Genomic DNA, 255383 nt, shown 5'->3' with positions numbered 1-255383 from the left:
GGCGGCTCCGACCTGGAGCCCCGAGATGCTCTGCGATGGGCGGGCCCAGGGTGCCCCCCACAGAGTCCAGCCCAGGGACACCTGGGAAGGCCTGGGGGTGCGCTCAGGGCCACGGACGCCCCGGCTTCGTGGGCTCAGGGGCAGGGGCCACGTGGGGCTGGTGGTGTTCCCAGGACACGGGGCCAGGCCAGGCCAGGGCAGGGGAGGAGAGGCGTCAGGGGCTGCAGGGACCGGGGCAGGGGGAGCGCTGGCTCCCAGGGGGCATGCAGGGGGCGCCGCTCCCGGGCTGGAGGGGGCGCTGGCGGCGCTGGGGGAGCCCGGAGCTGCACACCCCACGGCGGGAGCCGCTCTGAGGCGTCGGACACCCCAGGGTGCACTTAACCCCCGGCCGCTGCACGTGTGAGGTCGCAGCCTGTCCCCGTGCGCAGACCTGACCCCAGAGATCGGCCCCCGCGGAGGGGCCCTGCGGGCCGCGGGGCCTGCGGGGCGGGTGTCGGCACCTCGGCGGCCTCGCTGGGCGGGGGCTGTCTGAGCAGAGCCCCCCGCTGTCCCCCCTCCTAGGCAGCGACCCTGTTCCTCGTGCTGGTGGGCTACTCGGTGTACGACACCGTGAGTGTCCCGGCCCCCGCCCCCTGCCCCGCGGGCGGCCTTGTCCTGAGGGCTGGTGACCAGCGGGACTCACAGTCGGGGCCCCAGCTCCACGCCCCGAGATGCCGGGGAGGGTCTCTCTCCTCCGGGACGGGCAGGGGGCGGGGTGCAGACCTCCCAGGGGAGGCAGGGCCTGCGTGCCCGAGGGCCCGGGGTGTCCGGGGCCCCCGTGTGCACCGCGGCCGTCCTAGAGCTGGGGTCTGGACCCCGACAGACGGCACTACTGATGAGAACCCGGGCGGGGAAGGCTCCCACTTCCCTGAAGGGCAGGAGGCCGAGGCGCCCAGGAGGCCGCCCCCTTCCACGACGCACTCCAGAAGGGTCCCCGAGGACCCCAGCTCACATGCTCCCTAGCCCCGTGGGGTGTCCTGGCCCAGCTCCCCTTGTGGGACCTGCCAGGGGCCACAGTCAGGCCCCCCGACCTGCCCTCTGGGGCGTCTCCAGACCTGGCAGGTCCCCTGCAGCCTGGAACAGCTCACGGAGGCACCTCCTACTGGTCTGAGGACGGGGGCCTTGGCACGGCGGCCGCAGGGCTCAGTAGTGGGGCCCGGGGTGCTGGCGCCCGAGCTGCTCCGGGTGGCCCTCACCTGCCCCCCCGCCCTCTGGGAACCCCCTCCGGGAGCCCGGGCTGTGAGGGAGCCGGGGGAGCCTGACGCCCGTGGGGAGGGCTCAGAGGGGGCTTCGGGGCACACACCCTCCATGGGGCTCTGACTCTTGCAGGAGGTGGGCTACTGCCAGGGCATGAGCGAGATCGCGGCCATCCTCCTCATGTTCCTGCCCGAGGAGGACGCCTTCTGGGCGCTGGCCCAGATGATGACCGACAGGCACGCCATGCACGGTAGGGGCCCACCGGGCCGCCGGGCGGGAGGGGAGTCAGGAGGGCCTCCCTGCAGGCTGCTGCACCGGGGGTCGGCAGGGACCCCCCAGCCTGCCCCCCCACGGGCCAGGGCCCCGCCTCCCCAGTGGCCTCGGGGTCCCGGAGCCACGGCCACCCGCCCCACCATCTGCGGGCTGGGTTCGCACTCCTGCTGCTCCCCCAGCCTCCTGCCCGGCTGCCTGCTTGCCCCCTAGGCCCCCCTGCCAGCCCACGGCCACACGGGGCCCAGGGGGCAGCGTCTCCCCCTCCTGGGGGCCCCCAGCCTCACTCCCAAGCCCCACAGAGGGCCGTGCACGCCCATCACCCTCCCCGTGGCCTGCACCCGCTGTTCCCTCGGGGCTGGGGACCCGCCTGTCCCCCGGCGGCCCCTGCAGGAGAGAGGGTGCTGGGTCAGCCGGGCCAGGTTCTCAGCCCCCAGCCCACGCCCCGCGGGGTCTCTGTGAGGATGAGGGTCCCCGGGCCCCGCGCCCCCGGCCTGGGAGGCAGCCCTGCCCTCTGGGAAGAGCGGGTCCAGTCAGGGCTCCGAGGGCGGTGGGCACACGGGGGTCAGGGCGTGGGGGGAGGCCCCTTCCCCGACACCCCCCACCCCGCCTGGTGCAGGAGGAGGCCCTGACCGTGGGGGCCTGGGGCCTTCTCAGGCTTCTTCATCCCGGGCTTCCCGAAGCTCCTCAGGTTCCGGGCTCATCATGAGCGCATCCTCGAAAGAGCTCTCCCCAACCTGAGGAAGCACATGGCGAGTGGGAGCTCCTGAGGCTCCGTCCCCGGGGCCCGGGGCGGGGGGTGGGGGGCACGGCCCTCCCTCCGAGCTGCCCAGAGTTGGGGTCACATTCCTCGCCCTGGGGCCCGGGGGGCGCCCTCGGGGCTGGGCTGGGCCGTGGGGAGCGCGTCCAGCCGGCTCCAGGGGCCGCGGCGTGGGGCCTGAGCACCTCCTGCCCTCCCGCCAGGACGAGGAGCAGATGTCCACCGGCATCTATACCCCAAAGTGGTTCTTGCAGTGCTTCCTCGACCGGGTGAGGCCCCCCCCGGGACCCCCGCTCCCGGACCTGCCCCCTGCCCCTGGGGAGGGCCCAGCTCAGCCCCACCCTCCAGATGAGCCAGGCCTGACCCGGAGCTTCCAGCAGGTTTCAACTTCCTGACATGAGAAGCTAGTTGGAAGGTGCATTCTAGGAAGGCTTGTCTCCAAGTGCGTTTTTCAGTGCATTTTAGTTCCCCCCCGAACACACTGCATAGCTGCTACCCCCTTGAGTGGCATCAAGGGACGCTTGCACCCAGGGCTGGACAGCAAGTTCCCTGGGCCTCCGACCCATTGTTGAGCCAAGGCGACCTCCCTAAAGACAACGGCTAGATGAAAATTCCTTCGTAGCAGCTGTGTCAGAGTCCCTGCATCTCCTCGTACCTGCGCCTCCACACCAGCATTCGGGAGAGGTCCTAACTCACTCCGGTGTCAGATACTTGCATGCTGTAGGCCAGGAAAGCTTTTCCTAAGTGGTAAGCACCTGGCTTTTCCACTGTGCCAACGTCTAACGTGCGGGGTTAGCTGTTAGGCTCCCTCAGGGTGAGGGCTCGTTGAAGGGTGTCTCTGTGAAGGCTTGGCCTCCTTTCTTTTTTTTCCTTTTTTTTTTTTTTTTTAAGGGTTTGGCTCTCAAAGTGAAGCAGACGACTTTCTGCTGCACATATGCAACCCTGTGAGGCTCTACCTTCTTTTTGAAGATGCTGTGAAAACCTGCACTCAAGGGACTGGGGTGTCCCAGCGGCACCCAGCGCATGTGTACCCCACCTCCACATCTGCTGTTGAGATGGTTTGGAACCGCCTTGATGTAGACGTCAGCCAGCTAGGAAGGCCTGAGGCTCTGATTATGGCCAGTTCGTGGCCGCCGATCCTTCGCAGCTGCTGTGGGGTAGAGTCTATCTCATGGATGTGAGAGGCCTACTGCAGAGCCTCCCTCAGAGAAAGATCTGTCCTCAGAGATAAGGAGACCACCTTCCCTTCGCACCAGCCCTGCTGCTGAGACATATGACTTAAACTCCCTGATGTGACAAGCCCGTCAGAGGGGCACTCCAGGACGCCCGTGTCCCCTAGAGGTGGACAGCGCCTGCACGGCCCCTCCAAACTCACTAAGGAGCTGGGCTCAGAAATCACTCCCTGAGAGGCCAGCGGAGAGCCGACATTAAGGTGAGCTTCTGCTCGGGGTCCACGGCAGCCAGTTCCACTGCGTCTCAAGGCTAATGTGGGACCAGAGCTGCCACCCACCTGGGAGGGGTAACTGAAGGTTTCACTCCAGGAACGCTCGTTCCCCAGCCTTCGGGAGGTCGCAAGGAATATGCACCTGCACAACCACTGAGGAGAGGTTGTGCCAACTCACCCCGGTGACAGGTTTGTGGTCAGCCACAGGCCAGGAGAAGTGCCTGGCCTCTGCCCCCGCCCTGTCCCACTGAGGTTGGCCCTAGCTGCTCACCGCCTCAGCTGTGAGGGCTGGCATGTGAAAGGTTCCCCCTAGAAGGGCTGGTTCTCACGCTGAAGCCCACGGCCTCATCACTGCCCTGGCCCCTCTGTCTACTGGGCTGAGAGGTCCGACTTTCCTCACAGAGGGGCCCGGTGCAGAGCTGTGACTGTCACGTTAGCGTCACCAATTGGCCATCGTGGGCTTTTAAGGGTTTCATTTCTGAGCCTCTCCTTTGGCCTTCTCATCTCCTGTGTGAATCCCTGATCCCACGTCGTAGCGTCCACCGCCCCGGGATAGAAACTGTTCCCTGTAAATCCTACATCCCGAGCACTATGAAGGCTACTGAGGAGATGCCCACAAGCGAGAAATCAAGCAAGTCATGTGGCTCGGGAGGCTGGCCGTCCAGCGGGTTGAAAACTTGACCGAACATGAGAAACTTGAAAAGGAGGGTTTTCTTTCAGGGAATCCTTCCTCAATAGGCTGAACTCTGTGTGTTGCTGGTATTTCCTCCACCTGGAGGGCAGCTGAGCAAAAGGCTGCTCAGCAGGGGAAAGGTCACAGGTGAAGACCTCACGTTTGTTTTTCAAAGACACGTATTTCAGGGCACCTGGCTGTGGCTCCGTGGGTCGGAGGAGCCTGTGCCTCCACACGCGATGGGTGCATCGCGCCTCCCGAGGGCCAGCACCACGTCAGATGGGTGTAGAGATAACCTGGACAAGCTAGACAGGCAGAGGGCCAGGGATGCTATGGGGTCACGGGGACTGTCCCAGGAGTGGGGTGGCTGGGTCCTCCAGGAAGAGCGTGTACAGCTCGCAAAGCATCGCCCCTCCCTGGGACCTTCCTGGAAGTGGTCTCTGGGAGCCGGCGGGGCAGCACCCTGAAGGGAGTGAGCAAGGCCATGAAGGAGGTCGACTCCAAAGATGCTGGAAAGGACAGCGTCCCCGGGCACCACCTTGACCTCCACCCTCTCAGCGTCTGGGGCCCCCACCCCGAGGATGACCTTGACGTCAGTCCTAGGAATGGGGAAAGAAGCAGACGAGTTTGCTTCAGGTGGCACAGCCCTCCTGAGCAAAGACCCGAGGAGTGGCAAGCCCTACATGCTTGTCTCTTGGGTTGAACGAGGAGAAGAGATTGTGAAAGAGGAGCGGGGGGGTGGGGGTGGGGGTGGGGGCTAAAAGAACATAAGGATTTTCTTTTTTTTTTTCAATAACAAGATCTGTTTGTCCAGAATTCTCATTGTCATGCTCAACTTCCTGCCCTTGAAGATGAGAACGTCTAACTGTGCCAGCTCACGAGGAATGCCGTACGCTATTAAGGCTTTAAAAACATCTTTTGAAAGCATATAGTTAACGCCACTGGATATTTTCAATCTTTGAGATCATAAGTAGTGCTGTAATAAGCATTCTGGAGGTGAATCGTTTCAGGCCTTTCTAGATTCAACATGTGTAAAGCTCTTAAAATATATTTCCAAACAACCCTCCAAAAATGTTGCAAGAATTTTCAGGCTCACCAGGACATACCTGAGCCGTAGGACTGATAGTAGGTATGATTTAATTTTTAACTTTGACGATTCAGCAAGAAAAATATTGGAACGAGAGGGAGACATAGTTTTTGGTTCTTGTTTCGTTTTTAGATTTGAGAGAGAGAGATCATGAGCAGGGGGAGGGCGGGGGAGAGGGAGACGGACGCCCCACAGAGCAGGGAGCCCGACGGCGGCTCCGTCCAGGACCCCGGATCATGACCTGAGGCGAAGGCAGACGCTTGGCGACTCAGCCACCAGGCGCCCCAGACGTCTAGGTATAATTGGCTCCGATCCTGGAAGCGGTGGACATTTTTCCTAGGTATTTATCAGTCATCGGATTTCTTTCCTGCTTTGCCTGTTCACGTTCACCCATGACCTTAATCTCCCTGGTTGAGGCTGTGCGTGAGGCATGTTGCCGAAGTGTCCCCTGAAGAGGTGCCACAGGTTGGCATCTCCAGGGGACCAGGGGCCACCTCCTTAGGCCCCTGCCGGCCGAGCTCCACCACGGCTTTTGGTCTCTGCTGGTCGGTAGTTGGACATCGGTTTGCATCCCTGTACTGAGACTGAACCTGCTTCTGTTTGTAGAAGCTGTTCACAGGCCATTTTCTGGGAGCTCTCGTCCTTTGGCGGTCTGTCTGTCTAACTAGACTGTCATCTGCGAGGGTACCTTTGGTTCACATTTCTGTATTTCACAGAGATTTAGGGGGCACGTGGAGAAGGGGAGGCCGCAGAGGGGTGCCCACACATCTGTGCTGAGCTCTTCTGATGGCAAGTGACAACTGGCTTAGGTAATGTTAGTTCATGGAGGGCTTGACCAACTTCACCATCAAGAAGCGACTTGGAGGTAACACGGCCTCGGGGAGGCAGCCGCTGCACAGGTGTCCTGGGTTAGCGTGTTCCAGGGAGGAAGGTGTGAATGCCGTCGCTTTCTCCAAGAGTGCTGCTCTGGGCGGCACAGTTCCAAACCCAGCTGCGAGGAGGAGCTGGCCCAGCCTTCCCGTCCCGGTGCCTCCCGACCGTCCCTGCCCAGCCCTCCCAGGCCCTCTCCAGCTGTCCCCAGCTCTCACACACCTCACGTGCATCTGCAACAGGTGAGCTGAATGCATGCCTCCGCGGACCGGGTCACACAGCGATTTTGTTTTCCACTGTTCAAGAGGCAAGCACCAGGAGCACTTCCCCAGCCCTGGGGGGGCCTCACCTCTGGGCTCCATGACTTCGCTGAGCACCCTTGGATAATGAAGAAAGCTTATGGGGCACCCAGGTGGCTCAGTTGGCGGAGCGTCTGACTCTTGATTGCAGCTCAGGTCGTGATCTCAGGATTGGGAGATGGAGCCCTGTGTCGAGTCTGCTTAAGGTTCTCCCTCTCCTTCTCCCTCTGCCCTCCCCCCACTCCAGCTCTGTCTTGTACGTGTGCTCTCTCTAAAATAAGTAAATTAAAAAAAAAGCTTACCATCATCTTATGCTGCCAAAGTGATTCCCGCTGAGAAGTTGGAAGCCCCCTCGGGTAAGTGGCAAAGCCATGAGCCATCGCTGACGGCCCCGGAGCTGAAGCAGGGAGCAGAGTCTCCTGAGGAGTCCTAGGATGAAGGCATCAAAGGCCCCCCAGTGCCCCCAGTGCACACGTGCACACAACCCTCAGAAGGAGAAGGGCTCAGCTTTGCTCTGCAAAGAAATCATGTCTACAAATGATAAGTACTCTTTGTTCTTTTATGCCCTCTTGGTAGGTGAGGATGAAAGAGGGGACAGGTTCTGGAGTGGGCCAGGCATGAAGACAGCTGGAGCAGGAGGCTGAGCACCTGCAGGAGTCCCCACCCTGGGACGCTGCTCCTCACTGGGTGTCAGCATCCACCTTTCTGGTAGGGCCCTATTTACTATGTGTAGCCTAAGCTCAGCCTGGTTGCCACCCACATAAGTGTGAGGTCCTCCTTGTGGCAACCCAATGCCTAGAGTGAGAGGAAGGGTCAGGTTGGAAAAGCAAGGAGGTAGTGGGGGTGGTGGGTAGCCTGCCAGGAATGGTTGGGCATGTTGTGCACTGCAAAACTCCAGGAGGTGTCATTCACTTCACAGTCCAGGGGACACATGAGCCTGAAGGCTCCTGCAGCATCCTGTCCTAGGTGACCAGGAGTCCCTGAGCTAAGCCAGAGGGACTAAGGATGCAGAAGACGGACAGACGTGAGAGTTACTGGAAGAGAGAGCTGCTCCTGACTTGATCCAGGGAGGGATGGGACATGGAGGAAGCTTCTGGGTGGTGATACTGAACTCACCTGGCCGGAAGTCTGGAGGAGGCAGGGAGAGGGTGGTGAGAAAGGTGCAGGGAGGAAGACCCTAAGGGCCTAGGCCCCTCTGGGACCCCTGTGAGAGGTTGGGGGTACTGGTCTGGGCTGGGAAACTGCCCTGGGTGTCCCGTGTGTAACTGGAACTGGAGACAGGCCCAGATTATGTCGTCTGGGAGCATGCAGACCTGGATTCCCGTGGGGGCCAGGTTTACTCTTTTCCAAAGAAGGTGGAATCCAGTAGCTCCGACCATCACAGCTATAGGGTGCAGGGGGTGGGTGGGAGGTGGCTGGAAGCACAGCAGCAGTGGGGGGAAAGCAGAACAGCTGAGGCGGGGCGTGCCGCCGGCTGGGACACGGGAAACCGCTGCTGACCTGATGCAGGAGCCTGCGAGCGTGTGTCCTCATGAGTCTGGGGCTGGGGGGCAGCGAGCTGGCCACAGAGGCCTTCCTGGGCTGCCGGCCTCTACAGCAAGGCAGCTTTCTGCAGAAATCAGAGGATACTAACTCGTTCATTCTGTTTTGGTCTCCGGACTCAAGGGTATTTGAACTGAAGACCAATTGGCCACGGTTCTGTGTGGTACAAGCTGTGGTAGTTCGCGTTTGCTGAAAGCAGGCGGGCAGGTGTGCTTGGAGAGTCACCAGCCCTCAGAGCTAATCAGCAGCCAAGACGGGGTAAGAGTCACAGCTCCTGCATTTTGAGTTTTGTGCTTTTGTTTTTCTTTTTGTGCAAAGCCAGTGTATTGACCTGTGAAATCAGCACAGTATTTATTGGCTTGTGTGGTCCAGATGAGCCTGGAGCTCATGGCGGGTGAATTGAAGAAACAAGCAAAGCGAACTCCCCATGCTCCCCCGACTCAAGTGTTGCTTTTAAGAGTGTTGAAAAGGATAATTTGGAAGAGGGTAGTTTTCTTCATGACATTAAGCTAAAAGCCAAGTAGATCATGTCTGTGGCTACATCTGAACTACCCGTCACAAGCGTAAACCTTTTGGAATTTTGCTCCCACTGTATAACATGTGGCTGTGGGTGGTTTGGGATAATTTACAGACACGCAAAGAGATTAGGGGCAGGTGCTTCAAAACCATGAACTGTCTCATGGTTTATTTTAACAGTCCCTGGATTAAAAGCTCTCAACTATCCTAATTGAAGAAGACAAGTATGAACACTAAAAGTCCTCTGCAATGTATGACATTGAGTGGAGGTAAGGAGAGGTGGGCAGGCCGCTGGGAATGGTTGCACGGGTTGTGCACTGCAATCCTAGGTGTCGTCATTTACATTGTAGTCCAAGGGGACACATGAGCCTGGAGAAGGCTCCTGTAGCATCCGGCCCTAGGTGACCAGGAGCACCTGAGCTAAGCCAGTGGGACTAAAGAGGATGCAGAGGAGGGACAGACGTGAGAGTGTGACTGGAAGGACAACTGCTAGGGGCTAGTGGGACCCTGCTGGTGCAGGAGAGGAGTGTCATGGAGTAGGCTTTTGGGTGGACGATACTGTGACTCATCTGGGATGTCAGGAGAAAGCCCGGGAGGGGTGCAGACTTGCATCTTGCGCAGTGCTACTCCCAGTGGGGAAGCTGGAGGATGCCCGGGCCAGCACCACGCCACATGCTGACATTCGAGCCAGGCAGGAAGACGGGCCAAGCCCGAGTGCCACGGATGGCGAGAAAGGTCCACGCCGCCTTGGCTCTAAAGCATGGTGGGGTTAGAGGCAGTTCCAGGGAAGCAGGATAGAGGCGTGAGATCCAGGCTTTAACCCGAAGACAGGGAGCAGAGCGTGTGGGGGACGCGCAGGCTCGGCGGGGCCCTGGGGCTCCTCCAGCCTCTTCAGTGCAGGTGCGTAACGGAGCCCTTCCTCTGCAGACCCTCCCATGGGGGTTCACAGTGAGCGCCGTGACTCTGAGCTCAAGACACGGCGTTTCACACAGCGATCGAGAGGAACAGGAGTCTCTTGGGCGCGGGCAGGAGGGCGCTCGGGTCCTGGCCGTCTTGTTTGCCCGCGCCCGGCTAGGTTGGGTGTCCCCCTTCGAGCAGGGCCGAGGAGGAGCGGAGCCACAGAGAAGTGCTGTCAATACGATGGGAAGGAGAAACTCATTTTCACACGGAGTACAAGTTGAAGCGTTAGGTCCTATTTAAATAAGGGAGTGTAGAGAACTATCCCAGTGGTCAGAGAACTATCCCAGTGGACTGTTCCACAGTCCGTTCTAATCAAAGGCCGCACCAATGTTTGAATGTGATTGATTTCAATGAAACCCACAGTTTTAGGGGCGTCTGGGTGGCTCAGCGGCTGAGTGTCTGCCTTCAGCTCAGGTCGAGATCCTGGGGTCCTGGAATCAAGTCCCACATCAGGCTCCCTGCATAAACCCACAGGTTGGCTTCTTTTTTTTTTTTTTTAAGATGTTATTTATTTATTCGGAGAGACAGAGAGAGGCAGAGACCCAGGCCGAAGGAGAAGCAGGCTCCCTGCAGGGAGCCCGATGTGGGACTCGATCCCAGGACCCCGGGGTCACACCCTGAGCCGAAGGCAGACACTCAGCCACTGAGCGCCCAAGGGATCCCCAAACCCAGTTTTGACGTGAAACCGAAAAGCTGGTACACTGACAAGCACGCACACGTGGAATGACTCCCAGTAGACTTCATTTTGTTAAAATGGATCCCGGATTGCTGCTAATGTTCACGTCTGAGGGGAAGACTGCGGTGATTCTGTCTTTCCACTTGCAGGATCCCGAAGCGTGTTCTAAATCCGGGACTGTACACGGGGTGCCGGCCCTGGAGGGAGCCTCGGCGGTAGCGGCCGAAGCCTCTCGCTGTGCAGGTGACGAGCGTGAGGCGGGGACACTGTGAGACCTGTGGGCCGTCGTGCGCCACACCCGCGGCGGCTAAGCTCTCTTAAACCAGGAGCACAGGCCGGGCCGTGGCCCACGGTCCCAGGGGAGGCTTGGTCAGGGTTTCTGGAGCTCCACGGCCAGCTCCTTGGGCATTTCAGCTTTGGGTGTCTGTGCTCTCAAAGCCTCACGAAGCAAACCAAGCAGATCAAGGCTGCAGGGAGCGAGTTTGTGGATGGGGCCCCTGGGGACTGCTCTGTGGTGACCGGCCCTCCCTACGGCCGGGACAGGTGCTGGCACATACCCTACTCCTTTGTTCCACCGGGCCGGTCGGGACTTCACCTTTATGGCAGGTTCCTCCAAGCCGTGGGGCCCCCACGTTCACGGCCCCACGCTTCGGGGAACCGGAGTCCACTGGCCACAGTGGGGCCCGACTCCAAAGGCACCACCTCTCGTCCCCGGCGCAGGGCTGGGGAGCGGCTGCCGCTGGGCCTCCCGGTGCCCCCCGACCTCCGCAGGCCACTAACTTCCCCGAGGCCAGGCAGGCCGGCCTGGCTCTAGCGTTCTTTAACCTACGGAATCCACGTACACTTGCAGACACAAAAAGCACTCCTAGGTCTCGTGTGTTTCCGTGTGCACGCCCGGCTGCGCTAAGTCTTGTTGGCCAAGTGCACTCACGTTCCATGACCTCACTTAGAAAGAGGCACCGGGTAAGACCCGTGTGTAGCAGCCTGCCGGCTATAAAAGCCCGTGACTTGTGCAGACTTCAGGACCCTGGTTGATGCTACGTGAAGCAGAGGGAAAAAATCTTTCCGAGTCACCTGGACTTGGCCAACACCCTGCCAGCTGGAGGCCGAGCTCTGGTGTCCTGCTTAGAGGAGACTGCTAGGACTTCACCTCTGCCCCGAGGAAGAGAGTCCACTCAGAGCATCTCCTCTCCACTGCTTTTCCCTGCTGAGATCAGAGAGTAAGCTACACACACACCTCTCCTGACCTCTGAGTGAGGTTTGGGTTATTTTCATTACATAATAACATTTATCTCACTTTGAACATTAGCGTAGTTAATTTTAGATGTTTTGCCCTTAAAAGGCCAGGCAACAGGGCCTCTTTGTACGTTTGTCTTCAGATTGCTTCTACATCCTGTCTGATGTGTGGTTAGATCAGCTGATGAATCATGTGATGTTTTGCTGCTTCAGATGACAGAAATACAGACTCAAAATAACCAGAGAAGCATCTCGAATGTTTACTAAACACGTTGCTCAGAAAGCATGCTTTTCTATGATTCGCGGGCTTTTTATGACAGACCTGGGTGAGGGTGGCTGCCTAAGGGAGGTGGGGGCTGGTGGGTCTCAGGGAATTGGCTGCAGGTGGGACACAGTTGTCCCCACCTTCCGAAGCCCTGCCCATCGCAAGCTGGGTGACCCCAAGGGGGGCGGGACTTAGAACATGAAAGGCCCCTTGTACTGGGCTGTGCCTCACTTTGAAACCTTCATTCTCTGTTTAGGGGTCAGCTCACTTGCAAACAGGAGGCCAGAAGCTGTGGCTGGTTGGAACACGACAGCATGTGCTGTCCTGGGCACTGGCCTCTTAGAGACTGGCTGAGGTAGAAAGATTTTTTAAATACTTCTCAAGGTCTTGTAATTTAATTGCAAGATTATAAATACTATTTCTCTTACAACCACAACCTCTTGGGCTCTCCCACTTCAGTCTGAATAAAGGAAAAAAAATACAGCTGGTCAGAGAACTACTGAGTCTTTAAATTGTTTTGTTTCTAGAAACTAAGAATACCAAAAACAAACAAACAAAAAACCCTTACTCTCCTCCTCCTCCTCCTTTCCTGTAAGAAAACACCCCAAATGGGGAACAATGAGGGTAGGGAGCTGTTGAGTTGTATTTTTTAAAAATTTACTTCTTAACTCTAAGCTATCATTGAAGAACTTCCGTCGTATTTGGGAGATGTAATGACTATCCCAACCCTGAAGGAGATCCAGAAAAGGCTGCTTGTGAGGACCACGGAGCCGGACCCTGGTTGGGAAGTGCCATGGGGTCTGGAGAACTTTCAGCCTGATGGAGCTGGGCTTCGGTGGAGCCCCTCCCTCCCCGGGGCGTCCCTCCTCCTGGGCCCCTGCCCTCCGCACCTCCCAGAAGTCATTTATCGGTTGGACTCCAAGAGTTTTTGAGAACGTGCGTTTGCTACCCTACCGAAGCCTTCCTTGGCCCCACCTGGTACCACCTAAGCAGCCCTGAAAGCTGCTCTTTCCAAGGGTATCAACCATCCGTGGCCATTTCCAAAGCCAAGCCACCTGCCAGGGCTGACACAGGAAACAAAACGCAGAACGAGACGACTTCTGGAAGAAGACAGACCCAACACAGGCAGCTCGAGGCCATGCCCGGCTGCCGCCCGACGTACACCAACGGCCTTCCACTCCCAAGTCAGAGTCCCAGAGAGGCCAACGTCCAAACCTCACAGCACGCCCTGAGCCTCACGACCAACAGGTCCAACCCTCTCCCGACTTCCCTGGAGCAAGCCTTGCCTGGTTCCTTCTGCTCACGTCTTGGGCATCTGATGCCCGGGGCCACCACGCTCCAAGTGGAACAGAGCAGACGGCACCTGCATGTTTAGAACGACCTGGCGCATGACCCTCAAAAAAGCAGAGAGGCCACAGAAGCAGCTGCTCCGACCTGGGAACACCCTCAGGGTGGAAAGCCTGCTTTGAGCTGCCCCCAAGGCAGTCCTCCGCCCTCTAAAGTCACGCTGGGCTTGTCATGGTCCTTGACCCGTGGCTCTCGTAGGCAGCACGCCCTTCTCATCCTATCTGTCAGCTGAGCGACTTGCAGTTAAGAAGAAACCTGCGGGGGAAATCTTTGGTAGGCAATGTAAAAGGGGTGCTGCTCCCACCCCTGAAAGTGGGTTAGGGTGGATGCAGACAGGCCACTGTGTGTCAGGCCGCGAGTTAAGCCCAAGTGAAGGAAGTGCGGGGGGTCGGCGTGCTTCCAGGTGGAAGGTTTTGGACACGACCTCTACAATGTCTGTCATCATCGTGGTCTGGGTGTGGGTGGCTTCCCGTGTCCCTTGGGCAGCCACATATTCACCGCCTGTGATGTTCACCCCCGATGGGTCCCTGAGGCCCGTGCTCTAGTTGCATCATGAGGCGTCTCTAGCTGCTCTCTCCCCATTTTTTAGAGAGAGGAAGAAGTGGCTTTCACAATTTGATCTCTGAGCTCCAGCCCCGCAAGCATGAGATAGTCACACATGTTAAAAAATACTGCTGTTTAATTTTCTAGTCATGTACTTTTAAAAAGCTGATACAATTAGACGTTTTTCCCCCCCGTCTTGTCAGATCTGCCCCTGCACCGCCTGTGAGCTCCGCGTCTTAGTTTCCAGCACTCATGATACGGAGGAAGTCTCTCCGAGGAAGCCGAGAAGTATGTCCCCACGGTGGGCACACCCAAGGTCACTTGTCCGGAGATGTGGATGCGGCCCTGTGATGTTCGTGGCTGACTTTATGCCCTCACGTTCTTTTTTGTTTTGCTTTTTAACGAGGAACAATATGGTTACACGTACTGAGAACAATGAACACACAAGGCTTGTCTGTTTTCTTTCCTTCTTTGGCCCTTCCAGTGTATGTTTGCATTCCCACTGCTGTCTAGGCCGGCTGGCCCCATTCCCACCCTTACCCATAACGAAAAATAGTTGTCTTGTCGCGTACTGATCCTTACATTTATATACAAACGACAGACTCCAAAACTGCTGTAAATAACATACAATGTTCATTGATACAATACGTCTCAACTGCAAGTCTGGGGAGCACACAAGCAATCAACCGTATTGTATTAGAGACATTTTATTGAAAATGCGAAAATAGGAAATGTATTATAGCCTAAAATAAATTACATAACATATACAGTATATATTTATATCTTTAAAATATTTTTGTGTTTAGGTTCTTTCCGTCTAGGAATTTTGACTAAATCAAGAATTTAGTGAACTGTGTCCATAATTTTTGTAAAGAAAAAAACCCGCTTTCCAAAACTTAGAAAAATAGACTGCACTACGTGGATTTCAAATGTGTCTCCCGGGGTGTCCCCGCGCCTCCGCCGTCGCTACAAAGTGTGTCGCCGCGGGGGGCCGGGCTGGGGCGGGCAGGGGGCGGCGCTTCCCTCCCTTTGGGACTAAGCGGACCGGGCGCGGGGCGCGGGGCGCGGGGGTCGGGCCCTCCCCGGGGACGCCGAGCGGCGGCAGGTGCGGTCCGGGGCGCGGCCCGAGCCCCCGAGCCCCGAGCCCGACCCCTGCACCCCCGGGGCTCTGCAGCCCGCCCCGCCGCGCGTCCGTCCGTGTGTCCGTGAGTCCGTCCGTGTGTCCGTCCGCGTTCGCGCGGGGCCGCTGCGGGGGCGCGATCCCGGGGGGCAGCGGGGGCGCCGGGGGTGGCCGCGGGGGGGGGGGTCGGGGGGGTCGGGGGGGGGCGGCCGCCGTCCTTGGGCCGCAGCAGGCGCAGATTGTCCGAGGGGAGGCGCAGCCGCGGCCCCGGGTCGGGCGGGTCGGGGGGGGGGGGGGGGGGGGGGGTCACGTGGCCGCGCTGCCCCCGCCGCCCGCGGGCCCCGCGCTCAGTCGTTGTCCCCCCGCATTTCCACCACGTCCGCGCCCTCCTCCGCCGGCGGGATGTCCGTCATGGCCGAGTCCTCGCCCTCCGCCGCCGGCTCGCTCTCCAGCTTCTTTTTCTAGACCCAAGAGGACGCCTGAGTGCGGCCCGGAGCCGGGGCGGGGCAGGGAGGGGGCCCCGCGCCCCGGGGTGACCTGGCGGGCGGCTCCGGCCCATCCTGCCTCCAGGCCTCCGGGCCTCCAGGCCCGCCGCGCAGGGTGCAGGGCGCCGGCTCCCCCTCCCCCCCCCCCCTCCCCGCGGCCTCCGCCTCCCTCCGCAGCCCCCTCCCTCCCCCCCTCCCCCCTCCCCTCCAGGCTGGTCTCCCCCTGCTCCCCGCGCCGGCCTTGCAGGACTCGGCCCCGCCCCGCCCCCTCCTCCGTGGGGCTCCCCTTCTCCAGGGCCCCCCCCACTCCTTGGCGTCAGCTACAAGGACTCGGTCCTCACCTCCTGCCACGCCCGGCCCCTGCCCGAGCCCATCGGCCTTCTCTCCCCTCTCATCCGCCCCAATGAACCTTTCCGTAATTATAGACACTTCTGGGCCCCGCCCCTCTTTCCTTTAATCTCACAGGCAAGCAAAACCCCGACCTTGGTTGGGCCCAAACGTCTCCCAAGTTCAGCCCTTGACCTGCTGCCGCGGCTGGGGGACCACCCAGGTGAGCCCCGGCACCCATGCTCGGCCCCGCCCGTCTCCACCCCCACCCAGTCCGTCCTGCTCCCTAGTCATGGTCTTAGGACTAAACCCCTGAACAGGTGGGCGACCCTGCAGGACAACTGAGCTCCGTGCTCAGGGTGCAAAGTGCCCAGTGTGTAGGTGGGTGCGGCGCGTGGTGGGCAGCTGGGAAGACTTCCTGGAGGGGCCTGGGGCCGGAGGCTGAGGAGAGGAGACGCTCTGCGGAGGGGAGAGGGCATCCTGACCCCCCACATTTTCTGGATTGGTCCCTCCTCAGCAATAAAGTCTGAGCGGATAAGGACTCAGAGGATGGAAGGCTTGCAACAGGAATCACCTTTTGAGTATGTCCTGGCACCGTTCAATCATTATTCAGTGTCTATAACTTGAGATTGTCCCAAGGCAGCACCAGGCTGCAGGGCTGCGTCCTCCGCGGTGGCTCCCGGGCCATACAGCTGCCCCGGGAGACCAGGCAGGACTAGGCCACGGGGCTGCATCCCTTGGCTGTCACTCCCGGGCCATACTACTCCACAGATTAGTGCAACAGCGGGTCCCCTTGTTACCACCCTGACCTGGGGCCCAGGTGCTCTGGCCTAGAGGGTCCCTGGGGTTCCCGTGAACAGGGTGCGTCCAGCCGCAGTGAGGTGTGAACAAGAGGCGCCACCGCCTTGGCCACCTCCCCCGGGGCCCTCAGGGAGCCACTCAGGTCCCCCTCTCCCCGGCATGGTGTCCCCCCGGGGGCAGGTGTGCGGGTCTGGGGCTAGACTCACCTGTTTCCGATAGACGTAGCACGCGGCTATGGCAACCATGGTGGACTCTCCCACAAAGCCCGCCAGGAGGGAGCCCACGCCCAGGGTGGCCCCGTGCACGCTGTGGAGGAGAACACAAGGGCCGCGTGTGTCAGCCACACGGAGGCACAGACGGGCAGAGATGCAGGCAGGGTGCAGGCGGGGAAGGGAGCTTGCAGGAGAGCCCTGGTGAGGCCTGCGCGGGACAGGAGCCCCCACCTGGCGGGACCTGGGGCTGCGGGGTGAGCCGCCCCCACCACCCTCCCGGGGCTGCACCTGGGCCCCCGCCCTCCCCGCCAACTCTGGGCAGAGGTGGGCTCTGAGGGCGGGGTCACCGCCCTTGCTCCCTGGTGTTTGGTCCTTCCAGCCCTGCCGCCTGCAGCAGGTGCTCAGTGAACGGCGAGCAGGCCTGACCACAAAAGTACCCTTCTAGAATGCTGCTGAACAGAGAAAGGAGGGCTCAGTCAGCACTTCTAACTGTAGACACACTTGGGGGACGTACTTCAGTGGCAGAAGGACCCACAGCCCCAAGCCCCCGACAGCATACCCCAGGTAGGGCAGGACCACGAGGCTGGTGATGAGGACGATGATCCGCAGCACGGAGCTGGGGGCCAGGACGAAGGTCTTCTTCAGGGTCATCAGCCACCCGGTGAGATGGGCCCTCACGGTGACTGAAGGACACAAAGGACTCATCAGCGACACCCTGCTTCTCCTGGTCCTCGGCCTCTCCCCCTGCCTCGCCAGCACACCCGAGGCCGTGGGGTGCTGGGTGAGGACACAGGCCTGGCTGCCGCCGCCCTGGGCTGGCCACCACCATCTCCTGCCAGGCTTCCTGACCCTGCTTCTGGGCCCCGGGTAACCCCGACCCGGCCTGCAGGCAGCTGCCCCTCTCCACTGTCACTGCCCCCATCCGTCTTCGCTGAGCCTGCTGGCCCCTGGGACGCTCCTCCAGCCCTGCCCCTGCCTCCCCAGCCCTGCCTCATGCTCTGATGTCTCTTCTCTAGAAGAGAAAACACTGAACACTGACAACTTGCCGGCCATCCAGTTTGACTGCGGGTGAGGAGGGAAGCTGGACCAGAGGCCCCATCTTCCGGAGGGTGGGGGAGCAGGGAGAGGGAAGGCGGGGGCACCCTGGCCATCTCCTCTTCCCCTTCCCTCAAGTGCCCGCCCCGTCTCGGTCTGCAGTGCCCTCCCGCACTGTCCCCCATCCACGCTAGCGAAGTGCAGGGTGGGGGTGCCCGGCCTGGGCACAGAGGACTGCCGGGACGGGCAGCGTGGGAAGCACAGGCCCCAGCAGCAGGACGTTTAGATTTGGTCTGAAACTGCAAGGGGCGGTTGGAGGCTGTGACCTGGTCCTCTGTTTAGGGTGGGCAGCGCCAGGCAGACCTTGGAGGGGCGGAAGTGTTCACTCGTGTCCAGGGTACGTTTGGAGGGAGACTCTCCTGTGCTCCTCATCTAACGGGCTGCCCTGTCTGCCCCAGGTGGAGGCCTTGGGCCTGGCTGAGGCTGAGGGTAGGGCGCACACTGGAATGCTCGTCGGCTTGGCCTCAACCCGAGGTTGTAAAGGCAACAGGGCCCTGACGCCTGGCTGGAAGCCCTCGTTACAACACAGAAGTGAGTTGAGAGATTAAAAACCAGTCCAGGGGCGCCTGGGTGGCTCAGGGCACGATCCCAGGACCCTGGGATCAAGTCCCAAATCAGGCTCCTTGCTCAGCGGGGACTGCTTCTCCCTCCCCCAATCACGTTCTCTCTCTCTCTCTCTCAAATAAATAAAATACTTAAAAAAAAAAAAAAAACCCCAACCCAAACCAAAGGAAGAAACTAGTCCAGTTGCAGCTGGAGTTGTCCGGGGCCGGGCTGGGTCTGGGAAGGAACAGCACGTGTCAATCTCCAGCGGAAGCATCCTCCTCTAGGGGTCACCTTCTGCGGCCTGGCTCCCGTGGGGACCCCAGGGCAAGGACCAGACTCCACCCCACGGCCACGCCCTCCCACTCCTCCCACAACCTGAGAGGCCTGGCCCCAGGGAGGCGTCTAAGAGCAGGGGTGCTTGTGGTCCAGCTCAAGGATGGCACCACAGGTCCGGGCCTCCTCCAAGGCTACTTCTCAACTTGGGCTTTGTCAATCCTGCTTTCCCGGTGGAATGATTTAGTGGATTATTTGGGCAATAGAAAGATTCTATTTTCAAGTAATCTCTACACCCACCATGGGACTCGAACTCACAACCCCGAGATCAAGCGTGGCATGCCCTTCCGTCCGAGCCAGCCAGGCGCCCCAGGCAGTAAATTTCTGAATAAGTAACGAAACCCACTTGGTACAGAATTTAAAAGGTGAGGAAGGGAATACAGTCCCCGCCCAGGCCCTCGTCCCGCTTCCAGAGGCAGCCACGGCTGCCAGTTGGGCGAGTTACTTCCAGGAACAGCGGGAGTGACACGCGCTTACCTGAGCATCACACACAGGTGTACAAACGCGTGTGATGCACCTGTTGCAGGAAAGGCAGCTCCTGCTGACCCCCGTCCCGCAGCCTGCGCTTCCCGTTAATAAAGCACCGGTAAGCCTCCGCCTACCCGATCAGGTTGGGAATTTTCAGACGGGCTTCTTTTTGGCTACAGAGGTTTTCCTCTCTGGCCATTGGCCGCCTGGCCTCGGCCCTGCTCCCGGAGTCTTCACTCCAGCTGCTTTTGTACATCTGCAGGGTTTACCAGCCTGCCTACCTTCTATTTTTTATGGTATTTTTTAAATACCGTATCATAAAGCCGACTTTGGAGCATAGAGCTCGAAGAATCTTAAGCCCTGCCCTGCTGTGTGTGGCCTGGACACCACCAGGGCACGGGCAGCCCTGTGGCCCCCAGAACCCCTCACGTTGTCCCCCCGGGTGTGCTTCCTTTCTCCCGTGTCTGCAGCCTCAGTCCTTGAAGACACAGCGTGGCTGCTGTCCCATTTGCTTCTGGAACTAGCCACCCACTGGGTAATGGGGGCACCTCTTCAATCCACCGTGAGATTTTATGGTTCTGGGGGGACATGATCGCAAACCGTTCTAAAGACAGAAGACCGAGTCGGGCCTGAGGGTGGCAAGACCTTCTCTTCCCTTCTCTGTCTTTACCTGGAACCGGGAAGAAGGAGAAGATGCGCAGGGGAACCACACACAGTTCTGCAAATGCGAAGTCCACTCCAATGATGTCTATTAGGATTTTCTCGGAAACGTCGGGAGTCCAGAACATCACGAAGCAGAGCTGGGGGCAGAAGGGACAGTCAGGACGCCAGGCAGGTGTCTGGAGACGCCCCCGGGGGGCCAGGGAGGAGGTGAGCCTGCCCACCAGTCCTCACAGTGGCCCGTCCTGCTCCGTCCTCGCCTCCGGGCCCGCGCTGGGGACCCTCCTGCAGAGGGGGACGCACGAGCGGGCCGTGGGCTGGCGGGGCCCAGTGAGCTCTCACAGAGGGCCCTATGGGCCGTGAGCAGCTGTGGGCGCAGGCGACCGCGCTCCGTCCTGGGAGTTTTACGGCTTGAACCAAAGAGTGAGCAGTGGCCCGGAAGCACCTACAGTGATGGGCAGGCGGAGGGGCCCGCTGCACATGCGCCCCTCGGGGAACCGGCAACAGTGATGCTGAAATTAGCGGCGGTTCGGGGCTTGTCGAGGCCTAGTTACGGGAGCAAGGGAAGTGCCATGCGCTGCGCACTGCCGGGCAGCAGATGGGCAAGGAGCAGCTGACGCAGCAGATCGTGTTTACCTGACGGGTGGCGGCGGGCAGCGAGCTGCTCCAGCCCTTCCCTCCACCCCCCCCACCCCCCCACCCCCCCCCGCCGTCAGGAAGTGTGGCCACGGGCCCTTCTGGACGTGGGGCGAGGGCAGGGCCGACAGCAGGCTGGTGGGAAGTGCAGACAGCAAGCAACCTGTGCGCAGCTGCTGACTGTGGCTCCTGGACGGGCGGCCCTGGAACTTCACCTCTGGACAACGTAAGAGGGGCGGCGAGGGCACCAGAAGCCGGGCATGCAGGGAAGGGAGGAGGGCAGGGAGGAGGGAAGGCCCTGTCGTCTTCCTCTGTGCGGCTCCTGGGGTTCCCAGGCCGGAGGCTCCTGGTGAGCACCAACCCCTGCGCCTGACCAGCCACCACCAGTCGGCTCCTGATGCCCGCCCATTAAGATGAGGACGAGCAGGTCAGCCTTTGAGGAAGGCCTCTAAGCTGAAGAGGCTAAAACAAAGGGGAAAAACTGGGAGGAAACAGAGACAAAGCAGAGAAGTGGAGACGGACCGGCGTGCGCACACGGGGTGGGGGGTGGGGCCCACTGACGCTCTCAGAGCGATAGAAGATCCTGCATCCAGGAAACAAGGACCAAATGGAAATGTTATTTTAAAAAGGCATTCAAAGAATAAGAAAGCACTTCTGAAAATTAAAAGATTAAATCAGAAATTAAAAATGCACAAAATGACAGCAAGATAAAGTTGAAGAAATCTACGACAATGACAGAGCAGGACAGCGACACGGGAAGCACATGAGAATGGGCTTAAAAAATAAAGGAGCGATCTAGAGGCCCCACATTCGAATAATGCGAGTTCCAGAAAGAGAGAACGGTGAAAACCTGAGAGCTGAATGGTGCGGCCTTAAGACCACCCTGGGCTCCCTCAGGTGGACGGAGCGGAGCGGAGGAAGGAGGACCACTGAGCGGGCGCCCACAGGGCTGGGGGCAGAGAGCCGGGCCTGGGAGCTCCCTGCTGCGGGCAGAGACTCGGAGCAGGTCAGGAGCAGAGACGCCCATCCTAGGGCCAGGGCAAACCGTCCATCTCACGTGTTGGAAGGAGGACGTCTTCAGACGCTCAAGGCCTCAGAGGATTTCCTGCCTACACACACCTTTCAAGAAGCCTCCGCGCTACCTCTGCCAGAGCAAGGGAGTCACAGACAAAAAAAAAGATACAGGATGGATCTCAAGGAAAAGTCCTGAGGGGAAGGGTCCCTGGGTGGGGTCAGCGCAGGTCCCACAAGCGCCGGGAAGGCCCCTGGGTTGGCGGGTTTGCACTGGTGCTGCCGGCATTTCTTCAATGAAGGACAAGTACACGAAAGCTAAGAAAAATTATAAGCAGGACAAAGATGAAGTCCAGGAAGGTCTATAATTTTTTCAAGAAAAGAGCTTGGGGGGCTCAGGTCGTGACCTGGGGTTTCGGGATCAAGTCCCGCATGGGGCTCCCTGCAGGGAGCCTGCTTCTCCCTCTGCCTGTGTCTCTGCCTCTCTCTGTGTCTCATGAATGAATAAATATAATCTTTAAAAAAAAAAGAGAGAGAAAAGAAAAGAAGGGAATCAGAGCTCAGCCGTCAGAGGTTGCCCTAGTTGGAATCCATGGAGAGAGCTGCGGGGGGCGGGGGGTCTGGGAGTTCGGGAGCGGGGGGCGCACAGACTAGGGGAAGGGCTGTTGGCCACAATCCTTAGCTTTGTGCGTGTGTAGCTGCTCAACAAACTCCGAATTAAAAAATGTAATACAACTTTGGAAGAGAATGCTCAACACCTGCCAATTCCATCAAATATCTTTCTTTCTTTCCTTCCTTTCTTTATTAGTTATTTCAGAGTGACAAGGAGCAGTGGGGAGGGGCAGAGGGAAAGAGAGAGGGAGAAGCACAGTCCCGCTGCGCAGGAAGCCTGACGCGGGGCTGATCCCAGGACCCCCAGGACCCCGGGATCATGACCTGAGCTGAAGGCAGAGGCTTCACCGACTGAGCCCCCCAGGGGCTCCTTTCTCTCCTTTTCTTAAGGTACAAGTGATTCTTCTTTAAAATGAAAGTGAATATGTTACAGTATGAATCACAATCATGTAAAAACAGAACGCTGAAATTTTAGAATAGAACATCCTTTAGGCTTTGGGTAAATTAAGTTTCATGGAATTAGGCTGGTCCCATTAACTATGTTGCGCTGAAATATTTTCTCAGCTATCTCGGAAGATCTATTATAAATACGTTCCCCCTTATAAAGGTAGTGGAGCTTTTATTCTATCATGCATTCTTCAGCATCTGGAAAGAATATTCCGTTGCTTTTCAAAAATGACAGATGTACAATCATTTAACCCTCCTGCCTGATGCCAGCACTCACACCCCATTTTTGACGTGAAGGGAAAATGCTTCCTTAGATCTAGCAACCCAGAGTGCAGAGCTTTATCACCCAGCGGCCTGGACACGCGGCCCCGTCATCTTTCCCATTGCGGAGCTGCCAGCCTGAAATGGGGAGGTTCCCGCCCACGGCTCGGGGAGGGTCGGGGCAGGGCGGCAACTCCACGTAATTATAACTTCAGGAGGACAGTGAGCGCGGGACTGGGAGGGACACAATGCACTTCCCTGATGAACAGATGGATCATCTCTCCTCCTAAATATTTTCCATCGCAGTAAAGCTGTAAAGATGAAGATAAGCGAGCATCGCCCCAAGTCTGGACCTGCTCTGTGTCCTAGGACCTGTGGGGGGCACGCCATCCTGGGTTTTCCTGGCTGGTGGGACATACCCAGGGCATGTTCTCCTAAAACCCGGAGACGCCCTGGTACGCCGTCTTTATTCTATAGCCAGCAGTTATCTGAAGGCGAGATCACGCCGCACGCTGCGATCCCTGAGATCTGGAAGTCACTGTAAAGTAGCCTTGAAGTTTCAACAGGCCAAGGACAAAGGAGGGTGTAACTGTGCATGAGACAGGACGGTGCAAGCAAGCATAGTGGCCAGGCCAGGCAACTCCTCCCTCTCGCTTCTCCACGTGGATAATGTTCACCTGGAAGCTTTTTACCGCCTTGGACGAGACTCTCCGTAAACCTTTGAAGGGGGGAGTCCAATCTGAGGACGCAGCAGCAGTGAGCACGCCCACGTCACGCGAGACGTTTACACGGATATTAACCTGGATGGGTGGCCACCGTCCTGGTCCCCTGCAAACAAGACGCTGTGATTTGGCGGGTCTCTCACAGGGCCCCCAGGAGGGTGGCTTGATATTCCATTCCTAAAGTTCCACAGTATTTCACTGGGACCCGCTGAGCCTCGGCTCTCCGTCTGTGCCACGCACACCTTAAACGTCCCTGCCAAGGCTGCATGCACCGAGGTGCCTCTTCGGAGCTTTCAATCACACACACACGCACACCTAGAGTCTAGACTGGGTCTTCCAGAGCGAGGTAGCTGAAGGCCGCCAGTCTGGGCTGGGTGTCAGCAGTCCCAAGTAACCATTCAAAGGGAAGGAACACGACCTATCTCCAGGCTCCCTTTCTTTTCTCCCCAAATTTCTAAGTATGCCCTTTGTCTTGGCCATGCTTCCAGTGTGAAAATGCCCCTTGTCTTCCAGCAAGTTCCTCAAAAACTGGCTATTTCCTACGTTGCCCAGCAGGGAAGATGTGCAACCTGGAAGTAGGTGTGGTGTTGTTGAGCAGCTCATTATCTGTCTGCTGGTCAACTTCCCCTAAAAAATAATCATCAGATCACATTTGACCAGCCTGTTTCAGAAAACAAGAAGCTTCAGAAATTAACCTAACAAAGAACATCTCAGGAAAAGTGTCATTCTGATGGGTCGCCCGGAGGAGGCTTCCCTCAGATACGTGCCCTCCCAGCTGACCACGACGTGCCGTGTTCCTCAAATATTTGCAGAGCCTAATGACATTGACTTTTCCAACCAGAACACAAACCTAATAAACTGACAATGAACACTATTTCTTCTCCTTGGAGCAGGGGTTGGGTGTTTTTTTTTTTATTTATTTACTTTTCCCCTGCAGAGCTTGCTGTCGACATTATCTCATTAGGAAGCAGCCAGCAAAATGGAACAACCCATTCGATGCCCAGATATGGGTTTTCCTGTTTATTCTCTAATAAAAGGAACCAGGCAGGGCTTCTTAGAGAAGCGGCTTATCCTAAGACCAGGGCAGGACATAAACTAGGTGATCGGCTTGGAGACTGTGTCAGGGGACACAGGAGCTCAGCACAAGGCTCCCAATAGCTGAGGCTGGAAGAGTCTGAGCACAGAATAATACAGCATTGAGTTACGGCCCGGAGTACAGAAGGAGCTACCCACGAGTCCACACTGATATAAATAGGGACAATTGCCCGCGTAGCATGCCAGAGGGTTTACATATTGGGTAAGGACCCAGGGAGGTGGAACGACAGCAACCTCCTCCTAGAGTCAGGAAAGGGGGAACGCGTGCCCACAGTGGGGAACGCAGGCCGACCGTTAAGTCACGCTGGCAGCATCAGCATGGACTCTTGACAAGATGGGACGAGCGCACGTCACCCGCGTCGGCTTCCTCCCCCCCGGAGACACTCCCCACAACCCCATCCTCTTTTATTTGACGGTCTGTGATCCTTCTTCCCATGGACTCTGAAATTCCTATTCTGAACTTGGAAATACTTGTGTTTCAAGATTCTTTCATCTCTAGCGGAGCACAGACGCCTCTGGACAAACCTCCCTTCACGATCACCGGCTTTTGGTATCAGGCTCTCTACAGCTGACCACCCCGCGAGGCCACCGGCCTTTCATCACAAGCAGAACGTGAAGGTCCCAGGCGGTACAGATGCCACGGTCATGGTTTCTGACGACCCTCTGGTTCCTTACAGGCATCGGCCTGGTAAGCAGGCTTCACGCGGACGTAGCCGCTCTGTCGGGGGCAGCATTTATCCTTCGTTTCCAAATCTGTGTAACGAAGACCTAAGCTATGACAAAGCCCTGCTGCACATTAGAATCCTCGAGCAGGATTACGGCACGTGCGAAGGATGACGGAAGCCCCGAGCCTTCCAGAAACATCTCCTAGGTCTAAGATGTTAGTGTCTGAGTCCATGGACTAGACCCACAGCAGGGGCGTTCTCTCCCAGCCTCCCTTCGTCACCCGCGGCGTCAGTCCCCACCCCTGGGACGAGGGCCTGGGAACGGGATTTGAAGAAGCCAGCTGTTTCTATCAGCATCTGAACTCAGAGAACATGCGAACCCAGCCACAGTGGGGCAGCCAGGTCCGCGCGTCCCAAGAGGAGCCAGTTCCACAAAGAAACACTGCCAGGACGTCTGCGTTTGACTTCATTTCCAGAGACTGTTGACCATGCTTTTGAGGAGCTCCCAAAGCTGTCTTCATTACCCCAACACTCAGGATTAGCAGGAAGTCAGAGGTTCTTATCTCTGCCAGTACAAAACGTAAGATGCATGCAGGTGTTTTTAGTTAAACTGCCAGCCCTGGGCTTTCTTCTGATGTGGAGATTTTACTTAGAAGGGTACAATATCCTTTTAAGTGGCCTTAATTCTCCACTGGGTTGACCCTCAATAATACTGTGTACGAAGGGGTGGTAAGGAGCTTGGCTCTGGGCCGTGTGCTTGGCTGTCCTGGGAAGCTGCAGCCCGCGTCGGTCCATTCTGCAGGCACGCTGATTAGACTTGTTTGGGGGTGGAGGGGTGCTAGCAGAAAAGCCGGACCCTGCCAGGTGGCACAGGCCTATCTTGCCTGAGATTTTCAGTGGCCCCAGTACATCCACCAGAGCACCCAGGCCCAGTACACCCATAGCAGCACCCAGGCCCAGTACACCCACTGAGCACCCAGGACCCAGTAAGCCGACAGCAGCACCCAGGGCCTAGTATGCCCACAGGAGCACCCAGGGCCCTGTACCCCCACTGAGCACCCCGTGCCTCTTGGGGCAACGTCTGGACTCTGCAGAAGGCGGCAGCATCGCGCTCCAGCAGCAGGGGGCGCTGTGCACCCAGCCCACAGAGGCGGCTCCCTGCCCCGAAGGTTTCCCTCGTCCGTCCGTCTGTCCCAATGGATGAGAAATATCAGAAAGGGAGACAGAACATGAAGACTCCTAACTCTGGGAAATGAACTAGGGGTGGTGGAAGGGGAGGAGGGCAGGGGGTGGGGGTGACTGGGTGACGGGCACTGAGGGGGGCACTTGACGGGATGAGCACTGGGTGTTATTCTGCATGTTGGCAAGTTGGACACCAATAAAATATATATATATATATATAATTTTAAAAAGCGTTTAGGAGCTCCCCGCTGAGCCTCGGCTTAGCCTAAGGTTTCCCTGAGGTCACAGTGAAAGGGCAGGGTCTGGGGAGACGGCGCAGGCGGAGAAGCGTGGGGCGAGGACTGGGGCCCTGCAAGCGATCAGTGGGCACCGGGCACCGGGCACAGCAGGGGCAGCGACATCCTAAGGTTTCTAACTTGAAAGGCGGTTGCACACTCGAGGATCTTTAAAATGTTGAACTTGAACAGCGGTTAGGGCGCTAAGTGTTATGTTAAGTGCGTTTTACTGTGAATAAAAGATCTTCCGATATCATCATTTTATCAGCGCGCTCAGGCTGGGCTCTCGGGGACTGAGCAGCCTCATGGGTCTTTGTCCCCCAGGAGCTGTGAGGACGCGGGGGGTCCTCCTCGGAGAACGGCCACCGTGCCCGAGCGGGGAAGGGAGCCCCGGGGAAGCGCCGCTCCTGCAGCCATGGGTCCGGGTCGCGCCAAGCGACTCGGTTTCCAATGGAGTTTATTCACCTTTGGTCCTTTTTGTCCTCTCCGTGCACAAGGGGGTCATTTTCTGCTCCTGGAGGCCGCGAACAATGAGCGGGCAGTCTGGGCGCGGGGGCGGGTGCCGAGCAGAACAAAGCCTCTCACAGGCCCTTCCTGCGGGAGCCCCGGGTCCGCATGGTACCGGGCCCGGAATAAGGCCCGTAGTGTCCGCTGCCCCGATGGCCGGGTGACAGCCTGGGGGCGGGAGCCGCAGCAGGGTGAGGCTGGGTCATCCCATGTCCCTAACTTCCAGCTCCAAAGACGGGGCCGACTGGACGTGGTCTTCTGGGACAGTGGCTTTCCTGTTGTCCTACTGGGATCCCGCAGCTTTCTAGCACAGCTGAGGGCCTCCGGACGGAGGAGGGATTCTGGACGCGTCGGCTGACGCTCTGCGTGCTGCTCCGGGGAGCGGCAGGTGGGGACAAGTGGGGCGGCTGGGCACCTGAGGCCCTCTGCGTCGACGGAAGTGGTTCATCCTGAACCCCGGATGCCAACAGGCTCCTGAGGGGGGCCCCGAAGCTGCAAGCAGCACTGCGTGTCGCAGCTTTGGGGCAGGCCGGTCTCCTTCCCTGCGATGCTGCTGTTCTGCAGCAACACCTCACACCCCGAGCACAGGCGGCCGGAACCGGGGAGCTGCCGGGCTTTGGGACACCATAGACACCGACGGCCTGGGCCACCTGTCTTCCCAAGGTCGGGACGGCGGCTGGGGAGACAGCGAGGCGGAGTTCCGGGTCCTTGTCCTTGGGATTTGGGCTTCCCGGGGCCTTATCTACTGTGAACAGTGCAAAAAGCATTTCAGGATTATCTCCGTGTGTCACGAGAAATCACCTGACCGCTCCCCTCCGATGCTGCAGCCTCTGGCTTTCCTTCCCCACTGCAGGGTGCCTTGGGGCCCAGGCCCTGCAGCTTTAGGAGTCACGCGCTGCCAACGCCAGATGTCTCCACCCCTTGACGGCACCTATTGCCCCTGGACTCCGGGCGGCACAGCTGGCAGGGGTGTCCGCTGCTGCAGCCCCACGCCCGACTTCTAGAGCGTCTGAATCCCGTCTCTGGCGGACTGCATGGTAATGCCCGTGCACGAGGCTTATCTCAGGAGGCTGGGGCCCGGGACGGAGCACAGACCGCTGCATGGGACTCGGACCCGCAAGGAGGAGGCGGCTCGCGTGGGAGCAAGTGACCAGTGACCAGGGAAATTAAAAAAAAAAAAAAACAACGATTTCAAATTTTGTGGAAAAGAGCTACGATGGAAGAGAGCTAGAGCTTCTGAAAGGGGGCTGGGAAGCTCTCAAGAGACGCTGCCCCACGTAACCAGAAGAGGGGAGCAGAAGACGCCTGCTTGTGCGCAGGTGGTTCCCTCAGGGGCTTCCCCGGCCGCCCCTCACCTTGTGCCTCTTATCTTCCTCCAAAGCACCTGGGGTCCCTGCAGCAGGTGGCACGAGGCCCACCCAGACATTCGGACTCCCAAATCCCCAGGACACGTATTCATTACTTAATAGAGCAGTAGGTGTGATTAGATTAAGGGTCTCGAGATGAGATCATCTGGGGTGTCGGTGGGCCCTAATGACCATCCAAGGGCCCCTGTGACGTGAGCTCCAGGGCAGGGGCGATCCCACGTGGGCGCAGGGAGGAGGCGGGATGTGCAGAGCCAGGGCCAGCGACCACTGCGGCTGCCGGGAGCTGCACGTTGCTTGGACGGGCACCTTCTCCGAAGCCGCAGGGGGCAGCACGCCCTGCCAACGCCCCTGTCGCAGCCCTGTCGCCAGGCTTCCCGCCCCAGGCCTCCAGGACTGTCGGAGACAACACTTCCATGGCCTTGGAGCCCCGACCACGGGTGGCCATGGACCTCCCACACTGCCAGACACCAGTGTCCCTGTCCTGCCTGTCTGCTCCAGGGGATGACAAACTCCAAGCAGAGCGGCTCGGGGTGTCCATGCACCATGGCAGCCTCGTGCCTGGCACGCAGCAGGGCGCAGGCCTCCGTGGTGGGAGAGCCTGAATCAGTACGCGTGCTCTTCCCCTGGTGGCCGTGCCCATCAGCACCAGCTTCGAGCTTCCTCTAAAGCTCAGGCTCCAGGGAATGTCTGCGGTGCACACGTGTGTGGCTTAAAGTCTTTCTGTACTATCATTTCTAATATTTGGTTGGAGTCTCCAGATGTACTGCACTCCTGGGCCGGAAGCCTGACGACATGATTCTCCTTCTGCGCTCACTGCTGATGCGGCCAAGGACATTCTGAGTTAGCGAGACGGCGGGGCTGGGGTGAGCCGCGTCTGCCGCGGGCGCCGAGGTTGCGGACAGGAAGCAGCAACGGGCATCGCAAGGCATTCCCAGGCCTCAGGGGGAAAACCGGTGCTCGCGTTATAGCCTTGGGTACGCGTCATGTCCCCCATGCAAGGTACGGATAAATCTATCACGATGCTGATTTTTTTCAAAACAGCTCCAAAAAATCCCATAGGAATTTGGAAGGACAGATTTTATAAAATCAGAAAAATTCACATGTATGTCCATTGGCATCCAAGGCACCAAGAAGCATTGGCTTACGTGCACGGGCATCTACCTCCGCCCGGAAGCCCCCGTGTCTGGGGCTTCCTGCTACGAGAGCCACCGTTCTCGGCCGACAGCACGCCTGCCAACGTGCTAAGCTGCTTTACTTTCGAAAGGCCTTCAATAAATCTTTAAGAATCTTAAAAAGGGCAGGGGGCACCTGGATGGCTCAGTCAGTTGAGCGTCTGCCTTTGGCTCAGGTCACAATCCCGGGGAACTTGGGGAGCCTGCTTCTCCCTCTGCCTCTGTCTCTCATAAATAAGAAGATAAAAAGATAAAAACCTCTTCGAAAGGTCCTATAAGGTGGGTATTTCCATCATGCCCGTCTGGCAGCCAGGGACGCTGAGGCTTAGTTCAGGACGACCTTCCCAGAGCCACCCAGTCGGGGCACAGAGGAGCCAGGATGGGACTCCAGGCCCCGGGACCTCAGGGTCACATCCATAAACCCCACATTCTGTGGCTCCGAGCTCAAGCTTGAGGTAAGCCCCTCTCCCGGGGCCCCGGGGCCATCGGTGCGGCCTGCAGCCCTGCCTCCGAGCACGGCTGGCTCTGGCCAGTGCGCCATGGTTTTCTGGAAATGTCTTATTTTGTTTGGTGAGGGCCAGTTTGCTCCTCAGGCCGCATGGGTTAAGAGCCGCCTCTCGGAGGATTAAAGGCAGGCCCTTGAGGGCCATCTGGCACCTGGCTGATGCTGAGCAGCTTCTCCAGGCGCCCGAATCTGCCACGTGTGCTCTTTCCCAGCATCGTACGGCAGTTAGTTCTTTGAGGGCTGCCCTGGGCTCGGAGGGCACGTATGAGAGGACATGGAGAACAGCCTGTGGCCCGATCCCCCTGTGTACGTCACGGGGTCGGAGCTAGAGCTGGAAACGCAGTCGTAAATCCTTTCAGGGGAAACACCGAGTGTTTTGAGCAACGGCCGTCCATCGTTGGCTAAGAGCGACTTTCCTTTCCGGATCGCTTTCCACATCCATGTTGGGGGGCAGGGGACGCGTGGCAGTGGGGAGGTGAGGCCGTGAATGCCTCTGCATGGCCTGAGTGGTTCTTCACTGCTCTGTTTTGTTCCTGGGTCCAACGGTCTCTGGCGTCCTTAAGCACATAAAACGACCATTTAACCTGCCAATTAGGGTCTTGTGTCCCTGACGGGCTCTTTCCCGCGCTGCCTGATGTGTGTAGGTCTATGTGCTGTTCTTGGAGGCTGCGGAGACCCTGGCCACGGGCCTTGCTGACTCCCTGTGTATCCTCAGTGTACGTGCACGGGACACCAAGACCTTGGGGCCGCCAGAGGCAGGCTCAGGTCCAGAGCCCCACGCCGGGAGTGTGCGCACGGGCTAATGTCGGAAAACCCGGGAGCACGGCCTTCTGCCTCGTTCTGCCCACACGTCTTATCGCCAGCCGTGGTCAGGAGGGTCAGACTATGTGTGTGATCGAGCAACATCTCGGGCCTGCACACGGCCAGGTGGCCGCGCTGGTTCTGTCTTTATGCCGAGACTAAATAGAAACCACCATAAAAGGAGCCACAGAGGGTCCTAAAATACAGCGTCTCTGGAAGTCTATGAATAATCTCCACCGGGTTACTGTGCCATTGCTGGAGCAACAGCTCACACTGTCCTCTCATTCCCATAAACCTGCTGTGGTGCCAGAAAAGCCTCAGGGGCGCCCGGAACCGCACCTGGGATGTGGGGCTGGCTGGGAGCCCTTGGCAGGTGCAGGATCCGCGGCCAGTCGGCCCCGCTCAGCCCCGGGGCAGGGCGAGGGGTGTGCTGTCCTCCCCGCGGGGGCTCTCTGTAGACCACAGGTGTGTACTGACACGGTGGAGGGAAACGAAGTAATTTTCATAATTTTGTGCCAAATCAGATAACGTCTATAGGGTCTAAGGAGAGAGGAGTCGAAGTGTCAAGCTTCTGAGACAATTTGGGGAAATAAACACAACTGGATAAAATACTAGCGACTGAATTTGTTCTCTGAAAACTGGGAAGGTGTTTTGGCTCTTCGGAGTTCACGACGGTGGGTTCCGTAAGGGCTGGTCCAGAGGCCCCAGGTTAATCAGTTAGCGGAAAGCAGAACAAAGCCAAAAAGCAAATTAACCTAAATCCAGCAGCGCTGCTTCTGCTGGATGCTGTGATGTCAACACCCCCCCAAAAAAACCCCCGAAAGTCGTATGCCAGTAAAGACATAATTAATCACATAAATCTGGGGACAGTCCTGTATCCATGAAAAATATTCCTAAGAAAACCCTCTACTCAGAATCTTACGTGGAGAATCTGGAAATAAAAGCATAGAGAGGTCTTATGGGAACAGTGAGTGGAGAATTTAAAAAGAAAACAAGGATGGGCGCCTGGGGGGCTCCATCGGTTGAGCATCTGACTTCGGCTCAGGTCACCATCTCGGGGTCCTGACTGAGCCCCACGTTGAGCTCCCTGCTCGGTGTGGGGTCTGCTCCCCCCGCCTCGTGTTCTCTCTCTCAGATAAATAAATATTTCTTAAAAAAGAAAACAAGTGGAATAGTTACATTAGGGGAATCCACCCATGCGGCCCTAAGTGACTAGAGGAGGACTCTCTCGGAAGCCCCGTGTGTTTGCAGGGCTGCCGGAAGCAGGCAGGCACCCGGAGGGTTGGGGCCCCGTGTGCAGGCGCCATGCCCCTCCTGGCTTCCAGCAGACACGCGGCCCGCGCCGGCCTGCACCCCGATGCCCCGTCAGGCCACAGTGGTACTGGCTGGTGCCCCCGCCCCCGCCCCGCCAGCCCCGAGGCACCTGCCGGGACCGCGTCCTAACTCTACTTCCAAGTAAGACCTTTTGGAGAGGCCGGGGGTTGGGACCTCGGTAGCGCCATGCTTGGTGGACACGGCTCAGGCCAGCAGAGCTGGGACGGATGACGCAGGGCTGGGGGCGAGTCGCACTCTCCCTCTTCACCTCTTCACCACCATTGACGTCGAGAAGCGAAGCCCAGGAGGAGCCACAGTAAAAGCCTATTTTAAGATTTTACAGGACCTGATGCTTCAGTGGTCACAGCCACTGGGCTCGGATGCCCTGGGGACGCTGTCCTGTGAGGCGGTGCGGGGCGCTGGCACTCTGCTGGAAGCTTCTGTCGCTGCTCTGGGTGACGGCGACACACGGACACGGACACGGACACGGACAGACACACAGGCAGACACACACTCCCCCCTGCCCCCAAGCAGCCCCCACCGGCGGGACAGGAGGGAAGCCCAGGGTTGCTGGTCCCACCACGCGGGCAGAACGTGCACCTGGGGCGGGCGAGCCGACTGTGCAGGGCCTGCTGAGGCTCCCACTCCGTCCTCTAGGAGGCCAGTTCACCAGAAATCAACCTGTCAAATGGCCTATGTGGCAACCAACAGTTTTTCAAATTCACTGATTTCTTAAAAACTTGTCTTTGTGACCGTTCCCGAGCTCACAGCAACCGGTGCTGGAAGGATGGGCGGGGGTCCGCGGGCCCTCGCAGCCTTCCTCTGCCCGGTCCCCACCGCTGCCTCTGCTCCGTCCGCCCTGACCCCCAACCTCTGTCCCTTCCCCGACCTCCTCCTTCTGACCTGCACCCCCATCTCCCCTCCCGACTTTCTCCGGGTTCAAGGGGCGCCGGGTATGACTGCGGACGTTGTTCACTGCACAAAAGTGCCCTGCTGGCCCTGCCTGCCAAGACCCGTCTGGACAGATGCCCGTTTCCATTTTGCAAGGAGGGGGTTGGGAGGCCTCAGGAGCAGCCAAGCCTGTGCTTTGCAGGGATCCTTCTCCAAGTGCCTCGCAGCAGAGCGGCCGCCCTCTTGGCACCGGCTCCCCAAAACCGGAGCAGAAAAGAGCTTAAGGAAATACCGCATGTCCTTGAAGTGCTACAGTGGAGTCAAAATGGAAATGGGTCGACTAACATCCATCGACGTTAAGATCTCCCCGTTTAATCTGATTTGCTATGAACTTTAGAAATAGTCTAAAAAACAAATGCTTGGAGTAGATCGGCAGTTTGGTGAACTGAGCGAGCCGGTCCCTTGGCCGCACCAGCCTGGCCCAGCACCCAGAGCGGCAGGTCCCTCATCTTTTGGGGACACTTCTTCCTCATCAGAAGGACCGTTGATAAGACACGTCCTGCCCTGGCTGGTGGTTCTGTCTGCCTCCGAGGCTCGAATCCAGGCCCGCATCGTGGTGAACCGTCAGGCTGACGGGAGGCTGAGGCTCTGCACCTCGGCCGTAGCAGCGCTTTCCTGCGAGAGGAGGGGTGTTGGTCCCACCTCCTGCCGGCCAGCCCGGCACCCCCGGCCCGGGGTCTGCTGGGGGAGCGGCCCTCGGTTATCATCACCGCCTTGCGGCCCGTCACACAGTGGGGGCACCCGGGGCTCCAGCAGGAGGTTCGGGCAGGACTGGCCGTTTGTTGGGACGGCAGCCCCAGCTCAGCCTGGCAGCCCTGCCCCCCGGGACTGAGACCCCTCGGGGCTGGGACGGCTCGGGTCCGGACCGCTCGGGGCCACCGCAGCACGCTCTCCGGTGCAGCCCAGCCCTGAAGCCCTTCTTCCACATCTTAAACTGCATGTTTTTAAAGATTTTATGTATTCATTCATGACAGACCCAGAGAGGCTGGGACCCAGGTAGAGGCAGAGGCAGCTCCCTGCGGGGAGCCTGACGCAGGACTCGATCCCGGGACCCTGGGGTCCTGCCCTGGGCCCGAGGCAGCCGCTGCACCGCTGGGCCCCGGCATCTGTCTGTTCCACCCGGTGTCCTTTTACTGCAAACAGCGCCGTGGCCACTCCTTCCCCAGCACTGGGGGGACGGATCACCTGGGGTGACGGTCCCCCGTTCTGGACTGCTCCCTGGCTCCCCGAGCCCCCGAGCCCCCCGCCATCGGCGGCCACCAATGGGCGCTGCTCGGAGGCCCGGGAGGTGCAAACGGGACACGGCTGCTGCCCGCTCTCCACCTCCCGCCCCCAGGGGCATCTGCGGCCTTTCTCAAAGGAAAAGCGCTGGCTGAGAGCGCGGGAAGAGCCCGGACGCAGGAGGACGTTGCCTCCGACTTGACGTCGCCGTCTTTCCGAGGGAGCAACGGGGTGTCAGGCGTCAGGCTCCCCGGCCACAGCGGCCCCGGCACAGCCCAGGCAGCCCCACAGGCCGGCCGGTGACCCAGCGACACGGCTGCCCGAGGGAGGGGCCCAGCGCTTCTGGCAGCACCCGCTCCCCCGAGAAGCCGTCCTCGTTCCTGGGTCACCTGGGTCATGGCGACCGTGGAATGTGCGGCCTGTCACCCGCCCAGGACAAGAGCCGGCGCCCTGGGAGCGGCGCTCCCGACGGTGTTCGAGGCCCGGGCGATGCGGCATCGCGGGGAGGCACCCTGAGTGCAGCCTCGGTGGCTCTGCCCGGGGCCCCCGACGCGGAGAAGTTTTAAAGCCACAAAAACAAACCTGGACTCCGAATAATGGGTGCCTTGGAGGCTGTGGAAGTGGGATGAGCGGGACGTAAGGCGGGGGCTGCGGTTCAGCCAGTGCCGGGGCCGGCGGCCGACTCGGGGGGCAGCCTGGACAGCAGCGCGGCATCACCTTCTGGGTCCAGGGGACGACCCCGCAGACCCGGACCTGACCGCCAGAGCCGCCAAGGGGCACCACGCGTGCACACGGCGTATGGGCAGTGGCACAGGAAGGAACGTGCGCCTTAGGGTGACGGCCTGATGTTTAATTTAGGAAAGAAAAACCAGGAACAAACCCTACGCCTAAAACGGATGCCGCGCTGTGTGTCGGTTATGCTTCAGTTTAAATAAAGTTGCTTCCGGGCCCCCGGGTGGCTCCCAGCTAAGCATCGGCCTTCAGCTCGGGTCCCGGTCTCAGGTCCTGGGCCGAGCCCCGAGTCGGTCTCCTGCTCAGCGGGGCCACGTCTCCCCCTCCCCTGCTGGTGCTCTCTCACGCTCTCTCTCAAATAAACAAACTATTTTTAAATAAATGTTGCTTACTTTTCTGTTTTTTTTTTTTCTTTTTAAATATTTTATTTATTTACTCATGAGAGACACAGAGAGAGAGGGAGGCAGAGACCCAGGCAGAGGGAGGAGCAGCCTCCATGCAGGGAGCCTGACGTGGGACTCGATCCCGGGACCCTGGGGTCACGTCCTGGGCCCAAGGCAAAGGCTCCACCACTGAGCCCCCAGGAGTCCCTTTTCCGTGTGTTTTAAGGATACTTCCCGTAGCCAAGATTTTGGACCAACTGACTGAAGCGTAAGGATAATGTGTATGAGGATAACGTACTTCACTAGCTGCAAACTCAAATCCCACGTTTTTAGTGTTAAGGAAAATGCCGTCGCAAGCAGGGTGCCCAGCTCCGGGGGCTCAGGGCCGGGCAGCCCTTCCTCCTTGCCGGGAGCAGCACAGTTTGGACTAATGGGCCTGGAGGGTGGGCCTGGAAGCCCTGGCATCGGCTTGTTCTATGACAGGTGCTCAGGTGAGTCACCGATCCCAAGTCCTTTCCCCCTTCCTAAGAAATGAAAGGTTTGGGGCCCCCAGGGGGGCTCAGCACTGAGCATCTGCCTTCAGCCCAGGGCGTGACCCCGGGGTCCCGGGATCGAGTCCCGCATCGGGCTCCCTGCAGGGACCTGCTTCTCCCTCTGTGTCTCTGCCTCTCTCTGGGTCTCCCAGGAATAAATTCATAAAATCTTCAAAAAAAAAAAAAAAAAAAAAAAAGAGAGAAATTAAGAGTTCTGCCTCCCTCGACTCCAGTCTCTCCCCAACGAAGACTGTGCCTCCATTTGTCTGGTGCAAACCTCCCCTGATATACTTCCAGTTACAGGAAGGACGACGGGATTAGGATAATGAAATAAATAAAGCCTGTCCGTGGGACATGGACCACTCTCCTCAAGCATCGTCACACCCACGAAGGCGGCGGCTCTGGTCTCAGGCACAGGTCAGCGCCCGGGCACCGACGGGGGGCGGCCTCACGCCTGGGCCGCCCCTGTCCTCCGTCCGACTCCACTGGGCAGACCCTGGACCGCAGAGCCAGTGACACCCGAGAGCTTCCAGCTTCCAGCAAGGGCTGAGCTCCAAGTCGCAGGCCCTGGCGTCGGGTCCAACTCAACTTTGGACTTGCAATCGCTTCACATGGTCTCCAAAGGCTGAGATCTGTTCCTGGAATAGAAACCTTCTCTGCTTTTCCTAAAATCCTCTTTTAAACCGTTTCAAGGTTGCTCAATGTTTTCCTAATATTTTAGGGAACTATGGAAAAACTTGCACGCCGTAGAGAAATAACACACGGAGGGGAGCGGGGTTGCCCGGGGTAACCTGTCCACCCACACACACACACAGACACACGCTATCAGGAATTCCTCCTCGGTGACGTGGTGCTGAGACACGTTCCCCACACCCGTCCCCGCTCCCGTGACGGAGGCAGGTTGGGGCGAAGGGGCGGCTGAGGACGTGGGGTCGTGATGCGCGACCAGACGGCTACTCGTCTCGAGCTGCCCTTGTCACAGTCTATTCAGGTGCGGGATCCGCGGATCAAATGTCCCTCTGTGGGCTTTGGAAAAACACCCACTGAGGGTTTAAAACGTGTGCGGGGCTTGATTTGAAGGACCACGGCCGGGCGCAGCAGGCCAAACGCTTGTGAGGACAGGGAGGGGCTAGAGCCGCCGCGCCTCTCCGCGCCCAGCCCTTCGGCCGGGCCCTGGATGCCCAGAGCCGCGCAGCCCAGGCATTTCTGCAACATCCTTGCGCTTTATAAACGGAGAATTTCTACAGGACTTAATAGGAAATGCGGAGCCACGACAGCCATCAGGAAGACTGAACAGAGTTCAAAAGACCCACATCTCAGGGCAGCGGGGTCGCTCAGTGGACTGGGTGTCGGCCTGTTGATTTCCGCTCAGGGCGCGACCTCGGGTCACGAGATGGATCCCCGACCCCGATCCTGATCCCCGATCCGATCCCCCGGCTGTCAGACTCCGTGCTCAGCAGGGAGTCCGCTTGGGATTCTCTCTCTGTGTCTCTCTCCCTCCCTGCTCCTTCCCCTGCTTGAACGTGCTCTAGATAAATAAATATCATCTTTTTTCAAAGATCGTATTTATTTATTCATGAGACCCCGAGAGAGGCAGAGACCCAGGCAGAGGGAGAAGCAGGCTCCATGCAGGGAACCCGATGTGGGACTTGATCCCGGGACCCCGGGGTCACGCCCTGGGCCCAAGGCAGATGCTCCTCCGCAGAGGCCCCCGGGCGCCCCATAAATACAATCTTTTAAGAAATCCGCATTTCTTTTACCTCCTGCTCATCTCCACCTTCAGAGCTCAAGGGCACAGATGCACATGCAAGCCGTGTCGTACGTGCTCTCCCTACGCACACATGCCCCCGTGCTTTGGCTTCCTGAGCGCCTGCCTATGTGCTTGTTCCCTACGTCCCACGCTGGAGCACCGTGGTGGCTGGCGGGGAGGACGCGTGCGGCGCGGTGGCCTGCGGCTGGATGCGGGGGGTGGCAGAGGGCCGGGACGAGTGGGGGCCGGATCCGCACATGCCGCATGCCAGGGAGACAGGACACAGGGGCCGCGCAGTGCGGTCAGGAAAGGGGCCTCCCCTGCGGCCACTGAGGCGGGGCTGGGGCTTCTACACTCGACCCTGACGCTTAAACGGGTCTGCAGTTAGGACGACAGGCGTGTTACTACAGGGAAAGGCAAAGGCGGCCTTTCCCCGGCGAGTGACAAGTCCCTGGAATTGCAGGCGTCCACCCTTCGTTCCCCGACTCAGTGACCGTCTTAAGGAGCTACTGTTCCTATTTTGGGACAAAAATGTTCTCAAGAGGTTGTGCGTGGAACCCACAGGCCGTGGCAGTGTGGAGTACGACACGTGTCCCTGAGGATGGCCCCTCCCCTTCCAGAAACACGGGGCGCGCGGGGGGCGGGGGGTGGCGTCTCCTTACCGTGAGCGACAAGGCCATGCACACAAACGTGAACTTCTTGATGTGGGCGGCGGTCACCGTGCTGCTCGCGCTCACCAGCTTATTGCTGGGGTTGTTCTGGGGGAAAGAGGAGGGCGGAGGTTACCCTTGGCTGACCCCGCGGCCGTGTGGAAAGCATCCTCAGTGCCCTGTGATGCGCCCTTAGGACAGACGTCGCCCGGCAGCTGGGCGGACGGCTGTCCCTCTGTCCGTCTCTGGCAGCTGCCGGGTCCCTGGACGTGACCGTGGGCCAGAGGAAGCTCCGGAGGCGCGCGGACATGAATGGGCCCCGCGGCCCTGGCCTCCCGCAGCGGCGACAAGCTGAGTGGCATCCTCGGCCCCGACCAGACTCCTCCACTCCTGTCCCAGACAAGACCTGCTCTTCCCGGCACACCTGGGGTTCTCAGATTTCTGCACTTTTGCTCCCCCTGTTCTCGTTGGGGCTCCTGATTCTCAAAACCCCGTCTTCAGGGCCCATCGCTGGCACGGCCCATCCGTTCCTCACGGGCCGGCTGACCGTACTCCCAAGCGCCCCGGGGGCCCGCCTCCCGCCATCCTGGGGGGCCCTGGGGCCCTGTGGGGGTGCACGTGCCCGCGGGGCACACGTGGAGGCTGTGAGGTGACCACTGGCTCTCTGAGACTAAGGACTGTGCGCCTCGCCCTCCCCTTTCACTCCACAAGTCAGCACAATCCTTCTTGACTGGAGAGGGTGCAATCTGTGTTACACTTATTTCTTAAGATTTTATTTATTTATTCCTGAGAGACACAGAGAGAGGCAGAGACCCAGGCAGAGGGAGAAGCAGGCTCCACGCAGGGAGCCCAACTTGGGACTCGATCCCGGGACCCCAGGGTCACGCCCTGGGCCCGAGGCAGGTACTCTGCCGCTGAGCCCCCCGGGCGCCCCGTTAAACTCAATTTTAAGCAAATTGTGCAGACAGCGCCAACGTTCTCCTGCACATCCCGAGGCCCCGAGATCATCCCAGCACCTGCTGTGCTGCCCCTCACCCCATCTCACCAGGGCCTGGCCCCACCTTGAAAACCAGTGGACGAAGAGCCCCCTGCCCCCGGACGGATCCCACTGGGCCCGGAGGCGGCCCCCGAGCACCTGGCTGGCGTCCATCTGAGCGGAAGTCACCGGAGTGGAGCGACTGCAGGCTCCACTCGGAAACAGCTTTTGACGGCTCCTTCATTTTGGAGGCCGTGGCAACCTCGCAAATCCCTTCCCCAAGATGCCGCCAGCACAAACTCAGGCTGAGGCCGTGTTTCCTTAATTCTAGCCTCTAAAGCAGATCCGTTTCCTGAATAACAGATTTTGCTGCCACAGCCGACGTTCACAGGCGAGTGTGGGAAGAGGGGCAGGGGACAGTGACAGGAGGGGAAGAGGGGCAGGTGCCAGCCAAGTGCGAGTCCCCGTGTGGGCACCCCGAGGAGTCAGGCAACCTCCCAGCACTCCCGCCTGGCGGGTGGGGGGCCGCGGTGCCGTCGGGGGCTTCCACTGACAACGCAACGGTTTCTCCCGGCGTGGCTGGAATACGCTAGCACGGCCATGGGGCCGGCACCTCGTCCCCTTGTGTTTGCCCGATCTGCATAGGGTCACACCCTCGCAGGGACGGCGACCGAACATCGGAGACTCTGTGCCAACGACAGCGCTCCCAGTCGGCATTCAGCAGCGGCCACCAGAAGCTATGCAAGAAATGCTAACTCTCCTATTCTGGAACCACAATGAGACTAAGGACTGCAACTGTCAATGCAGCAAATTCTGCAAGTCCACACAGAGGTGTCTCAGATTTGGGTGAATAGACGGCATTCACGCGAACGGCTTGGAGGAGCTCCCTGGAATGCCTGGAAACAATGAGGGAGGCTCCAGAGGGTTCCGAGTCGCTCCAGTGGCTGTCGAGAGGTACGCTCCTTAAAGGGGTCTGTCACAGCACCTAACCTCTGTGACCCCGCGTAAACCCAAGTTTTTCTTGGATGCTCCAGGGAAACTGTAGAGTGTTCTACTGTTGTTTCAAGGGAGCCAGGAAAATTCTAGATTTGACTTTCCCAGCCAGGAGGTCCTAACACTTGGGTCCCTGCTGTGCTCAAGTTCTATTGTACAATATGGTTCTCCAAGAGCTAGAAGTTGAGCAAGAAAACTTATAATCATTTTGGTTTTCTAGGATTCACTTCTATACGTACATTCCTTAAAACCAAAATAGCGATTTCTGTCAGTAGATTGGATTAAACTCGCTCAAACAAGGACTGCAAGGAGACAAGTGTCCTGCAAGCCACTCATGCCTTCTCCAGTTTGCTCCCAAAGGCCGGAGCAGTTTTCAGAAGACGCTGTGCATCCCTGATGTGGCTGATGTTTGGGACGGGTGGTGGGTTCCTCTGTGTACTGGGGAAGTGCCACGGACTTCCAGTAGAGACCTCAGGGCATGCCACAGCCCTGTCTCACGTTAGGCAGCAGGGTGGGAATCCTGAGTGAGCTGCTGTTCACAGGCGAGTGTGGGAAGATGGGAGGGTGAGAGTGACGGGAGGGGAAGGGGCAGGTGAGAGTGACGGGAGGGGAAGGGGCGGGCGACAGTGACAGGAGGGGAAGGGGCGGGCGACAGTGACAGGAGGGGAAGGGGCAGGTGAGAGTGACGGGAGGGGAAGGGGCGGGCGACAGTGACAGGCGAGCCGCGTGGGGGCTGCAGGGTGTGGAGGGACGTCACAGATGGGGACGTGTGACGGGGTGTGTGTGCGCCCGGGTCCGCCGGGGCACAGTGAGGGGGTGGACCCATGGTGGCCGCTGTCTTCCCAGGCCTGAGCCTCAGCCCCACGTCACCGCCGTCAGAGGTGCCCGGGAGCGTCCTGGGTCGGGGCAGGTGGCCAGGACACCTTTCTGAGCCCCGCTGCACAGGCCCTGCCCTCCCTGGAGCCCACAAGCAGCTACGGGTGTGAAGAGCTGGAAGCTCAGGCTGAGGCGGGGCCTGCCTATGGGGCCTCCAGGCCATCCTGCGCCCCCACGGGTCTGGCAGCTGGTCCAGTGGCGGGGGGGGGGGGGCAGGCCCTCTGTCACCTGCAGGGCCACCCTGCCCAAGCTGCCGGCTTCACCTGCCGATACCGTCTTATCTGATCCCCCACGAGAGCCCTGGGCCGCGAGGAGAGGCGGCCTCTGTGCTGGAGACCCCGGCAGATGAAGCAGCTCCGAGCCGCTGCTGTAGAAACTCAAGGCAAAAGAATCGCTATTTAAAGCACAAGTGGCAGCTTGTGTGCTTCTTTTCCTATTTTTTTCATTTCATTTTATTTTTTAAAGGATTTTCACTTACTTGAGAGAGAGGTGATGCGCGAGGGGAGGGGCAGAGCGACGGGGAGAAGCAGGGCCCCGCTGAGCTGAGCAGGGAGCCCGACGTGGGGCCCTGGGGTCATGATCTGAGCGGGAGGACGACACGTACGTGACCGAGCCTCCCGGGCACTCCCCCGTTTTTCATTTTTCATTTTCATGTCATTGTACAGGGGCTGCGGGTGGCACAGTTGGTTCAGCGTCTGACTCTTGGTTTCCGCTCAGGTCACGCTCTCAGGGTCCCAGGATCAAGCGCTGAGCAGGCTCCAGGATGAGCACAGAGTCAGCTTGAGTTTCTCTCCCTCCCCATGTCGCTGCTCGCTCTCTCTCTAAGTTATTAAATCTTTAAAAAAAACCTGTATACTATCTCTGGGGGAGGGTGTGTCGTCTATGAAGGTCTACAGGCTCAAGTAATTAGGCTTTAATGAAATCACCATTGATTCAGTGACCGGTAGGACAGTCCCCAGCGAGCCGCAGGCTACGGGTCTGAAGGGTTAGGTGCCTGCCGAGGCTCGGCCAGCAGCTACCAGAGGACAGAGCCTGCAGCTGGACCAGGTCTGCGGCATCCAGACCGAGCTGGACCACACAGCTTCAGGGTCCATGGGGTAGACCTATCCAGAAGCTTAGGAGCTCAACAGCACAATCCCGTCTGTACCTTTGCATCTGCTGTGAGGGCAGCAAAGCATTCGTTTAATTAAGAAAACAAACCACAGGAACAATAACCAGGGTAATAACATTTGAGAGTATATCTTCCCTTTGCAAAAAAAAAAAAAAAGAAAAAAAAAGATTTCTCAATAGGAATAAACCCAAAAGTGAATTTGGTTCGGAGGGTGTTAGAGAATCGGCATCAAGGTAAGCTTAGTCACATCCGTTATCTTTGGAGGAAAATATTGCCCGGCTAGGTCGGATTCCGCATCCTGCGCAGGAAGCTCACAGGGAGGTGGAACCGGAAACCTCAGAGCGGAGACACTTGTGTGTCAGAAGCTGATTTTAAAGAGGGTGTTTGAGACGTGACAGCGTACGGGTTCTCACCTTGTCAAAAGCAGGGTAGACAGCACGGATCTCCGTCAACCAGCCGTACGGCATGTGGCCCACAGGGTACGTGGCCGTCAAAATCGCCACCGCCTGCAAGAGGAAGAGCCGGCAGTTAGCGTCGGCGTCCCCGGGAGCTGCTCCCGCCACGTGGCAGGGAGCGGCCTCCGGCGCGGCCACCACAGCAGATCGTGCCACCGGGTGATGGGCCCCGGCCAGCTGCAGGCCAGCCTGGGGACCGGGAGGGGTGGCCCTCCGCAGCCTCCCCGGCGGTTCCTCCAGCACAACCGTGCGAAGAAGATCCGTCGCGCAGCTTTGCCGGAGTCGATGAAACGGGCACAAACGGACACGTCGTAGCTGGTCAGCACACGTCTGTCCTGCACCCTGCCTGCTGTCCTCGAGGCCACTGCGGTCCTAGGAATGGCTCTATGAGAGCATTTACCTTGCTTTCTTAAAAGGGGAAGCTGGAGTTCCAGCACACAAGGGAGGAGGCTCACGTACTTTCTTCTGAGCAACTTACGCTGATGCGGTCGCCTAAAAGCTGCCGGGTGAGCAGAGCCACCCAAGACGTGATCCAAAACGCAAACCCCGGAAAGAGACTGGGGGGGGGGGGGTGAGCATCCTGCTGTGGGCACATGAGCGGCTTCCCAGCACGTGGTGACCGGCAGGAGGCTCAGGCTGCAGATTGCTCGCCGCGCTAAGGGCCACGTGCGAGCAGAGGCCCTAATGAGCAGCCACCAGCCTTCCCGAAGGATAGCAGTTCCAGGGCAGCATCAGTTCTCCGGAGGGCAGCGGAGGGGGAAACAAATGAAGTCACTCTATTCGGAATGGAAGATGGAAAAACCGATCCAACTCTTTCTTTGGAGCAGCTGCCAGTTTCCAGATAAATCTCTTGAGTCGTGAGCGAGTAAATAATGGGGATCCTTGTCTAGGGGAGGGCAGGCTGGCAAAGGGGAAGGCGGGGCAGGAGCAGGGGCGCATGGCCGGGACAGAGAGAGGCACGGCGCCCTCGGCTGGGCCCTGTCACTTCGGCTGCGGCGGCGTCCTCGCTCTCTGCCTCTACGGCAAGGCGGCGTCACGCGGGCTCCATGGGGAGACAGGCCACGGGGCGGCCGCGTAAGCATCTGTACTCCCTCCCAGCCCGGCTCCCCACCAGCTTCGCATCCCGGACCCTGGGCCCCTGCCCGGGTTCCTCATCTGGTCGGGGGAAGAACGGAGGAGGCGTCTCCCTCCAGCCTCAGACAAGCGCACGGTCAAGGCCTCGTGGCTTCTTTCTCAGTGGGAACAGGTCACATGGCTTGACGCCGCGGAGGAACCGGAGGCCTCCCCACCCCCACTCTTCACCAGAAACCGCCCTACCTCCGTGGCTGCGGAGCTGCCACCAAGATCCCGGGAAACGAAGAGGTTGACGATAGGCCTACTGATTCTCTGTGTAGCCAAGATGAGAGCCAAAGGCCACCAGAAGCTCAGCATCTTCCGTATGGTCGCATCTCCCTGCGTCAAGACATGCACATAAAACTCAGTAAACTCTAGAAGCAGAGCAGAAAAAAACAATTCAGAGCCAAAAAGCCTTTTCCTTTTGAGGTCAATAAGGAGCCAGTTCGTTGCACTTAAAAATAATATAAGGAAAAGCCTCTGCAGCAGAGCCAACCTGACCTTAAAAATGAGACGTACAGTCTTGTTAGAAGGCAACTCGGGCAGCTGGCAAGCTACTGGGGAACCAAAACAGGTGAGGCCTGGTGGGGCCAGACCTCTGTTCTCCGGACACGGCGGCTCCCCCCAGGCAGAGCCCAACTCCACGACCTGGGAGACCGGCTGCAAATGGGTGTTTAAGTCTCCAACCGACTGGCTGGAAGCCGGGTCAGGAAGAGGAACCTCTCACAAGCAAAATGTTATTATAATTTATTTTTATCACCGCTCAGGTCATAGACACCTAATGATCCGGGCACCGTACAGATCCACGAGCAAGGGCTTTGTCCTCAGGGCTGGAGCAGAAGTCACGTGAATGCTCAGAAGCACGCAAAGAAAAGCAGGGTCAAGGGAAGTGATTAATTAAGAATCCTACAAAGCAAAGAGCTGTGCAATCGTTAATGCCTGGCTTGTAGGATTTCACTCTGGTTTCGGTTCCTCGGGGGCGGAGTCACACGGTGGCATCACGCCAGCCACCTTTGAGCCCCCAGAGACAGACAGTCGCCCTCAAGACCGATCTGACGTGGTTGCCGTAGTGGCAGAGACAACCGGACAGACCTCGGATGGGGGTCAGCGGTCTGACCTGCCGAGGGCAACGTGCGGTCCGAGGCGGGATGGGGTGCCGTGCTGACCCCCCGGGCTTCGTGGAGCTGTGCCCATCGGCCTCACAGCTGCGAGGAGCCGGAGCCCAGGGATGCCGGGTGCCAAGGGCAGAGACAAGCAGCACGTACGGGAGGCAGACATCGTTTGCACTCATGGTGAGAACGTGCCCGCGCCGCTCAGGCCGATCACACCCAGCTGGACGCTGACTCCCCTTTGGGAGGCTCGGGCCAAGCTCTGCCTCCTTCGGGGCCTCTCCGTCTCCCCACTGTCTCCCCCCCCGAGCTCCACGGGCTCCCATACTCCCCTGGCACATGCACGTCTGACCACTGCTCCTGTGTTGGTCGTCTACCAGGTGGGCTGTAACAAGCTGCCTGAGGGTAGAGACCGTATTTTAAATTCCTCTGTGCTCCCTACGGGGCCCCCGTGCTCTGCTTCCCCCAGAAGGTGCCCGAAGGAGCGACTGCGTCTGGCCGGTAGGGAAAGAGTGACCCAAAGTGGGTTTAAAGGTACAGTGGGCTGCAAAATTCTTGATTTATATGTGGGATGACTCACTTTTGACCACAGACGCTAAGAACCAAAAGTGCCGTATCTACTCTTCAGCCTGACCTGACCCACTGCGCCTCCGTCCCCGACAGGGAAGGAAGGAGGCTGCATGGGAACCCGAGGCCTCCTCCATCTCCTGAGGCCATTAACTCTCCACCTGCCTCTGCCTCCAGACACGACCCAGCGCTGGACATTGGGTCGGGGACATGCGCGTAGGCCGGGGCGAGTTCCAAGGACGTACCCCCAGCTCCGGGCCGCTCCTGTCGGGGATGATGTCATGGATGTTCTTGTAGTAGCCCAGGCACAGGGTGGTACAGCGCACGAGGGCGCCCATGTACAGGGAGAGGATCGGGATGAGCAGCGGTTCTCTGCATTCCAGGTGACTGTGCAGTAAGATGGCTACAAACACGACCTGGAAGGTGAAAAAGCAGGAACGAGTCAGCAGGGAGAAGTGCAAGCAGGCAACGGGCGTGCCCCCGACGGGACAGGGACGCCCAGGAGAAGACAGCCGGGCCGGGCTGGACGCTGCCCACACAGAGCTCGGGCCCGGGCATCCTCTCTGCAGGGGAAGAGTGCACCGTCACTGTGCCACGGGCTCCTCTAGGGATCCTTTAAGGCAACAGGTCACGGTCATAGCAAAAAAGTATCTGGGACTTTGGTCCCCCAGATTCCCAAAAGATGTCAGAGGTTTGCCCTCCTGAGCCCAGGGCCTGGCACGCACGAGTAACCCACACCGGAGGCCCTTGGGCCAAAGGAAAACATAACAGTGATCGGTGACGGATACAGGAAAACAGTCACGTCTGTAAGACGGAATTCACGGAAAAATGCCACAAAAGGCACCAATGGTGATAATTACAAAACTAAATTGAAATTTAAAATACGAACTTACAAAAGCGCAACAGGTCAGAAAAACACTGAGGAGGGATCGAAATAATAATGTTGATCTCCACTGGCTGTAGAGTCTCCAAAGCAAACCTAACAATGTGTTTAACTTTCCCGTCTGCAAAAGTCAGAGCAGCAGCCCAGCCTCCGTGCAGAGGCGTCCGGGGAACCCACAGTCAGGAGGCCGCTGAGCAGACGAGGTGTGGAAGGTGAGGAACGGGAGGGGGACGCTATTCCTGAGCTACGGTGACTCTTCTCTTCTTCCAAGGTCTCCATGGAGCAGCAAACTCCACGCCTAACGTGGGGCTTGGCCTCGGGCCTGAGATGCAGACTCGCCGGGGAGCCCGGGAGCACGGCTGCCCGAGGCCACCCACCTGGGCCGCGCTGGGCGTGTGCGGCAGGGGCCTGGCCCAGGGGGGCTTAGCCCATCACCGCGGGACCCGACACCAGGAGACACGAAGTTGGAGACGAAGGTGGACCCAGGCCAATGACCCACGGGGGGGCCTGTGGCGGGCGCGGACCCGGAAGAGCCAGTGGTGGAGACGCCCGTGACCGCGGCGGGAGGACCGGATACTGGTGGTGGCCCATCTGCGGCCCATCGTCCGCACACCCAGCACACGAGGCCCATCAGCACCGGGCCTTGGGGCGCGGGCGACAGGGGCACCGTCTGGCCACGTGGACGCGCCCAGGCTGCACGCAGTCCCCATGAGGCCAGAGGACACAGGCCAGAGGATGCCCCGAGGATGCCCTGACGTGGAGGAGGCCAGGCGAGAGCTGCCGGCCCGGGCACCCCCGTTCCCCGAGCCCCCCACCTCCCCCTCCTTGCCTGCGTCCCCCCTTCTCCTCTGGGCCACATCCCCCTCCGAGGTCCTGCTCGGCAGGCCTGCACCCCCCAGTCTTCCTGGACAAGGCGGGGGCTTGGTCCTCAGGACTCCGCGTTCCTCCCAGGATGGCTCAGTGTCTTCACACGTTCGTCTTGGTTTCCTCCGGGGCCCCCGGGGTGCCAGATGCCCCCTCGGTGTGGGCGAGCAGAGCAGCTCCCGTGGCACCTGAGGCGCTAGAGAGGCTGCGGCATGGAGCTCCCCCCTTTGGTTCCCTCACGGGAGCGAGCAGTGACACGGTGACCCGATGTCCAGGGAGTGGAGGAAACTGTCCGGGGGATTATGGGACACAAAGGTTATTGGCGAGAACTGTTAGTGTGAACCTGGGGGGGGGGGTCGACCTGGAGTCCATGAAACATAGAAGCAGAGAGAGATGGGGACAGCGAGGAGTGGGAAGCCCGGGGAGGAGAACCGTAGCCGCCAGGCACAGGGAGCGGGCAGCTTCCTGCGCTCACTGTCGAAGCGGCAGATCCTGGAGCGCGTCTACACGTCCGGAGAAAGGACTCGGGGGGACCACGGCTCCCGAGGAGGCACGGAACCCACGCACGGGCGCAAGAGGTAGTCCAGCACCCTGGGGAAGGGACGGGGAGAAACGGCGGTGACACAGAGACGAGGGCAGGCTGGGGGTTTGGCCGCCAGGACTTGAAGAATCCAGCTGCTTCGACTTCCCCACAGAGGTGGGAAGGGAGCCCGTGACCGGGCAGAGCGAGGAGGGTAGGGACCCACTGACTCAGCGCCTGGAGTCCGCTGGGCGGGTGACGGGCACGCGTGCCGCCCGCGGGGAGAACAGTGCAGCACGGGGGCTCAGGGGCGGGATCCTGCCAGAGGGCTGGGGGCACAGGGCAGGGGCAAGGGGATGCACGGCGTGCAGCAGGACTGCTGGCCCAGGATCACGCATCCTGGGGCCCTCGTAGGGCAGGAGGTCCTGGGAAGGCCCAACAGCGCCGGGAGAATTCTCACGCTGCCACTGAGCAAATGCTGACCAGCTGATTGCGAAATAAACCAGAAACAGCAATATTTTTTGTAAGCTCTTTGGCACCAGGTTGGGACATAGCGCTGCTGGCAGTGGTGGTGGCACAGAAAGCGCAGCGCGGGGGACCGGGCCAGGACAGGCTTCTCGTACTGCGGCCAGAGATCAATTAGCTTAGTAAAACTTTTTTTTAAAGATTTTATATATTTACTTATGGGGGCGGTGTTGGAGAGCAAGCGCAAGCACAGCCGGAGCAGGGCCGGGGGCAGAGGGGGACGGAGAAGCTGCCTCTGCCCGTGGAGCCCAAGGTGGGGCTCGATCCCAGGACCCTGAGATCACGACCTGGGCAGAAACCAAGACTCGGACACTGAACCGACTGAGCCACCCAGGCGTCCCAGCCTAGTAAAACTTCAAAAAATGGGAGTTGTCACTGAAATTCAAGGCACTGAAAACCATCTTCAGGGCAGCCCGGGTGGCTCAGCGGTTTAGCGCCGCCTTCGGCCCAGGCCCTGATCCTGGAGTCCCGGGATCGAGTCCCACATCGGGCTCCCTGCATGGAGCCTGCTTCTCCCTGTGCCTGGGTCTGTCTCTCTGTCTCTCATAAGTAAATAAATAAATCTTAAAAAAAAAAAAAAAAAAAAGAAAAGAAAACCATCTCCATTCTACTGGGGGCGGTGTGCCGGCCGCCTCCCTCTGCCGCGCGGGGTTTTCAGGACTCGGCCCGAGACCTACTTACTCCCGGATTCGCCAATTAACAAATGCGTCAGGTAACGGGAAAAGCTGGGAGGGGCGGGGGGCAGGGGTAACAGAAGACTTAGGAACAAAAATTGCATTTATTCCCCCAAACTTTCCAACTACAAGGCTTAAAATAGCTCCTTCACCAGGAATAGCCGAGGCCAGACGGCTCCGGGTCTGGCTCCCACCCCTCCCACCAGCCAGGTGCGATCACCGTGCTCGGCAGGCGCCGGCCGGGACCAGCTCTGGGAAGGACGAGGGCCGTGGGCGTCCCGGCAAAGCATTTTTCACGGATATGGTTTCCTCTTCTACCCTTAGATGCTCGCCGTATTTATCTTAGGCAAAGCGGAGTTTTTCTGTGTGTTTGCCCTTAAGAAAACCTCTATAAATGCGCACTGAGTCGCTGATGCCGATGCTGCAACCGAGAGGCGTCTCCTTAATGTCACATTAAGGGACTTGAGTGAATAAGGCAGTTAGTTCATCTCTCGGAGGACGAATGAAAGTAAGATCGGGATAAAAATCTCTAGTGACTCACAAATAAAATTCCCAGGGCTGTACCATCAGCTGGCGCTCAGGCCCGCGCATGCCCGCAGACACGGCCACGCAGTGTTCACGGGAATTAACCTGAAGTACTTCGAATGGTGACCCGTGGAGTGACTGCAATTTCTTTGGAAATGTACTTGCTGGCCTTTAGGGAGGTGCTGACGGCCCGACAGCGGGTGATCTCAGAAAGGCGGCTAAAGGACGAGCACGTGCAATTGGGGGAAACCCGCAGAGGCGCATGGAAATGCCCCTAAGATGGAACGGAGAAGTGGAAAAGGTGCTTAAACATCAGCCCGCCACTCCCTCCCCCTTGGCGAGGACACTGCTCTCCGGAACCCCTGATTGTGGGAGCTACGGCTGGTTTATGGGTTGCAGGGATTAAATCTGATTTTCCGCTGAAAGTTTTCACGCATCGTCCTCGGTGGCAGGAGGAAGGAAGGAGAAGGAAGATGCGTGGAAAGCCAGGGCTGGTGCCAGACCCCGGGGACCTGGGCTCGGAAGAAAGTGTGACGCAGGCCTGCTTCCCGGGTAGCGTCCAGCTTCCCGGCTCTCTTAAAACACGGGTTAATGACGGGTTAAACGGCAGCCCCGTGTGGCATTTACACGAGAAACAACACGTAAGGATAATTCCTAAGAGCCCTCCCTCCCTAGAGCCGTGGGGCAGACCGTGCATTGTTGGGCGGCACAGAGGCCCAAGTGTACACCCGGCCAGGTGCCCCGCGACCCCATGACCACCAAGCCCGCACCAGCCGGGACCCGGCCGTCATCCCATAGGCGAGCCTGTAAGAGGAAAAGTCAAAACCTCCGAGGCTGCATCTGAATTCTTACCACCTCCTCCTCGCAGGCTTGGACCCAGGTCCACTGCAAGAAGTCTCATTTTCTCACTTGTGTAACGAACCTTTCCTGACGCCCGCGTCGGGCACAGGGCGCGCGTGTCAGGGAGGCAGGGGTGGGCTGAGGCCCGAGGAGCTCCGACCGGCGCACGGCCCACACTCACCTGAGCTATGACATCGGAGATCGAGGCACATCCCACCAGGAAGCTGTATTTGTGTTTTAGGAGAATGCCAGCATGGGTCCATGCCTTCCGGAAAGAAAAGAGTTTGGCGTGAGATGCCGTGGACACTGGAGGGCTTCGGTCGTTGTGATTTACTGGGCGTTCCTGAGAGAGACCTTCTACCCCCCGGGACCTTCCGCGGGGTCACGGACTCTGACTTGGGCCGGTGGGTAGGTCCTCGCTAGAACCTTAAGTGGACTCAGTGACTGCAGGTATTTATTTAGTACCAACGGTATGCAGAGCGGCGTGTGCGTCAGCCTTCCCGCTGGAACGCGAGGCGCAGACCAGGGATGGAGGGAGCACGCCCGCCCCGGGGGCCTGGGACTGGCAAGGGCTCTGAGCTACCACCGGCATTACGGGTTCTCATCAATGGTCTCCTTCTCTCCAAGTTGGGGCAGGATCTGAGCTGAGGGAAGGCCCGGGAAGGTGCTCCAAGGGGAGCAGACGGCGCCCCTGGGGGTGTCGCGGCCGGGCCAGGGTCCGTGGGAGGACCGTGCTGGAGGCCGCCGCGCCCGACACCACGGGGACGTCTCTGTCCAGACCTCCTACGGCAGCCACACGGCTACCCCGTCCCGCAGCCCACAGGCCGCGAGCTGCCAGGCGGGGAAAGAAAGGCAAACTGCCGATAACATTTGCAAACAGTGGCTCGTGGGCTGCGTCTGTTGACCGAAGCCATCGGGGTGATAAGCCTTGTGGTTTTCAAATATCCTCTCTCCCTCCCGATGTCTCAGGGCCGCGGCAGGTGTAGGCGGCAGGTGCCTGTGCCTGGGGAGGCGACCTGGCTCCTCAGAGAGGTTCATTATTTTGTTTTTTTATTAACACTCTCTTACTGCTGGGTCTTCGGGGCGGCCGGTAAATGAATCAGGAAGGTGAAGGTGTGGATCACACTGAGTGTTACACCCAGTTACACGGCAAACTAATAGGGCAGAAGGGAACTAGGGCACGTGGGGCTTACGGTCCACCCTCAGTCCCTGAATTCACTGGGTCACCACAATCTTCCGTGTTTGCGGAGTCCCCATGGACGGGGGCGGGCGTTACAGCAAGGTCAGGACTCTGTCTAGGAAGTTGGGCTTTTACTCTTTGAGGACGTGAGAGAGGTCGCCTCATTCAGCTTCCTGGTTCAAAGCCCTGTGCTGCCCCATAGGCGGGCGTGAGCCCCCTGGGGAACCCGGTTCTAAGAAACCCAGCCCCTTTGCCTTTTTTCTTTCCTATTTTAGAGTACGTGTCAGCTACCAGAGTAAATACAGAGTAAATTTCTTACTTGGTGGTAAGTAAGGAAACCCGGGCACCAGTGCTCCAATGGCCAAGAGCACCGTGACCCGACGTGACCCCAACTGAGCATCTGAGCCTTTGGGTCAAAACTGAGAGTTTACGAGCCCCATGCAGACTGGCGGAAAGAGTCCAATCCAGGGAGGCCACGTCCCTACGCTACCTACAGGCAGTGTTGCCCCCACTAAGGCCAAGGGTCTCCTTCCTCCAGGGACGCACGTCGGCGGTCTCACCTGGGTGTAGACGCCCGCTTACCTCACATGTCCACAGTATGTAAGATTCGAGGGTGCGTGTGCGTGAAAAACCATGCAGATTAACTTATTTTTAAGTCTCCTTTCTCAGGTAATTTGAAATGGAGCCAAAGAAGGCAGTTACTTCCCAGCGTTGCACATTACTGGAAATCCATGTATATAGAGTTTGCTAAGCCTCCTTATGACTATGACCCAGAGGAACAGGAAACAGCCTTCTCTGAGAACTCTCTAGTATCATGACAAAGCATCTAAGCTTTGGACGCGAGCCGCCCTTAGTAATGCACTAAAGCTGATTATTAACGTAATAAAATCCTACCAATATTTTCAAGAGATTCTTATTCTAAAAAGCTTTGGGTGCTTAAGCCACACAAACGGTGAGTTTATCGGAAAGCTGTCCTGATCCCTTGATCCTGAACGTAGCAGAAAACAACTTCATATGTAAGGAAAATTTTCAAATAGGCTCTCTTGCTTCCCACCAGAACTTGTGGGACCACGGAGGATTGTCCTGACGCCGCTGGCAGCTGGGCTCCTCCGCGGCGCTGGTGCGGGAAGGGACGTGGCATAGCTGCCGCGGGGCTCAGTCTGAGGGTCCCTCCGACACTAAACAGAATTACTCTGTAATCCAGCAATTCTCCTTCCGGCTATCCACCCAAAGGATTAGAACAGGAGACTCAAGATTTGTATGCTCGTGTCGGTAACAGGCGTCATCAGAAAGGCCAAAAGGCGGGTCACCCGGTGTCCACTGCGGTCTATACAGACGGGGGACTACGGCGCGGCCTCAAGACATCCTGGCTTTGGCCGCAGCACGAGGAACCCTGAAGATACTACGGGAAGCTAATGGGCCAGCCACAAAAAGACAGACGCTGTCCCGTCCCGCTTACGGGAGATCCTGGAATGGTCGGATTCGCAGACTCGGACTGTAGGGCAGTGGTGCCAGGGCGAGGGGACAGGGAAGTAGTGTCAGTGTCACGAGACTCCCGGCGAGGCAAGACCCTCCACGCCGCTGCACTGTACGTGCACAGATGCTCACGTGGCCAATCTTATGTCCTACACACCACAATTTTTTCAAGTGCCCCGATTACTCACCATTGCATCCATAAAAGGGAAGGCAGCAAGATACAGGAAGGCCCTTCTCGTTTTGCTCCCCACCGACTCATCCACATGGTGCAGTTTATTGATAATGTAGTAGCCTAAGTCACTATAAGCTGCAAAGGGCCCAAAAACATAACATGGCGATATTTAGAAGAGGTTACCTTTTAAGGTTTTCATCTCAAAAGTACAAAAACAATGTTAAACATAGTTTTTTTTTTTTTTTTTTTTGTAGAAAATTAGAAAATGTCATTGAGCAAATAGGAAAAAAAAAATCATCTACAATCTCACCCCTCTATCCAGAGGGGATCATGGTTAATGGCCTGGGTTTAACTGTCCAGTTCTCTCGTGGGCATGTGGGGTACGCACGTGTTTTAACATAAAAATGGGGTCACACTGTGTATATACATGCTTTCGTCAACCATGAACAGCTTTCCATGATTTCCAAGGACATCTTTCACGTTTTAATGGTTGCGATGAATTCCTTTTTGGAGGTTTACTTAACATCGACATAATCTATTACTATGCATTGTGGATGCGTCCATTATTTTGAGATCATGAAAGGATGCTTGAGGGATCATTTGGAAGCTCAATGTTTACACGGAGCTTTACTAATTGACTAAGAAAATTCCCAGAGGTTAATATGCTTTTTCTTTTATTTTTTTTAAGGGGGGGGGCAGAGGCAGAGGGAGAGGGAGGAGAACCCTAAGCAGACTCCCCGCTGAGCTCAGAGCCTGACTCGGGTGGGATCTCACAACCCTGAGGTCACGATCTGAGCCACAATCAAGAGTCAGATGCTTAAGCGACTACAACACCCCAGCGCCCCGTTAATATGGCTTTTCAGGAAAGAATGTAAAGCTAGCTTTTGGCGGCTTGCTATTTTTTGTTTCACCTTTAGGGAGGAGCGTGTGGGCACCGAGCTGAAACAGGCTGAATGAATCTGAAGCCACCGAATAGCTAGAAAGGGAGAGAGAAAGGTGTTTGCAGTGTATTAGCCGGGCATCCTGACAGGTGCCCTTAGCAAAGACGAAACACACTATTAAGATATCTTTACTTCATTGACAGATGTTTAGACGACATCAGAAAACAGTGACTTTCATGCTTCTCAGTGTTTTACACAGTGCTTTAATAGCAGTGCACCTGCTGTGTTCATTTTTTCATAAATATGGACGCTAATGGGTGGACAACTACAGAAGCTGCTTTGAATTCATAAAGGAGATAGGATGCAGTGAGTCCCATTTTATGTGAATCATAGGATCCCTCCTTCCACTTCAAAGTTTGGGAAATGGTTTATAACCGTATGAACTGATAAGAAGAAGAAACTGATGGTAAAGAAGTAAGCCTCCACTCTTTTGGGGGATTAGTCTTGCACCACAGGAAGTTTGAATGAAGTCAGGTCTTTGGGATGATATCAAGGATATTCAGATGCACATATGGGGATCCCAGAGGGGGAAGAGGTACAAGTGGGTGATTCCAAGGGGCAGGGGGCTGGCATGGGTGAGACAGCCCGAGAGTGAGGTGGGACGGGGGGGAGGGGGGGCCCTCCAGGAGGGGCAGAGGTGAAAACCTAAGGAGAGCCACCAGGTGGGGGAACATGTCAGGTGTGGAGCAGGCTGGGGCCAGTAGAGCCACCGAGGCAGCAAGAAGAGAACCGGGAGGGATGGTGTCACAGGGCAGAAAGAGCAAAGACCCGGGAAGGGGGGACAAGGAGGGAAGGGGAGCTCTGTGAGGTCCCCGCTGGGACCCGGAGGCACACAGGTTAGAGGAGAGGGGCGGAGAGAAGGCTGGGTCTGACCCTGGGCGGCTCAGTGGAGGGCAGGGGGGAGCCTTCCCCGGGGTGGGACGCGCACGCAGAGCGGGGTGTGCAGACACGCGGAAACACCAGGCCAGGACGGTCCAACCACAGGGACGGCTTCCCCGGGGCGCTGGACCTCGGGGGCTTGGGCTCAGAGTGCGTCGCTGCCACCGTTTATGTGCACGTTCGTTCCCTTGAGCCGGGAACCAGCCACTGGGCTGGGACCTGCCAGGAGCAGCCTGGCCCGGCCCCAAGCCCGGCCCCACCCTGGTGGACGGAGGCAGCTGGCAGGCTGAGGCAGCCGAGCCGGGTGAGCCGGGGCAGGAGCTGGGCAGCCAGGAATAGCTCCCGGGCTGAAATTGCAGGGTAAAGGGTAGAGCCCACACACAGGGCCACAGGGGGAGCCTGATGGGACTCCGACCCCGGGGAAGGCCGGACCCAGAGGGCCTCGTTCCCTCGGAGTTCAGAGGTCAGGCCCGTCCCAGGGGCTGCAGACTGTGACCTTCCTAGTGACAGGTCACTGCAGACGTAGCTAGGTAAGATGCGGGCATTCGGAATGGCGTGGGCCCCCCAATATGACTGCGGTCCTGAGAAAGGGAGATTTGGACACAGAAGTGCACGCACACAGGCAGGAGGCCACGGGGATGTGAAGGCAGAGATGGGCTGATGCCTCGGCCCCCAGGACGGCTCCAGGTCGCCAGCAAACTACAGAGGCCTGGAGGGAGGCCCGATGGACTTGACTGTCCAGCCTCTAGAGGGGGAGCCAATGCGGTTGTGCGGTCCTAGCCCTCCCGTCCCCGTGCATGGTTGGGACAATGCACGGTCGCACGGTGGCTTCTGAGGGAGGGAGACTTGGACCTGGGAGTCTGAGCAGCTGAGAGCAGGGCCTGTGGTCACCTGTGTGGCCCGGGGGCGGGGGCAGAGATGGGTGTCAGCTCCTCTCCTGCAGATGGAACTACAGGCACCTACTCTCCAGAGTGTCAGGGTAATGAAGGGTGGTCTGAAGGCAGGCTGGGGGGGGTGGGCTCAGCCGGCCAGGCATCTGGGCCCCCCACCCCCACCCCTTTGCTTTCTTCAGCCCCGGCTGCTTCTGGCCTCTCCTGCCTCCAGGCTCCAGGGGACTTTGGGACTGACTGGCCCAGGGCTGCCTTGGCTTCTTTTGGCCTCTTATTCTCTCTCGGCCACTTCCTCCTCCCCCTGCTCCTCCCCTACGCAGAGAGGGCAGAGAGGAGTGTGATCATGACCACAAAGGTTGTTGTTCCTGCCCTGTGAGCTGGGAACGTAAAATCCCAGCAGCTGTTTCTCGCCCAATGCCCCCTCCCCGCCGCCCGTGCCCTTGAGCTGCTCCTGGCCCGCGCTGTTGGCTGGGGTGATCTGTTGGGAGCGCTTTGCATGGAGTCCACAGTTAGCAGGCTAGCTGCCCTAACATTCAGTGACCATTGGCTCCTATCAACTGCCCTACCTCGACCCTTATTTTCCTTCTGAAGAGCAGAGCATTAAAAAAAATTAAGCGAGGCTTTTGAACAGACGTAAACAGATCTCATGCCGAGGTGGCGACGGGAGGACACAGACCTGATCTTTTAGGGGCAGACAGCTTTTGACACCCCCCCCCCGCCCCCAAACAAGAAACCAGAAGGGCCACTCAAGTCCCTAGCTCTCCTGCCCCGGGCCCATCGGGTCGACAGACTCTTTCCAGAATCAGTGGTTCTCAGACTTGTTCAACCAGTGGCTCCTAGGGCTTGTTGCAAAATGCCACGAAATATCATTAATCAAGACAAGTCTACACACCTATTTTCTCATGGGAATTGAGGAGACAGCCCTCCTCCCACCCTGGTAACAGGATACTGCGGGTATTTCCAAGAGGCAATGCGAGAAGCCCTATTCTCATTCAAATCCCCAAGTTCCCATACCTAAACGTAAATGTCTCACAAGTACAACTGATTATGCCACTAGGTTCTGTTCCCTGGGCTTTCCAGAGGCAGGTAACCTGACCCCTGTGCTTCTAATGAATCATTTCAAAGTGTGTGTGCTTGTATGGCCGATACTTAAATCGCTTCCACACGTATGGCTGAATGGCTTCTATGCACCAGGCGCGGTGCCAGCTAACCCAGCCGTGATGGGGCCGGTTACGGGGCTGGGGCAGGGACACAGGACACACCCCTGCGCAGCCTGCACCGTGCAACATTTATCTGGAAGACCCAGGGGTGGGGAGTACGACGCTGCCCCAGCCTTGGAGAGACGGCGTAAACCCCTGCAATAAGAAAGTACCGTAAATGTGAGATTTTAACACAAGAACATAAGCTTGATCTCACTGCTGTCAAGTCCTGGTGGATGGGATTTGGAATAATTTGCTGCGTGATTATCTTGCGTCTCTCTGGAGAATATGCCTATTCATATGTGCATTCCCAGGACCTAGCCCACTGCTGGCCACACAGTAGGTGTTCAACACATACTGATTGGATGGATGCATGAAGCCATCATCCCCCAAAGAGGGGACCAGGGTAGATGGATTACAAGATGTCCCTGCTTCTTCTCTCCTCCTAACATCCCTTCTCTGCAGGATGACTTTGTAGTTCCTCCGGGGAAAAGCTGGAGTCTATTTCCCTGCCCCCTTGAACCTGTGCAATAGCAGTGATGGTGGCCACTTCCAATTCTTGGCCTCAGAAGGCCTTGTGGGCCGCTATCTTCTCACTTGGGGTATCGGCAGAGCTGTGTGGTCCACACAAGCTCAGGCTGGCGGAGGAGAGCCCCGCCGTCCCAGCACAGGCCATCTGGACCAGCCCACCGCTGGCTGACAGCCGCCCTGTGAGCCCACCATGAGCCGCCTCCTGGCTCTCAGCTGACCACAGAGGTGTGAGCACACTGAGACCAAAGGGCCACTCGCTGGCCCGTCTGATGAGCAAGAATAAATGCTGTGCTTTGGGTCACTGAGTCTTGGGGTGGTTTGTTACGTGGCGACCCATTTTGAGACTATGCTGAAACTTCCTAGCACCCCTGACCATATCAAAATGTACTGAGAAGGGAAGACGGGCAGACGGATGCATTCTAGCAGCTGCTTCAGCTCCTCCCCGTAGGAGCAGCGGAGCTGGCTCGCCTGAGCTGCACTGTCTGCCCAAGCGGCTTTGGACACGGGAGAGGCCTTGCAGCTCACTGTCGAGAATGAGCTGTGCAGAGAAATGCAACAGCCACAGCAGTGGCTTCTCCACCTGCGTGAGTTAGGTGGTTGGGCAATGCTGGCTTCATGCGGTGCGATGACCGTGGACTCAACCAAATACACGGTCAGCAAGGTTTCCTCTTTTATAGATTAATTAACGGGGGGAGTTGGAGAACACCTACATCCTGACCACTGGCCTAAATTAAGGTCTAGTTGGTGGCAAACCCTGTGCCCTGCAATTTAAAAAAAGTGGTGTCTCACAGATGAGCCCATGATAACAGTGGTGGCCACAATTTGGCTAAAATGAGACAATTACTGGCGGCTGCCCAACAAAGAGCAAGAACCCAAAGCTAGAAATACTCCCAAGGTTCCTGCAACTTGGGCGTCTAGAGCGAGGCTCTGGTGGATACAGAATAGACATGAACTTCTGGGTCGGTGGATCTCCTAGACCTCCAAGTCTGTGAGTCCAACAGAACTGCCAGCGTCAACTCCAGACAACTGCTAAGTCTATCTGGGCTACAGAACCATCTTGATTCCAATTGAAGATTTTATCATTCTCTTTTAAAATGGGAAACTTTAGGGGATGCCTGGGTGGCTCAGCGGTTTGGTGCCTGCCTTTGGCCCAGGGCGTGATCCTGGGGTCCCAGGATTGAGTCCCACATCGGGTTCCCAGCATGGAGCCTGCTTCTCCCTCTGCCTGTGTCTCTGCCTTTTTCTCTCTCTGTGTCTCTCATGAATAAATAAATAAAATCTTAAAAAAAAGGGAAATTTTAGATTTAACTTGAAAAATGATAATTTTTATCTCAGTGGCCACGGGTTCCTCACACCAGTTTCAATGACCCAGGATACTCAGCTTTTCTCTTCCGTGATTACTGATGGCTCGTAATTAACTCTTAGTCCCAAAGTCTTATTCAACGATGACGAAAACACAGAATGTTTTCGTTAGGCGGGCTGAAAACCTGGCCCGTGAGCGGCATCCTCTCATGGCCTCACGGTGTTCTCAGCACCAAAGTCGGTGTCACATTCAAAGGGAAAACCAAAACGGTCTCACCCCGTTTACGTTTGGGAGGAGCAGGGCTGAAGCTCCAGAGGAAGTCCTTTTCCACAGTCCTGGAGAAACTACGCTAGTCACCGCAGGTGTGATACAGCTTCCTTATTTTTCCATGGAAATCATGTTTTGCCCCAGGGTTTAGTCTGGTCTTTGAATAAAACAGACTAGTGAGCCCCTGAAATAAGTTAATTTGATTACATAAAGCCATCTGTCATTTGATTCAGTGGATAAGCACTAACCCTAATCACCACCAGGCTATCTTGGTTTTTAAGACGGAGCGTGTGCAGGAATGCGCGTCTAGTAGGGTGCCCGGGCCACCCTGTCGACCTTCCTGAGATCACATCCTCTCTGCCACAGGCTTGGGAGTCAAAGAATTAAAACTAGGGCTTCCCGGGGAAAACACATTCCCTCTTCTTGCGCTAAGGGGCACAAACCCGGTCTCTTCATCCCTTGGAGTGTTCATGACAAATGTCTCAATAATCACGGAAGAAATCCTTATTACAAGAGACACGTTGGAGCGGATGGAAAGGAACAGGGAGGACGCGGGCTGGCGCCTCCCAAACGCTCAGCAGCCTTACCGATGAGGGTGTGGAAGACGGCAGCGACGGCGCCGGCCACCACCATGCACAGGACGGCCTTGGTCCTGTCCCGCTTGCTGTTCACAAACACCAGGCCCACGTTCTTAAAGTCGCTCATGGGACCCGTGAAGAACTTCATCAGCGAGTACGCCAGCCCGTAGCTGGCCAGCATCTCCACTGCATCCTCCTTGACAGCAGCGATGCCCCGGTTCAAGGCCTGCGGGGGAGAGACAACCCACAAACAGCATCAGAAGTGTGGGCGCACCTCGGGGGACTCACACCCCCAAGGAAGCCCCAACGGGTAGGTTTCTACGGAGACGCTAAGCAGCGTATAGGGTGACGCTCACTCTGATTTGATAAAGGGTATTCGCTTTCATTTTCACCCATATTAGCTTCGGGTGCAAATAGCTCCTTGTAGGGGAGACACCTGCCCGCTGGGGCTCAGGTAGTAGAGGAAAAACGCAACAGGCATTTTATGTTCAGACCAAAGTCATTGTAGGAAGTTTTGGTTAAAAGCAAAACATGTTAATTTTACTTGTAGGCTGAGTTTATGTAACAGCAACGGGCATTCTGGAAATGGGTCCGCCGCCTTGCACGGAGTGGGTGACGGCTTCTCGTTTTCTTTAAGGAAGGGGCATGTGTGCACGGGACGAGTGCGCGCCCACGCCGCCACGCCCCGTGTGCGTTACGTGGCCCCTTCACGGCAGAGTGGGTTCTATGAGCAAAGTGCTGGAGGAATACATTATATGGCGGGTGCTGTTTACCCAGTTCTTGCTGTATTTTAACTCGAAATGTATTCCTCAGCTCCGTGCAAACAAGTATGAAAAGAAAGCCTTTAAACCAAATACACTGTTTGCGGACGATGCTTGCTCAGGAGGTTGTGGTCGCAGCATATTCATATTCTGATTGCTCGACAGATTATAGCACAGATGGTGGGAATGGATGTCTGGGTGGAGAGGATTTTTTTTTTTTTCTGATGTCACAGGACATCAGCTGTTCCTTAGGAACCGGAAGCCGATTAAGGAGGAGAATCGGCTTTCTGTATAGTCACAGACCTTCAGAAGCAGACGTGCCGTAGGCACGGGGCAGGCGCGGCCCAGGTGACACCCGAGGGCGGCATCGACTTTCAAGACAACGATCCTGAATGAACCACCGCCAGGCCCGCGACTACAGGAAGGGCCGGGCTACCTCCCCCGCCGCCGGCGGACCTCCTTGGTTTTGGAGACTTGGCTGGTATCATCATAACTGGCCATTTGGGCCACTTGTCATTTCTCTTCCCCATGTTTTAAATTCCTGCTCTTATGTCCCAAACTCACCAATAAAGAGTGAGCCTGCGAAACTCTGGGTCCCCACTCTTGACCCCCGAGCAGGCTCTCCGGCCTGTGTGCGTGTGCTCTCAGCCCCCACCCCCACCTCACTGCTGTAACCCCAGGTGTATGGTGCCACTTCCAGGTCTTGTAAGTAATGAACCTTTATTTTTTCCAAGTTTCCTGACGGCTGTTGCTGCAGGGCATCTTGCAATCATAGTAAGATCCACAAGGGTCAGCCCAGTAGTAACATCGATTCTGAAAGGGGGGATGTCCCTGGAAGGCTCACCGCGGCCCACGTGAGCACCCCGCAGCATTGGGATTAGTACCGACAGGCTGAGAGCGGCGTAAAACAAGACTTCAGTTTTTAGAGCCACACAATGGAGCAGAATGGAGCAACTGCTGGACTCCCCCGGCCCCACTATCCCACTATCGATAACCCCTGCCACAGTGGTCCATGTTTTTTTTTTAAAGATTTTATTTATTTATTCATGGGAGACAGAGAGAGAGGAGCAGAGGCAGGCTCTCCACGGAGAAGGGAGGCTGATGTGGGACTCGATCCCAGGACCCTGGATCTCAACCTGAGCTGAGAGCAGTTGCTTAGCCCACCGAGCCTCCCAGGTGCCCCGGGGGTACATTTTCAGTCAACGAGCCTACAGTGATGCATCTTTATTGCTCAAAGCTCACGGTTCGCAATCCCTCTTGGGTCGTACAACTAGGTGCTTTGACAAATATAACAGCGTATCCATCATTACATAGTTGAACGTTCTATGCAAATCACCATTAGAAAAAAGGTATTTATAGTAAAATACCGACGTGTGAAATGGTCTTAGGAAAATGTAAAAGAAGGGGAGGAGGGCGGGGGGTGGGGGTGAATGGGAGACGGGCACTGAGGGGGGCACTTGACAGGATGAGCACTGGGTGTTATTCTGTATGTTGGCAAATTGAACACCAATGAAAAATAAATTTATTAAAAAAAAAAGGAAAATGTAAAAGAAAAAATATCTAACAGCCGTAGGAATTGGGTATCATTCTTCTGACAAAGTTGGTATTATATAAGCTAGTTTTTGACCATTGTTTCCAATTATATGTTTAATCCTCTTTTCCTTTTTTTTCCAATTAATACCTTAAAAATTTCCATAAGAAGTGTTGTAGCCTTTGCGGAGCGTACCTGCCCTGACGCCTTCCTCAGAAAAAATTTTCCCTCTAGCCCAGCTGATCTAATACTGTAACACCCTAAAGCAAAATAAGAATCAAGAAGCTCCTTGATTGGGACGCCCGGGGAGCTCAGCGGTGGAGCTGCTTGGGCCCAGGGCGTGACCTCGGTTCCTGGGATCGAGTCCCGCGTCGGGCTCCCTGCACGGAGCCTGCTTCTTCTTCTGCCTGTGTCTCTGCCTCTCTCTCTGTCTCTCGGGAATAAATAACAAAATCTTTTTAAAAAGGAAAAAAAAAAAGCTCCTTGTTAATAAATCCCGTGTTCAGCAGACACATCTAAGCAGACTGTCCTGTTTTGTGTCAAAATCTCTCACTTGATCATGTTCCAAAGTAACGTATTTGGACTTGGGCTGCGAGTGTCCCTCCCAGGCCTTTTCCCCGCAGAGCGCCCGTCGGTGCACACCTGCCTCCTCCTCAGAGGAAGCTGTCCCCAGGCACTTCAGGCTCATTAGGGGACCCCTGACCCCAAGGCCCCAGCCAAGGGCTGGCGGACAGAGGGGTATAGAGGGCCCCGCTCCCCGGGGCCGGGCTGCTCTGCTGCGACCCAGGCCCCAGAGCTCCCTGTGGGCTCAGGTGGGTGCTCGCTGCCTGTGGACACCAGCTCCTCGCTCAGCTCCCACCCCCCCGCACCCATCAGCCTTCCCTGCACCACGTGCCCCAGGATTCCCCCACGCAGTTCAGCTCCGGGGACCCCAACTTAGCACAGCTTCCAGTGTGTCTCTCGCAGACACTGAGGCCAGTGCAGAGCTTATTCTCTTGCCTTCTTGTCCCAACCCCCAAATCTGGCTGCTGATTATTTATTTATTTATTTATTTTTTATTGCCAACAGGTCTGTTAAAATCTAAGGGATGTATATTATTTAGCGCAGGTTTAAAAAGCAGACAGGACGGCACCTCAATGACGTAGGATTAGACTTTTTCTGGATCTTGTTGGCGGAACGTTACTCTTGGCTCAAAAGACCTCAGCCCTGGCTGGGGCGCTCGCTGCGACGCTTCCTACTTCCACCAGCAGTTCCCTGACGGGGTCCTAACCCAGGGTTGAGGCAGGTGGGCGGGGGGGAAACGGGGAACGGCGGCTCTGGCAGCAAGACTGAGTGTGAACAGTCCACTTAGCTCCACAATCATGGTAATCTGGGGGAAGCACACAGGATTTAGAGCCACGCAGACCTGAGCTGCTTCTATCACTTAACTGCTGAGTGCTGTTGGCCAACGTGCTTATTCTCGCTGAAATAACCTGATTTTTAAAAAGATTTTACTTATTTACTCCTGAGACACACAGAGAGGGAGAGACACAGGCTGACGGAGCAGCAGGCTCCATGCAGGGAGCCCGACGCGGGACTCGATCCCGGGACCCCGGGGTCACGACCTGGGCACAAGGTGGACGCTCAACCACTGAGCCCCTTAAATAACCCAATTGATCTTAGATTGGATGTAAGTATACGGGGCCTCAAGCCGCGACTGGCCTAGAGGAGGCACCTGAAAGCAAGGGTTTTTGTCTATCTTGTTTACCAGTCTACACCTACCGCCTCACCACACCATAAACACTCAAATAGTTGTTAAAGGAATTATTTTCTACCGAGAACTTTAATGTTCATATTAATTTCTATGAACTTAAAATAATGGCATTTTGTTGGTAAGAGGATTGGTCGTCAGATACACCACTGATTCGACGCTTTTAATGACCACGTTGTGCATATCCAGTGAATGAAAAACATTCTGGTTTCAAGAAACATTAAAATGCAAGGAAAGAGGAGCTTTGCCGTTGAGGGCATGTGCCATATTAGTATGATTAGCCTTTCCATTATTCTCATTTATACCCAGTATTTCCTTCAATTTCTCTACTTCTTCATTTCCTGATTTTCTCTTGATCCCCCAGGAAGAAGTCACATGCAGCCCATCAATCGTCCCGTGGAGTTTCTCCCTGTACTTTTGGACTCTGCCATTCTGACCCAATCCGCAGGGAATTCTATCCTAGTTGATGGTTTCACTGGCGCAAGTAACTTTCCATCCCCTCAGGGCGTGTGCCATGGGCCATGGTTGACAATTCATTTTCTAAAGAAATACTTTATTTCCTCAAGGCCGATTTGAACAAAGCACCAATGGCCCATTATTATTATTATTATTATTATTATTATTTTTGCCCATTATTTGTGATGCTTTCTTTCCAGTAGCTCATTCTTCCGGATCCTCCAGTGCCTGTTTGCCTCGGCTGTGTCAACGCGCTTGCTCTTTCCCTTCACAGCATGTTCATTACCTGACCCTATATTTGCTCTTTATTTGTCTTACTGTCTGTCTGTCTGTCTCCGTTTGAGCGTAGCCTCCAGGGCACACAGAACTTGGTCGGATCCACGATAGCTCCCCAGACATGCGGCGGGAGGGGAGCATACACTGGTAGCCGTGTGAAAGGACAAAGTGTCAGGTTCACAAGTGACACAAACACTCTCTGTGACAGGTACCGAGGAAACAAAATATGCAAATGAACCAGGACCCCCGAAGAAGCTTATTCAGATGGACGGGAAAGGAAATCCGTCTAAGGAGGAGACAACCGAGGTCACGGTGGAGCTGAGGCCCCAAGAACAAGAAGGAACCAGCTGGGGACAGAGCTGGTGGCGGGGGGGGGTAGGTGGTGGAGGTAGAGGCCAGTAAGCCTGGCAGGCGGTGGGGACAACGGGGTCTGGGAAGGTAGTCGACGTAAGATGGTTCCAGGTCACGGTGAGGAGCACGTGGGAGAGGGTCTGAGCAGGTGGGACTGAGGCTCCTGCTGGCCGCGGGGAGAGGGAAGGGTGGAAGCGTGGAGTCGAGGGCTGGTTGTGATCCAGGTAAGAGAGGGGACAGCTCAGGCCAGGAAGCGTAGGAGATGAGGAGGAGGGGGCCGGCTTGAGAGCTTTTTGGAGACAAAACTGATGTGGTGAGGGACCCCATGGGGGCATGAGGACAAGGAGAAATCAAAGCTGAGTTTGAGTTCAGTTTTTTGGGTTTGAGCCTCCGGTCAATTGTTGCAGCTGTTTCGTGAGATGAAGGGACTGGGAGAGGGAGGACGGGTTGGGGAGGAAAAGCAAGCGCTCCACCTGGGTGCTCCCCATCGGGATCGGGTAGGACAGCTGGCTCGGAGGGTCTGCAGTCCAGGGGAGGGTGCGGGCTGCGGACACACAGTTGGAGGCCGTCGGCGCGAGGGCAGCGCTTACAGGCAGGAGACGGACGGGAAGCCCGGGCAGGATGCAGAGAGGGGCGTCGGGAGGCAGCCCCGCAGCACCCGAGAGATAAATGAGACCCACTCGGGAGGCGGCGGCTCCCCAGGGCGCAGCACGAAGCTCCGGGAAGGTGGCAGGCGGCACGGCGGGTAACGGGGAGCACTGCGGTCTCCTCGGGGGAGCACCCCGGTCTCCTGGGGCTCCGGAGCACCCCGGGCTCAGGGTCTCGCCACAGCAGCGTCTGCACCATCCTTGGAAAGCATTCGGCTTCCAGTCAGAATCCTGCCAGGACTTCAGAGCTTCGCCTGCTGTGGAAAGTGTCTCCATGTTCGTGAACGTCCCACAGCAAAGGCACTTCGGGTGCGGGCGAGGCCCAGGCGGCTTCCACATGGCTAAATGCAAGGCTGCCCTTGTCCCAGCGCCGTGCTGCTCGCAGACACCGCGCCCGGGCTGCCCCACACCTCCCACCAACGTGCCCCACGCTGTGGCCGCTCGGCAACAGGGCACGTCGGACTCAAAACTGGGCCTAGGAGGCATGAGTGGATCCCCCTGCCTCAGTATCCCCCAGAGGCTGCCAGGCTCACGGTGTGCTGCGGCCTGCGTGTTTTCCTCCCAGAAAGTCATCAAACTACAGGATATTAAAAAGTAAGAACCAAAACCCAAAACAACCCCCAGGGAAATGGCTAACAAATCCGACATGCGATCCGCCTGATATGAACAGTCTTAGCTCCTTAAACCCCAGAAGATGAACCAGAAACATCCCCATACTGCAGACTGAGATTCTCAGGCCAAGGGCCCCCCCCCCCCCGCCCACATCCTGCAGGCATTTGGTGGCCGCGTGACGGCAAGCATCCCCTGGAGCGGGGGGGACGGAGCCCAAGGGCAGCCCCCGCCTGTCAGGCCGCTGTGGGGCCCCCGTTCCTCCTATTCAGGTTCCTGGAGCCTCGTGGCTTGTCCCTCCTTCGACTGCTCTCCGGCTCCTCCTGTCTGTCCCTCCACACTGTGCCCGGTGTTTCAAGAGCATCCCCTGGAGCACACGCATGTCAATACCCACAACTCCTCGTGTACAAATCCTGGACCTCAGGTTCATCCAGCGATGTCCCCCTCCCCGTCCTCTGTATTTAGGGGCTCTGCTTGGGCTCCCAGAGCGGCTGGAGCCAGAAGCACAGCAGGGAGAGCTGGCCGCCACCCCACCGCCCCACGTCCCCCCCACCCGGCTGCTGGCTGCTCCGTCATCCTCTGTTTCCCGTCTCCTCTCTCTGCGCCTCTGCCCTGCCTCCTTCCCTCTTACGCAGCTCACAACCTCACCTCTTGCTTCATCTACAACGTGGAATCCATCAGAAACGAAATTTCTTCGGGGCGCCTGAGTGCTCAGTAGGTAAGCATTTGACTCAGGATTTCTGCTCAGGTCATGATCTCAGGGTCCAGGGATCGAGCCCCAGGTTGGGCTCCGAGCTCAGCACAGAGCCTGCTTCTCCCTTTCCCTCTGCTCCTCCCCCGCTCGTGTGTTCTCTCTCTAGTAAACAAATAAATGAAAATCTAAAAAAAAATTTTAAAGATAGAATTTCTTGTTGCTTCTTTCTCTAAAACAAACCTCAACAAAACACACCTGCCCAAGGCCTTCCTTCCCCACCACCTGGGTCCTGTCACATGGAAAAGGCCAGTCTGCCCAGTGACTGCAGGGGTATCGACCCGGGCTCTGCATTTCGGACCCTGTGACCTGGACAGGAGCCCAAGCTCCCGGGCTGCTCTGAGCCTGGCTACGCGCCTGGCTCCTCCCCAGCAGCACTTGCAGACGTACAGGTGTCTTCCAGCCTGAAAGGAACTTCTCGAGTCCTCGGGGCGCCTAGTGCCCCCTGCTTTCTCACCTGCCTTTGGCAGGAAACCTCTATACAGCGTCGCCCCCTCGCCTGCTCTTCACCTCCCCCAGGTGCTCCATCGCTCTTCACCTCCTCCCGGGTGCTCTTCACCTCCCCAGTGCTCCTGAGCCCGTGAGGACAGCAGCCGCGTGAGCAAGCGCCAGGCCTCACCTGGACACCAGAACCACAGCCGTCGCGTGGTCACATCACAAGCGGTCAACCGCCGGCCCGGCTCCTCCCCCCTCCCTCCTCCCCCCACACTCTTCTGGCTGAAGCCAGCGGACACTCTCTGCTCCCACCTTCCCGACCCTGTCGGCTCCTCCCCCTCCTAACGAGTCTCCCCTCGGTGTCCGCAGGACTGAGGCGCCTCTTCTGCTCCAGCTGCGCCCCCCACGTGTGGGAGCTGGTGGCCGGGCCCTGCCGAGGCTGCTCCTGTCCCCGCTCTCGCCCAGGTGCCCGGCCGCCTGCACAAACCGCAGGTACTGCCTGTCGGCCTGAATTCTCGGAGGGCCCTCTGCACGCTGCTCTCCCCTCCCAAGCCACGTCTGCCCTGAATGGCCCAGGGGCCCCTCACACCCACACTCCCAAGCCTGGGGTCACCAGTAGAGATACCTGGGCTCCTGCAGACCTGCCTCCCCTGGGGCTCCAGTCCGTGCGTGCCCAGAGTCCCTGCCCAGGAGACGGGGTGAGCTCCTGACGCCTCTGATCCTGGCTCGCACCTTTCTGGGCCCCACCCATACTCCCCAGTCCCTCCGGACTCTGGCCCCGCTGCCAGGCCTTGGGTCGGGTCACTGACGGCCTTCCAGTTCCCAAGCCCTTCCCCGGTCCTCCCCATTGTGGTCAGATCGCAAAAATCCAAATTCCTCCAAGTGCACCCAACATGCCTCGGGGCTGCACCCCGCGCACAGACCACGATCTCCACGGCCTTGTGCTACTAACGTCTGTAGCCGCGACCGGCGTGTGGTTAGTCGGCATCCAAGAAATATCTGGGCCATGAGTGAACCAGTAAAAGGCCTTTCACGACCTGACCTTGCGTGGTGCTTCCTGCACCGTGTGTGGAAGCCTAAATGCACTGCAGTTTCCGGGATACACCATGCTCTCTCTCACCTGAGGGTCCTCAGCTTAAGCTTTTTCTCTCTGCACAGAATCACCTTTACCTGGTCCCACCCATCACCCGGTAAACCCCCATCAGCCGAGGGATCACATTTGCTGGGAGCCGTCCCTGGAGCCCACTGCCTGCCCTGTGCTTTGCAGCCGCCTGCGTGGACTGCGGACCCCATGCCTGCACCTACCACGGTGTACCATGCTTGCTTTCACTTGGCCGCGTCTCCCTAGACCCCCGAGGCAGGGATCGGGCTTCCTCGCCGCCAGTTCTCCCACATTTGTTCAGCACACCTCACACGCGGTTGATACGCGATCCACGAACAGACACGGGTGTTCCTTGTACACACAGCTTACGTACGGTCGTTCACAAACAGAACCCTCCGGCTGCAGGTTTGGGTGTCTGGGTAAAGAAAACGATTTTTGGTAGGACCTATGTATTTAAAATAAGCATGCAAATTGATGGCAGGAGCGCCGTATGCATTCTCAAGAGATGGGCCAGGACTTGGTCGTTACTTTTTTTTTTTTTTTTTTAAAGATTTTATTTATTTATTCATGATAGACACAGAGAGAGAGAGAGGCAGAGACACAGGCAGAGGGAGAAGCAGGCTCCATGCAGGGAGCCCGACGCGGGACTCGATCCCTGGGCCAAAGGCAGGCGCCAAACCACTGGGCCACCCAGGGATCCCTTGGTCGTTACCTCTATTGTGCCTTCCTGGGTGCCCGTCAGCACCGGACGAGCACTGGCTGCTTACCTAGAAACACGGACCTAGAGGATGTGGCATCGGGCCTCCTAAGGAGCTTCTTAAGTGTAGAGCTTAAGCAAAGACTTTTGTCCTGGCTCCCTTCTTGTGGAGGTCACCTGGGATGTAGGACGGGCTGTTCCCCTATAGAGTCCAATCCTCTAACAGAAGTTAGCTGCCACGCAAAGGAAATCGGAAATTCAGAGTCCGAGGAGCGCAGAGAGAGCTGGTGCGCTGCCGCGGCCCGAAAACCCGGGCAGTAACCTCCAGATTCTGAAAGACGGGGGACAAAGAGGCATCGGGACGGAAGGCCACACCACCCAGAGGCCTCAAGGGCCACCAGAACCTGACACGGCAACTGGCATTCACGGCCAATTGATAAGAACATGACCGCGTTGCCACAAAGAAACAGCTTTTCAGATTCTGCACAGTAAGGTGTGGAGTCGGGAACCGGTGGTTTCCCTGACGTACCGAGAGGCTAGTACACGAGATGCTCCAAGTCCTGTTTCTTTCTTTAATTTTAGTAAGATGGACACTTCCTTTAATGCCTCATCCTCGGTTAGAAAAACGAACAGGACACCAGGCTGAGCAGTAACTCTGTCTGGTGAGACGCATCTTTTTGATAAAAGACCACGCTCCTCTGCCTCCAGCTTCAACGATCCTGTTAAACCTTTAAGAACACGAAGCAAACTCGCTATTGTCACGAAAAGGTACAGTTTAAAAATCTCCCTCAAATCCAGGGTCCTCAAGAGAATCCACGTTGGTGAAAGCAGAGGGAACTCCGGGGTGGCCACGTAGGCCGGGCTGCCTGGGGTGGGGGTAAGTAGTTTCTTTCGACGACATGGGTCATCGGCACCCCTGGATTTCCTTCCTCGAGGAGTCCGGGTTCCTGTAAGTTTCCACTGTTATTGTTCTGTTTGTATTTTAAAAAGTGGTTTTGGTTAAATTAGATCATTTGTCTTCCCGGTAGTTTTCCAGCCATGTTTTATTTTCTCAGGATCTATACTGCTCTAAATGAGACACCCTCGCCCTGTTTAGCCGGCACTGCAGCCAAGAACTCGACACCCACACACGAGGTTGTGGTTTAAAGGGGGCAGCAGAGGAATGAAGCCTGGTCCGGGCTCGCCAGCGGCCAGAGGCAAGGCTCCGCGGTGCCGTCCACAGTCCAGGCTTCCTGAAAACACAGAGGCAACCGGGGCCAGCCCAAAATAGGACGCGGCTGCTTCTGCCACTTCCCACACCTGCAGGACAGTTTCTTTTTTTTTTTTTTAAGATTTATTTATTTATGATAGACAGACAGAGAGAGAGAGAGAGAGAGAGAGAGAGAGAGGCAGAGACACAGGCAGAGGGAGAAGCAGGCTCCATGCACCGGGAGCCTGACGCGGGACTCGAACCCAGGTCTCCAGGATCACGCCCCGGGCTGAAGGCAGCACTAAACCGCCGAGCCACCCAGGGATCCCCAGAACAGTTTCCATAAAGAATAGAGACAAACTACCAAACAGCTGCCAAGCATGGCCAATAGTTTCCTCCTGTTGCTTTTTTTTAATTTCAGGGGAAATAAAAAAAAAACATGTTACTTTTTGGCCTCTTAGATGGAAGTATGTTAGTTCATTAGAAGATACACTGTAGTGTTGGAGGACCCTCTTCAAATCATCTTGCTCCTTCATTTAAACACGGATAAGGGGGATCCCTGGGGGGCTCAGCGGTTTGGCGCCTGCCTTTGGCCCAGGGCGCGATCCTGGAGACCCGGGATCGAGTCCCACGTCGGGCTCCCTGCATGGAGCCTGCTTCTCCCTCCGCCTGTGTCTCTGCCTCTCTCTCTCTGTGTCTCATGAATAAATAAATAAAATCTTTAAAAATAAATAAATGAAAATAAGTAAACATGGAGCTTCTTCACTGGCTTCCCTTTGATCCAAGATGGTGGAGGCTCGACAAGGAAGAAATGTTCCCGTGGACCAAGGCTTCGTGTGCCGTTCAACCACTCGTTCCCCAACTTGACCCCACATCTTTACTATTAGTGAAATTCCCAAATGTTTTTATATGGTCCCCAAATGATGCTGTTCCTTGATTAATACGTCAAGGTTATATCCATTCCACTTCACGGCTGTGTTTAAAATACTTTTATATTGGAAAAAAAAAATCAACCCATAACTCCGTGAGCAACATGCTGGAGCAGATGACCTCTGGGACCTGCAAAGCCTTTTTGCTCACTGGCCACACGATCACCCGCTGGCATGCACACTGCCCGCCCCTACAAGCTGAGGCGCCTACTCCCTCCCTGCTGATAGTCTGTGCCCTCGACGGTTCTAGAACCTGAACCTGTCTGCGGGCCCCCGGGCAGCTCAGAAGCCCCATTCTTCTTGGGCTCCGCTGCAACATTCAGAAGCGTCACCCGTCGCCTTCCACTCTAGCCCAGGTTCAAACGCATTTGTACTAACGGGATGAACAGGAAGCCTCTGCATCCAGGCCTTGTAGGGCCAGGGAGCACTCCAGTGATGACAAGGCTGCCCCCAGCCAACTCCGAGGGCCCGCTTTGCGGCAGACGCTGCTCCAAGGCCGTCTCGTCCCCCGCACTCTGTGGGCGAGGTACTGGCATTCCCCACCTCCTGGCGGGGACACGGGCTTGTGGGGAGGCTGGTCACCTGTGCAGGTGACCTGAAGCAGGAGCAGAATGCGGGTGCCCTGTGCCCTCGGCCCCGCAGGTGGGTGCCCTGTGCCCTCGGCCCCACAGGTGGGTGCCCTGTGCCCTTGGCCCTGCAGGTGGGCACCCTCTCGCACCCTGTGCGGGTGACCCGGAGTGGGAGCACAACGCTGACCCCCGCCCTTTTCACGTGGAATGAGATGTTGCTGCACTTGGACCCAGTGCTGATTTGAAGCAGGATTAGCTGGTCAGAGTAGAGAGAACTTTTGGATAAAAGCTATTCTTGGGAGAAATTCCAAAGACCCTGAGGTAAAGATTGACTTTTCAACAGTAACGTGGGGCAAGTGCTCCGAGTGGACACACGGAGGGTGAACGGTGAGGCCGCAGTTGCTGTCTTACCTGGGCTGTGCCACGGCTGAGGGCACAGGGCACCCACCCATGAGGCCGAGGGCACAGGGCGCCCACCCTGCAGGGCCGAGGGCACAGGGCGCCCACCCTGCAGGGCCAAGGGCAGAGGGCGCCCACCCACGGGATGGGGCACCGTGCGCATTGCCAAGCTCAGACGCCACCTCAGTGGCAGAAACGGCAAGAGGCTCCGGCCGCCCTCTGCAGACTCGGGCGGGATGTCACGGCTCCTCTTACACACACGTAAGGCCCCACCCCAGTCTCTTGAGCCCGTTCATGGCGCCACGCGCTTCTCGGCTGTGGGACTGCCTGGCTTCTGCGTAAGGCTGGGTGACGACTCCGTGCCTACAGAGGGGCAGATGCCAACATCCTTGGACCATTGAGCCTCTGGGCTCCTGATCGGACTGTCTTTAGGAGGCAAGTGAGATACTGAAAGCTGGTCCTCAGCACCGGGCGTCACACGCACCTGATGGATCACTGACCTCCCCTCTTGAAACCGGGACACACTGTACGTCAACGACACTGAATTTAAACAGAAATATAAAACACCTAAGGACCGAACAGCACGGTCCGTGCAGCCCGCAGACGCAGGCCGGTGGCCATCCACGCACACGCGTGCACACTGGAGATGAAGGCTCGCAATCAGCTGCCTCGGCGCTCGCGTCCCGTGGGCAAGCAGAGCTGCCGTTACCTCCCGGCTCCCACGGCAACGGCGAAACTATTGGCCTGACTTGTGGTATTTTACGTGCAGGAGTTTTGTCTCACTGAGTAAACAGCCTAGAACAGCAAAGAGAGGCTGGGGGGCATCGCTGTCACACAGCAAATAGCAGCGGGGATTAAAGAAAAGTACATACGACCCCGAATTTACTGTCTTTGCAACTATGACCGTGCTTTACGTTTGATATTTTTCACCTAATGCAATACATTAATAAGCTATAGAATAATGTGGATAAAATCACAGTATTTTGAAAATTTCTAAACAGAGAACAACAAACACATCTTCACGAGTCATACCTCATGCAGCTAATGCACGAGAGAGTAACTGCACATGCTGAGCCTCGTTCTAAAAATTCAGCTTCCCTATAATTGAGGTTTTGCACCTTTGGCTATCAGAGTAGCCCGAGCAGCTGTCTTCTCAGCCCTTCACCCACACGCACGAGGGGGATGGACGGGCCCGTGTGCCCCCTCCGCTTGGCCCTCTGGCCCCGAGGGTGTTGCATCCTAATTCATTTGGGCAACACGGGTCGCGTGAAGAACAGGTCGTACGTGCGCAGAACGGCAGCCCTGGACGCGCCTTCACGCATCCCCCTATTGGTTTTATCTCACGACGCTGCGACAGCAGGGTAAGGGCTGAAAGTGCCCACCGTGTAGACAAGGAGCCCGAGGCTCAGAGATCCCGTGACTGGGTCTTCGGGGTCCGCCGGGGCCTGCGAGCTGACTTAACTTCCCGGAGGCTTTTCTCTTGGAAAGCAGCAAAGCGCAGGCTCCTGGCATCAAGCGATGCCGCTGCAGGGGGCCGAGAACAGGCCCGGTCAGCCTCGACCCTGCAGTCTGGGCAAAGAAGCCTGGAGGACAAGCAGCTCCGGGAGCTTCCAGGGAGACCCGTGTCAGCCTGGGAGAGGCGTCCGCTAGAGCAGGACGGCCTCAGTCAAGGCCCTAATGATCCCAAAGGGAAAGATTGGTGAGTAAGTCTGGCTGCACCTGACTCCAGGAAGGCCCATGGGTTGCCCCCTGCGCTCAGCTCTGTCTGTGGCTTAAATGTACGGAATCCTCCACATATGGCGGGCTTGGGGTTTTCCCTCAGTTTCTGTTCCTCTTTCTGACCATCAGAGGCCACTGCAACTGTCCAGGGTCAAACCAAGAACAGAGCGTAAAGGCCCCCAAGACCCACGACCCCGGACCCCGGAGGGGCCATCCAAGCGTTGAACGTCCTCTGGGAGTTCCGCTCGGAGTTGAGATTCCGCAGGACCAGAGCACAAGCACTAAACCCTAGCAGCTAAAAATGAAGTTGTGGTTTTAAACCATCACTTGGGAAAATATGAACATAAATGGGTACGAGAATCAAACTCCTTACTCTATATTACTTAAAAGTACAGTTGAGGGGAAAAAAAAGGAAAGCCTGTCTCCTGTCTTTGTTTCTGATGACACAGTCTTTGTCTTATTGGACTAATAAGCTTATCAGACCAATGTGAGAATAACAAACTGCAAAAAAAAAAAAAAAAAAAAAAAGAATAAACTGCCTCTGTCCTATTATAGAAGAGAAGAAAACCATATAACTCTTGGGAATAAACTCAACAAGGAGTGTAGTTCCTAAAGCAAGAAAAGCTAAGAATTTTCTGAAAGTTCATCTACTTAGACCCGAATAAAGGGAGAGCAAACTATGTCCCTTGACGAAAAGACAAGGTCGCAAGCAAGCCCATCAGAGGTCTTTCAGAACTCATCGGTGAGGTTAACCGCCTTCCGGTAAAAATTCCAGTGATTTGGGTTTTCATTTGGACGTGGGTAAAATGATGCTCAGCTTCATACAGGAGAGGTTAGCCAAGAAAATGGGATAAAGGGGGCTGGTGAGGGGCACTTGCCTCTCCAGGTATTCGCGGTTCCTAGAGAGAAGGCAACTCGCACAAGTCTCAGATCTAGACTCGAGACGCGAGAAAAGAGGAGTCTTGAGTTCAACGCTCCCTCCTGATGCGGCCTGTTGAAGCCATGACCTACTTGCTTTTACTCCAGCACCTGCACCCTGACTCGTAGCGCAGGGCGACCGGAGCCCGGGGGCGGGGGCAGAGAAGGCTTGCTGCGTCCCACACACTGCGTAACCCTGGACGTGCCCGTCCTCCGCGACCAAGGGCTCCTTCCTCGGGAAGCCCATAGCCCGAGGGGCAGGTCCGTGTGGGCTCGGGCCTGGGCTTAGCTTCGCCGTCCACTCACCCGCAGAACGATTCCACTCACTCGGATGCACCTGGCGAGGAGGGGGCGAGGAGGGGGCGCCGGCCGGCACCACGCTGGCACCCGAGCTGCGGGCCCACAGACCCGGAGGCCTTCGGGGCCAGCGTGGCCGCACACCCAGGGCCGCCTCGCACACGCACTACCGGTACCCCATGTTTGTGTCCTGCAAACACCTTGGAATTGGGGTTACTTGGCGATGAAGAGCAAGGATCCCAGCACCTTTGCGCGGCAGGAGGAGGACAGACTCCGAGCGCTGGAGATGAGAAAAGCGGTGAGGGGAGGAGAGGAGGGGCTGCAGGAGAGAAACACAGGACCGTGGCTGGAACACGTGCAGCCGCACGGCCGAGGGGTCCTAACTGACCCAAGTGAGTCAGAAAGGGGCCTTCAGGAACAAAGGGGTTTTGGAGTGTGCCCCAAGCGACTGTGTAAAAAGAGAAAAAAGATGTAGCTTGGACTCTGGGCATGAGTCCAACAAACTCACTGGCGTCACACAAACAGCGTTTCTGTAAGAAGCTAAGAATTGTTGTTCCCTGCAATTGCTTTATTTGCATTTGAGCCTCCTTATGGCTTCTGTGCATTCTTTTTTTTTTTTTAAATAAAGATTCCTTATTTATTTATTTGAGAGAGAGAGAAGTAGCAAGAGAGGAGGAGCAGGGGGAAAGGGAGGCGCAGGCTCCCCGCTGAGCAGGGGCCCAGCACAGGACTCGATCCCGGGACCCTGAGATCATGACCTGAGCCGAAGGCAGACGCTCAACCCATGGAGCCACCCGATTAAGGTGCGCCTTAAACCATTCTCCAAAAAGTAAATCTAATATTCTCACAACACATTGAACCTCCAGGTAAACTGCTCTCAACTCCCATTGTGATTCCATAATGGCTATGATGAAAAAGCTAATAAGCTCTTTTTCTAGAAATTTTTTGAGGTGTTCAGTATTTTGGCTTGATAACCTCCCCTTAACGTCAAGGAATAAACCAAAATAAGTATTTCTTCCTATTTTACTGGGAGCAAAAGGGCCTCTTCCAAGGTGATTCGTTAAGTTTCTAAATGGCAAAGTGCAGATTTAAAAAATCGTGCTTCAAGTGTGAAAACAGTGGCTTTGAATAGTAACGGATTCTTCTCATTGTGTGAAATTACTGTGTCCATATATTTTAACCTGTTTTAAAGTAAGCTTTATGATACCTCTCGATTGCTCAGGATAGAATATGACGGTTCCTTGCAAGTTAAGATGCACTAAGATTTTCTCCTTGGTCTCTCTAAATGACCATTTCCACAGAAGAAGAAAAAGGTTAATTTACAACTACTCCCTTTTATGTGAAGATGAGTCTACATTACTTAGATAAAATAGGACATAAACTAGGATATCACCTAATTTCTAATCCCCTCAAACACAAAGGAGACTTAAGACTAATCCCATAGGACCATACTACATGTTTTCTCGGCTGATGCAAAAATTGAAGAATTAAGAGAAAAACAACTGATCGGGGAAAAACAGGAAGTCCCAACTCTGCAAAAACACTCGATCCACCTTCTACACAAACCACAAAAAGATTAGACAAACTAAGTATTTGTTGACATTGGCTGAAATTTTTGAAAAGGAATAGAGCCTTAAAATACATCTGGAATGAGACTTGAATCCTTTTCCACTGGCCTTTTCTTTTTCTTTCTTTTTGTAAAGTGTATTTTAAAGGAACTCTTGGGTAGAAATTCGAGATTATTTTCGTATTCACCACCGTACCGATGAGTAGAGTCCCGTGAACCTCCAGCTCTGGGGACCGGGGTCTGTGCTGGCATTTGAGTTACGAGATTTCATTTAATCCTCCTGAAAATCCAGCCAGGTAGGGAGTCTTGGCTCCTGTGGGAGATGGGGAGACCGAGGCTCATAGCGCCAAATAATTTACCCAAGCTCCTACAGCCGTCAGTCGCGGAACCGATGCAGCGGCGAGCTGGAAAGCAGCTGGGCCACCACAGAGACGGGGGCAGTGCCGTTCCCTTGGGCTCAGGACTGCACCTCTCGAGTGTCTTCTAGTAAAATAGGAATGTCACCCAAATCTGTCTCCCGTAGAGGGGATCTGAGGGATTAACTGAGATCATGTGTATACAAGTGCCTGAGAGCAAAAGAGGCAAAGCACCAACCCGCTCTGCTCCCAAAAGAGAGCACTGGTGAGACTGGTCCGGGTGCCTGCCCTGCCCTGGACCAGAGGACCTGGCATATCTGGGTCCTCCTGGGGCTCCAGGGCCCTCAGGATGCAGCTTTGGTTCAGGGCAGATGAAAACTGGTCCTATGGGATCCCTGGGGGGCTCAGCGGTTTAGCACCTGCCTTTGGCCCAAGGCGTGACCCCGGGGTCCCAGGATCGAGTCCCCCGTCGGACTCTCTGCATGGGGCCTGCTTCTCCCTCCTCCTGTGTCTCTGCCTCTCTCTGTGTGGCTCTCATGAATAAATAAATAAAAATCTTAAAAAAAAGAAAGAAAACTGGTCCTAAAGACCTAAGCCAGGTCTAAATATCTTCTGGAATTTGCTTTTTAGAATAGCCACAGCCTATGGACAGATTGAGGCCAACAATCAGCTCCGTGATCCACCGGGTCCCACCCACACGGCCCCTCACGTGGACCCCCCTGGTCGGGCCGATGAGCCCGGTCTTCTAGAAATGACCGTGCTGACCCAGGCTGCCAGAGCCCTCACCACGCTCAGTTGGCGGGAGCAGCGGGAGGCAGGAAGGGCGGTCGTAGCTGCTTTGTGATCTTCGTGAAAGATGCAGAGATACAGATTCAGTGAAGTTCCAAAGTGGCTCCTACGCCAAGACCCTGCACTACGTTGCCAGGGCCCCCAGCTTTCACACCCCCTTTCTGCCTCCCTCCCTCCCTCCCTCCCTCTCTCTCAAGATTATTTATTAGAGAGTGAGCGACCAAATGTCTTACGGCTCGATGTGTATGTTCCCCTGACAGTCTGCGCACGGTGGGGGCACGGCGGGGGCACGGCGGCGCTGGCGTTACTGGCCACAGGCCTCTTAGGGACACCCCCATGGGTAGAAAGCCTGCCCTGGCCTCTCACTGGGGCCTCCTGACGCCTGCACCTTGGGCATCCCTGCCAGCAGGTGCTGTGTGGACTGGCCTGTCTGGGATTAAGTCTCCTGGTTATTGGCTGCTCATCGTTATGCGCCCGGAGCCACGGGCCGACCCAGGAGACTGCATGGGGGCGCCGCCCTCACGGAGGCTCGGGTGACCCCACGGAGCAGGTGGAGGTGGTAAAGGTGGCGCAAGCACACACTTGAGCCACGCGGACACCAAGCCGTGGGCTGGGGAGGACGGGAGGAAGGCTCCGGGGCCCAGAGGGGGGCTGCGGGCAGCGGGCGGAAAGGCCGGCCAAGGTCACGCGGTCCCAGGCGGGTGGACTGAGGCTGGCGGCGTGGGCGCGGGAGCGGGAGCCCGTGTCTGCGAGCTCGTGAATGACTGGTCTGGCTGGGATTGCACGTCACGGGCTGATGGCCGGGGGACAGCACCGGAAAGCCATGGCTTGTCGCAGCCCCGGGGAAGAGGTGCGGAGTCCGGGACGCACGGCGTCGGCGGCTGGAGTGGAGGACAGGAGCCGATGTTTATTTTGGTGCAAGAAATCAGAGGTTTCTTGCCTGCCTTGAGCACCCCCATCCTGCAGCCATCTCCCTGGGGATGGAACCTGTGTCTAGGTTGTCAATGAAACTGGTTTCATGGTCAGCGGCGGCAGCCGATGCAACTGCAGGCTCCTTGTCTCCTTGTCCTGGTCTCTGGAAAGCCCTCAATGCTTTCAGGAAGGAAAGCGCTGCCCGGAGAGGTGCTGGGAAGACCAGCCTGTTGGGGGGCAGCAGAGCCCATTCTCACCCCCCAGTAGAGCCCTGGGAAGGCGGACGGCCCTCCCCGCGGGCCCTGCCCTGACCCCAGCTGCAACCTCGCTGCGGCAGAACGGGGGGAGCCGAGCCACAGGGCCAGACGCCCTCCCAGGGACCGTGCAGGCTTCAGGGCCTCCAGAATCTTCCACCACCTTTGCTCTCGCTTCCGTTTCCCACTCGAATTACTCAGTAGTTCTCCTTCCACAGAAAACCCTTTTGCTTACTGATGGGTTGGACGATGCAGTCCCCGGGCTCGCTACCTGCTGTGACCTAAGCGAGCTGAGGCTGAAAGCAGACCCCGGAGCAGACCACTCTCAGGGCACCGTACGGAAGGACGAACGTAAGACACAAGTGACAGAGCTCGCTGCAAGTCCCATAGCAGACTTTTTATTTCTTTTTTTTCTTTTCTTTTCTTTTTTCTTTCTTTCTTTCTCTTTCTTTCTTTTCTTTTCTCTTTCTTTCTTTCTTTTTCTTTCTTTCTTCTTTCCTTCCTTCCTTTCCTTCCTCTCTTTCTTTCTTTTCTTTTCTTTCTTTCTTTCTTTTCTTCTTTTCCCTCCCTCCCTCCCTCCCTTCCTTCCTTTCTTTCTTTTTCACAGACGTGGCCGTATGCCTCAGACACCGCCGTTTGGAACGGACCAGTCTCCTTTTCTCGGAAGGGGCCTGGAGTTGCCCTTAGCACCACCTTGTCCTAGGACTTCGAAGAAATACATCGCATTTGCTTCGGCATAAGGTGAGGCAACAGGGAGGAGACAGGATTCCTTTTGTGCCTTACGAGCAGGGCCCCCGTGTTTTCTTTGCTGTATGTTTTCTGAGGCAGTGGAAATGGAGACAAAGTGTGCTCTGTGCTCCTGGCTGAGTGACACTGTTGTGCGCCCGGACTCCGGTCCGGCCCCAGGCATATCCACTGGGCCTCACTCATCACACACCCTGCAAGCAGCTGCTCTTTTCCGAAGCTGGAGTTTTCATGCTTGTGCATGGAAACCTTTTCCATGTTCCCCGTGGCGTGCTCATGGCAACATGAAGTCTGGCCGCCGACTTGGAGCTCCTGCCCGCCAGATCTCAAAATGCAGGTGGCAACCAGAGGGTAGAAAAAGAAATTGGTCTTCGGTGACACCAAAACCTAATCAGGAGCTACTCAATGTCGCTGTTCGCTATCTGAACAGGCCGACTTTTCTGTATTTAAAAAAAAAAAAAAAAAAGATCCAAAAAACAGATGTAGATCTTCTAAAGTAGAAGAATTCCCTTAACACTTAACCACTTTCTGGTTCTTAAATTCCCTTTAAGTGAAAATAAGTCAAGATCATACAAAACTAATGAGACATGAAAAAAACCAAGAAGGAAAATGCTGGATTCCTTAAGCAAACCTTCCCCCTTTTCCAGTGAGAACCGTACAAGGGATGTCGCAAAGCAGGCTGGGGCACAAATACATAAAAGCAAATATCCTGAGATGAGGCCAGAGACTGTGGGGCTTGTTAGTTATTCCTTTTGCAATGTGACATCTTATTAGTGTTCCGTTCCTTGGAGCCTTTGATAAAATTCTGTTGGACATATTTTCCTTTTCGACTGTCAAGGTGGGCTGCAGCTGAAGAAGCTCTGTCTTTCTGTGATGTGGTATTTTTACAAAGAAATTAATATCTGTGCCTTTTGAGTATAATTTGCTCTACATATCTTCAATGATTTAACAGAATCACTAACTAAAAGCCTTTTTTTAAAAAAACATGTTGTCTCATTTACTTCCTACCTTTGTATAGGACCTTATTAAATGCACTTTCCTTTTTTTTTTTTTTTTTTTTGTAAGATTTTGTTTATCTATGAGAGAGAGAGAGAGGCAGAGACACAGGCAGAGGGAGAAGCAGGCTCCCCGCAGGGACCCATTGCAGGACTCGATCCCAGGACCCCGGGACCATGACCTGAGCCAAAGGCAGATGCTCAGCCACTGAGCCACCCAGGTGCCCCAGCGTTCTTTTCTTCAAGTCTTTAAATTTTCTGACTCCCCTTGAAAACTCTCTCCCTAATTCCTAACCTGGTGATTACCAACACTTACCCTGAAATTCCCTAGCTTGGAAACTGAGGAACTCACACAGTGTTTCTGAATATGCCCTTAGGAACGTGGTTTCCCCCAGATGTTAACAGGTGCTATACTAGGCAAATTCTTCAAGGATTCAAAGCCAAACTCTTTTTTTTTTTTTTTTTTGCTCCAGGGACACAGCTTCTCAAAGACGTTAAATGCCAACGTGTGCTATAAATCTCCCACGGGAAAATAGTATCAGAGAGTTTCCCATATGTTTTTACCTATAGAATCTGTTTTTGAGGTGCATGTTGCACTGTTGACTTTCCTAAGTAAGATATACTCTTGCGAGGTGTGCACGCACAGGCGAGGAAATGAAGACTATGGTATTTTTAGAACAGGAGAATAAAGACTCCTGATCGACGCTCACCGACGGTTCAAACAAGGTGGTAGTATGAGGAACAGCAGATGCGGAGTCAGTAGGCACGCATGCACACGCGCTCTCCCTTTCTATGTAATATATATTTATTGTATGTATATTTACTTGAGAGAGAGAGAGAGAGGCGGCGGGAAAGGGGCAGAGGAAGAAGGAGAGAGAACCTCAAGCAGACTCCCCATTGAGTGTGGAGCCTGACACAGGGCTGATCCCAGGACCCTGAGATCATGACCAGAGCTGAAACCAAGAGCTGGACACTTAACCGACTGAGCCACCCAGGCTCCCCGTCAGCAGGGTTTTTTTAGGATCTAGTTCCTTCCTCGGCACATTAGGCTTTGGGATCCTGGCGAGGCCGCCAGGTCACCTTGTGTGGCTTGGATGGCCCCTGAGTCCTCTGCTTGCGTGACCCTTCATCTACTTGTACCATAGTCTGAAGCAGCTAGAGACTGTCAAGGTTTAACGCTTTCGAAAGTGAGTTTAGCATTTCTTGTTTTAGGCATTTATTCTGAAGTACCCAGTTTGCATGGAATCTGCTCAACCTTTCTCAATTATCTTGTCTACAGGCTTAATCCACACATTTCTTCTCTGCAGCAGACAGTAGCTCACGTTGACGGAGGTCATCAAACCTGGATGTGCTGACAACTTTGCAGGTGCAAAAATACCCCCCTCCTCTTCCCACACGAAGTTAGGTAACACTGTCACTGGATAGGTGTGTCCACCTAGGTCACCCGGGCCCTCGGCCTAACCAGGTATCGTGTGGATGGTCTGCTGGCCCCAACAGTCTGCGCGTCTACGTATTTCTATTAGTGCTGAGCTAGGAGTTTTAGGAAGATGCACAGCGCCTTATCAGGCGATTTCTGACTTGTTCAGTCTAGGTAGGGAGTTAAGGTAAACAAATGTATAAAAGTATAAAACATGTACAAGTAGACAACTTTTATGAGCACAATTTTCAACTCTTCCACATATTTGCTTTGAAAACGCTAAGTACGAGCTGCCTAATTCAAGAGTTGCTGAGTAAAAGAAAAACATCAATCAGGTAAAGAGCCTTAATCCCCATGTAGCCTGTCTTCCCTTTTACCATCCCCCCTTGAAAAAAAAAAAACATAAAAACCCTCTAAATATCCCATTTGTAAACGATATTCGGGTTAGGGGAAAAACCCATTACATAAGTTTACTGTTTGAACAGGGTTAAAACAAGAAACTTCAATGTTTTAAATGGAACATTGGTCACAATTCTAATAATTACCACTTAATGGTTATCTTGGAGTCCAAGGGAACACTCCCCCACAGCAGCGTCCGAGGCGCAGGGCTCTGCTATCACCGCTGCCGCTGGGGACCCATCGGGGAAATGTGCGGAGACGGGAGCCCCCGGGCTGATCCTCCACAGGGTGACAGAGGACGAGACGCGGCATGAGGCGCTGGTGCTTCTTCGCTTTCAGAAGCCCGTGTCATTTCAGATAAGTGGCCTGCACAGTATCGGTGGTCAGGAATTCCGAAAATACAGTTCTACTTTAAAAAAAACCCTCATCTTTTGTTTTTTGATCCTGTGTGATGATGGAGGGTTTCTTGTGCCCCCTTCACTGGCCCAGCAGCAAAGTATCTCCCCCAGCCTTACAGCTCCACCGCTGCCTTCAGGACTGGCAGGTTCGCTCCTGTCACTGAGTCAACACTGGGGTCCTGAGGGTCGAGGCTCTAATGTTTCCTGGGCACAGTTTCCTATTTGTCCTTAACCCGAACCAGTTGCGAGAAAGGGAGGACTAGTAACATATCTTCAGCTTCTGTATGTGCAGCTTCACACACGTACAACCTGCGCCAGGGTCCCCTGTTTTGGAGGAGGAATCTCTAAAACACAGGCACCGCGTCCCCCCCGCCCCCGTAAGCCTGCACTCCGGGGCGGCGGCACACGGCAGCGGGAGGGTTAAAGTGTTTTGGCGGGAAGTGTGCACACGGGGATCCGCTCCCCCCGCCCTCCGTGGTTTTCTGTTTCTCCTTGAAACAAACTGTTCAGGGCGTGAACGATGCTTTTCTAGAGTGATGATGCATACAAGTAAGTGCATCCTGCAAACGCTCAAGCCTCATCACCCTTGAGTTTTCCAGACTCCCCAGGCTGAGGCCAGGGGCCGCTTGGATGAAAAGTCTCCAAAGAAAACTCTGGACCCACAGGAAAGAGGGTGGATGAGTCACCAGGAGTCAGCCTGGTCTCAACGTGACCCCAGAGTGGGCACTGGGCTCCTTAAGCCAAAACAGAATGAAGACCTGAAAGCAAGCTTTTGCTCACAAAGGAGCCTAAACAGGAAGCTGGCTGCTGGATGCCAGCCCGACTGCGGCCACAGTCTGCGTTCACCCCCCCGCGGCTCTGCTGCCTGCTGGGCTGACTTCTCGGGGCCGCCAGCAGCTGTGAACCCCGCCCGGGGCAGGGCAGACACGGATGCACTTGTGGACTGCGGGCAGGGCGCAGTGTCACTACTGGGGAAGCACGCACGCCCCTAAGGCTTCTAACATAAAGCTGAATCGCGATGGCATGTTGGTGCCTGATTGCAGCGACAAGCCAGGTCGGGATCACCTTGCACTGACTTTGAGTTCCAAGGACCCAAGTAACAAGACCAACTGCATTAAGCGTGGATTCGGTGCCTGACCATGGAGTCCAGCATTTTCAGGTTTCGGGAATTGCTTGCAACACTGAGGAACTAGAAAGACAAGTGCGTGTCAGCTCCTGCCTCCTGTGCCCTTGGAAGCCGCTGCTCGTCCTTCGCTCCCTGACTTACTATCCCAGTGAACTTTTTGTCTCTAAATTAAAAAGTCAGCCAAAAGGAAAAAAAAAAAAAGATTTAGTATGGGATCAAACCTTGTGAATCACTGTCAAGGTCACTTTTACCTCCCCTCCTCTCCCCCTGGACTGCAGGATGGCATCGTGCGCTCATAATATTCCAGATTCAACGCTATCATTTCCGTGGAGACAAAATGTCCTTTTACAGAGAATTATGAATTCAAGGGGGCACTACAGGGTGAAGAAGGTAGGTGGGAAATAAATGGATTAAAAGCATAAGATAAATCACGTTCCTGCGAGTACAGCTCCGTCCGACCCCTCGGGCACGGCCCCCGCAGCGCCCGGGCCCACGGCGTCCCCACACTGCACTTTGGGAACAGAGCGGTTACTTGGCTTTGCAAAGCCTCGGTTCTGCCAACGAAGGAGCTCAGATACTCCGTGTCCCCACTCGGAAGAAAGAGGCACAGCTGCCCAGTAATACAGGCCAGAGACCGAGAAGGGACAAAGAATTCTGGCGGCCCAGGCAGCAGGCCTCCCTCGCCACCACCGGCCACCAGCCTGTCTCAGCACCCGTGGGCACCCCCAGGGCTCACTCCTAAACCCCAGGGTCTGGGGCCCTTTACGGTGCCGGAGAGCGTGAGTCTTCCGACCTAGCCGCTTAACAGCATTCCGCTTCTGTTACGTGCCGTCGCCAGACGCAAGCCACGATCAAACCTGTGTGAGGAGACAACAAAACAGCAGGAAGCCTTGATTTTCAGCCCACGGAATTTTCAGTTTCTTAGTAGGTGCATATATTTCTATTTCAGAGGCAACTCCTTTCCTTTGTAGTCCCAGGCTCTCGCTCAAAAGAGGAACTTTTACCACTTTCTCTACGTTCCTGTTTTCAGCAAAACAAAATCTCTGAAATGATCCCATTTTCAAGTAAAACAATGAAATCAGCCGAGGCGGCCAGGCCCTGGGGCTGGATGACACCATTGCTTTTTCATGGAGTCTGTGCTCCGTGTTATCGATCTTAGTCAATTTTTTCTTCCATCCTTCATTCTTGAAGGTCTGCAGACAGACAGGAGAAGTATGCGGCGCCACTGGGGCCCATTAGAAACTCTTCCTAAGTCTGAATGTAGAAAATCACTTTTTTTTCCTACTTCAATTCATGGCACCATCATAGTCCATTCTCTTTCTATGTATATTTCCCTCCAAACAAATCCTTGACTAGGTACTTTCAATCATTCGATCCTGAAGGTAGCTTTTTCCTGTTAAGAATATTTGCTTTAAAAAAAAAAACCCCAACAGAAAGAGCCCCAGGAAGTCCACATTGATGTCATGTACCAGACACCTCCTTCCCCAAGAGGCCCCTAGACTGTTCCCCAAAATCTCTGGTGATGCTTCTTGGCTTGGAATCAAACTGCAAGGAAGCATTTACAGATTTTCCCGCCACACACACATAACACCGCGTGTTTCCCAGTTTTAAGGTGCTGAACGAGACTCTCCTTGACTCAACATTAATCAGGCAGCATTGGGCCCCTTCTGGATGAGGCCTCGTTGAACTTGGGTCTTGGTTTTGTCCTGTCTAGCCCACTTGCAGCAAGTCATTCTTCACCCTTGATATGTGATCTCCCTCACTAGCCGTTCAGTTCCTCATCCTCGACCTTGGATGTCTAGGCTCTGGGCCCACCCTTAGCAAGACGCTGGTAGCAAGAAGGCCCCACCCCTGATGCTTCCCCTTCTTCACTTCTGTGCACTGACCCCTCCCTCTGTTCACTGGGGATAAAGCACCACTTGTCTGCGCTGTATTTGGAGTCGAGCTTGATCTTTCTCCTTGACAGTCTTGGTCATCAACACAACAGTCCTGAATAAAGTCTTCCTTGACATTCTACTAAGTCTCAGACTAATGTTTTCTTTAACACAGGTGACAATCAAAAGATGAATAAAGTATAGTCCCTGCCCTCAAGCAGCTGACAATCTAGATGGGGAAACCTCTGTTTTGACACACGCAGTATAACCCACACGGATATAGTGCGGCCAGAATGGAGTGCTACGGACAGACATGCAAGGGGCTGGGGTTTATTCTGATTCGGTGTAATATCTTTGTCATGTTTATATAGTTATTAGCATGATCCACTTTTCAGTGCCTATCAGGGTCTTTAGCATGTTACAAGATGTTGATAAAAATAGGACCACATATACTTGGGGAAAATGAATTTTGGCAAAAATATTGTGCAGATTAGCGAAGCCAACTAACACCTGGATTCTCTCTCACTTTTTGTATTCATTCATTCATTCATTCATTCATTCATTCATTCATAAGAGACAGAGGCAGAGACACAGGCAGAGGGAGAAGCAGGCTCCATGCAGGGAGCCCTGGATTCTCTTTTTAAAGTGTTAAGTTCATGTGGTTATTAAAGAGTTAGTTTGGCCCAAATATAAACATAGAAGAGTCACAAGAAGAAAGAACAATTCGATTCAATTAAAATGCATAATAATTGCCTCCGTTTTGTATAGTATTAAGGTGACCACAAAGCTCCAAGTCATCGTGGAAACTCCCAACGTGAAGAGGTCCTGTGTTCACGCAGGACAGATGACCACCAACACCCAGATCCTCCCCGTGGACCCTGGCTGGGGTCCCTGGTACTTGCTCCATCCGTATCTCTGCCACAGCCCATCGACTCCCTGTCTACTCTCCTTGCTCCCCAACTGCGTCTCCACCCTACTCCACGGTCATCTTCTTAAAACATGGATAAGATCCTGCCCCTTCTGTTTTCAACACCCATTAAGGACTCCCATTGCCTACAACGTAAGTCCAAACTCCTATTTGTGGGCATCTGTGCCGCATTCCTTTCCAGCACCTTCTCCCACCGTCTTTCTCTGCTCCCCACGTTCCAGCTCTCCCCGACCACTCACCAGCCCGAGCATCACACTTCCCCTCTACTTTGCTTGGACTGATTCCTCAGGGTAGGCTCTCCACCCTCCTACTTACCCCCTTACCCCAGTCCCACTGAGCCCTCAAGGTGAAGCCCGGGTACTAAGGTTCTTGAGCTGGCATTCCTTCCTCTCACATCAGAAGCAATCGCTCCCTTTTCAGTGTTGTTTCCATCGACAATTGGGAGTCCTTGCATGACAACGATTTCATTCACACAGAGCTTTATAAAATTATTTATTGGGCAGCCTGGGTGGTTCAGCGGTTTAGCACTGCCTTTGGCCCAGGGCAGAATCCTGGAGACCCGGGATCGAGTCCCACATCAGGGTCCCTGCATGGAGCCTGCTTCTCCCTCTGCCTGTGTCTCTGCCTCTCTCTCTCTCTGTCTCTAATAAATAAATAAAATATTTTAAAAAATAAATAAATAAATAAAATAAAATTATTTATTTGTTTGCCTGCTCCACTAGATCACAAATGATACGAGGGCAAAAGAATGCATGTGTGGCGTGTGTGTGTGTTTACTCAACGTACTAGCCTAGCTTCTGACAAATGTCAGGTATCTAAAAATGTAAATAAAAAAATAAATAAAAATAAAAATGTAAATAAATGGATCCCAGGGTGGATGGATTAAGTCAGATCCTTTAAAATAAAAATAAAAAAAAAATCAAAAAAAAAAAAAAAAAAACTCAACACCAAGGTACATTTTACGGCATTCCTTGCCTAAGACTCGAGGATATACCTTGGATTTATCCATCTAAGAATTTCTCTGAGCAGCTCATACATTCAACCTTCAACCCACAATACTTCCCAGGGTCATTAAGTTCGCTAATAGCTGCCCATCCAGTTCTTTCTTTCCCTCACTCCCTCTCCTCTCTACATAAAATATCACTTCCTTCAAATTTCACAGAGGGAAGTCCAAATTTCAGAATGCCAACATCTACTGAACAAGGCCAGTTTTACTCGCCCATGTGTGAAAACAGAACTGGGGTATTTCACAGAGTGTTGGCCTTTCTAGTTTGAAGAGTCTTGGCTTTGAAGTACGCTCTTCCACACCAGCATCGCATCTGTCCCGGCCCTTTCTGGACACTCTGTACTTCTGTGTAGACAAACTACCCTCAACGTTCTAGTTCTGTGGCTTTCCAGAAAAGTAAGGGAACATTTTGTTTCATTTTCAATATCCTCTACCTAATGATTCCTACTGAGCTGAGCATGACCTCTGGGCTAGTGTGTTCAAGAGAGATTACAAGTCTCCTGGGTTGTGCCACGTGTGGGAATTTAAAAATTGATGCCCATTGTGCTGGGATCTTTGCCCCTTAAATTCATTAGTTCACAGGTGCCCAGCCTGAAGCTAATCTGTATGTACGCACACGGATGCGTACGCGTATGTCTAAGAACACAGCCACAGCCTTGAACTTTCTCATTCACAGTCGTTCTTGTCATTTGCCATGGACTTCCTCCCACGGGTCACTATAAAGCTATGAGAGATCTCGGCTGGCCCTGACTCTAAATCCAAGTGACTTTCAGGGAACCCCACAGGTTCTGCATTCCCTAGACGTGCGAGTTCTTTGTTTCTTGTGTCTTAAGCCATTTCTCACGGATGACAAAGTACTTACTAGCTTCTACCAGGCAATATTCTCTATTTATAAGATAATAACCACCGCTTGGCCATTTCCAGATGGTGAAAGGAATGCCAAGTGGTCACACAGAGACAGGGGCTATACAGTAGACAGTAGTGAGGAGAGTGTCAAAAAGCCCAGAGACCCCAAGTGCAGAGGCCAAATACTGCTAAACACAAGTCGGAAAGAGCCCTGAATGTTTGCAAACCAGCTTGCTCAGGTTCTTACAGGTAAAGACGGAGCGCTCGGCTAGGGAGCCAGCTGCTGCTGAAGGCGGATGGGTTATCATAAAGTTCTGGTCCCTACAGCTTCCTGTTTGCGTGTCCCATTCATGAGGCCTTTCAGTCCTGGTTTCCAGCTTTAGGTATTTTTGGCAAATCAGTTTGAACAAAGCACCGAAGCTAAGCCGGTGAGAAGGTATTCCCGACCTACAAAACGTCCCCTCCTGTAATTCCAACATGGAGATTCGGCATATGACGCCGAATTTCTTTCCTTTCCCAATCTAAAAGCATTTTACTTTGTTGACCTGAAGCAGTTTAAGAAAAGAGGTGATCGTCTTTAAAAACAAGCAAACAAACAAAAGCAAGCTTTTGAAGGGTGGGGCTTGAACACCCAAGGTGGGGCCTGAACCCACAACCTAGAGATCACCATGGTCTATACTGACTGGGCCAGGCAGGTGCCCCGAGGGATGACCGTCTTGGTTAAGAGAGGACGTTCTACTTCTGCATCTGTCACACCTGAATGCCTTATGTTCGACAAATAACCTTATATGCAAGATAAAAGAGGGCTGGTTTAGAAACCCTAAGAGAAGAGAGAAAGGAGCTACTTTAACTTTCTTTTAAGATTTTTAAAGTGATCTCTACAGCCAATGTGGAGCTCGCACTCACAACCCCAAGATCAGGAGTCACGGGCTCTACCAAGGGAGCCAGGCACGTGCCTCAGAGCTGCTTTAAATGGGTCTAAGTTTAATTTCTTCCAAGCTCTGAATAGATGCACTGGTGATTTCTTTTTCTCACGATGCTTTCACTCCCAGTGATTTGCTTTAGCACCAGGGAGGGATCTGAAGCTTAAGAAAGGAGCAGGGCCCAGCAGGAGAGGAAGAAACGGCTCAGATGGGAAAACTGTCACATTTAGAAGCAAGACTAAATCATGACCATCTTACAAAGGATGGAAAAGTCTCTCTGACAACTCCTCTCTCTGGATCTATTCTCTCACAGAACATTTTATAATTTATGTGTCAATATTTTCACGAGGTCCAAGCGTGTTTGCCATCTTTCTCGGAACATGAGTGTTAAGTACACCTGACTGCTTCTCAGTGAAGCCTCTGTAATAGGCTGGTCTGGCACCAAGAAAAGCTTCTCAAAAATTCATCCAACCAAGAGGCAGGGCAGTCAACACTACAAGCCACGCGCTTTGGCCAGGATGCAATGTGATGGCAAAACAGACTCTCCCACAGGGCAAAGAAAAACACTCACTTGGGACGTGAAGAAAGAAAAAAGACCACGGGCTGGGAACACGTGCTCTTACCTGATGCTCTGGGTCTTGGCCATGCGTTTCTGTTGGATACATTTTTTTTTAACTAAAAAATATAAAATCTGCTTGGATGATTCTGTGGCATGATATTTTCTGAATTCAAATATTTCACCGGATAAAATACTTCAATTCCTTTAGATCCTTTAGACACGGGCTCTCATTTTTCTGTTGTTTTTGCCAAAAAGGCAGATGGAAAGGATGTATCGTGTAAGAATCTAGGATTGGACACTGTGGGGTAGAAATGATGAATCAAGGCTTACGGCTTGTGCTTGGCTCTCTGTGGTGCATTTTGGCAGCCTGTGTTCCATGTGTCAGAGGCTGTCTGACTCTGCACGATGCTGGTTGACGGTGGTGGAATTCTACATGTGACGCAAAGACGCAAGGGAAGGAACGATGGAAACTGTTAAGTACGAGGGAGAATAGGTGAAATGCGAGGATAAAAATAAGAAGAGCAAGAGAGCAATGAAAGAAAAGACAAAGAGCCCACACGACGTAGGGGAGCACACAGATCTTTCCGAACTGCGTGAGATGCGATGCATGTGTGGCGATGAACAAACCTCCTCCCATACACACCGTGCATTTACCGGAGAGCGTCCAGCCGGCCCCCCTCTTCCTCCCTCCTCTACCCTGCACTGCACTTATCCCACACAGGAAGTGGACCCCTGCCCCGGCTCTGTGTTCAGTCACAGATGCGATGAATCCAAAGGTTGCTTCTTTCCTCGGGGCATCTGGTCTACAGCTTCAGTCCCGGGTAGCAGCCGCGGCCCCCGCACGGCTACGCACCTGAGGCCGGCATGGACGGCTTTACCTGGACTCAGGTGTCACCCGCGCTCTATCGCAAATAATGCAGGTTGTTATAATAACGGTAGCAAACTTCAAAATTTAAAAGTGGGTGTAAGAATGCGATTTAAAGAAACCAACAGCAAGGCACATTTTGCAGCCCATTCAGTTAGCCGGCTGTGATGGCCAGGAGTCCTGCGTTACGCATCGCGATGACATCTTTGGCTTTCTTCTCCTCACCTGCTTCGTCTCACCCGGAAGCTGGGTTTTGCTCGTTTTCCACATTTAAGCCGTCATGCTCTCCCGCAGAGCCACGGGGAGAGGGTCAGCCCTCCCACCACCGTGTATCATCCCTCCTTGGGCCTTTTTTAATTTAACGAGGCAGAAACAGAACAGGATCACGCTCGCGGTTCGCGCAAGCAGCTGCATCTGGGCAAACTGGCTTCCGCGATGCCGACGCCAGGGTCACAGCTGCCCGTCCCCTAACGGGAACGGAGGGACTGTGCCCTGCCTTCCTGCGCAAGAACTAGGAAGCCCCCTGACATGCTGTTGTCCTGGTCCACGACGAGGTGAAATAAGCACGCGAGGGACGGCTGGCAGAGGCCGTGCCGGCAAAGGCCTTAGCAGAGCTCAGACTGAATGGCTTCTGCAGAGACACTTTCGAAAAAAGCGGATTTTTGAGAATCATGAAGTACCTTATGCTAAAAACAAGTTCACTGAGGTTTTAACATAGAGATTGAAAGTGGTTTTCACTACAAGCTCAACTCTGGCCAGGAAACTGCTGACGGGTGGTCGGCGTGGGCGGTCCCTTGTCGGGGCCGCGGAGCACTGTGGCCAGCGTCCCGAAGGCCCTCACGAGCTCTGGAAGGGCAGTCCCTGGGTGAGCCCTCAGTTACCTTCAGAGAAACACCAAAACCACATGGCATCCCGCTTTCTCTTTTGCAAAACGTGTGACTCAACATAAAGAAAGACATTCTGGCAGGAAACAGACCGACACGAGTCCACGCGTCCACCCCTCGGATGGCGCTGCTTTGCTGCGATGCCGCCGGGAAAACCTCGCCTGTGGGTCTGGGCTCCCTCGCGGGCCACGCTCTCCCAGGGCCCAGCACTACACAAGCAGGTCCTCCCCAAAGCAGCAGCTATTCCAAGGGTACAGGGTGACTCACGGTCACCTTCATTCCAGCAATGCTTATGTCTACCACAGAGAGAGCCACTGTCCATGCAAACTCTCATTAACTTTCTGCAGGTGGGTTAAAACAAATTAAATTAATTAAACCTAATCTCTAAAAACCTACCCGCCCACATATTTTGGGCTAAGAACACCCTACTTCTATAGAAACAGTTAAGACTAAGGAGAGCCAGTATTTTGGGAATAAGCTTTCTGTAAAGTTCTGGGCCAGTTTTTACACTTTGGTTACAAGTATGATAAAACGTCTGCCTAACATAATAGTAATATGGAACAAACTTCCTAAATAAGAGTGAACTTCAATTCCAACCACAGATTCTACTTTACCTGTTTGAAGTAGTGTTTCTTTGGGATGAAATACTACTACTACTACTACTACTACTAATAATAATAATAATAATAGGCTATAATAATAATATAATAGCACAGGCTGCTATATTTCTTTGGGATGAAATAATAATATAATAATAATAACATAATAATAATAATAATAATAATAATAATAATTTACTATGTATCATCACAAAAGAAAATTATCCTAAAGTTTAACACACGAGCTTTCTAGGCAACTTGGTGATTGTCTTGTCAAGGAAGAAAGTTATTCTGATACTTGTTGAAACAATAAGGAAGACTTTACTTGGAACTACGCAATGGGGTAGAGAGAGCAGGCTCAGCTCTGAGTACAGCAAGGAACAGGGGTGCTTCACCGCCAAGGAGCCCACGGAGGGTCTGTGCACGACATCAAGGGTGGGGAGATTCTCACTAGAGGCAGGGCAGGTACTTATCGGTATCAAGGGTGGGGAACGAGGATCTTGAGAGATTTCCAGGGTGATTAGCTATCAAGGGTGGGGGACTCTCCCTAAACTGGCATAGCAGGATTCTTGCTAAAGGCAAGTGAGGCAAGGACCCTTCGGGAAGGTCAGGGTTGGCGTCTGGGTTGAGAAGAGGGCTAACTACAATTTGGTTAATGAGAGCATCTTCGTCAGTTGCTACCCTACAAAACATCTAAGTTGTTAAACGTCAAAAGCATTCAAAGACATTATGAGAGTCAGCATCAAGAGGACAGTGGATTTATGGGTTGGTAGAGACATTCCAAATTAATTTGGAGCATATGTCTCTATTACAAATCCCTTGAGGATAATAATCCGGCAAAACCTCCATCTCCAATCAACACTAATAAACTCAAAGGTCACGGCTCCTTTGGAATGAGGGCCATCTGGTTGGCAACACCTCCTTAAATTGGCCACAAATAGAGCATGTTATCACCTCCTTCAGAGTTACAGTAACAGCTCTTATACTCTGAAAATGGAATGGCATAAAACAGCCAATTGCAGAGGGAGCACGGAGGGTGGAAAATCACCACACATGAAATGACTCTGTGACTGGTTCCGGTTATGAGTTAACACTAATCGTTTCTGGTAATTAGGGCTTATAGTTGCTATAAGTGAGGTCTTTCAAGCATTCGGTATTACTGTGTCATTTTCCCACTGACCATTCCAAATGAAAACATACACATTCATTAAACAGAAATTCCACATGTTCAGGGGGAAAGCAGCCCAATACAATAAAAACAGCTGCTAGCTATAAAGTAGTGTGATAACTAAAGAGACCGTTGTTGAGACTAGAACTGGTGTTTTTAATTCTCCGGTACGGCATCCGTGTAGCTATGGTAACAGCAGACCCAGATAAATGAGTACAAAAAAGGAATCCTTTACATTAAGGCTCTATGACGCTACATTTTAATTTCCTTTAGGAAATGACTAACATTAGATCAGTGGGGTTTTGTTTTTGTTTTTGTTTTTTCCATCAAAACAAAGTCAGCTCTGCGATGGAGCAGCATTTGACCTGTACAAACAAACAATTCAGAAATAAAGTTCTATTTTCCAGAACTTCTTGTCAACATTTTCCTCCTCATGAACTGACTTTCATTTTCTGCAAATGAGCAGACATTTCACACGATCCCTTTCTGTCTCCTACCTGAAGCGACAACCAAACCATTAGTAGACTCAGTATGAAAACCCCAGACCTGGGCTGTCCCGTGCAATGACCACCGGCCAACATTTGGTTTGGGGCCAGTCTGAACTGAGATGTAACGTATGTGTGAAATACACACATTTCAAAGACTTAGTGCAAATAAATAAATAAATCTCTCAGTGATCATTTTATTTCAATTACATGTCAAAATGATAGCATTTGAGATATAAGTTAAGTAAAATACACAAAAATTATTTTCACCTATTTACATTTTTTACCCTTTATATGAGGCTACTAGATAATTATAAATTTCATATGTGGCTCATGTTACACTTGTGGTGGACAGTGCTGCATTAGACACTTCTTTGGGGGAGGCTGTTTTTCCCAGCCATCTGAAGAGAATGAATATTTCACACGTCAGAAATAGCACACCAGCAGAATCACATAATGACCCTACAATGGGCCCATCTGCTCTGCTACTAATTTAACTCTGTTATATAATCTTTTTACTGTATGTAAAAAGGTAGTGGCCCTCCACTTTTTTCATGATATACAGCGTGTATTCAGAAGCAATGCTAACCACAATAGTCAAAACTCTAATAAATAGAAATTAAAAAATAAGTAAACAACAGAAATTTCATGACCACATATCTGCAAATCCAAGAAATCCATGAAAACCACTTTGCCCTCTTCTCATGCCTTAAGTACCTGCCATTAAATACCACTGATACTGTATTAATTTGAGGTTATCTGGGCTTGGTAATATTAAAGTACACTATTATGAAATTTTATGACACTAAATGAAATCAAACTTTCAACTACACTTCTGACATTGACTATATTTGTCGCAAAGGGCAAAATATCAACTGGAGAGACTAGTGCTAATGAACAGTCACCTGGGTGATCAGAAAGCTGAATCTGTACTATTTTACACTTACATTATAAGACAATAATGTTCGTTGATTTATTTCACTGGCCCTAAATACTTTGAATTGTGATTCATTCAAATGTTCAGCGTGCCTGTCTCCCAAATATCAGGAATAACAACAGCAATGACTAAAAAATAAAAATAATTTGAAGAAGAAGAAGAGGGGTGCTGTTTACAGGGTGAACAATGTGCTGCGGAACCGAACAGGTCCCAACGTTACATGGCAAGAAAGCAACCACAGCATGGAGTTAAGAGTGCAAGATCCTCCTGCAAATGGTTCCATAACTGAAAGGCTGAGAGAGAAAAAGTGATTTATTTTCAAGCCAAGGAAAGACCAAAACTAACAGATGACTTTCAAGTTCATAGCCTCTGACGCATAAGAGGTCATTTCCACATTTAAACTTTCCTTTCTTCCTGTGGTTCTGTCGCCCAGATAAACAGGCAGCAGAGACCCACTGAACAAGTGGGTGGTAGTGAGAATATTCCATACCGACGAAGAGCCTGCTGAAGCTGCAGGCAGCCTTGAGGGAAGGAAGACACATCTTGGTTACCAGGCTGAGACAATCTATTTTCAGCAGAACCATCCTTGCTTAAAAGAGAGGGGAAAAATAGGTTCTGATGAAATATAAATAGGAAAAAATTAAAAAGTGATGGGAAATTGATTTTTTCCCCCCAGATTCCTTATTGGGCTGGGGAGAGAATCAGAACCGGGTAGACTCGGCCTGGAGATGTTTTTTTTCAGCAATCCAACGTGGATTCGAAGCCCTGAGGGGCAGTCATGAGTGGGTGATTTGTCCAAGAGTGCCCATAATAAGAAGCGGTTTCTTATTAATGTTAAAACTGGACTTCATCTGAGTTAGGAAGGGAATGATAAAGTGTGTCCGTGGCTGTGTAACCTAAAACACAACAGCCCAATGTGCCAAAGAACCAAAAATACCCTTGACGTAAACTCATGGAGTAAGAACCACCATGTTGTGCTGTTTATTATAAAAATAAGCAGCCATTTCCACACAACGCCAGCTAATAAATGCAATGAAAACCCCTGCAGTCTGTGAGGACATGTCATCAACTGATATGAGGGACTGCTGACACTCCTGGATCCCGATATGTTACTACAGGGTCCCCCAGCATGAGGTCCCAAGTCCTAAGTCCCTACTAAATCACTAGTATTACACCTGGGAAGGCGGCTCTGGATGCTTTCATTTTCTGCCCAGCTCCTCATTTGAGCCTAGCCTGTAAATTCAACTCAGTGACCCATGGCTGAGGTTACACACCCTGCGAGGTGAGCAATGTTATTCTCGATTCAATGAAAATTACTTTGAAGAACAGATGTGATAAGGAACGCTATAGTTTTGCACAGCAGAAAATACTCTGAGGTCTAGAGATGAAAAGTGTAGGAATATCACCTGTTAGTAATGGATAGATTGATGGTTAGCCTAACTTCTCATGTTTTTGTAAAATCCAAATAAGGCAGCAATGACAAAAACAACAGCACACTAATAGCCACTGAGCCAAATATTCAGGAGTAGGTGCTTTCCTCATTTGGCTGCCATACTGAGTCTTTTCAAAAGGCAGATGAGGCCACAAGCAACTGGGCAAAGGCCCAACTGTCTTGTAGCTTCGCCAAAAAATGTTGAAGTAGATACGCCGGCGTACAGACATTCTAATTACCCCGCTATTCCATGGCCTATCAAAACCCTTTGTACTATTGCACATCTGCTGCTCCCATCTGACATCTGTTTAAATCTCGACTTCTCAATGCTTTTACAAACATATCTTAGTTCCACACAGAAAGCTGAAAATCTATGGAATTGGTAAAAATGGCAATGAGCTGACTCATTTTTAACTAGCCATGCAGGATCTCGTAAGGAAACAAGCACCGCACTCGAATATCACTCTTTACACTGTCCACCCACAAGGGCTCACAGAATTGTGCTTTTATCTTTTTTCCTACGATGCTATACTTAAAAGATTAAAGCGCATACACCAGTGACATCAGGTTATTTAACCTCTATAATTAAAATGTTAACTGCAGACCCAACAAATAAGGGGGCTGATTTTTCAAAAAATATCTAAACAGATATTCAGGTGTTAAGACACTAAAGCTACTTTTCTAGACTAACCCCCTGCACGCATGGTTAACCTGATAATAAACACGGCATGTTTAGTTAAGCAAATAAAGTAAACCAAAGGATAAAGTACACACCAATGTGTGTTTTTCCGTGCTCATGTGTATTCCTTTTTCTCGACAAGCCACTTAGATCATGACAAATTGATGTGTGCTGTATGAGGCTGAGTGGATTAAGTCTGCTCTGCTGTGTGTCTGGATTTGGTCTCCCTAAGTAAAAAACAAGAGTTCACTATAAATTCACTATCAAATCCTGTCCAGATTGAAGGGCTACAGGAAGACAAACCACCAATTTTGTGATATGTTAATCTTGTGATTGTTCATCAACTCATGTATTTTTGTTTTCGTTTGGATGAACGGCTTCTCTGAAATTCAGTTTTTTTTTTTGTTTTTTTTTTTTACCCATCAAATGTGGACAATTCTGGTACTTATAAGGGCTATGAGGGGATTAAACCAAATAATTTCATCTTATTAATTAGCATGAAAAAAGCACACAAAGTGTTTAGTATTTTGGTAGGCCCCAAAGTGTTAGCTTTTATTATTGTCTTATTCAGGAATGATGTTGAAGTTCTGTGTGAACATTAGAATTTCTGAGTGTTGCTCAAGAGACATTTCTCCACTACTTATTAAGATTAAATTTAAAAAATGCTTATGTGTCACAGGGAAACTATAAACCAAAGTCAAAATCATCCATTTGCTCCTGGTTTATCCATGTTTGGACCAATACCCCACGGTCTTCTCTGCTTGCTGGGCACACACGGCTGAACTACACTTCTCAGCCGCCTGTGAGTTAGGTGGGGCCACGTGGCCAGTTCTAGCCCATGAAATGCAAGCGAAGTAGTGAACGTGAAAGGCGGCCAATGGAATGTGGGAGAAGGAGTGATTCCTAAGAACTCCTGAGCAAACAAACCTTTCCTTTCCTTACCTGCCATCCGATGCTGGAAACCAGTGAAGAACTCAGAGGCCCCAGAACATGGCGGAACTATTACAATCAAGGCGCCTAGAAACCTGGCTCTGCGTGGAGCGCGGCCCCCGTTGACATGGTCTGTGGCACCGACAAGAGCGAAACCTTGGCTAAGCTACGCGGCCGAGACGTCAGCAACGTTTGCTGGGCAGTGAGCGGCCCCCGACCCGCGCCTTCTCCCTCCTGTGGGCAGGATTCTAACATCTTTTAGCAACCATAACAGCTAATATTTCACCACGTGCCAGATAGTATTCCAGGCTCTACGTCCCTAAATTCTCCAACGACCCTATGAGCCTGGTATATTTTTCGGATGAGCAAAGTGTCAGGGCAGCCAAGGAAGCCGGCGATCCTGGCACGTGTCCGGCTCGCCCTAGAGCTGGTGTCCTCAGCCACTGTCCCCACTGCCTTTTCAATACAAATGCAGCACCGTACACACACACCTTCGGGATCATCCTCCCACCCGCATGCTAGGCAGGGCTCATCCAGCCGCAGCCGAGAAGAAGGCCGTCGGTCAAGGTACTCTCATTTCCCCTTTGTAGCTCACGCCACGTCCCAGGCCTCCCCATTTAAGGGTCCTATCGGGCGCAGTCCATAGATTCTCTGACCTTTGTTTCAACTTTCCTTATACCAGAGCTTCTCTGGTTCCAGGACTTAACTTTTCTTGGGGATCCTGCTCACTGAGAGCTGATCACTTGGCAAGTTGATGTGACCCATCAGGGTTCTCCTCCCCTCAGATTATCTTTTTATTGTAATGGAGGTTTGGACAGAGGCCTTCAAGAGATAAAGCCATAATCTGAAACGGTTATTGGGTTGCCGACAGTTTCCAAACCTCTCCAGGTAGATGAAGGAGCTGTATTTGTTTGGATAAAGAGCAGCACTTGGCAGACTTCAGATCAGAGCCCGTGGGGCCATTCTAGCTAGGATAAAGCACATCGACTACAGGCAGACTACAAAACACGTCCCCTCGTTTCTAGGCATGTCTGCAACCCCTTCCTTTAAGAACTGCTACCTGTTTTATGCTATTTAGAACAAGCAATCACGGTGATCTTACGACCCAATGAGGCCTAAAGCTGTCCACGAAGGCTGGCTCTCACACCACCGAAGGGTATCCTACCACGAGAAACAAGCTTGTCTTTTCTTTATAGTTCTTTGGGCCATACCATAAAGTAAAATCCACCCCAGTACTGCGCCCTCTCATAAGGATCTCATTATAGGGAAATTTACTTGTTTATAGGGAAATTATTTCATAGCCTAAACTCTAGCCACGCTATGGGAAAATATCAGTTCATCAGACAAGGTGCATCCCCGGCACCGTATCCAAATCAGAGGTAAAAGAACAAGCTAGCAAATGACTTGGCCCAGGGCAAGCGCACCTACCCTTGAGGTCTGAGTTACCCAAGGGGATTCCTTGTAGGACAATCATGCAGAAGAAACAGTATCAAAAGCATGGTTGTGGGGTGCCTGGGGGGCTCAGTGGGTGAGCATCTGCCGTGGCCCAGGGCATGACTCCAGGGACCGGGATCGAGTCCCGCATCGGGCTCCCTGCAGGGAGCCAGCTTCTCCCTCTGCCTGGGTCTCTGCCTCTCTCTCTCTCTGTGTCTCTCATGAATAAATAAATAACAGCTTTATTTTTTTTAATTTTTATTTATTTATGATAGTCACACAGAGAGAGAGAGAGGCAGAGACACAGGCAGAGGGAGAAGCAGGCTCCATGCACCGGGAGCCTGATGTGGGATTTGATCCCAGGTCTCCAGGATCGTGCCCTGGGCCAAAGGCAGGCGCCAAACTGCTGCGCCACCCAGGGATCCCTAAATAACAGCTTTAAAAGAAAAAAGCACTTTCCTTTACTAAAGCTTTAGTTAATCGATGACTCTTATTGCACATTATAAAGAGAAATGATAGAATCCAGAAGAATTTACTTAGTATCAAGGTATGAGCACCAATGCTGTTTTATGCAGTCGAACATTCACTGTTACTTGTCAGCCCTTTAGAGTCCAGACAGGCTGGGTGGCTGAGGGACTAACCAGGGTCACATCCTTAGTAAGTGGCAAAGCTCGCACATGAACTCAGGTTAATTCTTCGGTATTTTTTTCTAGGAGACGGAGAGACTGGGGGTGGGGGCGGGCAGGGGGAGAGGGAGAGAAGGTAAAGCAGGCTCCATGCCCGCACCAAGGCCTGCGGGGCTCCGTGTCGCCTGGGCCGGGATCGAGATCCGAGGCTGCCCTGACGGAGCCCCACGCCCCAGGTCGCCAGCGCTTTCAGCCACTATGCTCTGTGCCTCCCCAGCAGGGCTTATTCTGGGCACAGCTCCCCGAGGTCCTCCCGTCGCCCTCCTCGAGCTCGCTCAGGTTTCTGGAAGTAACCGTCCCAGGTGCTGGGGGCCCCCCCTGAGCTCGCCTGGCCCCCCTGGCTGGACCTGTCTCCGTGGGACCCTCCCCACCGAGGCGCCCGGTGCCCATTGAGTGGGGCTACGTCTCCACACTCAGGTGGCAGCTAAAACCCACGGAGGCCGCTTCCCCCTGGGCACAGGGCGCGAGTTCCCACGGAGGAGGGACGCGTCTTCGTGCAGGTTCACGGGGTCGCCCCTGATTGAATGACTCCGGGAGATCGTCACCTTTGCCTTTGAAACGATCCTGCAGTCGTAGCCTCGGTGACAGAAAGCAGGCAACCGTCTATGCTTGATCCCGGCCCCGGCTCTGCAGCGGCTGCAAAGGGGCCCAACTAGGTTTTATCTGTAGGTCGGCCGCAGGGACGTGGTGGGGGCTGGGGAGGTCCTCGCTGGGTGACACACTAAGTGCCTGGACAGACTGAGCGTACCGAAGGGTGACGGCCGAGCGGGCTTTTCCGAAGCACACAGGTGGGCAGCAGTTCCGTGCTGGGGCTGCCGCGCAAAGGCCCAGAACCCGCCGGGCCCGGCCTGGTGACACACCATCCCCGGGGGGGGGGATGCAGCCCAAAGCGGGGACAGCGCATGGGAAAGCGGACGCCCAGCCCCATGGGCTCCGGGTATTCAAATGTTGTGGGCTGGGGAGTGTGAGTGAGTGTGAGTGGGTGTGGGGGGCGTCTACGACCTCGGGGAGGGCAAGGCAACGCTGCTCAACCTACAAATAATTTGGTGCTGATGTGCAGATCCATCTAGATCCAGATCCAGAACCTGAGCCAGAGGCCACTGAGGCTTCCGGGGCTGCAGGCCCGTGTCCCCAGGCCCTCCCGGCCCCTGCAGCTGGCCCCGCATGCAACGGCGTGCTTGGTTCACCGCGGCCCGGCCTTGCTCGCGGGAGGCACCAGCAGCCCCGCTCTGCCCTCGGCCAACCTGCCTTAGCACCCAACGTCCCCGATCCCTAGAAACGCCGCAGTCGTGTGCAAACTGGGTCACTTGGCCACTCTGTGGGCATCTCATGTTGGATCTCTTTTATGCCTTTAACAGAGGGGTGCTTCCATTTATTCTTTTTTTTCTTTCAAAGGACAACGCTTTAAGGCAAAGTAACCGTTTTGTGATATAAGTAGAATATCGAGGCTATAACTTGGGCTACTCCAAATGCTGCACCGCACATAAAGTGACAAATCTGAACATGTAAAACTGTTTTTAGAGTCCTATAAGGCAACATCCCGTGCAGTTTTTAACACTAAAATACACTATTTAATAGTATTACTGATGGTACATTTAAAAGCAACATCCTTTCACCTCAACTGTGTACAAAATTTACAAGCTGTGGGTTGAGAGAACCCCTTCCTAAGGACTCTTAGGCCTGGAAGCCACTGAGCCAGGCTCTGCCCCCCCCCTCGGGGGCACAGGGCCGACACCCACAAAGAGCAACACCCACAAAGAGCCCACAGCTAACCCCAACCTCCAGGCTCCCCTTACCAATTCCTGACCCCGCCCTTCTCCATTCTTATCTGGAAATGCAAACTTCCCGACTTGTTTTGCTCTCTTGAGGGACAGCAAACTGCTCCAAGGACAAACTAGCCTCCAGCAGAGTGGGATGTAAGGGAAACAATGTCCCCATTAGCTAGCTTCATTATTATTATTTTTGCCTCTCCTAAGTCACTAAATGTTTTAAAAAAAAAAAAAACTTTTCTTGCTTGTCACATCTCGCTTTGCTCTGTAATTCAGCTCATTTGCTGCTGGTGCAGGTAGTACGCTGTATGCTAAAGGTGTGCCTCTAACACATTTCCAGGATCCCCCTTTCCCATGCAGAATGCTGCCACGGTATTTTTTAAAAGAATTTATGTATTCATTCATGAGACACAGAGAGAGAGAGAGAGAGAGAGAGAGGCAGACACACAGGCAGAGGGAGAAGCAGGCTCCATGCAGGGAGCCCAACCCGATCCCGGGACCCCGGGGTCATGCCCTGGGCTGGAGGCAGATGCTCAACCTCTGAGGCCCCCAGGTGCTGCCACAATATTTATAGCCATGACTCCCACTTGCAGAGGGACCCTTGGTCAAACGTCCTGCCTACCACCCTCCTCCAAGAAATCCTTCACGAGGGATCCCTGGGTGGCGCAGCGGTTTGGCACCTGCCTTTGGCCCAGGGCGCGATCCTGGAGTCTCGGGATCGAGTCCCCCGTCAGGCTCCCTGCATGGAGCCTGCTTCTCCCTCTGCCTGTGTCTCTGCCTCTCTCTCTCTCTCTCTCTCTGTGACTATCATAAATAAATAAAAATTTAAAAAAAAGATTAAAAAAAAAAGAAATCCTACACGACAGGAAACCATCCATATGTAGTCAACCCAACATTGTCCCAAAGTACTGGATCACAGGGTCCAATCTGCACTTACAACAGATTTTGGGAAACTCAAACTAAGGTATTCACAGAATTGAAAACAAACAGTCTCTTTGTCTCAACTAGACTGAATCTTGCTAATTGAGGGAAAGTGGTGAGCAAACCATAGGCTATCTCCCATATTAATCTTTTTCATCAACAAATTAAATTCTTAGGAAAGATAAGGATGAAGAATAACGTTTAAGGAATAAAGCTTAGGTGTTTATAGAAGATATTTTGGTTTTAAAAACTTACCCTAAATTTTGAGGGGGGGAAAAAATCCTTGTCCAGCAAAGCATTCAATTCTCTACCAGAATTTCCCAACAGCTCATAATACCAACAGGGCACAGCTCTACTCAATATTACAGTGAAAATTCCTGGCAGCCCCCTTCCAAGAAAAGCAAGTTTTAGATCAAGAACCTCCAAATATTGATATTTTCTGGTCTGGAAATTATATTAAGAGATCAGTCTTTAAGCAGTTCCCTTTCCAAAATGGAACATTATTAAAAAACTAAAAATGTCACAAAAACTATTTAAAAGTCATTTAAAAGGCTGCTGCCACAGACAAAAATTTATTGCCCCAGTGGAAATTCTGACAGCTTTCCACATGTAAATAAATATTATTTCCATTATTGTGCTTTTTTTCCCCCATTATTGTGCTTTTTTATAAGGTCCCCAAAATAGCTGCAATGAGTCAAAAATATTTCTAGACTATAAATAAGCATATCCTTTCCCAAAAAATTCAATAATAAAACCCAACTATCAAATCGCTATCTAATGGTTCTAGAGGTAGGTACACACGGGAAAATGTTAAACAGATTATATGAAGTCAATAAGACTTGTGGAAGTGTCTGAGTTATCCAGAAAACACAGTAGGAGAATTAAAAATAAATTCTAATAGATTTACTTAAAATTGGTGTAAGCGGCGTCGGTCGCTTGACCTCAGCTCAGATCTTGACCTCAGGGTTGTGAGTTCAAGCCCTGGCTACTTAAACAAAAACAAAACGAAAAACAGTCACGCAAGAGGATCAGGAGGCAGTAAGATTCCGACAAAGGCTAAAGTGAATTTTAATTACTACTCGTGTTTTGGGTTCCTAACTTTAAAATGGGGATAAGGATCTAGGCTCTACCTGGAGAGCAATGAAGAATTTGGAAAGAATATGGCTACCAAGATCCTGAAAACACACCAACATCTACTAACTCTGTGACAGGAGAAATCCCAGCCTGCCTTCCGAGTGACAAAATATGCCACTGAACGGGTAAGAAGCCAGAGACCGTTTCTGGGCTCTTAACGCTGCCAACCTGGAGGCGATCGCACCGCTGCCTGGGGAGCCCCCAGCTTGGCCAACTTGACTGGAGGCTCCATCAACCTGCACTCGTGTTTCTGGGTCTGACGGGTCCTGGGGCAGCAAGCAGAAGAGCCTGAGGTCCGCAGCGCTCTTCCCCCTCCCCCCTCGGGCTGGGGCTCATGACAGATTGTATCTTCACACGTCCCCGGGCAGCTAAGTGCTCGTTCCACTCTTAACTCCCAGCGGAGTCATCTATGTTGGAAGTTCTACCCGAGAAGAGCTGGTTTGACGTGCTCGGTAAAAATGAGGCCTCTGTCCGGATATTCCGAACCCTGGGCTCTCTAAAGTAGCTCAGGTCTAGAAGAGGGTTCATTCATGGACCAAGGCGTTAGCTCTTCACGCAGGCAGGTCCAACCAAGCTCTTACCTTCCAACCTGGACAGCTTGTTGGGCTGTTAGAAATAACCTTTTTTTTTTTTTTTTTTTTTTTTTGGTGAGGGAGAGAATGAGGGGGAAGGAGCAGAGAGAGATAATTCTAAGCAGGCTCCAGACGTTGCGTTGAGTCCCACACAGAGCTTGATCTCACCATCCCAAGACCTTGCCCTGAGTTGAAATCAAGAGTCGGGAGCTTAACCTGTGGAGCCAGCCAGTCTTTGTAGCACCCGTAGCAAGGGAGGCTGAAGCAAGATTCTTGCTCATTCTTTCCCTGTCCTGATGTATATAGGGTTCAGGACTGAGCCCTAGGGCTGTAGGAATAAGAAAGGGCGGGCATTACATTAGCAATCAGGGTTCAAAGGCTCTTTGCTAGTCTTTTCAAAGCATCCCAGATAATACCCTGTGGATTGGCCTGTGTTAGACTTCAGGGGGGCAAGCCCAGCTGACCTGAGGCCTTGCCCCGCTCATCACATTAGGCAAGAGGAAAATGACCTGGTACCTATTTATATGCACTGGTGGGCCATTCCTTCCTCCACTACTAGGGGCTCTGCAGGCCCTCGACAACCTCTAAGCTTCTGTCTCAAATCAAAACTCTTTTCAGGTATTTTTTTCAACACACCTCCTAAGAGGGGGCAGCAGGAAGGGACGAGACCGGCCAGCACCGGCACGAGCCTGCTGACGTAGACCCGACCCGGCCTAAGTTCAGAACGTGGCTTCCCTTCTACGAAATTCATCAGCATCTCATAAGCAACTTGAAAGTGATTTTTATATAAAATTTTTAAGTACGAGGCCAAAGTGCCCAATGCCGTGGCAAAGAACACGAGCTCTCCCATTGGCCTGTCAGCATTGCTGTATGTCCCCAGACAAGCCATCTGCCATCTGCGACTGCAGTTTCCCCACCTGTAAAATGGAGAGGACAGGAGCCCCCCCACAGGGAAAAGCGTCTCTCTAACATGCTGGGTTTACACGTGGTCTAGAGGAGCGGGCCTCCGTGCACAGCGAGGACTATGACTGTTACTATTGCTACTTGCAGCAAAGGCAAGTGAGCTCAGGGTGCAGAGGACGACTCTGTTCAGGGAAAACTCATTTTCACTGCTTCATCTACTAGGGGATTTCTTGAGAGTCTCAAAAAAAAAAAGTAAAGGTCTATTGTGTGGTCTTGGGCAAGGCACTTACCCTCCCTGCGCCTTCGTTTCCTCATTTGGAGAGAGAGAACCATAACGTTAGCGGTTTCCCGGCGTTAAGTAGCGGATGAAGGAGTTAATGCCCATAAAGGATTCAGAGCAGTTAGCTGGAACAAATCAGGGTTAGACAACCTGTTTGTTATTTTACTATCATTAAGACAAAGAAAAGCACTGTTCTCAAATAAGTCAGCCAAGGTAGGAAAGAAAAGCCTATTTACTTCACCAACATTAATGAATCAAATACTACTAATCATTACTTGTGCTGCTAGTACAACTAATTTTAATTTTTATGGTGATATTCTTATGAGGGTTTTAAAAACACAGATATAATTCTGGATTTGTACAGAGTTGCTTAAATTGTAAGATGCTTCCAGAGATGTACTTTTAATTCTGTTCAGACACAGAGACTAACGTTACAAGGGACGACGGTGCGCCTCTGCTTAATCATCAGAATAACCCGGGTGAGTCTGTGCCACCGGAAAAGGAAGCCTTAGAAAAGCCCGACAGTCCGTGTTCGCGGCCAGCTCAGCACGCGTAGAAATGCGTCGCGATTCCAGGACTCCTGACGTTGAAAACCACGGTAGCAATCAGGCCCTGGAGCCCTCAGAGCAGCGGAGTCTGCTCTCTATGAGCGGGCATCTCCCGCGGCTTACCGTCCGTCACTTAACGGCAAGCCCTGGGGAGATCCAGAAACCCCCCTACGGTGGAAACCTGCATTTTTGGCTTGCAAGATTCCGGCACATGCGCCGCTGGCTGAGAGTTACTTTTCCTGTGTGTCTTTCTGCTTAGCCACTCGCCCTGTCTCCCACCGGAATCAGGCTCCGGGGATCCCGCGATCCAGACAGCCAGGAGCACCCTCCCTGCTGCAAGCCTGCAGGCGGGAGCTGCAGTCCCTGGAGCACCCTCCCCAGCTGGGAGCACCCTCTCCGATGCAAGCCTGCAGGCGGGAGCTGCAGTCACTGGAGCACCCTCCCCAGCCAGGAGCACCCTCCCCAGTGCAAGCCTGCAGGCAGGAGCTGCAGTCACTGGAGCACTCTCCCCAGCCGGGAGCACCCTCCCCAGTGCAAGCCTGCAGGCGGGAGCTGCAGCCACTGGAGCACCCTCCCCAGCCATGGGCACCCTCCCTGCTGCAAGGCTGCAGGTGGAGCCACAGTCACTGGAGCATCCTCCCCAGCCTGAGGCCACGGGAGAGGAGAAGGAGGGGAGAGAGGCTCCAGCACAAACAACTGGTCCCCCAGGGCCTGTCTGCTGCATTCCAGGGGGATTATGTTACTTGGCAGATGGCACTCTGCACACTTTCTGATAAAGGACAGTTTAGAAACACTTTTATTTTTTCAATAAGTCACTTAACGAACATGACAAAACAACGCACGGTGTGAATTTTTCTGCCAGTGTATACAAACTGCAGGTGTGCCCGGGCAAAAATCCAGCCAAACCCTTCCCGGCCCCCTAAGGCTTGTGCAGATGCTGGCCACGGGACAGAATCACTACCCACGTCAGGACGGAGAACACCGGAGGCAAAAGGAGGGTCTCTAGGAGCAGTGACTAATCATACACATCTGAGCAAGGATCCTTCTAGCGAGCTTGACCTAGCTGTGCAAAGGTACCTCCACTTCGGCTTCTGGAGCAAACTGAGCCTAGCGCCCAGTTGGTTTACCAGAGGGCAAAGGTCTTCAAAGTGAAGCTTGGGGTGTAGCCTTGGGGTTGCCATAGCAACCGCAGCGGCAGGTCAGGTCTCTGTTCCCCACTCAGGGTTTCAACCTAAGCGCTCAACTGGGGAACACACCGACTCACTTTTCATTTCTGGAAAAGGAAAGATGAAGCTGTTTCATTCTAACCCTTCACAGAGAGAGTAGCAAGGGCAGGTAAAAAGGATGCTACCGCAGATGCGTCAAAACTTGTGCACACACGGGCACACGCGTGCACACCACAGCTGCGGCGCCGACTCGCTCCTCTTAGAGCACCGCCCGCCGGCGTATTCCGTAACCTGAATTCCTAGAGTTTTATATCAGTTAAGAATAAAAACCAGAGATTCTTTTTTTTTTTTTTTTAATCTTTAGCATATAAAAGAGCTTTTGTTTGGTTCTGTTCTCCAGACTGGGTAGAAACTCCTATTACCTTCAGGCTGAAATCCAGACTAGAGAAAATGCCAAGGCCCGGATTTTCACTTTCCTAGAAGAAACCGGACACTGGACAACAGAATGAAAGCACCAGCGGTATTGGCCATGCAGCATTTTATTCTCAATATTCTAATTCTGCACCATAAATAAGGCCCCCCATGCACACGGTGGATGTCTGCGGGGCCCGGGGTTTATTCTGACGTGGGGAGGACCGTGAGGACGGAACACCAGTCACCGTGCGACCAATCACCCCCTGAACCAGAGGAACGACCCATACCTGCCCCTTTTCTGTGATCTCATGTCCTCATGTCCAGGCTGGCCTTGTCCAAGACCCTTAGTCGCGCCCTCTCCCCACCCCCAAAATGTCACCAAACCTGAGAATAAGCAAGAGAATAGATGGGAAGCTGCCAACCGCCCTATTCCAGCTCCTGCCCCACTCGATGGGAGGTAACACCCTGCTTGCATTCCAGCCACACTCTAGAAACTGGTTCCCACAAGAAGATCCCAACGCTCTTATTCTCGCAAAGTGCAGCACCTGGCTACAGCAAGGAAGTTCCCCAGCATTTGAGGATAATTTATTTTCTTCCTCTTTCCATAACCAAGACACACAGTTTAAAGCTTTTAAGAAGGAACGTCAGGTCATTCCAGCAGGGTGTACGTACCCATCGTTTTCTGTCTTGTCCTACGACAGAACCACAGAGAAGGTTGTTCTCTGCCATAATTTCCTAAGAAGGACGTGAGGGTTAAGCACAAACTAATCACAAATGTGGGTTATTCTTTTCTGGATTCAGGCCGCAACCAAATTCTGTTTTTTCTAACTGGGTTTTTACCATATTAAATTCGGAATCTAATATTCTATTCGTAAGGAAAATTGCATTTTTTTTATTTGAGGGTTACTTTTTTCTTTTTAAATAAATCTTTTTTTCTTGTGTATCGTATCTTCTAATTTCCTTTTTAAAATCTTAAATTGAGGGATCCCTGGGTGGCGCAGCGGTTTGGCGCCTGCCTTTGGCCCAGGGCGCGATCCCGGAGACCCGGGATCGAATCCCACATCGGGTTCCCGGTGCATGGAGCCTGCTTCTCCCTCTGCCTATGTCTCTGCCTCTCTCTCTCTATCTCTGTGTGACTATCATAAATAAATAAAAATTAAGAAAAAAAAATTTTAAAATCTTAAATTGAAAATAAATAAATAAATAATAAATAAATAAATAAATAAATAAATAAAATCTTAAATTGAAAGAACTTTAAACACAGCTTTATTGTGGCATATTCTATGTTCTGACGTATGTATACACCAGGGGAAGTATCACCACAATCAAAATCAGCCATCCACCCAGTACCCCAAAAGTTTGCTCCTACTTTTTTTTTTGTAAATTAAGGTATAACTGACATATAACTGACATAGAACATTCTATCAGTTTTAGGCGTACAATGTAATGTGATGTATGCATTTATGGTGAAATGATCACAGCAAGTCTGGGTCACATCCATCAGCATGCACAGTTACAAATTCTTGTGATGAGAACTTTAAAGGTCTACTCTCTTAGCACCTTTCTTTTTTTTTTCTTTTATGCTTTTATTAACTTTCAAATATACGACAGAGTATTGCTGATTCTAACGTGACAGTCACTCTAACCGTTGCTTTCGTGGCCATGTTCAAGCCAAAGTAGATGCCGACGAATGTGCTGCTTTCTAGAAATGACACATTAATGTGATTTAGTAAGCACTACCTTTTCAAGTTTCCTGCAAAATTCTGACTTCTCAGTTTAAAGGGCTCCTCCCAGTTTTCTACTGATGCCCCGGCAGCCTCATCAGAGCCGGTCCCAAAGGAAACGCTATTCTGACATCGCCCGAAGACAGCCAAGGTGTGGGGCCCCCGCTGGCTCAGGCGGTGCAGTGTGCACCTCCCGACCTCAGGCTTGGGGGTCTGAGTTCCACATTGGTTACAGAAATTACTCAGAAATAATATCTTTAGGGGAAAAAAACAAAGTCAGCCAAGGTGCATCCTGAAAGCTGACTCCAAGGACCTCCCTGACAAGGCACAATGAAGGCAAGACAGGAGCCTCAGAAAAAGAACTTCCAGCCGTCCCAAATTAACATGCCTTTGGGTTTTATAACTGGGCAGGCTAATACCCTAATCGTGCGTTTTTTTTCTTTACCGTCTAGCACGCATCGGGAACTTCTCTACAAGTTTTGTGGGAAAATGTATATGACGGATATGCTGAAGGATACGAGTTGTCACCACTGGTTTTACAGTCATTAGGTAGAATGGGGCAAGCAAAATGTTTAGAGGGACGAAGCGCTAACGTACAAAGTTTTGTTTAAAATAAAATAAAAAAAATAAGGTAAATAGCAGGCCTCTTGCATCTGGATGAACAAGGGATCCAAGCGAAAACAGTTAAAGCATAAAATTATGTGATATTTCTTTTTCAAAATTTTTTTCCATTGGGGTAAAAGCTGCATTGTAAAAATGTAGCATTTTAACGATTTTTTGCAGTGTACAGCTCTGCAACATTAAAGCACATCCACGCTGTGCTGCGACCATCACCACCACCCGTCCCCACCACCTTTCTCACCTTGTAGGACTGAAGCTCTCTCTGTCCCCATCAAATACCAACCCCTAACTCTCGGCTTGCCTCACACAACCCCCCCCCCCCCCACCACTGGGTTTTCCTGTCTCTATGAAGGTGACTCCTCCAGGGACCTCATGAGTGCAGCCTGTATTGTTCGCCCTTTTGTGACCGGCTGACTCGGCTCCGCCTAAGGACGACCGGGTGGGTCCACGCTGTAGCCCGGGCAGGTGCGCGGTAATTTGGTTTGCCCAGACTCCTAGGATTCCAAAGCTGGGTGCCAGTTCTCAGCTCCAAGGAGGTAGTTTTAAGAAAAATGTAACGGGTGAGTGCGCTACAAAGGGAGAGTAAACTTGGAGCAGTTGCTGCCCCCAGAAGATGGTAAAGGGCTCGTTAGACTGACTCCAGCACCGCGACCCCATGACCCCCTAGTGTGGCCCCTGGGAAACAGCTCCTTGTGAGGAGAGGGGCTTGCTTAAAGCGGAGACGGCTCCTGAGCCTAGAGAGGGCAGGGTGATCTGGCCGGAGGGCCTCGGAGGCCGGTCCTGCCCCTCCCCCTCCCACCTGCCCGCCCCTCCCCCTCCCACCTGCTAGCCTTCCCTCCCTCCCCCCCCTTAAGTCCCCACCCCAGCTGCCAGGAGAGACCTGCTCTTGCTGCGGCCTGAGCACTCAGTGCCCTTGGGCTGCACTTGAGCCACGGGGCAGGGCGAGCGAGCGGGGGTCCCGGGTCCAGGCCAAGCAGGGGAGAAGCACCAAGGGGTTCCTCCTCGCTCAGTGCTCGGGAGCCAGGACCGAGTCAGCCGGTTCCCTCCTTCCCTCCCTCCCTCCACAGTGGCACCTGGAGGAGAATGTTCTGGACACACAAACGGAACACGTGCAGATGCCCAAGGGCCAGCCCGCCCGCACCCCTCCTGCGTGCTGCACCCTTGGCTCCCCCTCGTCCCCCTGCATCTCCTCCCCAGCACGGCCAGGTCTCCCCACGGCCTCGGAGCACGCCAGACCGGTGGCCGCTCCCCAGGAGCCCAGAGCCCCCTCCGGCCAGCACGGGTCCCCGCAGCAGGATCCTCGGCAGCACAGCGGCCTCCTGAGGTCAGGCCCCGTGCAGCTCCCGGGGCGACCACACGCGGAGGTCGGACCCCAGACGGCGGCGGGGGCCCGCGGTGACCTCGGGGCGGGGGAAGTTGGACCCCAGACAGCAGCCGGGGAGACACGGGGAGACCGCGGGGAGGGGGAGGTCAGAGCGGGTCCAAGGAGGCTGCGAGCAGGAAGCAGCACAGTCGGAGGCGGGTCCACGGGGCCCCACCGCCCAGGCCTGGCTCCGGGCTCCACGCAGGTGGGCCCCACGGGCAAGCGGCCCCGGCACAGGGCGACGTCAGGAGAAGCAGAAAAGACCCGCTGCCATCACGCGGGGCTGCTGTCGGAATCAGAGGCCCAGGTGGCCCGTCCAGGTCCCGGCAGCCGGACCCTTCACAGCCGGGGGAAGAGCAAGGACGCCTGCGGCAGAGGCCTGCATGTCACCTTTCCTTTTCTTCTTTTAAAATTGTATTTATTTATTCTTCTAATTTACGGGGGGAAATTAGAATTTCTTCTAATTTACCCTTCCTCCTCCCCGTGAACACAGGAGGCAGGGACGCGGGGAGGATGGAGCTGCGCCTCACCCGCACCACCGCCCTGGAGCCAGGTTCACCCTCGCCTCCGTCTGGGCGGGAACCGGCCTCCTGGCCGCTGAGCCGAGCAGCTTTATGAGCGGGGCTGCAGAGCCTCCATGCCCCGAATTCCCATATTCAGGGAGGAACCTTTTTCACTTGTTCACATTCCCACGCGGGCGGTGTTTGGGACAAACGCTGGTGCCTTACGCTTCTCCCTCTGGTCCACCCTTTCCCTGTACCAGAAGCAAAGAGGCTCAGGGACTTCCCAGACAGGATTGTGTCCACGGGTCAAGTTCCACGGCCGCCGGCCTCGCTGCTTCCAGCTACAGGCACCGCCGCCCCGCAGACTTCCCGGCCACCGCCGGCTCAGTGGCAGCAGTCGAGGTCACTCCAGGAGCGGTCCTTTGGCCTGAAGAGAGACAAGTTCGGTGCTTCCGAAGCAAGGGGCCCGGCCCTGCAGCCAAGGAGGTGCACTGCTCTCGGAGGGACGAGCCAGCACAGCACGCCCCTCAGGGCACCCCTGAGCCCCACAAGAGCAGAGTCCTCCTTGGCATGACTTCCATCCACCCTGGGGGGGGACAAGGAGGCCCAGGGACAGGCCTCATGGTGAAGCTCCTGTGGCCAGCAGAGAATGCAGAGATCACAGAGGGGACAGGGGTGGCCGCCGACGTAGCTGCCACTGAGGAGCCAGGCCTTGCAGGAGGGGGCCCAGAGCGGCCGGGGTGAAGGTACCTGCAGCCCGGAGCGGGCACGCTTCGGTGGAGACGAGCGGCAAGTGGCCAGCGCTGCCCAGGGGACACAGGGCTGTGATCCAGGAGGGTCACCCAGGGCCCCGGGGGCCTTGGGGAAGCACGCAGCGCAGGGCCCATCCTTTCCCTTCTGCCGCCTTTGCTTCCACCCGCATACGGCCTGCTTGGGGCTTGCGGCCGGGGGGCAGCCGGCGAGTCCGCTCGGTGCCTGTAGACGCGGACGGGGCCCTCCGGCAGCCCGGAGGCAGAGAGAGCTGCGCCCACTCAGGAGCAGGAGGCGGGACCCTATGCCTCCCAGCGCCCGCTGCTCATTATGAGGCCCCGGGAAACTTCAGTGAGGGTTTTTAAATTTCCTTTAAGTTTTTACATTCTGTTCCACAAAGAAAAGCTTCAGGTGTTATTATTGTGCCATTCTGTGATAAGGCAGGAGTAAGCACTAGGGAGGAAATGATATTACAAGGAGGGGTTCAGTTATAAATTATTTTAATGATCCAGTGGGGAAAAAAAACAGTGGTTTATCTCCCTCGACTCACCCTCATCCTCTCTCTCCCTGTTCCCACCAAAAAGTCAAAAACCAAGCAAATAAACAAAAATACCTCAAAGGGTATGAGACAAGGGAGGGAAATGCTTTTATGCCCTGGACCTGTGCACCCCTGGAAAAAGCAACAACAGAACAGGCATCCAAGGGCTTTTTCTACATCTAGATGTGGAAACCGCCCGACAGGCAGACGACAGGCGCCCGGAGTCCCTACAGGATCAGTTGTACCACGTTCCTGGCCAGCCGGTCAGCGGCTTTATTTTCAAAGCCCCACTACCAGCCTGATGACAAATCCGGGCTCTACACCGTAGGTTTTTTTTTTTTTTTTTGTCTTTTCTTCCTTTCTAAAACAGAATGCCATCCCATTAAAAAGAGAAAATCTGGCCTCTTTCAAACAGCCCATAAATATTTTATACTCTGCTAAGGGAAACCTCAAACAACACAGAACTATCAAAACGCTGCCGTGGCTAAGTAATCAATGATTTAATAAGCTCAAAAGGGAAATAAGTACCAACAAGCACACATCACCATCACCACTGTGGGGTAAGGAGGACAGAGCCTTCGGTTCACGGCGCGGTGCTGCGTTTCAAGAACGCTCGACTCTCACCTCTACGCTTCCCCCTTTGGACTCACTGTCAACCTCAGCTGCTCAGGACTGGCGTATGCCGGGGATCACATTTCTTCTTGCTGAACCTGGGGCGGCAGGTGCGTCCCAAGTGCGTTCCTTTTCATTTGGATTTTGCAGACGGAAAGCACTCTAGTTCTGCTTTTTACCGGATTCTCTTGTTTCGTGTCATGGTAAGGGACGTACGTAACCCATCCAGAATCCCTAAAGCAAAGGACTTTCCCCTCGGACAATGTTAACCATATACAGGTAATTCATAAAGCTATTAAAATAAATAAAACCATTTGCACAGAAAACTATTACAGGCTCTCCGGCGATATATTAGACGGAGGGAGCCAAGATGGGCTCAGTAGCAATACTGTTTGCTATTAACTGGACTGTTCATCGCTATTAATATCACTAACGCCGCTATCGGCGTCCCCCGCCGTGACACGTAGTAGCACCCTGGCCCTGCTGTGACACAGAACATGGGCCTCGGAGCATCGGCCCTCGCAACGGGAAGTGCAGAGTGTACGGTGAGCGCTCCTTACCGGGAGGGTGACCCGTGCGCCTCTGCGTCCTGAGACAACTACCACGTTTAATGAGCACAGATTTTATGAACTATCAAGTCCCCTACGAAAGTGAAGTGTGCACCAGGCAAGGGAAGGGCAATGTTCATTTTGTTGCACCCTGAAATAAGGTTACTCACTTCTGCTGAACTAAAAAGAAAAAAAGGGGGGGGGATCCCCGGGTGGCTCAGTGGTTTGGCGCCTGCCTTTGGCCCAGGGCACGATCCTGGAGTCCTGGGATCGAGTCCTGCGTCGGGCTCCCGGCATGGAGCCTCCTTCTCCCTCCTCCTGTGCTTCTCTCTCTCTCTCTCTCTCTCTCTCTCTCTCTCTCTCTCGATGTCTATCATAAATGAATAAATCTTTAAAAAAACAAAATAAAATAAAAAGAAAAAAAAAGGATTAAGTCCAAGTCTTTGGCTCTTGGTGTAATCCCCGGCATCCCCATTTGTCTTAGGCTGGAGATGACGTGACTGATTTTCAAAAAGAAAAAAAAAAATGTCTGGATATAATATATAATTAGAGATACTCGTTTTACAGTATGGATTCGGTCCAATTACAGAAACTATTTTCACTTCCCCCAAATTCTCATCTGTACCCTGAGCTTCCCCGTGGCTTATGGGTCTCTTACTACGAAGTGCTGCTTTTGCATTATTCTTCAAGAACATGTTAATGGGGGCACCTGGGAGGCTCAGTGGTGGAGCATCTGCCTTCAGCTCAGAGTGTGACCCCTGGGTCCCGGGTTCGAGTCCCGCATCGGGCTCCCCACAGGGAGCCTGCTTCTCCCTCTGTATCTGTGTGTTTCATGAGTAAATACATAATATCTTAAGAAAACATTATTGCTCACTAGAACACAGAGCAAGTTACTATCATCACCACAGCTGATGACTAACGTGCATCAAGAAGACACATTTATTTTACCTTCTTATTTACTGTATTTACTGACAGATAATTGAGGTCCGATATTTTATTAGCTTCGGGTAAAGCGCAGTGACTCGACACCGGGATGCCCTGTGAACTGCTCACGTGGGGCCGGGTACCACCTGCGCCAGACACTTCAAATGGTGCTGTGTTTCCCATGCCCGGGTTTTAGGCTAACCCGACCTCTAGGCGGGTGCCACCAACCTCCGCCCTCCCAGCCATCACCTTTCTGATTGTTGTCAAGCCAACTGTTCTTAAAGTTAATTCAGACAAATGACAATTTTCACTGTCACTGCTTTTCTCAATTCCTACTATTCTATACCGCATGGTCTTCGACTCCTCCTCATTGCAGATACACACGTTAATGACATTAAGGGTTAAAGAACTTGGGTGGAATGGCCTGGAAACCTAACCACGACTTCTAATATTTCTACAGCAAAATGTACTGTAGGTGCATTTTATGAATTATAACCAGCCTGTAAGCTCCAGACAACACTAAAGAACAGATGAGCAGACATAAAGCCGTAACAGGAACCCCTTAAGGCTAGTCCACTCCCTACTGTTTACCCAGCAGACGTTTCATATACAGAAAGAGCAAAGCAGGGAGCCTCATCAAATTTAATTCCAGATGGCATCTCCGCTGTCACCAGGCACCTGGCGCAAGTGTAATCGTATCCTCGGCACAGCACCATGATGATGCAGATAAATTTCCTTCCCCCAAAGTCCTTACTTCTATATTCCAGCGCCAAATATTGAGAAATGTGGTTGGATTTTCCAGCTTTTGCTATTGCATGAAGGCAAACGGCTGAGAACGGACTGCATTGTAACAAAGCATTTTTACATGTTGAGGGAAAAATGAATATTCTCAGCATTTGCATTCAGGTACAAATGCAAAAAGCCCTCACGTATAAAGACTATAACCAAGTTGTTCCAGGGAGGGCGGGGAGACAGAGGGAAAGAAGAAGGGAGAGGGAGGAAGGGGGAGACAGGGAGCCAGAAAGAGGGCTCTGCAGACACCAAGGACGCCCGTGGCCCCATTACCCGCTATCCGCTCCCAGGCAAGCTGTTTCCCAGTTCACTAAACCCATTAGCCACCGAGTGTGATGAGAACGGAACTGGCTCCCTTCACTCCCGACCAGCTCTTGCAGAGGGTGGTGACACCAGCACCTGCCCGCCCCGGCGCCCCCCCCCCCCCCCAATGCTGTCCGCGGCGAAGCCCTCCCGAGTCTAGACGGCCCCTCAGGCTCTCCCGGCCACCCAGCCCTCTGCTGGGCCACCTCTCCTGTGGTCTTCCTGTGGCTGGTCTCCCCGCCCCTGAACTCGCCCTGCTGAAACCACAATCCTCTTTCAAATGTGCAGATCCAAGCCTGCTGCACCCCTCCTACCAGGAGCCCTTGGAAGTTCCCGCTGCTCTCAGCACTGGAACCTTGCCAGCCTGGGGTCTGCTCGCCCTGCTGCCCCGGAGTCCTGCCGCTGCCCCCTCCGGGCTGGTTCCCTGCCCATATCCCGGGGAGCATCCGTCATTCCTCAGCTGGAATCCCTCTGCTTCTCAGGATGGGGACACACGCTTCTCTTCAGGTCTCAGCTCAAACCTCTCTGACCCTTAAAGGTGAAGGTTCCCCCCTATGGTCCTAGGGGAGAGCATCCCAGAGGGGAGAGCATTCTGTACAAAGTGCCTGCCTACCTGCTTGTCCTGGGGGACGACGGCTGTGCATCCTTTTTCTTACTCTGTCCTTAGTGACTAACACTGTGCCCGGGACACAGAAGGTGCCCGAGAAGCATCGTCGAATGGACACCTCGGTGAAGAGGCTCTGCCCTGAGTTCCATGGTCCCCAGTGTTTACCGGAAAAAACGCTCCGGAACCAGCACCATGAGCACCCGGAGAAACAGGTCACAGCTTCTAGCCCACGAAGCACCTGCCGTGCTCTCACTTAGCAAATTCTTTGCTGGGTCACTGTCATGACTGTCATGGAAACTGAGGAAGGCCGCTCCCACCGGGTCTGAACCAGAGAAGGGCCCACTGGTGCGCGGCCCTTCCCCTCCGCGTCTCTGGCACACGCAGCCTACAATTCAAAATGCAACCTATCATTTCAAAAAGCACAAGTTACCTAGATACATTCCGGGAATTCAACTTAAAAAAAAAAATCAAGACAAAACCAAACTACTGAGAAAATCCAGCATTAAACGTCTTTCTTTCCCAAAGTAGGGGAAAAAAAAAAGGCAACAGCAGGCCCGCTGGCATACGTGTCGCCCAAGCCGCGTCTCCGGGTCACCTGCAGCCGGCTGGGTCCCCCAGCCCCCTGCAGACCCCCGAGCCAGGCAGTCGGGGCAGCGCACAAATACGCGGGGGCAGCGGGCACCACCCGGCTCCCGGGGGGCTCATCACGGCACCTTGGCGGGCGCCTCCTGGATGGCGCGCACGGCCACTGGCTCTGCTCGGCTCGGGGCCAGCGGGTGCAGATGTAGGGGGAGGCCTTGGAGCCCCAGCGGGCGCCCCTCCGAGGGAGACCCAGAGCAGCTGGCGGGTCCGGCGAGAGGAGAGGGCACCCCCGAGGCCCCTCCGCAGCTCCCTAGCACCCCGCCACTGCCCGCAGCCGCCCCAGGGCCCAGCCATTCCTCTCCCGCGTCCACCTCTGAAGCGGGAGGGGACGCCCAGGTGCACGCGGAGCCTGAGGCCTGGCATCCAGAAAGCTGAGCTTTGTCTCCTCTCCCAGGTGCTCACCTGGGAAGTTCTAGGAAGCACACTGCTTGAGCACCACTGAACGCATCAGGAGAGCACCTCTTGGGGCCCCTGGGGGGCTCAGGCCACTGGGTAAGCATCTGCTCTTGATTTTGGCTCAAGATCTCAGGGGCATGGGATGGAGCCCTACCTCGCACTCCCTGCTCAGCAGGGAATCTGCTTGAAATTCTCTCTCGCTCTCCCTCAGCCCTACTCTCTCCCAAATAAATAAGAAATCTTAAAAAGAAAAAAAAAAAAAAAAAAGTATGCGGCCTGGGTGTCTCAGAGGTTTAGTGCCCGCCCTCAGCCCAGGGCGTGACCCCAGAGTCCCGGGATCAAGTCCCACGTCGGGCTCCCTGCATGGAGCCTGCTTCTCCCTCTGCCTGTGTCTCTGCCTCTCTCTGTGTGTCTCTCAGGAATAAGCGAATAAAATCTTTTAAAAAAAAAAAAAAAAAGAGCACTCGTCTCTGTCTTGAAAGCTGTCAGAACAGGTATTTTCCCAACATGCAAGTAAAGCCGACAGGATCTTCTTCCTCCCTGGGCTGATGTGAAACCCCATGCAGAGCAGGGATCTGGTCCACAATGTGCCCACGGAGAAGCATGGAAGTCCTGACACAGTTTAAAAGTGTTGCATCATGAAAACCTGAGCTGCTCTCTCAGCATTAAACAAAACGCTTTTAATAAAAGAAATCATTTGAAGGAGCTTTGAGAGAGATTGCACGGAGGTTCCTGGCGGCAGGCTCCCCGGACCATGGAGCGGCGTCCAGGCGGGGACACGGCACAGCCACACGGGCCCGCGTGGAAGCCAGAGCCCGGGGAGGGAGCCTGGGGAGGGAGCACTCGTGCGCGGGTATTTCTAGCATTAACCCAAGGAAGTAGTCAGATGTGTGCAAAGATCTCTGGATAAAAACGTTCCCAACCATTATTCATAATAGAACGAAACAGAACCACCTTGAACATCTAACCACAAGGGAATACATAAATTATGGCATCTCCACGCGAGAGAATGCTGGGAGGCTACTAATCATCGTGAGCTAGATGAGCACTTAAAGGAAAACTGCCTATGATGTAAAATGGAAAGAGGTTAAAATTTTGTTTTAAAATACATGCAAAAAAAAAAAAAAAAAAAGAGGTTAGAAGAACACATGGCAAAATAAGGTACGGCCGTTACCTCTAGGTGGTGGGTTTGCCCATGATTCTTACTTTCTTCTTTTTGTTTAGTTTCCTCCCCTTTAGAATGAAAATGATTATAACTAGGATAAAAGTAATAAGTGTTGTTCTTTTGAAAGGAGAAATCTTCAAAAAGCCACAGGCTTTCCCAGTGGCTTTTCATGTCAATTAAAACTGTACATCACAATTCCATCCTTTCTAAGGCTGAGGAATGATCCGTTGTATGTGTATGTACCAGGTTTTGCTCTATGATATTAGCTTTTAAATCAGGCTTTAATTTTTATCAGGTCCGAACATCAAAATTATGGGCAGTTGGTATGATTGAAGGATGTATTTCATCAAAAGAATTAAAAACACCAGACAGGAAAACGAAAACAGTTATTTTATGCGGGAAGCCGAAGTCTCCACCCGGCTGGAAGCCACTACAATCTGCAACAGCAAGCCATGTTCTACAAGAAGAAAGAATAACAGGTACTACACAACGGGATAATAATTAGTGGCCCGAAACTCAGTGATCTGGGACCAAAAGTGCACGTGTCATTTTGCAGGATTCCTTAAGGAGCTCCTCCTCGGCCATCAGAGCGGGGCTGTGTGGGGCAGCGAGTCCTGCGGGCTGACGGACTTGCGCGCTGCCACCACGTCTGGTCACACACACATGGCACTTGGCACTTGGCATGGCTCAGGGACCATACACACGAGGCCTGCACGCCTCCCTGTGTCACTGTACCCCAGGTCGTGGTTTACTTCTTTTACTTTGGAGGCTTTACTCACCAGACAGTCAGAGCGAGTGAGGCACGGGCGGGAGGCCAAGTGGTGAGCCCTGGATCAGGAGCCCGGCCGGAGGCAGCCACCCAACCTCGGGGCCACCGGGCGCCCCACGCCTCCATTTGTACAAAGGAAGGAAAACGAGCCTGCCAGGACCCCACCCCGAAGGAAGGCACCTTAAGCCTAAGTTGAGTAAGTAAGAATTCTAGAAGAGCAAAGGCGGCCTTGCAGCTGTGTGCAGAGGCGCCGTCACCGTGTCCCCGCGAGGCACTGTGGTGCCCCGTCCCAGCCGCTGGGCCCTGGCTGCCAGACCGCCGAGGCACTCAGGAGCCCGACAGCGCGCTCCCTGGCGACGAGCCGTGCCAGGCTCTGCACCCCCTGCCCTCCGGCCCGAGGCGCGCACGGCCCGCACATCTCTGGGGTCCGGGCTGCGGCCCCAGCGGCGCGGCCGCTTCTGAAGGCACAACAGGCCCCCGGGGCCAGGTGGCACCGCAAAGGACAGAGACTCCGAGACCTCCCCAGGCGTCACGCCACATGTTTAAGAGACCGAGCGGGGATTCCCAGAAGCTTGTCGACGTGGGCTCGTTATCGCTTAGTTAAGACCGTGACCTGGAGTGGACACAGGCGCGGGCACGGGACGACGGGACCTCAGAGCTCCCGGACCCACACCTGCTGTCCTGGGGCCGCTCACAGAATACGCCACCTTTACTCTCATATCCCAGGACAGCCCAGCCACAGGGCCACCTGCTGCCCCCTCCCACCTGGCTCCCTGGCCTCCTGGAGGAAGCAGCATTACACCTGCCGGCGGACGGTCTGCGCCTCAGTCGCTTCATTCCAGCTAAACGTCCTGAGGGGCCTCAGCCCCTCCCTCCCAGTCACCTCTGCAGCTGCTCAGCCAGGGATCCCCCTCTGTCCAGGCCAATGGGGCGCAGGAAGCGTGCGGTGAAGTGCACCTGAAGGTGCGCACGGGCGCCTCTCGCCTCCCCACAGTCCAGGGCAAGGAGCCACCCCCAGGCCGGGGACGGCTATGTCCCCTCGACTCGGGAGGCGGCCCCGCGTCTGTGCCGCCAAGCCCATCTTTACAGAAAAGCAGTCCTCTAAGCGTGCCAAAGGTGTCAGACTCTTCGACAGCCTGGCCCATCTAAAGATCGCCAAATGCCACAAAAAATGCAAAACCAGCAAGGACCTGGGAGCTGACTTAGACCAAAATGTACTCCCCTAACTCGAAACAAGGCTGGTCCATCTGTCCCGGGGACCCCAGGGGGCATTTCCTGAACCAGGTAACTCATCGGGGGGAGAACTTACCCCCACCGCCCTGAGCAATAACCAAGTCATCTGCCTTCCCAGGGTGGACTCTGAAAACATTTTTGGTAGAAAGGGACAATCGCAAGGAAGCAGCTGAGCGTTGTGATGCACGGTCCACTAGCTGACCAAGGGCACCGTCCTCTCTGTCATTTTAAGCTCATCTGTCCTCAACCGTGAGCGGGATTTGGTTGGAACAGCAGCTGAACGATCCCAAACCATGGAAATAGCAAACACAAAACAAACCAGCAGTTCTGAGGGTGGATGGCTTGCTATGCAGGAGTCAGACGTGTGCCTCTTCTGTGACCCTCCAGCCACCTTTGCAGGTGGGGCGCGTCCCTCTTTGGTGACAAGGGCATTCGCAGAGGAGGAGGCAGGCGACCACAGCCGGAGGGCGGCTCCGACCCGCCCGACTGCGACTTCCGAGCATCCTGCGCGTGTTGTCACGGACTGCACTGTGTAATTACACGTGTGCCCCGTGACGGCAGAAGTGACCCGTGTATGTTTTCTTAACCGGGACCTAAGCGACCTGCGGGCAGGGCCGTGTCGAAGGCGGCAGTGCCTCCCCCGTTCAAAGGTCACTGCTCCATGCCGACTCTCAAACACAATCAGTGCAGGTAGGAAAGCAGGGGTCATGAGGTGCATACGCTTTGTCCCAAAGGAGGCCTCCAAAATGATTTACTCTTCACGTTTCATGGAATTCTAACAAGCTTTGGTGTCTTAGGCCCAGGGCAGATAACAAAGCAAATAATTAAAAAGTACTCATCTTGTATTACCTAATCTGTTAATTATTATTTTGTTATTTCTATTGTCTTGGTCGGTGCCAAACTCTAAGTATTTTGACTATCACCTGTCAGCAGACATCCCCGGTTTCTCAGCACAGCAGAAACTTATAAGACACCAAGAAATGTCACAGCACCTTTTGCATACTGTATTTACTGAATAAGGCGGACAAATACGTGATACGCATCTCCAGCAACAATAATTCTCAGACTAAAAAAACAAAAAGAAACCAACAATTTGCATTTTATGGGATAACCTTCAGTTATCAAGAAAGATGTGCAATCCTATAGGCAGCTCATGTCCAGATAATGTCGCAGAAAACAGAGTCCTTGGTATTTCTAGCGCATCTCCACAGCAACTCAGGGAGTCACAGGGAGAAAAAACACCAGATTGACTTTTTTAAATATAGGCATCACCCAAGTCACTCTGGGATGAGTTTAATGAGGTTTATTTATTCCAACTCCCACTCACAAAGGATGATTTTCCACACGGGGTCTCTCAGCCTCCCATCCCAACACAGCCTGCCCAAAGTCGGACGGGGAGGGCCGGGGCACGGGAGCCACAGCGCTGAGCACGGGTACACACCGGACTTGCCACACTAAAGGAGAGAGACGTACCATAAACCAGAGGACTCGGGACTCACAGCTTTCCAAGAATTTGATTCATTCCTAGAAAGATACTTAGATGCTGCCCCCATATATGAAGACTTTGATGATCTCTTGAAGGAGAGGCTGGGGAAGAAGCATTCTGACAAAGTGGTCATTAGGTCAGTCATCAAACCCGTCAAGAAATAAATAAGTGGAGGAACGGGCCACAGGCCGATAGCTCCGTGGCTCCAGAAATAATCTACCTACCTGAGTGCATCGAAAGAGAGACACTTCCAATGCAGATAAACATCTAAAGAGAACTGGCAAACACCTGGAGAGCTGAGGATCACTTGGACTAAGGAGGTCACAGTGTCCTTGACTAAATACGGACTGCCAGAAAAGAGTGACCTCATTTTCCATGTATGAATGAGAGACTGAAATAGGCACCAAATTACGCGAGGCATAAAGCCCGAGGCCGACAGGAAAAACACATTATCTACTTAGTACACAAAGATGCTCACTGAAACTTTATATCGCAGGAAACAAGAAGCCTCAGCATTTAAACAAATGGGGGAAGAAACCGTTGAAGGGGATTACGAGGCACAGACTTCCAGTTACAGAACAAATAAGTCGTGGCACAGCACTGGGGGCACCGTGGGGCACGGTCAACAGCACCCTGGCAGCAACTCGCTCTCCTGCAGAGCGCGGGAAGGCGGAGGATGGTCAGATCACTATGCTGGACGTGGGGAACCAACGCCGCATTGTATGCCAACTGCTCTTCGATAATAAAAAGGCATAAAAAATAAATACCATCACGAAAAGTAGGCACTCGGTAAATAATAAAAGAACAAACAAAAGAACAAGAGGAGAACATTCTGCAAAGGGAATTACGCCGCTATAATCGGATATGATGCTTCTATTTAAAATCATACCTAGGAGCACCTGGGGGGCTCAGCGGGTTAGCGCCCCTTCAGCCCAGGGCGAGATCCTGGAGCCCCGGGATCGAGTCCCATGTCGGGCTCCCTGCAGGGAGCCTGCTTCTCCCTCCGCCTGAGTCTCTGCCTCTCTCTCTGTGTCCCTCATGAATAAATAAATAAAATCTTTAAAAAATAAAATAAAATAAAATAAAATAAAATAAAATAAAATAAAATAAAATAAAATAAAATATAAAAAATATAAAAAATATAAAAAATAAAATAAAATAAATAAAATAAAATAAAATTAAAATAAAATAAAATAATAAAATCATACCTAGGAGCACCTGGGGGGCTCCGGCGGTGAGGCGTCTGCCTTTGGCTTGGGTCATGACCTCAGGGCCCTGGGATCCAGCCCCACACCGGGCTCCCTACTCAGCGGGGTGTCTGCTTCTCCCTCTCCCTCCCCCCACTCGTGCTCTCTCTCTTTCAAAGAAATAAATAAAATCTAACAATAAAATAAACTCATACTTAAATACTTGTAAGTGATATGGGAAAATAACCTCTGTGTTCTGCGAAACATATACCTATCTCAGTTACATTGAAAAAAAATGGGTAGGTGACATCCAAAATGTTAAATAAGTTTCTTTCTTCAGGATGGAATCAGTTATTTTTAGTTTTGTCCTCAATTTTAGACACTTCACCACTTCACCAAACTTTAAACGGCTGGCATGTATTATTTTTATGATCCAAAAACAATTAATGTCATTTTGAATGTCATTAGTTCCATTAATACAGAATAGATTGAAGGGAAGCAAGTGTCCCCCCAGCAACTGCTTGGAAACTTGGCGTGAGGTTGCCATTTCCGTCTCTGGGTACTTTGCAAAGTGGAACGTGGTGGGCAGCTCTATTATTACTTAAGGCAAACTCTGCCTGGGGAGTCTCTTGCATCACTTAGGGACCTCGGATAGGGTCCCTTCCCAACACTGGCCAAGGTCAGACACTCACCCTTTTCATTCTTGTACCTCCTGGTCTGGGGTGGGTGAGGGGATATATTTTTTCTACTTAGTAGACAAAAAAAAAAAAAAAGACACTTATTAAACTATTTTTCCTGGGCCTCTCCTTTTCCCCATTTTGTCATAGGGATTTGAAACACTTCTGTGATAGCCTCAGGCCAGGTTCCCCAAGTTAGAAAGGACTCTGCACATCCTACGACCCAACTTTCTCTACCAGTTGTAACAATCCTTATAGGAAACTCTTCACTCCCACATAAGACCTTTGAGTCTTTGAATTATCGCATTGGACCCAACCAGTGCAGCATTCAGGGCAATCAGGGAAATACCCACGGTTAGGGTTTTGTGCGAGAGCGAATTACCCAACAGAACACATGCCTCCTTAAGTTTAGAGAACAAGTTCAACCTTGTCTTCTCCTTTGAAGTCTTCATAATGAAGTGTATTTAACACTTTAAGCGTCATTACCCTGAAACAAAGTTCACCTACTTATTCTACATAATTTGGAGAACTTGGCTTTCAAGGAATTCAGGGACTTTGCACCAAGCTTAGTTTTAGACAGAAATGACAGTCTTTGACCACGGTGACACACCGGAGCCACTTTAAAGAAATACATTGTTCGAAATCTATCTCAGCAGTCTGTAGTGCTCTGGAGAAGACGACTAAGTAATTTCTAAATAATTTTATTGCAAAGTGTCAGCTGCTTCTGATCTTTTCCCTCCCTTTTAACCGAAGGCAAAATAAGATACACTGTAATTTATCAGCGTGAATTATCTGTATAATTTGGTTCTTCTGTGAACCTCCTGGTCACCATCCCCTGTTGCTGAGAGCCCCTTTTATGATTGTCTTACATCCTAAAATCCAAAATTTGACACCTAAAATTAAGTTTAAGCCCAGACTGGGAATCAGAAAAACTAGAGCTTATTCCTAAATTTCTAAGAACTTTCCGGGCGGATTTCAGCAGGCGAGCCTGCCGGAGGAGGCAGAGAGCAGAGCGGCCAGGAGCTGAGCAGCTCTGGGGGGTCCGGGCTCCGCCCCGTGACACCTGCGGGATCCCCAACGAGTCCCCCAACATGCCCGCACCTCTCTGTCTCCTCGCTGATACCACGTGCTGCACCGAGTGAATGCAAGCAGTTAATACCTTTGATTTCCAATCTGTAGAAATAGAGATAAAACGATAATTCTAGATTTCATCATAAGGTGTCCCTATGCACCTACCAGGGCTCTACAAACATTATTTTAGTTTCTGCAATAATGGATCTATTCTCATTGTTTCCTACAGTGGTTTCGTTTAATATTAAAAAGCAGGTTATCCTATTCCATACAGCTTTTTCTTTCCCAGGAAGGAATCAACCTTCCCTTACCCCCAGCAAATTACTGCCACCATCAAAATTTTAAATGTGATCATAGGTTTGGCCTGTCTTGTTGGAACACTCCACGATATTTGGGTTTCCTCCCTGACTGAGCCACAGAGTTATAGGGAAATCTATGTCCAACAGAATGTCCATCCATCAGGCTCCTCCCCGCCCCTCCCCCACGCACTGACAGCGCTGAGATAATCCATGACTATGTAATTCCTTTACACAACCACATGTGTGCTGTTTCTTGAAATTTCAGTGGGAATCCTGTATATAGCTGGATTTCCATTTTAAAACTTCTGTCCACATTTTGTACAGAAACAACAAACTGGAGCACCTGGGAGGCTCAGCGGTGGAACGTCTGCCTCTCTTTGGCCCAGGGTGTGACCCCAGGGTCCCGGGGATCGAGTCCCATGTGGGGCTCCCCGCAGGGAGCCCGCTTCTCCCTCTGCCTGTGTCTCTGCCTCTCTCTCTCTCTCTGTTTCTCATGAATAAATAAATAAATCTTCAAAAAAATTTAAAAAAAAGAAACAAACAGACGTTTATAATCATGAAAAAAAAGACATCTTCTACTATCTTTTGTTCTTGACAGAGACTTAAAAGCTAAAGAGATGTTTTACAATTTTATTTTTTAATTTTGCCTTTCCTGATCATCTCCAGGGTGTATGACCCAAGGGCTGCTTTGACCTCCTTGGTTACCTCTCTACTTTAAGATTAGTAAATTCCTGAAATATGAAGGATTGTTCACGGAAGGCAAGCTGTAATACACCTGCCCACTCTGAGAGAAGAATGGTAGAGATCTGCACGCGTCCGTCCAACACACGATTAAAAACCCATGTCAAGAGCAGTCCATTTTCTGAGGTCTAAAGTAGTCCTACTTTTGCAAATAGGTTCACTTTCCTCCTCTCTGTTGTGCTGTAAGGCAGGTGGGGTAAAACGCACTTGCATTCTCTCCCACGGGGGACCAGGTCACTCGTCTACCGTAATTCTTTCCCTTCAGGTTATGAAAATGTTAAGTTCTGTCCCTCTAACCTTGTTTTGCAAAAACAATTATCATGTGATACCAGATGGCAAAGGATGGTTTTGGAAACCTATCAATTTCTTCTCCCCACCCCTTCACCCCTAACTCTGACAAACTATCTCTACCACCAGGCAGCCTGAAAGCTCATAAAGACACTGGCGCGTGAGCGATGAGGGCCTCAGACAACACTTGTTGATAAAACTTCTGCGCAAAGAGACAAGTCTTCTCGTGCTTAGCTCCTGTCTGCTGTGATAATTAGGTTAGCGATGTTTTAAGGATGCGGTTGCATTATTAGACCCCCTGGGATAAACCATGTGTATAACCGTTTATGTCAACCCTCCCTCTGGTGACCTCAGGAGATCCTTTCCCTTACACTAGAATCAAATCCTTGTTGCATCAGCCCGGCATTAAATCAAGGCCTGTGTGAGGTAATAGTACGGTATGTTTCAGGTCGTTTAGTCACAACACAGCATACTCTCACCTCCACCAGTTACCCCGTATAATTCTCTTTCCGTCCCTCTCTCACTCGTGAGTGTGCGCTCCCTCTCTCTCTCTCTCTAACATGCACGCATACACACACAGACACTACAACAGTTCAAGGAGAAGTGATCCGGTCAGCAGCCCGGCTTTCTGACAACCTTTCGAGGGTAGCTCCAAAAAAAGAAGCCTTAAAATAGTAAAAGGTGCAGGTGAACACACAGCACGTGGCTCATCTAAAATGTGCAGGCCAGTGTACTGAATTCAGGTCCTAAAACCCTTCCTCGGATTATACGAAACACTTGAAGTCACCAGTTAACTATGACAGAAGGGAAGCTGGGTAGAGAGGAGGTGAGACAGCAGAGAGGCCCTTGGGGGACCCTGGTGAGCTGCTGCCAGGGCCCAAGTGGCAACAGAAAAAAACAATATTTCAGCAAAGGCAATCTGCTGGCTTAGCAGACAAAGGTCTCTAGAGACCGTACCATCTCGTGAACCCTTCTTGGCAAGACAATTTGAAGTAAACCGTAGCTTACAACGTGGGCTAAGCATTAGGGAGCCTAGCAGAAGTTCTGAGTCGGGAGGAACAAATTCCAGCAGACACCCCTCACCTGGAGGGGTCCCACACACCGCCTTCTGAAAGGGCACCGACAGGGGTGCATGTTCTCTACGGATGTTCTTAGAAGCCTCTTGACTTGGAGGAAAGGAGCTACCGGGGTAAGGGCGAGGCCACGCGGTGGGCACCTGCCACCAAGGTGGCCCCGACCTGCCCCAGGCCTGGCCGCAGCTGCATCCCGCTGGAGGCCCTGCGGGGACCGCTCCGCAGGCAAAGTGCGGAAACCCGGTGCCCCGCTGCTGGCGTCCGCAGCGCTGGATTTGCAATGACGCCACATGGAGAGAAATGGGGGAAAACACGAGAAACAAACAAAAATGTCCAGACGGGAAAGAGAGAGAAAGGGAAGCACCCCACACCAGAGAGGGCCAACGGCTGGCGCGTGAGGACACATTCGGGGCACCCTAATCTAAAGCTGGGCAGAAAAAGAAAAAAAAATCGGAGGTACCTGGGAGATCCACTTGGATACATTGTAACGCGAATGTCCCCGCGGTCGCCATCAGCCCGCAGCGCGGGGACGGGGACGGGGCGGGGCGGGGCGGGGCGGGGGCGCCCGCAGCTCCCGGTGCTCGGGCCGCGGTTTACATAACAGCCCCTTACGTAACCCCCGCCCGCACCGAGGCCCTCCTGCGGGGCGGCCCCGGGCCCTCGGGCTTCGGCCGCTTTCCAGGGGGGCTGCGAGGGGAGAGGTCGGCGCCGGCAGCGGCAGCGCGAGCCCCAGCCCGAGCCCCAGCCCGAGCCCGGCCCCGGCCCCGCGCTCCCGGGTGGAGGGGCCCCGGGGGGAGGGGCTCCCGGCAGGTGCTCCCCGCGCCCGTCACCGGCGCCCGGGCGTCCCAGGCCCAGGGGGTGCGCGGGGGCGGGTGCGGGTGGGGGCGGGGGGTGATGGGTGCGGGGAGGGTGATGGGGCGATGGGAGGGTGATGGGGTGCAGGGGAGGGTGATGGGGTATGGGGGCGGGTGATGGGGTGCAGGGGAGGGCGATGGGGCGATGGGAGGGTGATGGAGGTGATGGGAGGGCGATGGGCGCAGGGGAGGGCGATGGGTGCGCGGAGCGACGGGGTGCGGGCGCGGCGGGCGCGGCTCACCTGCTCCCCGAAGTCGATGGCGATGTTGGTGATGCCCAGGGGCACCAGGAAGCGGATGAGGGGCCAGTAGTGCGTGAGCGCCGGGAATTTCACCATAGTCCCCGCCGTGGGCCGCCCCCACGCTCATGTGCCGCGGCGCGGGCTGTGGCGGGTCGGGGTCGGGGTCGGGGTCGGGTCGGGGTCCGGGTCCGGGTCGCGGTCGGGGTCGGGTCCGGGTCGGGTCCGGTCCGGTCCGGGCGGCGGTGCGGGCGGCGGCTCTAGCAGCAGCGCCGCGAGCCCGAGCGCATCCCCGCCGGCCTCCCACACAACAAAGATCTGCCGGGAAAAAAAAGAGGAGGGACGGCGGCGGCGGCGGCGGAGGGCTCCGCGGACAGCGGCTCCATTATAAGCGCGCCGGGGCCCGGAAATAAATAAATACCGCGCACGAGGCGCCGCCGCCGCCGCCGCCGTGCGGAGGAAATCAGGGGCGGGCGCCGAGGCGCGGAGGCGCGGACCCGGCGGCGGCCGGGCGGGGGCGGGGCGGGGGGAGGGCGGGGCGGGGCCGAGGGGAGGGGCGGGGCCGGGCGGCCGGGGCTGGGACGGAGGGGCGGGGCCTTGCGGCCGGGTGGGCGGGGCCGGGAGGGAGGGGCGGGGCCGGGCGGCCGGGGCTGGGGCGGAGGGGCGGGGCCTTGCGGGCGGGTGGGCGTGGCTGGAGTGAGGGGCGGGGCCCAGCTGCCGGGAGGGGCGGGGCCTGGCGGCGGGGCGGGGCGGGGCCGGGCGGCCGGGGCTGGGAGGGGCGGGGCCGAGGGGAGGGGCGGGGCCCAGCTGCCGGGAGGGGCGGGGCCGGGCGGCGCCCTCCTCCCCCGCCGCCGCCTGCGCTCCGTGGCCGCGGGGGGCGCTGCGCAGGCAGAGGCCGCGGGGCGGCCGCCGAGCCCGGGGGCGCGCGGGGTGGGCCTGGCGGGGGCCCCGGGCGGCAGGAGGGGCGGAGCCCGGGGTGGGGGTCCCCGCGGAGCCCGGGAGCGGCCGGGCAGGGACGTGAGCGCGGGCGGCGGAGGAGCGGGAGCCCCGGGGCCCTGGGGGGAGGGCGGGCGGGGCGGGCCTGCTTCGGGCCCCGGGGACCTGGGGCGGGACAGACGGGCGGCGGGGGCTCGGGGGGCGCTCCCGGGGCGCGGTGGGGGGGGCTCCTGGGGCGCCGCGGGTCGCGGGGGCGGGGGGTGCTCCGGTGGGGGGAGGAGTCCCGGGGGGTCGCGGGGTCACGGGGGTGCTCCCGGGGCGCCGGGGGGTCGCGGGGTTGCGGCCCACTCGCAGACGCAGGAGGGAGGAAGGAGGAGCCCGCGGTGGGGGCGGGGCGGGGCGGGGCCGGCACCTGCGGCCCAGGAGCGCCCCTGCGGGTGGGCTCGGGCCTGGAGCCCCGGCGGCCTCTTGAGACCCTCTTGGGACCCGGAACCTTGGGGGAGCGCGTCCACCCCTACCGGACGCGAGGCCTGCAGAGCTTCATTTGCACGATGAATTAAAGCAATTCCTTGTCAAAAGCAATAAAGTAATTTTGCACCCAAGAAGGAGCCTGCTACCTCACACTCCGCCTTGCGAATGAGCTGGGTGCCCGGGCTGGAGGCCTCGGGCGTTCCACGATGTATTTACAAGTATTGAACGCTTCCCATACTTCGTGCCCTCCGAGAGACCTTTTAAAATTCCACACAGTCCACGCAAGGCCTTGAGAAAGAGGAGGACAATTTACCCTGTGGCTCTGCTGTAACCTCCGACGACGTCCCCTATAATTAAAATGAAAATTTGGTAATTATTAATTGTGTTAGGGGTGTCCAGTAATATTATTTAAAAGACTCTGCAGCAAAACAGGAAGTGCCCGTGTACAGGACTCTCCTCCATAGCAAGTTCCTGAAAGGTGTGTTTTAATGGAGCCAAATCCTCTGCGCCATATACTAAGAGAGCTTGTTATTTAAAGGCATTCTCGGGGCAGGAGTTCTTTTCTAAAGCAAATATCACCTTATGGTTTATCCACTGTTACCCTAGGTTTCCATGGGCTTGTTTTACTCAAAGCAATCTAATTGCACTGACCTTTGTCTGGAATGTGGGGTTGATGAGGTCTCCGATCAATGCTCATCAAGCCGGGTTTGCTTTGGCTGCTCTCTTGACGAGGACCTGCCTGCCACACTGTTGCTGGCGCTGCTGCGGGCCTTGCAGACACAGGCCTTCCCGCCCAGGGGGCACGGTGGGAAAGGCCCGGTGAATCCATGAAGGGCCGTCTTCCTTTGCGAGTACTCTAGAAGTGTACTTTTGTTCTTTTTTTAAGATTTTATTTATTTATTCATGAGAGACACAGAGAGAGGCAGAGACACAGACCGAGGGAGAAGCAGGCTCCATGCAGGGAACCCGACGTGGGACTCGATCCTGGGTCTCCAGGATCGCGCCCTGGGCCAAAGGCAGGCGCTAAACCGCTGTGCCACCCGGGCTGCCCCAAAAGTGTACTTTCTAAATGAGTGATCTGACAGTGTCATCTTTGATTATGGCAAAGAGCACTTTTTAGATTTGAGAGGCCTCTGAGTTTCAGTTGCCCTGTGGCAAGGTGGAAAGACAGGACATTTGATTATTTCTTCTGTCAAGGACTCAATCAGAGAATTGATTTCAAAGGGAGGTTTTGGCCATTCTTTAACTTCCTCTCTTCACTTAGTAGTTGTTTGAAAAGATAACTCCAGAAAAACAAGGGATGATAATGAAGTTTTCTAAGTGTCATGGAACCCAAGAAGAGATCGTGGAGTCATCTACATTGGATTCAGAGTGTTCTCTTTCAGGGGATATAGCTTTCTCATCAATTTACAGGTTTTTTTTGACCAAAGGACGTTGCAAGGTTTACAGGCTCTACACTGGAAAGTGTAAGGAGAAAATATACACATATAGGAAAAATGCCAGAAGAAAATATATCCAGCTATTTACAGTGTGTAGCTACAGCTGCATAGTATTATTAGTTTCCTTTTATACTTTTCAATATTTAACACGATGGGCATAGAGCAGTTTATATGAAGAAAAAGTTTTAAAAAATACTTACAAAATGTCATCAGAAGTGCAAGTGGGCATTGATTTTAGAGCTTTGGAAAAAGTTAACTTTGCACAGAAACAATTTCACAGATGACCAGCCATATACCATTGTTTTAACGTTTAAAATTATTAACTCCAATTTTTGAAGAAGCTAATTAAAAAAGAGAACTAAAAGTTACTTACATGTGTGTCTTTTTTTTTTTTCTTTTTCAGGAATTGATCTTAAATGGCTAAGGACAAGTTACCCCTATATCTGTTGCAAAGAACAGAATAAAAGGTCGTGTCTAAAATCATCCGATTCTATAACTCGGATTTCCTTAACTTGAGGTGCCCACTGGCGGCAGATTGGAACGGTAGCCACGGACAGGAGCTGGAAGGAGATGTCATAAAGATTTGTGTAAGACTGACTCTGTAGAGCTATCTACACGGGTCACAAGTATTTATGGTCTATCATGGAGTTCATGTAAGCAGCCTAACAGATCATTCTAGGGGAAGGATTAGTTCTGGATATTGGTGTCTAGTTTTGAAATGAGTAGGGGGCACCCCAAAGTAGGCTAGTTATAAGGTCAACCTTACGGTTCTACATTGGAGCCTCATACAATTTTACTGCACGGCCCATTGGGGGTGCGGCGTGGGGAAGCCTCTGATTTCTAGGCTGCTTAATTGAGTTCATATGAATATTGTTCCGTTTGATGAAGTCATGATACCTGCTCCGATCCACGCTTCCAGAGCGCAGGAAGGAAAGTTTTCTCCTCCCCTTCCCACCAGCTGCAAGCCTGACTCTTGCCATCCCTGCGTCCTTCTGGCCCGAAGCCTTGTTACTGTGCGCCTGGGCCAGCGATCAAAGCCAGGGTTTGTACTCTCAGCATGTCCCACCAATAGGAGGTAGGAGGTGAGTGGCATGGGTAAACGGTCCAGAAATTGAACTTTTGCTATACATATACTAGAATTAGGTATTTATATTGTGCCAGGAGTTAACGGGTCTCACTCTTCATGACTTCTTTAATATTTTTAAAGGGACCACACGGATACCTCCAAATGTTGAACTGCACAAAGGAATGGGGACTATTTCTAACATGCTGTTAATGAGTGGTCTGCAGGATATTTTGGTAAGTGAAAAAAAGCAAAGTGCCAAACTGAAATGGTATGCATTGGGGGGAGGGGGTAAAATGGGAGAGAAATACGAATATGGCTGTGCATACATGCATGTATTTGCTTGTATTTGTGAATAAGTCACACTGGAAGTATAGTCCACAAATGTTTCAAGTGCTTATCTGCGGTGAAAGAAAGAGCACAGGGTCAGATGGGGATGGAAGAAGGAATTCTCTGAATGTATTTTGCAATCTAATTTTGGCTTTGGAAACATTCATGTTTTAAGTGTCGAAAACGTAAAATTAAGTCAGAAGAAAACAATCATGGGCAGCAGACATACACGTCATGCATGTTTTTTTCTTGTTTCGTCCTCTTTGATTCTGAGGAAAGGATTTGAGACAGCTTTAGACAGAGCACAGATACAGGTCTTATCCATATATGATGCATTTTATAAATTTTGTTTTGCTAAAATTTTTTGTTTGTTTGTTTTTGTATAACTGCTAGGGAATAAGACATTCAGGGAGCCTCTAGCCAGGCCAATTATACAACCTGATGACATTGTGTATTGGTAACTATTAACTTATTTTGTGTTTTAAAAGTGACTAAAAAAACAAGAGTAAGCTTTGGGGTGGGTTCTGCTGGTGCCATTCAAAAATACCAGCCACTAGCACCTTTCAGGATTCGGAGTCTGGAAGCGACGTACTTTATATAGGTGAGCACGTGATGATTCGCTGGCTCGTATTTGGCTCGTGATGGCGACACACGAGGGATAGGTGTATAGGTAATTCATCCTGGCTCTGCAAACCTTAGGTCTGGAATGGAATGCAAATGACCTCTTTGCCTCTGTTTCTCCAAACTATGCCCACTTGTTTTTAAGTAATCTCTCTGCCCGACTTGGGGCTCGAACTCACAACCCCAAGATCAAGAGTCACAGGCTGTACTGACTGAGCCAGCCAGATGTCCCTGCTTTTGCTTGTTTTTAGAAAATGACCAGAATAACGTAAAATGCATATAATTAAAAATATGTAATAAAGCTTAAATTTTTATTCTTGCTAAGCTATCCATGGTCTAAAGTCTATTTTTTTTTTTAAAAAAGCCCTTTTAACATAGCATGTGTTTCACAAAGATTCTAATTCTAGCTCCCTCTGACATTTTTTTTCTTCTATTTATTTTGGCAATCAGATGTAAAGCTGCTTTAGTCTCAATTTCTAATGTATGTCTGATACCTACCACAAAATATGTAATTTCCTAAGGTTAGGAACTATTTAAAATACTACAATCTGCTTTCACTTCCTATTTCTCACCTCCACTCCCAGGACAATAACAGACACCAAGTGATATGTTTTGAATTGAGTTTTCTAAAAGTGTTTTATGTCTAATCTCCAAGTTGGGAAGGATATTAATCCTTTCCATGATGCAGTTAGTACTAACTGGACACCCTTAGCATTTTGATAATATGTAGAAATCAAGTTTTGTCACTTCTCAGACTTGACTATCCCAGAGAAGAGGCAAACAATAGTTCTATTGTTACTGCATTTTAATTGAGTCTATTAATTTGATTAATTAAAGTTTTAATTCATCAGACAAATATGCAGTCTGGTGTCACAACAACTAGATAGCTTGTCCCTAAATTCCTATATTCCCACCGGAGCATTTTTATACTCGAAAAGGTTCCTAATTTCAAAATGATAACCTGCAACACGTTACATAATTTTACTTGTGACTCAATAGATTGAGTAGTTGGACAAGATAGTAATGAAACCAATGCCATTTTAATCTCTATGTAGATAAGCTAACTTTGTTTTCATTCATTCAGCAACCTCTCTTGAGGGTCTACTGTGTGCCAGGCGTGGTGCAAGGTGCTGGGTGTATAGTATTGAGCAAAACAAACGTAATCTCCCCACGACTGAAAACAATGCAAGGTGTCTTCTCTGACCGCTCCTATTCAAAGCCGTACCGAGGGTTCTGGCAAATGCAATCAAGCAAGTACAAGAAATAAAAGGTACGACGTACCCTGGCATGAAAAAGCACTTTTTTTATTTGCAGATGATGAGATAGTTTAACTAGGAAGCCTCAGAGATTCTATGAGAAAGCTACTAGGACTAATACATGAGCTTAGCAAGGTCACAGGATGCAAAGGCACTTAGAGTCCTCCACCGTGTTTATAATATACCAGCAGGGAGACGTTGGCAATTGAAATTTAAAAGCTGTCATTGACAGTAGTATTAAAATTCATGCGATACTTAGGGCTGGTGCTAATAAAAAAAATGTTGAAAACTATAAAACATCAGGAGTTCAAAGAAGACTTTACTTAATGGAGAGGTGAGATAGATTAATGGACCAGAAGGCATTATTAAGATATCAGTTCTACCCAAACTGGTCTACAGACTGAACAGAATCCCAATCAAAGAAAAGGAAGAAAGAGCACAGGACTGAGGATAGCCAAAGCGATCTTGGAAAAGAACAAAACTGGAGAACTCGGTTTTGAGTTCACTGATTTCGAGACTTACTGGAAAGCTACCGTAGTCACCACAGTGTGCTTCAGGTGAAACATCCACATCCACGGAATAAAGAATGAGAAATAGCCCCTCACTTATACGGCCAATTGATTTTTCACAAAAATGGCAAGGTAATTAAATGGAGATGGAATAATAGTTTCAGCGAATTTTGCTGGAACAAAATAATGACCTGCGAGCCATACTTCATGCCACGTGTACAAATTAAATAAAAATATATCATAGATTCAATGTAATAACTACAATACTTCTAGATAAACACATAGGAGGAAACCTTTGTGACCGTAGGTTAGGCAAAGATTTCTTAGACACAACATCGAAAGCACAAACCACATTAAGATTTTATTTATTTATTCATGAGAGACACAGGCAGAGGGAGAAGCAGGCTCGCTGCAGGGAGCCCGACACGCGGGACTTGATCCCAGGACCCCGGGGGTCACGCCCTGAGCCAGAGGCAGAGTCTCAACCACTGAACAGCCCTGGTGCCTCAAAGCTCTTCTTAAGAAAATTAAGAAGACTAGCCATGGATTGGGGAGAAATATTTATAAAATTCATATCTGATAAAGGGCTTTTATCAAGAATATAGGAATCTTTTCAAAACATACCAATAGAAATACAAATAACTCCAATCCGTGTGTTTAATAAACACATGAAAGGACTCTCCTCTTCTTTACTTATTAGGGAAATGTGCATGAAAACCACTAAACATTCACTAAAATGGCTAAAATTTAAATATATGGCAAAAGTGCCTAAGTGCTGGGGAGGCTACAGAGCAAATGGAGCTCCCCTAATCACGTTGGGAGTGCAAAATGGTGCAATCACCTTGGAAAATGACTTGACAGTTACTTATGAACTCAAATATACACTCACCAAACCATTCCACTCCTGGGTGTTTATCCAAGAGAAAGGAAAAGGTATGTCCACAAAAAGAACCCACATGCAGATGTTTATGGCAACTTTATTCGTGATGGTCCGAACCTGGAAACAACCCAAATAACCATGACCTGATGAATGGATAAACAAGTGGTGATAGAGCCAAACTGTGGAATCCTGTTCCCAGTAAACAAGCCAAACTACTGATAAACAGCACAATATGGATGAAACTCTTACTGTCAGGACAGAAATCAGACCAGCGGCTGCCCTTGCCTGCGGGTGGGGGTGGGGGTGGGGGGGAGCTTAAAGGATCCATTCCAAAGTAGCACAAGGAAACTTTCTGGGGAAATAGAAATATTTTACATTTTGACTGTGGTTGTGATCACATAACTCGTGGAACTGTCTACCTAAAATGGGTGAAATCTTGATACGTGTAAATCAGATATTTATTAAACCTACTTTTTCATTTATTTATTTTTTATTTTTTACTATTATTTTTTTTTAACGTAGGCTCCATGCCCAGCTTGGAGCCCAATGCAGGGCCTGAACTCACGACCCCGAGATTAGGACCTGAGCTGAGATCAGGAGTTGGAGGCTGGGGGTGCCTGGGTGGCTCAGTCAGTTGAGCGTCGGACTCTTGATCCCAGCTCCAGGTGCCCCAGTATAAACCTACTTTAAATAAAGCATATATGTATATTTAAACAAAATAAAATAAATCAGAAGCCTTTTCTTCATGGAGCAGCCATTAAACAAACAAGCACGCAAATAGAGAACACGGTTGCTTGCAGCATTCAGCAGTGCACCTGGCCAGCGCATCATAAAGGGCTGCACGAGCACGTTTCCAATTTATGTTTGAATATTACATCAACCCAGTTAATTTGCTTTAGAATTTGTACAGCCTCCTATTTGCTCTATCGCTAACAATAGCTAATATTTACTGCAATTTTTCTGAACGCCAGATGCCGCTGCCCTAGATTCTTGATACGTATCATCTCATTTAATCCCTGAAGTAATTCTATGAATTTGCTACAATGACGCCCGCCTCCTTTTTTTTTTTTTTTAACGGAGTAGAAGCATAAACACAAAGCTTAAGCAAATTTCTAAGGTCTTAGAGCTAATAAGCGGCAAGGTTGGTACTTAACGCACACACGCGGGGCTTAAAAGCTGTTGAGCCCCAGGGCAGGGCCTCTTGATGTCTGAAGCTCAAAGGTGTTGTGCCCGAGGTTGCGAATCCGAGAAACCGTCGAGGAGCCGACACCGATGCAAGCGCACGAGGGTTTACTCACAAGCTCGAGCTTGGGTCCAAGTGCACCCGACACAGCGGGGCAGGGACTTGGACCCCGAGGTGGGTTACAGCTGGGTTTTTTATAGGCTGGTCTAGGGGATTTTCAGGAGGGGGGGAGGAATTTCTCAAGTTCTGTTAACATTCTGATGTGGGGCTTTCAAGGGCATTGAGCTCTGTTCTCATTCTAATATGGGAACTTCTTCCAGGGGCGTGGACTCTGTTGTCTTTCTGATATGGGACTGACATCGAGGACATTCTGCAGTTTTTCCCGTAAAGTTCAGCTCTTATTCCCAGGGGCCTAATGGCTGGACTTGAGCTAATGCTAAACTCGAGGTGGGACGGCCTTGATTTTTCTCGGCCTCCACGAAGGGCAGAGTCGCAGCCCTCCCTCAGAGCCTGGGGTCCAGGCTGAAGGATGGGGTGATCCTAGGGCTCCAGGAGGGAAGCCGCGGAGCTGGCGGTTTCTCAGAAACGGGGAGATGAAGCAAGGCTTGGAGAAGGGACGGCGGGAGGTCGGGGCGGCGGGGGCCGGGCTGCCTCCATCACCACTTCCCACTGGCTTCTCTGTGGTGCTGCGTCGGTTGCAGAGCACTAGTGACACAAGTTACGTTCGTTCTCCACAGTGAATCTGTGAATTCCTTTGGTTGCTGTAAGAGAGGTCAACTTAGACTAGTAAGGCCACCGTCAGGACCCTCTCCGTCCCTAAACCACTAGTTCTGTTCTCCCTCTTGCCCCTTCCCTCCCTTCCTCTCTGTCCTCTGTCCTCTTCTGTCTCTCTGGTCCAGGCCGTGAGTACAAAATCCCGTCCACAGCTCCTGGGCTTAGATACCAGGTCCCTTCAGCTCCCGGGTCTATGTTTCAACAGCGGGACCCCTGCGTGGGCCAGGTTGGGTCGGGCGCCCATCCTGGTTCAATGGGATGGGTCAGGGATGGGGTCCCGTTGCCCACAGTGGCCCCTGGGAGCTCCAGAGCGGACGGACTGGTGGACAGCTCAGCAGGCGCCTCGCGCGTGGCCCTCTGCCCCCCGGTCGTGTTACATCGCCCCATATGTACGACGTGGCACAGATGCCTCTGCCTCGCAAGGCCTAACCATCCAAACGTCCGTCCTCTTTCCCCAACAGCTCAGCCACCCCATTAATTGAAGTCCCTGCTTCAGAGTCTCACCTTTTGCCATATAAGGTGATGCCCTCCGGTTCCAGGGAGTAGAGGTCCTCGGAGGCCACTTTTTAGCCTGTCACAATAACCTCATTAGAAGGGCAAACCGGAACAGAGAGGTTAACCTTCATGATCTGTTTTTAGCCCCCTGCATCCAAAACATTAGTTAGACGTGTAATCGGTGTAAGAATACCGACGATTTCTTTTACGCCCTTTTTTTTCTTGCTAAGCTTTCCGACGTGCATATGCCTGTGCCCTGTGCGTCCTATGGGGAGGATCCTATGGGCTGGGGCGCAGCTGCACACGTCAGGGGAGATGCTGCAGCTCGGGGACCCCACGGGGCTCTCCTTTCACCGGGGAGGAGCGGCCCTGGAGTGCTGAGGCCATGGGGGAGGGCTGGGGAGGGCCCATGCTGGGCACCTGGAGACCCATGGGAAGTGGGGTCCAGGTGCGGCCCTTTTCTCTGCACATAGGGTGGGGCTGGCCTGGGAGGACCGACTCCTTGGATCTACATTTTAGATGTCCCCGATTCCAAAGCCGGTTCTCCCAGCCGTGCTCGCCCGCTCCTGCCGGCTTGACCGCACCCAGGGGGAGTGGGAGCCGGGGTCACGGCCGGGGAGGACCGAGCTAGGGGGTTGCTTACGGAGGTAGCCCCGGGTTGGGTGGAGGTGGGGCAGCAGGCAGGCGGCCCGGATCGCCAGGAACGGGGACGCAGGGAGTGGTTCCCGCAGCCGAGTGAGCACCGGGCCTTCAGGAGACGCCCGCCCGCCTCCCTCCCTTCAGGAGACGACGCCCAGTGGAGGCCGTGCCTGGGGCAGCTCGCGGAGGAACTTGTTTTGGGTAAAGGTGAACTGCTGAGCTGTTTGTGTTTTGATGAACCGTCCCACCCAAGAATGTTCCAGCCGCGTCTTAAAAGGCTCAGCCCCTCCACAGAGCGCCTGGCTTTCCTGAGTCGGGGATTTTTGCCTCCTTCTGTCTAAGAATCCTGCCAGTTTGTCTCCAAAGGAGTGTTTTGCTGGTGGATTGGGACCCGAGCGGCTCTGGATTGAGACCGAGGCTCATTGGCCTTTGTGTTAGGATTTTTCCAGTTCCCTCCTGGTGCCGGGGCTGCAGGGGCGGGGGGGCGTTCGACCTGAGCCTGCCCCTAAGCAGCCCATCGGCTCCAGGTGCCAGGGTGGCCGCCAGAGCAGGTGCCCATCCGGGCCTCATCCCGGGGAGGCTTGGCCGCCGGCAAGCTGGGGCTGCTGCTTGCCAGAGGCTCCATCCCAGCAGGAGGGGACGCATTTGTCCTCGTCCCTGTGTTTTCCCAGGACTCCCTGCCCAGCATCCCTAAGGCCCGTGTTCCGGGGTGTGCTGCGTGTGTGTCCACCTGTCCTGACAGGCCCATGCATGGCAGGTGGCCCAAGGCTCAAAAAGCATGCAGATGAGCAACACGTTAGCTGCGACGAGCATCTGCCCTTTCAGGTCCCAATGCGGGTTGCGGGACAAGTTTACGGGTTGTGTTTTCCCGGGGTTGGCCTGCCTCCTCCCTGCAAATCCCGCATATTTAAATTTGCACGGTCCCCCATCCTAATAGTCAGTGAAGGTGAGTCTGATTGTGTTGTCTGCCCCCTAAATCCTGTTTTTGGCTATTTTTCAAAATCAGTCTGGGAGAATCATTCGAAGGCAGAAATCAAGAGTGCTAACTGGTCTCTAAGACGACGGGACACGCGCTTGGACCTGGGGCTGCCCACGCTCCAGGGGTACCGGAGCCCGGCCTTCCTCCTCATCGCGTGCAGGCGACAGCACCAGCCTCACGCCCCTGCCTCTGCGTTCGTTCACTAGCCCTTTATTCGGTTCCTCATCATTACCAACGAGCCGAGCAGCGTCCCGGGTGCCAGCGATAGAGCCCTGAACGCCGACTCCTGGCAGGGGGACAGCAAGCGGCCCTGTGACGCCGAGCCGAGAGGAGACCTGAGCACAGGGTGGAGGGGGGTAGTGGCCTTGGACGGAGACTGGCGACTTGGGCCCCGAGTTAGGGTGGAGGCGGTAAGCGGCGATCCGGGAAGTGCTCCGGTGTGCGAGGCACTAGCCGGCGACCTGGAGTGGGGCGAGGGGCAAGCGGGTGGTGGCGGCAGCCCACGAGGGGGCCTGTCTGGAGATGGGAACCCGGGGGTTCGCGTGGACACCCCGGCCGCACGCCTGCTGGGCCCTTGTGGAGATGGGAGGCCGGATGGAGAGTCCGGGGCCCCCGCCCTGCGGGGCCATCCAGGGAGTGGCGTAGGACTGGGGCGGCGAGCTCGGGTTGGAGGACTGGGGTCGGCCTGCGGGACAGGCGGTGGCCGAGGGACAGCAAGCTGGGGCACATGGAGATAGCGGCCGGGGCCTCAGCGACGCAGCCTCCAAGCCCCGGGCACGCAGTCCCGCAGTGGACCTGCAGGAGGCCACAGGCCGGGCTCTGGGGCGCCCTTCCTGCCCCAGGGGGGGATGCGGTGGGGGGGGAACACGGGGCCCCAGGACAGGAGCAGCTCAGCGCCGCGGGGGGACGACCGGGTGCAGGGGCCTCGGGGGACCGATTCGAACGGGCCCGGAGGGAGGGTAACGGGAGCGACTGAGCCACCCGAGCCCATGGGTGCTGTCACAGTGTCTTATTAGCATGAGACAGAGAAGAGAGGCTCAAAATAAAGTGTTTATACCAAAAAACCGGAGCGGAGGCGTTGCCAGCTTTGCTGACAGCTTGTGGCTACAAGACAGACTCGCGGCAGGCGTCTCAGCTCTTGTGCCTGCTCTTCTCCGTTTCCTCTCTTTTGTGCTTAATGCCCATTAAAGGAAACCTAATTCAGACACTATAGGAACAACACGAGTAACCTTCGTCCCTAAATCATGTTACCTATTGACTGCAAAATATTTTGCACAAAAAGCATTTTCGTTTTTTTTTCTTTTGAGGAAAAAAGTAGCTAACGTCTTGCCCTACTCTGCGCATCCTATTTTCTGATTGTATGTTCTTAAAATTAGTAATTCTCTGAACGTGGGTATTCAAATCTGGGTTTTTCCCGATCCGAAATCAAACAGATTTACGGTACGCACATTTTATTGGTTTTAGATACCAACGCGGTTTTAGAGGAATAGTCACAAAATGAAGCGTTGTTTTAAAAAAAAGCAAAAAAAGATTAAATCAGTTAATTAACCAGAGAGAGAGGGCGCGAGGGCAGGGGTCCGGGGACGTGAGGGACAGGCCAGCCGCGTAACCAGCTCAATCCCCAGGCGCCCCCCAAGGTGGAAGGCTCTTCAGTTCAGTTTTGGGGCTGTCGGGACAAATCACAGTAGAGCCGGTGGCTTAAAACCAAAGGGTTTAGTCCCTTGTGGTTCTGGAGGCTCGACCCCCGGGGCCAGAGGGGAGACGCCCTGCTCGCCTCTCAGGATCCTGACCCTGATTCTCAAAGACCCCTTTCTCCAAATAAGGTCACGGTCGCGGGTTCTGGGTGTTGGGATTTGGACACACGTGGGGGGGGGGGGGAGGCACTGCTCACCGTCTGTACCATGTGACGCCCCAAGCTGGTGGGAAGGGATCGGAGGCCTCGGGGACTCCCCCGTCCAATGTCCCCTTCTGTAAGTGTGTGTCCAACCCCGCTCCTGGGAGTACGGCATGTGTGAGTCGCTTGGAGAGGCCAGTGGGACGCAGAGGAGGCGACAGTGCCTCGGCAGCCATCCTGGCAGCGTGAGGCCCCACGCGGCCCCGGTGCTGGGCTCAGGGCCCCGGGAAGTGGCTGCCAGTTACCGGCTGTGTGATGCTGCCTGGGTGCCCTGCGAGTCGCGATCCTGAAAGCGGGGTGTGGGTGACCCCGCCATGGCGGTGTCCCCATGGCCGGCCTCAGGCCTCCCCCTGGGGCGCCCAGCTGCGGGGGCTGGGGCCCGGCTCCGCGGTCCCTGGTGGCCTCTGGGCCCCACGATACTGCCAGCTGACACCCGGGTCCCTTCTGGTCTCTGTCTTCCCAATGGCCCCGAGCCTGGCCGCCCAGCCCACTCAGCACCCGTGGGGACACCCGTGGCTCCCGGCAGTCCCAAGACTGTGGGCTGGGGGGTGGGGGGTGACGGTGGCGATCGGCCTGGAGACACAGGCACAGGCCCTCGCGTGGCCCGGGCCGAGTGGGTAGGAAGGGGCTCGCCGCCGCGGGCGTCTGGGCCGGTGGGGGCCTCGATGGCCAGGAGGTAGGCGACGGAAGTGCTTCTGGAGCCTCAAAGGCCTCGCGGGGCCCTGGGGGTCCTGTTACAATGCAGTTGTCCTTTATGTGGTCGCCTTGCCAGGACCCGACATGTTTCTCCGCATTTCTGGCAGGTTCTAGGTCCTGCTGGTGCAGGATAACACTTGAGCAGCCAGAGGCCATGTAGGGGCCTGGACGTCAGCCCCTCGGCCGGAGCTGCCCCTTGAACAGCGTGGAGCCCGGGACACGGACGCCCCGTGCGGCTGAACATCTCCCCAAACCTTGACCGCTAATCGCCTCCTGTTGACAGGGAGCCTTTACCAATAACACAAACAGTCGACTAATGCAGATTTTGGATGTCCTGTGCATCATATCCCGGATTCTTACAGCAATGCCTAACTTTTTTCTTACATTTTCCAGTGTTTCTAAAGCTAAGCTGTTCCACTTTGGGTTTTTTCAAATTGTGTAAATCCCCCCCAAAATTTTCCAATATTTTCTCTCTGGAAGGCTTCTCATTCTCATTTCTCTTTCCTGACCCAGGATCCTCCGCAAGCCCATCTGGCTCCTGGTGTTTGCCTCCAGCCCGACGGGCTTCGCTGGGTCTGGCCGTCTTCTTAGGGGTGACCCTCTTCACACTGGGAGGTCCTTGAGGAATAGATCGTGGCTTTTGTCCCTGTGTCCTAGAGACCCGACGTCTGGCGTGGTACCGGACACTCCAGTGCTTGGACACCCAGATCTATAGGTATGTGACTCATTCGCTCATCGTCACAGGAAGCAAGTTGCTGCTTGCCAGAGGGGAAGGGGCCAAGGATGGGCAAAAACAGCCGTTTTTCTTTTTTTTTTTTTTTTTGGAAATAAAGCTGCAATAAACATGGGGCTGCGTATGTCCTTTCGAATTAATGTTTTCATTTTCTTTGGGTAAATACCCAGTACTGGAATCACTGGATTGTAGGGTAGCTCTATTTTTAATTTTTTGAGGAATCTCTATATTGTTTTCCACAGTGACTGCATCAGTTCACATCCCCACCAACAGTGGTTGTATGAGGGTCGCCTTTTCTCCACGTCCTCGCCAGCACTTGTCCGTCTCGATGTCGGCCGTTCTGACAGCTGTGAAGTGATACCTCTTTGAGGTCTTGGGTTTTGTTTTTTTTTTTAAGATTTTATTTATTTATTCATGAGACACAGATAGAGAGAGAGAGAGAGGCAGACACATAGGCAGAGGAGAAGCAGTCTCCGTGCAGGGAGCCCGACGTGGGACTCGATCCCGGGTCTCCAGGATCATGCCCTGGGCTGAAGGCGGCGCTAACCCGCTGAGCCCCCTGGGCTGCCCCTCTTTGAGGTTTTGATTTGCGTTTCCCTGATGATGAGTGATGTTGAGATGGTTGTTATTCTTTTTCAACATTTTTACTTGGCAAAACTTCTTTGCCTTCTGTCAAATCCCAATGATGGGGAATCGCTGCTCTAAAGAAGGTGAAGACGTAATCAGGAGCGGAGCCCCCACTGGCGAAAAAATAGGCGGATGTTTTTAGTGGAGGATTTTGAAATTACAATAAAAATTCCTACTCATGTGCACTCTGGGCAGGGAGGGAAGGAAGGGGCAATGGAAGGAGAGGGACAGGGCATGTTCTGAGAAGGCCAGTGGTGTTTGGTTGAGGGAACGGGGCCGGCAAGAGCACGTCTGCAATAGTGGGCACACCCAGCGTGACGCTGAACACGTGCACAGAGAGAAGAGGATGGGAGCGTCGGATTTTTACTGCTAACCTGCTTCAAGACGAAAACTCGAATCAAAATACACGCAGCAAGCACGGTCCCCGCGATGGCATCAGACACGGACCAGTTTGCACACGTCGGATAAACTGACGGAATCCTTGCAGTCGGTCTACTTCAGGGGGGATAGAGTCACGCAGGATCTCTTTCTCACTGTGTTCGCCTCATTGTCTGGTGATTACAGTGACGACAGGGTAAGTACAGGCGATGACAATCTTGTTCTACCCGCGTTTCCCAACACCCAGCCCTACCCGGCAGGACCGACCTGGTGCCCACACTACAGAAGGAGCAGCCTTGCGAGAAGCAGCAGGTCACAAGCAGTAAAGATCCAGGTGGGCCCGTACCGTGACCCCAGGAGGGCTTGGCGCAGGGCAGACCTCCTGGCCATTGTCCCCTCGCCGAGTCACGGGTCACTGCTGCCCGTAAACTCCTGACACACTTCCCAGGTGAGCAGAAGTCCCCATCCTGATAGTAAAACTACGTCTCATTGCTAAGTAGCTCAAAAGTCAAAAAGCCAGCTCTACGAGGGCAGCATCGGAACGACGGTATGTGATTAGGACAACTGGAACCATCTTGCCGTGTCATGGACTCATTACGTCTGTTGTGTGATTGCCTCTTTCTGAACCAGATAACATTGGAATTGGTAATGGTCAAGAATCAAGTCCGGTGCTTTATCTCTGATAAATATCTCTTTTTCAGTATTTATGAGGAGACGAGCATTTCCGGCGGTTGAGGGACAGAATAATTCAGGGATATCTCCTCGCTCTGAGAGACCTGACCCCAAAATTAAGCCTAAATGTATATTCTGTGTTTATTGATCTGTGGGTGACAGTGGGATTGATGTCTCCTCACATTCTGCGTGTGGGTGGATCTTTCCCACGGGGGTACCTGGGCAGGTACGAGGAGAGGAGTGTTAGGTTGGCAGATGGGAAGACAAGACGGGCCTTGGTCGTGGGAGTTTTGGGAACCACACTGGAGACTTTGACCTCATTCCATTTGTGATTATTGCAGCCACCGTTCTTTGTCAACTCAGCCGATGGAACTTACTCCTATTTCCCCCTTTGCTGATGGAGCCATAATAATCATAAACTTTGCATTTTACAGATTGTCAGCGTTCATAAAATGGTTTTGTAGGTGTTTGACCCAAGGAATGGGGCTTGAGCTGATGGGTCCTTTATGTGGACAGCCCTGGAGGGAGGAGGGAGGGTGGGGAGGTTGAAAGGTCTGGGAAAGACTTGGGAGAGCCAAAAAGACAAAATGAAGGCCATGAAGTAGAGCAGCCATAGGACACACCCAGGAACCTTCTGGAATATAAAAATGTACAAAAGTCACTTTGCATAATACCAGAAAGGCAATAACTTTCTTTCTAACCACTCTGGGTTGTTAATAACATACTTAGTTTGATTTGACTCATTCTAACGGACGGCTTAATCCCAAAACAGAACTGTAAGAGCTGTGCTAACTGAGGGCGGGGTCCAGCCAGAAGGCTCTCGCCACCCGCTTTCACGGGCCCTCCTGCCATCTTCACACCCCCCAGGAATATCAATTGTCTTTTTTTTTTTTTTTTAAGATTTTATAGATTATTTATTTGAGAGAGACAGTGAGAGAGCACGAGCAGGGGCAGAGGCAGACCCCCGCCGAGCGGGGAGCCTGACATGGATCTCCATCCCAGGACCCTGGGACCATGACCTGAGCCAAAGGCAGACGGACGGACGCTTACTGACTGAGCCACCCAGACGCCCCATCATGAATTGTGTTAAACACGGATGGACTGAAGTGGGCTGAGCTGTGTTTCCCCCAGAAGAGATGTTCAAGTCCTAACCCCCACATCCGTGAATACGGTGTGGGAAGTAGGGTTTTTGCAGGTATCCTCAGGTTAAGATGAGGCCCCGGAGAGGAAATCCCAAGAATTTGCATCACAAGGAAAAGACTTTTCTTTCCCTCCCTCACTTTCCTCTTTTTCATTTTTTTTTTTTGCATCTGCATGAGATGATGGGTATGACCTGCTCTTTCTGTGCTGACCAGCTCACTACACATGGAAGTTAAGTGACTGCGATACACCCCACACTGACACAGCACTGGACTTTATCAACAATGAACTTTATCTCAATAAAGCTTGGGGAGAATCAAGAGGAGTTCACCCTGGGTTAGGGTGGACCTTCGATGCAATGACTGGCGTCCTTTGGAGAACAGGCGATTTGGCCACAGGGTGGATGAGGCACAGAGGGAAGGAGGCCGTGGGAGGCAGAGGCCGACAGAGGCACAGTAAGTCAAGAAACGCTAAGAGTTGCCACCAACGATCAGATGTTAGAAGAGGCAAGAGAAGATTCTTCCCTGGAAGCTCCCAAGGAAGATTACGTAGCTCTGCTGACCCCTTGATTTTGGATTTCCAGCATCCGGACTTTTGAGAGAATACATTTCTGTTGTTCTTAAGATTTTATTTATTTATTCATGAGAGACACAGGGAGAGAGAGAGGCAGAGACACAGGCAGAGGGAGAAGCAGGCTCCATGCAGGGAGCCCGATGCGGGACTCGATCCCAGGACCCCGGGGTCACGCCCTGGGCCGAAGGCAGACGCTAAACCACTGAGCCACCCGGGCTGCCCATTTCTGTTGTTCTAAGTCCTTGGTTTGCGGTCATTTGTTCTTGCGCTCCCAGGAAACTAATAAAATTGAAAAATGTTGAAAAATAAAATAATAAAATAAAACTAGAGATTGTCAGGGTCCCCAGGGGGGGCGCGGGGGGGGGCTCAGTTGGCTGAGCACCTGACTCTTGATTTGGGCTCAGGTCATGATTTCCGGGTTGTGAGATCGAGTTGGGCTCCATGCTCAGCAGGGAGTTTGCTTCTCCCTCTTCCCTTGCCCCTGCTTTCTCTCTCTCTTTCTCAAATAAATGTTTTTTTCAAAAAAATAAAAGCCAAAGATTGCCATGCTGGATGAGAAGCAACATATACACTGTTTGTAAGAGACATGCTTTAAATAAAAAGACAGATTGAATGCAAAAAAATGCAGAATAGCACGCCACTCCGACACAAGCCACCAGAAGGCTGCTGTGGCTGTTATTATTATAAAAACAAGTAGATCCTAAGGTAAGATCTACTGGAGGAGAAGAGGGACATTTCCTAGTGATGAATAAGCTGTTCGACAGAAACACAAAGCAACCCTAAGTTGTATACACCTAACAACACGGCTTTGTACCACGTGAATGAAAAATGAGCAGAGCGAAGGAGGAATGAACCCGCACCTCCGCTACGGATGCTGACAACCCCCTCTCAGCAACTGATCCGATAAGCAGGGAAAAAAACCAGTAACGTAGGAAACCAGTAGAGTAATACGATTCACCTTCATCTGAGCAATGAGCTCGACGGAGCAGAAAATCCCCCCTGCCCCCGCCCCTGATGGATCTCCATGACACGGGCTGTCACCGCACGTTGGCAGAGTTGTGATTGATTCATTATTAGGAAGGTTCCCCCTCATGCTCATTACACAGACTTTTTTTTTTTTAATAGATTTTATTTATTTTAGAGACAGAGAGAGAGCAAGAGAAAGTGTGAGTGAGCAGAGCGGGGACGGAGGGGGAGAGAGAGAATCCCAAGCAGATGGCAGCTGAGCAGGGGGCCTGACACGGGGCTCAATCCCGGGACCCCGAGATCATGACCTGAACCCAAATCAAGAGTCGGTGCGTCCCCGAGGAGCCCCCCAGGCGCCTCCAGACTTGCTCTCGCGGGAGTCGCTGGCAGGCCGACCTCTCTGCTCCCACGGCCTCAGCGCCCGCGGAGGAAGGAAGGGGCCAGGCCACGGGGATCTGAGTGCCTGAGAGGTACAGAAACAGTGAGGACCTGGATCATGACAACAAAGACTTGTTACGGGGGGTTTGTGGTTCAGAAGCCAGAGCAGCGAGAGCGTAGGAGCCAGTGTGGTTGATGACTAAGGACAGGAGTCAGAGTCCAGACCAGGCACCTGGGGCCGCCGGGCTTCCCTGCCTTGAAGCACGGGTGAGGTAAGGCTGTAAAAGGGGAAATGAGATAAAGAGTGGGCCAGGAAAGTTACAGGAGGCCATGGGGTACAGAGGTTAAGAGGATAGACTTTGGAGCCACACTGCCTGAGGTGGTTTTTTTTTTTTTTTTTAGGATTTTATTTATTTATTCATGAGACACAGAGAGAGGCAGAGACCCAGACAGAGGGAGGAGCAGGCCCCATGCAGGGAGCCCGATGCGGGACTCGATCCCGGGACCCTGGGGTCACGCCCTGGGCTGTAGGCGGCGCTAAACCACTGAGCCCCCCGGGCCGCCCTGTATGGACATTTTTAAGGCTCGCGACGCACGCTGCCAACCTGGTTCTCCAAAAGTTGGGCCCACTGACACCCCCACTGGTGCTGTGTGGTGTACTTCCTGATTTTAAGGTCTTTTAATTGGAAAACAAGACTCCCGAACTTGCCCTGCCTCTGTTACAGATTCGTTTCTCTGAACTCTAGGCCTGCTTTCTTTCGGGCTTTCGGGCCTCCTCCGGGGGGTCATTCGGGCCTTAGGAAGCGGTGGCCTGTGTGGTTTCCCCAGTACTGGCTCCTGTGGGAAGCTCAGCCCGTGCCCCCGCCCCACCCCAGCCTCGATGGATCGAGCCCCCTCGGTGGTCAGGTTGAGGACCCGGCGGGGTGCTGCCCTGCACCCCTGCTCTGGGACTGCCCCGAGCACTGCAGTCCCCTTTGGGGAGGAAGGACAGTCTGTCATTTTGTAGATCTGAGGTCGAGTCGAGTCCACAGGCTGCTTACGAGGATCACCCGGTTGGGAAGAACCAGCGGCGCGGCCTGTTGGTTGACGCGGAGCGTGTGTTGGCTGTAGCCTGCGCGTTCACGTCTCGGATGTTTGCAGACAGAAGCCCCAGTTATTACGAAGGAGCCTTCCAGCGTGTGACACTGCGTGGATTTTAAACTTCCATTCATATTAAACAGAAATTACTTGCGTGTCCAACTGTCACTGTAAGATTTTCATCCATCCAACATTTTAAAGTAAAAGAGTAGCTGCCTCCCTATGCTTTTGGGATAAGTAGCCACATCTCCGTGACCCACGCGACTTTCTGGTCTTATTTCATGCAAACCTCCCCCCTCAAACCTCCTTGACCTTCTTCGTAGACCTGAGAAACAGCATGTTCCCTCTGGCCTCAGGGCCTTTGAACATGCTCTTCCCATTGCCTGGAATAGTCTGCTTCTTCCCGGAAATAACTTCTGACCCAGCAAGTTCCACCCCAGGACCTTCCTCTGCTCAGTCTTAGTGGGAGCTCTTAGAAGAGCTAAAAAATCACACCTTAAGAAAAGGCTCTCCCCGGTGGCCCAGACCATTTCTAGACCGTCTGACGTATATCACGGCATCTTGGATTTGGGTTGTGATGTTTTGTAGTTTGCAATTCAGTGTTTACCCAGGTCATTGTTGTTACCTGTCTGTCTCCGTCCTTGGTCTTTCAGGCCCACGTGGGAAGGGATGGCTTTTCCTGGCCGCTGTGGGCTCGGCTGCAAGCTCAGTGCAAGGCAACTGGACTTGCTGAATGAGGTGCCTGGAAAATGGCCATAAGACAGCTGACGGCTCGGCTAGGTTAGTGGGGTGGCTGCGCATCTTTGCGTGCAAGCTCCTTACAAGGGAACACAGTATTTCTGATGCCTTAGAAGAGTGTCATTCACAGACGGGCAGGTTTCTCACCCACAAGAGATTGGGCCTTGATTCCACCTTTGCCTCAGTCTCATTTAAAAAGGGGAACAAGAAAAAAAAGGGGGGGGAACAAGGGTGGGGGTGACTGAGTGATGGGCACTGAGGTGGGCACTTGACAGGATGAGCACTGGCTGTTATTCTATATATTGGCAAATTGAACACCAATAAAAAATAAATTTATAAATAAAATAAATAAAAAGAGGAACAATATCTTTACATTTCCTTCATCCTAAGACACCATTGACTTTGGGAAGACCGTCTTAAAAACGAACCATACCCCCCCCAAAAAAAAATCAGCATTGCTCCCACATTAAATGTACATATTGCCTGCAAAACACCCAATTCTTGGACATGTTAGCATGTAAAAAAAGGAACATCTTAGAATTTGGATGGCATTTGGAGTCCGTGCCACCAAGGATGCTGGTGGGAACAGAGAGAAGCATGCGTGTTGAGTGAATCGCTAAGTGCCTTTTTGGGGTTTTCATGAAATCACACGGGAGCCTCTCTACTCTACGAGATCACCGCTGAATGTTTCTGGTCCCACGGCCACCCCCGGCCCAGCCACCTCACGCGGACTCCGCACCCCTGTCCCTCCCAGATGAGTCCCAACAGTACAACCCAGCACGGTGCTGCCCTGCAGGCATCCGTCTCCGTCTCAGTTTCGCTCCTCTGGCTCCCCTCGAGTGTCGGGCGAGGCTGGAAAGGTCCACAGCCGCGGAAGACATTGCTCTTCGTTAACACGCAGAGTGAGGTCAACCCCCTAATTAGGCCGGTGTCTGACACGTTCCCACGTCAGGATCCCAGTCTCATTTCCTAGCTTTCCCACAGCTCAACCTTGGTTTATTCCTGACTCCCTGCCAACCTCCCTGATTCCATGTCCTCTGCTTTCTGGAATAATCTCACTCACTCTGACCTCCCTTCGCATACTGTCTGGGCTTATCTACGGCTCTCGACTCCAGGCTTCTGGCTTGGAATGTAGTCAGACGAGCACTGAGCTGTTCCTTCTAGACTCTAAACTCCTTGGAAGCTGGGGCTCCACCTTATTTATCTTTACCTTTTAAAGATTTTTTTTTATTCTTGAGAGGCAGAGACAGAGAGAGAGAGAAAGAGAGAGAGAGGCAGAGACCCAGGTGGGACGGGAGGACCAGGAGCAGATGGGGTCGGGGACCGGGGCCGAGGGCACAGTTGGGTGAGGCCATGCTTCCCGGGACCGCCCTGCTCCCTGGAGCTCCTGGGGCACACAGAGCACCCACTGGACACCCCTGGCCTGAAGACCTGGGCTGACTCCTCTTTTAAGAAAATAGTGTCGTAGAGAATTATCCTAATCTAAAGACCTCGTGATACGTGGAAATGGAAGTTCATGTATTTGAGGGGACCCTAATAAAGCACGTCTGCATGCAACATGGCTTATTCTGTTCCAGGGCTCCCTAGGGTTTTAGGTGGGCTTTTGAAGTAGTGATTTTTTGCATCTTTTAAAATTGTGTACAGATATGATTTCTAAGTCTAATACCTCTTCTTTTTCAGTAACTGAATTGCATTTGTATCTTTATCTGGTGGCAGATGTGTTTCTGAGCATTAACTGCACCGTAAGTCAACGACATGGTCTTGCTGATCGGTAGATGATTTTTAGATTTCTTTTAATTACTGAAAATATGAAAGATAGCAATTCCAAATGAACAACAACAAAGCCAAAAAGCCCTAGTATGTGTAACGACAGGTTCACAGGTCGGGGGATGTGGGTTCCAGCCTCAGCCTGTAGATGCTTGAACTTGATCGTGGGGAGCACGTTGTTTTCTCCTCTCACCCCCTGCCTCTCAGCCGTAGAGCACAGATGGGAGGGTCCTGTCACCCCAGAGATGCAAAGAAATAAAATGTAAAAAGCTCCGCAGACAAAAAGGCCATATGTGCATTCAAATTAAATTGTGAGCCGAGGGGCTCCTGGACGGCTCAGTGGTGGAGCATCTGCCTTCGGCCTAGGTCGTGACCCCGGGGTCCCAGGATCGAGTCCCGCATCGGGCTCCCTGCGTGGAGCCTGCTTCTCCCTCTGCCTGTGTCTCTGCCTCTCTCTCTGGGTCTTAAGAATAAATAGATAAATAATCTGTAAAAAAAAAATAAATTGTGAGCCTAAGATGTTTCTAGGTGCTGCAGTTTCTGTGTAGGTTCCTTATAGAGGAAACTCCATCTCAGTGACAGGTAGCAAATTGCTCATCTGTTATAAAAGTCGGCAAAAATCCTTTATCTTTCCCTCTTTCCCTGCAATCCCACCTTCATTTTTCAAGCGCCGCAAGAAATGGCCTTGCTTTTGGGGACAGACGTCTTGCGGGTGGCCATTCTGTGTGTGTGTGTTCTGTGTCGCCTCAAGCCTTGGCTCCGTGCCGCTGGCGTCCCAGGGGAAGGTCGCCTGCCGGACTGCTCCACGGAATGAGGTCTTACTCCTGAGCCTAGTTTTCCTGCATTATTTTAACCAGAGGCCAGTAGACATCAACAGGTAGATAACCTCTCCTCAAGCTTTGGAAGGTTTCTTGGGTAGAGGCTGTTCAGCGAGAACTGTCACTCTCCAGCTCTTTCCAAACCGTGTGATTTTTATCTAAATAGAGTTATTTGCTTTAAGGATTTTTCTAAACCGATTACTTTCCTATAAGAGACTTTCAATTGAAATAATACGTTTCTCATTATGTAGTTACTTTCATCGCTGGAGACTCAAAATACTTGAAAAATACCTTAAACTCCTCCGCAAGGACCTCTGTCACGTTTGTAGACTTCACACGTGGGGACACGCGGTGACCGTCTGATACCTTGCCGTCCTATTAATAAGATCCCGAAGCAGCCAGGGGGGCCCTGCACCCTGACTGTGTCACGGCGCTCTGCGGGATGCTGGGTCACCCTGGCCGGGGCTGCAGGGTGACGGCCGTCCTAGAGGAGCATCACCGGCCGCCCCGACCTGCGGGTGCCACCTGGCCGCCGCTCAGCCCAAGGGTGCCCCGGCCCCGGCCCCAGGCCCCGGCCCCTTTGCTTCCCCGTGCACTTGCCAGAAGCCTGGCCGCGGGGCTGGAACCCAACCTGCAGGCCCATCCCTGGGCTGCAGCCGCATCTATGCACACCCGAGGCCAGCCTCGCGGCGCCCCAGTGGCCCCGACCGCTGCCACCGTCTCAGATCCCCCGGGGACGCTTCCTTAGCGCCTTCTGTTTGAGACATTGGACGCTGCTCAGTGGCCGGGAGGTTTCCGTCCTCCTGGAAGGTGAGAAAGCGTCGTCGAGTGGGAGAGTGACCGTGTGGCCTGGACGGGAATCTCCACAGGGTTTCGCTTTACAGTGCGAGGGTTTTTAAAGATTTTATTTATTAGAAAGAACGAGAGCAAGCGAGAGAGGGAGAGAGAGCAGAGGGAGGCAGAGGGGGGCAGAGGCAGGCTCCCCACTGAGCACAGAGCCTGACCCGGGGCTCGGCCCCGGGACCCTGAGGTCACGACTTGAGCCAAAGGCAGACGCTGAATCAATGGAGCCCCCCAGGCGCCCCCACAAGATTAAGATTAATCTTCATTAAAATTAAAAGCAAAAGAGACCTTTCTAGAACTGATATATTTTTACTTAAAAACAGTTGCTTAATCCAAGGTGGGCTTTTCTCCCCTTCCACGGGGAAGGCCTCTTGAGTATTAATGGAGCTTAGTGGGTATAGTTCTTTTATTCACAGGACGCCAGTGCCTAGGACGATCCATTTCAGTAGCTAAGGGAAATTTCCTCTGGCTAGAGCCTAAAACAGCTATTTGCTCAAGATCCTAATAGTTAATGGCACTTGTGTCATGGAAATGCCTCGAGTCCCTTCCGTGTTTGTCCTGCCGTTCAGCAAGGGCTTTACATCCACCCTAGTGCTGTTGCCTGACGGGACGGTGTTGCCCCGCTGACAAGATAACTGGCTGCTCGCGGCTCAGGAGAACGGCTTCAGGGTCCCTTGCAAGTTGCCTTTGAGCACGTGGAGCGAGAGCAGCGCGGGGCCCACCCCACGGCCACGCACAGCGGCCACCGGACCCGAGTGGAACGTCAAGGGACACTGTGCACGGGGATCATGGAACATGGGTGTGCGGCAGGGAAGGGGAAAGGGCCTCCCAGTGATTCCTGAGATCATATTTGTATTTGTGACAATTTCCTTTCTTGAGGTGTGTGAATTAGCAGCTATTTAGTTCTATAGAAAGTGTCCTCTGGGGCGCCCGGGGCTCAGTGGTGCAGCGGCTGCCCTCGGCCCAGGGAGTGACCCCGGGGTCCTGGGATCGAGTCCCGCATCGGGCTCCCTGCATGGAGCCTGCTTCTCCCTCTGCCTGGGTCTCTGCCTCTGTGTCTCTCAGGAATAAATAAATAAAATCTTTAAATGAATGAATGAGTGAATGAATACATTAAAAAAAAATAAAAATAAATAAATAAATAAATAAATAAATAAATAAATAAATAAATAAATAAATAAATAAAAATTGTCCTGTGAACGAGTCCACTACTATGAAAGCCTGCTAATCACAGGGTGATAATTGCACTAGGTTTCTTCACTTTTTTCAGACGCTTTCTTACCAATATTCTGCGTTGGTGAGGTAGCAGGCCTTCTAGAAGGCCGTGGTCTAAGGTGGCATTTCCCTAACTGATTGTTCTTCTTGGAACTCCAGTGTCTCACAAAATGTTAATCGTGGTTTCATGAGAAAAAGATTTTTTCAGGCTGTATTAATCAGGGTTCTCCAGAGAAACAGAACTGTTCAGGTGTATATAAATAGAGCTTTATTATAAGAAATCAGCTCACGTGGTTATGGAGGTCGACAGCTCCAAAATCTGCAGTGTGAGCCAGCGGGTGCAAGACCCAGGAGAGCCGGTGTACCAGTGAAGTCTGAAGGCCTTATGCTGGGAAATTCTCTCTTGGTTGGTCTTCTTGTTCTACTCGGGGCTCCAACTGATTGGATGAGGCCCACTCACATTGTGGAGGGAATCTACTTCCATCACAATCTACTGATTTAAATATTACTGTCATCCAAAACACCCTCTGAGTCGAAAAATAAAACTAACCATCACAAATCCGCCCTTTGTCAACATGGCACCTGTAGGCATCGCTTTAAACCATACGTAACCACCAAATTAAGACAATAACAAGGTCATAATTCTGCTGACGAGATACAAAGATCGCGTATACAATCTAATACCTGCCAATTCTCTCTCCAGATGAGGCCGCAAAGTCCTGGAATGATCTTCATTCTTCTTGGTACCCTGTCGCCTAAATACGATGATGTAAAGTCAACAACACTTACTATGATACAAAATCAATACATCTTGTGTTACATGAAAAGGGGATAAGAGGGGGGGAAACGGAAGTACTTGCTTCATGCACGCACACACCCCTACACAAACACACACACATTCAAAACAAAATGAGGAAATACTCCTGCAAATTGCAGTCCTCATTCCTGCAACTGGCCACGTGGTAGTAGTTGGCACCGGCAGCGCCCTTCTTTCACCATCTACCCTGTATTCCCTTTGCCTTTGGCCAGCATCACCATCTGAGCTGCTCAAGGGTTTTGTTGTTGTTGTTTTTAACCTTGTGGGGTAATCCACACCTTCATTCCTGAAGGGTCTGGGCCATGAGTAGTCCTGCCTGGATTGGGTTGTTATGCTTTACCAGTGATCTGCATCACAGGTCACGGTAATCCCACCGTGAGGCCCCTCCTGTCTCCCAGGGATGCTCTTCCTCAGCTCCACTGGGAGCAGCAGCCCAATTGTCCCTTGGCGGCCAGGATGATAACTCCAACCTGTAATGTGACTCCCTATTTTGCCTATTGCTTTGGGGGCATGAGGAGCCCAAAATGGCCAAGTAGCAGCCTTAGCTTCTGGTTCAGTGGAATCGCTGTTGTGTCTCCTGGTGGAAGCATTCCTCCCTTTGGAACTAGGACATCTAGGCCAGCAGGCCTGGAGTATAAGGCCCTGGGGGCAGGAAGCAGAAGCTTTGTAGGTGGGTTACTAGAGGTAAGAGTGAGTGATGCCACCTGGACCTGTGAATCCTAGCTCCCGAGACCACAGCAGTGTGTGTTAGGAACCGATTTAGAGCACAGACAGCCCCCTGGAGAGCCTTGCTCCCGTCCCTCAAAGGACTACAGCCTAGCTGGTGCTGTAACTCAGTCTTCAGAAGGGCGTTTTGCCATTCCACTGAACCAGCTGTTTCAGGGCGATGGGGAACATGGTAAGACCAGTGCGTTCCTTGAGCATGGGCCCACCGTTGTACTCCGTTTGCCCTGAAGTGGGCAACAACAACAGAAACCATGCTGTGGGGAATGCCATGATGGTGGAGAAGGTGTTCTGTGGGTTCATGGATGGTAGTTTTGGAAGAAGCGTTCCATGCAGGGAAGGCAAGGCTATATCCAGAGTAAGTGTCTGTTTCAAGAACAAAATGCCGCCCCTTCGTGATGGAAGCTGTCCACCGTAGTCAACCTATTGCCGGAGAGCTGGCTTATTGCCTCACTTACGTACCAAGTCTTTATTAGTCAGGGTTTTCTGGAGAAATATGAGTGATGGGTTGTATATACATGGAGAAAGAGATTTATCAGAAGAAACTGGCTTGCACACTTATGGAGGCTGGCACGTCCAAAATCTGTGGGCTGGCAGGGTTGAGATCCAGGAGAACAGATGACTCAGTCCCAGTCTGAAGGCTGGAGACTAAGGAAAGCCAGTGGTGCAGATGGGATGTGAAGGCATCTGCTAAAGAATCCCATCTTGCTCAGGAGCCCAGTCATTTGTTCCAGTCAGGCCTTCAGCTGATGGGCTGAAGCCCACACACATCATGGGGGACGATCCACTTTACTCAGAGCTCACCAATTTGAACGTTAATCTCATCCAAAAACACCTTCCAAGTTAACCATCAAACTGGCAAACGCAACAACAACAACAAAATGAGAGGAGGGAACACTGCAGGTTGCCATCCTCTCACGGAGGGAGAACCGTCGTACACATCATCATAAGTGTTAATGAACATTAATGTCAGGCCTTGGGAAGTCCTGCAGTGAAGATGCCTTTTCATGTTTGTATAACCCTATCCTGCCTAAAATTATTTGCTCATAGGAAACCCCGCCCCCCCCCCCAAATTTTTTTGTTTTCTGTGAAAACTTGTTTCCATTTTGCTGTACACCTGTGTTTGGAGAAACACAGTCAGATGAAAAGCTGGTCTATGGGATGGTGTCTGTTAGAGCAACTGGCTGGTTTGGGGATTAGATTGATGACAGTAACCTCATTAACAGGCTTCATCACCCGAGAGTCTAGTAGCCTCAGTGGGGGTTTACGCATTTGATTTGTTAGGTGCCTACTATCCGCTCTGTTCACTAAAGCATGGTGCCAGCGCAGCGAGTGAGGGGTAGCGAGGGGGTGGAAGCGTGCTGCTAGAGTCCCCAGGGCCGGGCCGGGGAGCCCCACTTCCTGACGGAAAGGCTGGGTGGGCACAGCAGGGGCAGAGAGCACGGCGGCCGCCACCAGTCGGGGCTCGAAGAGGGCCCCGCATGGACCCCACGCACCGCTGCTGACATGGGGGACGGCAGGTGCCCTTCCGTCCTCATCAGTGCTGAGTGAAAACCAGCATCCGCGAAAGGCACAGAAAGCGAGAGAATTCTCATAAAAGGAATCGCTCAGCCATCGCTTTTCCCACTTGCGAGCTCGTAGGTTCATGACGTCTCTTAACTCAAGGCAGTAACGAAGCAATCTCTCCTGAGATACCGTGGCTCCCTGGGGCCCTTCTGGAAACATCCACACGGCCCAGAGCAGGCGTGTCTGTGAAGCCGCGGCCACCTCGGTACCATCTCCCGCTTCACTCATTTCCCTTCTCCCTTCACTCCCGCGGCCCCGGTACCAGGTCAGCTTTGCCTGGGGCGGCTTTCTTTTAGGGAAGCCGAGAGGACCATGCCAGGGTTGTCCAATCGAGGTCATTGTGCCTCACTCATGACTTTCTTGTCTACGCGAGGAAGCAGAGTAGACCTGGGAATGGAATCATAACCTCATCACACAGGGGAAGCCTTCGAGGCCTTGCTGCCCGAGCAGCACGAGGCTGTGGCCGCGCGTGCAGAGGCGTAAAGAGAGTGGCTGTGTCGGGGCCTTGTCCCTGGAGCCCTGGTCTGGGTGGACGGTGCTGCTGCAGGGCCCACCTCGCTGGCCGCCCGTCGGTTGGAGCGCTGCCCACACCACCTGCCCCCTGAGCCCCCCACGGCCCTGCCCTCTCCAGGGTGTTTCTGGGCGGTTCTGGCCAGCCTGAGCTGCCTGTCTCCTCTGCTCCAGGCCTTCCCCAGGAGCCAATGACTGCTGTTGTTGGGAGCCCTCCCGTTACAAAGCCTGTGGATGAGCACTGGGTGTTACACTATATGTTGGCAAATTGAATTTAAATAAAATTTTAAAAATTAAGACGACGACAACAACAACACAAAGCTTTATGGGTTTGGCGTGCTCTGCTCTGCCCTACTTTCCCCATAAACTCTGTAACGTTAGTGCCAGAGTTTTGAGAACGGGGGGTGTGTTCTGGAACGCACACGACTCAATCGAGCAGAAATGTCAGTGTCTCTTTTCAAGGAGACATGAAATAAAGACTTGTTGGGTGAATTAAATACACTACACACATTTCTAGGGGTACGCAGGGTGGCTTGGCCCCATCGTCGTATGACTGTGGTTTTTACTGTCTGTCCACAGCAGGGAAGATTTAAAGCTCTCACACTGCAGCTAGTTAAGAAAGACAGACTTCCCCCCATGGCAGTAAGTGCATCGCTAGGTGTGCAGTAGGCCAACCTCACTGCTCCCCCCGAATCCACTTTTCCCTTCTCCCTCGTGTCTGGGCCTTGAGACACTGGATGGACTGGGCGTGGTCACTTGTGACTCTTGCCGTCTGGTCTCCTGTTGGATCCAGCCTGTGGGATGCCACGGACGGATGAGGTGCTCACACCTTAGTGCTTCCATTTGTGTGCACACCTACTTCCCGCTGCGATCTGTTGGCCTAACAACTTTCTCTGAAGATTTGTGTGTTTTTCAACCATCGGTAGGGAAACGAGTGACACAATTTATTGACTCTTGTTATAATCATCCTCGGCTCATTAGAAATTCGCAAGAAACGGAGGGGAGGGTATTTCACTGTCTTCAGATGAAGCGAAGGTCATCTTTTCCTTGCAAATGTGTATCTAAATAAATAACACAATAGAATGCAATTTTGAAAAAGTGCCATTTAAAACATAATTCCATCTGTTTTTAATGACTCAGAAGATACTTTAGTAGACAGCAGGGTGGGTTGTGAGTGACAATTATAATTCTACTAAAGATATATGAGAATTCTGGTTAATAGAAACCAGGCAGCAGAATTTTCTACACGTTGGGTCTAATAATCCTGTACGTGTTTACTATAAAAATTCTCTATGAACAATGCTGAATAACTAACAGAACACAGACCCAGAAAAATGGCCTCCTGGTAGATTTTATATTTTTGAAGTAAAGTGAGAAATATTTGTTGACGGTCTCCAGTGTTCCAGACATTACTCTGGTGTGTTTACTTATTTCCTTTCCTCCTCAGGGCAACTCAACGAATTGTTCTTGTTTTTGCTTTTTTTTTTTTTTTTTTTTTTAATTTCTGTTTTAAAGAGTAGGAAAAAGGCTCAGAGAAGTCAAGAAACCAGCCCAAGATCACATACCTGGTGAGGGCAAGGCCTGGAGGAAAGCCTGGTCAGTTCGATTTTAAAGTTGCTCGTTCACTGGACCAACCGCCAGGCAAAGGATTGTCAAATGAGAATTCGAGAATTCCCGGCTTGGCTTTTCTGAGCTTTCATGGTTTTGAGTGATCCTGAAGAGGTTAATCCCAGCCATCAATGACCGCGAGGGCTTCTCTATTTCTTCCTTTCGGATTGAACGGATTCTTTTATTTTTTATTTTTTTACAGATTTATTTTTTATTGGTGTTCTTAGGACTGAGGCGTCGCCGCAGGCCCCACCCTGCAGGGGCCTAATGTGCTGGCTGAGTCTGCAGGACGATCCTCCACGGTGACGGCTGCGGGTCACGGCGCTGGGAGGCCCTGGATTGAACTCCTTACCCAAGGAGGGGGTAGGAGGCCGTCCCTTCACGGGCACCTACAACGCTGGGCATCGAATCACGGAGTCTGAGAGCTGGAGGCGAATACTTATTATGAAAACGATAATTTTTACTTACTCTTGAAGACCTGTCTCAAAACAGTAGACGCTACTCGGCAGGCAAAAGGCAATCTTTATTCTTCGTGTCCCGTAAACGAGGCAAGCAGCTCCGCGTGAGAAGTGAAGGAAAGGCTTAGTTGTGGATATTTTATGTTCCTCGGGCTTATATCCAAGTAGACGTTAAATCCCGAGGGTGACCCAGAGCTGGAAGGTCACTCCAGGCTCGCCCGGTGGACACGGCCAGCAGGGGCACGAGCGGCGGGCGGCATCCGGACTGGGGTGCATGCGTGGGCACCCACGAGGCCTTTACCTGGAGCTTGATGTTGGTCGACAAGCTAGTCAAGGGGGAGAGGGAGTTTCTACGAGGAGGCACGCCACGAGCTCCCTAGGTCAGGGGGAGGGTGTGTGCGTTGCCCAGCCTGGTGCCCCTTATGTCAGACCGGGGACAAGCTTGTGTTGCTTAACGCGAGGGTCGACGTGGAAAACCAGCCCCATGTGAGGTCCTACGCGAGAGAATTCTGCAGACATGTGGCTTCAATGCAGGCTAATTTTGAAATATTCTTTCCCTCTGAGTCCATCATGCTTGGGTTTAAAACATTTAGGGGTTTGCTCTGCTGAGCCATGCGCGGGTCACGGTGGTGGGACGTGAAGGATGAAGGCATTCTCTGTCCCTTCAGTATTTATTCAGCGTTCGATCTCCAGCTTCTAGAACAGTGCCTGCAGTACTTGGTGCTCGCTGAATGGATGGATGACTGGATGGGGGGAGGGAGGAAATAATGAATAAACTTCCTGCATGATGGAGGGGGGCAGGGAGGAGCTCTACCGTACCCCACCCCGTGTCCTCCAGGCTGGGCCCAAATGCGAGGCGTGTGGATGATCGGGTTCTACAAGCTCCCGCACACTTGCCCTTCCCCGCCCGCCCCCAGTGGGCATTAGCACTTGATCTCCCCCAGACCCGAACCATGGGACCCACGGGGCCTTCGGGACAGGAAGGGTGAACCCCAGCATATCCATCTTCTAGTTCCCTGGGTCAGAGCGGCTCCTGGAGCATTCACAGAAAAGCACATGTGGCGTCCACCTGGAGATGGGGCGGAGGAGGGAGTCGCCCCGCGAGGCTGGGAGGCCGTTTCAGCAACGCAGGTGAGAGCTGCGGACGGCTTGCGAGCAAACACAGGTGGTGGGAATGGCCCGGAGGTGACGTGTTCTGGAAATATTTGTAGGGAAGATCATCAGCTCTTATTGGACTCATCATATCCTGCCCTGAGGCCTTAGATGTCCCCAAATAAAGTGAGTTTATAGTTTCCAGTTGAGAATGTTGGATAGACACCAGCTATTGCTAGGAACTGGTTTTTTTAGAAGGGCCACTACATTCATTGTTTTTGAATTTCTGTACCATCTGTTTGCTTCTACAATGTGTGTCTTTCCAGCCTCAACAGAGACCTATTGAAATGGCATTTAATTCAGAATTTTTGCACCTATGAAGTCACGGCAACTTTTCCTGTCGCCCTAGCATTGCACACCCCCACCCCCCACCCCCACTTTCTTTTTAGCCATGACGGGCTCCGTGTATCGCAGGAACACCATGCCCTATAATCTTGATTGTAATCCCTGGAAGGAAAAACTTTAAAACTCACAGGCACCCTTAAAACGCATGCGTGATCTCCTCGCCCCTGATCCGTAGGCTTGCAGGAGATGGAGGCTGTAGCAGAGAAGGGGCATGTCTGGTGTCAGGACCCCGAGCCATCTTAATTAATCAATTAACTAATTAATTTTAAAGATTTGCATATCTATTTTAGAGAGAGAGAGAGACGGGGAGGGGCCGAGGGAGAGGGAGAGATTCCCTGCGGAGCACAGAGCCTGACCTGGGCCTTGACCTCACAACCCTGAGTCGCTACCAGAGTGGAAACCAAGGGTCCGTTGCCCAGAGGACTGTGCCACCCAGGCAACGACCGTGCCACCCAGGCACCCTCCAAGACATTTTGAAGGCAGAGACTCAGGGCTTCCTCTGCTCCTCCCATGAATTCCCTAGTTCTTTTCTGGAACTCTGAAGCTTCCTTCCCTGGTGATTCCCTGCAGTGGCCAACAGCTTCAGGGCCTGCCCTGGCCCCGGTGGGTAATGCCCGCCTGCTCGCCAGCCACTGTCCGGTCATACCAGGAAGGTTGCTTAGACCAGAGTCAGTTCACCCGCGAGGATGCAGGCTCTGTGCACCTGCCCTCCTGCTCTTACATGTCTTCTGTACTCAGCCCACCCGCATGGCTTCTCCGATCTGTGCCCCTTGCTTAGCCTCACTCCTGGGTACGTCTTCCCGTCCTCAGCGTCCCCAGTACAGACCTATCACTCGCTGCATGAGTGTGGGCCCGGGACGCCTCGCCAGCTGGGGGCCTTCCCTGTGCTCTCTGGTTTGGTGTCGAGCCTCAGGCCTTAATCTTGCTGTTGCCCCTTCCCCGGTGGTCCTGCCCTCTGGGCTTCACGTCCCTGGGCAGCAGCGAAGCCATCGGCCTGGCTGTCTCCACTTGGGACTTTTTGGCAACAAGAAGTTGTGTCCTAGTTCCTTGTATTGCTATTCAGGACACCCCTCGGGGCACCTTTTCTTTGGCCCACACTGGGGCCCAAGATTTCTAAGTTCTACCTCTACTGTCATTCATCGACTTTAAAAATTCACCCTCTTAAGCAGAAATTTCATTCAACGACCCTATCTAGTGTGATTACAGCTTCTAGATTTAACCTGTGCTCACTGGTCTGTATTTACGGAGGAAATCTGCTTACCGGGCACTTTCTGTTTTCTCTCTTGAAAGGCAGAAGTTACTTCTCTGCTTTCATTACTGTGTAATGTGACCAACGCCACCGGCCTGCTGTAAGGCATCCAGGAGGACATCTGGAGACAGCGGATCCACCGATGACTATGGAAAGGTAATTTCTTTGTGAAATGGGAGGAATAGTAGGAAAACACTAGTGTGCTTTCTCTCCTGCACTTCTTTTGAATTTGTTGTCGTACCCCCAACGGCACCGAGGTGCCCGTCTGCCTCATGCTTGTGCCACTGTGACAACTAATGGGGGATTTGTTGACAATTAAAAAGCTAATGTCAAGGGAAATCAAAAAACTAATACTCAGATTCTGGCATTCAGAATAGGCTCTTGCTACTAAGCAATAGACCTGAAAGCCATGTTTTGCTGAGAGGAGATGCCCAAATTAGCACATTGAGGTCTGAGGCCCAGCCCTTCTGTTCCTGAAGTTATGGGGAGAAGAGGGAGGGAAAGGCCCAGAAAAAGGAAGGAATAAGATGTGTAGTCTTAAAAAAAAAAAAAAAAAAAGATGTGTAGTCTCTCCCCACCCCTAGCTTTATTGAGGAATAATTAACAATTAAAAATTGTATATATTTAAGGCCTACAGTTGTGTAGTCTATGTGTACATCGTGAGATGATCGCCACAGTCTAGGTAATTAATATACGCAGCCCCTGACATCACTTCCTTTTTCTTTATCTCTTAGTGAGAACACCTAAGAGTTACCCCCCAGCCAATTCCAGGCACGCAATACAGTGTTTTTATTTATTATTTATTTATTTATTTTGGTCTTTTCTTTTTTTTTATTTTTTTATTTTTATTTTTTTAATAAATTTATTTTTTATTGGTGTTCAATTTGCCAACATATAGAATAGCACCCAGTGCTCATCCCGACAAGTGCCCCCCTCAGTGCCTGTCACCCATTCACCCCCACCCCGCCCTCCTCCCCTTCCACCACCCCTAGTTCGTTTCCCAGAGTTAGGAGTCTCTCCTGTTCTGTCTCCCTCCCTGATATTTCCCACTCATTTTCTCTCCTTTCCCCTTTATTCCCTTTCACTATTATTTATATTCCCCAAATGAATGAGAACATATAATGTTTGTCCTTCTCCGATTGACTTACTTCACTCAGCATCATACCCTCCAGGTCCATCCACGTCGAAGCACATGGTGGGTATCTGTCGTTTCACAATACAGTGTTTTTAAGTCCTCACGTCGTGCACTCTGTCTCCGGAACTTCGTCATCTCGTGTAACTAAGACTTTGCACGCCTTGACCAGTACGTCCACGTTTTCCCTCCTCTCCGACTCCTGGCAGCGCCACTTTACTTGCTGTTTTAGATTTCACGTGTGAGTGACGTCATGCACTGTTTGTCTTTCTGTGTCTGACCCTCACTCCGCACGTGAAATGAGGTTCGTCCATGTTGTTGCAAATGGGAGCGTTTCCTGCTTTTCTGAGACGCTGAATAATATTCCATGGACAGATGCACATTTTATTTATCCATTTATCTGTTGATGTACGTTTGGCTCGCTTTCATGTCTTGGCTGTTGCGAATCACGCTGCACATGGGATGCAGACCTGTCTTTGCGACAGTGATCTCATGTCTTTCAAATATGTGCTCGGGAGTGGGAGTGCTGAATCATGTGGTAGCTCTATTTTCAATTTTCTGGAGCCTCCATACTGTTTGGCATAACAAGTGCACCAGATTAGACGCACAAGGTTCCTTCTTCTCCACATCGCCTCGATCATATCTTTCTGGGAAAGAATCCAGAGAAAGGAAGGGTGTCTTGTAAGTTGAGGTGATGCTGAGAGTGCGAGGGTTTTGCTCCAGTTTTGTGTTTGGAGCTCTGGGGGGAGATTGTCCTGCAGGCAACATGTTCCCTTGTGAACCTGGGGACAGCCTTCTCCAGTAACACACAATGGGCCAGGATCATTGGCCTGAGTTGCCCTTGCTTCTTGGAGAGGGGCATGAGTGGGGCATGAACGGGGCATGAGTGGGGCATGAACCGGGCATGAGTGGGGCATGAGTGGGGCATGAACGGGGCATGAGTGGGGCATGAACGGGGCATGAGTGAGGCGTGAGTGGGGCATGAACGGGGCATGAACGGGGCAAGAGTGGGGCATGAACCGGGCGTGAGTGGGGCATGAGTGGGGCATGAACGGGGCATGAGTGGGGCGTGAGTGGGGCACGAACGGGGCAAGAGTGGGGCATGAACGGGGCATGAGTGGGGCGTGAGTGGGGCATGAACGGGGCATGAACGGGGCAAGTGTGGGGCATGAACCGGGCATGAGTGGGGCATGAGTGGGGCATGAACGGGGCATGAACGGGGCATGAGTGGGGCATGAGTGGGGCATGAACGGGGCATGAGTGGGGCATGAGTGGGGCATGAACGGGGCATGAACGGGGCATGAGTGGGGCATGAGTGGGGCATGAACGGGGCATGAGTGGGGAGTGAGTGGGGCATGAACGGGGCATGAGTGGGGCATGAGTGGGGCGTGAACGGGGCATGAGTGGGGCATGAGTGGGGCATGAACGGGGCATGAGTGGGGCATGAGTGGGGCATGAACGGGGCATGAGTGGGGCGTGAGTGGGGCATGAACGGGGCATGAACGGGGCAAGTGTGGGGCATGAACCGGGCATGAGTGGGGCATGAGTGGGGCATGAACGGGGCATGAACGGGGCATGAGTGGGGCATGAGTGGGGCATGAACGGGGCATGAGTGGGGAATGAGTGGGGCATGAACGGGGTGTGAGTGGGGCATGAGTGGGGCATGAACGGGGCGTGAGTGGGGCATGAGCGGGGCATGAACGGGGCATGAGCGGGGCATGAACGGGGCATGAGTGGGGCATAAGTGGGGCATGAGTGGGGCGTGAATGGGGCATGAGCGGGGCATGAGTGGGGCGTGAACGGGGCATGAGTGGGGCATGAACGGGGCATGAGTGGGGCATGAGTGGGGCATGAGTGGGGCGTGAACGGGGCATGAGCGGGGCATGAACGGGGCGTGAACGGGGCATGAGTGGGGCATGAACGGGGCATGAGTGGGGCATGAACGGGGCATGACTGAGGCATGTGGGGCATGAACGGGGCATAAATGGGCAGGGACACAGAAGGGGGCTGAGTCAGGGGCTGCAGTTCAGCTCAGCCCCATCTCGCTGTGGTGAGGGGGCAGGTGGGCCTTCAGGAGAGGCCAAAGGAGGATCACTCAGGCTTAGAGCTAACGGACGTTGTGCTGGAGGCTCAGGGCTTCCAGCGCCTGTGGGAAGGGAGATTGGTCTGTGGGCAGAGAATACCTGGCCAGGTGTTACTAATGATGTGTTCTGACCTGATAGAGGAAAATTAAAGCGTAGTGCACAGGCTCACATTTTCCTTAGTAACAAAACCAGGAGGACGTCTTCAAGAAGTTGACGATAGTTGCATCATTTGTTAGAGTTATAGATGATCTTGCCTTTTCCTTTTCTGCCTCTCTATTTTTTAAATATATTTTGTTATGGGAAAGTGTTAATTTTATTTAAAAAATAAAACTTTCTTTAAATAACCAAAAAGAATCATACCAGACACCTTTAATATTACTTAATATTTCAAAGCCATCGCTAGAAGTCTATGGACATAAATCTCTCTTTAAGTTCTTTAACACATGCATATAATGTCACACAAATAGGATTGTACTTTTAAAATCCAGCCTCCTTTATTCTTCTCCTTTCCACCTTTCTTCTCCACCTGCATTGGCCCTATGGTCCACTTCCCCGTGCAAAGCCTTAGCAACCTGGTATGTAGGCTTCAGTATGGTTTTCCTTGCAGCTATGTACAAAGACGTATGAGTATTCATACAGACACCTGTACATCGTGCACTACATACAGACATTTAAACACACATACAGGTAATTATTATTATTAGGGTAATACTATGAAGACATCTCTGCATTTTATCTTTTGTCCTCACTACCATCTCCTGGAAAACGTTCCCAGTTAACCGGCATGACTCCAGTTCATTCTTTTAATGTTCCTGTAATGGACCACCTGGTGGCTCAGTAGGTGAAGCATCCGCCTTTGTCTCAGGTCATGATCTGAGGGTCCTGGGATCGAGCCCCACATCAGGCTCCCTGCTCGACGGGGAGTCTGCTTCTCCCTCTCCCTCTACCCCTCCCCCTTGTTCGTCCTCACTCTTTCTCAAAAATAAATAAATAATAAAATCTTTAAAAAAATAATGCCTGTGTAACATTTTATGGTTGTTGTCATAATTCCTTCTCCCATCTGTAAAATATTTGGACATATTTTTCTTGATTCTTGGAGATGTTGGCTATTTGGCCGCCCTCATTTGAAAGCTTATTATGTGTTCTATATTTGAAATAAGTTTAGCAATGAAGTGTTATTCATCTAATGATGTTTAATACACCTAGATTGGGGATCCCTGGGTGGTTCAGCGGTTTAGCACCTGCCTTTGGCCCAGGGCTTGATCCTGGAGTCCCGGGATCGAGTCCTGCGTTGGGATCCCGGCATGGAGCCTGCTTCTCCCTCTGCCTGTGTTTCTGCCTCTCTCTCTCTCTCTCTGTGTGTGTGTCTATCATGAAGAAATAAATAAATAAATCTTTAAAAAAATAATACACCTAGATTTTTATCCACTTAGTTCTAAAGACATTCAAATATGCTCTTGTATCTTGGAGCTACGACAATACTTCTTGGCTAAAGTCAGTGGTATGGAGTGAAATTGTAGGGCAGGTAATGAGCAAATATTTGAGAATCTCTGTTATGTAAGATACAAACTTCACTTTAATTAGTGGTTTGCCACAAAACCCCTTAGTTGACTTTGTGTGAGGGATTTCTGTGGAGGGAGTAGAGCTGGTTCAAGATCAAGAAGGTGGTGACTTCTATTTCATTAATCAATTGTTGGAAGATGGGCTTGATCTTCAGAAGGCAATAGGGTTTTTACGGTTTTATTGATGTTTTTGTTACACATAATAACATAGACAGTACTATACATATAGGTTTACTCATAGGTATAGGCTGTATCTGATTTTTTGAGGTTAGTAAAATAACATCACCTGCTTAGTGTCAAACTCTCCTTGGTCTACAGCAATTACCTTGTACCCCAAAGATTTGAGTTGTTTACCACCAATATCTGAGATAACTCTTCATTATACATGGAAGTCTAAATTTTTGAAAGGTTATATACATCTAAATCTTCACTTAAGGGGCGCCCGGGGGTCTCAGTGGTTGAGCATCTTCCTTCGGCTCAGGGCATGACCCCGGGGTCCCGGGATCGAGTCCCACATCGGGCTCCCTGCGGGAAGCCTGCTTCTCCCTCTGCCTGGGTCTCTGCCTCTCTCTCTGTGTGTCTCTCATAAATAAATGAATAAAATCTCTAAAAAATAATGTCTCCACTTAATTTTTTTGGACTTTTTTGGGTGAGAATCTTATTGACAGCCGATGAAGACTATACTTTTTATTTGAGTGTGCCAAGAGCTTTAAATCACGTCAACCGAATGTGATAAAATATCGCTTAGCTGAGTTAACTCGGGTGACAGTTTATAAATCACTTCCTATCATTTTAACCACAGGAAGGAGAGGTTGTTAGCCAGTTATACACGCCTTAAATGTCTGACTGTGGCTTCTATTACAAACAAAAATTGGGAAACGTATTCATCCACCGTCATAAAGTTTTGACTATATTTAAACCAGCACATAATGAAAGTTTTTTCTTAAGCTTAAGTTTAAAACCACGCGTGGGAGCAAAGAGGTTTGCTAATGTTGAAGAGAGGTCTCTAGACACACGGACAGTTTGTAATGTGTGTTGGATAAGATCGACTTTTTAAGCAAAAACTTTCATTTCCTCTTTGCAGGGAGTGGAAATAGAATTACCTGAGAATCTACCCAATATACTCATTACTGTATTAGTCATTTGACTCTGGACAGAAGTCCGGGTGCCCTTCACACAGTGAAGACACTTAACTAAAAGGGAAATTAAGGTTCGGGTAAAGCTAATGGCCCGGAGAGAGTGGCAGGGTCTCCTTCGTAATAACAGGGCGTAATTACAAGCTTTGCCTTTGGAATGTTTTTCTACCGTCACATCTCCTCTCCGAGGCTGGCAGAGAGGTGGGATAGAGGCAGCTGCGGTGAGAGGCCTGTGCGAGAGAGTGTTCTCCACCACCCCCGCGGCCCTGCCAGTGTGGGCTGAGATCCGGCCCTGCTCCACCTCCAGCCTGACTCACGCGCTGCGGCCCCGCACATCCCGTCTCTGCCCTGTGTGTCCCGCGGGCGGGGCTGCCCGGCCTCCTCCTGCCTGGCTCACTGTCGGGGGCTTCAGGAGCTGGAAATCAGAGACAACGTGGCAGCCCTGCCTTATCTGCTTCCTCTACGGATGATTGAACTGACCCAAGGAGATTGAGTGTCATGTGGGCACACCTGCATGGGGACGCAGGTCTGATCCCGTAGATCTGTGTCCTCTCTACCCCTGGGACCACTCCACCACGTAGCCATGATTCTCCTTCCTGGAGGCTCACCTCCGTGGAATTCCTGGGGTCCTGGCAAGTCAGTTACCCTTGGGAGAAGTGCGACGTTGGCCGACCTGAGCGCCAGCTGTCAGACGCCTATCTTGTTGGGGAGGATGGCTCCAAGTCGGGCTGCTCTGCAAAGGGGACTCACTTTGAAGAAGAGATGAGCTTGAGATGACAAGGTTCTTTCTCTGGGGCCTGAGACACTGGCCTGGGGCACCGATGAAGAGTGAGGTCAACCCTTTGACTATGTCACAGCTTCTTCTGTGGCGGTCCTCCCTCCAAATCCGCCTTAACACCAGTCCCCACCTTCACCTTTTGCCACGTGAAATGCTAGTCTGTGCATCTTGAGAACATTCAGGGGGGCTGCTGATATCTCCTACTACATTTAGCTTGGAGCTTCTTGGCTGAAGCTGCTCCATAGAGACAAAATATTATTATTGGTACTTTGGGGCCATCAAGACTTCCAGCTGTATAAGCTGCTCAGCTTTTTTTAGCTTCTCTTGTGCAGCAATATTTTCATTCCCTGAATGAAGGAAAACGGACTTCTAGTTCTAGATAATATCAAATTTGTGACAACTCCATCAGGATGTAGGTGGAATTAAATTTCTTTACAAACACTTTATTTATTTATTTATTTATTTATTTATTTATTTATTTATTTATTTATATTATTTTTTTTACAAACACTTTAAATTCTGAATGGACCTAAGTGACTTCCCCATGCCTTTTCTGTTTAGAAAAATCAGAAAGTAAGCTGCATTTCTACCTTCTTCTTCTTCTGGAGCTTTCCAAAGAAAACTCTACTAGTGTGGGCCACCTGGTACAGGTAGTAGAATGAAATAAGGAATTTTGGGGAAATAGAGCCATTATTGTGAGAACCATTATTTTTTCAGTGAAAGATGTAAGCAGCCCTTAGCTGGAGGTGGCATCTGAGCGCCCTCTCAGCAAAGTCCTTCACTGATGGCTTTTCATACTGGAGAGACTGTCAGGATTCTGAGCAAATCTTCATCCAAATTACTTTCAAAGTTTGCCTATTGGATTCCAGGAGATGCCATAGGTTATTCTGTAAAAGGGAACACTAACCATGCATTTTTTGCCCTCCAAATTATACTTAAAAATTAGATGTAAGAACACATATGTGTTCAACACATATGACGTTCTATCCGTCCGTGATATGGACACGGACCTGTTTGTTTACTGTCAAACTGGCACGAGTGTTCTCTTTGAAGACCACTGATTGAGGCTATGCATCCTGCCTCTCAGTTTGAGTGTATATTAGTCATGTTATTCTATGCATTTAGGGCAAAAACGATCGCATTATGCAAACTCACTTCTTAAGATCTATAGCTGACAGGGGCGCCCGGGTGGCTCAGCGGTTGAGCATCTGCCTTTGGCTCAGAGTGTGATCCTGGGGTCCCGGGATCGAGTCCCCCGTCGGGCTCCCTCCATGGAGCCTGCTTCTCCCTCTGCCTCTCTCTCTGTGTCTCTCATGACTAAGTAAATAAAAGCTTAAAAAAAAATAGATAGCTGACAGAGGAAGTTCATTTTTTTTTTGAAGATTCTATTTATTTATTTGAGAGAGAGTGAGAGCCAGAGAGATCACAGAGGGAGAGGGAGAAGCAGGCTCATTGAGGAGCAGGGAGCCTGACACAGGGCTTGATCCCAGGACCCTGGGACCACGAACCAAGACGAAGGCAGACGTCTAACCAACTGAGTCACCGAGGCGCCCCTGACAGGAAATTTAAACAGAAAGTGAGATGCTTGTGGTACTCAAAGTATGTCTAGTATAAATGAGCTGAAACAGGAATACTTTGAAGAGAATATTAACAACCATAGTCTTTGGTTTTTATAAAAATTACTCAAGATAAATTATGTAATACGAAGGACCCTAACTCATGATCTCCCAAATAGTAGAACAGCATCGAGCCATACCTCCCTCTTTTTGCTGCAGTGTGCCTGTAAGAAATCAGATTTTTCATTCTGACACTGCAGGAAAAACCAAATATGGGCACACTGCACTTGGAGCTCTGCAGAGTTGTTGAGATCCTGGGTGTAGTGTAATGAAAGGAGCTCAAACCCAGGCTCCAGCTACTTACTTTCCCTTTGAGCAAATGCTTTGGCCTCACTAAGCTTTCGTGTTCTCCTTTATAGGATGAAATATCAGCAGCAGATCGCTCCAAGTGTTGTCTTGAAGGTGAAACGTCCCACGTTTAGTGCCGCGTCTGCTGTGTGGGAGTGGCCGGTACAGGTGGGCTACTTTCATTTCCTGTTATCCATGCTGAGCCTTCTACCCAGATTGGATTTAACATCGTTCCTCTTTCTAGCAGCACATTACAAAATTAAAAATTTTTATTTCTCAATTTATTTTTTGTTCTGTTAAAAACTTGACAAATCTCAACTTTGGGATTATTTCTTATAGTAAACTCAGGCTAGTATTTTATCTTAACTCCTGTTAGGATTTAGGAGTGTTTCTTGGACAAATGATCTTAGGAAGTGGCGAGAGAAGCTATCATTTATCTCTGTGGGGATTTAAAAATTACTAAATATGGTAATAAGAGATTGGAAATGACTTTTCTATGCCTTTATATACCATACTTGATTTAAACAGTCTCATATACTTGGACAATTAAATGTATTTTTTTTCTTTTTGCTATTTTATATGGTGTAAAATTGGTAGAAGACAAAATTTTAAAATGATATTGGTTGAAAAATCCTTTCTGACTATAAAATAGATCTTTAGATTTCAAGACATAAAAAGTATGACTCATACATTGCCAGTAAGAATGTAAGACAGTTCAGCCACTGTGGAAAACAGTGTGGTGGCTCCTCAATAAGTTAAACATGGAATTACCATATGACCCGGCAAGTCTACTCCTAGGCATATACTCCCCCAAATTGGAAGCAGATGTTCTTTTTTTTTTTTTCTTTTTTATTTATGATAGTCACACAGAGAGAGAGAGAGAGAGAGAGGCAGAGACACAGGCAGAGGGAGAAGTAGGCTCCATGCACCGGGAGCCCGACGTGGGATTCGACCCGGGACTCCAGGATCACGCCCTGGGCCAAAGGCAGGTGCCAAACCGCTGCGCCACCCAGGGATCCCAGAAGCAGATGTTCTAACAAAAGTGGTACATAAATGTTCATAGCAGCCCTAAGCACAGTAGCCAAAGGGTGGAAATAACTCAATTGTTCTTTTTTTTTTTTTTAAAGATCTTATTCATTTATTCATGAGAGAGAGAGAGAGAGGAGAGAGAGAGAGGCAGAGGGAGGAGCAAGCTCCATGCAGGGAGCCCGACGTGGGACTCGATCCCGGGACCCCAGGGTCATGCCCTGAGCTGAAGGCACCAAACCGCTGAGCCACCCAGGGATCCCCTCAATTGTTCTTAAAAGGAATCACAAATTGTGGTGTATTCACACAGTGGAATATTATTTAGCCATAAAAAGAATGATGCACCCTGAACACAAAGACAGGCATGAAAGTTCATATATTGTGTAAATCTATTTATATGAAATACCCGGATAGGTCAATCTGTAGAGACAGAAAGGAGGTCAGCGGTTGCTCAGGGGCTGAGGGGAGGCAAAGGGAGTATGACGACTTAGGCAGTGGAGGGTTTTCTTTGCAGGTGTTGAAGACATTTGGGACTTGACAGTGGCGATGGCTGTACCACCTTGTGAATGGACTAAAGGACACTGAACCATGCACTTTGAACTGGTAAATTTTTATCTTATGTGTATTTATCAAATAAAAATCCAGAAAATTGCCCTGTGGTGCCCCCAAAATGCCAATATCTGAAAACCCTTTAACTGGAGATGTGCTTCCAAAGAATTGTCCTTTTGATCCAGCGGCCAGCTCACCTAATTTGCTTTCCTGGCCAAATTACTGCCTACTAAACTACAAGGAGCCCTTTTCTGCAAAATGGGTTAAGCCTTTTTGCTCCAACCTCCTGAACTGGATTTGATCGAAGGGCATTTGATTGAGATTAAGAAATGTGTGATCGAGGATCCGTGGGGGACGCCCAGTTCCCAATGCAGACCTCTTGTTCTTATTTTTCTTTCCATCCCCCTCCTCATGTTGTCTTTTCTCCCCTCCCTCTTTGCCTTTCCCCTTAATCATTGCTTACATTTCGACTCCCCAGACACAGGGAAGAACATTCTCTTGGCGGCGCTGAGAGTGCGTGCGGCTGGTGGTCTTGCTGCTTTGCCTCATCCAGACAAGCCAGTCCTTACCCACACTCCTGGCATCCTGAGCTCTGCTAAGGGATCTCCCGGGTTTGCACTCACGCCGACGTGTGTGTGGTCAACGTAACTTTCCTCTTAAAACGACAGCAGGGAGATTGCCCCTATTTGTCGCCTATTTTTGGCCAATTCTTTTGATAATTTGTTGCTGAATATCATTAGAAGAGACATGTTTATCGCTTTTTAAAATTTGGGTCCCTGAAAGAAATTTTTTAAAAAGCCGGCGTGATTGATATTTGACGTGAAAGAGCATGAGCACGAGGAACGTTGGCCTACCAGGTAGGAAATATTATTTACCGATGAAGTAATGGCTTTCAAAAATTGAAGCAAAAGTCATAAATCATATAATTAAGCATTTAAAAGTGTATAATTCACTTTAGTACATTCACACACTTAGTGCACTCACAGTGTCATGCAAGCATCACCACTGTCACGTTCCCGAGCATTTGCATCATCTCAAAAGGAAAGCTCTACTCACTGTGACACCCCTTCTGCCTCCCCTCAGCCCCTGGGTAACCGCCTGTCCCTTTCTGTCTCTACAGAGTGACCTTTCTGGGTATTTCTTATAAATGGATTCGCACCGCATGTGACCTTCTGTGCCCGGCTGGTTTCCGTAGCGTGATGTTCACAAGAGTCATCAACGTCGTGGTCCGGATGCGCACTTCACTCCTCCTCGTGACCCCATCGCCGGCTGCCCTAAGGATATACCCCGTTTGTTTATCCATTTGTCCCTTTAAGGGCATTTGGATCATTTCACATCTTTGCTGCTGTGAATGGTGCCGCTGTGAACATCCGTGAGCAAGTCTTTATTTGAATATCTGTTTTCAGTTCTTTTGGGTCCGTAGCTAGGAGTGGAATTGCTGGGTCATACGGTGATTTTGTGTTTAACTCGCCGAAGAACCACCAAACTGTTTCTCACAGCGGCTACAGCACGATACGTTACTACCACCGGTGCCGTATGAGTGGATCTCTCCACGTCCCTGCCGGCCACGATCACTTTTCCTTTGTTTGATTATAACCATCCTAGCAGATGCGAGCTAGTGTCTCATGTGGTGCTGATTTGTATTTCCTCTGTCTTTCTCTCTTACTTCTCTTCCTCTGTCCTTCCCTCCCTCCCTTCTTTCCTTCCTTCTTTCCAATCACACCCCACACCTTCAAGAACACTGAAAAAGATCTGCAGATCTTTCCTGGTGCAGGAGGAACCTCTTTAATCTTCTTGTGGTTGAAGTTAAATACATTCTTTTTTTTTGTATATTTTTTTATTGGAGTTCAATTTGCCAACATATAGTATAACACCCAGTGCTCATCCCGTCAAGTGCCCCCCTCAGTGCCCGTCACCCAGTATCTTTTTGGCAATTAGTCATTCCATTAATTTTTCTTGATAGGATCTTTTGTTACTGTGCTGTGGGTTCACCTGCTTTCTGTGCTTAAACCATTAGAGGCCACCTTTGATTTGGATTTTTCAAATCACCAACGATGTTGAGAATATATTAATGTGCTTGTTGGCTATTTGTACACCTTTTGGAGAAAGATCTATTCAAATTCTTCACTCAGTTTTTAATGGATTTGTTCTTTTTGTTGTTGAGTTGTAACAGTTGGTATGGATTCTGGATTCTAGACATTTATCAGATATATGATTTGTAAATATTTTCTACCTTTCTGTAGTTGTCTTTTTACTTTCTTGATAATTTTCTTTAATGCACAAAATGTTCTAATGTCTATGAAGTCCATTTTATCTATTTTTTCTTTTGTTGCTCATTTTTTGGTGCCAAATATAAGAATCTATTGTGAAAATTAAAGGTCATGAAGACCTATGCCTATGTTTTTGTCCAATAGTCTTTTATTTTTAGCTTGTATGTTCAAGTCATTGATCCACTTTGAGTTAATTTTTGACTATGGAGTGAGGTAGGGATCCAACTTTTTTCTTTTGTCTGTATTTATACATTTTTTTCCAGAGCCATTTGTTGGAAGAGACAGTTCTTCTCCCATTGAATAATCTTGGTACCCTTGTAAAAAAAACAATTGGTTATAAATGTTTGGATTTATTTCTGGACTATCAGTTCTATTCCATTGATCTGTATGTCTATCTTTATGCCAGTAATACACTGTTTTATTTACTTTTGCTTTGGGAGTTAGTTTTGAAATCAGGAACTGTGAGTCTTCCAATTCTTTTTTTTTTTTTCCTTTTTCAGTATTGTTTTGGTTATTCAGAGTCACTTGCAATTCCATACAGATTTGAGGATACCTTTTCCATCTCTCCAAAGTCATTGGAGTTTTAATAGGGGTTGCATTTATCTGTAGATTGCATTGGGGTATATTGGCATCTTAATAATATTGTCTTCCTATTTTTTCATTTATTTAGGTTTTCTTTAATTTTATCTCAGTAATACAGGACTTCTAGTGTCATATTGAATAATAGTGGTGAAAATGGGAATAAGAAAAGGATGCCTGCTTTCATCACTGCTATTCAACATTCTACTGAATCTTGCAGCACTCTTTTATTTCAATCCACAAACTAAAACCAGTGGTTTAATAATGCCCCACTTTTTCTAAGGTTGAATGTTTTGGTAAATTTGCTATCTAGCTCATGTCTAACAACATAGAAATATTGAAATAGTCCTCTGAGGAGCAAGACAGTAATTATCACAAAGCTGTGTGTCTTACTTGACTAAGTCTGCTTTCTGATAAGACCTCATTGACTAAGAATCATATCTAAAATTAAGACTACTGATTTAGTAAATTTTCTGTTTTCCTTAGAAAATTGTTGTTCTAACATACAATAATTTGAGCATAACTCTACCAGTAAATATTTAGACCAATGAACAGTTACTCATTTCCTAAGCACTTAATCTTGAGGGACCACATAATTTATTGCTCAACTTTTAGACCCTTTGGAGAAAGAGACAAACTATTAATTTTGCCAGAACAACAAGCTTAAACCAGTACTGCCTCGGGCAAACTGAGATGGTGGGTCATTCTAAGTAAACTATTGAGTTTTTATTCTCATTGTTATCACTGATTTAGCATGGAAAGAAGTTTGTAACCAGAGAAATTGTTATTCTCAAAGTTTTAAGCCAAATTTTCAAGGGAGAGGAAAATGAAGTGAGAGTCCATTATAGTGGTGGTCACTCTTTCCAGTTTTTCTGTGTGCTTTTCTAGATGGGCTTATTCTGCTCATGTGAGGCAAGACTATAGTCAACTCAACTCAAATCAGTCTGATACTGAATGTGGCCTCAACTGAGCCACCTTAAGGGTTTAGGTCCATTCAAAGACCAGGGTGAAGGAGAGCTGGCTTCATCCAAGATCTTTGGGGCCATTCTTGTGCCCCTCTCAGTCTTTATACCACAAACAAGGCAGCCTGGGACCACCTCAGCTTTGCCAGGTCTATACTCTGTGGGAAAGCCTAGGATTTGCCTATAAACCTTGGACTTGTTTCTGGATTAGTAACAACCGAGCAAGATAACTTTTCATTAGGAAGAGTTTTGCTCCCTGGCTTTTTGTTGATAAGTACATTTCACAACAAGGCAATTTCTACACTAATAAAAGCTATTATATAAATATGCTTAATCATGTGAGTGTCATTTATGGTCCCAAGGGCTAAAGGTAAGATAGTTTAAAATCAGAAACACTTGAGTTTAACTAAACATGGTGAAAGGTCCTTGTCTAACTTCAACAGGACCTATATTTACTAATCCCTCTCTGATATTTGATTGTGAGTCTGTGCATCCTTACGATGGAGAGGGTATGGATGGCTATTGGAAAAATAAAAGTAATGTGAGTCATCTATGAGCATCTAATATGTACCAGGCACAGGCAATTTGCCTAAAGTAAAATGTTAGCTAGGAGCAGAGCTAGAGTTTATAGGTCATACCCTTTCTGCTCTGCTATTTTGGTTTCTAATCCACAGATGCTGCGGACAACAGATGAAACCTTGAGATGTAAGTCAGGGGACCTGTGTCCAAGTCACAGATGTGTCTGTGATAAGGGCAGTCACACGATCTCTCTAAATTATGGTTTCTGCATTTGTTCAAGGAAGTTAATGCAGGGCCTACCTTGAGTTCCAGGCTAGTGGTGAATATCAATAGCATAGAAATATGATGCATATGCAAGTACTTTGAAAACAGTGCTGTAAGCACTGTTTTAGAGCTATTAAGGAGCTTCTGTCTTATTCACACTGTATCGTGACCTTTAGGAGAAATTCTTTTAGCTTTCTTTGATTCTCTCCTCTGTACTTAGATGTGCAAAAGACAGGGAGAAAAAGGATAATTTTTTTTGGTCCTCATTCATCTCAGGCATTCCTCATAAACGCTTCTCCAAATGATATTTATAAAAGTGCATTTGGCTGGTTTATGAGTTGTTTGCAGATACTAATTTCTACATAGATAGGCACAGTTCTGAATGCCTCCTGTGATAATGTAAGAATTCCTGAGATTTTAAATGTTAAATGAAATTGTTAAGACATCTTAGGTTTTAAGTAACAGCTATCTGCTACTCAAATTGATTTAAATATAAGGAAATGTAAGGTACTTTCTCACCTCACTCAAGAGTTTGATAGGTAAGACAGTTCTTCCTCTGTCATCTCAGGGCTATAGCTTTGTTTTCTGGCAGTTTTATTTGCCTTTTTTACCTTCATCATGTATTGACCACAGAGCTGTAATTCCAGGTATTAAAGCCTACAGGGCATCTGTCTTGTAAGGAAGAAAGGAAAACTTTTCCCCAAAGGTTTTTCACCTTTGGATGGATGCCTTTCACCTTTTGCCTCAGATTGGATGCTCCCTCTGAGCCACTTACAGCACGAGGAATGGGATTACCATGGCTAACCATCTGGGGTAGGATGGGAGTCAACCGCCAAGACAATTATGGTAAGGTAGTTTGAAAGGATCGAGCCACTTGATACTATGTAACTTCCAGGCAAACTATTCCACGTAAACTCTTTACAAGGCTGCTTTGTTGGTGGAAATGTCAGAGCATCCGCCATTTTGCACATGTCATCTACGCAGATCATGACAGTGTGAAGAACCTGATGGTATAATCCCTGTTCTGTGGCCACACTCATTGATTTCATTGATTTATTGTGAGATTTCTATGTAGCTTTTCTGGAGAGGTATGTGAGTGGAGGGAGTGTAGTCTTTCCTTCCTCCAGTTGGAGTACCCACCCTAATGCAAATGTATTCATTACAATAATTTTGCATACAGATTTTAAGGTAGGCCTTTTGGGAAATGCATTCTTAGCTTTCCAAAGTGTATGTGAAACTCTAATACATTTCTAAGTGTTGGTATGAACAAGATTTTGTTAATGTCGGCATCTTGGAAACCCAAAGAACATCACTAATAATAAGGGGGACCTCAGGAATGGCATTTTTGTAGGTTCCTCTTTCTCTTCATTTACCAATTTGCTCAAAGTAGTATGTGAAAATTGTTCAGGTGGGCTCTTCTGGGGTTGGCCTACTTGGAGTCCAATCTTAGTGTCCCATCACTTACTGGCTGTGTGACTTCAAACAAGTTCATTAGCTTCCCATTTCTCAGTTTCCTTTTTGGAAAAATAAGCATCATAATAATACCTACCTTGTAGGGTGGCGAGGTTTCAACAGGTAATATAGTGGAGGTACATAGCCTGGCCTCCAGGAAGCAGAGATTAATTGATATTTCTTTTTTTTAATTTATTTTTTTATTGGTGTTCAATTTGCCAACATATAGAATAACACCCAGTGCTCATCCCATCAAGTGCCCCCCTCAGTGCCCGCCACCCAGTCACCCCCACCCCCCGCCCTCCTTCCCTTCCACCACCCCTAGTTCATTTCCCAGAGTTGGGAGTCTCTCATGTTCTGTCTCCCTTTCTGATATTTCCCACTCATTTTCTCTCCTTTCCCCTTTATTCCCTTTCACTATTTTTTATATTCCCCAAATGAATGAGACCATATAATGTTTGTCCTTCTCTGATTGACTTATTTCACTCAGCATCATACCCTCCAGGTCCATCCACGTCGAAGCAAATGGTGGGTATTTGTCGTTTCTTATGGCTGAGGAATATCCCATTGTACACATAGACCACAGCTTCTTTAATTGATGTTTCTAATTAATCTTTCCAATTAACGTTCAGTACTACTACTATGACTACTGCTATTACTATTACCACTCCCACAGCTATCACTGTACACCAGTGGGTGCACTGTCCTGAACAAAAAAAGAAGCACAATGTGAGATCAATGTATTCTTATACTGTGGTTTGGTGGGGCAGAGGTTGGAGACAGAAATGTGCAAATTGGCTTCACATCACTATCAAATGTATTGTCTCTTTGGGGCGTAAGAGTAGGAAAGTGAAATGAACTCGGGGAATGTAAGCCTGATTTTCAATTATGGCTGGACAAAGTACTGTAGTAACATGTCTTAAACCATGCATCCGTTCTGTTTTTCAGTTAGACTGAGTCTATAATTCCAGCTGAAGACATTGAGATGAAAGAAAATTTCTACTCTTTTTAGATTAGCAGGGGAAAAAAAGCTGAACTATTCCAGGAAGAGATTGGTTATACCTTATAATGACTTTTGCAGAAAAAAATGAGCCTCAAGGCCCTGGTGAGAGAGAAATGGCACCTCTGAAATCCGGCATCTCCTTCCCGGGCAATTAGTTGACTCATTTCAGCTTCTATTCTTGGACTGGCCGGTAGTTAATCTAGACTAGTACGCTGTTGCTCAGTGTCAAAAGGACAAGTAACTAGTTAGAGAACATTCCTCGCTGTTACTTGATAAAGGCAACAATTCTCATCTGATGGAAAAAAAAATCATCCAGACATTCTGTATGTTTTGATGTAATGGAAAGTGCTCTTCTTGATGAAAGCTTGCTGGTTTAAGACGTTAAATTCTTATTTATTTTGTGTCTCCAACCAGAAATTCACAATGGCAGCTGTTTATAATGCTTATAATTAAAGCCATGCCAGCGTGAAGAACCATTTCTATTATTCAGTCCCCTGAAGGAAATATTTGAGAACTCAAAGCTTCCAATATCAGTTGAGATTATCTTCTGGAAAATGCTTGGTCTGGGCAGCCTACGTAACCTGTTCTGTGACTGGTTTCCCTGGATGACTGGAATCTGTTTAAAATATGTGCAGCTTAGCCTCTGCTTTCTCCTTTACCGACTTCGGTCCCTTTTCTTACATTTAAATGAACATTCAATATGGCAAGGACAACTCATGATGCTCCTGACAAAGCATAAAAACCGTCTAGGAAAATATCTACCGGTCACTTAGCCATGAACCATGACTAATTGTTATCTAAATGGAATTAAGGGTAATGACTCCAAGATGTTCATAGGAAAAGAGTGCTCAGTGTTTCCCAGTAAGACCTACTGAGCAGTTTTTCTTTCTTCTTTTATAAAAAGTTTTACCATTTAATCTCAGAATGCTTAACAAGAACCCTTTTACATACCCTGGGATGATTCCTTTTGGAAAATCTTATAACATTATGTTTAGAAATATTATGCTATAGAGAAAGAAAAAGAATAAGCTTCAGGTTGACCAAATTTGTCAAGAAAGGATTTTTATTTTTATTTTTTTAATAATAAATTTATTTTTTATTGGTGTTCAATTTGCCAACATACAGAATAACACCCAGTGCTCATCCCGTCAAGTGCCCCCGTCAGTACCCGTCACCCAGTCACCCCACCCCCCGCCCTCCTCCCCTTCCACCATCCTTAGTTCGTTTCCCAGAGTTAGGAGTCTTCATGTTCTGTCTCCCAAGAAAGGATTTTTAAATGCCCCTAACTTATGCCAATGATGCCATTAACTTCCCAGTCCGTTAGGAGCAGCAGCTGTATTATATTCTTTTGTGACAATATTTTCTGAAAGTCCAATTTCAGGGCATGTTTCTTGCCTTGTATTTTTGTTTTCAATATATTTAGAGAAAGCAGAGATCTCTGATAGAGTCTGTCCTCCCACCCTGCTTTGGAATTAAAAAAAGATAAACATGGTAGATAAATCTTTCATTGGCTGCAGTCATCTCTTGAGCTTTATATTTATTGTCCAGGGAAAATTAATTCCTTGCAGAGCGCACCTCAGCAGGAAGGCACGAGGAAGTGAAGCTTCTGGTGTAATATCCTGAATCAGGTGCCCGAGTGCTCTGCGTTTTCCAGCACCTCTGAGGACAGGTGGGGACCTCATCTCACTGGTGAACTTACCCATATGCTCACAGACCCGGGGGGTCCAACGTCAGGGAGTGAGTTTTCTTCATTTTCTATAAGAAACAAACCTATCGAACCAAACCAAACCAAACCAAACCGAACTGAACCGAACCGAACCGAACCAAACCAAACCAAATGAAATGTACTTTTTATCATAGGCATTATTTCTTGCTTATCTTTTCACTTCTCAGCATATATGATGGCTCAAGCAGGTTAGACGCTGATGTCAGCTTCGTTCAAAAATAACCTTCTGAATTCATTACCCTTTTCCTATTTAACAAATGGGATTTAAGAGAAAGGGTGATTTGGTATATTTTTTTCCTATGTTTTAATTCTATTAGGCACCAAACAAAAATACACATGCACTGCACATAAGACAAACAAAAACCTGAATTCTATTTGGTAGTACAAATCAAAATCCCCATATTCATGAAACTTTCTTCCCAATTTCATGATCTCAGGAGAACTGCATGATCTCTAGGTATTCACAGAAGCAGGAGCTAAAGGATTACCTGACTTCACATCCCAAACCTGACAGCTTCTTCCATCTGTCACGTTAAATATAGTTCAGTGTCGTTACCTTACTCACTGATGTGACATTTATCAAATCATCACACAGAAGAGTAAGTTGGGGAGAATGACAAGATCATATTATTTAATAGACTCCTAAAATTGACTAAAAATAATAAAGTTTAACTTTAAATGTCTTTCTTTCTTTCTTTCTTTCTTTCTTTCTTTCTTTCTTTCTTTTTCTTTCTTTTTTTTTTTTTCATTTAGGGCTCAAATGAGTGTTCACCACTGTGCACAGACACTATTTCTCCATTACAGGAAAGGGATAATTATCTGAAGTGATTTGTACTTTGAAATACTGGTACGAGAGGGAATTGTGTTGATCTTCAATTTTTCACAGAAATGACAAAACAACCTATTTGACCAACTACAAATGATATGCCTGCAGGGAAACATTATAGCTTTAAAAATGCATGCATTAGTTAGACCCTATAACCAACCACACAAAGTTTGCACTTAGAGTTCTATAATATAAGGCATTGTTCAAAACTCTCATCTTCGCCAATCCTTATTTTACTATGGTGATGGTTCGAGTGGAAAAATGGATATGTCAGTGTCACGGAGGCAACAAGGACTTTCTTGGGGAGCATTTCTCGCGGATCTTTGGTCATCAAGCTGCCACCACTGTTAGCTTTGAAGACCCCATGCTATTCAAAGCTTACCTGTTATTTACACAGAATTGTTTATTGTTGGATCTTGCATTGTCTTTCTCAAAAATCAAAACCCCTCTTCCTCTTAAAAGGTGGCTGACTTTAAGTACTCAGCCTTGGAAGTGGTCCTACATCTCCAAAGCAAGGCTTTCTGTCTAAATCAAAGTATGGTGTTCTATCTTTACAAAGGAACAACTGTCATTAGAGTTGTTTTTTCTTTTGTTCTTTATGGTTAGAGAAATATATGGCTTGAGTCCTAGGATTGGTTTTAAACAATCATAACAATAAATGCATCCATTCTCAAAGTGGGCATTGTATTTGTTCAAATAATAGAACATTTTTGGAATTCCCTTGCGAGGGTTTATTGCCCACACAAGGGAATGAGTCATCACTCCACACTGATGGTTCAGTCCCTGAGCGCTCACACTCTGTCCCTGTATCCCTCGCTGGGCCTCTCCACCCAGCCTTACACTGCTTTTTTCTTTTTTTTTTTTTTTTTTTTTGCCAGTTTAGCTGACTATTCATGAGTCTGTGATCAAACTGACTCTCTCTCTAGACCCCTCTAGAGTCTGTCAACAAAAATTTCTGAGAACTAAATCGATATTTTCCTACAAACTCAACTCAAATCAAAGATCCATGAGATTCCTCTCCTGCATCAATCAAACTATCTTCTGAACTCAGCTTTTCCAAATGACTTAGATTTCCAAATTGTCACAGATTTCTTACTGGCATCCCTATCTCCCATGGTTTGCCCACCCGTCGAGGTGATATAGACTTGGGCTTTCATTTACATCTCTTCTTGTCTTCTCCAGGAAAATATTAGAACTTCTAAGTCTCAGTTATCCTTGCTTAACAGCCAAACTAAGAGTGCTTATACTTTATATAGGATTGCTTTCTTGCTGTAGATTGAACTTTTTCATTGGGATCCTTCAAATTGTTCTATAGCAGTCACCATTAACACATAGAACCAACCTTAAATAGTAATAGTAATTTAGAGCCTTGGAATGATCAAGTGCTGTCCCCTTTGTATACGAAATTAATGAGATCTTTTTTATTTTTTTAAGATCTTATTTATTTATTCATGAAACACACACACACACAGAGAGAGAGAGAGAGAGAGAGAGGCAGAGACACAGGCAGAGCGAGAAGCAGGCTCCTTGCAGGGAGACCGACGTGGGACTTGATCCCCAGATCCGGGATCATGCCCTGGGCCGAAGGCAGACGCTCAACTGCTGAGCCCCCCGGGCATCCCAATGAGATCTTTTTTAAACTGAAAGCATTTGAAAGACTTTCATGTAGTTAAATCTCATAGAGAAACTTTGGTTATTTCATACTTTTTAAGATTGTCCTAGAGTGTTATTTCCATAATAGTTTTGTCTATTTTGGGGCATCATTTATTTTCTGAGCTTAGAACAGTTCTCAATAACTATGCAGTCTGCCCTAGGGCTATTTCGAGAAGTTCAAGGATGTTGTTGATGGTGCTGGTTTATGAACCTGAGTATGGGAGAGTAGGCGTTCTATATCTGGGCCTGAGTACCTGGGAACTTCTAATCATATTGGCCACAGCATGCTCAGAGCAATTAAAGTTGGAGGTTCTCTAATGCATCCATAGAATGAGAAGTAAATAGGGAGATTTCAATTTCTAGAACTTGGTAACTGGACACAGGTTTTAAATTTTGCCCAGAACAATGTAAAATGCTTCTGGTTAGAAATCACATCCTGTCCAAACATTTAGGAAAATTGAAGTAGACATTTCCATCTTGTTTATGACCATCTGACCAGTTAGATTAAAGGAATCATGCTGGTTTTTGGCTCTATTTAAGAATTCTGTTTGTGACTGTGCACTATTATATATTCATTGATATGTGAGAAAAAAAAATCAGAAGTCACAAGCTTGAACAGCGTGGTCTCCTGGTTGAGCTCTGGCAGAGGGAATATAATCCTAGGTTCCCAAAACGCAAGTTCCTTGGTGGGGAATTAATGAACAAGGCTGCTGGGCAGCTTGCGGCCTGTGCTCCAGCTGGGCAGCACAGCATCCCATGTGCCATCCACCGGAGGGCACCAGGCCATGGTTCTGCTTCGGAGCCCATGGTACCAAGACAGGGTCTTTTTTCCACCCCCACTTGAATTACTTTAAAGGATTTGCCAGAGTATCAGAGAATGTTCCCACTGCGAAGGGGATTCATGACTACCCAGGCATATATTTATTTTGCAGAGACATTGTGTGCTGATAGGTTCTGTGAGCTAGCACTAAATAACTGGTTAGAAACAGCCAGAATTTAAATTCAATGGTGTTTTCCCTGCTATACTATTACCTATTTCCTTCTTTGCTTGCGCCTCTGACCATTATTTATCCAGAGGCAGAACTCATTTCTGTAGTGCAGTCTATGGGAGCTGTGTCGGAACAGCCAGGGCGAGGCCAAATCCTTCCTGTTGAGGGATTTTTGCCCTGGAAGCCCTGCCCTCTGCAATACCACAATGACCTTTGTGGGGTTCCTCAGAGAAATGGTCAAGATGCTCGTTTCCATTTCTGGGCTATTGTGGTGCTTTGGGTGGCACTGACATAGTGAGGAAGGATGGGGTTTAAGGTCTTAACTCTTTTTGCTCAAGCCTTGAAATGATGTCAATGGGCCGGAACAAACAGCTCAATTTGTTTAATGTATTATGTAGATTTCCTTAGGGCATTTAGAGAACTGAATGGAAAGAAGGAAGTGAGTGAGACATAAAGAGCCAAAAGATAATTTTCAATGTGCAAAGAGGTTGTATGATGTTTTTGGAAGTCCCTTGAGCTTCTGTATGATCCTCTGGTCTTCTAAGGCTCCCAATTTAAATCTCAGGCAAATTCAACCACTTACAGTCACACACGTGCACACACACACACACACACACACACACTTTAGAGAGGGGTAGGGGGAGGAAGAGGGAGAGGAAGAGGGAAAGGGAGAGGGAGACAAAGAATCCCAAGCAGGCTCCATGCCCAGCACAGAGCCCCAACAGGGCTTGTTCTCATGACCCTGAGATCATGACCTGAGCCAAAATCAAAAGTTGGATTTTGACCAACTGAGCCACCAGGTGCCCCCTTATATATTTTTGAAGAAATAACTGTCCTCTGCTACCTCCTATTTCCTGTTGCTTTTATACAATAGTAAATGTACATTTTTGGTACATTGAAAGTATACCTTTTATTAAAGTGTCACAAAAATTGGGCGCTTTTGGGTGGCTCAGTCGGTTAAGTTTCTGACTCTTGATTTCAGCTCAGGTCTTGATCTCATGATCGTGACTTCGAGCTGCAGGTGAGCTCCATGCTGGCATGGGGCCTACTTAAAAAGAAAGAAAGAAAAAATAATAATAAAGTGTAACAAAAATAGAGAAAATTATTGTTAATTTTCACAAGATGAACAGAAATTATAAAGGCCATCCAGGCCGAGGTAGAGAACATTATAGGCAACTTGGAAACCCTCCTCTCCGGACACTTTCCAGGAAGTTTCCTCCTCCCCTCAAAAGGAGCCAATATCCTAACTTTGATCATGGATCGTTGATTTTACAAGTTTTTGAACTTGATATTGATGAAATGATACAGTAGGTAACTCTTTAGTGTCTGATTTCTTTCATTCTCTGAGATTCATTCGTGTTTTTACAGGTAGCTGGTTTGTTCATCTTCGCTCCCGCCCAGCATTCCGTCATGGGAACAAACCACTATCCATTTTCTGTTGATGGACGTTCGAACTCTTTCCAGTTTCCGGCTACTGTGCCGAGGGCTCCGTGAACATTCCTGTACACGTCCTTTGATGAACATATGCCCTCAGTCTCCTTCGGGGATGTACTTAGGGGTAGAGTTGCTGGTCATAGGGGAAACAAAGTCCAGCTTTAGTGGACACAGCAGAATGATTTTCAGTTCACTCTGCACTAATTGATGTCACTGACAGCACTCTGTGGGGGAACCCCGTTGCTTAATATTCTCATTAGTTGGTGTTCTAGTGAGTACATAATGGCACTTCTTGCGGTTTTAATTTGCATTTTCCTGATTACTAATGATGAGCACCTTTTCATGTTTCATGGCTATTTGGATGTTCTTTTTGCAGAGTGCCTCTTTGTTCAAGTCTATTGCCTATTTTTCTATTGGATGGTCTTTTTTATCCTGTTGGCTTGCAAGAGTTTTTATATATTTTGGATATGAGTCTTTTGTTGGGTAGTTGCATCCCAAGTCCCTGTCTATTGTTTGCCTTTTTGCTTTCTTTTTTTTTTTTAACATTTCACCTATTTATTTGAGAGAGAGAGAGAGAGAGAGAGAGAGAATAAGCAGAGGGAGGGATAGAGAGAGAGGGAAAAACAAACTCTCCACTGCGCAGGGAGCTCAACGTGAGGTTCGATCCAAGGACCCTGGGATCATGACCTGAGCCGAAGGCAGTTGCTCAACAAACTGAGCCACCCAGGTGTCCCGGCCTTTTCACTTTCTTCATGGTGTCTTTTGACAAACTGAAATTCTTTTAAACTTAGTCAAATTTGTTCATTTTATTTATGGTTATTGCTGTGTGTCTTCTTAATTTATTTTTTGCATCCCCCAAGAACATGAAGATACTATCTCCCATCCCTGCCCCTGGAATCTTTATTTCATTTTCTACTACCTACTTTGACAGCTAAAATCCACCTGGAGTTCATTGTTGTGTATGGTGTGAGGTAGGGATTTAAGATTTCTTTGTCTTTACATACAGATTTCCAATTGCTCCAGTGCAATTTTTTAAAAAATCCATTCTTTACCCACTAGACTGAAGTGTCACCTTTGTAAAAATCAAGTGACAGTTTCTTTGCTAATACCACACTCTCTTAATTGTTATAGCTTTATGATGTGTGGTGATATCTGCTCATGTAAGGCATCGAGTTTGTTCTTCTAGCTTGTCTTGGCTATTTTTGGATCTTTGCATTTTCACATAAATTTTAAATCAGATTTCAATTTCCACAAAAATCTCTGCTGGGATATAGATTTATTTTGGAATAATTGATAACTTTAAAATATCGAGTCTCCAATCCATAAGCATGGCACAGTTCTAAAGATTTCTCTCAAATTTGTAATGTTCATTGTAGATATCTAACAAGTCTTCATCAGATTTATTCCTGGCTTTTGGAGTGTTTTGTTTTAGTTTTTTGTGTGTTTGTGTTGCTTTATTGTACTGGTTAAAACTCCTGTTCTTTGAACAGAAGTGATCATAGTGGCATATTATTTTATCCTCTATCTTGGGATTTCTTTTTTGTAAGGTGGTGGCTATAGAGTTTTCATAGATAGTCTATATTAGGAAAGTTTCTTTTTTGGTATCTTGGCCTCTTAAGGCCACTTTGATAGCCTAAAATCCCATTTTGTCTTCCTAGCTTCATAAAATTGCTTAAAGCTCTGTTGCCTTCTCTTCCTCCCCCATCCCAGCCTGCCACTGATGCCAGAAATCTCTTCGATAAGGAACAAATTCTATGGCTGGAGAAGTATAAACTCGTCAAAACTCCAAGAGCTCTGAGTCACACACTAATTTTTGGGAATGACAGATGTCAGGTTCTTCCTTAAGAGCAGGAATGGGCACAGTATGGCATGACAGAGGGAGAGCAATGGAAAAGAGGAAACAGTCTGGTGACATTTTGGTCATGTCTCTGGCAGTGTCTAGAGGGCAGAGGCAAGTGATCTTTCCGTGGCTACAATAATCAGAGGGGCCTGGTGGCTTGAGAGTCTTTATCTCCTACATGGACCCAGAGTCCTGCGGTAGATGGGGAACTAACAGGGTGTGAACCAGTCTGTTTCCTGATTATTTTACCCCCATGCCACTGTTTCCCAGGCTGCAACCTCCCATGGGAACTCAAATGGCAGGAAGCATAGCCCTACTTTACGCTCTTTCATCTTTGAGGTTTTCACTAATAGTGTGATGGGGACACAGCCCTTCTAAAAAATTGATTATTGGGGCGCCTGAGTGGCTCAGTTAGTTAAGTGTCTGCCTTTAGCTCAGGTCATGATCTTGGGGTGCTGGGACAGAGCCCTGAGTCCAGTCCCCTGCTCAGCAGAGTCTGCTTCTCCCTCTCCCTCCACCCACCCTCCTGCTCATGCTCTCTCTCATTTAAATAAATAAAATCTTTTAAAAAATTGATTATTGCTGCAGCTTGATGAGCTTTCCATGTATAAAGTTTCTCTCCTCATCTGTTGTCTGTTTGCATATGGTGTTCCTTAAATACATTAATTGGTGCCACTTTTAATTTAACTGTCACTGCTGTCTCTTTTTTGGACAAGCTTATATTAAACCCACTTATGATGGAACAAAATAAAACCACCCAGCCAGAGGGACCTATTTTGGCAGAAGAGGAATGTAACAGGAATAAAATTTGTAGTCTTGTGGTGGGGAGAGAACTGGTAGGACTCATCAGTGACAGTTTGTGTGAAAAATTTGGAACACAGATTCTTTCTTAGTTATATATATATATATATATATATATATATATATATATATCCTCCAGAAAGCTACTGAAATAAGGCAGGTGAGATAGAATTATTAGAACAGCTGCAAGGAAATGGGCTGACAGCAATTCCAGCTTCGCTTTAGCATCCATCATGGCACACTAATTATTATTATATTTTAAGATCTTATTCATTTGAGGAGAGCGAGCATGAGTGGGACAAGTGGGGAGAGGGGCAGAGGGTGAGGGAGAAGCAGACTTTGGTGTGGGGCTCAATCCCAGGACCTTGGGATCATGACCTGAGCCGAGGCAGAGAGACTTACCTGACTGGGCCACCCGGGAGCCCTAGAGCATGCTTATTTTAAAAGAGTTTGGTCAGGGTAGCATTCCAGAAGGCGTCTCCCACATGTGCTCCTTTCTCCCTGAGAGGCTGCAGCCATTTAACAACAATGGAAACCCAACTGGTGTAAGTGCTGATCTCAAGTGTCTTCTCAACTTGACAGGAATCGGCATAAACCAGTTGTACATAGAGTATGTTCTCACTAACTCCCATCTATGTGACATTTAAGGACATAGTAGCAAATCGTTGTAGAGGTCTGCTATTAGGGGCTCTAAAGTTTACAAAACCAGTGTTTTAGGGATTTGGCAACTGACTAAAATTTAGGATATAATGAGGTCCTTTATTTACAGATGAGCTTAGATTGATACCATTCTAGACTAGTCAACTGGTCTAACGGTCAATGGACGAACCAGTGACTGGGGGGCTGGCAAGTCTGACATCCCTCGGACAGGCCGTCAAGAAGAGCTGTCCTGAAACCCTTGGTCAGGAGCTGGAATTGTAATCTGCACGTGGTTGCAAGACACCTTCTATCAAGAAACCTCAGTTTTGCCCTTTCAATAGATTGGGTGGGGGCCCCTCCCATTATCAAGGGTAATCTGCTTTCTTGAATGTTAACTGACTCAGTGTTAGACACATCTACAAAATTCTTTCACCTCGACTAGAGTTTGATCGAATAACTGGGTTATTACAAGCTAGCCTTGTCACTGTGACACATAAGACCTACCGTTCCTCTTGGTCCTCTGGTTTGAGAGGAATTATCCCTGCATGGTGATAATTAACCAGCCCTGGGCTGTATGGCTGGCTCTCCAGCCCCTAAGTGGAGCTCTTCCTGGGCTGTGAAAGAAAGCCTAGAGCATACTGCTCTGTTCCCACAGTTCCTAATGCTTTGAAAGGAGGAATATGCTCAGGACATCAGACTTTAAGGCAGAACTTTCTAATTTTTTAAAATTTATTTTTATTTATTTTTAGAACTTTCTAATTTTTAATGAAAGCTGGAAAAAAAAATGTATATCTACCTCCTTGACTCTTTGCCTTTGCTTTTGGAGAACGAAGTGTAGGGAGAGGCCTTCGCGAATTTGTAAGCTGTGTTTCGTTCTGAAGGAAGTTTAATTCAAAAGATACCAAAATGATAATGTTTCTGCAGGTATGGGTTCTTTACTTACAGGGAATGTTTCCTTTTAGAACATAAAGAATAAAATATGCACTTGGCCAATCAATATTTATCCTATAGAAATTTTCGTGGTTGCTTCATGTTTTTGAAAGCTGGAGCGATGTTAAGTGTGACACATGTAGCTGCCTTAGTTCGTTCAGTAATTTCATACTTTTAAGTATATATTTTTCTAGAATGTACAAAATGAATGCAACATGAACAGATACGACATGCATCCAGTAAGAAAGAAGCTTAGCATGAATTTAGGTCTAGATTTTGTTCCTTGGACATTAAATATTAACCAGTAAAAGTGACATACAAAGGGGAATAATAACTGGGTTTATTTAAGTGTAGTTTGTCAAATGAGATTATAGAAATTCTCCTTCTTCCACCCAAAGCTCTTAGATCCTCTCATCTCTTGGGTAGCCTACATGTCATCAAATATGACTTTAAAATACAAATTCTGTTGATGTGAATTTATGAAACACATGCTAAGATGCTTTGATGTTTCCTGAGCGTGACAGATATTCCCTGTGAAACCCTGGGCTTTTCTTCCTTCCCCCAACATTCCAAATTCTATTGCTATGCATTAAGAGGTAAAGGAAAACTTTTAATATTTTGACTTATATTTTCACAATAAATTTATCTTGAGAGAATTTTAAGGAAAAAACCAAGCAACTTTGCAATATGATTCATTGCCAGGTTAAAAAGCAATGCAGTCCACATTTCGTGTAGATGGGAAGTGGCCAGGGGTCCCCAGTGTGCATCCAGCCAGCGGACAGGAGCGGGACCCGCTCAGAGAGCCACCCGGGGGCATGGGGGCCGTCACCCCGGTAGACCAGCTTGTGGTGGTAAAACCCAGGGGTTGGAACCTGCTGCATGGAAAGGAAACTCTATCCTGGCCCTATTCATCTTGAATGACGATGAAATATAAATGAGAGTATTTGTATTTGAGCCTCTTGCAACCATCCATTTTCTTGGAAAGTATTTTCTTAAAACCTCTTTTGAAATTGAAAATGCAAACTGTGGGTGTCAGTTAGTTTGCCCCTGGGTGGTCGCTAGAGGCCGGACTGAGGCTGGGTGTTTGGGTGTTTGCCTGTGTGGGGTGAGTGAGATGTGGGTAAGCCTGGACACGTCATTTCTGAGAAACGGATTTTTCTCTTTGCACCTCCTGTCTGGCTTCCTAGGCTGATTATTGCAGGTAAGGGGGTAGGTTTTGTGGGCAGGTTGCTGCAGCTTGTGAGACCAAGTTGTATCTTTTTTTAAAAAGATTTTATTTATTTATTTTAGTATAAATAAATTTATATTATTTCTTTATTTAATTTATTTATTTTACATTTTTTACATATTTATTTTAGAGAGAGAGCACGGAGGAGCAGAAGGAAAAAGAGAGGGAGAAAGAATCTGAAGCAGACTCTGCACAGGGCATGAGCCCAGTGCGGGGCTGGATCCTACCCCCGTAAGATCACGGCCTGAGTCAAAACTGAGAGTTGAATGCTTAACTGACTGAGCCCCCCAGACCCCCCCAAGTTCTATATTTGCATGTGGCCTGGCTATTGTCAGTTTGTATATTCGGTCTCTCATATTTTATTATATGTATAGATAAATATATATGTGTCGCCAAATATGTTTTGTATTATGTAATTTGTATTTTATATAAAATAGCCAATTTATGTTTTATTTAAAAATAAAAGTGTTTAACTATGAAAGGGCAACAAAAAAATGAAAAGCAGGGCGGCCCCGGTGGCTCAGTGGTTTAGCGCCACCTTCGGCCCAGGACGTGATCGTAGAGACCCGGGATTGAGTCCCACATCGGGCTCCCTGCATGGAGCCTGCTTCTCCCTCTCCCTGGGTCTCTGCCTCTCTCTGTGTCTTTCATGAGTGAATAAATAAAATCTTAGGAAAAAAAAAAAGAAAAGAAAGTATTTTTATTCAATTTATTCAAAATAAAAACCAAACCATTCTACCCATTTCTCTCACCCTCCACCACTGGCCTCTGACAACCACCAATCTGTCCCCTGTATCCATGAGCTTGTCTTTTTTTTTAATTTGTTTTAAAATTTAATCTATAAGAGAGACTATATAGTATTCATCTTTCTTTATCTGAATTATTTCACTTGGTATAACATCTTCGGGGTTCCTCTGTGTGTCAAAATGGCAAGATTGCATTCCTTTTTATGGCTGAATAATATTCCATTGTGTGTGTGTGTGTGTGTGTGTGTGTGCGTGTGTGTGTGTGTGTACATATCACATTTTTTTAAATCCATTTGCCCATTGATGGACACTTACGTTGCTTCCATATCTTGGCAAATTGTAAATAATGCTGCAATGACTGTGGGGGTTCATATATCTTTTTGAGTTAGTGTTTTTCTTTTCTTTGGATAAATACCCAGGGGTGGATAAATATTACAGAAGTTGAGTTATTGGATCACACAGTAGCTCTATTTTTAATTTTTTGAGGAACCTCCATACATTTTTTCCACAGTGGCTGTGTTTCCACAGTTTGCGTTCCCACCAGCAGCACAAAAGGGTTCCCTTTTACCCACATCCTCACCCCAACATTTGTTGTTTCTCGTGTCTTTGATTTCAGCCATTCTGACAGGTGTGAGGTAATGCCTCGTTGTGGTTTTGATTTGCATTTCTCTGATCAGTGATGTGAGCACTTTTCATGTGTCCGTTGGCCATCTGCACACTTTGGAAAAGTGTCTCTTCACTTCTTCTGCCCCCTTTTCTGTGGGACATACAAATCTATCTCCTATACCTATATATTGTTATTGAATTATAGGAGTTTTTAAGATATTTTGAATATTAGCTCCATATCAGATACATGGCTTACAAATATTTTCTCCAATCCAGAAGGTTGCCTTTTCATTTTTTTTTTCTTGATGGTTTCTTTTGCTCCGTAGAAGCGTTTTAGTTTGATATAGTCCCACTTGCTTATTTTTGCTTATGTTACTTGGGCTCATGGTGTCAGATTCAAAAACTGATTTGCCAAGACCTACGTCCAGGAGAGATTGCCTGTTTTCTTCTAGGAGCTTAATGGTTTTAGGTTTCATGTTCAAGTATTTAATCTATTTTGAGTTAATTTTTGTGTATGGAGTAAGATAATGGACCAGTCTCTAACTTTTGCTCGTGGCTGTCCAATTTTCCATTCATTGAAGAAACTGTCCTTTCCTCGTTGTGTATTCTTGGCTCCTTTGCTCTTTCCCTTCCAACTTGATGACTGACTTTAGTGATCACCATTTGAGGAGCTCTTAGTTGGTTTAGTGTCGGTGCACGTGATTAGAATTTCATTTGGGGGCCTTGCTATTTTGGTGCAAATATGTATTTAACTAGCTTAGAGATGCTGCTCCCAGGCAAACAGGAGGACGGAGGAGAGGTGTTGCCCAGCTCAGAGTAAAACTGTGAACAGCAGCTGGGCAGCAGGTGAGGAAGCAGGCACCTGGGCAATGCAGGTATTGCCAGCAGGGAGCTGGCTGGCCCCAGAAGATGGAAACAGGTGATGCAGAGCTACAGGTATCCTGGGCTCTACACTACACCAAAATTGTCTTTGTAAGTGAAATATTATTTGGCATTGGATATCCAAAAGAAATTCTTGATTTACACATAAATTCTATCTTGTCCATAAGCAGGGGTCACACTCCTAGGCCTCTGGCAATATGTTTACTTTCTGGGGCATCACTGAACACCCCATGACGTATGTACATAGCTTTTGGCACTTTATTTTTTAAATATTTTTTATAAATGTATTTTTTATTGGTGTTCAATTTGCCAACATATAGAATAACACCCAGTGTTCATCCCATCACGTGAGCTTTTGGCACTTTAAAATTCACTCTTGAAGTCTCTTTTGGTCTCTTCAAATATAGGCAGTGTGACTCTGGTTTTCTCTATTTGGTCCTAAATCTGAAGGGGGTGACTCATTTCTGCCTCTAGCATAATTGACAATCAAAACATCCTCATTTGTGTGACATTTCCATCTCCTGGGCAGTGGAGCTACTTGTGTTTGCCTGTTTGACAACTCTCTTCTCCCTAGAGATCTGAGGGACTCTGGACTCTTAATGAATGAACGGCTGGACTTTTGTTTTGAGTGGTTGGCACTTTTTTCTTTGTAAAGTGATCCATTGTCATCTCTTGGGCTCCCTATCAGGGAGAGGCTCTGCAGTCGGCTCTTCTGTCTTGTCAACATGTTCAATTGAAGAATCTTTTTGAACCTAGATATGCAAAGTCTATTGGCCTCAAAAAAATCGAAGGCCTGGGGCCGCGAGTCTCCTGTGGGCCTTCTCCACCCTGAAACGTCTTTGAAGCCCGTAGTTCCTCATGCCACCGGCCAGTCCTGGTTCTTGGCACTGCCACAAATGTTTGACTTACATGGAAGCTTGCATCAGGAAGCTTCCTCACCCGTGATGATGGCACTAGAGTCAGAAAAACTTTAGTTGAAAAAAATTTAAGATCGAAAAGGGACAAGAGCTACTTGTTTGAACAGACTATGTCATGCCCTTCAACCTGTGTTGCAGTCACATGGCATCACACGGCAGAACAGGCTCCAAGGGAGAGAACCGAACACTTTCCACTACTTTTCTGGTGCCCTTCTAGGGAGTCCCTGTACACTCAAGTGTGACAGATGCCCTTCAGCCCAGGTGCCCAGAGACCATTTAGCCCAGTGATTAACCTGTTTTACTTTGGCCCCAAAGATCCCATTTCTGTAGGAGGAAAACCCAGTTACGTCTGCTAGATTCTCATTTTGAAGTCTGCTCACTACAGTGTATCTCCCCGTACGGACCATGAGTTTTGCCTGCTTCCCTTCTATCCTGGGCTGTTGTTTTCCAAGAGAGTAACTAAAAGGTGCAAAATAACTGCAGCTTTCTCCATTGTCCTGCCTTTGCACGCATTTGAAGTGCTAACCCGTCTGCACTACGCACCATGTGTGCGGCAGGAATGCCAGCAGCTTCCTGCAAGGGGTTTTACTTCACTGACGAGCCCCAGGGCCCTGACTTTGGCTCTGCTTGTCCTCCTTGCAGTGACCTTCACCATCCGCTGAGGACCGAGGCAGGTAAGGGGGCATCTTCTTCGGCCGTTGTCTTGGTCTGAGCCTACACAGCTGTGTCCTGCTGGAGCAGTTGCAGTGCCTTGCTCTCAGAGGTTAGCTCTCAGGGTTATTTTATAGTCTATGTTGCTTCTTGGCATCAGCAGTCGGGACAGATGCTTATTAGCGTCTGTATTTCTTCATTTTATTTTTTAAATTTTTTTTATAGACTACTTATTTTAATAAATGTATATTTCAACTTTTTTTTTTTTACAGTAGAATAAATGTCTTGATGACTGTAGATACGTAAGGCTGTTTGGTAGCATTAGGAACCACCACAACAATGGTGGTCACCTTGCAGTTCCCACATGTGACTTCTCTTTCCCTGAAGTGGGATGGGAAAGGAGAAAGCCCGTGTGAGCTGGCAGGGGACAGGCGTGGATTTGTGCTGGGAACAGGGGCTCTTCCTCACCTCTCATGCCCCGTCCAAGCTGGTAGTAAACAGAAGGTCCTACCAGACAGGACTCTGAGTAGACTAACTGGAGACCCGGGCGAAGGTCTTGACGGGGCCTACGTTTGCTCTCCACTCAGTTCTGGTAGATGCTCTAAAAGCCCCTAGAGAGGAAATTAATTGCCTACGTTTCCTGGGATGTTAATGGTGTTCCCTTGGGTTTGCATCAGCAACTTTCAAAGGAGAATGTGATTTGGTCCATAGTTCTATTTATTTTTGGTTTCCCAGTGTCTGGACTTCCTCATTAAAGGCTGTCGACCCAGGGTTATCATCACAAAGATTTAGCACCATGTTTTTAAAGAAAAGAAAGTAAAACTTGGGGTTAATGAAAGTCAAGAATCTTTGACTCTCCCTGTCATCTTCCCCGACTTGTTTTGCCACCGTCTCTTGCCTGCGTCAGGTCCTTGCAGACCAGCTTGACCAGAGGAAAAACCAAGTAAACATTGCCTGCGGAGGCTGTCATACCCAGCGGCCTCCTCCACCTTTTTTTCCTACCAGACAAACCTCTTTTACCCCCTTTTAATTTTTTCTGTATTTGACATTTTGAATCACCCCAGAAGGCAGAAGATTGTTTTTGCTGAAGCCACTGGGTGGGCGTCTTCTACTTACGTCGTCTGGAAAACGCCCCAGACATCCCCTTCCCGTCGCTTCTGGCCTGGGAGGGACCTGCTCCTCCTGACCCCCTGGGCCGTGCCCTGAGCTCACGTGGCCCAAACACGGGGAGACCCGGTGTGGAAACGGACACCTCATGGGACACCCGTCCACGCGGGAGCCTGGCTCACGGGTTGCCAGTAGCCCCAGGACCTGGCTGACGTGGCCTGTCAGTCGGTGTTGGGCCTCCCTAACTTTCACATGAAATGAAAACCCTAAAGCCTGAAGGTGTTAGTCACACAGTACATGAAAGGGGTTCCTGGAGGAGGTGAAGGCCGACGGCTCAGAAGCAGGCCCGGCATAACAGAAGCATCGTGTCATCCCTGCCCTGCCTGACGGTCGGGGTTCGGGCCCGGGTGCGTCTTTGGCTGCTTCTCCAGCCAGACCTCAGGGCATCACCATCTGCTTCCTGTTTCTTCAGGGCTTGGTGCCACCTCCCCCGGCCGTCGCCTTCTGCCTCCCCCGGCGATTCCCTCCTGCCTCCAGATCTGCTCACCCCAAGCTTTGGTGGCCCCAGAACCACCCAGCCGTCAAAGGGGAGATCCCTGGGCCTCCAGCCCCGAGGTCCTGACTCAGCAGGCGTGGGGCAGGCTCAGGGACCGTGACTGCTGACACACAGTGTCTGGGTGACGCCGACGGCCGGGCACCTGCTTTGATGCTCCGACTCACAGAGCGCTCGCTCTACCTTCGCGGCTGCCCTTCCTCCTGTGCCACCGAGCCCGTGGCGGCCTGGTGCAGCATCCCTCCCCCCATCCATGCACTGGATCCACGGGGCACCCAGCCACGTCCCTCTCTCCTCGCTGGGCTTCCATGACCCCACTCTCCCCCCACTTCCTCCCGCCTCCCCACTTGCTCTGTCTGAGTTGCCTTTCCAGGCACCTCTCCTGGCCGCCGCAGGCTCCGGCCTTCCTCAGGGCGCTGCCTTTGGTCTTTGCCTTCCTCTCTGCACACTGGGCATCCTTCCTGGGGGGCCACACCCACGTTTATGGCTTACTGGTAGCACGCCACGGACCCCAGGTTGACTCCTCTGCCACAGGCCTCCCTTCTAGCTCCACATCTGTATATCCAGACTCTTGAAGCTAAATATGGCCCCAAATGGACTTACTCTATTTACTCCTGTCTCTGCCTCTTGTTTTTCTTATCTCCTTCAATGACACCCATGTCCACCAAGCTAGAACTCTGTGCACTATTCTTATTTTCCCCTTCATCTCAATGTCTAAGTCACCATCGACATCTCTTATATCCCCCCTTCATTTTCCATCGCTAATGCTTTAGTTCACTACTGTTTGCCAGCACTACTGAGATGGCCCCCTAACTGTTGACTCCTTCCAGGCTGGACATAGGGGTGACTCATGGAATCAAAGAAGAAAAGACCTAGATAATGACTTTCTGATGCCTCTAGTCTTTGACGGCAATATATGCTTCGCTCAAACATGTGACATTGTGCTGTATCATAAGTTCTGGTCTGGCCACTTGATGTTTCATCGTTTAATACAATGAGCATCACACGTCTAGAGCATATAGAACATTGCTGCTCATTTGCGATTGTCTGTATTTTTTCTTTAGCAGAATGTATGCAAACTTCTGTGCAGTCCTGCTTGACTTGACTGTTGCTCTCCTGTATTTTTTTTTCCATAAAGTACCATAGCTGAGAGAGAAGAGGCTAAAGGGATCCTCCCCTATTTTGGATTCAGTGTTAGGAAATGACTTTATCTATTTATTTTTTTATTATTTTTATTTATTTATTTATTATTTTTACTTATTTATTTTTTCAGGAATCAAAGGAAGAAATAATCTTTTTTTTAGGAAGATACAATTTAATTAATTTATTTATAAAGAGTTTTTTTATAAATTTATTTTTTATTGGTGTTCAATTTGCCAACATAAGATTTTATTCATTTATTTATTTGAGAGAGGTGTGGGGAGAAGCAGAGGAAGGACAAGCAGGCTCCACACTGAGCGTGGAGCTGGATGTGGGGCTTGATCCTAGGCCCTGAGATCATGACCCACGCTGAAGTCAAGAATCAGATGTGCAACTGACTGAGCCGCCCATTGTGGAAAATGAGAACTCTAGCTCCTTCTGGATAGAATCTGTAGGTGTAGTTTATTGTTTTGTTGAAGTGCTGTTAAGTTTTGATAAACTCAGACATCCCTATAGTGAAGCACCAGTGAAAGAAGTATTACTAAAACCAAATATAATCTGGTGGCATTTTTCTTTTAAAAGATTTTATTTATTTATTCATGAGAGACACAGAGAGAGGTAGAGACACAGGCAGAGGGAGGAGCAGGCTCCCTGCAGGGAGCCCGATGGGGACTAGATTCCGGGACCCCGGGGTCACGCCCTGGGCGGAAGGCAGGTGCTAACCTGCTGAGCCCCCCGGGGGATCCCTCATGCTACAGTTTTGTAATCACCTCTCTTCCCCACACCTCTCCTAACCCCTGAAACCACTAATCTGTTCTCCATCTTTGTAAGTTTGTCATCTCAGCAATGGGTGATAGTGGAAGTCTGGGCTCTTTGTTGGCCTTTGCTGATGGAAGAGTGCGGGGCCGTATTTTTTCTGTGGTGTTTGGCTGAGGTAGAATGATTTGTCTAAACTTTTTCTATCTTGCTATCTTGTCTATTTCCCAGTCCTTCCAATAGATTTTTTTTCTTTTGAGGTCTGTACCTGCTGTGGCTTTTGAGTGGCTGGCTTCTCCTGTGTGGGATGTGAAGCAGAAGGAAAACCCAAGGAACTCAACACCAGGGTGTCCTCAAGTCCTAAGGCCATTAGTCAGTTTTCCCTTCTCCTCTCTACCTTCTAGAGTCTTCTTAGGTTTGTTTTATACATGACATTCAGGGTTTTTAGCTGTACTTCAGCTTCATTTCCTTAGATCAGATGTGGTTGTGCTTTGGTGAATATGTTCCACAAAAGCATAGAGCAAGTGCTAAACACCTGACCACTTCCCCAGGTTTCAGACCCTCCTTAGCACCTATTCCTCAATGTCCTACATGCATTTGAACTCAACAAATTGCCTTCAGATGCCTTCTTGAGTCCTCACTATTAAGACAGGTGATACAAGCGTTGATTCAGTCATCTGAGGCCAAAACTTGGAAGTGGATCTAGACACTTCCTCATGCACATGATCATTCATCATGTCTGACTGATTTTACTTACTAAATATCTTCTGACCTTAACATCTCCTGTCCATTTCTTTGTCTTTATTTGAGACTTTGTCATCTCTTGCCTGGGCTGTGCCCTAACTTCCTCCCTGATTCTGTGTCTCCACTTTGCTTCTTCTGAGCTGTTCTCCCAGTGCTCTGAAATGCTTCTTTCTAAAATGGACGTTTCTTCCAGGTCCATCTGTGGGTTACCCAAGCCTGTCAGCCAGTAGGCAGGGCTCTTGACATGGTCTCAGTCTTCAATCTTGCCATTAGTCATGCCCCCGTGGAAAGGTCCAGTAAGTGCCACTTGTCACTCCTCGTACCTGCCAAGCCATCTCATGCCTCCAACTCTTACTTGGGGCCCTTGTGCACACTTTCTCTTCTTTTACCCCCATTTATTCTTTCCTTTCTTGTCAATAATGTGATCTTTAAGATTTAGAGCACAAATCTCTTTATTTGTGAAGCTTTCCCAGATACTATAGCTCTGTAACTGTACTTAGTACAAGGTGCTGTGGTTACTTTGGTTTACACACTACCTCTCCTAGAGGAATAAATACCCTTTGAGAGGGGATCTTACCTGATCTCGGGGCAGCGTAATGTAGTGTTTAAATACAAGGGTGCTGAGTCCTGAGTTTAAGTCCAGACTCTGTGCATTAGTTCTGTGATCTCAGATAAGTTATTTTACCTCTTTGTTAAGAGGTTTGTCATATATGAAAATTTATAATGTGTGAAATGGGGATTTCTGTGAAGACTGACCAGGATAATACATCTAGTTGCATAGCACAAAGCCTGGCACAAAATAAGTTCTCCAAAGTTGTTGGCTATTATGATCATTCTTTTTTACTATGACTTACTGAACCATGCTCCGTATTATTTAAAACTTGAGTTGCCTTCATTTTATTTCCTTTATGCTGTTGTAGTTAATCCTGGTGGAAAAGATAAATAAAAAACAAGAGGTGACTAGAATTGGGATTATGGATGGTCCTTGAGCAGCATTGAGGTAAGGGATACCAACCTCCTTAAAAGTTGAAAATCTGTGTATAACTTTTGAATTCCCCCAAATTTAACTACTAATAGCCTACTGATAACAAATAGTTGATTAACACATTTTGGACATGTTGTATGTGTTTAATACTGTAGTCTTACAATAAAGTAAGATAGAGAAAAGAAATTGTTATAAGAAAATTATAAAGAAGAGAAAATACAGTAGTACAGTATTTATAGTACAGTATTTATAAAAAATAACCTGTACAGTGGTACAGTATTTATAAAAAATAATCTGTGTATAAGTGAACCCACACTGTTCAAAACCATGTGGTTCAAAGGTCAGCTATACTCTTGTGTCTTTGTGTATGAAGTCAACAAAATTGACATAATTTTCCACCTATGTTTGAAATAGTTGCTGAAAAAAAATCTTGGTATTAGCTGTAATCTTTCCCATATTACATGGCTCATTGGGTCTTTGAAATTAATTACATGTTTCTATCCTGCCAAGACATTAAAAAAGAAAAGCATCAGAGGAAATATGTAACAAGTGAATTTATACTTGAGTAATGGGTATAAGCAATTGGGTAAAAGCTTTATAATTTTGTTTCTCAGTTTGGATTGCTCTTCTCTCTCTCTTTTTTTTTTAAAGATTTAATTTATTTTTTATTTTTAATTTTTTTTTAAATTTATTTTTTTCATGAGAAATGCAGAGAGGAGAGAGAGAGAGGCAGAGACACAGGCAGAGGGAGAAGCAGGCTCCATGCAGGGAGCCCGATGTGGGACTCGATCCCCAGTCTCCAGGATCAGGCCCTTGGCTGAAGGTGGTGCTAAACTGCTGAGCCACCCAGGCTGCCTGGAATGCTCTTCTCTTAAATGGGGGTACTGAGTTTGTTTTTTTTTTTTTAAAGATTATTTATTTTGAAAGAGAGAGAGGATGAGCAGGTGGAGAGGAAGAGGGAGAAGGAGAGAGAGAATCTTAAGCAGACTCCACGCTAAGTGCAGAGCCCCATACAGGGTCAGTCCTAGAACCCTGAGATCACAATCTGAGTTTAAATTAAAAGTCAGATGCTTTACCACCTGAGCCACCCAGGTGCTCTAGTACTGAGATTTTGAAGAATACTTTGACCTTATTTCTGCTATACCTTTGTTTTCACCCCAAAGAGCCTAGTTTGTGAATATAGATAAGGTGAGAGGTGCAATTTCTTCTGTGCTAAGGAAATACCCATTTGAGGAACTGGGACTCTCCTCTCAGCATTGTGACAGTGGCTTTAGCCTCTGTCTTAGTATGTGCAGGCAGTTCTACAAAATACCGTAGACTGAATGGCTTAAACCACATTTATTTCTCGCAGTTCTGAAAGCTAGAAAGTCCAAGATCAAGGTGCCAGCCCATTTGATTCCTGAGAGGGCTCTGTTTCTGAGACGGCCACTCGTGTCCTCACGTGATGGAAAGAGAGACCACCTCTCTCATGTCTCTTGTTATGAGTGCACAAATCCCATTCATGATGACCCATCCTCATGACATGATTACCTTCAAGTACTTTGCACTCACTGATAGTTAAGTGTCAACATACAAATTTTGAATGGACACAAATACTTGGTCCAAAGTAACCTTCTTCAGGAGGTGAGCGGTAGGGAGTTTTCTGAGAGATCATCTGAAATGGAAATTTGGCTTCCAGAAAATTTTGCATTTTTAGGATGATGCCGACTGATTTCAGCTCATGTCACCAAGCATGGTGTGTTAACAGAGCTGAGGCTTTCTCATTATTTTTCTATTTTTACTCATGAATAATCCTCCAAAGCTTTTCAGACTTCACCAAAATCTATCCTAAGTTAGTGGTTTTGCTTTATGTCCTTGTTAGGGTGAGATGGGATGAAGATAAAAATAAGTGAGTCTCAGCTTTGGTAGTTCCCTTAAAATATTCTTTCCATATATTGAGAGGATTATTAGAGAATAGTTCTGTTTTCTCTAAGCACAAACTCCTTTCATCCATCTGTGGAGCTTCAGTTTTAGGGCCATGTAATGGCCTACGACTCTCCAAGTCTACCGCTTGGTCTTGGACAGTATTTTGGATTTCTCCTTTTTGCAGATCAGATTTATAAATCAGCTCCACTGCATGAATAGCACTTTTCAACTACATGACCATTGTAGGTGCATCTATCTTTGTCCATGAATTACACTGAGAAAAGTTCTGCCTGTTTCCCAGAGCAAAGACCCTGAACTGAGGGCATGACTGGTGTTCGAGGAATAGCAAGAGGGGCTGTTGTGGGTAGGGGTGAATTGTAGGAGAAATAATGTGCCTGTGGACAGACATGGAAGGCCTTGGTAATGGCAGTGAAGGTCGTTAGGCTAAAAGTTTAACGCATCAAAATTAAAATGTGGAGTGCATTTAATATCATTTGCATGTGGATTGTGTTTTTACTCCTTACTAATTCTTAATTACAGGTTGATTCATCTAATGAAAAATCCAAAATCTTTATTCACTTTTGATTTTGCCATTGGCCAACTCAGCCTATAACTCTTCTCTTTGTCTGTGGAATTCACTATTCAATAGTCATCGCCTCACTTAAACCGACATGGGAAATGATTCCTGGTGATTTCCTCTTTAGATTATATGCTAATGCTTTCAAGAATTTCATACTTAAGTATGAGGAGATATAAGTAAAAATCCATTGATTTGAATGACCTAAGCGAAGTACTCATTATTTCTTTAAAACCTCTCAACACTGTGATTTTGCAGCTCTCTGCCAAAAGAGTGATTTTCTTGCTAAGCACAGGGTCGTCCTTTGCAGCGAGGTACAGTCAGGTGACCGGGTTCTAGCCAATAGAATGAGAGTGAGGTGAGTGCCCCCAGGCTGGAGCCGCAAAATCTCCAAACTCTTTCAAGAGCAACTTTGCAGGGAGAAGACAGTGGAACCACAAGAGAGAAGGGGCACAGGTCCCCAGAATTACCGCTCAAAGGAGAGTTCTTGTTGATTAGAAACATCCACTTCAGAATTTTCATGGGCAAAAATAACGCTTAAGTGTATCAATCTGCAGAATGTTGGGGGTTTAGCTGCTTATCGGCTAGCAATTCCTTAACCCAGGTGATAGCATGAGCTTTTGGTTCAAGTTTAGTTCTCATTTTCAGTTTTCTAGAATAAGACAGTGGTTAAGACCATAAGCTTTGGAATCAGATAGACCTAAGATGGGGTCCCCTTACCAGCTGTGTAGATACTTCAACCTTTCAGAACCTTGGTTTTTTAATCTATGAAATAGGGATATAATATCTGCTACTTAGAGTTGAAGCCCTAAGACAAAGCCCTTAAAACATCTGGCTTTGGGAATCAAGAGTCTTATGCTTGGGGGCCTGTGTGGATCTGATCTCCTCCTTTTGAGGGGATCGTACATAGACTCACTGGTCCCAGGACCTGGTACAAAGGCAGCAATTTGAGAGGTGACTGGATCATATCTGAAGGAGATTCATTTGCTAATCTTAGAGCATCTGCCAGAGAGGCAGGGGCCAGCTGGGACTGTCTTTGGGGACGGAGGTGCGGTGAGAGCATTCTCTGTCTCCCTGGCTACAGCAGGCAGGTGCTCATAGACATGGCCTCCATCCTCTGATCCGACAGCTCTTCCCTGGCCTCACCAATGCCGTAGATGTTCCCCTCTCTCAACACTGTTCCACAACCTCGCTAAAGCTGGCAGGGGAGCACAGGACACACAGGGGAAGCCTCTTGATCACCTTGCTCTGGTGGCCAGAGGGCTTGTGTTCCTGGACCCCACAGGACCATAGCAATAGAAAAGAGAGTTCTGGGGAGGCTGCTATACCCAAGACCCTTCACAGAGAGCAGCCTGAAACATGTCCCCAGTCTGCCTGTAAGAAAGGTTGATTTTCTTGTCCTGGAGCCTCAACCTGAGGGATAGGCTTCAGGAAAGCTACACACTCAGAGGCTACAGAGGTGTTTTCAGGGAACTTATGCAGGGAGACACCATCCTTGTGTCCTCCCTTGGCCTCAGCACAGCTCACTGGTACCTCCCAGAGAGGAACCTACATACTCGTCTGAAGCCTGGACTCTTGCAACTGTCATTCAGGGGATGCCTCGCCTCTATGTCTCCTGATCTGGAGGTCAGCAGGGTCTATAATTATGGGTCTACGGGACTCTATGTATTTATATACATTAAAATCTGCTTTTGCGTGAGGATCTGGCTTCCAGGCAGCCTGAAATCCGGTGCTGACTGAGGTCACTCCCTCTGGAACACTGAGAGTCACTGGCACATAGCCGATGATTAGGACCTATCAGGGATAGATCAGGTAGGGACACGCGGTTGAACATCTGCCTTCTGCTCTGGTTGTGACCCTGGGGTCCTGGGATTGAGTCCTGTATCAGATTCCCCATAGGGAGCCTGCTTTTCCCTCTGCCTGTGTCTCTACCTCCCTCTGTGTGTCTCTAATGAATAAATAAATAACATCTTTTTTTTTTTTTTTTTTTTTTTTTTTAAAGAATAGATCAGGCTACTTAGACAATCACAAAGGTTTGAGAGACCACAAAAGCTAGGGCAGGGGGTTCAATGATACATTTCATCTCCTACATAAGACTACTCCTTCAAGGCTGGGAGAGGTAGCTGTTTTACGTAACGCGTGAAAACAAACACAGAGTCAAACAGAATGAGAACACAGAGGCAAATGCTCCAAATGAAAGAGCAAGACAAAATCTCATCAAAAGACCTTAATGAAATGGAGGTAAGTAATTTACCTGATAAAGAGTTCAAAGTAATGGCCATAAAGGTGGTCACCAAACTTGGGAAACTCAACGTGCATAGAATTTCCTGACCCAAGGAGATGCATGGGTGGTTCAGTTGGTTAAATGACCAATCCTTGATTTCAGCTCAGGTCATGATCTCAGGGTCATGAATCAAGCCCCGCATTGGGCTCTGTGCTCAGCCTGGAATCTCCTATGATCCTTTCTCTCCCTCTCCCTTCTGCTTCTCCCCACCATATTCTCTCTCTCTCTTTCTCTCTCTCTCGATCTCTTAAATAAATAAACCTTAAAAAAATTCCTGACCCATAAATAAAATTGAGAATGTAGGGAGCATTAGAATTTTGAAATTATGACTACCGTCTCAACAGCTGCACAAGACTAGCCTATTCATCAGCTATTATTTTGGTTAGAGTGGTACTGTTCCAAAGGGGAAATCACAGGAGTGCAAGTGGGGGCGAGTGTTCAATATGCCTCATCAGATTCCTCTGTGTACATTTGCTGTGCTGGAAGACTAAAGAGGTTTCTTTTTTTAAAGATTTGATTTATTTATTCATGAGAGACACAGAGAGAGGCAGAGACACAGGCAGAGGGAGAAGCAGGCTCCCTGCAGGGAGCCCGATGTGGGACTCGATCTCAGGACCCCGGGGTCACACCCTAAGCTGACGACAGACGCTCAAACACTGAGCCACCAGGTGCCCCAATTAAAAAGTGAAATTAAATTCAGGTTTGTCTTTAAGAAAGACTGAGAGAGGGTTAAAAATCACCTTAGGGTTGCATTTTGAGAAAATAAGACTACTCAGCATTATGATGTATATAACGAGTGGCAAGCAGGATTACATTTTTCCCCCTGGAATGTTCTTTGAAGGTATTCTAGAGTAAAACAAAATAGAAGTTGTCTGTTTACAACATTTTTTCAGTTTTTCTGGGAAGTGACTGGAACATAACATTGCCATCATCTTTTTTTTTTTTTTTTTTTACCTGATGTAGGAGGGTTTTCTTTTTGTCATTTTTAATGCTTTATCTATTATGAAAGTTTTTCACCTCTTGCATTTTGCACTTAGTCATAGTAGGAAATGAACTGACAATTTATTTTCAACCTATATAAGAGCATCTTAATAGGATACTTAATAGTTAAATACACAGCAGGTTGAGTGGCACATATTTGATGGTTTTGTGATATTAGACCATTTCACGTTTCATCCTATACCCCCCCAAATCAGGTTGTCTTTTCCTCATTTCTCTTTTCTCGGGGCTCCCATATGTTTATGGAATGCTTGAGTGTATTTCAGCAGCAATGAAGACTAAAATGGCTCAGGCTCCAAGAACAAAGTTGAAATGATGTTTTCCAGGGCACAGAATGCCCACCAACGTACTAATAAAGCCACAGCACAGTGAGCTCTTTTGTTCAGGGAGTAAGGGCCAGACTCATTTTGCAAATTCTTCCTATTTTCTGATCTTGTTAGGGTTGACCTCTATCTTGAGGTATTATTTCCACAAAAATAAAATTCTTAACTGGACTCATTTTCATGAGTGACTGTAAAATTTTTCCTTTCAACCCCACCTGTTAACATAGGGAAGCAGCCCTTCCTTCTTCTCTATACTTGGAACAAATGGAATAAACAGTAACAAACAAAATAGCTACTAGAAATATTGAACTAACCCAAAAAAGCCTAGTGTGAAGATGTGTAAGATTCTTAAGTAGCCCTCAAATATAATTCTTAATTTACTTTTTAAAAATTCCATATTTTTGCTAAAGCGTTTCTCCCTCTTCCTTAGCCCTTCTACCGCTACTGTGGGGATTTCTTTACAATGGAGAACTTCCCATGGAAGAACCATCATAGGACTCATTTTAGACATGGGTTACTTTGGAGACAATGACAGATTAACTGATGGGAGGCCGAGGTAATCTTTGTTATTTTGTTATTTAGTACTACTCTCTCTAAATAGTGGATAATTTTCTTGATTAAATTTGTCAAACACAGTAGCTTTGATAACCATTGCAAGATGACACGGTGCTGAATTAGTACCAATACTAATTAGCATAGTACCACTAGTACCGTAATATTTTTATTTGAGTAGGTTCTTTAATCAATAGATATCAGCTTGGTCCTCAGAGATGCATGAACAATTCCCACTGATTTGTATGGAACTCATGTATCCTTAAGAGGATGGAGAGTTTAGTGTGGTTATCTAGAAAGAAGATCTCATTCGTTGATGGGATTTCACGCTCACAGAGATAGTATATAGTGGAAGAAACTGGCTGTAGAAGCCCACAATGGCTCCTGGATGACAAACATCCCTAATCATTTGGCTCTTGTTTCCAGGAAGAGTAATCTTTCCTAGTGATTCTCCCCCAAAGGTATTCTGGTATCCCTGTATCTGGACAGTGATAGAGTTGACCTCTGTGAAACTTTTAATGAGTTGTTACACATAAGTGTTCAGGTTAATGTCTAGCACAGAATAAGCACTAAGTAAGTATTTTCTAACATTTAACTATTTCTATAATTATTACTAATTATTCCAAGACCACCTCAAACAACTCACCAACTAGGTAAGATGGAAATGGAAAGTATGAATTAAGTTAGTGTCATTAGGAAGGAAGGTGAATGGGTGTTTGCTGTGTAACACAGAAACTCAGAATTTAGTGCCTTAAAAATAACAACCATTTATTTAGCTCATGATTCCGTGGGTCATCAAGCTGGACGGTGCTCAGCCTGGCAATTTTTCTGCTTTTGGCTCTCAAGCATCTGAGGTCATCTAGTGCCTTGCTGGCCCAGGCTGGGCTTATCGGGCGTGGTTTGTCTTTGCTCCACAGGCGCACTTGAGCGTGGTCTTATGGTGAAGATGGAGGACCAAGGCACAAGCAAAGTCACAAACACCAGCCAGATTGGCCAAAGAAGGTGTAAGTCCAACTCAGATTCACTGAGTGGCGAAATAAACTCTAGCTGTTGAGAGGAGAGGTGCAGAATCCCATTAGAGCGGGTGTGGATGGAGAGGAGTGAAAGATGTGGCTGCTTTTACAACCTACCACATGGAGCGAGATGGCTGACGTGAAAGATGAAGCATAGAAGGAATCAGAGGATTTGGATGTGCATAGGTGTGTGTTTGTGCGTGTATGTGTGTGTCTGTATATGTGAGCATGTGTGTTCTGGGGAAGGGAGTCCAGTGTAGCAGAAGGAAGAATGAAAAATGACTCTAAGGCCAAGATTGCTGGTGCCTTATAATATGGTGGCACCATAGGTAAATAGGAAGCACAGGACGGACCTGGAGGGTATGATGCTGAGTTAAATAAGTCAATCGGAGAAGGACAAACATTGTATGGTCTCATTCATTTGGGGAATATAAAAAAATAGTGAAAGGGAATAAAGGGGAAAGGAGAGAAAATGAGTGGGAAATATCAGAAAGGGAGACAGAACATGAGAGACTCCTAACTCTGGGAAACGAACTAGGGGTGGTGGAAGGGGAGGTGGGCGGGGGATGGGGGTGACTGGGTGACAGGCACTGAGGGGGGCACTTGACGGGATGAGCACTGGGTGTTATTCTGTATGTTGGCAAATTGAACACCAATAAAAAATAAACTTATTAAAAAAAAAGGAAGCACAGGAGGAGAAACGTTCACCTCTGAATATATGGAGTTTGAAACAGAAGTGAGGTGTTTAGGAGAAAGTATCTAGGAAGGGGTCCAGGAATCTAAAGTAAAGGTATCCCTGCACACTTAGGGTGTGAATAGATGCAAATGCAGCGAAAAAGGGTCTTTTTCCCCAGCCAGCACTCTCTGCCCTCCTTGTCTGTAACCACGATTATGTGATTTCCATTAGCAGTTCTTTTTCAGGACCCCCTTTCCAGCTCTTAGTTCATGAGACTAGGGGAGCCTAACCCTGGCCTCCTGCCACCTGGGGCCTGGCCAATCAGAACGTCCGTCCCTCGGGTCGTAGTGACTGGGTTAGAGTGGTCCCTGACCAAGCTGGGTCTAGTGAACTAAAAGCCAGCCCTTGTGCTGCAACCCCTTGGGAGCTAGGCCTTCCACCAAAGCCGCTGAACTTGGAGGCTACAGAGGTGCTGGAGGCCGTCCTACCAGTGGAGTGTGCCTAGGAGAGAAGCCAGCAGGAAGAGCAGCAGAACGATTGTGTGTGTGTGTGTGTGTGTGTGTGTGTGTGTGTGAGGGGGTGGGGGGGGGGACACGCAGTGGAGATCCTTGGATCCAGTTGTGCTTAGAGCCATTCACACCTTCAAGCTTTTCAGTTTCAGGAACCAGTAAGTCCCCTTCTTTACTTGACCTGATTTGAACTGAGGTCCTGTCGTGGGTGACCACTATAAAAAGAGAAAAGAATATGAGCTTAGAAAAAACAATTATACTCAGTGAGCTGGAGAAAAATTGAGGAGTCCGTCCTAAAAGTGCATGGAGCCCAGAAGTCCAAGAACAGAGAGACCAGCGAGAAGGAGGGCGCACGACCCTGCTGATGTCACCCCGTTAGGGAGCAGGAGCTCTCTGTCCAGAAGCCTTGAAGGGGGGCCAGGAAGGACTCTGGAGGAGCACCCTTGGCAGCGGGCGGCGGAGAGGAAGGTGCGTTGCCAGGAACCAGGGAGAGAGTGGGCGACTTCCTTTCTCCATAAATGGGAGTCCTAGTCACTGGGCTTGAAACCTTGGAAGCAGCTCTTCCAGCTCCCCGGCCTCAGCCCACGCAGCCCAGCAGTCATCGTCCCCCCACGGTGACTCGGGCCGCGCCCCCTCACGCCCCCGCTGCCCTGCTCCCGGCTGGGAGGGCCCCCCATCTGTCAGGGTGCCCTGCTGCCTTCTAGTGCAGTCTGAGCACGCATCTTGCTTCTCGCCAAAGTATTCACAACTCGGGGTTCAAACCTCACGTTCATCACTGTGACCCACAAGGGACCGAGGGTGGTCGTTAGTTCTCAGTAAGTGGCTGGATGAGTGCAAGACACACTATTATGCTGTGGCTAACGCAGCCCTCTCCCTAAATTCCAGAGCTGTTGGTGGTGTAGGTCTGCCCGGCAGGGTCATGTGATAATAGTAACAAGAAATAGGCTTATTGGTAAGACCGACTGGAGCAAGCGCCGACCTCGTTCCAAGCCAGGCCAGTCGTGTGCCGGTAACGGAAATGTTGGGTACAAATCCCACCGAGGTCCCTTTTCTGTGGCTACACGTTGAGGCTAACGAACGTAGCTGCCTTCTTCTCCCTGTTTTCAAGGTAATGAGGAGCATGTTCTGGGCAGAGCCGAGGGGTCTCTTGACGGTGGGCAGGAATGGGGACGGGCTGGTCCAGAAGAATAGAAGCAGAAATGGAGACAAGGAAGAGACGCTGGAAGGAAAAGGACGAGTGTGGAGATGCCAGTTATCCTCAAATCCTGTTTATGGCAAGATGATCAACTCCAGATCCGTAAACTCGTTGACATGTTGTGGCGAGACGGAGTAGCGACGGAGCGGGTGCCCAGAGCCAGTGGCTAGCATTATGTGGCTCTCTCCCGCCTTCGAAAGTGGGCTCGGGACCCTCCTCCGGAATGCTGGTTTTGTCTACGGGCTGAGGGGAAACGGGCAGCTGTACTTAGTTGAACTTTGCTCCCTTCTTATTGGCTTCCCCTCTGCACCCACAGCAACTTAAATCATTAAAATCCCGTATAATTAAAATTTCATCCAAGTTACAGCAGCTATGTCTGCTGGCCACAGAGGAGTGTATAAATATCTTAGGAAAGCATAGAGACGAGGCTGCTTCCTGCCCGCGGTTTGCCCCTCGCACAGGATGCCGTCTGCTGCTCTGGGCGCGCTCGGCAGTCCCCACGCCTTGACCTTGCAGCTCTCGCTGAGCCTTTGTTCTGTAGGTTCCTTCCGCGTGGGGGTCTGAGGGTGACACGTTGTTGGTGGGGGTGGAAGTCTGTGGGCTCTTCGTGGGACTCGGGCTCTCCCTCTTGCTCTCTCTCTCTCTCCTTTCTTCCCCTCTCCTCTTGCTTTCCATTTGGGATTTGATCTCTTATTTTTAAATATACTTAGATTAAAATATCTCCCTCTCTCTCTGTCTCTCTCTCTCTCTATATATATATGCCTCATCCTCTCATTTAACTGAACACGAGTTTATTTCTCCTCCTCCCCATCCTCTGTGCCAATGTCAGATTAATTTCTCTGCGACAGGATTTGTATTGCTGTTACATTCTCAAAACCCCACAGGGTTTGCATTACTTATAAGATGATGTTAAAAGTCTACTGTACGTTCACTCACTGAACAACCAACTTTGAGCACACGTCACGTGGCAGGGTGCTGTCGGGATCCCTCTTGGCATAGGTTCTCCAGCAGCTGCAGGTGATCACGAAGGGACTGGCTTCTGAACAGTCCTGAGAATGGGGTTTCGGAACCCTGTGGTAAGGACCCCTTTGTGTCATGGGCATTGTATATGTTTGTCAGTCATGTGAATACCCTCCTTGGTATGGAGTATCATTATAGTGGTGGTGATTTTGCTGTTATGTCACCTCAATTGAGATGCTCGTGACGGCTTTGGGATCAGTGTGCATCTTGGTTTGGGTTCCTCTGGAGCAGACCATGAGACAAAAATTTGAGTGCAAGTAGTTTATCTGGGCGATGGTTGCAGGTAAGTGAGAAGGGAGGGCATGGCACCACCAAACATTGCAGCATCGACTCAGCGACCTCCAGGCACTGGAGCCCGGTTCCTCCAGAGAACTCTGAGAAGCAGCATAGAACATGTCTCTGAGTTACCCCAACAGAGGGTTGCCTGTCAGATGTTCCCAGACATCACTGGTTGAGAGCAGTTCCAGTTCCTGTTCCGAATGCACCTGTTCCTCTTGCTCACCTGCTGGTCTGCAATCTGATAGCAGACCTCAGGGTTGCCAGCATTGTCTGGGCGGCCTTTCCCAGGTCGAGGTGAGGGCTGTGAGGACGGGACACAGGATGGATACATTCACGGTAGCAAGGACATCCCCATTTGGTGCTTGTGGAACATCTTGCACAGTTGATCCTCATCATTTGTTAAGTTACATACTATAACGTCATCAAACACCAAGTTAGTGAATATTGAACCATTGTTCCTAGAGGAAATACAGGGTTAGGTGCCTATAAGCCTCTGGTCACAACACTTGGTTGAAAGATCAATACATAGCTTGTTTTATGCGTTTCTGTTTCAAGACAGCGTATTTAATATATATTGTTGATTCGTTACGCTTGGGCTCATGTGACTTTAGCTCATGCCTGAATGAAGCTTGTCTAACACAGTATTCTCTCCATTAGGCCCATCACAGCCTTCTGGTGCTGAGGAACCCCAGATGGCACGTCAGCACTTGTGCTCAGGCCATTTGAACAATGAAATCACCAACAATAAGAACAAATATGTGAAAAATGTGGCACTCAATAAACCTCGGAAAGGACACTTGTTTGTAATGTTAGAACTGAAATGAGAAGACAGTATCGCCTCCTTAGACCTTAGCTGGGAACATGAGTGTTAAGTCACTGAAATTTTTGTCTGCTTTGTACGTGTCTCTGAATGACTGTAAGAGGATCTTGAGATTTATTGATTTTGGGGTTACAAATAATTTTTATCTAGTAGATTAATTTTAAACATGGGATCTGTGAACAATGAGGATTGCCTGTTTTGCCTTAAGACAAACATAGCGAAAACCTACTGGAATGCTTAGTGGGGTCTAGAAAATTCAATCACACAAAGCAGGGCGTTATGCTAATGTGAGTGTAAAGAAGTGATCAGGGTGGCCACGCAGCCACGCAGAAGTCTTTTAAATAGTTATCAGTCTACAGTCATTCAGAACACCAGTAGGTTATGCCACTTAAAGAATTTTTTTTTTTTGAGTTACAATGATTTGTCTCTGGCAAATTTGGATTTTCTCAGAGACACTAGTATCTTTATTTGCAATAACACAAAGAGGTCAGTGTCTGAATTAGTGAATGCCCATGGGATTATTTAACTGAGCACATTTCAGGTCATCTTTGAAATATGTTGCACATGGAGGAAGGGGTTCCGACATAAGAGCTGGTGTAGGAATAAGAAAGGGAAGCAAGAGATACTCATTTGTAAAGTAAAAGAGAAAATAAAACATGAAATTTGTGTCTGTGTCTGTAAAAATAAAAATGCTTATATATAAATACATATTAAATGCATATATTTTAAATGTAAGTGAAGCCAATTAAGACTGAGTGCTGTATTTGCTGGAAGCAATGAAGTGTTGGGCAAGGGAAATAGGTTTTGTGGCCGACTTTGGCCATCTCCAAATGGCATATGGTTTGGATGAAGTTGGATAGAAAAGTAGAGAAGTGAAAATGCTAAAAATATTTCTCTTTTCTCTTGAAAAATTCTTTTTTTGACAGAGGGAGAGAGATAGAGAAAGTGAGTGAGTGAGTGAGCAGGAGAGAGACTCTTAAGCAGGCTCCACACCGAGAACGGAGCTGACATGGGGGTCTCCTCACCCTGAGATCAGGACCTGAGCCAACATCAAAAAATCACGTGCCCCTCTCTTGAAAGATGATGATTATTTTATCTACTGTCTTTTTTGCAAGCAATTATGGCCAGTGTTTGGTTGTGACATGTGAAAATGAAGAATTATTTCTGGATACATTTTGAGGGTGATAGGACAAAAACTATCATGTCGTATCAATATCAATAATGCGTGATAATAAACATCCGTGAGTTTCTGTTCGTAAAAATCTTACCAAGATGGAATTCTCCACAGTGTTTCAAAAATGAATCCTTGGGCTCCTTTACGCACACGCTCATTCATCAACCATACACTGAGAGCTCAGTCTGTGCTAGACAGCATCCTGGGGGCTGGGGGCACAGCAGCGAACTAAACCCGTGGTCATTCCCGACCTCGTGGAGCTCACACAGTAGCAAAGAGAGAGACAAATACAGATGTAAACCAATTTCAGACCCCGGAGGAGCAGTGGAGGACTAGAGTAGGGAGAGGTGATGGGGCTCCTTTCCCCACGTCTTCAAGTGCTCACAGCTCTCCCTAGGACTCCACCGGCGGCCACCGAGACCAGGCCTAGCACACTCTGGCCAGCTTTTGCACCGAGCAGCATGGGTGCTTCTGTGTTGCTGAGCCCGGAGCACTCTGTGGTCACAAGGCTGGGGGAGGGGGGGCAATAAATGCTTCTTGTTTTTGTTCCTTATGAGTATAGTTCTGATACGCGTTTCCTAAATATCCTCAAAAGATGTCTGGAAGGATCAATGGTCTCATGGAGGCGGTCAGCTAGGTTGCACATCCTGGGGGCGCCCTGGTGGCTCAGTTGGTTAAGTATCTGACTCTTGTCAGCTCAGGTCTTGGTCTCACGGTCATGAGTTCAAGCTCCACGTTGGGCTCCACTCTGGGTGTGGAGCCTACTTAAAATGAATGAATGAATGGAAATAGTTTTTTAAAAGATTGCAAATCCTTAATGGTCCCATCCCCCTTGCCTTTTTCACTCCCCTGGTCCTCCTTTTCTGCGTTCTGGGATCACATTTTCAAATATAGCCCTGCATGTAAGCCTTTGTTCAGGCTCTGCGTAGGGGACCCCAGACCAAGGTGGAGAATGCAACGATTAGGAGGGTGTTGCAACGATGAATGGGGTTTCCAGAGGAAGTATCACTGAGAAGGTGAATTTGGGCCAAGACTTGAAGAAAGGAGGTAATAGTTATGCAGATAATGGGGGGGGGCAGCGTTCCAGGTAGAACAGACGACAGCAAGGATAAAGACCCTCTTATTGCTGTGGCTAGAGTGGAGAGAGTGAGGAAGAGTAGAAGGAGGTGTGGACAGAGACATGAGGGAGACCCGATCCCACCTCTCGGGGCCAGCATTAGGACCTGGGTTTTGTTCCGTGTAAGATAACCAATTTACCAGAAATTTGTATGCTTTGCCTATTTTATATTTTACTTTATTATTCTATATTTACAGAATACATTTGGATCCCCATTTTATGGATAGGTAAGTTGATTTTTGAAGAAATATCGTTGACTTAATGAGAACTGTATGTTCTTATTCCCAACTTCCTTGGTTGCTGTAAAGCGGTGTGTTCTTCGAGGGCTTTACTATACATGTGGATGTGCTGTATTAACGGATGTTGGTCTAATATTATTCCTGACTTCGTCTGTTGGGCACATGCTTACCGAGTTCGACTACGTGCACGGTGCTGGGAGGCAGCAGGAAGACACTGGACCCCAAGGACCTAGAATGTGGATTACCACAAGGCAGTCTCTAAATCGGGAGAACACACCTTCTGGAAATTTTCTAATTAAATATTCCATACTCGCTTTATCTCTTGTACATTATTTCCTTTCCATTTGCTTTTATGGGTAGAATTTCCATACGTGAAACCCTATTTCTGCTTACTTCGAATTCTATAAATACCACTGATATTTTCAGCTGCTTTTTATCTCTTCTCTAATTTACCCCTACCGACGAACTACAAATTTAATTCTCCTTGAAAGTATGTTCTGTGCATGTGCAGGCATGAGAGAGAGATTTCAGAGTGAGAATTCTTTGGTGGAAATAAATGAATAACCTGCCATGGTTTGAAGAATATGGAAATTAAAGGAATAATGTAGATTATTATTATTTTTTATTATTTCATTTACTGTGCTCATCCAGTGTGACAGGGGTTCGAAGGGGTGGATGTGCCCACGAATGTCTTCTATCTTGCTCCAAATCAACTCTCCTTTGAGTTTTACACTTTTTTACACCTTCCCTCGGTTTTGGCATCTCTGGCTCTTTTTTGACAGGCCTTTCTGGTAGAGCGTCCTTTATTGTGCAGAGATCGCTTGTGACTCTTGGATGATTTTCATGTCTATGGGCTTTTCCCCCTCTTGAACCATCTCAGTCTGAGGGGATCCTACCTCTCTTTCCTCGGAAACGGCTGCAATTGGTAGCAGGACCCAAATATGAACAAGTGTTGGATCATATCCTGAGAATTCTCTCATTATTAAGAAGAGTCGCATCCAAAGTAGCAGGTGCTTTTTCACTTCCTTTACTGAGAAGTGGAATTGTAAGCTCGGCAAGTTAAATCCAGACATTTATCAGATGACCTGATTTTCAGATGCAAGTTTCCAACCTTTCTAGGTAATTGAAGTCTCTTCTCACTTCCATAACTTGTCAATGTGCCAATTTTATGATCCATGCCAGGAGTAACCTATTTCTTCAGCATTTCCTCATTACACTACCTTCTTTGTTCTCATCTTTACATATTATACATATGTACACACACACACACATATTTTACCATTACCGAGATTTCTCTACTAAAAGTTTATTCTTGCACCGACAAATTTCCCCAAAGTTTAGAGTGACCATTTGTCCCAGTTTGCCTGTGACAGTCCTAGTTTATCTGATGTTCCTGGAGCATTAATAATTAATGTCTTCCCCTTTTAGTTTCAAACATGTGCTAGCTTGGATTCTAAACTATATGAACATTCAATCAAAGTTCCCTTCTCACGTTCTCTATCGTCTCTCAAAGTTTGTATCCTAAATTGGAAATAAAGATAAAAATATTCATACCTTCCTGGCCCTTTAATTTTCTGACCAGCTCTCCTAATTAGGGATTTTTTCCAGTCACATGCTCCTGCTTGTGTCAAGTCCACACATGGCTGGGCTGTGCCATCCACACTGATGGGATTATTACGTTTTGGATCTTTACTTAGATCAATGTGCTATTTCCTCTGATTCTTTCCCGCAGGGATGCGTTGTTGTGGCTAATCCTCAGCAGGTCCTGCTTCATGGTCTGTGGGACGATGGGCTACACCTGAGGGACAGGTGCACTGGTTCTGAACGTCTTCTCTTTCTCTTCCAATCTGTATCCTGAGAATCTTGATATCCTGGGTTGTTATTTTCTTTATCCCCCTCCACCCGCCACCCAGGAACACTTTGTTGTGTTTAACCAGCAAGCATGCAAACAGCAGTTGGCTCTACCCCTTTTGCTTTTCAAGCAGGGAGAAACGCTTGGCCAAATGGTGCCCCCCAAAAGAAAAAGAAACTTAACAAATCCCTACAGGCCTTAGAAACAGTCCTCTCTGATTCTCTACTTCTGGGAAAATAAGATGTATTGAGTGTCAAGCCCTTTGCTTCTCCCCTAACACCACTCAGAACAAGCTCCTTTTTGACCTGTCGGAGGAAGGCAGCCACCTAAGTGGGCAAGCTCACGACCTTGGAGTCAGATGCTTTGGGTTTCATTCCTTACTCTGTGGGCTTAGGCAAAATATTTCTAAGTTTCTTCATTTGTACAATGAGAATACCAATTCTCACCTTATTGGATTTGGGAAGAGTTAAAAGAGGTCATGTATAGAATATACTGAGCATTGTGCCTGGCAATTATTATATGCTTAATGAATAGTTGTGATTCTTCTTCTAATAATAATAATAATAATAATAATAACTATTATTCCTCTGGGAGGAACTGGCTGGCATTGGGCTCCCTTTGAGGAGCCTGCTTTTCCCTCTGCCTGTGTCTCTGTCTCTCTCTCTGTGTCTTTCATGAATAAATAAATAAAATCTTTTTTAAAACCCCTATTATTATTATTAATTGTAGTGTTAGAATTATAGTAAAGTATTGATTTATCAGGCTCTATTTTATGAAAGTGACAACAATCTCTAATTCAATGACACCAATCACTGAGCCAACAGTGAGGTTCCGAAGACAACCTTGTTCTGTTTTCTTGGGTGGCTTAGTAGCTAAGAATGCCAGGGCCAATCAACCAGCCAATAGACCATGTAAAGGAATAAAAACGATTCTCTGTGTGTAAATAGTTGAGTGGCTTTGATTTTTTTCAGAGTTTGCCCTTCTCCCCTTTTTAACAAGGTATAACATCTACTGTTATCCTTTCTTCTTGAAGTTGGATAACATGGAGAGAAACCAGGAACTCAAGTAGCTCTTGAATTTGTAGCCTGACCAGATGGAAACTCCCAGAAGGTTTATTGCTTTGCCTAAGAGCGTGATCCCCAAATGATAACTGAGCGCTTCTGTTCAGTTACTTTTTCCTTCTGGAGACCAGGGACAAACCCCTGTGGTTCCTGACACTCTTCACTCTTCTCCCCTAGATTCTTGGTTCTTTGATTTTCTTCCCATCATAAATTGTTTTCCAGATACTAGCTCTGCTGGTAACCCATAGCCAGCTAAACCAACACTTACCAGAGGAGTCTTTGATGCCTCCTTTCAGTTGATAAAATAAATTATAGAATCCTGTTTTTCAGGGGCGCCTGGGTGGCTCAGTGGTTGAGCATCTCTTTGGCTCAGGGCATGATCCCGGGGTCCTGGGATCGAGAGACACATTGGGGGACTTCTCTCTCTGTCTCTCTCATGAATAAATAAAAATATATATATATATTTTAAAAAAAGAATCCTATTTTTCTTCTGTCATTTCTTCTGTCCATTATTACCAGTTTCATGAAACTTTGTATTTAGACAGTATTATTTATTTTTAGAGCCAAATTTCTTATTTCACATTGTTAGATGATCTGATTATTTCTGAGCAACATCTCTACAATGCTGGAAAAAAGTGGATAAACTGAGGCTCATAATGCTTCAGTGACTCTCCTGAGAGCTTTTGATGAGTCAGGAAGCAAGACCGGAATAGAAACCACGACTCTAGTCTCCTAAACTGTTTTTCTGACCACTAGACCACACTTCCTCTCTAGACTATGAAACACTGGAAAATGGGAGTCAGGCAGAGAGTAAATATGGAGGCGAACCCACAGAAACACAATTTTACTTGTACCCGAATCATGTCATTTAGCAAAGGAAAACAGACGAACACCCCAGTCTCTTTGCTGTCATCAAAATTATAACCTAAGCCCACAATGGATATAGACTAGGAAATGAGTCTGCCCTGAATTGTCATACTTTTTCCGTTTAAAATGAATTCGAAAAAATGGTCTACTTTTCAATCCGGATGTGTTTTTCCCTCTACCAAAGGGTAATCTAAGCATTCAATTTTATTTAGATTTTAGGGTATAGAAGTAGAATACCTTTATTTACTCTTTATTTATTTTATTATTTAATACATTATTTAATATTTATTTTATTTATTTTATTATTTATTATTTTACTCTTTATTTATTTATTACCTTTATTTACTCTTATTCTTCACAGAATAAAGACCTAACCCATCATCATTTATTTCATATTTAAAGCTTTGTGGGAACATCGGGTTTGTTAGACATAGTCATTATCTTTAAACTTAAAATGTAGTCGGACAGAGACCGCATGTACCCATGAGGATCTGGAGGCAGCTGATAAATACCAACCGGGCGGGAGATATTAAGAAGCGGTACCTGATGTACAACAGTGAAAACCAAAGCCATGTTGTGGAAGACTTGGGTTTGAGCCCAGCTGTACCACTAACCAACTCTCGGTGGCGGGCAAGTTGGATCCTATGCATTGATAGGGAGTGATCACAACTGCCTGCGTGTCTTCCAACTGCATCGGCGTGGAGCCCGACATGAGAAATCACACGCGAAATGGCCTATGAGAGGGTTCAAGTCCTGAGGCGTATCAGATGCCCGCCAGGTTGCACAGGCCACCCTTTCTCCTTTGTATCTGGAATCCCCAATGATACAGTTTCCAAGGGACGTTCATTCGCCCAAATGGAAATTAAAACAGGACATTAAAGGAAGGCTCCTTTGAAGTTATCTTTGGCTGTGAGAACAGAAAATAACACGATATTTTCCTTTCGGCAAACGGCTCCTCGCCTCATCGTTTGGAATAAGTGTGAGTGAGGGATTTGTGAACACCTTGAAACCTGTTGATAATGGTGGCGAAGAGACAATTTTTCGCTTGGGAAAGCAAGGTGGGCGTGCACCTCAGGAAAGCTGAGTCCTCTGTTGACTGGGACCGAGAGTGCCAAAAACTCTTCCCACCTGTGGTTCCCAGGGAGCAATGACAGCAGTCTTTCATCACCGAGGCTATGTGGCAACCAACAGGGATCCTCGAATGACCCTTTCATGGCGACAAGCCTGAACTTGCCTTCGTGGCCTCCACTGTGGGTGAAGGTGGGTATCGCTGGTACAAAAACTCGAGAAAAGGTGAGAATTTACTTTTGAAACCAGGCAGGGAAAATCCACCACAGTCATCGTTAAGTTCTATTCTGTGGGGACATTTTAATCCCGGGAGGGAGGGCATGTGATTTTTCCTATCGGAGGGAACAACCCTACGACTTTCACTGATCTCTGTTCATACGGAGTCACTCTTTTATAGCAATAACTCGTTCCACTTCACATTTAGCAAGAAAATGTAGGCGTCTTCTGTTGACTGTGTGTCCCTCATTATGATATCAAAAGACAACTATTTAAGTTATCTTGTATCTAAAATAAAGCCGTTGGAATACAATCCCAGCCTTTTTTCTCAGGGTGGTGCCTGGTAAGCAGCACTGTTGAGCCCTTGTGTCAGAAGTAGAATAATAGGCAACATTTAGAAGACAATGCCCTGGCGCCTGCCAGCCCTCAGACACATTTTTTATTGTGAAATTCCTATGAAAAGCATTGTGGGTGGGTTGTTGTATGTTAGCACCATCTAGCGGTGCTGGGCAGGGCTGTTTCCCACCCCGGTCGGTTCCCCACCTCCCATCTCCATCAAACAAATTAAGGCCAAGTAATGAACTCTATTTATAGTCTTTTATCTATATTTGTTGCCACTCTCCACTTTGAAAGTGAAAGGCACTGCACAAGCGGGGCAAAGTGATGGAGAAGTGTGCAAATCTATTGTCTAAGAGCAATAATAATCAGTAGCATTTATTGAGCACTAATTGCGTAATAAATTTTGTACTTTTTTTTTTTTTTGAGGAGAGAGGAGGGAGAGCATGCAGGGGGAGGGACACGGGAAGACGGAGGGAGAGTCTCAAGCAGACTCAGAGCTGAGTGTGGAACTTGACCCTGGGCTGCATCTCCCAACCCCGAGATCAGGACCTGAGCCAGAATCAAGAGTTGGGCGCCCAACTGACTGGCCGACCCAGGTGCTCCTGTACTAAATGCTTTTTATTTTATTTTTTAAAGATTTTATTTATTTATGATAGTAACAGAGAGAGAGAGAGAGAGAGAGAGAGAGAGGGGCAGAGACACAGGCAGAGAGAGAAGCAGGCTCCATGCAGGGAGCCCGACGTGGAATTCGATCCCGGGTCTCCAAGATCGCTCCCTGGGCCAAAGGCAGGCGTCAAACTGCTGCGCCACCCAGGGATCCCCTAAATGCTTTTTATATAATCATCTTATTCAAACTTCACAAGACTCTATGGGGTAGATTTTATTCTTGTTATCCCCGTGTTACGGCGGGGAGAAAACAGCCATGCGGAGCCGAGTAACTGGCCTGGATTCCGCTCCTGGTTTAGAGGACGAAACGCCTCCCTGTCTCACCAACAGTGAATTTTCAGAGCTTGTTACCTTGGAGCCGTCAGGTGCACCTGCACCAGAGTACAGTGATCTCCAGTTTAATTTTTACAAAAGACATTGTGGATTTCTATTTTAATTGCTTTGAAAGCCAAACTCTTATGCTGTTTGCAGTTCTCCACCTCCCTCCCGGGGTATCAAGACACGCACTTTGCGGCTGGAAAAGAACCGCGCAGAAGGCTTGGTCGTAGAGAGAATCTGGGTGGGAGGGAAAGGAGTGTAATTTCATCGTGATTTGCCCCTTGTTGGGCAGGAAGGAACGGCTCATTCCCCGCACGTGGTGCTGCTGCTGTGGGCAAGCTTGCTCGCACCTGGAGGCCAGGGCAGGCTCATATAGGGGCCACGTGGATGGGGCTGCGGGTCACAGAGACTTGGGGCGAGGCCTCTCCCTCCCTGCTCTGCCCCTGCCGAAGGTGCTCAGTGTTCATCACCGGCCCTCAGGACTCCGCAGGCTCCCACCTTGGGAAAGCGAGGAGGTGCCCCCCTTGACCTCCCCCCTGCTTGTGGGGCACAGTCTGCGGAGGTGGGAGAGTGGGACACGTGAAGCAGAAGTTAGATCGGGGTGATAGGAGACAGATGTCACTGCAGTTGGAGGGAGGTGGCCTCTATGTGACTCACCGAAGGCCAGGGTCGGCGCGGGGAGCACGACCGTCCCCGTTCCTGCTCTAGCATCTCGCTCTTTCTGCGGCTCCGTGCAACTTCAATATATGCAGAGCCTCGCGTCAACACCCTGAAGTCACCCCACAGTTGGCCCGGCCGTCAGAGATGTGGCTCTCGCGGACGCAGGTCTGCAAACGCCCCTCCTCGTCTGAAGCCAGACGCTGCCCTCCCGTTGCTCTTACTAAAAAGCGCAGGATCTGCGACTTCCCAGGGCCACGTGTGCTCCGGAGGCAGCTTACTTCATCATAGTCATCCTCAGCCTCCCTCTTATATCCCGGACGCTTTGCTGCCAGCGGGCACCAAGCTCCCCAGACCTCAGCCTCTGCACGTGCTGTCCTCTGCCAGGACAATCTTCCCTGGACCCGCCCTCACCTATCCTCAGACCTGTGTTCCCAGATTTTGCTGTGCGTTAGAATTACCCAGGGAGCTTTAAAGGAATCTTGATTCCCAGTCTTCACCCTACACCGGTCCAATCAGAATCTCTGGGGTTGAAACCCAGGAAAAGGTACTTTTTTAAAGCTCTCCAGGTGATTTCAATGTGTAGCCACGTTTGGAAAGCTGTTCTTAGATTGGTAGGTGCCACCTTTCCTAATTTTGCCGTCTGGTTTGGATTCCTTCCCCGCGTGCTCTCACAGCCCTCTGTACGTTCCCACAATTTGTGAATTGTCTCTCCCCACGAGACTGTGAGCTCCGTGAGATTGTGTCCATTGCGTTGGCTTCTCTACTCCTGGAGGGTAGCGCAGGGCCCGGCCCTCGGGAGGGTGCCTGATAACCAACGGAGGAAAGCAGGCTGCAATGTGGACTTGCTAGCTGCCCGACCCCGCAGCTGGCCCCCTTCGGAGGCCAGAAAGCTGCAGCGGGATGTAGTGTAGGAGCACGCGCCCACCCGGCGGGTCGATGAAGCAGCTGCTAGGAGGAGGGACCACACTTGTAGGCACCTAGGGAGACTGTTTCCTTGCCTTGGGGAGCATATCTGCTGCTGGGCCTTGGCAAGGACCGGAGTTATCAGGGATTATGTTTGATCGTTGGGCAACCCTCCTCCAAAGATATTGGCCGACGAGCTTATTTTTAATTAACCGTCTTCTTCAATGAACATTTGCCAAGAAAAGCATTCTCAACGCTCAACGAAGGTGTTCCCATCGGACTCTTGCTCAGGTTGACAGTGTATTTCTTGACACATTGACTCATAGAGACGATAAATTGAAAATACGTTAATAGAGCAGCATATTTGCACAAAAGCAGCTCATTAGTATCAGTACAATCCTAGAATGTACTTAGAGAGACCAGGGGTCGGCTGGGCTTATGGGCCTCAATACACCATCTTGAAGGACAGCTTAGCTCTGTGCTCAGAAGGATAAAAAAATTAAAGATGCATTTTGATGTAAAATGGACTGTTTGACTTAACCTGATGGCTGGAAGAGCCCGACACCCATCTTAATTGTGTTTTCTTTTCTGCATTCACTTCTGCAGATCTGTCGCCTTGTATCACAAACGTGGAAAAAGATCTTACAGGGAGGAAATGTAAGCAGCGGTAACTTTTAAGGACTCGACACCCAAGCTAACATCTACCAAAAAGATTCTGCATCTGACCCTTCCTGCGACTGTGCATGACTCATTTTAGGCTAATGTCACCCAATCTCCACCCTTAGAATGAAAGTAATAAAATTTGCCTTTAATTAAAGTCTCTAAAGTTGGGTCCAATGGAAAAATGAAATACTTGAGGATATGACTTAGCCTGTGCTAGGAATTTTATAGGCAGTTCACCAAGGGTTTTTTTCCAAGTGATTTGCACGATAGACAAAATGTATTTTAAGCTGAATGCCCTGAACTGGAAACCGCGCACAATAACCTGTCCCAAAAGCAATTATCACATCAGGACACACCCGTTGGGATTCAACACTCCTATTTAAAGTCTCTCCAAACACCACAGCCCACGTGTATAATGGCTTTGGCAGAAGGGTGAGAACCAGCATCTGCCAGAACCTTATTTAACGGAGCAGGAAATGGATGTTTTCCGAACCAAAGTTTTAAAAGTCGAGAAATACCTATTTTGTGAACAGGATTTATGGTTTCATTCCCATGAGAAGAAGAAGGAAAAGAAAATGGACAAAACTTAATTCCATAAAGAAATCACAGCTCTGGGGCCCATTTTCCAGTGGGAGTTGAGGGTGTTTGTGGAGGTTGGCTTGAGAGGTGATCTGCTTGAAACACAAGGGTTTTTCTAAGCGTGTAAAAATATTTTGATCTCCGGGATTTCGAGTGGAAGATTCGGTTCCGGCATCGTCTTTTCCAGGAGGACTTTGCTAAAACCTCCTCCTCCATCATCTGAGTTAGGAGCCCCCTTCTATGCGGCACACTTGGCACCGGGTTTCCATGTTGTTTTGGGGCGCCCTCCTGTTTGTCGGGGGGTGAGTTAGTGAGGACCACGACGGCTGTTTACTTCATCCTTGCTCCTGCTGGACTTGGCGGTTGCTACACCGATGAATAAAGCAACAAGAGTTATCATTGCTATCATAGGCTTGGTCCAGTGTGGGTGGTGACCCTTGGAATCCAAGCAAATAAAGCTAGTCATGGGCCGCTCTTGTTTGCGCATGACTAACTTGTACCGCCGCCTTGCGTCATCTGAAGGCTGAGTGTTCCGCGTGTCAGGAAGCACTGTGGTTCCACTTAGTCAGTGTGTTTTGGCCCTGTCGGATTCTTGTAGCTGCTTGCTGCAGTGATGTGGGTAGGCAGGGAGGGAGGCATGGAGTGAGGCCCGAAGTAATCTCTCAACAATCAAAGCCTGTCTTCTTCAAGGACTTTTCTTTCCTTACCATTAAAAGAAAATACCACTTTGCCATATTGTTCCCTAAATCACCTTCTAGGAGGAGAGAACATAGGAAACCATTTACCGAAGATGGTCTGGTCAATTCTGGTTCAATGGTCTGGTTCAGTATGATTCTAGGGGAAAAGCTGTCTTGGCTCGAGGCCCTGGCCTTTGGTGATCCGTGGAAGGTACATCTTAGAAGTCTCAGGGTTGACGGTGGGATGTTCAGGCCGACCAGGCACATCAGCAGGTGGGTTGGGGGATTCAGGCAGAGAGGCGGGCACGTGACCGAATAATCAAAGATGGTTTGGTGAGAGGCAGACGGAAGGGGCAGAGTCCTGAAAGGCCATCGAGTGAACTTGAGAAAGGAGATCAAAGTTAAATTTAAAAAATCAACAAAATAAATAAATAAATGAATAAATAAATAAATAAGCAACAAAGATGATTTGATCTCTTGAGCTAAGAAAATGTGATATGTGATTTTTTTTTTTCTTTTTCTCCCTAAGGAAAGTTCAAATGAGCTAGAAAATGTGGCTGGTTTACATTAGAATGGTGCATTAAAACTGTTCTGATTCTTAAAACACTAAACTTTTATGAGGGGAGAGTATCTTTGCTTAAAACTGTTTCTCCCCCAAATTATACAGAAATAAGTGACTTTGTGTAACTGTGAGGAAATGCCCATTGCACACAGAGAATAGATCCCCTCATCTCCATGGAAGGCCGACTTCTGCTCAGCTTTATGGTGATTCAGTTCCCGTGGCTTCAGGTCCAAGAAACGTCAACCTTTGTAACTCTCTACCCCTCTGTCTATATTTACTTTCCAGAACTCTGTAACATTTACAGACGGGGTACATGAATCTGAAGAACTAAACTACTTGTTCATAAAAAGGTATCTTTTTTTTTTAATAAAAAGGTATCTTTTGTGTACAAATGAAAAGTTTTAAAATAGTCATTCCCATGTTTTTGTGGTGACAATAAGGAATAAGTTGATCTCTGTGCTCAAACTATAGCTTACTTTTTACAAACTTAGTTTTTTTAGGCCATGGTCTTTTCTCCAGTCACTTGGTGAAGAGTAGGATAAAATATTACCTAAGTCATCATGCTTTATTTTATTTTTTTAAATATTTTATTTATTTATTTATTCCTGAGAGAAACACACAGAGAGAGGCAGAGACCCAGGGAGAGGGAGAAGCAGGCTCCACCCAGGGAGCCCGATTCGGAACTCGATCCCAGGACCCAGGGATCACGTCCTGGGCTGAAGGCAGACGCTCACCCGCTGAGCCCCCCGGGCGTCCCAGTCACCATGCTTTAAATACAAATCTTATATTCAGGATGTAATATTTCCTTATAAAAAAGTTGTGTGGACAAAGAAGTGATACGTATATACCGTGGAACATTATTGAGCCATGAAATCTTGTCATTTACAACAACACGAAGGGAGCTAGTGAGGATAATGCTGAGCAAGATAAATCAGCCAGTGAAAAATACCATATGATTTCACTCATATTTAGAATTTAAAAGAGAAAACAAATGAACAAAGGAAAAGAAAGAAACGCACAGAGAGAGAGAGAAACCATGCAACAGACTCTTAAGTATAGAAAACAAACTGAGGGCTACCAGAAGGCAGGTGGGGGGCAGGACGGGTGGGACAGTTGATGGGGGTTACCGAGCACGCCCACCACGAGGAGCACTGAGTAATGGACAGAACTGTTGAGTCTCGGTAACATAACATAACGCTATATGGTAACTACACTGGAATTAAAATAAAAAACCTGGGATGCCTGGGGGGCTCAGCAGGTGAGCATCTGCTTTTGGCTCAGGGCGTGACCCCAGGGTCCTGGGATCGGGTCCTGCATCCAGCTCCCTGCAGGGAGCCTGCTTCTCCCTCTGCCTGTGTCTCTGCCTCTCTCTGTGTCTCTCATGGATAAATAAATAAAAATCTTAAAAAAAAACTTAATAAAAACGGGTTTATTTATGCATAGACGAATGATGCCTGATAAATATTTATTGTAATTATAGGGATTATAATCATGTAGTAATTACATGCATGATATGTATTATTGCATACTATGTACCGCTTGCTTATCCATAGGGTCATGTAATTGTATTCTTAAAAAACAAGCATGCGTCTTAGCTCATATCTACTGTGTGTCAGGCACCACACTAAGTAATTCATATTTCATTTCTTTTTCCCCACGATACCTTAGAGCAGTATCGCCAGCCTGGATGTGTCACGGATGATCCAACGTGGAGAACGACTTAGAGAGGCAGAGCTGTGGGTGGTCCAGGCATCTCGGTTTGTCAGTTAAAGGAGCTGAGATTTGAATGGAGGTCCAGCGGCCGCCAAAGCTCGAGTTCCTACCCACTTCAATATAGTAACGTCTTTCATAAATGAAGCCCTACACGGGACAAAGATTGTCTATAAAATGTTTTCATCCTCATTTAGAAAACAAATCCAAACGTAAAACAACAAACACGCTCGGATGCGTCATTCACGTAATAAACCGCGTGTATCTCAGCTTATACAATTTTTATTTGCAAGTGAATTCCAAGCTACTCCCTGGATCATTCCTTTTCTTTCCAGAAAGAAAGAAAATTTCTATTTTAAAATAGAACACTTACGGCCTGCAGCATCTGAAGAATTTACATGCTTGTGCTTCCCATGAAGATGGGAAATCATTAATTCTCCAAAAAGGGCCTGATTCTCTCTTCTCTCTCTCTCTCTCTTCCTTCTTAACTCAAAAAGTGAAATTGGGGAAGTGGGTTGATGTGCATGAAGCCCCCAAGGAACACTTTCCCCAATGACACTTTTCCAAATGGCAGTCAATTGTGTTTTAAAATGTTTCCCCCCAAAAAGGCGTGGCTCCTTTAAAGAAAAGCCTGTAGAATATTCAGGTAACGCCTGACATGGAAGATGTTCACTTACGATTGCATGAAAAAGCGGATTGTGACACAGTATGCACAGCAGGTTTCCCCTGTTGTGGACGGCGTGTGGAAGGGACAGGCGTGTGCATGTCGGTTTGCTAGGGCTCCCCACAAGGCCCCACAGACGGGGTGACTTAGTCCTGGAGGCTGGCTGGGGACCAGGATGGGGCCTCTGTCCTTGACACGTAGGGCATCTTCGTCTTCTTCCTTCGTGTGCTCTTCGCTTTGTGTGCGTCTGGGCCCCAAAATCCCTTCCCGTGGTGACAGTGGGCATCGCACTGGGTTAAGACACCCCATGATGATTTCACTTTGAGGGAATCACTTCTGTGAAGGCTCTGTCTTGAATATGGTCACAGGTGTCAGGGGACAGGAGCGGAGGGAAGATGGACAGAGTTCCAGCCCTATGGACAGGGCCACCCTGGCACAGCGGCAAACGAGCAGGAGTTAGCCAGGTAGGCATGGACAGGTGGGCGGGATGCTGCAGGTTAGCGCCAGCGCTCAGGTAGGGGCACGGAGCAGGGGACGGCCTGCTGAGGCGGGGACCCTGAGGGCTCTGGCCTCCTCGCAGACGTGGGGGCTGCTGGGGGAGACGTGGGCTTCAGAGCTCGCAAAGGAGGTCAGACCGTGCCGTAGACTACGGGGCAGCCTTAAAGGGTCACCAGCAGATGCATGGACGGATGCTCAGGAGGATGGCCAGGAGCAGAGTAGGTACGCGGGCAGCGTCCGGTTGGTAGGTTAGTGCAAGAATTAATGTGAAGAATGAGCAAGTTCTGGACAAGACTGCTGGATGGAGAGGGAAGGGCTGCGTTAGAGAAACATCTAGGACTAGAACCAGGGGCTTGAAGACTCTCGGAAAGTGGAGATGAGGGGAAGGGAAGAGCCTAGGATGTACTCAGTGACATTTATTTAACGAAGATTTATGAAACTCTTACCACATGACAGATATGGTGCCAGGCGTTGAGTGTGCAAGAGACAGATCAGGCTCCGGCTCAGACTGAGCTAGAGTTGGAGAGGATGGGAAATAATGCAAACACACATTTAAAATGAAGCAGGTGAGCGTGATGGTGATGGAATGGCCCCCAGGTTCCCGTGCGGGGGTCTGCTGGTACCCCACCACCAGCCAAACCCAATATAAGATAGATAAGATAAGATAAGATAAGATAAGATAAGATAAGATAAGATAATGAGTCTGGTTTGGGACATGTTGAGTTTATGATGGAATAAACAAAATATAAAATATTACTTCTTACAGCCGTTGAGGAATAGGAATATTTTTCCGAAAGGGAGTCTTCTTATGTATACATATGAATATTATGTGGCAGCTATGTCCCTAACCCCTAGTTTAGTGCAAGGATAAACTTTCTTTTTTTTTTTTTAAAGATTTATTTATTTATATATGATAGAGAGAGAGAGAGAGGCAGAGACACAGGCAGAGGGAGAAGCAGGCTCCATGCAGGGAGCCCGATGTCGGACTCGATCCCAGGACTCCAGGATCACGCCCTGGGCCAAAGGCAGGTGCTAAACCACTGAGCCACTCAGGGATCCCAAGGATAAACTTTCTTAGCTTAGTGTGAAGTGAGCAAAGCAGACAAAATTACTGGCATGTGTGGAGGGTACTTTCTACTAAAAAAAAAAAAAAAAAAAAAAGTTCATGGAAAACCCCAACAAGATAGGTAAAAACAAACAAACAAAACCTGTAAAATATAGAGGAGGTGTACGGATGCAATTTTTAACACAGTGACAAAGGAAAGCCTTTCAAAAAGACATTTTAATAAAGGGTTGATGGAATTGAAAGGGAAAGTCATGCCAATATTTGGAGGAAAGACTATTTTAAGGCGTTGGAACGATACATCCAAGTCAGACTGTTAGAGGAACAGCTCAGGAACAGGAGGCCGCTGGGCAGAGTGAGGACGCCGAGTGGCCACAGGGAGAGTGGTCAGAAGCAAGGACAAATATGAGGTGCAGAGGACAGTATTTTGGGGTCTAGATGACATTTGGGAAGATGTTGGCTTTGACTTGGAGTGGGATTGGGAGGCCCCGGGGGGCTCTCAGCAGCGTGAACCTCCAGTGTGTGTTTGCTCCATGCACCGAGCAGCTACCGGATTCTGGCCTGGACATGGTGTCCAGGCCACAGGTTAAGGGCTCGGTCCCGGCAGGATGCCTCCCTCTGCTCCCACGCCCTCAGGAGCCAACCACGAGTCCAGCTCAGCACCTGTGCTGGAGGCGGACGGGCTGTGGATCAGAGGGCCCCACGACCTCCTCGTCGGGTTTGGCTGACCTTCCAGAGTGGCCCACACGACTCAGAGAATCATTTACTGACACTGACAGTCTACGAGGAGGATGCTGTAGAGGATGCAGATGTCCAGAGCAAGAGGACACGGGGTAAGGATGTTGCAGGAGCTCCCACGCCCTCTCCGGGCACATCTCCATGTGTTCTCCGGAAGCTCTCAGAACCCTGTCCTTGTGGGTCTCCATGGAGGCTTCCTGGCACAGGCATGATCGATCAAGTCACTGGCCTTTGGCAACCGACCTCAATCTCGGGGTCCCCTTCCCTCCCAGCAGGCTGAGGGTAAGGCCGGAATCTCCAACCCTCTGGTCTCACGGGTGGGTCCTCTGGCGACCAGGTCCCATCCTTAGGTTCCCTCGGAGCTTCCCCAAAGTCACCACATTAATATAACACCCTCATAGCTTAGGAAATTACGAGGCTTTTAGGAACTCTGTGCCAGGAGCTGTGAGGGGGACGAAATATACATTTCTTAGTATGCAACACCGGACCACCCACCCCGTTATGCTGTATGGCCCGTGACTCTGCTCCGATTCCTACTGTAAGAAAGGAAGGCGAAGGGGCAAGGGCAGAATCAGGGCCAGTGGCCGAGGTCAAAGACTATTGCAAGGTGGAGTAGAGAGATGGTAGGGGCTGGCATCAGAACAATGGCCACTTTAATTAGCTCATCTAATTAGCTGTGGGCTGTTGAGAAGTAGTCAAACTGTGGATGTGGACAGAAAAGAGTGGCTTTGGTTAGGTTAGTCTGAGACACTTAGTGGAGAGCAACATGGACCAGTTGGGTGGGTCATGGGGGCTGAGAGTCTGGAGTTTCCAGAGTGGGCCCGGGCTGCAGATTAATGCATAAATGCATTTGAGAGAGGAAGCATACTAATGATCTTTAAATTCATGAATCTTGTGCACTATGTTCTAAGACCTTTGCTTTTGCAGACAAGCATGCCGGTATCTCATCCTCCCAGGATCTATCATACAGCCGTATATTCCGTACAGTCAAATATTTTTTATAAATATTATTGATAAATATTTTTTAAAGATTTTACTTATTTATTCACGAGAGACACAGAGAAATAGGCAGAGACACAGGCAGAGGGAGAAGCAGGCTCCATGCAGGGAGCCCGACGTGGGACTCAATCCCGGGACTCTGGGTCATGCCCTGGGCCCAAGGCAGACGCTCCACCGCTGAGCCCCCCAGACGCCCCTGCTTATAATATTTCAGACTGGAAACAACTCACTTGTCCATTGCAGGTGGGAAGGGTAAACAGATTCCGGTGCATCATACAATGGAATAGTGCATGGCCGCGAGAACGGATAGCGGGCAACACCTGCAGTAGTGTGGGTGAGCCTGCACACGCCCCGTTGGCCAAGGGAAGCCAGACGTGAAAAGTGTTTGTTAGACTTTTCTATCCCTACAGAACGGGGACAAAAGTGAGAAGTCGAAACGGTGGTTGACATTGGTGGGTGGTGACCTGAAGGGAGGACAAGAGGGACTTCGGGTAGGCACGCCCTGTGCTTTCTTGTGAATTCAGGGCTCGCTGGGTTCACTTTGTGAAAAACCGTCAGATCACGTGCTTATGATTTAAAAACCATCAGATCACATAGTTATGACTTATGTGCTTTTCTGCATATATATAGTATTTCAATAAAGAACTCGCTTAAACTATCCTTCTGCGCCCCATTTCCCCTTTAGCTCCTAATGTTGCAGATGACACGGTAAAGAGGAAGACATTGATACAGGTGGTCAGAGAGCAGCCTAACGATGTCCTTAAATCAAATGTCCTTAAATAGAATGGAAAACGGTACAGAACTCCCTCAAAAAATTAAAAGTAGCATACTCTATGACCCAGCGATCCCACTTCTGGGCATATGCCCCTAAGAGTCAAAATCAGCATCTCGGGGTAACGGCTACACCCCCGTGTCCATGGCGTTGTTCTTGCAGCTTTGTTCCCAGTGGCCAAGACGTGGGAACAACCTGATGCCCGTCCACGGCCGGACGGAGAAGATAGGATGTGTGCACAGTGGGACGCCATGTACCCAGCCCTACAGAAGCAAGAGGAGATCTTGCCGGTGGGGACAGCGTGGCATGCCTGGGGGACGTCACACTATGTGGAGGGAGCCCATCGCAGAAGGACAAATACCGCCTGATTCCAGTCCATGAGGGTCACCACAGGGCGGTTATGGGAGGCCGGTGGGGGGGATGGGGGGGCAGTTTCAACAGGTCCTAACACCTCAGTTACACGGGACAACCCGGTCTGGGAGCCGCTGCAGCACGTGGCCGGCACCGGTGCTCTGCACCCGAGGCTGTGCTGGGACTTGGGTGGCCTGGTGCTAGCGTCCTCAGCACAGAGGAGCCCTGGGACGGTCCTTACCCCGACCGGGGCCGGGCCGCTGAGGATGCGCGTCGCCCAGGGCATCACACCCTATGCAGCAAAGGACATCTTCAGGGGAGGACAAAGCCGGGATACGCTCAAGCCAGCGTCGGGGGAAGCATCCGAGGGGCAACGAGGCCCTCTAGCGCCCGCATGGGCTTGCGCCGGCCGCCCCAGGGAGGGCCGCCAAGGTAGCTGGGCTGGACCCCTGCACCCCACGGCCTCTCGGGCTTTGTCCTGCAGGGCTCCAGGTGGGACGCAAGTGGAAATGCCACTGGTGCTTCCTGGAAATCCTGCGTGAGTGGAAGAAGCCCGGGGAAAGCGCTGTGGTCAGTGGCGTGAGGCCTGTGCACGTCGTGGACCCTGGACTGTGGCCACAGCCCATCGTGGTCAGGGATTTGCTCTCGGGCGTTTGCAGATATGCAGGGTTTCCCTTCGGGTGGTGTGGCAGGCGTACAACACCTTGGTGCACGCTGACGCTCACACTCATGCTCACACTCGCACACACACGGCGAAATTTTATATCCAGTATGTGGTTTGGATTCTCCTGGAAACTATTTTTCCAGAACAAATTTCTTGCAATAAAATGATAAAGTTTAACTTTCCCTCCTCGTGCCAGCCAGAGCGTGATCAAGCGCAGAGTTCTATTTTCTGCATTTATAAATTGAGGGGAAAGGCACACGGATTAAAAACCCGGCAGTAATTTGTGGAATTGCTGAATCCTTAACTGCACTGGAATTAAAAACTAAAAAAAAAAAAAAAAAAAAAAAAAAAAAAGGTGCTAGCGGCGTCCAGGTAGGGTTGGTCTGCAGCACCTACTACTGTCCCCGCCTTCAGTTAAAGGTTGTCTCCAGGGGCCCCCGGGGGGTCAGCGGTTTAGCGCCACCTTGGGCCCAGGGCGTGACCTCAGGGTCCTGGGATCGAGTCCCACGTCGGGCTCCCTGCGTGGAGCCTGCTTCTCCCTCTGTCTATGTCTCTGCCCCCCCCCTCATGAATAAATAAATAAAATCTTAAAAAAATAGTTTTTCTCTAAGGGCACCTGGCTGGTTGGGTCGGTGCAGCATGTGACTCTTGATCTTGAGGTTGTGAGTTCAAGCCCCATAGTGGGTGTAGAAATTACTTTGAAAAAGAGTCTTAAAAAATTAAGATATTGGGACAACTGCGTGGCTCAGTGGTTGAGCATCTGCCTTTAGCCCAGGGCCTGATCCTGGAGCCCCGGGATCGAGTCCCGCATCGGGCTCCCTGCATGGAGCCTGCTTCTCCTTCTGCCTGTGTCTCTGCCTCTCTCTGTGTGTTTCTCATGAATAAATAAATAAAATTAAAAAAATTAAGATATAAAGTTTTTCTCTAGAAGCTGTGAGCATCCCAAACCTGTCAGGCTTGTGAGAAATTATGTTCACACCATGGGGACTGTTGAGCCACACGTACCTGGATGAGTCCCGGACTTGCTAGTTTTCCCTGAGATATTGTGCAAGACATCCAACTTCTCTGAGCCTCAATTTCCGTGAAATAGGAAGAGTAATATAATTCATCCCCCCGAGACGCAGAGAGTATGTGGATTGAGTGTGCAAGAGCGCTTCGCACAGGACCGGGCGTGGCATGTGTTGGCTTTAAAGAAGGATCATGGCATTAGTGACACACCACAGACTCTCTGCAGCGGCTGGCTTTGCTATCAAGTGAAGAGGTGCCTTGGGGTCAAATAAGAATAGATTTTCCCTTTGGATTCATTTTCAGCAATGATGCCCATATACGGTCTAGATCCCAAGGCAAACTCTGTAACCCAGACTGTAAAGCCCTCTGTCTACCTCCTGCAGGCAAAACAGTCATAATTTTCATCCTCTGGACTTACTATTTTCTTTTTTTTTTAATTTTTAATTTTTTGACATGTATTTATTTATTTTTATTTATTATTTATTTACTTTTTGGACTTACTATTTTCTATTCCTCCCACAATTGCCTTGAAACTATTGCCACAAGTTGTGAGTTATTGATGAGATTCAGAGTGAGCCCTTCCCTAGGAGCGGATTTCCCCTTCCTATGAATACTATTACGAGAAGGATGGTTCAGAAACTCCTTTTGCCTTTTAATTCCCAGTTAATCAGTTGTTTAGCTTTACCTTCTCATCAGACTTGGCCCCCTGACAGGCCTGTTCTCACTACTGTTTGGGACTTGGTCTTCCATCCATGTGGGATGGGACTGCAGGTGTCACGGGCACCATTCTGGGAGGTGATGGGAACTGAAGCACCGTGAGGGGGCAGGTGGGGAGTCCCCTTCCCCTCGGCCGCCAGCCTCAGCACCGCATATGGCTCGGGGCTCTTCCCTTCCAGAGTCCAGGAGCCCAACTCAAAGCTGTTTAAGTGGCAAAGAGACTGTATGGGCTTGCGAGACTTAGGACTCTGAAGCAGGTATCCTTTGGGGGCAGGGGGAGCCTGCAAAAACACTACCGGGATTTTACTGGGGTCTTGGCAGTTTGGTCACGTCCATGTCTTTGTAGGAGTTCGGTCTTCCTTGGCACACTCAAGACTCAGGCTCCGGGAGAGCCACGAAGCCCAGGGCGTCCTTTCCGGCTTTCCGGATGAACAGCTCGTCTCCCGGAGTTCCTTGACCTCGGCTCCCCATCTAGGGGCTGGATCTGCAGCCTGCTGGGGCGCTGGGCAAGGCTGGCTACAGAAGTTTTAGGGCTCAGTTCGTCATGAAACGTGGGACCCCTTTTTCAAATCAGGAAACAAGTGCCACTCAAATGCAGACCCTTGCTCTTCCTCTGCGGTTCCTCTCTCCACCTTCCACGGGGTTTATGCTCAACACTATGTTCCTTTGGGCAGGGGGGCCTGGCCCGGAGATGCTGGACCCTCGAAAGCACAGGACCCCTTAGTCCAGTCGGTAAGACAAGCGGGAAGTGACATACACCTACCACACACCCTACCATTTTCTATTTATTTATTTATTTAATTTTATTTTATTTAATTTTTATTATTTTTATTTTATTTTATTTTATTTTAATTTAATTTAATTTAATTTAATTTAATTTAATTTTATTTATTTTTTATCGGAGTTCAATTTGCCAACGTATAGCCTGACACCCGGTAATTATTTTTCAATTATTTTTATTTTTACCTCTTTTGTTGGTATTCCATTTTGTTTCTTAGCAGGGGTCTCGTCTGTGTTTCCTAAATCGTCTTGCGGGGTCTTCTGGTTTATATTCTCTGAGTCACTCCTGCAAGGCTTCCGAAAACGCGTGTGTTCTTTCCCTCGAGCTTCTCTGGCCTTCGGACAGGCGTGTTTGTCGGGCTCCCGCCCAGCGCCTCCTCGGCATCCCTGACTCAGGGCCCTGAGAACGAAGGGCTCGGGAGGGAAGGGCTTCTGTATTCTGCGCCAACGTCGCGATTTCCAGGCGACCTGACGTGGAGACAGACGACGGACGTGGTGGCTCAGCGACTTTCCCATTTTGGTGGCCGGGACCTGGTGTTTAAAGCCCTCCTGTCTCTGTTAAGACGCCCGGTGCGTTGAGTACTTATGGCTCTGTTGCGAGTTTCCATCCTCTGGGGGGAACAATGATAACAATAAAAATATAAGAGCATCTTTTCTTCCACTTACTGGAAAGACAACGTGACGTTGTGAGCATCTTTCTTCCGGGCTGCAATCATCGTACCTGCAGAGTTGGGCTGAAGGGAGGAGCTGCTTAGGTCTTCATCTCCTCTTTGCCTGCTCTCCGAGCGCCTCAGACAGCCGCTGTGCTTGCCCAGACCGGATCCCAGCTGCTTCGAGCCTCTGCTTAATTTCCCACTTCTCAGCTCTCCGCGGATTGCACGGACGCCTTATATCTCTGCAGTTCCTAACATGCCAACAACCTCCCTCGCGGAAGCCAGAGCCCATCCAGCAGCCTATAAATTAGGACAGTTTTGACCTACTTTTTTGTTCTGGGCTTTCCAATAATCTTCCACCGAAGACCAATTTTCCTGAAATAGATTTTATAAGGCTTTCATGGGGAAAAAAAAAAATCACATTTAGGTTTCACCACTTTCCCCCTTTGTAATCACATATTTTAACTGAATGGTCATGTATTTACTCAGCTTATTGGATAGCAGACAAAGTACTTTGTATTTTGGGTCTTTATCTATTGTGCATTATATCTTTCTTTTAGCTAAAGATTAACAGGGATACTCTTTTGTTGGCTTGCTCAACAATAACGTTTGAATCCTTGCCTCAGATGTGTGCTCTTCACTTTGAAAATAGAGCCATTCAGAAGCCACGTGCTATGGTTCATAACGATGTCACAGCAGCACCGAGGGTGACAGAGAAGTCGTGTAAATCAAGTGATAAGTACCCTGGGAGAAGACGTCTGGAGAGCTGAGATCTGTTAGAACTATGCCGTCGACCCAGGCTTTTTAATAGTTGCCCAGTTGGTAAAATAGGAGAATTGCCAGCAATGTCAGCTTCCCGACATCTGACCATGATCTAGGAAAAACGTGGGAAATAGAAGTTAACCTGATATGAGTTTAATGAGAAAAAAAAGGCATATGAGAAAAAGCATCAGAGGCATCTTCAAATGAATTTAATGGAATAAGCTCAGTAGTTTTTTTTTTAAGAAAGGAGCTTCTTTTATTAATATGTGCATTTTAGTTTTTTTTATATAAATTTATTCTTTATTGGTGTTCAATTTGCCAACAAACAGAATAACACCCAGTGCTCATCCCGTCAAGTGCCCCCCTCAGTGCCTGTCACCCATTCGCCCCCACCCCCCGCCCTCCTCCCCTTCCACCACCCCTAGTTCGTTTCCCAGAGTTAGGAGTCTTCCATGTTCTGTCTCCCTTTCTGATATTTCCCACTCATTTTTTCTCCTTTCCCCTTTATTCTCTTTCACTATTTTTTATATTCCCCAAATGAATGAGTCCATATAATGTTTGTCCTTCTCCGACTGACTTAAAGAAAGGAGCTTCTTGAAAAAAATATCTCACACACATATTGCTTTGTCTTCCTTATTACTAAGCACGGAACTGCTTCCTGGGGAAATGGGGGTGAGCGGGATGTAGAGCCAGAGGAGGGCCCATTGAGTGGAGCGAAATCCCGACACTGAATCTGCCCTAAACGGTCCTCACCCCCTTCATGCCCATGTGACAGATTCTTTTCTTTCCCCGAGGGAAGGTCGAGTTCCTCAGCTTTGAAGCAATACCTACAGATAGGAGCCGAATGTAGAAGAGCCCGGGGCCCAGGTGGACCACAGCAGAGCCGCACGTTCTTGGCAATGCAAACAGCCGCTGATCTTCTGCGGGGAGTCACTTCGGGGCAGACGCGGAGTTTGTCTGGCAGCTGTTCTCACAGCGCTTCGGGTCGGGTCACAGCTGTCATTAACACTGCGTTCAGCTGGAAGAGCACGGAGGCCGTCAATGCGACTTCACCGGCCCCTGGGAGAGGAGGCGGCCCCAAAGCGCAGCTGAGCAGGGAGCACCCCATGGGTCACCCCTCAACGAGGCCACGCAGGGGCCCAGGCCCTGGCTCGCCCTGGGCTTCCAGCTCTGGAAAGGCCGAGGCCCGGCCATCCTGGAGACACCCAGAAAGGGCCACCGAGAGAAGGCCTCACCTGTGACAATTCCTGGCACATGGGGGAGAAAAGTGTAGGCCGCCCTTCCGAGTGACTTCTTCTTCTTCTTTTTTTAAATAATAAATTTATTTTTATTGGTGTTCAATTTTCCAACATACAGAATAACCCCCAGTGCTCATCCCGTCAAGTGCCCCCCTCAGTGCCCGTCACCCAGTCACCCCCACCCCTGCCCTCTTCCCCTTCCACCACCCCTAGACTTCTTGCAAAGGGAATGGACCTTCGATCCATCTCCAAGAACAGTGAGGGGCTCTCAAGAAAGCAGCTTTCCGGCACCTTGTCTTCCTTGCTGTGGAAGGCGACCCCTGCCCCCCGAGGAAGGGCCGTCCCCGTCACTGCCATCAGGCCCCCGCACCAGAGCTTGAACAGAAGTGTCGGAACAGAGTGTGTCTGTTTTGAAAAGACATTCGTGCCGCTTGAGCTGGGTCCTGTGGCCTCGCGCACAGAGGCTCTCGGCTGACCCCGCGGGGGACCTCTTGTCGTGCCTGGAGCAGCCCTCGGTTGTCGCACTAGAGGGAGGGGGCCCTGCAGGCGCTCGGTGGGTGCTGCCGAACCCCGACAGTGTGCAGGTGAGCCCCGTGCCAGGACAGCCACCCCAGACGGCAGCAGGGCTGCCCCGAGACACCTGCTCTGTGAGGCCGCTCTCCTCCCGGGCCCTGCCCACGTCCTGCGGGAGGCGGCTCGGGATCGTGGGAACGGGCAAGGCCCACCATGCTTGGGCCTGGGAACGGGCGTCCCACGACTGTCCGTGTGCCTGGAGCCAACGTGAAGCAGCCACATGTGATTAGCAGCTTAGACTCTCTTCGTAAGTAGGCTTCGAAAAAACTTATAATCAGAAATAATGGGGAAGGGACGCCCGGGTGGCTCAGCGGTTTAGCACCACCTTGGGCACAGGGTGTGATCCTGGAGACCCGGGATCGAGTCCTGCGTCGGGCTCCCGGTGCATGGAGCCTGCTTCTCCCTCTGCCAGTGTCTCTGCCTCTCTCTGTGTGTCTAATGAATAAATAAAACCTTAAAAAAAATAATGGGGAAGAAAACATAACTTCAAATTTTGATTAGAAGTCCAAATGATCCTCACATACATATGGACCAAATTCTAATTAAAATAATACCTAAGATGCTATCCAGTACTTCGCAGGCCATTGAGGTTAATTATGTTGTCTTATTCATTATTGTAAATAATGACACGAAGGATAGTTTGGTGGCCAGCGCCATCCCTGTCGTGAATAGTGGCCTTGCTGGTTGGTGAAGGGCACTGTAGGCAGGGGGGGCTGAGAGGGTGGGGGCAAAGCAAACCCCTAACGAGGCGGACATCTTACTTCCCGTCCTTTAATTTTCGGGTGAATATTACATTTTACTCCCTAATATAAGGAGAATAGTTTAAATTGCTCATCATTAAAAAAAAAATTGATGCTCAAGGAAGATGACTCTTGTTTGTGTTGTGGCTGCTTGAAGGGTCTGAGCAAATTAACGTGCCTTCCTGGGGGCAAAGTCCTTTCAGCCTGAGATTCACAATTATAAGGAGGGAAAACAACAGAAGAAAAGATGGGAGCCTTGGATTCCTACCCCAGCTGCCACCAGCTGCATGTCTATCCCCAAGATGTCATCACTTACCTGTCTATTCCTTCAGCAAATACTTGATGCTTTTACTTGAACATTTACTCTCCTGGCGTTGTTGTAGGGGCTCTCGCTAGTTCACTTAATCCCCACACCAACCGAATACCATTATTGGCATAATTCACCTGGGGTCAAAAGCTGGTAAGAGGCAGACCTGGGACTCACACCCAAGCAGGCCGACTCAGGACCATGCTCCGAAAGCTCTTTGCCTCACTACTTCTCAATAAACAATTAAATGGGTAATTTTTAAAAAAGATTTTATTTATTTATTCATAGAGACACACACACAGAGAGAGAGACAGAGAGAGAGAGAGAGAGAGGCAGAGACACAGGCAGAGGGAGGAGCAGGCTCCATGCAGGAAGCCCGATGTGGGACTCAATCCTGGGTCTCTGGGATCCCGCCCTGGGCTGAAGCCGACGCTGATCCGCTGAGCCACTGGGACTGCCCTTAAATGGGTAATTGTAAGAAAGGATGGTGATAGTTATATGAAAAAGAGAAGATGCCACGGGGCCATTACAAAGGGGAGGCTAAGGGAAGGCCTTCCAGAAAAAGTGACATTTACTATGAGACGGGAGGACAAACAGAAGCTACTGGAAAAAGAGGTAAGATGGAGCAAGTGTCCAGACCGGGGTTTGGGGGTGGGGTGGGGAGATGTATGGTGAGTCCTCCAGGAACGGGCGTGGTGCGGTTTGAGGAACAGAAGGAAGTTTGGTTTGCTTGGCATCTTGAGGTGCTCTAAGCTGAGGTGGGGAGGGTGTTGGTAGGGGATGTATCACAAAGGGCATCTGATGCATTTTATGCGAAAGGTAAAGGGGAGCTGGGGAAGCCTTTAAAAAGGAGTGACAATTTCAACTTTTATTCAAGGAAGGTCATTTTTTTTTTTGTCACTGGAATGAATTTTGTTTTTTATTTTTTTATGAATTTATTTTTTATTGGTGTTCAATTTGCCAACATATAGAATAACACCCAGTGCTCATCCCGTCAAGTGCCCCCCTCAGTGCCCGTCACCCATTCACCCCCACCCCCCGCCCACCTCCCCTTCCACCCCCCCTAGTTCGTTTCCCAGAGTTAGGAGTCTCTCATGGTCTGTCTCCCTTTCTGATATTTCCCACTCATTTTCTCTCCTTTCCCCTTTATTCCCTTTCACTATTTTTTATATTCCCCAAATGAATGAGACCATATGATGATTGTCCTTCTCCGATTGACTTACTTCCCTCAGCATCATACCCTCCAGGTCCCTCCATGTCGAAGTAAATGGTGGGTATTTGTCATTTCTACTGGCTGAGGAATATCCCCCTGTATACAGAGACCACAGCTTCTCTATCCATCATCTGTCGATGGACACCGAGGCTCCCAAGGAAGGTCATTTTGGTTGCAGCGTGGAGAATAAGTGGGAGAACAAGACATGAGGTCAGTTAGAAGTAGTTGCTGCGTCCAGGTGAGATTCGACGGTGACCTGGATAGGGAAGCGTGAGCGGAGGGAAGTACTGGGAGTGATAAAGGCAGAAAGGAAACAAATCAGGATAAGGGATCAGAGGATAAGGGGATGAGGTTGAGAAGCTGACACGTGGATCGAGATATGGAAGACTGCGGGCCTGAGAGAGGAGACTGACCCGCGCCCGCCGGGCAGGTCACTCTGTCCACCTGACATGCCAAGGCTCCTCCGCCTCACGCGCCCTGTGGGATCTACAGAAGACACCAGCGTCTCACACTCTAGAGGTTTGCACACACCCCGTTACCCCAGACTTCTTGGCAGGCAATCAATCTTCCAAACTTGGAAGACCCTGCTAAAGTCCAGGTCCTTGAGCATCCAGCCAAGCCCACAGCCTGTGAATCAGCGTAAGCCGCGCGGCTGGCCATCTCCCAGCTCGTCCCAGTGGACACGCACTGTTCAAAGGGCCGCCCGGCGGAGGACTGTCCTTCACCTTGTCCTTCAGTGTCACCCTGAGCGGGGCTGTGGCGCAGCAGGCTTTCCTCTTCTGGTGCTGCCAGCATATCCCCTGGAAGCGTTATTTGGACGTAAGGGACACCTTAGAAGGCTATGGGTATGAGTTGAGGGACAAGAGACAATCTCTTTTTTTTTTTAATATTTTATTTATTTATCCATGAGAGACACAGAGAGAGAGGTAAAGACCCAGGCAGAGGGAGAAGCAGGCTCCATGCAGGGAGCCCGACGTGGGACTCAATCCTGGTCTCCAGGATCAGCCCTGGGCTGAAGGCCCAGGCTGAGCCCCCCGGCTGCCCCAGGAGACCATTTCAATGGGAGTTGGTGTTGGAGAAGCCTGAGCCATCTGCTCATAATCCAGAAGGGATAAATAAAGCATGGCTTCTCTTACACCTGAACCCATCAGGACCCACCCAGAGAAGAACCGGTGGGAGATGATTATGCTCCTACCAAAGGGAGCTGGTTAAGCAGTGTCTGTAAGGCTGTTGTCCTTGCAAATCCATACAGCAGGCAGACGGGAAAGGAGGATCCTGAGTAGCTGAACCCGGGGGAGCAGGAGCGGAGCCCCATAAGGACAAACTAAAACCTGGCTTGATGGCCCTTTGTCATAGGGCCACACACACACACACCTGGCCCCGAATGCAGAAAACCTACAGGAAGATGTAGGATTGGTGAGGGATTTTCAGGCTCCCAGGCTGCTTCACGCTAATGAGGTGAGTCAACAACAACTGTGCGTGTTTCACTAACAGCTGCTTGCTCTCCGCGGCCTCTCCCGTGTCTCAAGAATCCCGCCAGTGACCCGGCATACCCGGGAATATCCAAGAAAGGGAATTCTGGAATGAGGTTCAGGCCAGTCTTGTTGACACGGTCCAAAGCTGCCATGATATCATTTCCACGTAACAGGTTGGAGAGGCTGCTCGCGCGGACGCTGGTCATCAGGCGCATCTTGGCGCATCACGGGCGCTCCGGCGGCGCGGGCATCTGACGCCCATGGCTGGGTCCTCAGTCTTTATCAAAACCCAGTAATACGTCGAGGCTGTTTCCTAAAAGGGGAAGAGTTCAGATCTCTGACTTACCACAGTAACTCTCCACAGGAAACCTACTATGAGCTTTTCCATTTTCTAATGATCACCTGTGTGTGTCCACGTCACCGAACGGAGCCAGCTCAGGGCTCTGTGGCTCATCCTCGCGTTTGGTTAGGCCAAGTTCCTTTCATTGTTCTTTTTTATTCTGCATTTTCCTCTTCATCTTATGATTAACTTGTCAAGTTCAATGAAAGTGCTGTTGGGATTTTGATTTAGATTGCACTGAAATTCTCTGATTCAATGGATTTTCGCTCTTGCAAGTACCCATCCTATCTCAGACTTTTATGCCATCCCTTTTTTTTTCTTGTCATGTTCAGAATTCTGAGAGAATTTTTCAGCTCTGTCTGCCAACTTGGTAACTTATTTCTCAGGGGTGCCTACTTTGGTATTTGGTCTATTTGATATTTTCTTTCTTTTTTTTTTTTTGAGCTGTATGAGATCTTTTTTTAAAAATAATAAATTTATTTTTTATTGGTGTTCAATTTGCCAACATACAGAATAACACCCAGTGCTCATCCCACCAAGTGCCCCCCTCAGTGCCCGTCACCCAGTCACTCCCACCCCCCGCCCTCCTCCCCTTCCACCACCCCTAGTTCTTTTCCCAGAGTTAGGAGTCTTCCAAGTTCTGTCTCCCTTTCTGATATTTCCCACTTATTTGATATTTTCAATTTGATAATCATGTGGTTTCATTTCCAAGATCTCTGTTTGTAAAAATAACTCATTTTTAATTTCATAGATAACCTTTCTTATAACTGAAGTTATTAATTTTACTTCATTTAAAATCCTCTCTTTTTTACTCTATTGTGTACGTTTTCTATTTGCTGACTTTTGTGCTTCCTTTTCCAAGTGTTAGTTTTCCTTAAATATTTTCTCTTTCTTGTTCATGTACTTGTTTTTACAATCTGAGGTTCTCTGTCCACACATATGTGATTGTGCTTATTTGCTGCCATTTGCCTCCAGTGTTTTGGAGATTTTGGAAGGGGACAGGATGTGCTCCCTGGGAAAGCATTTGATTCCCCTGTCTTTTGGCTCTATTTTTATTTGTCAGAAGTTACTCTTGGCACCCTCCGCCCTCTTCAACCTGAGCTTTCAAACTAAATGCTTCCTTCTGATGGACACAGAGCTTTGGCACAGAGGAATGGCGAGGGCAGGCCGGACCCACCAGGCTGCCCTAAATGCTCCAAATGTGGTTCTGAGCCCTGGTGGTTTCCCTAGCAACGTGTCAGACCCACATCCGGGCTTAGAGCATACCCAGCTCTGCTCTGATTGTTTGTAGTTTCCCTACCCTGGTCTGTTTTGGGCTTTTGGTTACTCCATCAAACCAAGCTCATTTGCCTTCTATCTTTCAGGATTTAGTCAAATTTCTAGAGTACTGAGAGATTTTTTTCCTGCTTAAACAATTGATCTCTTGTACACACACACACACACACACACACACACACACACGCTTTCTCAATTTCCCGTGAGTCTTGGGACTTGGGACAGGAGAGGAAGCGGTTTCCAGTCTGCCATCTTGATCTAATTTGACTTGACGTCCTTCACGTGATTTAGGTCGCCTTTTGTGATTCTATAATGCCTCAAACCACAAGTTATCCGAGGCCTGTTCGTGTCGGATGAAATATTCACAGTCTTGCAGCTTAAAGGCACTAGAAATAAAGCTACTGGAACATAATGACTCATAGTAATGAGGTTTCATTTGAGGGTAATATGAACAACTGGGGACTTTCATCTTAGCCCTCTGGATTTTGGAATGCTTTCACTTTGGGAAAAGAGGAGGCAGTGGCTGTTTCCTTGGCTTTTGTTCACAGACCCTCTAGCATACTGTCTGCTTGATGGATGTATTTTCTCATTGCTGGTGATAATTCTAGAGGGGGTGATTCACTAGCAAACGGAGGCTGCTGCAGTGCATTTTCCTCCTTCTCCACACTCATGCTCACTCACTTTGCTCTTTGCTCCCAATATCCATTTCCCCTACTCAATAAATCACCTTTTGATGAGAAAAAAAGGACAAAATATTAGTCACGTGAGGATTTGAATCATGTTTAATTTAGCACCAATGAAAAAATTTTCTCCTTAATCCGGTAGCTGCCTGGAGTCACAGCCTACGATTGCCAATGGTTTTGTGCATGCACCATCTGAATCCCAGACATCTAGCCCCAAACCAGCTCAGGGCTCAAAGGATTCCTGCTAAATTCCTGCTGGGGGATGAGACTCTAAGCCAGGAGGTTAAACTGTAAATCAGGAATGACTCGAGGTAACAACTTTGCTAAATCTGATCTTCTTTCTATTGACTCTTTTTATTCTTCTACTTTTCTATTCTTCTATTATTGACCAGACTCTCTTGAGTTCAGTGTTACACTCATACCTCAGATTAAGGGTCATAGGAGAGATGTGAGAGCACCCAGCTGCCCCATCACTTCCATAAAAAAGAAATGGATGGACTCTTCTCTGCTTTTAAGTTCAATCCTTGCAAATCACGGACCCAATGGCAAGACTATCAGCTGCACTTGCTCATCTGTGTTTTAGGTCTTGCTTAATGAATCAGAGAACAGGTTGATTTCAATGTTTAGACTGGTGTGTGTGTGTGTGTGTGTGTGTGTGTGTGTGTAGGAGAGAGTGAGAAAGGGTGGGAGACAGAGAGAGAATAGGAGTGTGCATATGTGTGTATATGAGTTTACTCCCAGACTTAAAGAAGTGAGGGGCAGAGGTGAACAGAAAGCAGATTCATAATTATGTTGACCAGACACACCCCTGGGTCTGTCTCAAGTAGAGTAGCTGATGGTAAGAACATTTGTTCTAGAAAGAGAAAAAATATAGGGGCCCAAGCTTTATCTGAGGACAGAAGTAAGGGGCCACAGAGGCGGGACAGTTGGTGAGTTCCTGATATTTAAATTACTTCTTAACCCAGATTTCAAAGGGGAAAGAAGCTGTGCTAGAAAGCCAGTCACATGCAAGTGTTCTCTTGTGCTAAGCCTTATTTAAGAGATGGAGGTAAAGGCAGTTCTGCTCAGCCTAAGATCGGAATCCAGAACAGTAGTAAGAGACTGAGTAGCCAAGTGGGCTGTGGACATACCGTGCGTAAAACTAGAATCCTGACCCATGGTCCGCCCAACCAGCCCAGATAACCAGCCCATTTCCTCAGGTTACCAGCCCAGGGACCCAGTCTGCTCTCTGGGTCAGACTCGTAGAAATTAGGCCACTATCTCTAGCAATAATTCAGGAAGCCCGACGATGATTCCTATACCAGTGGATCCCAATGGCTGGAATTCGATTAATAACTGGCAGCTCTCCTAATTTTGTCCCTGCTACCAACTTAGGACTAGTTGGAGAAAGCCCCGAACCAATCACAAAGGGCTCCCTGCTTCTCGTAAGCTCTCCTTCAGCTTTCCCACATGCACAGCCTATAGTCAGGCCATACCTGAAGACTTCCCTATTTCCCAGTAAAAAACATTCCCACGTCTCTTCTTGCCTTTGAGTTTCTGCCAAAACAGAAGTGGTAGTTTCTTGCTATAACAAGCTCTTACTCAGTCGCCTCACTTAGGCTCATTTGATTGGTCTTCACTTATTTCCATAGGAGGGAAGATGATACTTCAACCATTCCATGTGCTAACTGGAAGAGCAGAATAGAGGGAAAAAAATCACAAAGTGTCAGGGAATAGGGAGGAGCCTGAGAAGCAGCAAGGCCGGCATCTAACTCTAGGGATCAGTGCTTGGGAATCACACCTGAGCCAGAGGAGAGGGCTTTGGGGCTGTCAGTCTAGCAAAAACTGCAGAAACTGAGCCCAAGAATCGACTCTTATTTTGAATTTCCTGTTCCAAGAGAACCCTTCCATCTGATTAAAGGTGGGACATACATAACCACCAACATCTGATTACGTATTTGTCAAACACTGAATATATGCTGGGCTGAGCGCTAGGTACAGGGGACAAAATAATGAGCAAAATAGAAATCCCACCAGCTTTGTTTTTTCCACATACAGTGTCTAGCACTAGAAAGCCTGTAATACTGTTTTTGCAATATAAACAATCTGATAGCTAGAGACATGACTGCTAGTGCAGCTTTGAGGAGAAGTTTCCTGACTGAAAAATCCTAAAATATGAGTAGAACCTGAAGGAAGAAATACTTTCAGGAGCTTTAGTCCCAGCTCTGTCCTTGTGTGTGTGTGCACGTGTGCATATGTGTGTGCAAATATATATTTGGATATTGCCTTAGACTATTTAACATTTTCTATGCCCCAATGTCTTCATATAAAATGTGATTAGTAATAGGTTTCCTTCCTTTCATAGGTTCTAAAAAAATCATAAAATAAGTGTAGAAATGCAGAAGAATTTGCAGCTACAGTTATTTCCCATCTGTCCCATCACAGCTGGTAGATGCAGCTGTGCATTTACATGTCAATCATCCACCTCCCCTTACATCTAGCAGGTGACATTTGAAACTCTATGATCCTATTTTGGGTTCAGTTCCTTTCTTTGCTGGTTTCCTACCTCTCTTAGATGCAATGGACTAGAGGGTGGACTAGAGGACTAGAGGACTAGAGGACTAGAGGGTGATATAACGGAGTCAGGAGCACTGGACTGGTCCAGGCGGCTGTATTCTTCTTTCCCGTGTATGTCTCCCTGTGGTCCTGGGTGGAAGTAGACAGTTTCCCAGGGAGGAGGACCTTCCTCAGGGCTAGGGTGCAGATAGATGCAATCCTTAGCTTAGATCACAAAGTAATCTCTTGCCTGAAATACTTCAAGAGCCTCGAAAGTGGTCTCTCTGTATCCACTTTGCATCTTTCTAATTCATTTTGCCCAAAGTTGCAGAGTAATATTTTGAAAATGTAGAGGTGTTTCATATCACACCCCTGCTCAGAGTCGTTCAAGGACTTCTCACTGCTCCTGGCGGGCAAGGCCATGAGGGCATTCCAGAATCCAATCTGAGGTCACTTGGACACTTGTAAAGATTGTGATTTTAAAGGTGGGAAGAACAGGCCAAGAAGCGAACACAGATGGAAGCAGGACACGGATCTGTTGATCCAGTCAAGTGGAGAAGCCACCTGGATGGAGGTTAGGGATCAAACCAACGTGCGCATTAGGTGATGTTGGGACGCACTTGTTAGCTGTAGAATGGGACTTGGCTTGGCGGTGAGAGTAAGAAGACTTGCCCCGGATGCCTGTAGTTCAGGATATGGTAACGCCCAGAGAGTTGATGGGCTTATTAAGCATCCTCAGTACGCCAAGAAATCCTATCTATTCCCCTGGGAAAGCAAGCTCAGGATCGTGTGAGGTGGCAAGATTTCCTTCCTTTTTATGGCTGAATGCCATTGTGACAACATGGATGAACCTCGGAGCGGGGCACGTTATGCAGATGGGCTAGACAGAGAGAGGCAAATACTTGTAATCTCACTCAATGTAGAATTCTTTTTTACAGTTGAGTGCATAAAAACAGAGAATGGAACGGTGGTTGCCAGTGGGTGGGGGTGGAGGAAATGGGGAGATGTTGGCCAAGGGGTACAGAGTTGTAGTTAAGCAGGATGAGTAAGTTCTGGGAATTTCGTGTGCAGCGTGGGAACTATTGTTGATGATACCAGACTGTATACTTGACATTTGCTAAGAGAGTCGATGTCAGGTGTTCTCACCACACATGCCAAAAAGGTCACCAGGGAAGGCGATGGATATGTCATTAATTTGATTGTGGTGACCACTTCACAATGTATATGTATATTTAATCGTCATCCTCTACACCTTAAATATATACAGTTTTGTCGATTATACTTCAATTAGCCTGAAAAAAAAATAGTTTGAGGTGACACAATTTTTCCCTTAGTGGATAATCTCCTTTAGCTCTAGTGAAGTTTAGAATTTTTATTATTTTTTGAAGTTTAGAATTAAATATAGATGTGAAGAAAGTAAAAACTCATGATTATTTTAAAATAAGATGCGTACATTTGTTATCTGGAGTGTTTAAAAATATCTGATGTATTAGAGCGTCAATAGCTTAACTTTGTGATTTCAGTTCAAAAAATAAGATGAGAAAAATAAGATGAGTAATTATTTTAGGTTTGTAATTTATTTGAAAACATGCTAAGCTTTTATGTACTTATTGGGACATGTAAGGGACTTTAAGAATCATTGTATTTATAACATTTATAATTACAGAGGTACTTAGGAAAATTTCTCAGGCAATTGCAAAATTAGCAAGTATCAAATGGTAAGTTTATAAATGCACCGTAAAGTGTTTCAAGGCAATAAATTAATTGAGTTTGTAAGTGGGGTCAAACATCAATTGGACACCTTAAATGATTATTAAAATTTGCTAGTCTTTGAAATTGAACAATCAAATTCTTTAAAAGCTTAAGGTGGAGCTAAGCTTATGACTTACACATGTCATATATACAATGTTAATTAAAAATGAAGTAAACTCGGGAGTTTAATTTTTGTTCACCTCCAGCCTCTCATTTCTGAGCTCTTAGAATAAAATCTAAATTCCCCAGCAATGTCCCCAAGGCCCTTCATGATCTGGGCTGGATTCAGATATCCCTTTACATCTCTTAATCCTGTTCTTCCACATAAATATGCTCTAGCCACATACATGGTCCTATTTATTTACTTATTTTTCAAACACACCAACTCCTTTCCTACCTTCTGGCCTTTGCACTTGCTGTTCTCTCCATGTGGAGAGAAGGTACATGTTCCTGAAGGTACAGGGCATTTCCTTGTCATCTTCCAAACTCACCTGAGTGGCCTTTCCTGAAGTGGGGTCATGGCAAGGCCATCCTGCTCACCCTTTGTAAGCTGGCTTCTGTACTCTGCTTTCGATCATTCTATTTATTTCTTTCAGATGAATCATCTCAATTTTTAATGATTTAAAATGATTACATCGCTCCTTTCATCATTCTCCCCAACAGAATGTACTCATCCTAGGAGCAGGTACGTTGTCTTGTTTGCAGCTGATGTTGGAGGTTAGTAGGTGCTAAATATTAATTCAACAAGTGATTGAAACATATATTCATGATTAAAGCAAAGATGAGACCATGCTCTCCTGTGCCACCAGGATAATTTCTTTTCCTCATCTAAGAATTACTGAATAATTTTTTCCGAGTTAAATATGCATGTTCCTCCTAATAAAAGACTAAGTTTCCTCTACTGGAGACTGCATAATGTCCATTATATAGATACGTTATGTTTTGAAGAATGATGAGCAGAAGCTTTGCATTTTAATGAAATCTAATCTATCATTTAAAAAATGGGTAGAGAAGGGGGTCTGGGTGACTCAGCCAGTTAAGCCTCTCATTCTTTTTTTTAATTATTATTTATTATTATTATTATTTTTAAGCCTCTCATTCTTGATTTTGGCTGAGGTCATGATCTCAGGGTCATGAGATCAAGCCCCGCCTCAGGCTCTGTGCTCAATGTGGAATCTGCTGGGATTCTCTCTCCTTCTCCCTCTGCCCCCCTTCCCTCAAATGGACAGAGAGATAGAGGAAAAGCAGAATGTATTTAAAGTAATAGAATTCCAAGGAAGAGGAAATACCTTAAAATCACTTATTTTAAGGGGTGCCTGGGTGACTTAGGTGGTTGAGCGGCCAACTCTGGTTTCAGCTCAGGTTGTGATCTCAGGGTCCTGGGGTGGAACACCAAGGGGGCTGCGTGCTCAGCAGAGTCTGCTGGGGATTCTCTTTCTCCCTCTTCCTCCACCCCTCCTCCTGCTCACATACTACCTCTCTCTAAAAATAAGCAGATAAATCTTTTTTTAAAAAAATCACTTCTCTTAAGAATTAAATCACTTATCTTAAGAATCAGAAAAAAGGTGTTAGAAAATCTGAACATCCTTTCTCTAAAAAGGACACTGAAAACATTCATCGTTCTGTAACAGGGAGTTACTGGAAGGGGGAAAAACCCTAGAATTTAAGAAACAACAGGATAACATGAAAGTACAAATAAATGAGAAAAGGAAATTTTATTTTATTTATTTTTATTTTTTTAATTTTTATTTATTTATGGTAGTCACACAGAGAGAGAGAGAGAGAGGCAGAGACACAAGCAGAGGGAGAAGCAGGCTCCATGCACCGGGAGCCCGATGTGGGATTCGATCCCGGGTCTCCAGGATCGTGCCCTGGGCTGAAGGCAGGCGCCAAACTGCTGCGCCACCCAGGGATCCCAGAAAAGGAAATTTTAATGAACTAACCTACCATTCCAGAATTAAAAATAAAATTCTCATAAAGTAGGCACTGCGGAAAATAAACTTAAGAAGCCCTTGAGGAAAAAGGGCAAGCTGAGAAAATAATGACAGAAAATTATAAATAGAGACTTCAACATGAAAATGATGGAAGTAAAACCGAACACCTGGAACACAGCTTCCACTGAAGAGAGAACAAACAATTCATCATTTTCCTTCCAGGTTTTTCACTCCGTGTCCAGTGAAATTCCTAAAGAGAAATACATACCCCCAAGAAATCCCGGTTCACATTTTGAATTGGGAGGATAAAGAAAAAAATTACCCAAGATTCCAACAGAAAAATATTCTTCTCGGAATCTAAAGACCAAAAGACCATGGAGAGCAATCTAAAGAGGATGCGGGGAAGGCCGCGTGATCAAGTAAAGAAGTTGCCTTGCATGGGAAAGTCATCAGAAGGGTGCTGGTAGACATGCAAGCCTTTGGGATATAAATGAAGAGCTGAGGACCGTGGATATAAGCAATTCCTGATTACAAATGGGAATGCTAGGGGCGCCCGGGGGCTCAGCAGTTGAGCACCGCCTTGGGCCCAGGGTGTGACCCCGGGGTTCCGGGATCGAGTCCCACGTCAGGCTCCCTGTGAGGAGCCTGCTTCTCCCTCTGCCTGGGCCTCTGCCTCTCTTTGTGTCTCTCATGAATAAATAAATAAAATATTAAAAAAAAATGGAAATGCTAAACCCTCTGTACCATTTGCTTCCTTTCTGCTTCAGATAATGGTGAACCCACGAAACTTGAAACTTCTTTGCTTTCTTCTTTGCTCTCTTTTGGCTTCTTTTTCTGTGTCAGGAAATGTGTTCCTCAATGGAGAGCTTTCAACCCACCGTTCAAATTGACTCCTTGACACATCTGATAACCAAAAAAAAAAAAAAAAAAAATTACTGTGCTTTCCAATTTCCAGCACTTACTAAGAAGGTGCCTACTGATAACCCAGCAGGACAAAGTGTAAGGATAATTGTCCAACAAAAAGCCTTTTTGCTCTTTACAAAGCTTTTTATTTTTTATTTTAATCCCAGTATAGCTAACATACAGTGTGGTATTCATTTCAGGTGTACGATATAGTCAAGCCTTTTTGCCCTTACAAAAGCAGAATTTGCATGGATCTCCACAATGGCCATTTATTTGTCAAGAAATTTAACAATTTTTAGCACCTTATATTAAATGGATCAAGTTATTTTTATTATTATTTTTTATTTTTATTTTTTTTGATCAAGTTATTTTTAAAAAACTATCTAATAGCAGATGTTTCTAGTTACCAAACTATTCAAATATTACTCCATTCTGGACCTGTGCATATTACTGAATTAACTATCCTTAAATAGCTAAAACTGTGTTCTTTCTGCTGCAATCTCAACCAGGTAAAAAAAGGCATAAAAAACAGTTTAAGAAAATTCATCAGGGGCACCTGGGTGGCTCCGTCAGTTGAGTTTGACTCTTGATTTCGCATCAGGTCATGATCTTAGGGTCCTGGGGTCAAGCCTCACGTGGGGCTCACGGCTCAGCAGGGAGGCTGCTTGTCTGCCTCTCTGCCCCTCTCCCTCTGCTCTCTCTCTCTCTCTCTCAAATAAATAAATAAATCTTAAAAAAAAAAAAAGAAATTTCAGCAAACAGTTGTTATCTTGGCAGGATGGAGGTATAAAAAATTAAAGAAAACATTTTTTGTGCATCACTCCAGCAATTCCTTTCTCTCTCCTTTTTATGGGAGCAGGTGCCACCTTGGTCTTTCCCACCAGCATACAAGCACGCTGCTGGAGCTCTTCCCGTCTGAAAACCCTTGTCTGGACCTTACTTCCTACCACCCCGTCGCTCCATTTCTTGACTTCTTTAAACAGCACAGTGTTGAGAGAGCTGTCCAGATACACACACTCTCAATTCTGTCTTAAATCAACCCGAGTCAGGTTTTGCCTCCCTGAAAAGCTTCTCGTGGGGGTCTCCAAAGGCCTCCCGCTCCCTGACTCCACTGGGCGCCTCTCCTTCCTCATCCTCCTTGGCCCATCCACGGCATTCGACCCATGAGCCAACCCACCTTCTTCACACACTTCCAGAAGCGCCTTCCCATGGTGTCCTCCCCAAATAGTGTCCTTTCCCCGATCCCCAGCCTCATCCCCCGCAAACGCAGGGCCTCAGCGCTCCATCCTGCTCTCCTGCATCCTGTTCTCTATCCACGTTCCCTCGCCTGGT

The 255383-nt window shown here is 50.2% G+C and overlaps 1 protein-coding gene and 3 long non-coding RNA genes across 6 annotated transcripts; 2 read left to right on the top strand and 2 right to left on the bottom strand.

Annotated features, from left to right (window-relative positions):
- Window positions 1–13842: 13842 nt before the first annotated feature.
- ANKH (ANKH inorganic pyrophosphate transport regulator) lies at window positions 13843–130162 on the bottom strand. 2 transcript variants are annotated; one of them, XM_077896405.1, is made up of 12 exons: window positions 129704–130162; window positions 60020–60236; window positions 53439–53557; window positions 50776–50859; window positions 46009–46179; window positions 44292–44426; window positions 42933–43025; window positions 38576–38671; window positions 19782–19911; window positions 17229–17352; window positions 16664–16763; window positions 13843–15305 (listed from the first exon to the last, which is right to left on the bottom strand). In XM_077896405.1, exons 1-12 carry the CDS (start codon window positions 129797–129799, stop codon window positions 15192–15194), a joined length of 1479 nt encoding a protein of 492 aa, XP_077752531.1. In that variant the 5' UTR covers window positions 129800–130162; the 3' UTR covers window positions 13843–15191. The 2 variants fall into 2 exon arrangements, with proteins under 2 accessions (XP_077752531.1, XP_077752532.1); XM_077896406.1 differs by lacking the exon at window positions 129704–130162 and adding an exon at window positions 129068–129154.
- A 784-nt stretch (window positions 130163–130946) lies between these two features.
- On the top strand, window positions 130947–134299 carry LOC144313089 (uncharacterized). 2 transcript variants are annotated; one of them, XR_013378822.1, is made up of 3 exons: window positions 130995–131585; window positions 132950–133628; window positions 133754–134299. It is a non-coding gene; the product is annotated as an uncharacterized LOC144313089 (long non-coding RNA). The 2 variants fall into 2 exon arrangements; XR_013378821.1 differs by having other exon boundaries at window positions 130947–131585; window positions 132950–134299.
- Window positions 134300–155831: 21532 nt separating this feature from the next.
- LOC144313088 (uncharacterized) lies at window positions 155832–165959 on the bottom strand. The gene is made up of 3 exons (XR_013378820.1): window positions 165367–165959; window positions 164231–164364; window positions 155832–162667 (listed from the first exon to the last, which is right to left on the bottom strand). It is a non-coding gene; the product is annotated as an uncharacterized LOC144313088 (long non-coding RNA).
- A 6829-nt stretch (window positions 165960–172788) lies between these two features.
- On the top strand, window positions 172789–176687 carry LOC144311976 (uncharacterized). Its single transcript, XR_013377452.1, has 4 exons — window positions 172789–172982; window positions 174355–174443; window positions 174868–175246; window positions 175510–176687. It is a non-coding gene; the product is annotated as an uncharacterized LOC144311976 (long non-coding RNA).
- The last annotated feature ends 78696 nt before the right edge of the window (window positions 176688–255383 follow it).

This window comes from Canis aureus, chromosome 4 (genome assembly GCF_053574225.1).
Source record: "Canis aureus isolate CA01 chromosome 4, VMU_Caureus_v.1.0, whole genome shotgun sequence".
NCBI classification, from domain to species: domain Eukaryota; kingdom Metazoa; phylum Chordata; class Mammalia; order Carnivora; family Canidae; genus Canis; species Canis aureus.
This window is presented reverse-complemented; position numbering and strand designations above follow the sequence as displayed.

Bases quoted from the DNA above. Each gene is read 5' to 3' on its own strand.
- ANKH (XM_077896405.1), bottom strand. From the start codon at position 129,799: ATGGTGAAATTCCCGGCGCTCACGCACTACTGGCCCCTCATCCGCTTC. The intron at 60,237-129,703 runs GTGAGCCGCGCC...TCTCCCCCGCAG, and splicing joins CCATCGACTTCGGGGAGCAG to GCCTTGAACCGGGGCATCGC. The intron at 38,672-42,932 runs GTGAGAACCCGT...TCTTTCCCCCAG, and splicing joins TCTACCCTGCTTTTGACAAG to AACAACCCCAGCAATAAGCT.